This window comes from Ranitomeya variabilis, chromosome 2 (assembly GCF_051348905.1).
Source record: "Ranitomeya variabilis isolate aRanVar5 chromosome 2, aRanVar5.hap1, whole genome shotgun sequence".
In the NCBI taxonomy this organism is placed as follows: Eukaryota; Metazoa; Chordata; class Amphibia; order Anura; family Dendrobatidae; genus Ranitomeya; species Ranitomeya variabilis.
The window spans coordinates 360,015,598-360,303,955 of record NC_135233.1 but is presented as its reverse complement, the minus strand read 5'-3'; the positions used below and the strand labels follow the sequence as shown (position 1 = coordinate 360,303,955).

General features: G+C 45.2%; 3 protein-coding genes across 4 annotated transcripts; 2 read left to right on the top strand and 1 right to left on the bottom strand.

The window, feature by feature from the left end:
* Window positions 1-12,584: 12,584 nt before the first annotated feature.
* On the bottom strand, window positions 12,585-56,398 carry LOC143805924 (cytochrome P450 2G1-like). 2 transcript variants are annotated; one of them, XM_077285682.1, is made up of 9 exons: window positions 56,138-56,398; window positions 48,207-48,369; window positions 46,437-46,586; window positions 34,544-34,704; window positions 18,811-18,987; window positions 17,441-17,582; window positions 16,200-16,387; window positions 15,987-16,128; window positions 12,585-12,896 (listed from the first exon to the last, which is right to left on the bottom strand). In XM_077285682.1, the coding sequence occupies exons 1-9, from the start codon at window positions 56,309-56,311 to the stop codon at window positions 12,694-12,696; spliced, it is 1,500 nt and encodes a 499-aa protein (XP_077141797.1). In that variant the 5' UTR covers window positions 56,312-56,398; the 3' UTR covers window positions 12,585-12,693. The 2 variants fall into 2 exon arrangements, with proteins under 2 accessions (XP_077141797.1, XP_077141798.1); XM_077285683.1 differs by having other exon boundaries at window positions 48,207-48,364; window positions 56,138-56,262.
* Window positions 56,399-68,160: 11,762 nt separating this feature from the next.
* LOC143805923 (cytochrome P450 2B4-like) lies at window positions 68,161-181,881 on the top strand. Its single transcript, XM_077285681.1, has 10 exons — window positions 68,161-68,262; window positions 68,910-69,147; window positions 103,107-103,269; window positions 131,393-131,545; window positions 139,761-139,921; window positions 140,532-140,708; window positions 176,889-177,030; window positions 180,073-180,260; window positions 180,378-180,519; window positions 181,592-181,881. Exons 2-10 carry the CDS (start codon window positions 68,968-68,970, stop codon window positions 181,771-181,773), a joined length of 1,488 nt encoding a protein of 495 aa, XP_077141796.1. The 5' UTR covers window positions 68,161-68,262; window positions 68,910-68,967; the 3' UTR covers window positions 181,774-181,881.
* Window positions 181,882-225,187: 43,306 nt separating this feature from the next.
* Window positions 225,188-280,266, top strand: LOC143805921 (cytochrome P450 2G1-like). Its single transcript, XM_077285680.1, has 9 exons — window positions 225,188-225,454; window positions 225,996-226,158; window positions 229,102-229,254; window positions 233,780-233,940; window positions 262,441-262,617; window positions 263,488-263,626; window positions 265,989-266,176; window positions 271,933-272,074; window positions 279,139-280,266. The coding sequence occupies exons 1-9, from the start codon at window positions 225,275-225,277 to the stop codon at window positions 279,318-279,320; spliced, it is 1,485 nt and encodes a 494-aa protein (XP_077141795.1). The 5' UTR covers window positions 225,188-225,274; the 3' UTR covers window positions 279,321-280,266.
* Window positions 280,267-288,358: the final 8,092 nt, after the last annotated feature.

The following is a 288,358-nucleotide window of genomic DNA, read 5'->3' as shown; positions in this document are numbered from 1 at the left end:
ATGCTTGTGCTAGCACAAAATGAACGACCAGATGGATCTCTGACAGCGTGAGTGGGCCCCCCGTCTCGCCAGGGCCCCGGCACTTGCCCGGGTGTGCCGGGTGCTGACGCCGGCCCTGGGTGGCAGTCAAAAAGCATTGGTATTGGATAAGAGAGCTCAATACTTGCCTTGCACTTGTTTTGTCTGGAATTGCACCTCAGTTCCAAGGAAGTGAATGGGGATAAGATGTAATACCACATTCAACCTATAAACAGGTGTGGCGCTGTCTTGAAAGAGATCAGGCACATTTTTTCTAATCCTTGACAATGGCTTTAAACTTGAACTCTTATAAACCTCAAAGTTGAATATTTTGGCTACTTCTGACCTGGTGTCTGCAGTCAATAATCCAGTCTATCTTCAATATTAGGGGTGTATAGAATTAAGAAAAAGATTAGTATTTTTTTAAATATCAGAAACAGAACTACTGTTGCTCATGCGCTGCAGTACCAGACACTGCCAAAGGCAAGGGGGGCGCTGTTTCTGTAAAACATTTGTTAATTTTTGGTGCAAGGGCAACTTTGGCAAAAGTGTACATTTATTATATACCTCTTAAAGGAAAAAAAATGATTAAAAAAGATAAAATAAACTTTTAGTCCAATTTATTGCCCATTGTGTTCAGAATTTGCTGACTATCAGCAGAAAAATTACTGAATGGGGAATGCACTGTGTAAATATGATATATGTGCTAAATCTGTTCCTGGTAAACATTTACACAAGGGAAGTTCCTTCTGTTCCGGGACACAGGTGTCTGCCTATAGCAGTACACGGGTCTGTTTGGTTGCTCTCTGGTTTTAGGTTATATCCTCGTAAGGCCGGGGTCACACATGCGTGTTTTACGGACGTAAGAGCGCAGAAACTACGTCCGTAAAACTCGCATAACATACGGCACAATTATTCTCAATGGGGCTGCTCCTATCAGCCGTATATTACGGTTCAGTATTATACGGCTTTCTACGGCCGTACAAAATCGCAGCATGCTGCGTTTGTCAGCGTATTGCGCAAAAAAATCGCCAATGAAAGTCTATGGGGGCGAGAAAAATACGGATTACACACGGACCAGCAGTGTGACTTGCGAGAAATACGCAGCGGTGTTAGTGAAAAGTCGGTAATTCAATTGCCGGCTTTTCATTTCTCCTGCACAAACCCGACAGGGTATGTATCTTGTGCGTTTATTATTTTGCCAAGCGAGGGCCTGGAAATGGATTGAGAGAACAATAAATTATTACAACAACCGCTGTGTTTATTTCATTAAAATCCTTTTTAATCATGTGTGTGTGTGTTTTTTAACCCTTTCAAACAATTGGATTAATAATGGATAGGTGTCATCATTGATGCCTCTCCATTATTAATCTGGCTTAATGTCACCTTACAATAGGAAGGTGGCATTAACACTTCATTACCCCGTATCCCACCGCTGCAAGGAGTGCGAAGAGAGTGGCCAAGTGCCAGAATAGGCGCATCTTCCAGATGTGCCTTTTCTGGGGTGGCTGAGGGCAGATGTTTTTAGCCACGGGGGGGGCAATAACCATGGACCCTCTCCTGGCTATTAATATCTGCCCTCAGTCACTGGCTTTACCACTCTGGCGGAGAAAATTGCGCGGGAGCTCACGCCAATTTTTTCCGCCATTTAACCCTTTATTTCAGCAGCTACAGCGCTGAAATTTTGCACATACACACTACTAACATTAGTAGTGTGGAATATGCAAAAAAAAGGGGGATATGAGATGGTTTACTGTATGTAAACCATGTCTCATATCCTGTCGGGTTTGTGCAGGAGAAATGAAAAGCCGGCAATTGAATTACCGGCTTTTCACAGATGAATGAAATCTAAATACAGACTATATATATATGTGTCTCAATGACATATATATATATATATATATATATATATATATATATATATATATATATATATATATATATACTGTATATATGTTTTCCCGAACATTTGAGCACATAAATCCATTAGATGTCGGTTTTGCAAGCCTGCGCGAAAATCTCGCAGTACGGATGCCATACGGATTACATACGGAGGATGCCATGCGCAAAATACGCTGACACACCCTGACTACGGATCAATATTTTGGGAACATTTCTCCGTATTACGGCCTTAGTACGGACGTATAATACGTGGCGTATTGTCTTACGCCAAGTGTGACTCCAGCCTAAGAGAAGGTTAGGCTGGTTTCACACTTGCGTTTTTATCTGCATGCGTTTTTTAAAAAAAACGCATGTGTGAAAAACGCATGTAAACGCGGTAAAACGCATGCGTTTTTTAGACGCATGCGTTTTTATAGAAAAACACAAGAAAACACAAGAAAACCCTAACCCTACCCCTAACCCTAACCCTAAACGTGACTGAAATACGTGGCACTGAAATACGTGCAACTGAAATACGTGGCACTTAAATACGTGGCACGTGGTACTTAAATACGTGGCACGTGGCACTTAAATACGTGGCACGTGGCACTTAAATACGTGGCACGTGGCACTTAAATACGTGGCACGTGGCACTTAAATACGTGGCACGTGGCACTTAAATACGTGGCACGTGGCACTTAAATACGTGGCACGTGGCACTTAAATACGTGGCACGTGGCACTTAAATACGTGGCACGTGGCATATGTGGCACTGAAATACGTGATACGTGGCACTTAAATACGTGGCAATATGACTGTCAGAAAATGTTCATTAAACGGTTAGGGGTGAGGTTAGGGGTAGAGTTAGGGTTAGGGTTTGGATCCCTTTATCACCTTGATGGTGGTGGGTGGCTTTTCAGTGTGTTTTCTGGTTTTTTTCTATAAAAACGCATGTGCTTAAAAACGCATGCGTTTACATAGACAGCAATGCATTTTTTTGCCGCGAAAAAACGCATGCGTTTTTTCGCGGCAAAAAAACGCGCAAGAAAATACTGCAGGTAGCATTTTTGAAAATGAACGCATGCAGACAAAAAACGCATGCGTTTGAAAACGCGACCAAACGCATGTGCAAAAAAACGCATGCGTTTTTTGTGCAAAAAACGCTGCAGACAAAAACGCAAGTGTGAAACCAGCCTTAGATTTGTATGCAAATATGCTCTTTCTCAATACAGCAAAGAGCGGCTTGCACATTCCTATGTGACAGCTAACTTACTTCCATTGAATTATTTTAATCCATATCAGTTTAGAATACAACACTGATTTTTTTTCTTAATTTATCCTTATGGCGTTCGGAGCTCCATTTTTCTGGTACAAGGTTCTGAATTACTTTCAAGGATATACTGTAGATTTAGATTATCTGCATCCACCACTAGAGGGAGCTTAGGAACATACTGTGTACTATTCATGTATAGAAGAGCTCCCTCTAGTGGTGGCTATAGACAGTCAGAATGTTATTTTGTTAATCTGTATATTCAGATTTGGAGTTCTGCATCAGAAAAACACAAACAAGACCATTTCATTGTCCTTCCACCAAATTTTACATCTGGCACAATGCAGTCATCAAAATAATACTCATCTATAACACAGAAAAGCACAATCCATAACTAAACAAAGCACATTTTCACTGCTCCAGAGTCCAGTGGTGGTGTAATTGTAGGCTTTTTCAGAATCATCCTTACCCCACCAGGCTAGTTCTTGCACGGAGCCCCAGACCAATGAACATTAACAGTCATCTTGTGTTTCTTCCATTTCCCACTAATTGCGCCAACAGTTGTTGCCTTCTCACCAAGCTTCTTGCCTTCTGTCCTGTAGCCCATCCCAGCCTTATGCAGGTCTACAATTCTGTCCCTGGTGTCCTTAGACGGCTCTTTGGTCTTGACCATGGTGGAGAGGTTGGAGTGTGATTGTGTGTGGACAGGTGTCTTCTTTACAGGTAACGAGTTCAAACAGGTGCACTTAATACCAGTAATGAGTGCAGAGCAGGAGGCTTCTTAAAGAAAATTAACAGGTCTGTGAGAGCCAGAATTCCTGCTGGTTGGTAGTTGATCAAATGCATATTTAATACAATAAAATGCAGGTTTATTATTTAAAAATCATACAATGTGATTTTCATTTTTAAAAATGTTAGATTCTGTCTCTCACAGGCGAAGTGTAGCTATGATAAAAAATTACAGACCTCTCCATTCTTTGTAGGCGGGAAAACTTGCAAAATCATCAGTGTATCAAATATTTATTTTGGATCGAGTTCAAAAGAAAAAAAAGGGAATGTGTAATTAAAATTTAACTTTTTTTCCATGCAATTTAAAAATTGTAAATGTTTACAATTTACATACATACATCCAATATGGATGTATATTGGGTCACAGAGAGGTTTGAATGTGACCCACTGATTCCTGGTAGTGAATAAATGTGGGAAATTAATATAAATTCATTAGGATTCTTGACTATTGTCCCTATGAATTATTAGTCAGATTATTCCCATATTAATTATGCCAGAGCCTCCGACAAAGGGGTAGAGGCAGGTGTTAATATTGTTAGTGCCTGTTTGTATCATAAAAGGTATAATCACTGTGCATTAAGTTTAGTGATTGATTACAATGCCTTGTGAAAAGCGCATCTATAGTTAGAAAGTGAAGTTAGAATTGTGCCCGCAATTCCAGCAATAATGTGCTTATGGTTAAACCTGCGGCTAAGACAATCACCAGTTAAATACCGCTATGAGTTGTTACAACATGCGGTAAGAAGGGGGAACGCTAATGTTAATGCATGATTTCTACCCAAAGGATGTTTATTGTGAGCGGCGCACGTGTGGTGGGGATGATCATTGCTTGAGAGCCGCTACTATGGTGTTATCCTGCGGTGGCGGTGAGCATTGTATACTGCTGAATTATTCAAGCGCGATGTCTCCCCAAAGAGTACTGTGACATGCGGCGCACAACAGCAGAAGTGAGCACACGCTGTAAAATCAGAGCGTGAGACCTCCACTGCAGCTGGGTGAAAGCAGATTCTCATAGAATTAAGAGCGAGCTGACAATTCTGCTTGCACACTTCACTATGCCTGAAATCCCTATTCCAGTCCCCTAGAAAAAGCCGGCATACCGGCCAAACGCACGTCGGGACACATGTCCTGGCAGTTAGAATAATAGGGGGTGAAGTCAGAACAGACTGACATAGGGATTTGAGGCATAGAGCAGTGTGCAAGCAGAATTGTTGGGAAGAGATCGCGCTTGAATAATTCAGCGGTATACAATGCTTACAGCCGCAATAAGTATATTGTCCATTAGTAAAATTTTCTACGAGAATATAAATAAAATGACTTTTCTTTTTACGTAAAGGAAGCATCGAACCAACATACATAATACAAGCGCGTCCTGTGACCTGAGGACAGGTACAACCTGAACTTCAGGAATTCATGTTTGTGCAATTCGCTGACGTTGTTTGTCCACCTGTTTATTTAACCCCTTCATGACCCAGCCTATTTTGACCTTAATGACCTCGCCATTTTTTGCAATTCTGACCAGTGTCCCTTTATGAGGTAATAACTCAGGAACGCTTCAACGGATCCTAGCGATTCTGAGATTTTTTGTGACATATTGGGCTTCATGTTAGTGGTAAATTTAGGTAGATAATTTCTGCGTTTATTTGTGAAAAAAACGGAAATTTGGCAAAAATTTTGAAAATTTTGCAATTTTCACATTTTGAATTTTTATTCTGTTAAACCAGAGAGTTATGTGACACAAAATAGTTAATAAATAACATTTCCCACATGTCTACTTTACATCAGCACAATTTTGGAAACAAAATTTTTTTTTGCTAGGAAGTTATAAGGGTTAAAATTTGACCAGTGATTTCTCATTTTTACAACAAAATTTACAAAACCATTTTTTTTAGGGACCACCTCACATTTGAAGTCATTTTGAGGGTTCTATATGGCTGAAAATACCCAAAAGTGACACCAATCTAAAAACTGCACCACTCAAGGTGCTCAAAACCACATTCAAGAAGTTTATTAACCCTTCAGGTGTTTCACAGCAGCAGAAGCAACATGGAAGGAAAAAATGAACATTTAACTTTTTAGTCACAAAAATGATCTTTTAGCAACAATTTTCTTATTTTCCCAAGGGTAAAAGGAAAAACTGGACCACGAAAGTTGTTGTGGGGGTGAACCACTGTTTGGGCGCACGGCAGAACTCGGAAGGGAAGGAGCGCCATTTGACTTTTTGAATGAAAAATTGGCTCCAATCTTTAGCGGACACCATGTCGCGTTTGGAGAGCCCCCGTGTGCCTAAACATTGGAGCTCCCCTACAAGTGACCCCATTTTGGAAACTAGACGCCCCAAGGAACTTATCTAGATGCATAGTGAGCACTTTAAACCCCCAGGTGCTTCACAAATTGATCCGTAAAAATGAAAAAGTACTTTTTTTTCACAAAAAAAAAATTCTTTTAGCCTCAATTTTTTAATTTTCACATGGGCAACAGGATAAAATGGATCCTAAAAATTGTTGGGCAATTTCTCCTGAGTACACTGATACCTCACATGTGGGGGTAAACCACTGTTTGGGCACATGGTAAGGCTCGGAAGGAAAGGAGCTCCATTTGACTTTTTGAATGAAAAATTATCTCCATCTTTAGCGGACACCATGTCGCGTTTGGAGAGCCCCTGTGTGCCTAAACATTGGAGCTTACCCACAAGTGACCCCATTTTGGAAATGAGACCCCCCAAGGAACTTATCTAGATGCATAGTGAGCACTTTAAACCAACAAGTGCTTCACAGAAGTTTATAACGCAGAGCCGTGAAAATAAAAAATAATTTTTCTTTCCTCAAAAATGATTTTTAGCCCAGAATTTTTTATTTTCCCAAGGGTAACAGGAGAAATTGGACACCAAATCTTGTTGTCCAGTTTGTCCTGAGTACGCTGATACCCTATATGTGGGGGTAAACCACTGTTTGGGCGCACGGCAGGGCTCGGAAGGGAAGTCACGCCATTTGGCTTTTTGAATGGAAAGTTAGCTCCAATCATTAGCGGACACCATGTCACGTTTGGAGAGCCCCTGTGTGCCTAAACATTGGAGCTCCCCCATAAGTGACCCCATTTTAGAAACTAGACCTCCCAAGGAACTAATCTAGATGTGTGGTGAGCACTTTGAACCCCCAAGTGCTTCACAGAAGTTTATAACGCAGAGCCATGAAAATAAAAAATAATTTTTCTTTTCTCAAAAATTATTATTTAGCCCGCAATTTTTTATTTTCCCAAGGGTAACAGGAAAAATTTGACCCCAAAATTTGTTGTCCAGTTTCTCCTGAGTACGCTGATACCCCATATGTGGGGGTAAACCACTGTTTGGGCACATGCCGGGGCTCGGAAGTGAAGTAGTGACGTTTTGAAATGCAGACTTTGATGGAATGCTCTGCGGGCGTCACGTTGCATTTGCAGAGCCCCTGATGTGCCTAAACAGTAGAAACCCCCCACAAGTGACCCCATTTTGGAAACTAGACCCCCCAAAGGAACTTATCTAGATGTGTGGTGAGCACTTTGAACACCCAAGTGCTTCACAGAAATTTATAACGCAGAGCCGTGAAAATAAAAAATCATTGTTCTTTCCTCAAAAATTTTTTAGCCCTCAATTTTTTATTTTCCCAAGGGTTACAGGAGAAATTGGACGCCAAAAGTTGTTGTCCAGTTTCTCCTGAGTACGCTGGTACCCGATATGTGGGGGTAAACCACTGTTTGGGCACATGCCGGGGCTCAGAAGGGAGAGAGCACCATTTTACTTTTTCAACGCAAGATTGGCTGGAATCAATGGTGGCGCCATGTCGCGTTTGGAGACCCCCTGATGTGCCTAAACAGTGGAAACCCCTCAATTCTAACTCAATCACTAACCTCAACACACCCCAAACCCTAATCCCAACCCTAACCACAATCCTAACCCCAACACACCCCTAACCCTAGTCTTAACCCTAATTCCAACCCTAACCCTAAGGCTATGTGCTCACGTTGCGGATTTGTGTGTGGATTTTTCCGCACCGTTTTTGAAAAATCTTCAGGTAAAACGCACTGCGCTTTACCTGTGGATTTACCGTGGATTTCCAGTGTTTTTTGTGTGGATTTCACCTACGGATTCCTATTATGGAGCAGGTGTAAAACGCTGCGGAATCCGCACAAAGAATTGACATGCTGCGGAAAATACAACGCAGCGTTTCCGTGCTGTATTTTCCGCACCATGGGCACAGTGGATTTGGTTTTCGCATAGGTTTATGTGGTACTGTAAACGTGATGGAAAACTGCTACAAATCCGCAGCAACCAATCCGCTGCGGATACGCAGCCAAATCCGCACCGTGTGCACATAGCCTAATTCTAACCCTAATTCCAACCCTAGCCCTAATTCTAACCCTAATTGTAACCCTAACCCTAATTGCAACCCTAACCCTAATTCTAACCCTAACCCTAATTCTAACCCTAACCCTAATTCTAACCCTAGCCCTAAGTGCAACCCTAGCCCTAAGTGGAACCCTAACCCTAAGTGGAACCCTAACCCTAAGTGCAACCCTAACCCTAAGTGCAACCCTAAGTGCAACCCTAGCCCTAAGTGCAACCCTAACCCTAAGTGCAACCCTAAGTGCAACCCTAAGTGCAACCCTAAGTGCAACCCTAACCCTAAGTGCAACCCTAAGTGCAACCCTAGCCCTAAGTGCAACCCTAAGTGCAACCCTAGCCCTAAGTGCAACCCTAACCCAAAGTGCAACCCTAACCCTAAGTGCAACCCTAACCCTAAGTGCAACCCTAACCCTAACCCTACCCCTAACCCTAATGGAAAAAAAAATAATCATATTTTCTGTATTTTATTATTGTCCCTACCTATGGGGGTGATAAAGGGGGGGGTTTATTTACTATTTTTTTAATTTTTATCGCTGTGATAGAACCTATCACAGCGACCAAAATGTACAGGGAACAAATCTGCCGGCCGGCAGATTCGGCGGGCACACTACGCATGCGCCCGCCATTTTCCAAGATGGCGGCACCCATGGAGAAGGCGGACGGACACCAGGAGGGACATCGGAGCTCGGTAAGTATGGGGGGGTGGGATCGGAACACGGGGGGGGGGATTGGAGCACGGGGGGAGCGGACAGGAGGACGGGGGAGAGGACAGGAGGACGGAGGGGAGTGGACAGGAGGAAGGGGCAGAAAGGATGACTGGGGAGGCGATTGGTGGCAGTGGGGGGGCAGATCGGGGTCTCCAGCCATGGCAGATGCTATTGCAGCATCGGCCATGGCTGGATTGTAATATTTCACCATTTTTATAGGTGAAATATTACAAATCGCTCTGATTGGCTGTTTCACTTTCAACAGCCAATCAGAGCGATCGTAGCCACGGGGGGGTGAAGCCACCCCCCCTGGGCTGAAGTACCACTCCCCCTGTCCCTGCAGATCGGGTGAAATTGGAGTTAACCCTTTCACCCGGCCTGCAGGGACGCGATCATTCTGTGACACAGCATATGCATCACAGGTCGGATTGGCACCGACTTTCATGACGCATACGCTGTGTCACAGGTCGGGAAGGGGTTAAAGCTCTGACCCCAGGTGAATCTGGATTGTCAGAAATCCCTGCAATGTGGTTTCTTAATATAGCGGAGAGCAGGAAGCAATAGAGGTTATTGACTTGTCACATTCCTCCACAGTCTAATAATTTTTATGGCATCTGACGTCAGGGGCACTGCGGTCACACTCTGACCCTTCTGACCAAGGCAGGATTGCCTTTGAACCTTATGTAACCACAGAAGACATACTAATATTTTTGAATAAAACTAGGAAAAGATATAGAGCATATCCAGATTATTTAAACCAATCAGTGGTGCCCTCGTGCCTGCAGTGATGAACATATTACAGCAATAGTCAAAGCCCACCGATGAAATGTTAACAGCCTAATCTAGTGATGAACCATCAAAAGGGTTTATCACAAGAGGGCAACACTGTTATAGCATGTGGACATCATAGTGAGGGGTTCCCTGCTCAGGACCAAGTTGTGAACAAAAAAAAAGATAGATACTTTTAAGGCGCCCTGTTCATATGTGTCAGATTTAAATCAGTGAAGTCTGAGGACAATGTAATGGAAAAAACCCTATCCAGATATTTATATTCGATGGTGCAAAAGAAGGAATCACAGAAATAAGAAGCATACTACTTGTCTCTGTGAATTGCTCTTTTTTTCTAGCAAACAAGGTGAGTCCCAAGATTTTCCAGATGTCCATTACATGTAATAATTTCTCATAAAGTATTGATCAATCGGACCTCCTTTACAAGTAGCTCATCAAATGGGGAAACCTGTCCTCAAGAAATAGTCTTCAAAAGTAGACAATCTTTCTAAAAACAATTGTGGCGAAAAAAATATTGCTAGGATTTCTAATGCTTGAGTCTACCGCTAAGGCCATGTTCAAACGTTCAGCATTTGGTGAGTTTTTTACCTCAGAATTTGTAAGACAAAACCAGGAGGGCGATAAACACAGAAGTGATGATGTTTCTTTTATACTTTTCCTCTGATTGTTCCACTCCTGGTTTTGGCTTACAGATACTGAGGTAAAAAACTCCCCAAATGCTGAACGTGTGAACGACGCCTTAATCTCCAGGCTGCTTTGTGTAGACTCTACAGTATATGATGTGTGTCTAAGATGGTACTTGAGTGATAATCTTTGTTCTGCTCTATGGGTAAAAAAAAAAAATTCTATACAGTTTTCTGCCACACTTTGCATAAAGCAATTATTGTCCCCCAAGCTGCATTTAGGCAGCAATCATTGATGTTGACATGGTAAACCAGTGTGATTTCTGTAATGTAAGAAGTATGGTGGCTTGAAGGTGCGTTACTTCAGAGAAAAAAATGGAAAATCACCTATATAGTCAGTCAAAGCATATTTTTTTAGACAAGGGAAACTCAAAACGGGTTTTCCCATCTCAGACTTTTATGAGATAGCCACAGAATATGTAATTGAGGTCTGATCTATTTTCAGAACAGGGCCCCGCTACATCCTAGTGGGAATGAATTAGTGAAGAGAGCAATGAATGCAAGGCCAACTATCTGTTTTTAGAAGCATGTGATAGGGCTCCATTCTCACGACAAATGCTTGTTCCATAGGTGGAACAAATAACTCTTAGATATTTAATAAATGTGCAAAGTGAGAATAGCCCCTTTACTGGCTCTATTTAAAAAAAAATTGGAAACGGTTTTTCAAATTTGGTGCAATCTCTTATAAGCTATGGAACAGATATGGTCACTCGCTTGCAGAGAAAGCCATGAAGCCTTCACATTTCTTAAATGACCCACATTGGATGAGGTACTGTTCTGGATAGAAGCGCCCCCGGAATAAGCAAGGCAAAACGTGCGTTGGGGAAGGGGAGAGATGCAGCACCATCCCTTTGTGGATGCCACCAGCAGTTTGATTTAAGGTAAAATAAATTTACTACATCCATATCAATATCTGTGAATGGATCCAATTTAGGCACCCATACTTAGAACGCTGTAAAAATCACCCCCCTTTTGCCCCATTCAAAGTAAAGTAAATTAATCAGATCGGTAAACACTGTAACAGAAGAAAAAACTAAACTATAGAATTACGTTTTTTGGTCACTGCAACATTGCAATAAAATGCAATAACCGGTGATCAAAACATATCTACGCCAAGATGGAATCAATAAAAATGTCAGCTCGCCACTCAAAAAAATGAAACCTTTTCCAGCCCCAGATCCCAAAAAAATGGAGACGCTATGGGTCTTAGAAAATGGCAACATTTTTTTTCCTTACAAATTTTGGCTTTTTTTTTTTTACCACTTAAGTAAACAAGAACCTATACATGTTTAGTATCCGTAAACTCATAATGACCTGGAGAATCATAATCGCAGGTCATTTTTAGCATTTAGTGAACATGGCAAAAAAAATGCATGGTGGAATTGCACTTTTTTTGCAATTTTACCAAACTTGGAATTTTTTTCTGGGTTCCATTAGACAATATGGCAAAATCAATGGTATCGTTTAAAAGTACAATGAAAAAGTACAAAAAAAAAACACACGGAAAAGAGTTGCGAAGGGGTTAATTTTGGTGGTCACTGTGTAGTGTTATCCTCCCATTAGTTAGGGTTTTCTTGGAAAACTCTGTTTCCTTACAGTTATCGTTAATTTTGCATATAGAGATATGTCTTTCAAGAAGTGCTGGGCTCAGCAGCATAACGTTTGTAAATAATGTAGCAGAAAGTCGCACAGCAGGAGAACAATAGTAGATAGACAAAGCAAGTCAATTGCAAACTTGCTTATTTACCAAATTCAGAACATGAGAATACTCCTTTAAGCCTCATGTCTCATTTACAACGGAATTAAAAAATAAATTTTCAGTCTATAGCGTAAAGACGTCGATCACATTATCTTTCAGAGAGCAATGTTTTTTTTTGTGGATTCATTTTGGTACAGCACCCACACAAATCTATGGCCTCAGACTACAGCAATTTAGAAAACGGTCATTCTGATGCTCATTCGGCCCTCTCCTATTCCGCCTCACAATCAGCAAGGTCATCCGGTGAGCCTACATGTCCGTTATCAAAGTAAAAAGTATATCAATATCAGACACTTGAAAAATAAAAGTTATTTTAGGGTTTTTATTGCGATTAAAAATAAAAAAAGGAGATAATAGGATTTTTCAAAATCAAAAAAGTGAGATATTAATGTGACATATAAATTCTAACTTAAATTTTAGGAAATTTCTGTGGTATCTTGTATGGGGATAAATCTCATTTGAAAGGTTGGAGCCATTTTTCCAACACCGCTATATTCAGGCGAGAGGTCGATGTCTTCTGGAGAGATATCAGATCGTATGTCAAATTTCTGAAGGATTGAGGTTAGATACAGGAAGAGCTCAGTGCGTGCCAAGCCTTCCCCCGGACAAGATCTCTTTCCTGAAAAAATAAAAAAGAAGAGGACCAGAGTTTTATGGCAGTGAAAATACAGTAGTAGATAACCTGAGACCTGCGGCATTCTGGTGCTTATCACACAACCAACCTGTGCCAAGAGGACTTGGTGGTCATCTATGTTCCAGGATTTTTGGATTATGTGTTCATACACGTGTGTAGGGCAGGTGGAGAGTTCACCGCTATACAAGTTCTCACCACTTCCTAAAAAGTTGCTTTTGTCAAAGGGTTCCAAAGTATTCATACAGCTTCTCAAAATTAAGGAATAGTCATGGATATAATAATATCAGTAGACATGTGAATGGTAACGAAATAATGAAAAAAATAGAATACATTTTTTAATACATCCCAGCACTTACAGCCTCGGCTGCTAACAATGAGGTTATTAATTGTTGTCTGTAGTGATGAGCGAGCGTGCTTGGATAAGATGATATCCGAGCACGCTCGTGCTTTAATAGGGCATCTTCAGCGTTCTGGAATAATAGGTTTTAGTTACCGTGGCTCCATGTCTCACGGCTGTTCGAGAGCCGGACCACATGCAGGGATTACCTGTTTGTTAGGCTATCCTTGCATGTGTTGTGGCTGTTGAAGAGCAGCGAGACATGCATCCACGGGGACTCAAACATAGTATTCAAGCACACCGCAGATGCTCTATTAGCACATGAGTGTTCTCGGATAACATCTTATCCTAGCATGTTCGCTTATCACTAGTTGTCTGAGGAACGTTCTGCCACACTGAATGCACACAGACAAATCATCAAGATTCGCTGCTGGCATCTCCCTTTGCAATGACATCCCAGATGTGCTCAATGGGAATAGGCAACACCATGAAAAGACCTTCACGCCGATCCTACTCCCAGGATTATGGTGTGGGATTGTATAATGAAAGATGGCTGGACCCCTCCAGACTTCATTCCAGGTACACTAACAGTTTTTTTAACATGACACCAGACCACATGATGCCTTTGCTACCGAGAACAGCTTGTGTGGCCTAAATGTGCTATTATAGCCTGCAGTGTCTCCAGACTTGTCTCTCATCGAGCACATCTGGCACATCTTTTGTCAGTAATTGTAAAGGAGCTGATCTTGATGATTTCCTCTGTTGCATTCAGCGCAACAGAACACTCCTTAGAAGACCATTGTTAGCAGCCAAGGCTGTAAGTGCGGAGATTTCTGTATGTGGCTCTCAAACTCCATACTGAATAAATCAAGAAGTTTTTAGTTTTTTTCCACTTTTCAATTTACATATTATAACATGTCTTTTGATCACATGATTTCCAGAATTTTACAACTTTTCCTTCTTGGTGTTGCAATTTCAATGTTTAGGAGTGTATGTCCTAAAAGGGCAAATAGAGGTATTTGAGTATAGAAGTTCAAATTAGACTCATGTCTACTATCCCACACAGAGAATCATTGCACTAGTGATGGGCAGTCCAGCTCTTACTGCTGATTTTGATCACTTGACTCCGCTCACAATAAAGAGATAGCTCTTCTGATCCTAAATGGATCTCTATTAAATGTGTGTACTGTTCACCATAGAAGAATTATGTAGATGACCATCACATGTAATGCCTAAGTTCTCCAGCTTAGATCAATGGGCCCCCCTTGCAATCCTTTGAAGATCCTAAAGAACCCTTCAGAAACAATTCTGATCAAGCTCTTTGCTTGAAATTCTGATGTTTGCATTTAGATCTATTTCTCAAAGAACACTATATAACTCAAGTGCATGATGTACAGTAAGATGGGTCAGGACTTAGCCCTGTTGTGTTGTAGAGTTGGGGTCGTGGGTTCATATTTGACTGAAACAACATCCACAATGAGTTTTTTTTAATTCCTTTGGGTTCTCTGCTTTCTTTTCACACACTGGAAACATACAGATAAGTGAATAGGATATTATAAAATTCGTGTGCATCTCTGAGATTGGATCTGAAAGTCCATCTTTGTATTCAGTAATTATCAAACTTTAGAAACTCTTTTCCCTAAACTTGATCTAGATAGGAAGTTTTGGTGATGACACGAGACACCAGTATGCTGGGTTAGTAGCAGTTGATTTTTGGGGGGGGGACAGGCATTAGGGGAACATAAAGGGTCTTTACATACTATTGCAATATAGGTGTTTCTTTTCTTACATTATTGAAGACCCTAAGTTCATGACAAAAATGGAAAGGTCTACTTTTAGGTTTCCTTGTTCAAAAACGTTGCTTGGTGGAATCTAAAAGGGCTTGACCCATTTTGGATGTTTATTACAAATCCGCATTCTATGCCATCAATATCTGATCTATGACATACAAAGCCATCCACAACCTGTCTCCTCCATACATCTGTGACATGGTCTCCCGTAACTTACCTACGCACAACCTTCGATCCTCTCAAGATCTCCTTCTCTACTCCCCTCTTATCTCTTGTTTCCACAACCACATACAAGACTTCTCCCGTGCTTCCCCCATACTCTGGAACTCTCTACCCCAACACATCAGACTCTCGCCTACCTCAGAAACCTTCAAAAAGAACCTGAAGACCTACCTCTTCTGACAAGCTTACAACCTGCAGTGATCCTCAATCTATTGAACCACCGCACAACCAGCTCTACCCTCTCCTAGTGTATCCTCACCCATCCCCTGCAGACCGTGAGCCCTCGTGGGCAGGGTCCTCTCTCCTTCTGTACCTGCTAGTGCTTTGTTTTTGCTCATGTTTATTGTACTTGTCTACTGTATATTTGCCATCATCTATCTTGAGAACAGGGCCCCGTTACAAGCTAGCGAAAACAAAGAGATGGCCAAACAAGACTTCAATACAAATGAATGGAGAGAACGAAGTATGCACAGCCACCTATCCATCCTGGCAGCAGGTAAAGGCGCTCCATTTTAAAAACAGATGCGGGACCCAGAAATGCAACCCAGATTTATCGCAGATTTAAGCATATGCTGCAGATTCACCAGAAATGTGCAAGATGTGAATAAACCCTTTATTTGGTTCATAAAAAAATAAGTTGTAGATTTTGTAACTGGTTTTATAAATTTGGTGCTCGTCTCTACACCTCTTCTAACATATGGACCGCATAAGGTCAAGGTCACTCACCTGCAGAAAAAGCCATGAAGCCTTCACATTTCTTGAATGACCCATTTTGGTCAAGGAAATGTTCTGGGTAGAACTCTTGGGGTCTTTTGAACACTGTTGGGTCATAAAGGACGGAATGTAAAACTGGAAAGATGACCGTACCCTGGAGATTGAGAAACAAGGTCAGATATCACCAACATATGTTACACAGTATTAATATGAGTCTTTTACTACCTTAGGTAGAGTATATCCTCTGAAAATTGTGTTTTCTGTCACGGCATGGGGGACACCAAGAGGAAAAAAGTCAATGAATCGCATAAATTCATGGATGACGGCTTCAGTGTAGGGCATATTGACTCGGTCTTCCATGCAAGGTCGTCGTGTTCTGCCAACCACATTCTCAATCTCAGCTTGAACCTTTTCTAAGGACAATCGGAAGGAAAATTATGGAAACTGTTGGCTTCATCAATTAATATGTATAAATAGCATTGTATAGGTGATGCCTGGAGTCGAAGAGTTCAGAATCTTATTTTTACTAGGAAGCTGACACCAGGAATAAGGTCTCTGATCTTTAAAGAACACCAGACACCCAAGTAAAATGGACATTTGAGATTACGCCAGTCATGTCACACAATTGCTCTTATTCAATGAGTACCTTCCCTCAGGTGATAGGAGAGGGATGTGACACCTGGAACTCTATGATCAGCTGTTCTGGTGCCGGTGGACACCGGAAGAGTTCAGTCGTGAACTGTTCAGTTCAGCTTTGTCAACTGCATAGATGCCGCAGCAGCAGAATATTTGCCCATTATTTGAGTCAAAAGGGGAGATCTGGAGTACTCAGTCGCAGCCATTACATAGTTGACAGGGCAGTGCTCTGCAGTTCCACAATTCAACACTCTTGGATGGTGGTGGCACCAGAACAGCTGATCGGTGGGGGTGATGTGTGTTGCACACCCAATGATCAGATGATAGGCCATCCATGTATATGTCCCAGAAAACCCCTTCACGATGAATGATAGCCTAAAGGAGTTGTCTGGTCTTCTGAATCCTCAGAGTGTGCACATTGCACGTTGTAAGAATACTCAGATGTCGGCGGTGAGAACGGGTGGTCATGCGACTGCAAGAATGTGATTTTCATACTTGGAGTGTTGCCGGAAATCTGAAAATCTCATACTTGTGGACATGCGACCGCCCACTACTGCCGCCGACACCAGAGATTCCCAACAGTGTGCGCTATAGGTTTGAAAGTGTGCAGTCACACAGAGTGACTACAGACTTTTAGCAAAAGATCGGAAAACCTCTTTACTGGCATTTTTAAAAAATTTATGTTTTTGTAATTAAGACAGACTAATTACCAGAGTGTGACCTTTATACAAAAGTCATTTTAGATTTTGTGTTGTTCTTCACGGAAAGAACAGAAATGCGTCTACACCTCACAATAAAAAAAATTGATTGCATTATACCATATTCCTCACTTTTAATATCTGGATACTTCAATAGGATGAGAAGTCCATATCCCAGTGTGCTGCTAGTGGATTCCTGCCCGGCAAAAAATATATCCAGTGCTGAGGAAAGTAAATTCGGCAAGTTGAATTCTGAATGAAGGTTCTTGCTTGCCTGGGAAAAAAAATTATATTTTTTTGTATATGAATATGATTTTGTGGACAGGCTATGTGCACGCAGAGTTTTCATGAAGCGGTAAAAAAAACCTAGTTTTCCAGTGAAAGCCGCTTCAGGAATTTCTACGTTCTTAGGACTTGTTCACAAGTTTTTTTGCAGTGTTTTTTTTCAGCTCATTTTTCAAAGGTAAGAATGCTGCACTTCACAGCACATGCTGCTTATTTTTTTCCTTGTGGATTTGAACCATCAAAGCTTTTTACAGCAGCAGCAAGTCAATTCTTTTAGTGTTTTTGGAGCTTTTTTTTTTTTTTTCACCAATTCCAATGAATGAGTTAAAAAAAAAAAAAAGAAGAAGAAAAAGAGCAAGTAAAAACGCATAAAAAATGTACTAAAAAATGCTCATAGTTTACATAGGATTTTTCCTGCCAACACTGTTTTTGGTGGAGAAAAATCTGATGCAAATACTTAATGTGTGCCCGTACCCTTAGGTTACGTTTCCACGGAGAGTTTTTGATGTTGTAGAGTTTCAGCAGCATTTTTTCACCTACTATGTAAATTTGGTTACTTTGTTTTTTTACATGCATTTTTAATTGTATTGTTTTTCTGCTGCTTTTTTTTTTTTAATCTCTTCTTAGTATGCCATGTTTTAAATAAAGCTGCTTTGTTGTTGATATTTCCTGGTATTTAACTTTTAACAAAACTTTCTTGATACAATCATTTACGTTACATTAATTTTTTTTACCCTGGAGTTTTTATGTATCTAATGCAATTCTATGGGGAAAATCTGCTTATAAAACCCGCACCCGTACCTGCAAGAGGAATTGAAATGTTGCGGATTTCAAAAATACACGCACAGCAGGTCAGTTTACACTAAGTAAAAAAAACCAAAAAAAAACCAAGAGCTTCAAAAACTCACCAAAAACTCATAGTGGCATGTTAGCGGTCCAGCTAAAAAAATCCTCAAAAATCTGTGTGCACATAACCTTACATCGTTACAGAATCACTATGATGTCATATGTCTGACTACAAGGTGGACATAAACTGCTGTCTGTTACTAAGGGCAACCAGCAGAATTTGAAAAAAATAAAAGAAACAGCTCTGGATAGGAATGGAGAGAAGGGAAAAAAACAAATAACTGGGTCAAAAACAATAAAGTTTCCCACTGTTTTATGTAGTTTTCTGATTTATTACTAGTACAGTAGAATAGATGTCACTGGATTCTAACCTGTTGCATTTTTATTAGGAAAGCATCAACAAAATCTCGGGGGGAAGAAGGGTCCAGCGTGGCCTCGTGCTCCCGCACTAGGGCTTCTGCATAGTCCAACTGGGCTTGGTAGTTCTCTGTCAGTTTATGATGAGGCCCCGGGAAATAGTATAGAATTGATGGAATAAAGTTGTACAACTGTAAAGAATAAAATATTAAAATTAGACAAAACTTATGGAACAAATTTGTCCAACTACATAAGCCGCATCTCTCCACTGGAACCCACCCTATTGGGAGAATATATAGCTATGGGAGATGCGCTACTAAGCCTGATAAAGAGTTTACACCAGACATGTTGCTAATGTAATGTCACATTTTATTTGACATTGATGACTAAGATTTAATGTGATTGAAAGACACCGCCTATATTAGAGGGTCGCCCCTTATTCATGAAAGTCCAATTGAAAGGGAAACCGTTACATTGGATAACGCTTTTACTCTACAGATATAGGGCCCAATAAATCAAGACTTTAATGAAAGAAGTCTGGCATAAAGGTTTTAAAAAAGTTGCAAAATTTGGGTACAACTCAAGTGTCACCCTGTGTTTGTACATGAGATGGATAAATGGGCCATTCACTGTCCCTCTGGCTGGGGCACTAACTATCCTTGTTCTCAAAGGTACCTCTGAAGGTGATGAGGTTTGGGCCTCATGCCTTACCGCTCTCCTGTTATTTCCTAAGCTGCCATCATACCCTCCCTCAGGAGGCCCAGGACAGAACTGCTAGTGTATCAACACAAGGCAAACAGAATTGTTAACCTCTTCAGCACCAAAGGAAACAAAAACCATTTAATATGAGACACAAAACACACAGGCTAAATGGATGATCTTCGATTCCCAATACATATTGAATTTCTAACCCCAGATCTTCCAGGAGGATGTGACACACTCGTGAAATCAAGGCTAAGTAAAAAATTTTCAACATTTGGTGTCCTCACACCATTTTCGCCCAGCTTTGATAAAGTGGACAGAGTGAGATGGGGCATGACGACCATAGCTTGTCAAATTCATGATAAGATGCAGCATTTGCTACCCCATAAATCTTACTCCTGCAGGGATTTCAGTAGCATTAGTGTCAAGGAGCACATGGAGGTGCACATCACTTGCCCAACACTCCTGTGTGAACAGCACCATTCCTGATGAATCATGGCCATAGAGTTAGACTACGTTTCCACAATGAGTTTTTGATGAGGTTTTTATGCTGCATATTTTCAAAAAAATGCAATTAATCTAGTTTAGTTAAAAAAACCTCAGCAAAAGCTCATCATGGGAACATTGTCATGTCGGACGCTGTTCACACTAGGGCGTCCGACAGACAGCGGTAATTCCTCATTCGTCCACTATATGCTCAGTGGCGCCAGCTAGATCGATCCAGATTGTCCGGGGTTAATCTGGCTGGTACTCGGGTTGGAGGCTTAGTCATGCCCATTGCCTTTAAATAGTTTTGCTGGGCTTTGGGCGTCGCCGATTATAGCTTGTGTCTAGTGCCTCGTGATCTCGGTCTGGAGTGGTGGTCTAGGAGAGGAAATATCGTATCTGGTGGTGTATTATCCTTATATATTTCTCCTTCCTATATTTGTATTGTTTTGCCCTGTGCACATTATAGTGTTTTCCTGTGTGTCTGCGGCGTGGTGCGTTTTTCAATTTTCCCTGCCTGTGCTTTCTGTAGGGGTTGGTGAGAGGTCTTATCACTGGGTGGCGGGTGGAGGTTTCAGCTTAGTACTGAAACAGGACTCAGGGTCAGGCCTGGCGGCCCAGACATGCACACCTTCAGTGTAAACTCTGGGAGAGGGACAGACAGGGTTTCCCTAGTTTGAGGGATATTGCAGGGGCCCGGATAATCAGCTGTAGTCTACCCTGTCATGGTCCCAATGGCAGGGAATTAAACGCATAACACGGGCAAAAACAGGACGAGCTCTAGGGTGATGGAACCTGAGCTGACCGCGATCCTGAACCTCAACACTCAACTAACAGCAGCCGGGGAACGTTCCTGGGGGGACTCTAGACGTCTCGCGCCAGCCGGAGATCTAGCTACCCCTATCAGAAGAATCACAGACCTATCTTGCCTCCAGAGAAATATTCCCACAGAAATAGCAGCCCCCCACATATAATGACGGTAAAATGAGAGGAAGGCACAAACGTAGTTATGAAAACAGATTCAGCAAAATGAGGCCCGCTAAAGCTAGATAGCAGAGGATACAAAAGGTGAACTGCACGGTCAGCTTAAAACCCTTCAAAATACCATCCTGAAATTACTTGAACTCATGTGCCAACTCATGGTACATGAGTGGTAATTTCAGCCCACTAGAGCAACCAGCAGCAGAGAATTACATATCTGCAAGCTGGACAAAAAAAACATGAAAGCAAACATGAAACAGGGAAATCCAGACTTAGCTTGTCTTGAAGGCCTAGGAGCAGGTAGCAAAGGTAACAGAGACACACTGATACATTGATAGCCGGCAAGGGAATGACAGGAAAGCCAGGTTAAATAGGAAACACCCAGCCTCTGATGGACAGGTGGAAACCAGAGACCGCAACCCACCAAAGTCACCCAGTACCAGTTGTAACCACCAGAGGGAGCCCAAAAACAGAATCCACAACAGTACCCCCCCCTTGAGGAGGGGTCACCGAACCCTCACGAGAACCCTCAGGGCGATCAGGATGAGCCCTATGGAAGGCGCGGACCAAATCAGTCGCATGAACATCAGAGGCGACCACCCAGGAATTATCCTCCTGACCATAACCCTTCCACTTAACCAAATACTGGAGTTTACGTCTGGAAACACGAGAATCCAAGATCTTCTCAACAACATACTCCAATTCTCCCTCCACCAGCACCGGAGCAGGAGGCTCAACCGAAGGAACAACGGGCACCTCATACCTCCGCAATAACGACCGATGGAACACATTATGAATAGCAAACGATGCTGGGAGATCCAAACGAAAAGATACAGGGTTAAGAATCTCCAAGATCTTATAAGGACCGATGAACCGAGGCTTGAACTTAGGAGAAGAGACCTTCATAGGGACAAAACGAGAAGACAACCACACCAAGTCCCCAACAAGAAGTCGGGGACCCACGCGGCGACGGCGATTAGCAAACTGCTGAGTCTTCTCCTGAGACAACTTCAAATTGTCCACCACCTGATTCCAAATCTGATGTAGCCTGTCCACCACCACGTCCACTCCAGGACAATCTGAAGGCTCCACCTGACCAGAGGAAAAACGAGGATGAAACCCCGAATTACAAAAGAAAGGAGAAACCAAAGTAGCAGAACTAGCCCGATTATTAAGGGCAAATTCGGCCAGTGGCAAAAAGGCAACCCAGTCATCTTGATCAGCAGAAACAAAACACCTTAAATAAGTTTCCAAGGTCTGATTAGTTCGCTCCGTCTGGCCATTCGTCTGAGGATGGAATGCAGACGAGAAAGACAAATTAATGCCCATCTTAGCACAAAACGTCCGCCAAAATCTAGACACAAACTGGGATCCCCTGTCAGAAACGATATTCTCCGGAATCCCATGCAAACGAACCACGTTCTGAAAAAATAAAGGGACCAACTCAGAGGAGGAAGGCAACTTAGGCAAGGGTACCAAATGAACCATCTTAGAAAAGCGGTCACACACAACCCAGATAACGGACATTTTCTGTGAGACAGGGAGATCTGAAATAAAATCCATGGAAATGTGCGTCCAAGGCCTCTTCGGGATAGGCAAGGATAACAACAACCCACTGGCCCGAGAACAGCAAGGCTTAGCCCGAGCACACACTTCACAAGACTGCACAAAGGTGCGCACATCCCTTGACAAGGAAGGCCACCAAAAAGACCTGGCCACCAAGTCTCTAGTACCAAATATTCCAGGATGACCAGCCAACACAGAAGAATGGACCTCGGAGATGACTCTACTGGTCCAATCATCCGGAACAAACAGTCTTTCTGGTGGACAACGATCAGGTTTATCCGCCTGAAACTCCTGCAATGCACGTCGCAAGTCTGGGGAGACGGCGGACAATATTACCCCATCCCTAAGGATACCAGTAGGCCCAGAGTCTCCAGGAGAGTCAGGCACAAAACTCCTGGAAAGAGCATCTGCCTTCACATTCTTTGAACCTGGCAGGTATGAAACCACAAAATTGAAACGAGAAAAAAACAACGACCAACGAGCCTGTCTAGGATTCAGACGCCTGGCAGACTCAAGGTAAATCAGATTTTTGTGATCAGTCAAGACCACCACACGATGTCTAGCACCCTCAAGCCAATGACGCCACTCCTCAAATGCCCACTTCATGGCCAAAAGCTCCCGATTACCCACATCATAATTGCGCTCGGCGGGCGAGAATTTTCTAGAAAAGAACGCACATGGCTTCATCACCGAGCCATCGGAACTTCTCTGTGACAAAACCGCCCCCGCTCCAATCTCGGAAGCATCAACCTCAACCTGAAAAGGAAGTGAAACATCTGGTTGACAACACAGGAGCAGAAGAAAACCGGCGCTTAAGTTCCTGAAAGGCCTCCACAGCCGTAGGAGACCAATTAGCAACATCAGCACCCTTTTTAGTCAAATCAGTCAAAGGTTTAACAACACTGGAAAAATTAGTAATGAACCGACGATAAAAATTAGCAAAACCCAAGAACTTCTGAAGACTCTTAACAGATGTAGGTTGTGTCCAGTCACAAATCGCCTGAACCTTGACGGGATCCATCTCAATAGTAGAAGGAGAAAAAATGTACCCCAAAAAAGAAATCTTCTGGACTCCAAAGAGACATTTTGAGCCCTTCACAAAAAGAGAATTGGCCCGCAGTACTTGAAACACCTTCCTGACCTGTAGAACATGAGACTCCCAGTCATCAGAAAACACCAAAATATCATCCAAATACACAATCATAAACTTATCCAGATATTCACGGAAAATATTGTGCATAAAGGACTGAAAGACTGAAGGAGCATTAGAAAGTCCAAAAGGCATTACCAAATACTCAAAATGGCCCTCAGGCGTATTAAATGCGGTTTTCCACTCATCACCCTGCTTTATCCGCACAAGATTATACGCACCGCGAAGATCTATCTTAGTGAACCACCTAGCCCCCTTAATGCGAGCAAACAAATCAGTCAATAATGGCAATGGATACTGATATTTGACTGTAATCTTATTCAGAAGGCGATAATCTATACAAGGCCTCAGGGAACCATCTTTTTTTGCCACGAAAAAAAAACCTGCTCCCAGAGGGGACGAAGATGGACGAATATGTCCCTTTTCCAAGGACTCCTTAATATAATTCCGCATAGCAGTATGCTCTGGCACTGACAGATTAAATAAACGACCCTTAGGGAACTTACTGCCAGGAATTAATTCTATAGCACAGTCACAATCCCTATGAGGAGGGAGCGAATTGAGCTTAGGCTCCTCAAAAACATCCCGATAGTCAGACAAAAACGCAGGGACCTCAGAAGGAGTAGATGAAGCGATTGAAATCAGAGGTGCATCATCATGAACCCCCTGACATCCCCAGCTTAACACAGACATTGTTTTCCAATCCAGGACTGGATTATGAGTTTGTAACCATGGCAGACCAAGCACTAGTACATCATGTAAATTATACAGTACAAGGAAGCGAATCACCTCCTGATGAACGGGAGTCATGCGCATGGTCACTTGTGTCCAGTACTGCGGTTTATTCATAGCCAATGGTGTAGAGTCAATTCCCTTCAAAGGAATAGGAACTTCCAGAGGCTCCAGACTAAAACCGCAGCGTTTGGCAAATGACCAATCCATAAGACTCAGGGCAGCGCCCGAATCCACATAGGCATCGACGGAAATGGATGACAGTGAACAAATCAGAGTTACAGACAAAATGAACTTAGACTGCAGAGTACTAATGGCAAAAGATTTATCAACCTTTTTGTGCGTTTAGAGCATGCTGATATAACATGAGCTGAATCACCACAATAAAAACACAATCCATTTTTCCGCCTATAATTTTGCCTTTCACTTCTGGACTGAATTCTATCACATTGCATAGTCTCAGGTGCCTGTTCAGAAGACACCGCCAACTGGTGCACAGGTTTGCGCTCCCGTAAACGCCGATCAATCTGAATGGCCATAGCCATAGACTCATTCAGACCTGTAGGCACAGGGAACCCCACCATAATATCCTTAATGGCCTCAGAAAGACCATCTCTGAAGTTTGCAGCCAGGGCGCACTCATTCCACTGAGTAAGCACCGACCATTTCCGAAATTTTTGACAATATACTTCCGCTTCATCATGCCCCTGAGAGAGGGCTAATAAAGCCTTTTCAGCCTGAATCTCCAGGTTAGGTTCCTCATAGAGCAATCCCAGTGCCAGAAAAAACGCATCCACACTGAGCAATGCAGGATCCCCTGGTGCCAATGCAAATGCCCAATTCTGAGGGTCGCCCCGCAGGAAAGATATTACAATCTTGACCTGCTGAACAGGGTCTCCAGAGGAGCGAGATTTCAAAGAAAGAAACAATTTGCAATTGTTCCTGAAATTCAGGAAGGTAGATCTATCTCCAGAAAAAAACTCTGGAATAGGAATTCTAGGTTCAGACATAGAAGTGTGAACAACAAAATCCTGTATGTTTTGAACTTTTGCAGCAAGATTATTCAGGCTGGAAGCCAAACTCTGGACATCCATGTTAAACAGCTAAGGTCAGAGCCATTCAAGGGTTAAGAGGAGGTAAGAAGCAGCTAGACAGCAATTAAGGGCTAGGCAGCAAAACTCTGAGGTAAAAAAAAAAAAAAAAAAAAAATTTCCCTTCAACACTTCTTTTTCTCCTGCTTCAGCCCAAACAATTAACACTTTGTGGGCCGGCTATACTGTCATGGTCCCAATGGCAGGGAATTAAACACATAACACGGGCAAAAACAGGACGAGCTCTAGGGTGATGGAACCTGAGCTGACCGCGATCCTGAACCTCAACACTCAACTAACAGCAGCCGGGGAACGTTCCTGGGGGGACTCTAGACGTCTCGCGCCAGCCGGAGATCTAGCTACCCCTATCAGAAGAATCACAGACCTATCTTGCCTCCAGAGAAATATTCCCACAGAAATAGCAGCCCCCCACATATAATGACGGTGAAATGAGAGGAAGGCACAAACGTAGTTATGAAAACAGATTCAGCAAAATGAGGCCCGCTAAAGCTAGATAGCAGAGGATACAAAAGGTGAACTGCGCGGTCAGCTTAAAACCCTTCAAAATACCATCCTGAAATTACTTGAACTCATGTGCCAACTCATGGTACATGAGTGGTAATTTCAGCCCACTAGAGCAACCAGCAGCAGAGAATTACATATCTGCAAGCTGGACAAAAAAAACATGAAAGCAAACATGAAACAGGGAAATCCAGACTTAGCTTGTCTTGAAGGCCTAGGAGCAGGTAGCAAAGGTAACAGAGACACACTGATACATTGATAGCCGGCAAGGGAATGACAGGAAAGCCAGGTTAAATAGGAAACACCCAGCCTCTGATGGACAGGTGGAAACCAGAGACCGCAACCCACCAAAGTCACCCAGTACCAGTTGTAACCACCAGAGGGAGCCCAAAAACAGAATCCACAACACTACCCAGTACCCCCTTGACATTATAATCGGCCATATTTTTTGTATTCCATGGATCCCATGACTTCCATAACCCGCCAGTTGGAGGCGCTGTCCCTGCAGGTCACTGAGCTGAAGGGGGCAGTTCAGAAACAGGGTCTAGTAGTATCTAATGTGCAAGCTGAATCTGCAGGCAGAGTTGCTGAGCCAAAGTTTCCTTTACCTGAAAGGTTTGCTGGGGAACGCAGTAAATTTGTTACTTTTCGTGAATCTTGTAAACTATATTTTCGTATGCGCCCGATCTCCTCAGGTAATGAGGCTCAGCGTGTGGGCCTGGTGTTGTCATTACTGAACGGGGATCCTCAAGCATGGGCGTTTTCTTTACCATCTGATTCTGCTGCATATAACTCAGTGGAGAGTTTTTTTTCTGCTCTTGGACTCATTTATGAGGATCCTGACAGAATGGGTCTAGCAGAATCTAAAATTCGCGCTATCCACCAGGGGGAGCGTATGGCGGAGGATTACTGTTCTGAATTTCTCCGCTGGGCGGTAGATACACAGTGGAATGATCCCGCGCTGCGGAGTCAGTTTGTTCATGGGGTTTCAGGAAGGGTTAAAAAAGCCCTTCTGATGTACGAGACTCCAGCTTCTCTAGAATCCGCTATGAGTCTTGTTATCCACATTGATCGCCGTCTGCGTCAGGGGGTGCAAGAGACGCCGCCTATGGGAGAGAGCGTAGGTACACGTGAGGTTGCTGCAGGTGAGCCCATGGAGCCTATGCAAATCGCAGGGGTATCACATGTGAAGCATCGTGCCCCTTTGCTCAGGAAGCAGAGAGCCTGTTTTTGCTGTGGTAAAACTGGTCATTATGTTAATACTTGTCCTCTGAGAAATCTAAGAAAAGCGCAACGGGAGAAAAAATACTAAGCTCAGAGGGTGTGGAGGAGGCCAATCTGAACTTATGCATATCCTCCATTGTGGTTTCTCAATGCATGCTCCCTGCCAAAGTTATGGTCGCTGGCAGAGAGCTGCCAATCACTGTTTGTGGATAGTGGTTCTGCCACTAATCTTATTGATGAGGAGTTTGCGCGCACAGCCGGTTTCAGGATCGAAAAACTGCCTCATCCTATCCGGGTGGTCACCATCAATGCCGCTCCTCTCCCACAGGGGGAGATTACTGAGTTTGTGGCTGAGGTTAAACTCCACATTAGGGTCCTACATTCGGAGCAAGTTACATGTAGGGTGCTCAGTAATCTGCCTGCACAAATGGTTCTGGGTTTTCCATGGTTGGCTATGCACAACCTGGGGATTGACTGGAAAACCCAGGACATCATCCAGTGGAGCGGATTCTGCCAGGAGAATTGCCTGGCCACGTGTGTGTCCGCTGTGACTCCTAGTATTTATGAGTCTCTGCTGGATTTCGCAGATGTGTTTTCTGAGAAGGGTTGTTCAGAATTGCCACCACATCGTCCCTATGACTGGACTATTAGGTTAAAACCAGGGGCCAAATTGCCGAAAGCTAGGATGTTTAACATCTCTGGTACTGACAGGCAAGCCTTAAAAGACTACATCGCTGAGAGTCTGAGCAAAGGGCACATCAGGCCTTTGTCCTCGCCTGTGGCAGCAGGGTTCTTCTTTGTTAAGAAGAATGATGGCGGTTTACGCCTGTGTCTGGATTTCAGGAAGTTAAACCAGATTACGGTTCATGACCCATACCCTATGCCGCTGATACCCGATCTGTTCAATCAGGTGGCTGGTGCTAGGTGGTTCTCTAAGCTTGACCTCAGGGGGGCGTACAACCTCATAAGAGTCAGTCAAGGGGATGAGTGGAAAACAGCTTTTAATACTCCTGAGGGTCATTTTGAAAATCTGGTGATGCCATTTGGTTTGACAAACGCACCTGCTGTATTTCAACATTTCATAAACGATGTGTTCTCTCATGTCCTGGGAAAATTCGTTATTGTGTACCTTGATGACATTCTCACCTATTCATGCGACCGTGATACTCATTTAGAGCATGTTAGGCAGGTGTTACAGCTACTCTGAGAGAATAAGCTCTATGCTAAATTGGAGAAATGTGTATTTTCGGTTCAGTAGTTGCCTTTCTTGGGTTATATTTTGTCCGCTTCTGGGTTTAAAATGGACGCCGCTAAGGTGCAAGCGGTGCTGCGTTGGGAACGGCCTGATAACCTAAAAGCGCTCCAGCGGTTCCTTGGGTTTTCTAACTATTATAGAAAGTTTATCAAAAACTTTTCTACCATTGCAAAAACGCTCACTGACATGACAAAAAAAGGTACCGATTTCTCCACCTGGTCTGAGCCTGCTGTGCGCGCATTCGAGTTTCTGAAGAACAGTTTTGCTTCAGCTCCCATTCTGGTGCAACCGGATGTATCGAAACCATTTATCGTGGAAGTCGATGCGTCTGACGTTTTAGTGGGGGCGGTGCTGTCTCAAGGCTCATCCTTGAGCGAGTTGCGTCCATGCGCCTATTTCTCCAAGAAACTGTCGCCCGCCGAACGTAACTGCGATATCGGCAACAGGGAGTTGTTGGCTATCAAGTTGGCTTTTGAGGAATGGCGACACTTTTTGGAGGGGTCGGTTCACCAGGTTACTGTTATTACCGACCATAAGAATTTGCTTTATTTGGAGTCAGCCAAGCGTCTGTCCCCCAGGCAGGCTCGCTGGGCATTGTTTTTCACGCGGTTCAACTTTTTTGTTACTTACCGACCTGGGTCTAAGAACACTAAGGCGGATGCTTTGTCCAGGTGTTTTCTGGGGGGAAACCTCGGGAAGAACCGGTACCCATCCTCCAAAAAGGTGTAGTGGTCTCGGCTCTCACGACAGAGGTTGAGGCTGAGATTGCCGAGGCTCAGGAGGAAGTACCACCAGAACTTCCCGTTAACAAATCGTTTGTACCGCTCCATCTTCGCCTAAAGATATTGGCAGAGCATCATGATGCTGTCCTGGCTGGTCACCAGGGGTTAGGGGTACTTTGGAGTTGGTGTCGCGTCAGTTTTGGTGGCCCAAAATCCGACAGGACGTGGTCTCATACGTGTCAGCATGCACCACGTGCGCTAGGGCTAAGACGCCCCACTCCCATCCTGCTGGCACACTACTTCCTCTCGAGGTACCCAGTAGGCCATGGACGGAGATCTCCATGGATTTTATCACGGACTTGCCCTCCTCAGCTGGGAACACGGTCATCTTGGTGATTGTTGATCGGTTCTCAAAAATTTTGCACTTTGTGTCTTTGCCTTCATTGCCTAACGCTAAGACTCTGGCTCAGGTATTTGTGCAGGAGGTGGTCAGACTTCACGGGGTCCCGACTGACATCGTGTCTGATAGGGGTACTCAGTTTGTGGCAAAATTTTGGAAAGCATTTTGCTCACGGCTGGGGATCAAGTTGTCGCATTCTTCGGCATTTCATCCTCAGTCAAATGGTCAGACCGAGCGTATGAACCAAAATTTGGAGCAGTACTTACGCTGTTTTGTTTCTGACAACCAGGAGGAGTGGTCGACGTTCCTTCCTTTGGCTGAGTTTGCCATAAATAATCACCGCCAGGAATCTTCTGGGGAGTCTCCGTTCTTTTGTGTTTACGGGCACCATCCTCAGTTTTGTACTTTGAGTCAGGGGGGTTCTTCCGGCGTCCCAGAGGAGGACCTGTTAGGTGCACAACTGTCTTCCGTCTGGAGGAAAGTGAAACAGCGCCTGTTGAGCGTGGGTGCAATGTACAAACGTGTGGCTGACAGTAGACGTGTGCCAGGTCTGGACCTGAGTGTGGGTGACTGGGTGTGGTTGTCCACAAAAAACATAAGACTCAAAATACCATCCCTTAAATTGGCTCCTAGGTTTATTGGTCCATTTAGGGTCGCCGCCATCATTAACCCGGTTGCCTACCGATTGGAGCTCCCTACGGTATATAAGATTCACAATGTGTTCCACAGATCGTTATTAAAAAAGGTGGTGGGTTCTGTGGACGCGGCGCCGATGCCTCCTCCAGTCTTGGTGGTTGGCAGTTTAGAGTTTGAAGTCTCCAAGGTGGTTGACTCTCGAGTGGTGCGCCACATGTTACAGTACCTGGTACACTGGCGTGGTTATGGGCCGGAGGAGAGGTCTTGGGTACCAGCCTCGGATATACATGCGGACCGGCTGGTCAGTATGTTTCACCGCCGCCATCCGGACAAGCCGGGTCCTATAAGTCGTGAGGGCCCTGGGGTCCCTCGTAGAAGGCGGGGTACTGTCATGTCGGACGCTGTTCACACTAGGGCGTCTGACAGACAGCGGTAATTCCTCATTCGTCCACTATATGCTCAGTGGCGCCGGCTAGATTGATCCAGATTGTCCGGGGTTAATCTGGCTGGTACTCGGGTTGGAGGCTTAGTCACGCCCATTGCCTTTAAATAGTTTTGCTGGGCTTTGGGCGTCGCCAATTATAGCTTGTGTCTTGTGCCTGGTGATGTCGGTCTGGAGTGGTGGTCTAGGAGAGGAAATATCGTATCTGGTGGTGTATTATCCTTTGTTATATTTCTCCTTCCTATATTTGTATTGTTTTGCCCTGTGTGTGCACATTATAGTGTTTTCCTGTGTGTCTGCGGCGTGGTGAGTTTTTTAGTTTTCCCTCTCTGTGCTTTCTGTAGGGGTTGGTGAGAGGTCTTATCACTGGGTGGCGGGTGGAGGTTTCAGCTTAGTACTGAAACAGGACTCAGGGTCAGGCCTGGCGGCCCAGACATGCACACCTTCAGTGTAAACTCTGGGAGAGGGACAGACAGGGTTTCCCTAGTTTGAGAGATATTGCAGGGGTCCGGGTGATCAGCTGTAGTGTACCCAGTACCCCCGTGACAAACATAGTCTTAATCGACATGTTAAAAAGAGTTATAAAGATGCCCGGCTGCTGTACTGAAAATGTGGACTCCAGGAGAAAATTATTATTCCTCCTTTGCTGTGTGCCATGTTTATTTTTTTCGGCAATTTTGTGGCGTTTTTCCAGCAATCGCCAAGAAGATGCTGTGTGCACATAGCTGGAAAACGACTTCATAGAGTTCTGGGCTGGATGGAGAACAATAGAGAAAGAAAACTTCACTTGTGAGTTAGTGGATGGAACTGTACTAGGGTCTGCAATGTGCCTGGTATCTATAACTATATGGTAAATTAATAGATATGATATTAGTCTTTGCAAAGCTGTTATTATTCTGTAACAAAACAGTGATTTTACAGAAAATTATGGTCACTTAAAAAATGCTGGTGGGTTCTTTTTTCAGGTAGTGACTACCCACATGTTCACTCTTGGCTGCTTTAGTCAAGTCCAAGGTATTAGGGGCAAGTATTAGTCCTGGGACGTGAGCAACTTTGGGTGCAAAAGAAATTTAAAGGAATTTTCCAAGACTTTTTATGACCTAGTGACTGCAGAAGCATTAAGGAAAATAGGTTATTGACAAAAACCTCCTAAGGAATACTGTATGTCAAGTTACTGGGACATGCTTGGAAAGAAGGGGGGCTGTAATGGGCGTAGCTTGATGGAAGCCCCCACATGACTGCGTTGCCGAGAGGAGGGGTTTGCAGTTTAAATAAAAACAGGGATTGTCAGGGGATTGGTGGGATTTTAAATAGGGGGGCGTTTTTTAGTGGGACAAGGAGGTGGGGGTCTGAATAGTGCGGGAAGAAGTCACTTCTGAGGTGACTAAGGAAGAGAAAAGCCAACCCTCCCTCCCTTTTTGTTTTTTCCGTATCTGTTTGAGTGTATAGCTTTTGGTGGAGCGTAGTTTGGGGTAGGTTTTTCGTTTTAGTCAGGTCAATTTTGAAGAAAATTTTTTGTTATCATCGTCACAGTGGCAGGTTGGCGGGGGGTGGGGTTCTTGGAGTTGGTGATGACGTTTTTTATGGGGTTGATCTGGCTTTTGTTTACGGGCTCTGGACGGGGAGTTTACCTCGGGAGCTTTGGGGTTTGGTTTGCCCGAAATGGGTTACATGGTGCCCTCGAGCTGGTGGTCACGGCTGAGGGTAAAGAAGTGTTTGGTTTTTTGTTTGGTGGTGGCTTTCTGCCAATTTTTTGAGCCAGATTTTTATTAGTTCCAAGAACCCTCCCCTCAAGGTTTTTACATATGGTATACATGTTTTTATTCATGTTATTGTTTGTTTAATAAAATGGCCGCTGTGGCCAAATTATCCAAAGAAAATTACGTGTTGTGTCTTAATTTTAATTTTGGCAGGAGGAGTGGTGGACGGTACACAGGGTATGGGGGGGGGTAGGAAGATTGGGTACGGAGAAGACCCAGTCTTGGCGATACGCTGTCAAGTGAGACAGGTGGGACATCGTGAGCCAGCGAGTGAGATCCAGAAGACTACGGTCAAGACCTGGGATCCAGACTATGCTGATCAAGTACTGAAAACCATAGCAATGCGGGTAAAGACCTGGAACCCAGACAATGCCAGTCAAGAGTAGAGGACCAGACCTCACTTTACCAGATTGAGGAGACACACATCAGTGGTCAAGCACTGAAGAATACATGATCAGGGACTTTCACCTCATCTGGTGATCTTAGGCCGCGAGTGAGCAGGTCCGTTGCTTTCAACAGACTCACAGGACCAAGTGTGGGCAGGGGGGGAGGCTGCAGATGGGATGGGGTCTGTCTGACGCTAAAGCGGCCCAGAAAGTCTTACTAGACTTTGTCAGGCCCAGAAAGCCGTGAGGATGCTCTAGAGACCGTTCCCGCCAAATACAGCTTAGGCCAAAGTTGAACTGTAGTCCCCGAACTGATCTCAAGGACAAATCTCTTGTTATGTCCTAACCATAATATCTTTATGCATATAATTGCCTATAAATGATACTGTGAATATTGTTCTTGTGCGATTTATCTGTGACAATGATCTTTCCTGCATTTAACTTAGGTGAATAAAGTAGAAGTAGGTCTAAGGGGTATCGTTTCTCCTTATGGAGAGTGACATACCATCTCTGGCTTGTCAAGGTAAGGAGGCTTATTCGCCGTGCAATGCTCCTCTGGGAAATATAATATGCAAATTGCCTCTTCTGAGAAAAAGAGGACTTTACTCTATAGCGCCACCTGTTGGAAGTAGCGATCCTAGAAGTCATTATCGACCCTTTAACGAGTCGTGCACCTTGACAAGCCAGAGATGGTATGTCACTCTCTATAAGGAGAAACGATACCCCTTAGACCCCAGTCCAGAGCCTCTCACCTAGCCAAATCAGTTCTCATGCTTCGCACTAACGAGGGCCAACAGCCCAAAACACCGTGTCTGCGAATTGAGATACTGATTTGGCTTTTATCCTAAGTCATATTGCACGACTCGTTAAAGGGTTGATTGTGACTTGTAGGATCGCTACTTCCAACAGGTGGCGCTATAGAGTTAAGTCCTCTTTTTCTCAGAAGAGGCAATTTGCATAAAGTAGAAGTAGACTGTTGATCCCGCCTGTTGTCTCCGCTCTCACATTCTGATCACCTGCATTACATCTTGACCTACAATATACAGTATCTAAAATAAATGTTCAATTATTTAAAAAAAATTGAAACAGAAATGTATTAACTGCATTTCACATTATGGCCAAACGATGGCAGTCACGAACTGAACTTCAGAGGAACTAAATAGCAACTGTGTCTGTAGTTTATCAACTAGGAACTCGGAAGAAAGCCAATGAACATATAAGGGCTGAAGAGAGCAGATCGAGGAAACATTACCGCAAGCCCTTGTAGTATATGCAGCATTTCATCACCCAATTGTCCAAAAGTTGTAAATTACAATCGATATTTACTAAAATTCATTATACACACTGCACGGTAGGTGGGGGAAGGGACTCAAATAGTATATGGAGTGCCCAAAGCCTAAGGCTACGTTCCCATGAGTATTTGGTCAGTTTTTGATGTTGCAGGTTTTCTGCACCATTTCAGCACCCATGAAGTAAAACAGGTTACTTGTATATTTTTTCGAGAATATGCAACGTAAAAAATCTCATTAAAAACTAATTGTGGGAACGTAGCCTACATGTCTTTTATTTGCACTCTCCATTATCCCCAAAGTAGTGGTAGCGCACATGTGACCCCTTGTTTTTGTGATCGGCAAGATCCCTAGCCAAGAGGACCCTCAAAACTCATTAATTTATCACCTAAAAAATGATCACCTGAACCCAAATGTTGTCCACCCTTCTGAGATTCTCAGCGACAAGGTCCAGCAGCGTCTGCAGCTTCGGATCTGTGTAGTCAAATCTCCTCCCGAAGATGACGGAACAGATGACATTTGAGATGGAGCGACGAATGAAGAAGGCCGGGCTGAAGAGCGAACCTTCAATACAAAAAGTATCATCATCTACTGTACATTATCAACGATAGGAGGTGAGGATGGAAGAAAAATGATGGTTCCCTAAAAGGGTTTCCTCTTTGTAATACTCCAGTCCCCAGACACAATTAAAAAAAAAACAACTTTTAATTACTCACCCTCCCTGGGTCCAGCGTTGAGTATCCAGCTCTCCTGTGTCTGCAATTGACCTCAGCCAATCAGTGAGATCGCAGGCTCTGAGTGGTTTGTTCTGTCCACTCGGGCATAGTCATTGAGCTCACTGATTGGCTGCATGCTGTCCTTGTCATGTTAGCGCTGCAGCCTATCAGTGAATTTAATGGCTCTGATCTAACTGATTAGCTGCAGCTCTGTCCATGTAACATTACCACTGTAAAAACAATAACAGATGCTGGGAGCAGAGGAGGACACTAAGTGCCGGACCAGGAGAGGGTGAGTGAAGCGCAGCTTGTTTTGTTTTAAAACAAACTGTGCCTGGGGATGTTTTTTTCCCAAAAGAGTAATTAATAATTGTGGAGAGCCCTACCATCAGAAGCAGTAATGGCAGATACTAGATCTGCATTTTAAAAAGGGTTGTATGCTTTTCTCATAACAAATGGCATTGTGGAGTGTAAATAAGTCAACGATAAAGAATGAATAACTAGTGAGAAAAGGTCCATCAAGTTCAGCCCATGCCACGTTCACACTTTCAGTATTTTACATGAGTATTTCTAAGCAAAAAAAACCAAAACTCAAATACTGAATGTGTGAACATGGCCTAAGAATTTTTTCACTTTTGAAGACTGGCAAAAATTTATGTGGGGACTACATGCGTTTTTGATACTTATCCAATTTGGAAACGCACTGCGTAAGGCTATTTGCACACGGTAAGTATTCGGTGCAGAAATTTCTGAAGCATTTCTGCATCTCTTTGCAGGAAAAAATGAAGCGTAAAATAGGGGCATTTTTGACATGTATTTTTGTTTGCAGACTTTCCTCCATTCATTAGTTTTGGTGATTTCTGCAGCAAAATCGCACCTGCGTTTTCGGCCAAGAGATGTGGATTCAGTGCGGAAAAATCCGCAGGCAAATCCGCAACGTGTGCACATAGCCTTAAGGAATCTCGTTCACTACCTGGCATCAGGAAACCCTTCAGGTTTTGTGACAAATCTATGCAGAGTAAACAGGACAAATGTACAACGTGTGCACAGGTCAACAGCGAGAGGAAGGAGTATGCTACCTTATAACATTATTGTAGAGAGATAGTTATATAAACCTCTACTGGGCAAACAGCAAATCAATTTGAAAGGGGTTGTCCACTACTTTCAATTAACCCCCCTATGTATCCCCCCGGGGCCCCTGATGATTTGTGTAAATACCTTCTTTAGCCATTTTCGCCTGTGAGCGGCGCTATGCTGGTGCCTGAGTCCGGGTCACGTGACCCCCAGGCTTCAGCCGCCGCTCATTTCCGCCGATGTCACGTCAATTTCCAGACTCTGGAAATTGACGTGACGTCAGTAGCAGGCGTGTTCCCAGGCTCCACAGACAGCAGTCACTCATAAAGAGTGACTGGGCTGTGGGCGGGGCTGAGGCTGCCTGCGGGGCCGTGCTGGGGGCGGGCGGGGCTAGGCAGGGATGTGCGGGCGGGCGCCGGTGCTGTGCAGTCCCGGTCCCCGGGGCTGTGCGGTCCCGGGCGCCGGTGCTGTGCGGTCCCGGTCCCCGGCGCTGTGCGGTCCCGGGCGCCGGTGCTGTGCGGTCCCGGTCCCCGGCGCTGTGCGGTCCCGGGCGCCGGTGCTGTGCTGTGCGGTCCCGGTCCCCGGCGATGTGCGGTCGCCGGCGCTTTGCAGTCCCGGTCCCCGGCGCTGTGCGGACCGGTATGTGCTGGGGGGGTGGTGTGTGTGTGTGTCTCTGTCTCTGTGTGCAGGCATCGTCCGATGGGACAACAAGTCCCATCGGGCTCTGCCTGCTACAGTGGCAGTGAGTGACACATTAGCCAATGATGGGACAGTAGTAGTCCCATCATCCGGCTAATGTGTTGAATGTAAAAAAAAAAAAAAATACACATATACAATACAGACATACATACATACATACAACACACGACATGCGACGACACTCACCATGCGACGCCATGCGACAACATGCACCATGCAACGACACGCAACATGCGCCATGCGACGGCATGCGACATGTACCATGCAATGACATGCGCCATGCGACGACATGGGACGACATGCGCCATGCGATGACATGCGCCATGCGACAACATGCGACATGCGCCATGCGACAACATGCGACATGCAGCATGCGACGACATGCGCCATGCAACTACATGCACCATGCGGCGACATGCACCATGCAACGACACTCACCATGCGGCAACATGCGCCATGCAACAACATGTGACATGCACCATGCGACGACATGCGCCATGCAACTACATGCACCATGCGACGACATGCGCCATGCGACGACATGCAGCATGCGACGACATGCGCATACAGTACAGACATACAGTACATACATACATACATTACATACATACATACATACATACATACATATAGACACAGTACATAGTACATTAAACATAGATTACATACTCACCATCACTTGTCACTTTGATCCCCGAAGCCATTGTCATCTGTAAAAAATATTAAAATAATAAACAAACACTATACTCCCTGATCCGCAGAAATCCAATTAAAACGAGTGTCCCTCGACGATCTCCCGTGGAGAGCTGGAGCATCTGCTGATGCAACCACTCACCAGGGGCTCCAGGAAGACAATGAGGGGAGGAAGGTATCCTTCCACAATGTATTCCCCACAATGTATTCCTACGCCCCTGTGAGAAAATAGTCCCTAGTCTCACTTTATGGCATGCTGTATGAGAAAGTTCCCACGCAGCTTTTTGCCATAAAGTGAGACCAGTGAACTTTAGTAACCTCAGTGATACACTGCAGGAGCCATTGCCTCCTGTCAGTGTGTCACTGAGGGTCCTATAGAGCGGTGACATCAACCCTAACCGTAAACGTGACAGAAATACGTGGCACTTTAATACGTGACACTGAAATACGTGGCACGTGGCACTTACATACGTGGCACTTAAATCCGTGGCACTGAAATACGTGGCACTGAAATACGTGGCACTTACATAGGTGGCACTTACATAGGTGGCACTTATATACGTGGCACTGAAATACGTGGCACGTGGCACTTACATACATGGCACTTACATACGTGGCACTTTCATACGTGGCACGTGGCACTTACATACGTGGCACTTATATACGTGGCACTTATATACGTGGCACTGAAATATCTTGGCACTGTCAGAAAATGTTCATTAAACGGTTAGGGGTGAGGTTAGGGGTAAGGTTAGGGTTTGGATCCCTTTATCACCCTGATGGTGGTGGGTGGTGTTTCAGTGTTTTTTTCTGTTTTTTTCTATAAAAACGCATGCGTTTTTAACGCAAACAAACGCATGTGCTTAAAAATGCATGCGTTTACATAGACAGCAATGCATTTTTTTGCCGCAAATAAACGCATGCGTTTTTTTGCGGCAAAAAAACTATGAAACTGAGCTGTGAAATGATGAATCCGGCCTTGGAATCCGTTTTTTCATGCATGTTTCCATTCAAATCATGCACATTTTCCGTTTATTTACTTATTTCCAAAAACAGCATTAAAACCGCGCATAAACCGCACCAAAAAAAGCATCAAAACTGCACCAAAAACTGCATCAAAACTGCACCAAAAACTGCATCAAAACCTGGTGCAGTTTTGCAGTTTTGGTGCAGTTTGCAGTTTTGGTGCGGTATTGATGCAGTTTTTGGTGCGGTTTTGATGCAGATCTTGGTGCGGTTTTGATGCAGTTCTTAGTGTGGTTTTGGTGTGGTTTTGATGGAGTTTTTGGTGCGATTTTGGTGCGGTTTTTGCGCAGTTTTGGTGCAGTTTTTGGTGCAGTGTTGATGCAATTATGGTGCGGTTTTGATGCGATTTTTTTCAGTTTTGATGCATTTTTTATGCAGTTTTTTGCACGGTTTTGATGCATTTTTTAATTCGCTTTTGTTGCGGTTTTTGCGCGGTTTTTAGGCGTTTTGGTGCGTTTTTGAAAGGTAAATAAAGATGTATTATTGAACAAAAAAAAAGATTTGTGATGTCATTATTGTCCAACCTCCTCTTTTACATTTGTCCAACCCACACTCCTTTAAACACACAGATAGACAGATAGATGATAGATGAAATGGATAGACAGATCTACATATAGATAGATCTATAGATGCATACATCTATCTATTCATATATCTATCTGTAGATGTGTCTGGATAGATATCTATTGATAGATGTATGGATAGCGTAGGGTGTGTTTCCACTGTCCAGATTACATCCGAATGAGCTGCAGATTGTATGCTGCGTACTTGTAGTTCCATCGGATGATGCCTGCACACACACCCCAAAAGACCCCCCCCCCCCACAGCCCCGCACACATCCGAAGAGCCCACAGACATCGCACACACCTGAACAGTCCCGCACAGCGCAGCACACATCCGAACAGCCCGCAGACCCCGCCCGCCCACACATAGACGCACACCGTCACCGCCCACACACTTCCATCCTCCCGAGCTGCTGCGTTTCTCGGACCCACATCCGCAGCAAAACTGCAGATCTTTTTTACATCTGCGGTTTTGCGGCGGATGTGCCCGACTCAATGAAAGTCTAAGGCCATGTTCACACTTCGCGGTTTTTACCGCGGATCTGCGGCGATTTTGATGCTGCGGGTCCGCAGCAGTTTCCATTGCGTTTACATTAACATATAAACCCTATGGAAACTGCAAACCGCTGTGCACATGCTGCGGGAAAAACCGCGCAGAAACGCAGCGGTTTACAACCCGCAGCATGTCACTTCTTTGTGCAGAATCGCAGCGATTCTGCACCCATAGGAATGTATTGAACCTCTTACTTCCCGCATGGGGCTATGCCCATGATGCGGGAAGTAAGCAGATCATGTGCGGTTGCTACCCGGGGTGGAGGAGAGGATACTCTCCTACAGGCCTTGGGAAGCATAAATAGTGTAAAAAAAAAAGAATTAAAATAAAAAATGATGCTATACTCACCTCTCAGCGCTGCCCGCGGCCGTCCGGTATCAGGGTTGGTGTGCGAGCAGGACCTGTGGTGACGTCGCGGTCACATGACCGTGATGACGCCTGGGTCACATGACCGTGACGTCACGAAGGTCCTTCTCGGCACAGCATCTTTGGAACTGGACCGCCGGGTGCAGCGCCGAGGAGATCGCGACGTCAGAGGGTGAGTATAGCCAATTTTTATTATTTTTTACATTACTATTGATGCTGCATATTGCTGCATATGCAGCATCAATAGTATAGGCGGAAACCCGCAGCGGAAATAGCGGAACAAACCGCGATAAATCTGCAGGGATAACCGCAGCGGTTTTGCCCTGCAGATTTATCAATTCCGCTGCGGGAGAACCCGCAGAGCACGCCGCAGAGTGTGCACATAGCCTAAAGGTGCAGAAACGCTGCAGTTCCGCACAAAAGAAGTGACATGCTGCGAGAAAAAAAAGCTGCGTTTCGGTGCGGCTTTTTCCGCAGCATGTGCACAACAAGTCTGCGGCTCCCATAGACTTACATTTGTTGTACACTACACTGCGGATTTGATGCAATTCAGTGCGGCAAAAAACGCTGCGGATCTGCAATCAAATCCACAACATGTGCACACAGCCTTAGCATTTAGGGAACCTAGCAAAAAAGCCAAGCAAAAAACAAGCGTGGGATTGCACTGTTTTTGCCATTTCATTGCACTTTGAATTTTTTTCACATTTTCTGCTACACGACATGGTAAAACCAATGATGTCGTTCAAAAGTAGAACTTGTCCCGCAAAAGATAAGCCCCCACATGGCCATATTGACGGAAAAATTATGGCTCTGGAAAGAAGGGGAGCGATAAACGAAAACAAAAAAGCTCCAGGGGGTGAAGGGGTTTAGAAACATGGATATGGACATATCTATGGAAATAGATATATATCTGTATGTATCTATCTATCCCATATCTATCTATCTATCTATCCGTGTGTAATGGAGTGTGGGTTGGACAGATGTAAAAGAGGAGGTCGGACAGAAATGACATCACAAATCTTTTTGAAGCTAGAGGAGGGAGAGGAGGGAGGGGTTGGGGTGTGTTTTGGAGTGGGTGTGGTAGGTTCAGGCTTAGTAGCAGTGCAATGCATCATGGAACTTGTAGTATTAGAGCACAATGACTCAGGAGAAAGGAAGTTGTCGATTAACCCCATGAGAGCTGAATCCAGCACTAAAATGTGCTGCTACAGCATGATAAAAGGTAATATTGCTAAAATAAACACAGTAGATGTTTTCAGTGGCACATAATAGCAAGATTTATGAAAAAAAAAAAAAAGGTTATAGTAGTGGACAACTTCTTTAATGCTTCAGCACAAGACATTGTGGACAATTGTAGCTTCCAGCTTTGCGGGAACAATTTGAGGAGGACCCGTTCCTGTTCTCCATGATTGTGCCCAGTGCACAAGGTCCATAAAAACATTTGAGGAATTTGGTGCAGAACATCATTGGCCGCACAAAGCCTGGGACTCAACCCCATTAAGGCTGGGGTCACACATGCGTGTTTTACGTACGTAAGAGCGCAAAAACTACGTACGTAAAACTCGCATTACATACGGCACAATGCTTCTCAATGGGGCTGCTCCTATTAGCCGTATATTACGGTTCAGTATTATACGGCGTTCTACGGCCGTACAAAATCGCAGCATGCTGCGTTTGTCAGCGTATTGCGCAAATAATACGCCAATGAAAGTCTATGGGGGCGAGAAAAATACGGATTCCACACGGACCAGCAGTGTGACTTGCGAGAAATATGCAGCGGTGTTAGTGAAAAGTCGGTAATTCAATTGCCGGCTTTTCATTTCTCCTGCACAAACCCGACAGGATATGAGACATGGTTTACATACAGTAAACCATCTCATATCCCCTTTTTTTTTGCATATTCCACACTACTAATGTTAGTAGTGTGTATGTGCAAAATTTCAGCGCTGTAGCTGCTGAAATAAAGGGTTAAATGGCGGAAAAAATTGGCGTGGGCTCCCGCGCAATTTTCTCCGCCAGAGCGGTAAAGCCAGTGACTGAGGGCAGATATTAATAGCCAGGAGAGGGTCCATGGTTATTGGCCCCCCCGTGGCTAAAAACATCTGCCCCCAGCCACCCCAGAAAAGGCACATCTGGAAGATGCGCCTATTCTGGCACTTGGCCACTCTCTTCCCACTCCCTGTAGCGGTGGGATATGGGGTAATGAAGGGTTAATGCCACCTTGCTATTGGAAGGTGACATTAAGCCAGATTAATGATGGAGAGGCGTCAATTATGACACCTATCCATTATTAATCCAATTGTAGGAAAGGGTTAAAAAACACACACACACATGATTGAAAAGTATTTTAATGAAATAAACACAGCGGTTGTTGTAATAATTTATTGTTCTCTCAAATCCATTTGCAGTCCCTCGCTTGGCAACATAATAAATGCACAAGATACATACCTTCTGATGTACTGTCAGGTCCAACGATGTAATCCATCTGAAGGGGTTAACTAATATTACAGGCAGGAGCCCTGCTAAATGCAGCGGTGCTCCGTGCCTGTAATCCCCGGCGAATGAATGAAATGTAGGTCATTGACCTACATTTCATTCATTCGCGGTGATGCGCCCCCTGGTGGATGTCCTCATATGACCTGGAGCGTGGGAAAAAGTTCCCAGGCTGCAGTTCATGAGAACATCCACCAGAGGGCGCCTCACCGCGAATGAATGAAATGTAGGTCAATGACCTACATTTCATTCATTCGCCGGGGATTACAGGCACGGAGCACCGCTGCATTTAGCAGGGCTCCTGCCTGTAATATTAGTTAACCCCTTCAGATGGATTACATCGTTGGATCTGACAGTACATCAGAAGGTATGTATCTTGTGCGTTTATTATGTTGCCAAGCGAGGGACTGCAAATGGATTTGAGAGAACAATAAATTATTACAACAACCGCTGTGTTTATTTCATTAAAATACTTTTCAATCATGTGTGTGTGTTTTTTAACCCTTTCCTACAATTGGATTAATAATGGAGAGGTGTCATAATTGACGCCTCTCCATTATTAATCTGGCTTAATGTCACCTTTCAATAGCAAGGTGGCATTAACCCTTCATTACCCCATATCCCACCGCTACAGGGAGTGGGAAGAGAGTGGCCAAGTGCCAGAATAGGCGCATCTTCCAGATGTGCCTTTTCTGGGGTGGCTGGGGGCAGATGTTTTTAGCCACGGGGGGGCCAATAACCGTGGACCCTCTCCTGGCTATTAATATCTGCCCTCAGTCACTGGCTTTACCGCTCTGGCGGAGAAAATTGCGCGGGAGCCCACGCCAATTTTTTCCGCCATTTAACCCTTTATTTTAGCAGCTACAGCGCAGAAATTTTGCACATACACACTACTAACATTAGTAGTGTGGAATATGCAAAAAAAAGGGGGATATGAGATGGTTTACTGTATGTAAACCATGTCTCATATCCTGTCGGGTTTGTGCAGGAGAAATGAAAAGCCGGCAATTGAATTACCGGCTGTTCACAGATATCGCGCTGATTGAAATCTAAATACAGAATATATATATATGTGTCACAATGACATATATATATATATATATATATATATATATACTGTATATATGTTTTCCCCGAACATTTGAGCACATAAATCCATTAGATGTCGGTTTTGCAAGCCTGCGCGAAAATCTCGCAGTACGGATGCCATACGGATTACATACGGAGGATGCCATGCGCAAAATACGCTGACACACCCTGACTACGGATCACTATTTTGGGAACATTTCTCCGTATTACGGCCGTAGTACGGACGTATAATACGTGGCGTATTGTCTTATGCCATGTGTGACCCCAGCCTCACCCCTTCATGACCTTGGGATTTTCCGTTTTTCCGTGTTCGTTTTTCGCTCCCCTCCTTCCCAGAGCCATAACTTTTTTATTTTTCCGTCAATTTGGCCATGTGAGGGCTTATTTTTTGCGGGACGAGATGTACTTTTGAACAACATCATTGGTTTTACCATGTCGTGTACTAGAAAACGGGAAAAAAATTCCAAGTGCGGTGAAATTGCAAAAAAAATGCAATCTCAAACTTGTTTTTTGTTTGGCTTTTTTGCTTGGTTCACTAAATGCTAAAACTAACCTGCCATTAAGATTCTCCATGTCAGTATGAGTTCATAGACACCTAACATGACTAGGTTCTGTTTTATCTCAGTGGTGAAAAAAAATTCCAAACTTTGCTAAAAAAAAAAAAAAAAAATTGCGCCATTTTCCGATACTCGTAGCGTCTCCATTTTTCATGATCTGGGGTCGGTTGAGGGCTTATTTTTTGCGTGCCGAGCTGGCGTTTTTAATGATTGCATTTTAGTGCAGATACGTTCTTTTGATCGCCCGTTATTGCATTTTAATGCAATGTCGCGGCGACCAAAAAAAAGTAATTCTGTCGTTTCGAATTTTTTCCCCGCTACGCCGTTTAGCGATCAGGTTAATGCTTTTTTTTTTTAATTTATTGGGCGATTCTGAACGCGGCGATACCAAATATGTGTAGATTTTATTTTTTTTTTTATTGATTTATTTTGAATGGGGCGAAAGAGGGGGTGATTTAAACTTTTATATTTTTTTATTTATTTATTTATTTTTTTACTTTTGCCATGCTTCTATAGCCTCCATAGGAGGCTAGAAGCAGGCACAACCCGATCGCCTCTACATAGCAGCAATCTGATGTTCGCTGCTATGCAGCAGAATTGCAGGTGTGCTGTGAGCGCCGACCACAGGGTGGCGCTCACAGCAACCGGCGATTAGTAACCGTAGAGGTCTCAAGGACCTCTATGGTTACAATGGAGAAGCATCGCCGACCTCCGATCATGTGACGGGGGTTGGCAATGCGCTCATTTCCGGCCGCCCGGCCGGAAGTGGTAGTTAAATGCCGCTGTCTGCGTTTGACAGCGGCATTTAACTAGTTAATAGGCGCGGGCAGATCGCAATTCTGCCCGCGCCTATTACGGGCACATGTCAGCTGACATGTCCCGGCTTTGATGCGGGCTCACCGCCGGAGCCCGTATCAAAGCGGGGCTTCTGACCTCGGACGTACTATCCCGTCCGAGGTCAGAAAGGAGTTAAACTGCTTTGGGATGAACTAGAACGAAGATTGTGATCCCGGCCTCTCCCCAACATCAGTGTCTGTCCTCACAAATGCTCTTCTGGACGAAGGGATAAAAGTTTCCAAAGACACCTCCAAAATCTTGTAAAAAAGCTTCCCAGGAGAGCAGAATCATTATATTTGCAATGGAGCCAACTCCATATTAATGTCCATGGATGTATAATGGGAGGTCAGAAAATCTCCTTTAGGTGAAATGTGATTGTCTTAAATATGCTTTTGGCCATATTGAGATAGATAGATAGATAGATAGATAGATAGATAGATAGATAGATAGATAGATAGATAGATAGTACCCGTTCTACTGCTGCTGAATGAGGCAGTTGTTGTGTGACAGTAGATTTGTTCCAGTGTGTCAGTTAGTTTGGGCACTGTGAGTTAGAAGATGTAATACATTGCATTGTATACCGATAACTCAAAAATGCGCTGTGCTGCCATCTACTGGCCAATGTGTATATGAAAGCTAAGTGATTATTCTCCTCACAAGCTGCCATAGAAATGGCTGGGAGTAGCCTCCCAGCTCAGGGCTCACAGACTTCCTGAGGTAAATGCCAGGTCAGGAATCTCAGACATCCTGAGGTAACTTACAGTTTTGGGCAGTTCAAGCTGCCTGAGGGAGCAAACACTACTGCTCCCAGCATTGTTTTCCATGCAAGTCCATGCTGAGGGGACATCTTTCTTCACATAATCTCCTCTACAATCTCCTCCACAAAGAAGTGAAGTGAAGACGAAGAAGTGAAGTCTTCTACTCAGGAGAGATAACACTGCACATGTGCTCTCCTGCATGCTGGTTATCCTGTTTGCGTCTAGCCAGGACCAGATCAATGTGGTTGCCACGCCACTGACTTTGTTTAACCTACCCCCTGCAATAGGGAACAGTAGGCTGAAAACCATGAATACATCCACACTTTAGTGTGTTTCCACAGAGAGCTAATCTGTGAAGGTCCCTCCATCAGTGTAATATTTCTTGGACTGCGCATAAGAAGAAAGAGAAGAGAAGAGAACTCTGCTCCAGCCGCCCTGAGAGGCCATAACCTCGCTTGTCTCGTGAGGAGAAAGCAATTACTTTCATATGCACACTATACTGTGAACTTTGCTTTTAAGTGAGAGACTGTACCCTGTTACCTCTTTCAGTAAAATTGTTATATTTACAAGTTCACCCGCGTGTCGGGCTGCTTCAAATTGCACAAACACCACTGGCGCTCCAAAACCTGCACCCAGACACCACCAGTATAGGAGTGCCCCGGGGGTCCTATACCATCCACAAGTGCCACCTCTCACTATTGACAATTGTTGTGGACATGAGGGAAGTGTTGAGGGGTCCAGCGACTCACTTCAGCTACTGTGACATCATTATCTCATGTCAGTGGGACTACAAGCCCCAGCTGGCCCTTCTGCAACATCTGGCGCCTCCCCAGTGGCCCACCACAAATAGATAATAGATAGATAGAACTAACCATTCGTTTCTTGGAATATGTCTAGCAGATGATGGATCTCCTCTTGAATCCATTCCTCGTGGCTTCGTCTACCCACTCCAAAGTCACGCAGGGTGCTTAGCGAGAACCTCCTCAGTTCCTTCCAGCGTTCCCCATTACTGAATGCGATGCCTGATAAATTATATAAACCATTTCTATAAAAAGGAATGCTTGGTTTTCTGGAGAGTCAGGTACTTGGATTTTACTGTAATATCATCATTACATACTTTAACATTCAAATAGCTAAAATCAAGACATTTCTGCCCACCTCAAGGACTACCAGGAACACCCACTTTTGCAATCCAGTTTGTAGCTCTGTGTCAGCAATATCATGACTATTGGTAAATTTTGTAGGTAACAGGGTTTTGCCATGGCCTTTTTCATGAAAAGTGTGGACCGTGAATGTTATGAAAATAATAAATGCCATGTACTCAGCTGCCAATTCTCTGGCTCAGTGGCCACAACAACGGACAACATGTCACCACTTCAGGTGACTGCAGCAGTCATGAGCCAGTGCAGCGCCCCAGGGTCCTGGTCGTTGCAGTAACGTTGCTCTGCCGCTAAGGGGAGTGATGGTACGTCTGATTGCACAAAAAGAGTTCACCTGACCAGGTATCACAGTCACACATTACACTTCACACTCCGGCCACCAGGGGGAGCAAAGGGTTCTATGTATTAGGCCACTCCTCACACTCTGGTAATACTTGGGGTTGGATAGGAAGTTAGAGAGAAGCTGACTGGGTTTTGCCCAGGTAACATCTAGTGAGAGAAGAGGTTGCTTGGGAAGATTCAGGGGGGTCCCTGTCAGGGGTGGGATCCTGACAGAGGCCTAGCGAAAGGACAGATCGTTACGGAGCCGCGCCTGCACTTCATTGCGGCTGTATCTTAAGAAAGGACAAGAAGCGAGGTATATTGTGGAGAAGTGAGAAACGAGATCACAGCACAAAGGCTAGAACCAGAAGGAGTCATGCTCCAAGATCAGCAACATCCTTCTGAGGCGTGTAGCCGGAGGCCGAAATGCCGAGGAAGTAATAGGCTCTACGCATTACTTTGAACTACGGCAGGGCAGTTAACTTTAGGTTGGCTGTCTCACCTTTTCACCTAATGAAGACAACGGAGGCAATTGTGGGAGAGGGGCGTCTCTAGGGTCCCTATAAAATAACTCCAGACCTACCCCGTCATACGGGTGCGTCCTATCCATATCATCTGGGGGACGGAGAGAGAGAACAGAAACATACACGACAGTTGTGAGGACTATCCCGTGGTGCTCAGCAGGGAAGTACTACAACACCCAGGCGCTAGTAGGTAGGCTACTGATTTCCACCTGCAAAGGGAACTCTGGATGTGCCTTCGGACCGGCCGGTCTCAGCCAGCCCTGTTAGCAGTGCTCTGGATTGCGGATGCCGAAGCCTTCAGTAAAGAGGTAAAGAGACTGCAACCGTGTGTCCTCGTCATTTACTGCAACCTACACCATCACCTACACCTGTTATTGGGCGCCCCTTAGCAGGGCAACAGACCGGGTTGGGCCACCCTGACATTCCTAGAACCAAGCGACCCGGTACCGAGTATCCCGCTGCCCTGCGTCTGGGGGCCGCTCCTCCAACAACTTCTGAAAAGAAAGAGGGCAGCGGACAGGGAGCAGCTCAGCAAGATTTAGGGGTGGCCGGTGAGTAGGCACTCTTTATTATTTTCGCGCACTTGGGCAATTCATGGCTTAGCATTTTTAAGTGATTCTCTTCAGCAGTGACTGACCGTATCCCTTGCTGGTTAGATCCACTATTGGGAACTCCGCTCGTCCACTGAACTTGTCGACATTGTCCACAAGGGCTTCCTTCACAGCCTGGAACCCACAAAGCACCACAGCAGGTTTTGGGCCCATGTAGAGGGTGTAGATGGGTCCATACTTCTTACTAAGCTTAAAGATGACAGCAGGTAATTATACAAGTCATAGTAATTTCCAAAACATGTCTATATTTTTATAGCAGTTCCAGTTTGCCTAGTAGCTCAACCATGCCGTTAGCCATGCTCAACCATCAGGAACGTACCACAGCCCTCCTTCCCCAGAAGCAAAAAGCCATGAGGCAGAGGAGGGGTGCGCTCCTGCAAATAGACAAACACTTTAAAAGGATGAAGTTCATTAATTTTCTCCTGGCATAGTCATCCATGGTAACTAACAAGGTTCCTGTAACATAAGGATTAGCACTGCTTGACTGTTTCTTATGACCCTACTGTTGCCAACGCTGAGAATAGCTTTTCTATCCATCTCGCGACTTATTGGAGGTTAAAAACATGAGACTCCAGATTTTTACTCTCTAAATTCTCTAATAAAAAAAAAAAAGGATTTTCAAAAACTAGACAACCCTCTTAAATTACTGAGTTTTTTCTGTCAACAATTTTCTCGAGGATTGTTTCATTGTATTTTGTAAGATGGGATATCATATACTAATTTGACAATTATATATTTAATTGCTGGGTGATATCTTTCCTACAAAAGGAGATTATTTATCGATTTTATGTGGTTAGATTATTTTTAGACTTCTAGATACAGAACTGGCTATTTTTAGACCATTATGACTTAAGTTACCTATAAAAATGTTGCACAAGTCCATATAATATACACTAATGACATTATGAGCAGAATAACTCCATGTCATAGACATAGGACACGAGGTTATTAGTACAGTCTGCTTTTCTTAAAGCACCGCTCCAGAGGAATTATTTCACCACTGGAGAGGTGCTTTAAGCTCAAGTCCTCTGCCCCTGGTCATATAATCACCATCCAGCCTCTTCAATGTTTTTCGGCACCTGTCTGGTCCAGCGCCATCTTGCGAGTGCAGCTTCTGAGTGGCCGTTACCCAGGAGCTATGTCACAAGCTCTCAATGCAAGTCCATGAGATCCAGAATGAGACTCTCATAGGTAGGGATGGCTGGACCAGTGCATGTTGACCAGCGATGACAAGGTTAGCATTGGTCAGGTGCCAGTTGATGATTATTACTGTCATGAGCATCGCCTTCTCTTGATGATAGCAGCGCAATCAGGCAACGCTGATGAGAGTATTCATCTGTCGCCTGTGCATAGCGGTAGCTTTACTGCTATCCACAGGTGCCGGAGACAAAGAAGAAGATGGACGTGGATTACTTCTTGGGATGATTTTACGAATAATTGGGTAAACGATGGCTATTGTGGTGGTAGCGTTTATTCAATTTTTTTTTCTCCTCTGTGTGTGTTTATTTTTACTACCGGGTTAGTAATAGAGGTGTCTGACTGACCACAAAGAACAAATACCCTGATTGCCACTGCACCAGGGGCAATCCGAAAGAGCTAAGACTAAGCGCCAGAATTGGTGCATCAAATATGATGCGACGCTTCCGGGGCGTAGGAATTTTTCTGAATAGTTTCTCACTCTAGAAGTCAAGTGAGTTTATGCCACCAGGGGGCGCAGCTTCGGTGACGGCACCGCAAGTCATCGAAGCTCCGTTACCTTCATTCCATTCATTCCCCAGTCTTTTACAGCTAGGGGCGGCTGCATTAGCAGAGCTCCTGGTTGTAACTGTATTTAACCCCTTCAGATGCATTTACAGCGAGGGACATGACTGTACGATGGACAGGTATGGGATATTGTTGTTTTTTATTCTCTTTTTTTTTTACAGAAGAACGAGGGTCGTCAGTTGGATTGAGCTTACAATAAAGATAATAAAACCCCATGTGTTTATTTATTTCATTAAAATACTTTATTCATAATGTGTGTGTATTTTTAACCCTTTACTACTATTGGATTAATAATGGATAGGGGTCTTATTGACACCTCTCCATTATTAACCAGGCTTAATGTCACCTTACAATAGCAAGGTGACATTAACCCCTTATTACCCCATATCCCACCTCTACAGGGGAGCGGAAAGAGAGTGGCTAAGTGCCGAAATAGGCGCATCTTCCAGATGTGCCTTTTCTGGGGTGGCTGGGGGGAGATGTTTTTAGCCAAGGTGGCCCAATAACCATGGTCCCTCTCTAGGCTATTAATATCTGCCCTCAGTCACTGGCTTTCCCACTCTTGCGGAGAAAATTATGCGGGAGCCCACGCCAGTTTTTCACTTGATTTAACCCTTTATTTTAACACCTAGAGCTCCAACATTTTGCACACACAAACTACTATATATATATATATATGTATATATGTTTTCATGAATATTTGAGCCCATGGATCCATTCTATGTCCATTTTGGAAGCGGGCGAGAAAATCTCGCCGTCCGGATGCCATATGGATATTTTTTTGGAAAAAAAAATATATATATATATATCGCATCCTCGTATTGAATACGGATCACTGTTCAGGAACTTTTCTGCGTATCTCGGCCGTAAAAAAACGGACTGTATTTTTTTACGTTAGGTCTGACCCCGGCCTAAAGCTGTAAGACAAGAGTTTTATTCTGAAATTATATATAATGCATATTGATATAGCACTCATCCCTATGATATACTATGTGGCTGAGCACATGTTCAATTTTTTCCTCTGACCGAGCGGTCTGCGTAAAAAAAATCAGAGACATAACTGATTTCAATCCAAGTGTAGGATTAAAATTGGTATTGCAAGTCTATGGATCCATGAAAAAAAAAAAAAATCGGACTGAACTCAGATGACATCTGAGTGCAGTCCGATTTTCCCAGACTGGCAGAATGGATAAACCTTTTTTTTCTCCACACTTCTGAAAAAAAACTGATGCCAGTAACAAAGTCTGATCAGAATAAGGCCGGCGTCACACTGGCGAGTTTTACGGACGTAAGAGCGCAGAAACTACGTCCGTAAAACTCGCATTACATACGGCACAATTATTCTCAATGGGGCTGCTCCTATTAGCCGTATATTACGGTTCAGTATTATACGGCTTTCTACGGCCGTACAAAATCGCAGCATGCTGCGTTTGTCAGCGTATTGCGCAAATAATACGCCAATGAAAGTCTATGGGGGCGAGAAAAATACGGATTCCACACGGACCAGCGGTGTGACTTGCGAGAAATACGCAGCGCTGTTAGTGAAAAGTCGGTAATTCAATTGCCGGCTTTTTCCTTCTTCACAAACCCGACAGGATATGAGACATGGTTTACATACAGTAAACCATCTCATATCCCCATTTTTTTTGCATATTCCACACTACTAATGTTAGTAGTGTGTGTATGCAAAATTTGGGCGCTGTAGCTGCTAAAATAAAGGGTTAAATGGCGGAAAAAATTGGCGTGGGCTCCCGCGCAATTTTCTCCGCCAGAGTGGTAAAGCCAGTGACTGAGGGCAGATATTAATAGCCAGGAGAGGGTCCATGGTTATTGGCCCCCCCGTGGCTAAAAACATCTGCCCCCAGCCACCCCAGAAAAGGCACATCTGGAAGATGCGCCTATTCTGGCACTTGGCCACTCTCTTCCCACTCCCTGTAGCGGTGGGATATGGGGTAATGAAGGGTTAATGCCACCTTGCTATTGGAAGGTGACATTAAGCCAGATTAATAATGGAGAGGCGTCAATTATGACACCTATCCATTATTAATCCAATTGTAGGAAAGGGTTAAAAAACACACACACACATGATTAAAAAGGATTTTAATGAAATAAACACAGCGGTTGTTTTAATATTTTATTGTTCTCTCAATCCATTTGCAGTGCCCTCAGTCACTGGCTTTACCATTCTGGCGGAGAAAATTGCGCGGGAGCCCACGCCAATTTTTTCCGCGATTTAACCCTTTATTTTAGCAGCTACAGCGCTGAAATTTTGCACATACACACTACTAACATTAGTAGTATGGAATATGCAAAAAAAAGGGGATATGAGATGGTTTACTGTAGGTAAACCATGTCTCATATCCTGTCGGGTTTGTGCAGGAGAAATGCAAAGCCGGCAATTGAATTACCGGCTGTTCACAGATATCGCGCTGAATGAAATATAAATACAGAATATATATATATGTGTCTCAATGACATATATATATATACATACTGTATATATGTTTTAATGAACATTTGAGCACATAAATCCATTAGATGTCGGTTTTGCAAGCCTGCGCGAAAATCTCGCAGTACGGATGCCATACAGATTACATACGGAGGATGCCATGCGCAAAATACGCTGACACACCCTGACTACGGATCACTATTTTGGGAACATTTCACCGTATTTCGGCCGTAAAATACGGACCGTATTGTCTTACGCCGAGTGTGACTCCAGCCTAACTGGATCATTTTTCACAGCTTTGGAGAAAACGGGCGTGTAACCCTACTCTTATGGGATGAGTAGAGGAAGATCTTATGCAAAAACCAGAAAAGTTTCATCTCCACAACTCCTTTTAGAGCACCGATTAACATCGTTATTAAGAAGATCCCATACTCACAGCCCACTTCTTTGAGCCATGACGTAGAGCTTTGGTAACTCATGCATTGGTAGAATTATGTTACGCAGATGGCCATTTATTTAAGGGCTGTCCCACACGTCCAGATAATTCCGGTACCGGAATAAATCGGTACCGGAGTTATCCGTGTCCGTGTGCCTGGGAACTCACGGAGGCCATACGTGCGGCACACGTGTGCCGCCCGTATGGCGAGTGGGTACCACACGGAGCGTGTGGTACCCACTCTGCATGGTGCTGAAGCTGCGATTCATATCATCCCTGCAGCAACGTTTGCTGTAGAGAAAATATGAAGAATAGTGTTTAAAATAAAGATCCATGTGTCCGCCGCCCCCCCACCCCCTGTGCGCCCCCCCCCCCGCTGGTCAGAAAATACTTACCCGCTCCCTCGCTCCTTCCTGGTCTGGCCGCGGCTTCTCCTGCATGCGGTCACGTGGGCCCGATCATTTACAGTCATGAATATGTGGCTCCACCTCCCATAGGGGCGGAGCCGACTATTCATGATTGTAAATGATCGGCCCCACGTGACCGCATACAGTAGGAGGCGCGGCCAGACCAGGAAGGAGCGAGGGAGCGGGTAAGTATTTTCTGACCAGCGGGGGGGCGCACAGGGGGTGGGGGGGCGGCGGACACATGGATCTTTATTTTTAACACTATTCTTCATATTTTCTCTATAGCAAACGCTGCTACAGGGAAGATATGAATACCGGCTTCAGCACCATGTGGGGGGGACAGCGCTTACTGTAGCGCTGTCTCCTGCACGCACACGGACCCCAGACGGAGAATGTCCGTGTGAGGTCCGTGTTTTACGCGGACCCATTGACTCTATTGGGTCCGTGTAAAACGTGCGCTCCCACGAACACTGACATGTCTCCGTGTTTGGCACACGGAGACACGGTCCGCAAAAAATCAATGACATCTGCACAGATGCATTGATTTTTATGGGTCTACGTGTGTCCGTGTCTCCGGTACGTGAGGAAACTGTCACCTCACGTACCGGAGCCACTGACGTCTGAAACCGGCCTAAGGGTATGTGTCCACGTTCAGGATTGCATCAGGATTTGGTCAGAATTTTTCATCAGTATTTGTAAGCCAAAACCAGGAGTGGGTGATAAATACAGAAGTGGAGCATATGTTTCTGTTATACTTTTCCTCTAATTGTTCCACTCCTGGTTTTGGCTTACAAATACTGATGAAAAATCCTGACCAAATCCTGATGCAATCCTGAACGTGGACACATACCCTAACACGGCTGAATGCTGTGTGATAAAACATTCTGGATTCAGAGTTCAGGAGAACAAGGGTCACTTCAATTCTAGCCAAATAAAGCAATGGTCAGTACTCGAGGGCAGGACTCGGATGTCTCATTCAGTCCCATAGATTTTGAATGGACTGGCAGTGTGTGTGAATGACGGGCCATTCCAAGGACTCTTATTTTACAAAAAAAATGGCGACCATGATACCTGTGTATTCACATTGACTTTTTGGAACCAAATTTCCAAGTTTTTGCAAATTACTTTGGAGACTTTCTGCTCGAAAAATCTCAGTGTGAACAGACTCTATATAATTTTCCTACAGGAACTAATTAAGGGAAAAATGAGCAGCGGCAGATGCTCCACTGTCAAGACAACTGTCTTCCGGGGAATTCAGAACTGCAACTGAAGCTTTGATTCATAAGGGGCAAGTTTTGAGGAATGCAGGAATAAAAATACCGAATCACTCAGCTGAAAACTGATTCTTAAAGGGAACCTGTCAGCAGGATTGTGCTCAGTAACCTACAGACAGTGTCAGGTCGGCGCCGTTATACTGATTACAATGATGCCTGGTGATGAAATCCGTCTTGTGGTTCTTGTGTAATCTTTATTTTCAGTTTTGAGTTAATGATATGCTCGTGCTCCGGGGTGGCCTGTGGGGGTCTTCATGTGGCGCTTTGATTAGGTATTCATAATGCAGACTGCTGACAGGTCACTGATCCCTCACTGACCGGCCCCCTAGTTTGCATAATGAATACCCCATAGATTAATACAGGGCCGAGTGCTGTGATGTTTTCTATGTTCACATGTTGCTTTTTTTGCTGCATTTTTATGTAAATTTTAACCAGCGTGTTACAGTTCCCGCAAAGACTATGATATTTCAGAACTCTCATGCACACACATTGTTTTTTTTTTCCTGAATGACTTGGAAAACTGCTGCGTTTTTGAAAACTGCAGCATGTCTCTTCTTTCAGTGTTTTTTTTTTCACCCAAAGAAAGCAATAAGTGCAAAAAACGCAGCAAAAAAGGTTGGTATCAAGTTTCGTTGCATTTTTGGTGCAAGAGCCTTAAGGAAGTTGCATTATAATTTTTTGGGTGGCACTAATCTTTATGAGCATGCACAAGAGACAACAAAAACGCAGCAAAACCTGCTTTTTGTAAGCAGCTTCTTTGAGCAGGTTTTCCTTGCAGAAAAAAAAGCAGCAAAAACGCAACATGTGAACGTAGCTTTATACGAAAAAATCCCCTAAAAACAATTTTATTTCAAATAAAAAAAAATTAAAAATCAAACCCCACATGAAAAAAAAAAAGATAAAAAAAAAACAAACAGTGATAGCTTACAAAGTAGAGTAGTACAGGTTTGTATGATAATTAGTTGGCCACAATAGGGCGAGCATAAGGCCAGGGTTTGCTGAGCCAGGGAGCGCGAAGGTGTGATTAGGATATAGAGCGCCAACCTCTGCGGCCAGGAAGGATGATAAGAGAAGGGATGTACAAGACATCCACAAAGTAGTAGGCAGGTTGTTTATCTGTTGTTCATGATGAGCAATTAAAGCATTGACTTTTTACAGGCCGTGCTTGTGTTCTCTACTAAATAACTACTCAGCTCAGGTTCTCATATCCTCCCATGAATCCGTGATCATTCATTAATTTCCTCTTTATCTGCTGGTGAAGATCATACAAACCTGTACCACTCTATATATTGTAAGCTAGCATTGGTTTCTTTTGGGGGGTTTTTTCATGTGGGGTTTCATTTTGAAATTTTAATATCTGAAATCAAACTATATTTCTAGGGGATTTTTACATTATCTCCCTATTACTCCTCCTCCTCATCTATGGGCCGGTTCTACAGTTAACCCTGTCACCCCGACTCACAAGGACTGCAGTCTCCAGGAGGATAAAACATGCAATAAAATACAATTTGCACACACTAAAACAACAAGGGTCTTCAGAGTGGCGTTACGCCATTTTCTCCACCTTTACATATACATATATGTGTGTGTGTTTCTGCCCTATACACACATCGGCCTGCAGACTCACCTCCAATATGGGTTTATGTATCTCCCTGCTCTTGAGCTGCAGTAAGTTTCCTAAGATAGGTAAAGGTCTGGGACCTGGGGGAAGGTTTCCTGACTTCCCAAATAACTTTTTAACCATAAAAAGCATGAGCAGAACTAGAAGAATAGAAGAAAAGAGTCCGGGAGAGCACTCCATGTCAGGGAGCTGCTGCAAAGCCAAATGCCAGGCAGTGTGAGGAGCAGCTGTGCACTCAGGAAATATATACAACAGATAAAAAGCAGAACATAAAGAATCTGCAGGGTTCAAAGGAGCATTTCCTCCAAGTTGTCACTCCCTCTGTTAACACAGAACTTCCCAGTTCTGCAGAGCAGACACATAATACCTGATAATTACTGAGCGCACATGGCTGCTTGTGTTCACAATTTCTTGGACAATTACATTGTTTCCTCACAAGGGTCGTATCGTCATTATATTCCTCAAATTTAATTCTGAAAGTTATTACAAGTCTGAGCTGATGATACATTATATATTTGGCTGTTGCACATTTATGAAGCAAAATGCCCGTTTTCTGTCTAACAGGGCACCTTAGGGTTATCAGCCTAGAGGATATTATTAAAAATTAACTTGAATTTGTAACATTAAAATTAAAACTTTAGGAGATCAACAATAATCCCCATAGAGACCTTACATTAAGGCTATGTGAACATGTTCCAGATTTTTCACAGTTTTTTTTCACGTTTTTTCAGCGGTTTTCCGCTGCAAAAACGCTTACATTAAGCATCCCATCAATTTAATGCATACCGTAATTTTTGTGCCCATGCTGTGTTTTCTTCCTCTAAAAAAACGCATTGCGGAAAAAAACGCAACAAGTTCATAAAGTTTGCGGAAAATCTGCAGATTTGCAGCTAAATTATTGCATTGGGAACCTCAGGAAAAAAAGCGAAAAATTCGCAAAAAAAATTGTGCAAAAGAACGCAATAAAAACACTAAAAATACAAGTGCGGATTTCCTGCAAAAGTAGTCCGGATTTGCTCAGGAAAATTCTGCAAACTTTCCTGAACGTGGGCACATAGCCTAAGTGTCAGAATATAATTAGTCACAAAAATGCTTTCTGCAGCAGTTCAACTAAGTATGTTGCGTTCATAGGTTCCTGACTAAAGAAGTCAGGACTAAAGTTACATCAAGGTGTCCTAGTGCAATTAAAGTGAATGAAAACAAGGAAGAAAACATGTGGATTGCACCCAATTTCTATGCAGGTTATCTTCTTGGTCACGTCCATAGGGGTAGAAGCATCCCTCACTCTGCCCTGTCGTGCCCCCTGCATTTGCTCCTGCATTGACAAGGACAGAACCCAAGGGCTAATTTCACAGAAACAATTCCATCCCAACTCGTTTCTTTCTCCGTTAGAAGTCACCAGCCTAAAGAGACCAAAGTTATTCCAACATAAAAAGATAAAGTGTCTCTGTGCTTGTAAAGTGCCTGAATATCATAGGAGTCCCTCAGTGGTGGGTATTCCTCTAGGGTACAGAGTGATGTCATCCTACTAACCAGGAGTTGGGGATATAAAACCATATGTCCCTTCCCTTGGCTTACATATACTAACTTTCTCTCATCTCAGAGGGTGTCCTACCTCACTTCCGAGGAGGCACAGGCAGAGTTTCTTAAGTTCCTCTGCCAATTGCTGCACATTTATCCAAAATTATATTCTGCACTTAAAGGGAACCTACCACCCCGTTTTTTAAAAATTAGATAAAAATAGTGTGAAATAGGGGCAGAGCTGGGCTTTACATTAGGGCCTTTTCGGTGCCTTTACACCCCCGTTAGGCTGCCCAAATACCTTTGTGAAGTGGCCGTTTTCTGCTGTCACTCAAGTGGGTCAGGTCGGATGGGCGTGGTCACAGCGCTGTTTGTCCCCCAGGATCCTGCTCATCATTACGTTGGTGGCGTAGTGGTGTGCGCATGTCCAAAGAAGATCCACTGCCCAGGAGATGAATAACGGCGCGGTCTTCGCTATTCAGCCGTTTACCGGTGGGCGCGGCCATCTTTCCTGTGGCCGCGCCTGCGCAGATGGAGCGCTCTGCTGCCCGGGACTTCAGGAAAATGGCCGCCGCGATCTCCATCTGCGCACGCGCGGAATCCCGCGGCCATTTTCCTGAAGTCCCGGGCAGCAGAGCGCTCCATCTGCGCAGGCGCGGCCACAGGAAAGATGGCCGCGCCCACCTGTAAACGGCTGAATAGCGAAGACCGCGCCGTTATTCATCTCCTGGGCAGTGGATCTTCTTTGGACATGCGCACACCACTACGCCACCAACGTAATGATGAGCAGGATCCTGGGGGACAAACAGCGCTGTGACCACGCCCATCCGACCTGACCCACTTGAGTGACAGCAGAAAACGGCCACTTCACAAAGGTATTTGGGCAGCCTAACGGGGGTGTAAAGGCACCGAAAAGGCACTAATGTAAAGCCCAGCTCTGCCCCTATTTCACACTATTTTTATCTAATTTTTAAAAAACGGGGTGGTAGGTTCCCTTTAATTATTTTATTTTCAGAGATTTATGTATCTCAAATCAAGCCAGACATGTTACTTGTAGCAAGGATCACCAAGCTATCATTTGCCTACTTTGGACACATCAAACGAAGAGAGCCATCACAGGAGAAGAATAGAATGAACAAGCCAAAGATGAAGACCAGCAACCCAATGGCTTGATACTATCAAGATTGATCTTCCAACAAAGTGTTCATCCATCAAGTCGTCATGGCTCGAGATCAAGCCAAAGGCTGGTAAATATAATAAAAATGTAGCTCAATGTATTTTGATATATATGGATATTACAGCATTACTGTCAGATAGACTATACTTATAAAATGTAGGTACTTGGCCAAGTTATTTGCACCTGCCAATCCGAACAAAATGTAATCTTTATTTTTATAGGACCCTAAAACTTGTGGGGGAGCTGCACTGTACTGTGTGTGAGGGAGCTGTACTGTACTGTGTGTGGGAGAGAGCTGCACTGTACTGTGTGTGGGGGAGGGAGCTGCACTGTACTGTGTGTGGGGGAGCTGTACTGTGTGTGGTGGAGCTGTACTGTACTGTGTGTGGGGAGCTGTACTGTGTGTGGGGGAGCTGTACTGTACTGTGCATGGGGGGAGCTGTACTGTACTGTGTGTGGGAGAGAGCTGCACTGTACTGTGTGTGGGGGAGCTGCACTGTACTGTGTGTGGGGGAGCTGTACTGTACTTTGTTTGGAAGAGAGCTGCACTGTACTGTGTGTGGGGGAGGGAGCTGCACTGTACTGTGTGTGGGAGAGAGCTGCACTGTACTGTGTGTGGGGGAGCTGTACTGTACTGTGTGTGTGGGGGAGCAGCACTGTACTGTGTGTGTGGGAGGGAGCTGCACTGTACTGTGTGTAGGGGAGGGAGCTGCACTGTACTGTGTGGGGGAGGGAGCTGCGCTATACTGTGTGTGTGGGGGAGTGTGTGGGGGAACTGCACTGTACTGTGTGTGAGGGAGCTGTACTTTACTGTGTGTGGGAGATAGCTGCACTGTACTGTGTGTGGCGGAGCTGTACTGTACTGTGTGTGGGTAGCTGTACTGTGTGTGGGGGAGCTGTACTGTACTGTGCGTGGGGGGAGCTGTACTGTACTGTGTGTGGGAGAGAGCTGCACTGTACTGTGTGTGGGGGAGGGAGCTGCACTGTACTGTGTGTGGGGGAGGGAGCTGCACTGTACTGTGTGTGGGAGAGAGCTGCACTGTACTGTGTGTGTGGGAGCTGTACTGTACTGTGTGTGTGGGGGAGCTGCACTGTACTGTGTGTGTGGGAGGGAGCTGCACTGTACTGTGTGTAGGGGAGGGAGCTGCACTGTACTGTGTGGGGGAGGGAGCTGCGCTATACTGTGTGTGTGGGGGAGTGTGTGGGGGAACTGCACTGTACTGTGTGTGAGGGAGCTGTACTTTACTGTGTGTGGGAGATAGCTGCACTGTACTGTGTGTGGCGGAGCTGTACTGTACTGTGTGTGGGTAGCTGTACTGTGTGTGGGGGAGCTGTACTGTACTGTGCGTGGGGGGAGCTGTACTGTACTGTGTGTGGGAGAGAGCTGCACTGTACTGTGTGTGGGGGAGGGAGCTGCACTGTACTGTGTGTGGGGGAGCTGTACTGTACTGTGTGTGGGGAGCTGTACTGTGTGTAGGGGAGCTGCACTGTACTGTGTGTGGGGAGCTGTACTGTACTGTGTGTGGGAGTAGCTGCACTGTACTGTGTGTGGGGGAGGGAGCTGTACTGTACTGTGTGTAAGGGAGCTGCACTGTACTGTGTGTGGGGAGCTGCACTATACTGTGTGTGTGTGGGGGGGGGAGCTGCACTGTACTGTGTGTGGGGAGCTGTACTGTACTGTGTGTGGGAGGGAGCTGCACTGTACTGTGTGTGGGAGAGAGCTGCACTGTACTGTGTGTGGGGGAGGGAGCTGCACAGTACTGTGTGTAGGGGGCTGCATTATACTGTGTGTGGGGGGTGTTGTGAAATTGGATTTTGGGCTCCCCCGGTGGCCACTGGTGGAATTGAACTGGTGTGCATCATCCCCTCTGTTCACCTGTTTCCATCAGGATGTGGGAGTCGCTATTTAACCTTGCTCCTCTGTCACTTCCATGCCGGTCAACATTGTAATCAGAAGCCTTTCTGTGCATGTTCCTGCTGCTAGACAACTCCCAGCTAAGTTGGACTTTAGTCCTCGTTTGTTTTTGCATTTTGTTCCAGTTCACAGCTGTAGTTTCGTTTCTGTGTCTGGAAAGCTCTTGTGATCTGAAATTGCCACTCTGATGTTATGAGTTAATACTAGAGTCTTAAAGTAATTTCAGGATGGTATTTTGATAGGGTTTTCAGCTGACCATGAAAGTGCCCTTTCTGTCTTCCTGCTATCTAGTAAGCGGACCTCAATTTTGCTAAACCTATTTTCATACTACGTTTGTCATTTCATCTAAAATCACCGCCAATATATGTGGGGGCCTGTCATGTTCTCAATGGCAAGAGAACATAGCATAAGCATATATAGGAACTAGCTCTTGGAAGATGGGAACTGAGCTGACCATGAACTAAACCTAACGCACAACTAGCAGTGGCCGGGTAGCATGCCTACGTTGATTCTAGATGCCCAGCACCAGCCGGAGGACTAAATAAAACTAGCAGAGGAAAATATTAGTCCTAGCTCACCTCTAGAGAAATACCCCGAAAGGAGACAGAGGCCCCCCACATGTATTGGCGGTGAGTTGAGATGAAATAACAAACGTAGTATGAAAATAGGTTTAGCAAATTTGAGGTCCACTTACTACATAGCAGAAGACAGAAAGGACACTTTCATGGTCAGCTGAAAACCCTATCAAAAACACCATCCAGAAATTACTTTAAAACTCTGGCATTAACTCATAACACCAGAGTGGCAATTCCTGTTCACAAGAGCTTTCCAGACACAGTAACGAAACTACAGCTGTGAACTGGAACAAAAATGCAAAAACAAACATGGACAAGAGTCCAACTTATCTAGTAGTTGTCTAGGAGCAGGAACAAGCACAGAGAGGCTTCTGATAACATTGCTGACCGGCAAGCAACTAACAGAGCAGCAAGGTTATATAGCGACTCCCACATCTTGATGGGAACAGGTGAACAGAGAAGATGAAGACACCAGTTCAATTCCACCAGTAGCCACCGGGGGAGCCCAGAATCCAAATTCACAACAGTACCCCCCCCTCAAGGAGGGGGCACCGAACCCTCACCAGAACCACCAGGGCGATCAGGATGGGCCCTATGAAAGGCACGAACCAGATCGGAGGCATGAACATCAGATGCATTCACCCAAGAATTATCCTCCTGGCCGTATCCCTTCCACTTGACCAGATACTGGAGTCTCCGTCTGGAAACACGAGAGTCTAAGATTTTCTCCACAACATACTCCAACTCACCCTCAACCAACACCGGAGCAGGAGGCTCAACGGAAGGCACAACCGGTACCTCATACCTGCGCAATAATGACCGATGAAAAACGTTATGAATAGAAAAGGATGCAGGGAGGTCCAAACGGAAGGAAACAGGGTTAAGAATCTCCAATATCTTATACGGGCCGATAAACCGAGGCTTAAACTTAGGAGAAGAGACCCTCATAGGGACAAAACGAGAAGACAACCACACCAAATCCCCAACAGAAAGCCGAGGACCAACACGACGGTGGCGGTTGGCAAAAAGCTGAGTCTTCTCCTGGGACAACCTCAAATTGTCCACCACCTGCCCCCAGATCTGATGCAATCTCTCCACCACAGCATCCACTCCAGGACAATCCGAAGATTCCACCTGACCAGAGGAAAATCGAGGATGAAACCCCGAATTACAGAAAAACGGGGACACCAAAGTGGCAGAGCTGGCCCGATTATTGAGAGCGAACTCCGCCAATGGCAAAAAAGCAACCCAATCATCCTGGTCAGCAGACACAAAACACCTCAGATATGTCTCCAGGGTCTGATTAATCCGCTCGGTCTGGCCATTCGTCTGAGGATGGAAAGCGGACGAGAAAGATAAATCTATGCCCATCCTAGCACAGAATGCCCGCCAAAATCTAGACACGAATTGGGTCCCTCTGTCAGAAACGATATTCTCAGGAATACCATGCAAACGAACAACATTTTGAAAAAACAGAGGAACCAACTCGGAAGAAGAAGGTAACTTGGGCAGAGGAACCAAATGGACCATCTTAGAAAAACGGTCACACACCACCCAGATGACAGACATCTTCTGAGAAACAGGCAGATCTGAAATAAAATCCATCGAGATGTGCGTCCAAGGCCTCTTAGGAATAGGCAAGGGCAACAATAATCCACTAGCCCGAGAACAACAAGGCTTGGCCCGAGCACAAACGTCACAAGACTGCACAAAGCCTCGCACATCTCGTGACAGGGAAGGCCACCAGAAGGACCTTGCCACCAAATCCCTGGTACCAAAAATGCCAGGATGACCTGCCAACGCAGAAGAATGAACCTCAGAGATGACTCTACTGGTCCAATCATCAGGAACAAACAGTTTATCAGGTGGGCAACGATCAGGTCTATCCGCCTGAAACTCCTGCAAGGCCCGCCGCAGGTCTGGAGAAACGGCTGACAATACCACTCCATCCTTAAGGATACCTGTGGGCTCAGAGTTACCAGGCGAGTCAGGCTCAAAACTCCTAGAAAGGGCATCCGCCTTAACATTCTTAGAACCCGGTAGGTATGACACCACAAAATTAAACCGAGAGAAAAATAATGACCAGCGCGCCTGTCTAGGATTCAGGCGCCTGGCGGTCTCAAGATAAATCAAATTTTTGTGGTCAGTCAATACCACCACCTGATGTCTGGCCCCCTCAAGCCAATGGCGCCACTCCTCAAAAGCCCACTTCATGGCCAAAAGCTCCCGATTCCCAACATCATAATTCCGCTCAGCGGGCGAAAATTTACGGGAAAAGAAGGCACAAGGCCTCATCACGGAGCAGTCAGAACTTTTCTGCGACAACACTGCCCCAGCTCCGATCTCAGAAGCGTCGACCTCAACCTGAAAAGGTAGAGCAACATCAGGCTGACGCAACACAGGGGCAGAGGAAAAACGGCGCTTAAGCTCCCGAAAGGCCTCCACAGCATCAGGGGACCAATCAGCAACATCAGCACCCTTCTTAGTCAAATCGGTCAATGGTTTAGCAATATCCGAAAAACCAGCAATAAATCGACGATAAAAGTTAGCAAAGCCCAAAAATTTCTGAAGACTCTTAAGAGAAGAGGGCTGCGTCCAATCACAAATAGCTTGAACCTTGACAGGATCCATTTCAATGGAAGAGGGGGAAAAAATATATCCCAAAAAGGAAATCCTCTGTACCCCAAAAACACACTTAGAACCCTTCACACACAAAGAATTAGACCGCAAAACCTGAAAAACCCTCCTGACTTGCTGGACATGAGAGTCCCAGTCATCCGAAAAAATCAGAATATCATCCAGATACACAATCATAAATTTATCCAAATAATCGCGAAAAATATCATGCATAAAGGACTGGAAAACTGACGGAGCATTAGAAAGACCAAAAGGCATCACTAAATACTCAAAGTGGCCCTCGGGCGTATTAAATGCGGTTTTCCACTCATCCCCCTGCCTGATTCGCACCAAATTATACGCCCCACGAAGGTCAATCTTAGAGAACCACTTGGCCCCCTTTATGCGAGCAAACAAATCAGTCAGCAACGGCAATGGGTATTGATATTTAACAGTGATTTTATTCAAAAGCCGATAATCAATACATGGTCTCAAAGAGCCGTCTTTTTTTGACACAAAGAAAAAACCGGCTCCTAAGGGAGATGACGATGGACGAATATGTCCCTTTTCCAAGGACTCCTTTATATATTCTCGCATAGCAGCATGTTCAGGCACAGACAGATTAAATAAACGACCCTTTGGGTATTTACTACCCGGGATTAAATCTATGGCACAATCGCACTCTCGGTGCGGAGGTAACGAACCAAGCTTGGATTCTTCAAAGACGTCACGATAGTCAGACAGGAACTCAGGAATTTCAGAGGGAATGGATGATGAAATGGAAACCACAGGTACATCCCCATGAGCCCCCTTACATCCCCAGCTCAACACAGACATAGCTCTCCAGTCGAGGACTGGGTTGTGAGATTGCAGCCAAGGCAATCCTAGCACCAAATCATCATGTAGATTATACAGCACCAGAAAGCGAATAATCTCCTGGTGATCCGGATTAATACGCATAGTTACTTGTGTCCAGTATTGTGGTTTATTATTAGCCAATGGGGTGGAGTCAATCCCCTTCAGAGGAATAGGAGTCTCCAAAGGCTCTAAATCATACCCACAGCGTTTGGCAAAGGACCAATCCATAAGACTCAAAGCGGCGCCAGAGTCGACATAGGCGTCCGTGGTAATAGATGACAAAGAGCAAATCAGGGTCACAGATAGAATAAATTTAGACGGTAAGGTGCAAATGGAAACAGATTTACCAAGCTTTTTAGTGCGCTTAGAGCATGCTGATATAACATGAGTAGAATCACCACAATAGAAACACAACCCATTTTTCCGTCTAAAATTCTGCCGCTCGCTTCGGGACAGAATTCTATCACACTGCATATTCTCTGGCGACTTCTCAGTGGACACCGCCAGATGGTGCACTGGTTTGCGCTCCCGCAAATGCCTATCGATCTGAATAGCCATTGTCATGGACTCATTCAGACCCGCAGGCACAGGGAACCCCACCATAACATCCTTAATGGCATCAGAGAGACCCTCTCTGAAAGTCGCCGCCAGGGCGCACTCATTCCACTGAGTAAGCACAGACCATTTACGGAATCTTTGGCAGTAAATTTCCGCTTCATCTTGCCCCTGAGATAGGGACATCAAAGTTTTTTCTGCCTGAAGCTCCAAATGAGGTTCGTCATAAAGCAACCCCAAGGCCAGAAAAAACGCATCCACATTGAGCAACGCAGGATCCCCTGGTGTCAATGAAAAAGCCCAGTCTTGAGGGTCGCCCCGGAGCAAGGAAATCACAATCCTGACCTGCTGTGCAGGGTCTCCGGCAGAGCGAGATTTCAGGGACAAAAATAATTTGCAATTATTTCGAAAATTCTGAAACCCGGATCTATTCCCCGAGAAAAATTCCGGCAAAGGAATTCTCGGCTCAGATACAGGTGCATGACAAACAAAATCTTGCAAATTTTGTACCTTCGTGGCGAGATTATTCAAACCTGCAGTTACACTCTGAAGATCCATTACAAACAGGTGGACACAGAGCCATTCAAGGGTTAAGAGGAGGTAAGAAGCAGCTAGACAGCAATTAAGGGCTAGGCAGCAAAACTCTGAGGGGAAAAAAAAAAAAAATTTCCCTTCAACACTTCTTTTTCTCCTGCTTCAGCCCAAACAATTAACACTTTGTGGGCCGGTCAAACTGTCATGTTCTCAATGGCAAGAGAACATAGCATAAGCATATATAGGAACTAGCTCTTGGAAGATGGGAACTGAGCTGACCATGAACTAAACCTAACGCACAACTAGCAGTGGCCGGGTAGCATGCCTACGTTGATTCTAGATGCCCAGCACCAGCCGGAGGACTAAATAAAACTAGCAGAGGAAAATATTAGTCCTAGCTCACCTCTAGAGAAATACCCCGAAAGGAGACAGAGGCCCCCCACATGTATTGGCGGTGAGTTGAGATGAAATAACAAACGTAGTATGAAAATAGGTTTAGCAAATTTGAGGTCCACTTACTACATAGCAGAAGACAGAAAGGACACTTTCATGGTCAGCTGAAAACCCTATCAAAAACACCATCCAGAAATTACTTTAAAACTCTGGCATTAACTCATAACACCAGAGTGGCAATTCCTGTTCACAAGAGCTTTCCAGACACAGTAACGAAACTACAGCTGTGAACTGGAACAAAAATGCAAAAACAAACATGGACAAGAGTCCAACTTATCTAGTAGTTGTCTAGGAGCAGGAACAAGCACAGAGAGGCTTCTGATAACATTGCTGACCGGCAAGCAACTAACAGAGCAGCAAGGTTATATAGCGACTCCCACATCTTGATGGGAACAGGTGAACAGAGAAGATGAAGACACCAGTTCAATTCCACCAGTAGCCACCGGGGGAGCCCAGAATCCAAATTCACAACAGGGGCCTCTGTCTGCCTATCGGGGAAATTTCTCTAGAGGTGAGCCAGGACTATATTTTCCTCTGCCAGGATTAGTTAGTCCTCCGGCCGGCGCTGGGCGTCTAGGGATAAAAAACGTAGGCAACGCTACCCGGCTACTGTTAGTTGTGCGGCAGGTTTAGTTCATGGTCAGTTTAGTTTCCATCCTTCCAAGAGCTAGTACTTACGTTTGCTGGGCTATGTTCTCTTGCCATGGAGAACCATAACAGGGGGGCTGCACTACAGTGGGTATGGAAAGTATTCAGACCCCTTTAAATTTTTCTCTGTTTAATTGCAGCCATTTGGTAAATTCAAAAAAGTTCATTTTTTTCTCATTAATGTACACTCTGCACCCAACTTTATTGGAAAAAACCCCCAGAAATTTAGAAATTTTTGCAAATGTATTAAAAAAGAAAAATAGCCACAGTATAAGATGTGCAGTCAGTCATCCTCCGCTGTTCAGGGGCTGACATGTTTGCGGTGTGTAAGGCTGCCGTCACACTAGCAGCATTTGGTCAGTATTTTACATCAGTATTTGTAAGCCAAAACCAGGAGTGGGTGATAAATACAGATGTGGTGCATATGTTTCTATTATGCTTTTCCCGTAATTGTTCCACTCCTGGTTTTGGCTTTCAAATACTGATGTAAAATACTGACCAAATACTGCTACTGTGACAGCAGCCTAAGAGTCATGCGCAGACACTTAAACACTGTTAAGTAAAAATGGCAGCTACCAGTGGCTGTAGAAAAATAAAATAGAAATGATAACATCCTACATTTTGTTTTAAAGGGCCTCTGTCAGCCCAGAATGACTGTTCAAACCATGTATAGGCGCTCGGTGCACCCATGATGTAGCCAAACAGTTCAGTGCACGGTTCCATCTATTTGTTTTCCCTCAATCTCTGCCTTTCTCTGGCTCTAATATGTCAGAGCTGTGAATAAAATAGAGAGGGTGCGGAGATAGAGGGAATACAAGTTGGTGGGAAAGTGCACTGAACTGTTTAGCCACACCAAGGATGCACAGAGAGCCTGTACTTGGTAAAAGCAGTCATTCTGTGATCACACTTCCATTAAAAAGAAATTAATATATATTTAATTATTATAAGAATATCAACACATTCGGGGGCAGGACTTGGAAAGAAAATAATTTCCGGTGACAGTTCTATTTATTTCTTCTGGACTGATATATTTAAAATCCCATATTAGATGAATAAAGTCCACCTGATCCTGGTACAACATCTCATAATATGCAGGTGCTTTGGAGAAAGCTAAGTGTGAATGAAGCTGTATTTAGCTGCAGGCAAAGTATAATTTAGGCTGGGAGTAGCTTGCTGTGAGTGGGGGATGGGTTTTTCTTTTCTCTTTCCTTTAAGCTGAGGGAATGTGAGACTATGCCTATTCTGATGTTTAGGAAGCTGTGGATGTGAATCCCACCATGTAAGTCCTTAACATTTTAAATAATACTCTATGTAGTTTATTATAGTCTATACTCTCCCAAAAGTTTTTTTTTCCAAAATTGTGTTGCTCTTGTATTTGCACTAGTGGAGCCATAGTTTAATTCCTACATAAAACCCCGTACATGATCCAACCCCCTCTTATGGGGGTTGCGTTATAACATGGGGGATTTTGCAAACTAGCACAAAGCATAGACAATCTGTCTCTGCCTAAACCTAATCCCAAAAGTTTCTAAAAATTTTCTTAGGGTATGTGCACACGTTAAGTATTTGGTGCTGAAATGTCTGCCTCTCTTGGCAGGAAAAATGCACGGTATAATACGTGTGATTTTGACATGTTATTGGTGCAGATTTTCCCCCACTTATTAGTATGGGTGATATCTGCAGCAAAAACGCCGAAAGAATTGACATGACGCAGATTTAAATCTGCAAGTCTCAAATAAGCAGCGTGTGCGTGAGGCTTCAGGATTCTCATTCACTTTGCTAACACTAGGAAACTCTTCAGGTTTTGTGACAAATCTGGACAGAAAAAAAATGCAATAAACCTGCAACGTGTGCACAGGCCCTTATTCAAAACCCTTATCAATTGAGGCAAAGCTAACCTCACTCATGTGTCCTTACTTCACATAGCAAGAGCAGAACTGTCTTGAAACCAAGCGATCAGCTGGAAGAACAATCAGTCTCCAGGATGTGTTTCCTAGATGATGTTACCTTCCTCCTTACAGCGGTGGTGTCTTGTCTCATCGTATTCATAAGTTTTATGCGTTTTTGGAAAAAAGGGAACTTGCCACCTGGACCTACCCCGCTGCCAATATTGGGAAACCTACTACAACTAAGCAAAGGAGACATGGTGAAATCTCTGCTGAAAGTAAGTGTTTATGAAGATCTGATGAACCAATGAGTAAGTAAACTAAAGATATATTTGCTTTATGTTCTGCATGTAATCACTATTGTGCCAATAGAAGCGACAAACGCCAGTTCTCTGCTGCCATCGCTAAGCCTCCAATGGCGTCATGACCGCCTGAGGTCAGAGACCGGGGCACTGTAGCTGGCACTGTTATTAACGAAGACTTTTATGATGAGGTAAATCCTGTATTTTAATTGCTTAATTTGTTCTTGTTACATAGGAGCAAATATTACCTTTTACCTCTGCAATGTCAAACATTGACTCCTAGATCAGCAAAAGAGTATTTATTGCCAAAAGAGAAAAATATTATGACTGCACTATAGCACACGGACAGGTTCAGTATTATTCTTTCTTAATGGGACTGTCCCAATTACCAAACTAGAAAAGAGATTGGCTATAGGCTAACTTCATCAACAGGGGGTGTTTCATGTAGATTCAGGCAATTCATAACCTGCTTTTTGGGGATCCACCATTGACTTTGAGATTCAATCACACTTACTTGCAGTGTCAAGGCTCTAAGGTAAAGAAAGATTATGCTTTCATTATGGCTAATAAGCCACAGAGCAATTGTGGAAGTTACTAATGGTGATCGAGCGCTAAAATGCTTGAATACTCGAACCATGCAGCTCGGACAGGCTAGACTTGAGTAACGAGTATAATGGAAGTCAAGGGGAAACTTGAGTATTTTTCTGGAAGACCACAAAAAGATGGCTATGGGGAGGCAAAAAAAAATAAAAAAATCGCTGAAATGTATGGCAACAATATGGGGAAGATGCCTGGACACATCGGTGACCCCCAGGTCGCTGCTGGAAACAATATTGTCAGAATATTAAACATAAGATATCAAACATAAAATGGACAGCATTATTTCTTTGGCTACCAAAGAGAAATTTATGATCTCCCATTTCCTGAATTGCAATTCAGAATATGTAATTTATGTGATTGAGTGCCCTTGTGGCAAACAGTATGTCGGTAAAACCATTCAACCACTCCATCTATGGTTAAATTCACACAGGCATAATATTAAAAAGGGCCTCCTCACCCATGGACTATCTAGACATTACACTCTAAGGGTATGTGCACATGTAGGAAATGTGGTGCAGAATTTTCTGCACAAAATCCGCATCTCCTGGCAGAATCTGCAGCTGCGGATTTGCCGCGGTTTTTATGCAGATTTTGTGCGGATTTGCCGCGGAATTGATGCGGATTTTGTGCGAATTTTATGCAGTTTTTGCCACTGCGGATTTCTATCATGGAGGGGTGCAGAAACGTTGCAGATTCGCACAAAAGAAGTGACATACACTTCTTTTAAATCCGCAGCAATTCCGCACTGATTTTTCTGCACAACTTTTTTTTACATTGGTTTACATGGTACTGTAAATCACAGTGCGGATCTGCAGCGTTTCTGCGTGGAAAAATCCGCTGCAGATCCGCCGCAAATCCGCATCGTGTGCACACAGCCTTACACACAAAAAGGATTTTAATAATCTGAAAATCAGCCCCATTGATCACATCCCAGTAAAAGTTCCTAATAGAATTATTCAATTAAATAAAAAGGAGGTGTATTGGATTTACAAACTAGGGAGTTTGAAACCGCAGGGTCTGAATAAGATCACCCAAGTTTTTATTTAATCTGGTAATATATGTACATATTAGTCTATTCATAATCTCTATTTTTATGATGTTAATCTCTATATATCCTAATGTATGAGAATTATATATAGTAAATAAGTTTGTATAAAGAAAAAAGAAAAAAGAAAAAATGAGCGGCACCGACCCACACTTCTGACTGCAGATGAGAATGCAAAACGGGATTCTCAGATGTGAACCACTGGACACGCCAAATCATTTGACCTCGGGTGCTCCTTCATGGAAACGAAATCTTCAATATATATAGTCTTTAAAGATGAAAATGATGAGTGCACTCACCGGTCTTCCGTGAAAATACTTCTTTATTATTGCTAATACATCCAGAGACAGGTGGAGGCCGGGGGAGAGAGGGAGCAGGGGAGGACGACGGCCGTTTCGCGCTAGTCCTGCGCTTCTACGGGACCCGTAGAAGCGCAGGACTAGCGCGAAACGGCCGTCGTCCTCCCCTGCTCCCTCTCTCCCCCGGCCTCCACCTGTCTCTGGATGTATTAGCAATAATAAAGAAGTATTTTCACGGAAGACCGGTGAGTGCACTCATCTTTAAAGACTATATATATATAGTAAATAATTTGTCTGAAGTTTTTATAGTATCCCTGATGTGAATAATAATTTTATTTATTGAAGTGGTCTACATTTTGATGCCGATTTCCTAGATTAGGATGTATACATGCATTTTTTTCTTGGAGCTTAATACTATGTCACTCTTAGAGTTAAGCTAAATTACTTCTAGCGTTTCCTATGGAAATAAGATACGCTTAGAGCTATGTTTAGAACACCTATCCGACTTTCTTGCCGACTTCAACTCAAAAATATTTCACGGATCCGTACATTCCTAAACCAAGAATCTGCAAAAACCCCAGTCCATGCCCTCATCATCTCCCGCCTTGACTACGGCAACCTCCTGCTCTGTGGCCTCCCCTCTAAGGCCGGTGTCACACTCAGCGTAGGGAAATACGGTCCGTATTTTACATGCGTAATACGCAGAAATGTTTCCAAAATAGTGATCCGTATGTCATCCGTAGGCAGGGTGTGGCAGCGTATTTTACGCATGTCATCCTCCGTATGTATTCCGTATGGCATCCGTACAGCGAGATTTTCTCTCCCGCTTGCAAAATGGACATAGAATGGATCCATGGGCTCAAATATTCGTGAATATATATATATATATATATTTCATACAGCGCTAGATAGCAGAAAAGCCGGTAATTCAATTGCCGGCTTTTGCTATCTCCTTCCCAAAACCGACATGATATGAGACATGGTTTACATACAGTAAACCAGTTCATATCCCTTTTTTTTTTTTTTTTTGCATATTCCTCACTACTAATGTTAGTTGTGTGTGTGTGTGTGTGTGCAAAATTTTGGGGCTCTAGCTGTTAAAATAAAGGGTTAAATCGCAGAAAAAACTGGCGTGGGCTCCTGCGCAATTTTCTCCGCCAGAGTGGGAAAGCCAGTGACCGAGGGCAGATATTAATAGCCTAGAGAGGGACAATGGTTATAGGACCCCCCCTGGCTAAAAACATCTGCCCCAGCCACCCCAGAAAAGGCACATCTGTAAGATGCGCCTATTCTGGCACTTAGCCTCTCTCTTCCCACTCCCCTGTAGCAGTGGGATATGGGGTAATAAGGGGTTAATGCCACCTTGCTATTGTATGGTGACATTAAGCCTGGTTAATAATGGAGAGGTGTCAATAAGACACCTATCCATTATTAATCCAATAGTTGTAAATGGTTAATAAAACACATTAGGAAAAAAGTATTTATTGAAATAAAGACACATGGTGTTGTAATAGTTTATTATACTCTTAATCCAAATGACGACCCTCGTTCTGTAAAAAAGGAAAAATAAAAAATCAACAATATCCCATACCTTTCCGGCGCTCAGTCATGTCCCACGATGTAAATCCATCTGAAGGGGTTAAATAATTTTACAGCCAGGAGCCTGCTAATGCAGCCGCCCCTGCCTGTAAAAACTGGGGAATGAATGGGAAGAAGGGGAACGTAGCTACCTAGACTTGCGGTGCTGCGCCCCCTGCTGGCATAACCTCATATGAACTCGAGCATGGGAATTTTTCTGGGGTGGCTGGTGGCAGATGTTTTTAGCCAGGGGGGTCCTATAACTATGGTCCCTCTCTAGGCTATTAATATCTGCCCTCAGTCACTGGCTATTCCACTTTGGTGGAGAAAATTGCGCGGGAGCCCATGCCAGTTTTTTTTTCCACGATTTAACCATTTATTTTAACAGCCCCCAAATTTTGCACACATGCACTACTAACATTAGTATTGAGGAATATGCAAGAAAAAAGGGATATGAAATGGTTTACTGTATGTAAACCATGTCTCATATCCTGTCAGGTTTGGGAAGGAGATAGCAAAAGCCGGCAATTGAATTACCGGCTTTTCTGCTATCTAGCGCTGTATGAAATATACATATACATGTTTGTGTGTGCGTCTCACTGATAGATAGATAGATAGATATATATATATATATATATATATCTATCTATCTATCCCTATACTGTGTGTAGACATTTATTTGATCTATTCTAATCTGTCAGTGTGATTTTACTGTACACCGCACTGAATTGACGGCTTTTCTCTAGAACACCGGTGCGTATTTCTCCTAAGTCACACTGTTGGTCCGTGTGTAATACGTATTTTTCATAGACCCCCATAGACTTTCATTGGCGGATTTTTTGCGCAATATGCTGACAAACGCAGCATGCTGCAATTTTCTACACCTGTAAAATACAGCTGAGAAATATACGGCAGTTAGGAGCTTCCCCATAAAGAATCATTGGTCCGTGTGCAATGCGTAGTTTTTGCGCCTCTCATACGTCCGTAAAACTCTTTAGTGTGACGCCGGCCTTACACTCTCGCACCCCTCCAATCTATTCTAAACTCAGCTGCCCGACTTATCCACCTGTCCCCCCCCCCCCCTCCCCGCTATTCCCCGGCCTCTCCCCTCTGTCAATCCCTTCACTGGCTCCCCATTGCCCAGAGACTCCAGTACAAAACCATGACATACAAAGCCATCCACAACCTGTCTCCTACAAACATCTTTGACCTCGTCTCCCATTACTTTCCTTCACCCAACCTCCGATCCTTACAAGATCTCCTTCTCTACACCCCTCTTATCTCCTCTTCCCACAATCGCATGCAAGATTTCTCTCGCGCATCACCCCTACTCTGGAGCTCTCTACCGCAACATATCAGGGTATGTGCACACGTCCGGATTTCTTGCAGAAATTTCCTGAAGAAAACCGGAAATTTTCTGCAAGAAATCCGCAATTTTTTTTTTTGCGTTTTTTTTTCGTTTTTTTCACGTTTTTTAGCATTCTGCAAGCGTAATTAGCTTGCAGAATGCTAAAGTTTTCCAAGCGATCTGTAGCATTGCTTGGAAAACTGACTGACAGGTTGGTCACACTTGTCAAACATAGCGTTTGACAAGTGTGACCATCTTTTTACTATAGATGCTGCCTATGCAGCATCTATAGTAAAAGATAGAATGTTTAAAAAAAATGTTTATACTCACCTGCAGGCGTCCGTTCCTATAGATGCCGGTGTGGTTCAGGACCTTCCATGACGACGGCGCAGTCACGTGAGCGGTCACATGACCGGTCTCGACCAATCACAAGACCGTGACGTCATCGCAGGTCCTTCACCGCACACCAGCTATAGAAACCGAAGCGGCAGCATGCAGCGGAGAGGCGGAAAGACTCCGGAGGCCATCGAAGGTGAGTATATGACTATTTTTTATTTTAATTCTTTTTTTTTTTGACCAATTATATGGTGCCCAGTCCGTGGAGGAGAGTCTCCTCTCCTCCACCCTGGGTACCAACCGCACATAATCTGCTTACTTCCCGCATGGTGTGCACAGCCCCGTGCAGGAAGTAAGCAGATCAATGCACTCCTAGGTGTGCGGAATCCCCGAAATTCCACATTTTTAATGAACATGTTGCTTTTTTTCCCGTGATGCGATTTTTTTCACGGAAAAAAAGACTACATTTGCACAAAAAATGCGGAATACACTGAAAATAATGGGAGGCATATGTTAGCGGTTTTTTCGCGTTTTTATAGCGAAAAAACGCGAAAAATACTGAACGTGTGCACATGGCCTCAGTCTCTCGCCTACCATCGAAACCTTCAAAAAGAACCTCAAGAAATACCTCTTCTGACAAGCCTACAACCTGTAGTAACCACCTATCGATCAAACTGCTGCACTACCTGCTCTTCCCTCACCTACTGTATCCTCACCCATCCCTTGTAGATTGTGAGCCTTCGCGGGCAGGGTCCTCTCTCCTACTGTACCAGTTATGACTTGTATTGTTTAAGATTATTGTACTTGTTTTTATTATGTATACCCCTCCTCACATGTAAAGCGCCATGGAATAAATGGCGCTATAATAATAAAAAATAATAATAATATTACTCCATTTTACAGACTGACAATAAGGCCGGTGTCACACTGGCAAGTGCAATGCGAGAAATTTGTTCATCAATACCTGGCACTGCAGCCAGCATTCGGGACCGGAATGTGTGTGACTGCATGTATTTCTATGCAGCTGAACACTCCGGTCACAAGTGCTGGCGGCAGTGCTGGGTATTGATCCGAGTTTCTCACATTGCACTCGCAAGTGTGACACCGGCCTAAGACATACTAAAGCATAGAGAAAATGGATTTTTCAGGAAAAAAAATGCTAGGAAACATTCATGCCTTTTATATTGACATGTATACAAGGCAAAATTAAAAAGAGAAAAAAAAATCTGCCTTCTCTACCCCTTAATAGCCTGGCTATCTCTCACCATTTTCCCCAGTCGCCTATGACTATAGTAGAGGGGGAAATAAAATTACAGCCACTGGTAAATGTAATTTAAACACTTACCGTACTACCTTCTCTGGGCATGTGGTGTGTGACATGGTCACTCATATCCTGTTTAATCTATGAAAGAGGGACACTGAAACTCACAAAACCAATGCATGCAAGAAATGCCAAAAATTAGAAGGAAGAGCAACTTCGTAACACACTGTGGTGGACATAAAAGAGTGCCTCATACACATTCTGTTAAAATTGTTAGTGCATAGGCTTTATGAGTTTTAAGTGTAAGGACTGCCAAAAATTAGAAGGAAGAGGGACTCTAATACACTCTGGAAAAAAAGTAAAGTAGGGCCACATGTTTTTTTCCCATTGTTAAGGAGTGGGACGCCTAGACTGGTGAAGCCTATGAACTAAGTGCAAGGGCAAAAAAACATTTACTAAAGAAGGGACTGCAATGCACTCTGGAATACCAAGGGACAGCCACCATGAGGTTGGGGAAAGCCTCAATGTTCACAAGTCTAAATTGCAACATTTCCAAGTCAAGCAGTCTGGAAATATGCCCATTTAATGTTTTGACCTGTGGGTGGCTGGGTATTTTCGTTTGCATTCCAAGCATCCAGGTTTCTTGCATGAAGAAATCGAGGGAGCAAATTGGGATACATTCAGCCCAAGATAGTGGCCAGGAATATGGATTCTAAGATGGTAACAGGTCTGGTGAAGAGAAGGAGAAAGAACACCTATCATGGAAGTAGACTGTGTCAGAGAGCACAAAAATGTGTTCAGCCCACAGGGGTGCATACCTGAGAAGGGTGCAACACAGTGTGAGGCACACCTCACAGTGTAGAAGGAAGCATGGCCGAATTCACCATTAGTGACATGGTGAACTTGTATGAAGTAGGCAGCCGGAAGGGCGGGGAGAATGAAAAAAAGGTTGCATGGAAGCTGGCACCATTTCGCTGTGAGGAGAAGAGCGGTGAGCTTCAGCGTGAGAACGAGAGTGACAGAGGAGGCAGGCATTATCATGGCTTCAGACAGGAAAGCCAGCGCTCTACTGAAGTTGGAAGACGTGATCCAGATCAAAACACTGGTGTCATGGCTCAGAAGGGGGTAGCACAAGACTGCAGAGAGAGCATGTGGGCAGTACTCGTAGTCTGCAAGTACCGCATCTGCTGGTTGGGTGATCAGAGTGGGCTGGAAGAGGCCTGCATGGAGATAAAGAAGGTGAAAGAACTAGGACACATGCGGTCTAACCATGGCACATGTCCCCAAACCAGAGAGACTCAAGAGAGAAAAGTAGAGACCTGAGATGAGGGATAACTTGACACCCGAGAGGCCTGTGAGGAGAGCATGGTGATTCAAGAGGTCTGTGAGGGGGAAGTTTTTATCCAAAAGAGGTGGAAAGCAACTTTGTCCTAGGAGGAGGAACGCCGCCCCTACTGGCACGTTGATGATGAGCTGGAGCTGCTGGTCCACAAAGGCCCAGAACCAATGCCATTCAAGGTCACCTAACAGTGGTTTTACTAATGAAGTGACAGAATTTAGGCCAAAAAGGACTTTATTTTAATGGCGCTGCAGCAATATATCTATAGAAGCCCAGTAAGGTCGGGGTCGCAACAAACTTGCGCATCAATCCCCGGCACTGCTGCCGGAGCATGCGGCTGCATGTATTTATATGCAGCCGTACACCCCAGTCCCGAGTGCCAGCGGCTGTGCTGGATATTAATGCGCAAGTTTGTCGCATCACACTCGCAAGTGTGACCCCGACCTTACTGGGCTTCTATAGGTATATTGCTGCAGCACCATTAAAATAAAGTCCTTTTTGGCCTAAATTCTGTCACTATGCCTCTAATCAAAAAAATAATCCTTCACCAGCTATCCCTACACTGAATGCCAGTAACAGCAGTATTACTAGAGAGAAAAAAATATGTAGCCCTGTAAAAATACTGTTGTCTTAATGCTGCAGCAGTATACAAGTACTGCAATAGTAATATTTATCTGACTATATCCCTGCTCGCTAACAACTCTCCCTGAACAGTGTGCCAAGCATTGTGTCACCAGTTCTTATATAAGAACTCATGATGAGATGCAGTCAGCCAATCACAGTAATTCCAGTAGCAAACATGGCTACGGCATTAGTGCATATGGTGGGCAATCCCTACATGTTCATTGGCTGCCTAATGAGCACCAAACAAGCAGGGCGGAACCTTGAGCATTGCACAGAACACCTCGATGTTTGATCGAGTGATCAAGCATGCTTGCTGATCACTAGTAGTCACTGGGGATGAGCAAACGTGCTCGGTGATACTCCAAGCATCACGGTGCTCGTTACTCAATGAGCAATGGCAGTGCTCCAGTGAAAACTCGAAGCCCCGCCCTGTATCTTTGGCACCTTTAACTCAGCCAATAAGCATGCAGGGATTGCCTGCGCATCACTGTAATGCTGCAGCCATCTTTTTTGTAGCATTACTGTGATTGGCAGGCCATGATATTGAAGGATATGCACCACCCATCTCAGCACACTGATGCCATTGCACAGCTCTGTGACACTTCATATGGAGGGAGAGTGCTTAAGGCTTGTGTGCACAGGTTAACGAAACAGAGGCCTGTAGTGTTGCTACTGGCGCTGAAGCTGACCCATCATACTAACAGTCCTTCTAAGGGTTAATTGTTTGCAGCGCATACAATCTGCATTTAGCCTAGGGTGGGAGAGACAGTCTCTGGAACAGGAAGCTTCTAAGGATTCCGGATTTTCCTTTGAGCCTTTTTGCCCTTATCCAAGATGGAGTCTTGTGTCTCGCCCTGTCTTGGAACTTCCTGTCCTGTTATTTAAGTCCAGGTCGTGTGTTCCTCCTTGCCTGAGTATTTTGTGCTTTTGGCTCCTGAGCTTCTGCCTGTTTGCTGGTGAACTCCCTGCTTCTGCTGCTCGTTGCTCGGTGGTCTGCTTCGCCACATTCAGCTACCTTCCATCTTCTGTGTGCTCCTGGATCCTGACCAGGGTTGTCTATTGACCAGCATACTTTGGTGCAGCCTCTCGCCTCTGGAACTGCTATGGCCAGTAAGAAGTGTTAGCTTCTTTATATCTTCTGGACTGTGTCTGTTGGGCTGTGGTGCTGGACTTGTCAGCCTTTAAAGGTACCTTTAGAAGACCTTTTCCTGTCGGCGCTCCATCTGTGCTTTATTGGACTTCCACAAACAAGTGCCATGCGCACATGTGATCAAGTTTTTGCTGCACTTCCTCGTTTAAGTACTGTGTGCATTCCCACTAATATCCTTGCTGGAATTCCTATTTTAAGTGCTGTGCACTCCTGCATCATATCCTTGCTGGACTGGATCATATTAGCGGTCGCACCCCGCTATTCAGTTGGCTGTGATTTACTATTTTGTGCTGTGCACCTTGTTTCAATTGCAGGAATATCTGTGCTAGTCCTGTTTGCATTTCTATTTTGTTAAATACACATTTTTGTTGCAATGTTGTTCTCAGGATGGTTTTATCCCACACTATCAGATTCCTTAGTACCTACATAGTTGTTACATAGAGTAACAGAATTCAGTCTATAGACAGTGATTAGTACTGTGCATTTCATTGGTAAATATATAGCTGCAGCTTTTTTTTATTCTGGGGCTAAAAAAAAAATTGAATATATTTTGATCCATTATTTATTACGTGATCTGAGTTCTTTTTCTGTTATATTACACACCCAAAAATAGTTGAAATGTTTTCCTGGCCTACATTTCTTAGCTACACACTATTCTGTAGTGTGGAGTAAATTTCTGTGATCTCTAAAACTAAGATAAAGCATTGAAACATTTTTCTGGGTTGAATTTGTTATTCATACACTCTTGCATTCATTTTGTTACATTACGGTGAAGTAAACTCACAAACGCTTTGATTGTTGTAGGTGATCAATTTCTCCTACTCCTACACTGATTAGTAGCACTTCATATTCATATTAAATAGTGTAAAATTATATTAGCTGTGCAGGGGGTTAATCTGCTCAGTTGAGAGCTCCTGTAAGCTTTCCTGCTTTAAGGCTCAGCTGTTCACTGTTGGCTACTCCCCATCTCTTATAATCGGGGCCCTTGCTATCTCTGTCAGAGGTAGGTTTTGCTGCATGGTTAGTGGTTGTTGTTGGAGAAGATGTTTGAATTTATCTGAGACTGTTGGAAGGTTTTAAGTGTGTGATCCTCATCCTCCACTCCCTACTGCGTTCCTGTGTTGTCTGAGTGAGCAGGGCCGGCATTAGGGGCAGCTGCCTAGGGTCCCTGCTCCTTCAGGGGCCCCTAGCTTAGCCAGTGGCATGCCGCTAATAGCAGCACACCACAGGGCCACTGAGGGGCCTGGTGCCTCCCCCCATAGCTGATTCATCTTATTGAGATCATAGACACCGATACAGTTGAAAGCAGTGATGGAGGAGAGAGCATCTGCTGACTCGCTTCACCTGCCTGTGACTCAACAGACGCACAATGACATCACTTCTTTGTGCACCACTCTGTGCCAGCAGTGGAGCCAATGAGACCACAGCAGCAGAGCCTGGAGCAGTACGGGGAGCATGAAGGAGGGGTGAGTATTGCGCGATAGTGTGTGTGTGTGTCTCCACTGTGTGTTGGGTGGCTGTACTGTACTGTGTGTGTGGAATGGGGCTGCAGTATACTCTGAGGGGAGCTGCATTATATAGCTCCAAACCGTCCCTCATACTGCGGGACTGTTCCGATTTTGAGGCTGTGCCCCACAGTCCCGCAAGGGACTCTACCTCTCCCGCACAGCCAGCAGGATAAGCAGCTGACCCACCTCCTTGTATTAGGCCACGCCCCCTCCATATCTTTTTCTGGGACTGTGGTTCAGAGAGGGAGAGAGGACATTCTGAGGTATGTGTGTGTGTGTGTGTGTCACACATACATGCAGCTGACCCTGCTGTGCTTACAGTACAAGGCATTATAACCAGGAGTAGTGGCAGCAGGTAGAGCAATTCAGTGCAGTGTCATGAATCCCAATGGCTAGGGATAGCAAGGGACAAGCAAAGTAATACAAAATATCGGACGAGCTCTAGGGTGATGGAACCTGGGCTGACCGCTGCCCTACGCCTGACAAACACAACTAGAGATAGCCAGGGAGCGTGCCTACGTTGGTTCTAGACGCCACGCACCAGCCTAAGAGCTAACTAGTACTGCAGAGAAAATAAGACCTCACTTGCCTCCAGAGGAATGAACCCCAAAAGGTATAGTTGCCCCCCACATGTATTGACGGTGAAATGAGAGGAAGGCACACACATAGAGATGATATATATAGGTTCAGCAAATTGAGGCCCGCTGTAAACTAGAAAGCAGAACGATACAAAAGGGGTCTGAGCGGTCAGCAAAAAACCCTAATCAAAAAAAACCATCCTGAGATTACAAGAACCCATGTGCCAACTCATGGCACATGGGGAGAACCTCAGTCCACTAGAGCTACCAGCTAGCATAGAGACATAATAAGCAAGCTGGACAAAAAAACAAACAACTGAAAATCAGCACTTAGCTTATCCTGAAAGATCTGGGAGCAGGTAGGCAGGAACCAAACAGAGCACATCTGAATACATTGATAGCCGGCAAGGGAATGACAGAAAGGCCAGGTAAAATAGGAAACACCCAGCCTCTGATGGACAGGTGGAAACCAAAGGCCGCAACCCACCAAAGTCACCCAGTACCAGCAGTAACCACCAGAGGGAGCCCACAAACAGAATCCACAACAGTACCCCCCCCTTGAGGAGGGGTCACCGAACCCTCACGAGAACCCCCAGGGCGATCAGGGTGAGCTCTATGGAAGGCGCGGACCAAATCAGTCGCATGAACATCGGAGGCGACCACTCAGGAATTATCCTCCTGACCATAACCCTTCCACTTAACCAAATACTGGAGTTTGCGTCTGGAAACACGAGAATCCAAGATCTTCTCAACAACATACTCCAATTCTCCCTCCACCAGCACCGGAGCAGGAGGCTCAACCGAAGGAACAACGGGCACCTCATACCTCCGCAACAACGACCGATGGAACACATTATGAATAGCAAACGATGCTGGGAGATCCAAACGAAAAGATACAGGGTTAAGAATCTCCGAGATCCTATAAGGACCGATGAACCGAGGCTTGAACTTAGGAGAAGAGACCTTCATAGGGACAAAACGAGAAGACAACCACACCAAATCCCCAACAAGAAGTCGGGGACCCACGCGGCGACGGCGATTAGCAAACTGCTGAGTCTTCTCCTGAGATAACTTCAAATTGTCCACCACCTGATTCCAAATCTGATGTAGCCTGTCCACCACCACGTCCACTCCAGGACAATCCGAAGACTCCACCTGACCAGAGGAAAAACGAGGATGAAACCCCGAATTACAAAAAAAAGGAGAGACCAACGTGGCAGAACTAGCCCGATTATTAAGAGCAAGTTCGGCCAGCGGCAAAAAAGCAACCCAGTCATCTTGATCAGCAGAAACAAAACACCTCAAATAAGTTTCCAAGGTCTGATTAGTTCGCTCCGTCTGGCCATTCGTCTGAGGATGGAATGCAGACGAGAAAGACAAATCAATGCCCATCTTGGCACAAAACGTCCGCCAAAATCTAGACACAAACTGGGATCCCCTGTCAGAAACGATGTTCTCCGGAATCCCATGCAAACGAACCACGTTCTGAAAAAATAAAGGGACCAACTCAGAGGAGGAAGGCAACTTAGGCAAGGGCACCAAATGAACCATCTTAGAAAAGCGGTCACACACCACCCAGATAACGGACATTTTCTGTGAAACCGGGAGATCAGAAATAAAATCCATGGAAATGTGCGTCCAAGGCCTCTTCGGGATGGGCAAGGATAACAACAACCCACTGGCCCGAGAACAGCAAGGCTTAGCTCGAGCACACACTTTACAAGACTGCACAAAGGTACGCACATCCCTAGACAAGGAAGGCCACCAAAAAGACCTGGCCACCAAGTCTCTAGTACCAAATATTCCAGGATGACCAGCCAACACAGAAGAATGGACCTCGGAGATGACTCTACTGGTCCAATCATCCGGAACAAACAGTCTTTCTGGTGGACAACGATCCGGTTTATCCACCTGAAACTCCTGCAATGCACGTCGCAAGTCTGGGGATACGGCGGACAATATTACCCCATCCCTAAGGATACCAGTAGGCCCAGAGTCTCCAGGAGAGTCAGGCACAAAACTCCTGGAAAGAGCATCTGCCTTCACATTCTTTGAACCTGGCAGGTATGAAACTGCGAAATTGAAACGAGAAAAAAACAACGACCAACGAGCCTGTCTAGGATTCAAACGCCTGGCAGACTCAAGGTAAATGAGATTCTTGTGATCAGTCAAGACCACCACACGATGTTTAGCACCCTCAAGCCAATTACGCCACTCCTCAAATGCCCACTTCATGGCCAAAAGCTCCCGATTACCCACATCATAATTGCGCTCGGCGGGCGAGAATTTTCTAGAGAAGAATGCACATGGCTTCATCACCGAGCCATTAGAACTTCTCTGTGACAAAACCGCCCCTGCTCCAATCTCAGAAGCATCAACCTCAACCTGAAAAGGAAGTGAAACATCTGGTTGACACAACACAGGAGCAGAAGAAAACCGGCGCTTAAGTTCCTGAAAGGCCTCCACGGCCGCAGGAGACCAATCAGCAACATCAGCACCCTTTTTAGTCAAATCAGTCAAAGGTTTAACAATACTGGAAAAATTAGCAATGAACCGACGATAAAAATTAGCAAACCCCAAGAACTTCTGAAGGCTCTTAACAGATGTAGGTTGTGTCCAGTCACAAATCGCCTGAACCTTGACGGGATCCATCTCAATAGTAGAAGGAGAAAAAATGTACCCCAAAAAAGAAATCTTCTGGACTCCGAAGAGACACTTTGAGCCCTTCACAAACAGAGAATTGGCCCGCAGAACCTGAAACACCTTCCTGACCTGTAAAACATGAGACTCCCAGTCATCAGAAAACACCAAAATATCATCCAAATACACAATCATAAACTTATCCAGATATTCACGGAAAATATTGTGCATAAAGGACTGAAAGACTGACGGAGCATTGGAGAGTCCAAAAGGCATTACCAAATACTCAAAATGGCCCTCAGGCGTATTAAATGCGGTTTTCCACTCGTCACCCTGTTTTATCCGCACCAGATTATACGCACCGCGAAGATCTATCTTAGTGAACCACCTAGCCCCCTTAATGCGAGCAAACAAATCAGTCAATAATGGCAGTGGATACTGATATTTGACTGTAATCTTATTCAGAAGGCGATAATCTATACAAGGCCTCAGGGAACCATCTTTTTTTGCCACGAAAAAAAAACCTGCTCCCAGAGGGGACGAAGATGGACGAATATGTCCCTTTTCCAAGGACTCCTTAATATAATTCCGCATAGCAGTATGCTCTGGCAGTGACAGATTAAATAAACGACCCTTAGGGAACTTACTGCCAGGAATCAATTCTATAGCACAGTCACAATCTCTATGAGGAGGGAGCGAATTGAGCTTAGGCTCCTCAAAAACATCCCTATAGTCAGACAAAAACGCAGGGATCTCAGAAGGAGTAGATGAAGCGATTGAAATCGGAGGTGCATAATCATGAACCCCCTGACATCCCCAGCTTAACACAGACATTGTTTTCCAGTCCAGGACAGGATTATGAGTTTGTAACCATGGCAGACCAAGCACTAGTACATCATGTAAATTATACAGTACAAGGAAGCGAATCACCTCCTGATGAACGGGAGTCATGCGCATGGTCACTTGTGTCCAATACTGCGGCTTATTCATAGCCAATGGTGTAGAGTCAATTCCCTTCAGAGGGATAGGAACTTCCAGAGGCTCCAGACTAAAACCGCAGCGTTTAGCAAATGACCAATCCATAAGACTCAGGGCAGCGCCTGAATCCACATAGGCATCGACGGAAATGGAAGACAGTGAAAAAATCAGAGTCACAGACAAAATGAACTTAGGCTGCAGAGTACCAATGGCAAAAGATTTATCAACCCTTTTTGTGCGTTTAGAGCATGCTGATATAACATGAGCTGAATCACCACAATAAAAACACAATCCATTTTTCCGCCTATAATTTTGCCGTTCACTTCTGGACTGAATTCTATCACATTGCATAGTCTCAGGTGCCTGTTCAGAAGACACCGCCAACTGGTGCACGGGTTTGCGCTCCCGTAAACACCGATCAATCTGAATGGCCATAGCCATCGACTCATTCAGACCTGTAGGCGTAGGGATCCCCACCATAATATCCTTAATGGCCTCGGAAAGACCATTTCTGAAGTTAGCAGCCAGGGCGCACTCATTCCACTGAGTAAGCACCGACCATTTCCGAAATTTTTGACAATATATTTCCGCTTCATCATGCCCCTGAGAAAGGGCTAATAAAGCCTTTTCAGCCTGAATCTCCAGGTTGGGTTCCTCATAGAGCAATCCCAATGCCAGAAAAAACGCATCCACATTGAGCAATGCAGGATCCCCTGGTGCCAATGCAAATGCCCAATTCTGAGGGTCGCCCCGCAGGAAAGATATTACAATCTTGAACTGTTGAGCAGGGTCTCCAGAGGAGCGAGATTTTAAAGAAAGAAACAATTTACAATTGTTCCTGAAATTCAGGAAGGTAGATCTATCTCCAGCAAAGAACTCTGGAATAGGAATTCTAGGTTCAGACATGGGAGTGTGAACAACAAAATCCTGTATGTTTTGAACTTTTGCCGCGAGATTACTCAGGCTGGAAGCCAAACTCTGGACATCCATGTTAAACAGCTAATATCAGAGCCATTCAAGGGTTAAGAGGAGGTAAGAAGCAGCTAGACAGCAATTAAGGGCTAGGCAGCAAAACTCTGAAGGAAAAAAAAAAAAAAACTTTTCCCTTAAACACTTCTTTTTCTCCTGCTTCAGCCCAAACAATTAACACTTTGTGGGCCGGCTATACTGTCATGAATCCCAATGGCTAGGGATAGCAAGGGACAAGCAAAGTAATACAAAATATCGGACGAGCTCTAGGGTGATGGAACCTGGGCTGACCGCTGCCCTACGCCTGACAAACGCAACTAGAGATAGCCAGGGAGCGTGCCTACGTTGGTTCTAGACGCCACGCACCAGCCTAAGAGCTAACTAGTACTGCAGAGAAAATAAGACCTCACTTGCCTCCAGAGGAATGAACCCCAAAAGGTATAGTTGCCCCCCACATGTATTGACGGTGAAATGAGAGGAAGGCACACACATAGAGATGATATATATAGGTTCAGCAAATTGAGGCCCGCTGTAAACTAGAAAGCAGAACGATACAAAAGGGGTCTGAGCGGTCAGCAAAAAACCCTAATCAAAAAAAAACCATCCTGAGATTACAAGAACCCATGTGCCAACTCATGGCACATGGGGAGAACCTCAGTCCACTAGAGCTACCAGCTAGCATAGAGACATAATAAGCAAGCTGGACAAAAAAACCAAACAACTGAAAATCAGCACTTAGCTTATCCTGAAAGATCTGGGAGCAGGTAGGCAGGAACCAAACAGAGCACATCTGAATACATTGATAGCCGGCAAGGGAATGACAGAAAGGCCAGGTAAAATAGGAAACACCCAGCCTCTGATGGACAGGTGGAAACCAAAGGCCGCAACCCACCAAAGTCACCCAGTACCAGCAGTAACCACCAGAGGGAGCCCACAAACAGAATCCACAACAGTGCAGCCTGCTAGTCATAGGCACAGTATGTATATATGTATCCTTTGTATACTACAGCAGTTATGGAGTGGAGCCAGTAGATAGTGGTGGTGTTCGAGTGCATGCAGAGTTCGCAGAGCTGGGCTACACCGCATTGTGCAGGATCTGTGAGGCAGCAGTGTGGACAGTGACAGGTGGTGAAATCTTTGCCTGCATTGTAAGCAGAGCTGCTGGGACACATCTACAGCCCCGACTGTACACTGGCATCATCATGTGTGGCCATTATACTATGCGCAGCATCATGTGTGGCCATTATATGGTATGGAGAATCATGTGTGGCCATTAAACAGTATTGAGCATCATGTGTGGCCATTATACTGTATTGAGCATCATGTGTGGCCATTATACAGTATGGACCGCTGTGTGCCCATTATACTGTACGCAGCATCATGTATAGCCATTATATTGTATGAAGAATCATGTATGGCCATTTTACAGTATGGAGCATCATGTGTGGCCATTATACGGTATGGAGCATCATGTGTGGATATTATACAGTATTGAGCATCATGTGTGGCTGTTATACAGTACGGAACACTGTGTGGCCATTATACATTATGGAACATCATGTGTGGCCATTATACATTATTGAGCATCATGTGGGGCTATTATACAGTATTGAGCATCATGTGGGGCCATTATACAGTATTGAGCATCATGTGTTGCCATTTTTTTGTTTATAATTATTGTTTATGAAACATGATCAGCAGTGCTAAATGGGTGTGGTTGGGGCGTGGATATGAGTGTGACTAGTTGTGACATGAGTGTGGCCTAAAATTTTCCGCTATGCGCGCTGCAACCTTTTGTCCCTCTTTGCCTTCTTCAAAAGTTGGGAGGTATGGCATTATATTGTATCAAGGACTATCTGTCCCCATCATTCTTCCTTAGATGTAAAGAAACTCTTGAACAAGCATCGAACAACTTCAGTGTCAGCGATCACTAGTGTTGAGCATTCCGATACTGCAAGTATCGGGTATCGGCCGATATTTGCGGTATCGGAATTCCGATACCGAGTTCCGATATTTTCCGCATATCAAATACCGGAATTGGAAGTTCCCAGAATTGAAATTGCCCGAATTCAGCCAATGAGGACTGATTAGAAGTGTGGGCACATCCTGTTCTGCATGGTGGGCATGTAACTACTGGCATGGCTGTGATTGGCTGCTGAAATGATGTCATGCTGCAGTTTAAAAGTTGCTGCCGCCATTTTGGGCTCACTCTGCTGTGAATTCAGTTAGGGACAGGACGCTGTGTTCTGACTGAGGGCCAGTTTAGAGATAGCGATTTGCTTCATTGTGCTTTACCCAGGCTAATTTAGCAACCGCTGTGTGAGAACCTTGCTTTTGCCTTGCAGCACTGTTCACAGCTGTCTGCAAGGTCTCTGTGTGAGTGAGTGCACATCGCTCTGTAGTCTGTGTGCAGCCACAGCTGGTTGTATTCAGCTCAGGGTGCGTCACTGCCTCATACCGTTCTATCCATTGTCCTTTTTTGCTATTAGTACAGCCTGCTGCACTTTTTTAAAAATATTTCCTATTAGTGGCTTTCCACCCGTATCCAGCTACATTGTGGAAAAACACTACATAGGATAACATAGAGGAGGTTTTGTTGGCCTTGCAGCGCCGTTTACGGCTGTCTGCACAGTCTCCGTGTGAGTGCACATCGCTCTGTAGTCTGTCCGCAGCCACAGCCGGTTGCAGTAAGCTCAGGGTGCGTCACTGCCTCATACCGTTAAATCCATTGTCCTTTTTTGCAATTGGTGCAGCCTGCTGCACATTTTTTCAAATATTTCCTATTAGTGGCTTTCCACCCGTATCCAGCTAAATTGTGGAAAAACACTACATAAGATTACATTGAGCAGCTTTTTTTGGCCTTGCAGAGCCATTTACGGCTGTCTGCACGGTCTCTGTGTGAGTGCACATCGCTCTGTAGTCATTTCTGCAAAAAAAAATAAAAAAAAATAATAAAGTTCACCAAACAAACCACTTTACAGTTGTGTAGGCCACATTAGCTCATATTAAAGTCTAGTCCACACTTTAGAAAATTAGTGTTTCTTATACCTGTTAGGAGCTGTTCAGGAATAAGCACACTAAGCCCTTAGTACTTTTCTGCTTATCTTTATCAGTCAACCAAGATGAAGAGGGCAGGGAGTAAGGCACGTGGGCGCGGTGCAGGGAGAGGAAGTGGGGATTCTGTTCCTGCTGCGGGCACCGGTGACTCATCAAAACCCAGTTTCAGCAGGGAACAGTCCTTCATGCGCAGCTTTGTAGGAGATCGCCGTACACCGCTGCTGCGTGAAGAACAAATTGAAGCCGTTGTCGGATGGATGGCAGCTAATGCATCGACTTCAATTAGTGCCACATCCTCTCAGGCACAGAGCACTGGAGAGCACCCATCTGTCTCTTCACCACCTGCCAAATTGCCCAGGCAGTCAGAGAGCCGAGGACAGGAGCCATCTCTACTTCTGTTCTCTGAATCTCTTGGCTTGGAAACAGGGGGCCAGCCAAGCAGCATTGGAGAAATGGAAGAAGAGGCAGTGTGCAGTAATGCCGAACAGCTTTGTCTCTCTGACTCTGAAGAGTCGGGTGGGCCAGTGCCTCTGGTCACCACACCGCAGTACGCATCTGATGATGAGACTCAGGTGCCACTTTCTGGTGCGTACTGTGCTGCCGAGACTACCCAGGAGGAGCAGTTAGTGGCAGAGGGCAGTGTAGATGATGAGGTCCTTGACCCATCGTGGCGTGAGGTACAGGAAGGTGGTGGGAGCAGCTCTGAGGAAGAGATTCCCCGAATGGGCCAAAGAGGGAGAGGGAGAGGGAAGACTGCGGTTCCTGTAGCCTCCACTTCGGCACCCATTAGGAGCATGCCTCTTCCAAAAGCAAAAAAGGGCGCTCCCAGTCCAAGTGAGAGCAGTGCTGCTAGTGCTTTACAAAGCAGCTCAGTGCGTCGAGGCAGTGGAGGAAGCTCTGCACAAAGAGGGAGCAGAATCAGTGCCTCAGCACAGGGCAAGACCAGTATGGCCCAACTGTGGCACAGTTTTGTCTGCCCGCCACACATGTCTACACCATCAGACGGCTCCAGTCAGCAGGAGGCAGCATTTCCGTCAGATGGTGACAGACTACATGTCTTGCCCTCTTATTGTACTCCCAGACAGCTCTTCCCCCTTCAAATTTTGGGTCTCTAAGCTGGATACATGGCCAGAGCTAAGCCAGTATGCATTGGAGGTGCTGGCTTGCCCTGCTGCTAGTGTATTTTCGGAACGCGTCTTTAGTGCCGCAGGTGGTGTACTAACAGACCGTCGCATGCGACTATCCTCCGATAACGTTGACCGGCTTACTTTTCTGAAAAGGAACAAGGCCTGGATCTCGCAGGAATTTGCCACTCCTCTTCCAGATTAAATAATTGGTTGGCTACAGTATCTAGGTCTCCTGTTGCGTTCATGTTTCTACCACCTGAACTGTAATCCCTGGGCTCCAACACCACCAGTTGATGCTCAGAAGTGCAGGCTGCACAGTCAAAACACATGACCCAGTGTTATTGGGTTTCAGTAACGTCAGCTGATCCCCAGCTGTGTAGCTGGCAATGTGTCCTGCGACCGCCACGCTGACACAACTACTGAAATTTAAGGGAACCTGTCCCCCCCCCCCCAGGCGGTTGTTACTGAAAGAGCCACCTTGTGCAGCAGTAATGCTGCACAAGGTAAAGGTGCCTCTTTTCTTTGTGCTCCTTGCACACGCGGAACCTAACACTTATGAAATGTGTCCCCTCACACCGTGAAACCGTCCCGGAGGTCGGACTTTCCTTCATAATGAGACACAGCACAGCCGTCATTCCTACCCCCTTGGCGCCGTGCGCCGCCTCCTCAGCGTTGTTTGAATCTGTCCCATAGCCTGCGCTGTTATGTTATCCCTTGGCCATGCGCATTTAGCGCCGCCCGTCTTCTAACATCATTTGTTGTCAGGCTGCCTGCGCGGCCGCGCTGCCCGAGTGTCTTCTGATTTAATCACACTGCGGGCCTGGGATCCATGGGCATGCGCAGTGCATATCTTCACCTCAGGCTCTCACTCATCTCCCTCTGCCTTCTTCAGACTGTGCGCCGTCAGCTGATCCCTAATAGCATGCCACGGCCGTGACTCTGCACAGTCTGAAGAAGCTGGAAGGAGAGGAGTGAGAGGCAAACATATGCACTGCACATGCCCATGGATCCCAGGCCCGCAGTGTGATTCCATTAGACGACACTGCGAGGTGGGATCCCGGGCAGCGCGGCCGCACAGGCGCAGCCAGCCTGACAACAAATGATGTCAGAAGACGGGTAGCGCTAAGTGCGCATGGCCAAGGGATAACATAACAGCGCAGGCTACGGGACAGATTCAAACAACGCTGAGGAGGCGGCGCACGGCAGCAAGGGGGTAGGAATGACGGCTGTGCTGCGTCCCATTACAAAGGAAAGTCCCACCTCCGGGATGGTCTCACGGTATCAGGGGACACATTTTATAAGTGTTTAGTTCTGCGTTTGCAAGGAGCATAATTAAAAGAGCCACCTTTTCCTTTTGCATCGTAGTGCTGTACAAGATGGCTCTTTCAGCTACAAACGCCTTGGGGAGGTTAAAGGTTCCCTTTCAACTTCCTCCAATGAGGCTCTGGCCTACACTCTGTTCCTCTGCTTCTCCTTGATTCCCTGGGCTCTAACACCGCCAGTTGGTGCTCAGAAGTGCTGGCTGCACAGAGAAAAACACTTGCCACTGTGTCAGTGGGGTTCAGTAACGCCAGCTGTTCCCCTGCTGTGTAGCTGGCAACGTGTCCTGCAAACGCCACGCAGACACAGACAGTAAGCTGCCTTCAGTGCAGGCTTCGGCCTACACTCTGCTCCCCCTGCTGACCCTTGGCTCCAACACCGCTAGTTGGGGCTCTAGGAAGACAATCTTGAATAGGTTCCCCTGGTTCCAGTACCGTCAGCTGGTTCCGGGCAGAGCCTTTGGCTTAGGTGCCTCCTTCTGGGTATCCGAGTTCCACCAATGTCAGGTGGTTCTTGGTAGTGCTTTCTGACATGGGTACCTCCTGCTTAGTAACCGGGTTCCAGTAACGTCAGCTGGTCCTCGGTAGTTCCATTGTCTCTTGGACCTTCGGGTAGCCATCCAAGTTCCAGTTCCATCAGCTGGTTCTCTGCATTTTCTCAGCCTTCTTGTACCTTCTGCTACATTTCCAAGTTCAAGACCCTAAAGACGACAACCCGGAAGACCGAGAAGCAGAAGAACAAGAGGCTGCAGGACAAAGAGCAGAAGAACATTAAGCATAAGACTAAACATCAGAGCAAACGATATTATCTAAATTATAAGCAGAAGAAGACTAAGCAGTGTATGGGGGTGAGTCCGTTCCTCCTCGTGGTGCCCCTGGAAAAAGCATGCTGCTGCAGGCCTAACTGAACGTGGACAAATCCTGTTGTAACTCTTTTGTGACAGGCAGAACAGAAGGTGTAATCTTCAAACTTTTATAGATAACAACTACAGGAATGCCTGTCACAAATAAGAATATGATGAAGAAGTAGAATATGAAGAAGAATAATAGTTTAATAAAAAGAATATGAAGAATGTAACAAAAAAAATAATAGGTAGAAGATGAAGAAGATGAATAAGGTGAAGAAGAAGTTGATGTCAAAGATGCTGCTGCTGAGGATGATGAAGAAGAAAATGTCGGAGAAGTAAAAAAGAAGGTGAAGGGCATGGAAGTAGTGAAACATCCATATCTGACAAAATAAAAAAAATCTTAACATAGTGAATATCTTTTTAACTCCGAACGTCTTTAAAAAAAAAATTAAATTTCCTGCTATTCTATTTGATTGGGCTTAACCTCTATGCCTTTAATGTCTCCGCCACCTCCCCCAATACATCCTACATTATTCTTAGTTGTTTTCCTTCATGTAGAATGAACCTACAAGGAAAGAAAGGGTTTATTTCAATTCCGATATTTTGGTCCCATTGAATTGCATTGGTATCGGGTATCAGTATTGGCGATATCCGATATTTTTTGAATAGCGGCTGATCCAATCCGATACCGATACTTTCCGATATCGGAAGGTATCGCTCAACACTAGCGATCATGCTTGTTTGAACTCTGCACCTGTACATACAGCTGAAATTTTTGTGTGATGTGGAATATGTGAGCATTTTGGGGCCCTACTTTAAACTTTTGCCCAGGGCCTCACTTTCTCTAAAACCGGCCCTGACAGTGAGTATATTTGTATGTTTGGTATGTTTTCATTATTCCTGTTCTTATTACCTTGTCAGTTTGGTTGGTGTATCATAGTACACTACTACTCCACCCCCCCTTCCCAGGGTGGGGGAAGGGTACAGACTGAGGGTGGTTTCAGGAGCTAAGGCAAGGTGCGTGGTCCCAGCATCTTCACCATCAAAAGTAATCGGGGGGAACAGAGCAAACTAGGGCGCCCCTAGTGTTAGGGACAGGGAAGGAGCCCCTGGTCCTGGGACACCTGACAATAGATTTCTGTCCCACTTTGCAGGGAGGCACGGTACACCGCTTCTGAAGCCAGAGTAGTGCGCACAGGTGGTTTGTTGGATAGCAGACAATGCTTCCAGCAGGCTTGCAATCACAGTCTTCCACATGGTCCAGTCTCACTAGCCCAAAGTCTGGATCACTTAATAATCACCCTGATACCCCTTCCTCCCACCATGTTGAATCCCAGGAGAGTAGTGATCCCTCACTAGAACACTCTGAGGAGCTTTTTACCACATTACTTGATTGTGGCCTCTCAACCTGCATGCTCCAAGAGGGACAGGACAACACAACATGCTGTTTAGTGATGCACAAAACTTAGAGCAACCACGACCACAAGAAAATGATGGTGGGAACAGCAAATTTGGGATAAAGAGGAGGGTGATGATTATGATGAGACCCATTTGCCACAAAGTTTTGTTGCTCTTAAATCAAGAAGTCAGGAGGACCAAAATGCGTGGTGCAAGATGGAATCACCAACTCATTCTGGGAACCTGGCATGCATTGCAAGGCCACCAGCGCTGAAGGGGTGACATTAGCAGCAACAAAACAGACAGGAAGAGGCAGTGGGCTGACAAGAGGGACAAGGCGGAAAACTGTTCCTCGGAGCACCGACACTCGTACATTTCTCCATCAAAGAGTTAGGGGTTCCCCAGATTGGGACTTTTCCCCTGTCCAAAATACTGGCACAGATGCCTCTCACCCTGTACCTGTCCTTGCACATTCTTATCATCAAGCACTTCCAAATCCTTGTCCCAACTCAGAGTTCAGCTGTCCCTACTCCAGGCCTTGGAACAAAAAAGAAAGTTCCCAGCCACCCACCCACCCACATGCCCAAATGCTAAACGGGCACATTTCGGAGCTACTTGCCATGGAAATGTTGCCATTTAGGCTGGTAGACATGGAGGATTTCTGTCAACTTATGGTGGCAGCCGTCCCTCGGTACTCTGTCCCCAGCTGCCACTTTTTCTCCTGGTGTGGAGTCCCAGCCTTGTACCAGCACATTTCCAGGAACATCACCCATGTCCTTACCAATGCACTTACTGGCATTGTCCACTTAATGACAGACATGTGGACAAGTGCTTGTGGCCAGAGACGCTACATTTCCCTGATGGCACACTGGGGCAACATTGTAGATGCTGGGGCCAAGTAATAGCTTGGCATGGCGTATGTGCTCCTGACACTGAGGATTGCTGGCCCTACTTCTATCATGGTTTCCGCCACCAACTACAGCAGTTCCTGCACCCCCCTCCTGCTCCTCCTTCTCATGCTCCATCTCTGATATGGTATCTCAGAGTACGTCATCCACATCAGCTGGAAGCTCTGCAGCAATGCCTTTCAAAGCGGCAACAGGCCTTGCTAAAGCCAATTTGACTAGGAGATAAACCGCACACCATGGCAGAGTTACTTAAAGGAATAACAAACCAGACATATCTGGCTTTTGCAGCTGAACCTCCAACCAGGCATGGCCGTGTGTTATAATGGGCATAACCTAGTGGCGGCTGTGAAGCTTGGCATGCTCACACACGAACCATGCTTGGCACATGTGCTCAACCTGGTAGTTCAGCAGTTTCTGAGAACATACCCAGATTTGCCAGAGCTATTGATCAAGGTACGACGCGTCAGCTCTCATTTCCGCAAATTGGTTACAGCTGCCATCGCTCTGGCATTAATCCTGTGGTGCATGCAAGTGTCAGATCACCGACTGGAGTCGACGTCATCATGTGCTGGAACTCAACACTGCACATGTTGGCAAGGCTTTGTAAGCAGAACAGGCCAGTGGTTGAGTACCAGCTCCAACACGCTCATTGGTATTCTGGTCAGCCTCTGCACATAACAACTGAAGAGTGGGCATGGATGTCTGACATTTGTTTGGTTCTCCAAGATTTTGTGGACGCCACAAAAATGGTGAACGATGAAAACACCATAGTCAGCGCAACTATCCTGCTTCTATGCCTACTTAAACAGTCGCTGCTCACAATTAAACATGAAGCTTTGCATGTGGACCAGGTTGGAATGGAGGAAGCCATAACAGAGAGACTGTAGCTAGCCCTTCCTCAACTCATCTGCTTAGCGTGGATTGGGTAACAATGAGGAGGTGTGAAGCGATGGCCGGGGGACCACGACGGTGCAGGAAGACTACCGTACACAAGATGAGGTGCAAACAACAAAGGGTAGATTTATTGGAAGGCAAGGAATGAAGTGGATGAGGAAGATGCAAACAGGGGTATGCAATGGCAAAAGATAATTTACAAGAGTTATATTCTTTAGCTTGTCCGTAAAATAGCATGGTGCTCCAACTATTACAGAATAAACATACGTCACACAAGTAAATGTAAACAATAAACAAAGAATAATGCTACTATACTTATTACCTCCCTGGCCTCTACTAAGCAGGCCTTACGGCTGCTGTGTTCTGACTGTTAAAGCCTACCCTAGGCCCTGACATGTGCACAAAACGGGAACAAACTCATGGTGATGTTGGGGACTCAGATCCAGTCCCGGGGGGCCCCCAGTAGTCTAGCATGGTGGTGCGCACTGCTTTCTGCCAGCTCCATGAAACGTGGTCTTCTCCTTGTTTCGGGGTCCTGGAGGTGCTCCTGGAAACTGTAAATCCCTTTCTTGATATCATCGTGGCTTCTCAAACTCACGCAGGACAGCCACTCTTGCTGCAGCCAGAAAAGTCTGTCAAATTTCACAAGTCCACTCCATTACAGGCTGTTAGTCCTCTCTTGCAGCAAACAGCACAAAATTCTCTCTGCAGCAGCTTCAGTTCTCACACGCTGTCCAGGCTCCACCCCCACCCTCTGATCAGTCCAGTTCATTCACACAGTCAATTGCAGGGGAGAAACAGAACATTCCATCACGCCAGACAAGGGCGTGCAGTCTCCTAAAGTGACGGCATGTTCCTTACTGTCCATAACAGCACCACCCTCTTACAGGTGAATGCTGAGGAAGAGGAGGAACAGGAGCTGGTGGCTAGCGCAATAGAGGCTAGTAGTCACACAACCTTCATCTCGTCTCTCCTATGTGGATTGGCTGAAGATGGGAATAATGAGGAAGAGTCGTCATTATGGTTGAGACAGGGAAGTGTTGGCTGTGGAGCTTGGCACATATGGCCTACTTTATGTACCACTGCCTTTCCTGTGACCCTCGCGTTACTTTCATCTTGGCCAAAAAGAGTATTGGTTTTTCACTCTGCTAGACCCAAGCTACAAGGAAAACGTTGCGTCTCTTTGCAATACCTGGCTGACAAAACCAGTGTACTCCCTAATTCCACTGAAACTTTCAACTATTGGGTCTCAAAGCTGGATACCTGGCATGAGCTGTCACTCTATGCCTTGGAGGTGTTGTGCTGAACTGCCACTAGCGTCTTGTCTGAGCAGGTTTTTCGTGCCCCTGGGGGGGTCAAAACAGACAGGCACTTTTGCTTTTCAACTGAGAATGTAGACGAACTCACTATCATCATTATAATGAACAAAGCCTTGATTAGCCCACACCTTTTCCATACCACCAGATAACAGCAGCACATAAACGGTTTGTAATATTCAATCTTTTAACCCCTTCATGACCGTGGGATTTTCCGTTTTTCCGTATTCGTTTTTCACTCCCCTCCTTCCCAGAGCCAAAACTTTTTTATTTTTCCGTCAATTTGGCCATGTGACGGCTTATTTTTTGTGGGACGAGTTGTACTTTTGAACAACATTATTGGTTTTACCATGTCGTGTACTAGAAAACGGGAAAAAAATTCCAATTGCGGTGAAATTGCAAAAAAAGTGCAATCCCACACTTAACAACTGATACCGCGCTTGGGTGATACAAACAGAACCTGGCTAGCAAAAACCAAAAACCACATGAATATATATGACAATATATATGACAATAGGTGATAGGCACGACCGTGCATAAGTTCTTACCGAATGGAGGTATGGTCTGCAGGGAACAGATACACTGTGTTGTGATCCCGCTGATCTGCTCGGTGTGATTCCCGGAGGTGATGTGTCTGTCCCCCCAATAGACCCGGCAGGTGCGGGGATGAGATGACCTGCGTGTGATGGTGGACAGGTGGGCGGACGATGGTTGATGCCGCCTGGAGCCGTGCAGGTCTGATAGATGTGGCTGCTCAGTGTAGAGCCAGGAAGACGTCCCGGCCGGAGGCGTCCCTGGTTACACTGAAGAAAAAAATGGCCGCCGCTGACAAGCGGCGTGTGACGTCACGAGCCTACGGAGCCCTGCTAGGACAAAAAGACTAACCGACGCGTTTCGAAGGGTAATCGCGCCTATCACCTATTGTCATATATATTGTCATATATATTCATGTGGTTTTTGGTTTTTGCTAGCCAGGTTCTGTTTGTATCACCCAAGCGCGGTATCAGTTGTTATATGTATTTGTTTTCATAGAAGTGGCACATTCTTTGGTGTTACCAGCAGCTGGGTGATTCCATTGGTTATCCCCACTCAGGTAGTGGGCATCAGTGGCGAGCGCCAGTGTTATTTGTATATTCAATCCCACACTTGTTTTTTGCTTGGCTTTTTTGCTAGGTTCACTAAATGCTAAAACTGACCTGCCATTATGATTCTCCAGGTCATTACGAGTTCATAGACACCTAACATGACTAGGTTAGTTTTTACCTAAGTGGTGAAAAAAAATTCCAAACTTTGCTAAAAAAAAAAAAAATTGCGCCATTTTCCGATACTTGTAGCGTCTCCATTTTTCATGACCAGGGGTCGGTTAAGGGCTTATTTTTTGCGTGCCGAGCTGGCGTTTTTAATGATTCCAATTAGGTGCAGATACATTCTTTTGATCGCCCGTTATTGCATTTTAATGCAATGTCACGGCGACCAAAAAAACGTAATTCTGGCGTTTTGGATTTTTTTCTCATTACGCCGTTTAGCGATCAGGTTAAAGCTTTTTTTATTGATAGACCGGGCGATTCTGAACGCGGCGATACCAAATATATGTAGGTTTGTTTTGTTTTTTTATTGATTTATTTTGATTGGGGCGAAAGGGGGGTGATTTAAACTTTTATGTTTTTATTTTTTTCATTTTTTTTTTTTTTTACTTTTGCCATGCTTCAATAGCCTTCATGGGAGGCTAGAAGCAGGCACAACCCGATCGGCTCTGCTACATAGCAGCGATCATCAGATCGCTGCTATGCAACAGAAAATCAGGTGTGCTGTGAGCGCCGACCACAGGGTGGCGCTCACAGCTACCGGCGATCAGTAACCATAGAGGTCTCAAGGACCTCTATGGTTACAATACTGAAGCATCGTCGACCCCCGATCATGTGACGGGGGTCGGCAATGACGTCATTTCCGGCCGCCCGGCCGGATGCGGTAGTTAAATGCCGCTGTCTGCGTTTGACAGCGGCATTTAACTAGTTAATAGCGGCGGGTGAATCGCGATTTCACCCGCCGCTATTGCGGGCACATGTCAGCTGTTCAAAACAGCTGACATGTCCCGGCTTTGATGCGGGCTCACCGCGGAGCCCTGCATCAAAGCAGGGGACCTGACGTCGGACGTACTATCCCGTCCGACGTCAGGAAGGGGTTAATAGTGCCTGCCAGTTGTTACATTTTGAAGGGTCTATGGATGACCCTAATCATATTTTCTGTCTGGCTTTGCACTTTCTGTAAAGCCATTGACTGTATAAGTACATCAACTGTACTTTAAAAATGTTGTGTTAGATTCAATGACTCATCCATACAGTTTAACCCTTTTCTGACATTAGACGTACATCCAGCGCGATCGGCCGCGCTCACGGGGGGAGCGCGGCCGATCGCGGCCGTGTTTCAGCTGACTATCGCAGCTGACATCCGGCACTATGTGCCAGGACCGCCCCCGGCACATTAACCCCCAGCACACCGCGATCAAACATGATCGCTGTGTACCGGCGGTACAGGGAAGTATCTCGCAGGGAGGGGGCTCCCTGCGTGCTTCCCTGAGACCCCCGGAGCAACGTGATGTGATCATGTTGCTCCGATTGTCTCTTACCTCCTCTCCCTTGCAGTCCCCGGATCCAAAATGGCTGCGGCATTCGGGTCCTGCAGGGAGGGAGGTGGCTTACCGAGTGCCTGCTCAGAGCAAGCGCTTGGTAAGTCTGCAGCACTGTAAGTCAGATCGCCGTGCAAACTGTCAGATCAGCGATCTGTGATGTCCCCCCCTGGGACAAAGTAAAATTGTAAAAAAAAAAATTTCCACATGTGTAAGAAAAAAAAAAAAATGTCCTAAATAAAGAAAAAAAAAATATTATTCCCATAAATACATTTATCTAAATAAAAAAAAAACAATAAAAGTACACATATTTAGTATTGCCGCGTCCGTAACGACCCAACCTATAAAACTGTCCCGCTAGTTAACCCCTTCAGTGAACACCGTAGGAAAAAAAGAAAAACGAGGCAAAAAACAACGCTTTATTATCATACCGCCGAACAAAAAGTGGAGTAAGACGCGACCAAAAAGACGGATATAAATAACCAGGGTACCGCTGAAAACGTCATCTTGTCCCTCAAAAAACGAGCTGCCATACAGTGTCATCAAAGAAAAAATACAAAAGTTATAGTCCTCAGAATAAAGCGATGCCAAAATAATTATTTACTCTATAAAATAGTTTTTATCGTATAAAAGCGCCAAAACATAAAAAAAGATATAAATGAGGTATTGCTGTAATCGTACTGACCCAAAGAATAAAACTGCTTTATCAATTTTACCAAACGTGGAACGGTATAAACACCTCCCCCAAAAGAAATTCATGAATAGCTGTTTTTTTTGTCATTCTGCCTCACAAAAATCGGAATAAAAAGCGATCAAAAACTGTCACGTGTCCGAATATATTACCAATAAAAACATCAACTCGTCCCACAAAAAACAAGACCTCACATGACTCTGTGGACCAAAATATGGAAAAATTATAGGTCTCAAAATGTGGAGACGCAAAAACTTTTTTGCTATAAAAAGCGTCTTTTAGTGTGTGACGGCTGCAAATCATAAAAATCCCCTATAAAAAATGCTATAAAAGTAAATCAAACCCCCCTTCATCACCCCCTTAGTTAGGGAAAAATAATAAAATTAAAAAAATGTATTTATTTCCATTTTCCCATTAGGGTTAGGGTTAGGGTTAGGGCTAGGGTTAGGGTTAGGGTTGGGGCTAGGGTTGGAGCTAAAGTTAGGGTTAGGTTTGGGGCTAAAGTTAGGGTTTGGATTACATTTACGGTTGGGATTAGGGTTGGGATTAGAGTTAGGGGTGTGTCTGGGTTAGGGGTGTGGTTAGGGTTACCGTTGGGATTAGGGTTAGGGGTGTGTTTGGATTAGAGTTTCAGTTAGAATTGGCAGGTTTCCACTGTTTAGGCACATCAGGGGTTCTCCAAACGTGACATGGCGTCCGATCTCAATTCCAGCCAATTCTGCATTGAAAAAGTAAAACAGTGCTCCTTCTCTTCCAAGCTTTCCCGTGCGCCCAAACAGGGGTTTACCCCAACATATGGGGCATCAGCGTACTCGGGACAAATTGGACAAAAACTTTTGGGGTCGAAGTTCTCTTGTTACCCTTGGGAAAATATAAATTTGGGGGGCTAAAAATCATTTTTGTGGGAATTTTTTATTTTTATTTTCATGGCTCTGCGTTGTAAACTGTAGTGAAACACTTGGGGGTTCAAAGTTCTCACAACACATCTAGATAAGTTCCTTGGGAGGTCTAGTTTCCAATATGGGGTAACTTTTGGGGGTTTCTACTGTTTGGGTACATCAGGGGCTCTGCAAATGCAACGTGACGCCTGCAGACCAATCCATCTAAGTCTGCATTCCAAATGGCACTCCTTCCCTTCCGAGCTCTGCCATGCGCCCAAACAGTGGTTTCCCCCCACATATGGGGTATCAGCGTACTCAGGACAAATTGAACAACAACTTTTGGGGTCCAATTTATCCTGTTACCCTTGTGAAAATACAAAACTGGGGCTAAAAAAATCATTTTTGTGAAAAAAAAAAAGAATTTTTATTTTCATGGCTCTGCATTATAAACTGTAGTGAAACACTTGGGGGATCAAAGCTCTCAAAACACATCTAGATAAGTTCCTTAGGGGGTCTACTTTCCAAAATGTCACTTGTGGGGGGGTTTAATGTTTAGGCACATCAGGGGCTCTCCAAACGCGACATGGTGTCCCATCTCAATTCCAGTCAATTTTGCATTGAAAAGTCAAACGGCGCTCCTTCCCTTCCGAGCTCTGCCATGCGCCCAAACAGTGGTTTACCCCCACATATCGGGTATCAGCGTACTTAGGACAAATTGCACAACAACTTTTGGGGTCCAATTTCTTCTCTTACCCTTGGAAAAAAAAAAATTGGGGGAGAAAAGATAATTTTTGTGAAAAAATATGATTTTTTATTTTTACGGCTCTGCATTATAAACTTCTGTGAAGCACTTGGTGGGTCAAAGTGCTCACTACACATCTAGATAAGTTTCTTAGGGGGTCTACTTTCCAAAATGGTGTCACTTGTGGGGGTTTCAATGTTTAGGCACATCAGGGGCTCTCCAAATGCAACATGGCATCCCATCTCAATTCCAGTCAGTTTTGCATTGAAAAGTCAAATGGCGCTCCTTCCGAGCTCTGCCATGCGCCCAAACAGTGGTTTACCCCCACATTTGGGGTATCAGTGTACTAAGCACAAATTGTACAACTTTTGGGGTCCATTTTCTCCTCTTATCCTTGGTCAAATAAAACAAATTGGAGCTGAAATACATTTTGTGTGAAAAAAAAGTTAAATGTTAATTTTTATTTAAACATTCCAAAAATTCCTGTGAAACACCTGAAGGGTTAATAAACTTCTTGAATGTGGTTTTGAGCACCTTGAGGGGTGCAGTTTTTAGAATGGTGTCACACTTGGTTATTTTCTATCATATAGACCCCTCAATATGACTTCAAATGAGATGTGGTCCCTAAAAAAAAAATGGTGTTGTAAAAATGAGAAATTGCTGGTCAACTTTTAACCCTTATAACTCCCTAACAAAAAAAATTTGGTTCCTAAATTGTGCTGATGTAAAGTAGACATGTGGAAATGTTACCTATTAAGTATTTTGTGTGACATATCTCTGTGATTTAAGGGCATAAAAATTAAAAGTTGGAAAATTGTGAAATTTTCAAAATTTTCGCCAAATTTCTATTTTTTTCACAAATAAACGCAAGTTATACTGAAAAATTTTTACCACTATCATGAAGTACAATATGTCACGAGAAAACAGTGTCAGAATTGCCAAGATCTGTTGAAGCGTTCCAGAGTTATAACCTCATAAAGGGACAGTGGTCGGAATTGTAAAAATTGGCTCGGTCATTAACGTGCAAACCACCCTTGGGGGTAAAGGGGTTAACATGGTTATTGTTGTGTAAAATGCATAGAAAAATAGTTCAAGATTAGATTACTCATTCATACAGTATTATGTGCATTCTGTAATATTTTGGTGGTATATAACAGTAGAAAAGAGATTTTGAAACTTTTGCTCGTTTGTTCTCATTTCTTACCCATGCACTCACTATTCCATGTTCTGGTGTACAATTTTGTCATCTATAAGACTCCCCCCTCCAAAAAAAAGTTAAACCATTTTGCTGAGTTATATTTCTACTTAAATTTTAATAAATATATATACCGGTACATCTTTTTTTTACAACCTTTCTAAATTTTGCTGATGTACAAGTCATTATATAGGAGATAATATTTAACAACTTTTTTTCCCCTGTATAATGAAACTTCTCATCGGTTTGGAATGTTTTATTGCCACTCCTCAAAGTGGAGTAAAAGTGTGACACTATTGTTCTAAGCAGCTATCTGGCAGTCAGACTCTTCCAGTGATCTCACCCCCCCAATGCTGTTCTCCTTCCATTCAGCTCTTTTCCCTTCAATTTGAACATTTTCATTGCCCTCCAGACCCCTTTGTAGGGTCTGCTGTAAAAAATATCGGCCCTCCCTTTGACTCCCATTATACTCGTTACTCAAAATGAGCATGCGAGTATTAGGAATTGCTTGGATTGAGCAACCAAGCATTCCTAGTAGTCACTATTGGTTTACCTGCATTACAGCAGTGTTTTTGTTTTTCATCTGCAGTGGAAACTTCAAATTTGTGGGGTCTTGTTGAAAAATTTGGGGAAAGTGTATTACTTTGACATGACAGTATCCATTTTTTAATTCCTTCCAGCTTAGTGAGAAATATGGAGATGTGTTCACCGTCTACCTCGGTTCTCAACCAGTCGTAGTGGTCACAGGATACAAAGCTGTGAAAGAAGTTCTCGTGGATCGGGGAGATGATTTCTTGGCTCGAGGCGATATTGCTTGCTTTGATTTTGTCTACAGGAACTATGGTGAGTAGTATGTATACTTTAAAGGGAAGGTCCCATACAATTTTTTTTTTCCAACCATTGGAAAAATGTAAAGTATTATTAACCCCTTCACGACATGCGCCGTACTAGTACTGCTCTGTGGGAGATGCGTTCATGCTCAGAGCAGTACTAGTAAGGTGCAGCCCTCCCGCTGAGCGCTGTGGCAATCGCATGCGGGTGTCAGCTGTATGTGACAGCTGACACCACGCAGAAATGCCCGTGACTGGTGCTAGCACCAATCGTGGGCATTTAACCCCTCAGATGCCTCTGTCAGTAGTGACAGCGGCATAGAGAAGCCTCTTACTGGGACGGGGCTCCCTGCGTGCTTCCATCAGAACATTGCGATCGCATTGCGATGTCCTGATGGTCTCCATGGAGAATCCCGTCACCGAGATGGCCGCAGGGTCCTTCCAGGTCCTGCAGGGAGGTGGCTTGTGAGCGCCTGTTGAGAGCAGGTGCTGGCATGCCTCCTTCCCTGCCTATCAGATCGCTGATCTGATGCTCTGCAGTGCAGAGTATCAGATCAATGATCTGATGTTATATAGTAATGTCCTATACTAGGACAATGTAATACAGCTAAAAAAAATTATAAATTGTAAAAGTATTTTTTTTTCTTTTAAAAATCCCTAATAAAGGAAAAAATATTTGTTCCCAATAAATACATTTATTTATGTAAATTGAAAAAACAAACAATAAAAGTACACATATTTGATATCACCGCATCCGTAACGACCTGCTCTATAAAACTGTCCTGCTACTTAACCCCTTCAGTGAACACCGTAAAAAAAAAAATAAAGCATTGTTTTTCCTAGTTTTTTTATCATACTGCCGAACTAAAAGTGCAATAAAATGCGATTAAAAAGACAGATGCAAATGTAAATGGTACCACTGAAAAGTCATATTGTCCCACAAAAAACAAGCCAGATACAACTGCATCAGCAGAAAAATAAGTTACAGCTCTCAGACTAAAGCGATGCAAAAATACATTAATTATTTTTTCTATAAAATAGTTTTTGTGTAAAAGCGCCAAAACATAAGATAACTATATAAATGAGGTATCGCTGTGATCGTACTGACCTGAAGAATAAAGCTGCCTTACCAATTTTACCACACAAGAAACGGTAAAAATAAGCAATTCTGAATTGCTGGTTTTTGTTCATTCTGTCTCCCAAAAAGCGGAATAGAAAGCTATCAAAAAAAGTCATGTGCTGAAAATGGTACCAATAGAAACGTCAGCCCGTCCCGCAAAACACAATCCCTCACATGACTCTGTCAGCTGAAATATGAAAAAATTATAGCTCTCAAAATATGGGGATGCAAAGACTAGTTTTCGCAATAAAAAGCGTCTTTGTGTGTCACAGCAGCCAAACATAAAAACCCGATATAAATCTGGTATCACTGTCATCGCACTGACCCGAAGAATAAGTCACCTAATCACTTATACTGCATGAGAATTGGCATACAAAATAAATAAAATCAATTCTTCACATGCTGTTGTTTTTTCATTCTGCCTCCCAAAGATCGCAGTAAGGCTTGGCGCACATTTATCCTGCGCTCTGCGCTGAGCGCTTACATCGGGGTTTCTGTGTAAATCTCTGAAATAAGTGATTCAGACAGAACCTCTGGCTGAAGATTCCCTATAATGAGGCAGATGGAGGCACTGTGGACACCGTCTGACTTGTGATCCGGAGGTGTCTGTCTCTTTAGGATTGCATAAAAGTGCCGTCGGCCACAGTTTTGTGCATTTCTGAAAACGACACCGTGGAACAGAGGCCAGACAGAGTCCAGAGTAACTCTGCTGTCTCACTATATTGAATGGATCCCTTGTGGGTTTCATCTGAATCGCGTCACTCAGAGATTTAGATGGAAACCCCAAAGCGTAGAGCGCCGGATAAATATGATCCCAAACGTTATGCAAAATGCTCCCAATAAAAGCTTCCTCTCAATCCACAAAAATAGCAAGTCCTCACTCAGATCTGTCATCTGTTAACAGAAATAGGGGGCTTCCACCTTACTGGTAGCACAAAGGCTTTGGAAAAGCGAAATGGCTAATCACCCACTAAAAGAAATTCAGTAAATTTTCCGCTCCCAAATCCAAATGTCCCCTCCCTTCTGAACCCCAGTGTGTCTAAACAACATTTAGCGCCCACATGTTTGTCATTTCTGTAGTGGTGAGAGCCCGCCTAATTTACAGGTGCGTGTCTCCAGAAGCATGAGCTGGGCGTAATGTACTGGTGACTGCAACGGCAGTTTGCAATTTTCACTCGGCAACATCCACTGCCTGTTTTTGGAAAACACCCATACAGTCAAAATCGTCACTACATCTGTAGATAGATTCCCAAAGGGTTATTTTTTTCCAAAATGGGGTCACTCAAGGGGAGATTCTGCTTTTCTAGCACTTAGGGGCTCTTTTATATGGAATCCACAAATTAGTCTAGGAAAATCTGAGCTCCAGGAGACAAGCAGCGTTCCATCCCTCCCGAGTCACTCCGTATGGCTGTACAGCCACATATGGGGTATTTCTACATTCAGCAGAAATTGTGGGACATATTCTGGTGCCATTTTTACCCATTTCCCAGTGTGAAAATGTAAAACTTGGGGCTAAAACACAATCTTGGTGGTAAAAATGTAAATTATCTTTTCTTCACTGCAAAATGGTATAAAAATTTGTGACACACCTGTGGTGTCAATATAATCACTGCACCCCTAGATGAATTCATTGAGAGGTTTAATTGGTAAAATGGGGTCACTTATGGGGGTTCTACTGTTCTGGAACCTCAGGGGCTCTGTCAATGTAACATGGCACCCTCAAACTAGTGCAGCAAAATCTGCACTGTAGTATGGCGCTACTTCCTTTCTGAGCTTTGCACTGTGCCGCAAAAGTAGTTTTTGACCACATATGGGCTATCGGTGAACTCTGGAAAAATTGCACAACAAACTTTGGGGTCCATTTTCTCCTTTTGCCCTTGCAAAAATACAAAATTTGTAGCTAAAGATTTTTGTGGGAAAAATGTTTTTTTTTTTTTTTAATTCTCACGGTTCTACATTATAAACAACTGTGAAGCACCTGTGGGTTCAAGGTGCTCAAAACACATCTAGATAACTTCCCGAAGGGGTCTAGTTTACAAAATGGTGTCACTTGTAGGGGATTTCCACTGTTTAGGCACATCAGGGGCTCTCCAAACGTGACATGGCAACCGCTAATTATTCTAGTATATTTTACATTGAAAAAGTCAAATGGCGCTCCTTCCCTTCTGAGCCCTGCCGTGCGCCCAAACAGTAGATTTCCCCCACATATGGGGTATCGTCATGCTCAGGAGAAATTGCACAACAAAATATATGGTCCATTTTCTCCTGTTACCCTTGTGAAAGTAAAAAAAATTAGGTCTAAAAGGAAAATTTTTGTGAAAGAAAAGTAAACGTTTATTTTTTCCTTCCACATTCCAAAAATTGCCTGTGAAGCACCTGAAGGGTTAATAAACTTCTTGAATGTGGTTTTGAGTACCTTTGGTGGTGTAGTTTTTAGAATGGTGTCACTTTTGGGTATTTTCTTTCACATAGACCCCTCAGTCACTTCAAATGTGTTGTGGTCCCTTAAAAAAACAAAACAAACAAGCAAAAAACGTTTTTGTAAAACTTGTTGAAAAACTGAAAAATCGCTGGTTATAACTCCCTAACAAAAAAAAATTGGTTCCAAAATTGTGCTTATGCAAAGTAGATATGTGGTAAATGTTATTTATTAGCTATTTTGTGCGATATGATTTGCTGATTTAAGGGCGTAAAAATTAAACTTTTAAAAATGTTCAAAATTTTCATCATATTTCTGTTTTTTTTCACAAATAAATAAATAAATAAATTTTACCGCTATCATAAAGTGTCACAAGAAAACAGTCTCAGAATCACTGGGATCCATTGAAGTGTTTCAGAGTTATTACCTTATAAAGTTACAGTGGTCAGAATTGTAAAAACTGGTCATTAAGGTGAAAACAGTTTCAAAGTGGTTAATGCTGTGTTTTATTTTTTTTTAAATTTATATTCAATGGTGTAAAATATGAAAAATAATTTTAAAGGGTTTGATATTTTCCACTTTTAACCCCTTTGTGCCATCTGATGTATAGGCTGATCGCCTATGACGTACTATCCTGTCCCTGGGACTTAATTCCCAGGGACGGGATAGTACGTCATAGGCGATCAGCCGCGCTCACGGGGGGAGCGCGGCCGATCGCCGCCAGGTGTCAGCTGATTATTCGGCACTATGTGCCAGGAGCTGTCACGGACAGCTAACGGCACATTAACCCCTGGAACACTGCGATCAAACATTATCGCAGCGTTCCAGTGGCATAGGGAAGCATCGCGCAGGGAGGGGGCTGTGTGCTTCCCTGAAACCCTTGGAACAACGCGATGTGATCACGTTGTTACGAGCATCTCCTCCATCCTCTTCCCTGCAGGCCCCGGATCCAAGATGGCTGCGGGGCTCCTTCTGGGTCCTGCAGGGAGGTGTCTTGCAAGCGCCTGCTGAGAGCAGGTGCCGGCAAGGCTGCAGCACTGCCTGTCAGATCGCTGATCTGACACAGTGTTTTGCAAAGTGTCAGCTCAGCGATCTGACAATATATAGTGATGTCCCACCCTGGGACAATGTAAAAAAGTTAAAAAAAATATTTACATGTGTAAAAAAAATAAATAAAAAAATAAATAAATTCCTGAATAAAGAAAAAAAAAAATTGTTCCAATAAATACATTTCTTTATCTAATTAAAAAAACAAAACAATAAAAGAACACATATTTAGTATCTCCGCATCCGTAACGACCCGACCTATAAAACTGTCCCACTAGTTAACCCCTTCAGAGAACACCGAAAAAAAAAGAGAGGCAAAAAACGCTTTATTATCATACCGCCGAACAAAAAGTGGAATAACACGCGATCAAAAAGACGGATATAAATAACCATGGTACCACTGAAAATGTCATCTTGTCCCGCAAAAAACGAGCTGCCAAACAGTGTGATCAGCAAAGAAATAAAAAAGTTATAGTCCTCAGAATAAAGCGATGCAAAAATAATTATTTTTTATATAAAATGGTTTTTATCGTATAAAAGCACCAAAACATAAAAAAATGATATAAATGAGATATCGCTGTAATCGTACTGACCCGACGAATAAAACTGCTTTATCAATTTTACCAAACATGGAACGATATAAACGCCCCCCCAAAAGAAATTCATGAATTGCTTGTTTTTGGTCATTCTGCCTCACAAAAAACATAATGAAAAGCGATCAAAAAATGTCACGTGCCCGAAAATGGTACCAATAAAAACATCAACTCGTCCCGCAAAAAACAAGAGCCCACATGACTCTGTGGACTAAAATATGGAAAAATGATAGCTCTCAAAATGTGGAGATGCAAAAACTATTTTTTGCAATAAAAAGCGTTTTTTACTGTGTGACAGCTGCCAAACATAAAAACCCACTAAAAAACGGCTATAAATAGTAAATCAAACCCCCCTTCATCACCCCTTTAGTTGGAGAAAAATAATAAAATAAAAAAAATGTATTTATTTCCATTTTCCCATTAGGGTTAGGGTTAGGGCTAAAGTTAGGGTTTGGATTACATTTACTGTTGGGATTAGGGTTAGGGGTGTGTCAGGGTTAGGGGTGTGGTTAGGGTTATTGTTGGGATTAGGGTTAGGGGTGTGTTGGAGTTAGAGGTGTGGTTAGGGTTGGGACTGGGGTTAAGGGTGTGTGGGGATTAGGGGTGTGGTTAGGGTTATGGTTAGGGTTGGGATTAGGGTTAGAGGTGTGTTTGGGTTAGGGTTTCAGTTAGAATTGGGGGGTTTCCATTGTTTAGGCACATCAGGGGCTCACCAAACGCGACATTGCGTCCGATCTCAATTCCAGCCAATTCTGCGTTGAAAACGTAAAACAGTGCTCCTTCCCTTCCGAGCTCTCCCGTGCGCCCAAACAGGGGTTTACCCCAACATATGTGGTATCAGCGTACTCAGGACAAATTGGACAGCAAATTTTGGGGTCCAATTTCTCTTGTTACTCTTGGGAAAATAAAAACTTGGGGGCTAAAAAATCATTATTGTGGAAAAAAAAGGATTTTTTATTTTCACGGCTCTGCGTTATTAACTGTAGTGAAACACTTGGGGTTTGAAAGTTCTCACAACACATCTAGATAAGTTCCTTGGGGGTCTAGTTTCCAATATGGGGTCACTTGAGGGGGGTTTCTACTGTTTAGGTACATCAGCGGCTCTGCAAATGCAACGTGACTAGTGATGAGCGAATATAATCGTTACTCGAGATTTCTCGAGCATGCTTGGGGGTCCTCTGAGTATTTTTTAGTGCTCGGCGATTTAGTTTTTCTGGCCGCAGCTGAATGATTTACATCTGTTAGCCAGCATAAGTACATGTAGGGATTCCCTAGCAACCAGGCAACCCGCACATGTACTTATGCTGGCTAACAGATGTAAATCATTCAGCTGCAGTAAGAAAAACTAAATCTCCGAGAACTAAAAAATACTCTGAGGACCCCCGAGCATGCTAGAGAAATCTCGAGTAACGGGTATATTTGCTCATCACTAAACGTGACGCCTGCAGACCAATTCATCTAAGTCTGCATTCCAATCGGTGCTCCTTCCCTTCTGAGCTCTGCCATGTGCCCAAATGATGGTTCCCCCCACACATGGGGTATCGGCATACTCAGGACAAATTGCACAACAACTTTTGTAGTTTAATTTCTTCTGTTACCCTTGGGAAAAGAAAAAAATGGGGGCAAAAAGATAATTTTTCTGGAAAAATGATTTTTTATTTTTACAGCTCTACATTATAAACTTCTGTGAAGCAGTTGGTGGGTCAAAGTGCTCACCAGTCACCACACATCTAGATAGGTTCCTTAGGGGGTCTACTTTCCAAAATGGTGTCACTTGTGGGGGTTTTCAATGTTTAGGCACATCAGGGGCTCTCCAAACGCGACATGGTGTCCTGTCTCAATTCCAGTCAATTTTGTATTGAAAAGTCAAACGGCGCTCCTTCCCTTCTGAGCTCTGCCATGCGCCGAAACAGTGGTTTACCCCCACATATGGGGTATCGGCATACCCAGGACAAATTGTACAACAACTTTTGCGGTCCAATTTCTCCTGCTACAATTTTATGTGAAATAAAGTAAATGTTCATTTTTTTTTTTAAACATTCCAAAAATTCCCGTGAAACACCTGAAGGGTTAATAAACTTCTTGAATGTGGTTTTGAGCACCTTGAGGGGTGCAGTTTTTAGAATGGTGTCACACTTGGGTATTTTCTATCATATAGACCCCTCAAAGTGACTTCAAATGTGATGTGGTCCCTAAAAAAAAATGATGTTGTAAAAATGAGAAATTGCTGGTCAACTTTTAACCCTTATAACTCCCTAACAAAAAAAAATGTTGGTTCCAAAATTGTGCTGATGTAAAGTAGACATATGGGAAATGTTACTTATTAAGTATTTTGTGTGATATATCTCTGTGATTTAAGGGGATAAAAATTCCAATTTGGAAAATTGCGGAATTTTCAAAATATTCGCCAAATTTCCATTTTTTTTCACAAATAAACGCAGGTAATATCAAAGAAATTTTACCACTGTCATGAAGTACAATATGTCACGAGAAAAAAATGTCAATCATCAGGATCTGTTGAAGCATTCCAGAGTTATAACCTCATAAAGGGACAGTGTTCAGAATTGTAAAAATTGGCTCGGTCATTAACGTGCAAACCACCCTTGGGTGTTAAGGGGTTAAACAAAAGGGGAACATCTGCTGAAATTTGCCATGAAAACCTAGTGTACTGCCCTTCTGGGTGTTTGCAAAAGGATAAGAAAGGATGAAGTTTAAGATCACAATGTGGAGCCATTTTGTTGAAGACTGCAAAATGATACTGAGATCTGGAAAGTATCACCAAGGACAGCTGACATTGCCGATTCTGATAGTTCTTGTTGCTTGCTGTATCATAAACTGGGGTTAGATATACAGCATTTATCACATGTTGCTATTAATCTCAGCGTGTTTTACACTCCGCATACCTAAATGCAGCATTTGATACACTCGCGACCGCTGCTGGCCAAAGCCAGAATGGTGGCTGAGGATGCAGTGCTTGTCATCGTTGCATCCTAGGCTCAGACTGGCCCATAGGGTAACAGGGGAATCCCTCGGTGGGCCCCTGTGCAGATCTGGGCCCCCAACCCCGCTATATGGGCATTATTTGGCATAATTCAATTGATTCACTCTACATAAAAAGCAGCATCTCATCATTCATTAACCAAACTACCCAGTTTATTATTAAATGGAGATATAGGTACATTTTGTGAATGAGGGTAGTGTAATATTTGTATGCAGATGAAAAGTGGGCCCCCCCAGTCAGTCACTGGTGGGCCCTTAGCACCTCAGTCCGACACTGGTTGCATAACTCCGCGTCTGTGCGGGAAGCCACAATGTAACCTTCTCATCTTCCTCCTCCATCCTTTTTGCTGAGCTATTCAGCTGCATGTCTCTGGGTTCAAACCAAGTGCGATCTACAACCTCATCGTCATCCTCTATTCTCACAATCTTCACCCTGAGAGTCACCAACCCCCTCTCACTGCCCTGACAGCACAGTACAGTCTGTGTGTGCCTCAGATATCTGACTCTCATCAGAATCACTTTCACCGACGGGGGTTAACATCTGGTGACGAGGATCTGGATTCTGCTCGGACTCTACTTCATCTGGCCCAGCTCCAACTGAAAAACAGTTTTTGGTATTGGTGCAGATGTTTTCCTCCTCTCGATTCTGTGAATTTTTGGAGTAGACCTCTAATGGCCATGCAATAGAATGTGTGAGCAGCTCTTCGGAATGGTCCATCAGTGGTTGCCCACAGTCACTTGGATGGTTGGAATGCTGGAGCACATGCTCTTTCTGGGCATCCTCTACAAGGCGTACTGCTGTGTGGCTGCCTGAGGGCTTGTTTCCATTTGCGAGAAACACGTCCGTGTCTCGCATGTGGAAAACAAGCTCTGGCGCCGGCACTCCAGAGCGGAGCGTGCGGCTCCATGTGTTGCTATGCGGCTGCACGCTCCGCTCCAAAGTGCCGGCGCCAGAGCTTGGTTTCCACATGCGAGACACGGACGTGTTTCTCGCAAATGGAAACAAGCCCAAAGAAAGAGAGTCGAGTAGCCCATCCAGTAATACAATTTGTCTTTGGATAGGATGAGCCAGTGTTTGTTCAGTAGAGCGTTCAATAACATTACCACCTATCCCACGCACACCTTGAACACTAAGCCTGTTCACCCCCTAGTACCACAACCTCGCTTTTTCCCACTTATGTTAGATGTACATTTCCCTCTTTTAATCAGCTATTTCACAACCATAGGCCCAGAACTGTCAGACATTTGTCACTAAATTAACAATCAGTATTTATTTGCTGAGATAGTATGGCTAGACCACACAATTAGCACAAAGGATTTATATGGTGAAGTAACGACTTGTGGCTGCACCACACAATTAGCACTTCAGATTTATATGCTGTAAGGTCGATTTGACACAGGATCCTATCTATCTGAATTAGCTGAGAATAGATCACCTAGCTAACTATTTGACTACTTGCAGCAGCAGTCTCACTACGCTCTATGCTCTTGTAGTCACAAAATGGTGCTGCAGTCACATGTATGTTTTTTATATGAAGAGGGACATGTGACTTTGGCAGCCCATGACACAATCCTGTTATGACCCCAATGGCGAGGGTCTCAGAGGAACGTGGAAGTCTGCAGAATACAAAAATCCAGCTCATAGGGCAGTGGTAACTGGGTTGACCATATATCTACTCCTAACGCCAACACTAGAAGTAGCCGGGGATCATTCCTACGTTGATTCTAGATGACACGCGCCAGCCGGAGAATCTAGCTACCCCTAGTAGAGGAAAACAAAGACCTTTCTTGCCTCCAGAGAAGGGGACCCCAAAGCTGGATAGAAGCCCCCCACAAATAATGACGGTGAGGTAAGAGGAAATGACAAACACAGAAATGAACCAGGTTTAGCACAGAGAGGCCCGCTTACTGATAGCAGAATAAAGAAAGGTAACTTATATGGTCAACAAAAACCCTATCAAAATCCACACTGGAAATTCAAGAACCCCCGAACCGTCTAACGGTCCGGGGGGAGAACACCAGCCCCCTAGAGCTTCCAGCAAAGGTCAGGATATAGATTTGGAACAAGCTGGACAAAAATACAAAACCAAAACAAATAGCAAAAAGCAAAAGGCAGACTTAGCTGATATAACTGGAACCAGGATCAGTAGACAAGAGCACAGCAGACTAGCTCTGATAACTACGTTGCCAGGCATTGAACTGAAGGTCCAGGGAGCTTATATAGCAACACCCCTAACTAACGACCCAGGTGCGGATAAAAGGAATGACAGAAAAACCAGAGTATAAAAAACTAGTAACCACTAGAGGGAGCAAAAAGCAAATTCACAACAGTACCCCCCCCTTAGTGAGGGGTCACCGAACCCTCACCACGACCACCAGGGCGATCAGGATGAGCGGCATGAAAGGCACGAACTAAATCGGCCGCATGAACATCAGAGGCGACCACCCAGGAATTATCCTCCTGACCATAGCCCTTCCACTTGACCAGGTACTGAAGCCTCCGCCTGGAGAGGCGAGAATCCAAGATCTTCTCCACCACGTACTCCAACTCGCCCTCAACCAACACCGGAGCAGGAGGCTCAGCAGAAGGAACTACAGGCACAATGTACCGCCGCAACAAGGACCTATGAAATACATTGTGAATAGCAAACGACACAGGAAGATCCAGACGAAAAGATACCAATAAAATGAGGTTTAAATTTGAGAGAGGAGACCTTCATAGGAACAAAGCGGGAAGAAAGCCATACCAAATCCCCAACGCGTAGTCGGGGACCCACACCGCGGCGGCGGTTGGCAAAGTGCTGAGCCTTCTCCTGTGACAACTTCAAGTTGTCCACCACATGATTCCAGATCTGCTGCAACCTATCCACCACAGAATCCACCCCAGGACAGTCAGAAGGCTCCACATGACCCGAAGAAAAGCGAGGATGGAAACCAGAGTTGCAGAAAAAAGGTGAAACCAAGGTGGCGGAACTAGCCCGATTATTAAGGGCAAACTCAGCCAACGGCAAGAATGTCACCCAATCCTCCTGATCAGCAGAGACAAAACACCTCAAATAAGCCTCCTAAGTCTGATTGGTTCGCTCCGTCTGTCCATTAGTCTGAGGATGGAAAGCAGACGAAAACGACAAATCAATGCCCATCCTACTACAAAAGGATCGCCAGAACCTGGAAACGAACTGGGATCCTCTGTCAGACACAATATTCTCAGGGATGCCGTGCAAACGAACCATGTTCTGGAAAAACACAGGAACCAGATCGGAAGAGGAAGGCAGCTTAGGCAAAGGAACCAAATGGACCATCTTGGAGAAGCGATCACATATCACCCAGATAACGGACATGCCCTGAGATAGCGGAAGATCAGAAATGAAATCCATGGAGATATGTGTCCAAGGTCTCTTCGGGACAGGCAAGGGCAAGAGCAAACCGCTGGCACGAGAACAGCAAGGCTTAGCTCGAGCACAAGTCCCACAGGACTGCACAAATGACCGCACATCCCTTGACAAGGAAGGCCACCAAAAGGACCTGGCCACCAGATCTCTGGTGCCAAAAATTCCCGGGTGACCTGCCAACACCGAGGAATGAACCTCGGAAATGACTCTGCTGGTCCACTTATCCGGGACAAACAGTCTGTCAGGTGGACAAGACTCAGGCCTATCAGCCTGAAATCTCTGCAACACACGTCGCAGATCCGGAGAAATAGCTGACAAGATAACTCCATCTTTAAGAATACCAACAGGATCAGCGACTCCAGGAGCATCAGGCACAAAGCTCCTAGAAAGAGCATCGGCCTTCACATTCTTTGAACCAGGTAAATACGAGACAACAAAATCAAAGCGGGAGAAAAACAATGATCAGCGGGCCCTTCTCGGATTAAGGCGTTTAGCAGACTCGAGATACATCAGATTTTTGTGATCAGTCAAGACCACCACACGATGCTTAGCACCCTCGAGCCAATGACGCCACTCCTCAAATGCCCATTTCATGGCCAACAACTCCCGATTGCCCACATCATAATTTCGCTCGGCAGGCGAAAACTTCCTAGAGAAAAAGGCACAAGGTTTCATAACAGAGCAACCAGGGCCTCTCTGCGACAAAACGGCCCCTGCCCCAATCTCCGAAGCATCCACCTCAACCTGAAAGGGAAGTGAGACGTCAGGCTGGCACAAAACAGGCGCCGAAGTAAACCGGCGTTTCAACTCCTGGAAAGCCTCCACGGCAGCAGGAGCCCAGTTAGCTACATCGGAGCCCTTCTTGGTCATATCCGTCAAAGGTTTCACAATGCTAGAAAAATTAGCGATAAAACGACGGTAGAAGTTAGCGAAGCCCAAGAACTTCTGAAGACTCTTAACTGACGAGGGCTGAGTCCAATCAAGAATAGCTCGGACCTTGACTGGGTCCATCTCCACAGCAGAAGGGGAAAAAATGAACCCCAAAAAGGGAACCTTCTGTACACCAAAGAGACACTTTGAGCCCTTGACAAACAAAGAATTTTCACGCAAAATTTTAAAGACCAACCTGACCTGCTCCACATGCGAATCCCAATTATCAGAAAAAACCAAAATATCATCCAGATAAACAATCAAAAATTTATCCAGATACTTCCGGAAAATGTCATGCATAAAGGACTGAAAAACTGAAGGCGCATTGGAGAGCCCAAAAGGCATCACCAAGTACTCAAAATGACCTTCGGGCGTATTGAATGCGGTTTTCCATTCATCACCTTGCTTAATGCGCACAAGGTTGTACGCACCACGAAGGTCTATCTTGGTGAACCACTTGGCACCCTTAATCCGGGCAAACAAGTCAGACAACAGCGGTAAAGGATACTGAAATTTGACAGTGATCTTATTTAAAAGCCGATAATCAATACAAGGTCTCAAAGATCCGTCCTTTTTTGCCACAAAAAAGAATCCCGCACCAAGAGGGGAAGAAGACGGACGAATATGTCCTTTCTCCAGAGACTCCTTGATATATGAACGCATAGCGGTATGTTCAGGTACCGACAGATTAAACAGTCTTCCCTTAGGAAATTTACTGACTGGGATCAAATCTATAGCACAGTCACAGTCCCTATGAGGAGGCAGTGCACTGGACTCAGACTCACTGAAGACGTCCTGATAATCAGACAAATACTCCGGAACTTCCGAAGGCGTAGAAGAAGCAATAGACACAGGCAGGGAATCCCCATGAATACCACGACAGCCCCAACTTGAGACTGACATAGCCTTCCAGTCCAGGACTGGATTATGGGTCTGTAACCATGGCAGCCCTAAAACAACCAAATCATGCATTTTATGTAAAACCAGGAAACGTATCACCTCGCGGTGTTCAGGAGTCATGCACATGGTAACCTGTGTCCAATACTGCGGTTTATTTGCAGCCAATGGTGTAGCATCAATACCCCTAAGAGGAATAGGATTTTCTAATGGTTCAAGAGTAAAACCACAGCGCTTAGCAAATGAGAGATCCATGAGACTCAGGGCAGCACCTGAATCTACAAACGCCATGACAGGATAAGATGACAGTGAGCAAATCAAAGTTACAGACAGAATAAATTTAGGTTGCAAATTACCAACGGTGACAGGACTAACAACCTTAGCTATACGTTTAGAGCATGCTGAGATAACATGTGTAGAATCACCACAGTAGTAGCACAAGCCATTCCGGCGTCTATGAATTTTCCGCTCATTTCTAGTCAGGATTCTATCACATTGCATTAAATCAGGTGTCTGTTCAGACAACACCATGAGGGAATTTGCGGTTTTTCTATCACATTGCACCGAATTAGGTGTCTGTTCAGACAACACCATGAGGGAATTTGCGGTTTTGCGCTCCCGCAACCGCCGGTCAATTTGAATAGCCAGTGCCATAGTATCATTCAGACCTGTGGGAATGGGAAAACCCACCATAACATTCTTAATGGCTTCAGAAAGGCCATTTCTAAAATTAGCGGCCAGTGCACACTCGTTCCAATGTGTCAGCACGGACCATTTCCGAAATTTTTGGCAATACACTTCAGCCTCGTCCTGCCCCTGAGACATAGCCAGCAAGGCCTTTTCTGCCTGAATCTCAAGATTGGGTTCCTCATAAAGTAAACCGAGCGCCAGAAAAAACGCATCACGATCAGCCAATGCCGGATCTCCTGGCGCCAGCGAAAAAGCCCAATCCTGAGGGTCGCCCCGTAAGAACGAAATAACAATTTTTACTTGCTGAGCAGAATCTCCAGATGAACAGGGTCTCAGGGACAAAAACAATTTACAATTATTCACGAAATTCCTAAACTTAAACCTGTCTCCGGAAAACAGTTCAGGAATCGGTATTTTAGGTTCTGACCTAGGATTTCTGATAACATAGTCTTGTATGCCCTGCACACGAGTAGCCAGCTGGTCCACACTTGTAATCAAGGTCTGGACATTCATGTCTGCAGCAAGCATAGCCACTCTGAGGTAAAGGGGAAGAAGAAAAAAAAAACTCAGAATCTTCTTTCTTATAATCCCTCTTCTGCAATGCATTAAACATTTAATACTGGCCTGGCAAACTGTTATGACCCCAATGGCGAGGGTCTCAGAGGAACGTGGAAGTCTGCAGAATACAAAAATCCAGCTCATAGGGCAGTGGTAACTGGGTTGACCATATATCTACTCCTAACGCCAACACTAGAAGTAGCCGGGGATCATTCCTACGTTGATTCTAGATGACACGCGCCAGCCGGAGAATCTAGCTACCCCTAGTAGAGGAAAACAAAGACCTTTCTTGCCTCCAGAGAAGGGGACCCCAAAGCTGGATAGAAGCCCCCCACAAATAATGACGGTGAGGTAAGAGGAAATGACAAACACAGAAATGAACCAGGTTTAGCACAGAGAGGCCCGCTTACTGATAGCAGAATAAAGAAAGGTAACTTATATGGTCAACAAAAACCCTATCAAAATCCACACTGGAAATTCAAGAACCCCCGAACCGTCTAACGGTCCGGGGGGAGAACACCAGCCCCCCTTGAGCTTCCAGCAAAGGTCAGGATATAGTTTTGGAACAAGCTGGACAAAAATACAAAACCAAAACAAATAGCAAAAAGCAAAAGGCAGACTTAGCTGATATAACTGGAACCAGGATCAGTAGACAAGAGCACAGCAGACTAGCTCTGATAACTACGTTGCCAGGCATTGAACTGAAGGTCCAGGGAGCTTATATAGCAACACCCCTAACTAACGACCCAGGTGCGGATAAAAGGAATGACAGAAAAACCAGAGTATAAAAAACTAGTAACCACTAGAGGGAGCAAAAAGCAAATTCACAACACAATCCCTTTTGTCTGGGCATTGTGGATGGTTTATGTTACCTGATTGGCTTCCGGAATCGAAACCTATTAAGTTAATAAAATAAATAAATAAATAACAGTCCTCCGCTCCTCTCCCCTTGTTTCCCTCATTCATAAAACATCACCACTATCCATGGTTGGATTGGCCCACTGGAGATCTGGAGGAATCTCTGTGAGCACAGGCACTAACACCTGCTGGCATACAGGGCCAGCAGCTGCCTAGGACCCCCGCTACTCCAGGGGACCCCAGCCAGTGGCATGTCACTAATAGCGGCACACCACGCAGCTGCTATGGGGGACTCCGGTGCCAGCAGAGCAGTAGTGGATGACATGAGGAAGAAGCCGGCTGCTGCGGCTAAAACCTGTCCCCGCTGCTAAAGAGAAATTAATATTCACTCTTCTCCACGCCCCATGGGCGTGGAGAGAGGTGAATATTCATTTCACTTTAATAGTGGGCAGTGTTAGCTGCAAACTATATATTAGTGAGTCCTGGTTGCATTATACTATGAGGGGGGCAGCATTATACTCTATGAAGGAGGGCAGCATTATACCGTATGGTGGCAGTGTTATACCCTATGAGGGGGGCTGCATTATATTCTATGAGGGGGTTGCATTATACTTTGAGGGGGCTACATAATATTCTGCGTGGGGGCTGCATTATAGTATAAGAGGCTGGCTGTATTATATCTTATGATGGGGCTGCATTACTGTATATTCAATGAGGGGGGACTACATTATATTCGATGTGGGGGCTGCATTATACTATATGAGGGCTACTTTATATTCTATTAGGGGGCTACATTATATTCCATGAGGGGGCTACCCCACCCCTGCTATATCATTAAGATGTGTACTACCTTATATTATACAGTCACTATAATGCCGTATCCATCTTGATATTGGCATTACTGTTATTACAGTAGCTGGCTGCATTACATGATCAAGGGTATAAAAGGAAAGGTGCCACCATGCTCAGTTCACTGTTACCATTGCACAGTTCAGGGACAGTTCATATTGGAGGGAGAGAATGCTAGTCCAGGCCTGTGTGTGCTGTTATGGCTGGACCTGGTGGTTAGGAGCACCGGGAATGACCTGATAGTCAAAACTGCAAAATAGAGCGAGCTCTGGGAAGTGGGAGCTCTGCTGACCGCAGCCCTAATCTATTATCACACACACTAGAATTAGCCGTGGATCGTACCTGACTCTGCCTAGACGACTCTTCACAGCCTGAGAGGTAACTACCCCTAAAGAGAAATATAGCCTCACCTTGCCTCAGAGAAATTCCCCAAAGGAAAAGAGCAGCCCCCCACATATATTGACTGTGAGTTAAGAGGAAGGCACAAACATAGGAATGAGACAGGTTTCAGCAAAGGAGGCCCGACTTACTAAATAGACAGAAGATAGATAAAGGGGTCTTTGCGGTCAGCACAAAAAACTACAAAAAGCCACGCAGAGTGAGCAAAAAACCCCCCGCGCCGACTCACGGCACGGTAGGTGCCACTCTGCAACCCAGAGCTTCCAGCTAGCGAGACAATATCATGATAGCCAGCTGGACAAAACTTAGCAGGTACTCAGAAATATATTCAGCACACAAATGAACAACAAATGAGCTTAACAGGGACTTAGCTTCTGCTGAAGTAGACAGGTCATCAGGAGATCCAAGTGAGATCTGAACCAGTACAGATACATTGACAACTGGCATCAGGTAATGATCTGAGCAGAGTTAAATAGAGGAACCAGCCCAGTCTTAAACGATGCAGCTGAGGAAGCCACCTCCAGACCAGCAGCTCCACTTTCAGCCACCAGAGGGAACCCACGGACAGAACTCACAGAAATACCATTCCTGACCACAGGAGGGAGTTCGAGAACAGAGTTCACAACAATACCCCCCCCTTGAGGAGGGGTCACCGAACCCTCACCAGAACCCCCCGGCCGATTAGGACGAGCCAAATGAAAGGCACGAACCAAATCGGCAGCATGGACATCGGAGGCAAGAACCCAGGAATTATCTTCCTGACCATAGCCCTTCCATTTGACCAGATACTGAAGTTTCCGTCTCGAGATACGAGAATCTAAAATCTTCTCCACCACATACTCCAATTCTCCCTCGACCAACACCGGAGCAGGAGGGTCAACGGAAGGAACCATAGGCGCACATATCTCTGCAACAATGACCTATGGAACACATTATGGATGGCAAAAGAAGCTGGAAGGTCCAAACGAAATGACACAGGATTGAGGATTTCAGAAATCTTATAAGGCCCAATAAAACGAGGCTTAAACTTAGGAGAAGAATCCTTCATAGGAACATAATGAGATGACAGCCAAACCAGATCCCCAACACGAAGTCGAGGACCAACACGGCAACGGCGGTTAGCGAAACGTTGAGCCTTCTCCTGTGACAATGTCAAATTGTCCACTACATGAGTCCAAATTTGCTGCAACCTGTCCACCACAGAATCCACACCAGGACAGTCCGAAGGCTCAACCTGCCCTGAAGAGAAACGAGGATGGAAACCAGAATTACAATAAAAAGGTGAAACCAAAGTAGCCGAACTGGCCCGATTATTAAGGGCGAACTCAGCCAATGGCAAGAAGGTCACCCAATCATCCTGATCAGCAGAAACAAAGCATCTCAGATAGGTCTCCAAAGTCTGATTGGTTCGCTCAGTTTGGCCATTTGTCTGAGGATGGAAAGCAGAAGAAAAAGACAAATCAATGCCCATCTTAGCACAAAAGGACCGCCAAAACCTCGAAACAAACTGGGAACCTCTGTCCGACACAATGTTCTCCGGAATGCCATGCAAACGAACCACATGCTGGAAAAACAACGGAACCAAATCAGAGGATGAAGGCAACTTAGGCAAGGGTACCAAATGGACCATCTTAGAGAAGCGATCACAAACCACCCAGATGATCGACATCCTTTGAGAGACAGGGAGATCTGAAATAAAATCCATGGAAACATGCGTCCAGGGCCTCTTCGGGACCGGCAAGGGCAAAAGTAACCCACTGGCACGAGAACAGCAGGGCTTCGCCCGAGCACAAGTCCCACAGGACTGCACAAAAGCACGCACATCCCGGGACAAGGAAGGCCACCAAAAGGACCTAGCCACCAAATCTCTGGTACCAAAAATTCCAGGATGACCAGCCAACACCGAACAATGAACCTCCGAGATAACCCTACTAGTCCATCTATCAGGGACAAACAGTCTCTCTGCAGGACAGCAGTCAGGTCTATCCGCCTGAAACTCCTGCAGAACCCACCGCAAATCAGGGGAGATGGAAGACAAAATCACCCCCTCTTTGAGAATACCAGCCGGCTCAGAAACTCCCGGAGAATCAGGCACAAAACTCCTTGAAAGGGCATCAGCCTTCACATTCTTAGAACCCGGAAGGTATGAAACCACGAAATCGAAACGGGAGAAAAACAGTGACCATCGAGCCTGTCTAGGGTTCAACCGCTTGGCAGACTCGGGATAAGTCAAATTCTTGTGATCCGTCAAGACCACCACGCGATGCTTGGCGCCCTCAAGCCAATGTCGCCACTCCTCGAATGCCCACTTCATGGCCAACAACTCCCGATTGCCAACATCATAATTACGCTCAGCAGGCGAAAACTTTCTAGAAAAGAAAGCACATGGCTTCATCACAGAGCCATCAGAACTTCTCTGAGACAAAACAGCCCCTGCTCCAATCTCAGAAGCATCAACCTCGACCTGAAAAGGGAGCAAAACATCTGGCTGACACAACACAGGAGCCGAAGAAAAACGACGTTTCAGCTCCTGAAATGCCTCAACGGCCGCAGAGGACCAATTCACCACATCCGCACCTTTCTTGGTCAAATCAGTCAGTGGTTTGACAACACTAGAAAAATTAGCGATAAAGCGACGGTAAAAATTCGCAAAGCCCAGGAATTTCTGAAGGCTCTTTACAGATGTAGGCTGAGTCCAATCATAAATGGCCTGGACTTTAACTGGATCCATCTCGATAGTAGAAGGGGAAAAAATGAAGCCCAAAAAGGAAACCTTCTGAACTCCGAAGAGACACTTGGACCCCTTCACAAACAAGAAATTAGCACGAAGGACTTGGAACACCATTCTGACCTGCTTCACATGAGATTCCCAATCATCCGAAAAGACCAAAATATCATCCAAATATACTATCATGAATCTATCCAGATACTTTCGGAAGATGTCATGCATAAAGGACTGGAATACAGATGGCGCATTAGAAAGCCCGAATGGCATCACCAGATACTCAAAATGGCCCTTGGGCGTATTAAATGCGGTTTTCCATTCATCGCCCCGCTTAATACGCACAAGATTATACGCTCCTCGAAGATCTATCTTGGTAAACCAACTAGCCCCCTTAATCCGGGCAAACAAATCAGACAATAGAGGCAAAGGGTATTGAAATTTGACCGTGATTTTATTAAGAAGGCGGTAATCTATACAAGGTCTCAGAGAACCATCCTTCTTGGCCACAAAAAAGAACCCTGCTCCCAACGGTGACGACGACGGGCGAATATGCCCTTTCTCCAAGGACTCCTTTATATAGCTCCGCATAGCGGCGTCTTCTGGCACAGATAAATTGAAAAGTCGGCCTTTAGGAAACTTACTACCAGGAATCAAATTAATAGCACAATCACAATCCCTATGAGGAGGCAGGGCACTGGGTTTGGGCTCATCAAATACATCCTGGTAATCCGACAAAAACTCAGGTACTTCAGAAGGAGTGGAAGAAGAAATTGACAACGCTGGAACATCACCATGGGCCCCTTGACAACCCCAACTGGACACAGACATAGATTTCCAGTCCAATACTGGATTATGGACCTGTAGCCATGGCAAACCCAACACGACCACATCATGCAAATTATGCAACACCAAAAAGTGAATATCTTCCTGATGTGCAGGAGCCATGCACATGGTCAACTGGGTCCAATACTGAGGCTTATTCTTGGCCAAAGGCGTAGCATCAATTCCCCTTAATGGAATAGGATGCTGCAAGGGCTCCAAGAAAAACCCACAGCGCCTGGCATACTCTAAGTCCATCAATTTCAGGGCTGCGCCTGAATCCACAAACGCCATAACAGAGTAGGATGACAAAGAGCAAATCAAAGTAACGGACAAAAGAAATTTAGACTGTATAGTACCAATGGTGACAGACCTAGCGGACCGCTTAGTGCGCTTAGGACAATCAGAGATAGCATGAGTGGAGTCACCACAGTAAAAACACAGCCCATTCTGACGTCTGTGCTCTTGCCGTTCAGTTCTGGTCAAAGTCCTATCACATTGCTTAGGCTCAGGCCTCCGCTCAGAGGACACCGCCATATGGTGCACAACTTTCCGCTCCTGCAAACGCCGATCGATCTGAATAGCCAAGGACATTGATTCATTCAGACCAGCAGGCGTGGGGAACCCCACCATAACATCCTTAAGGCCCTCAGAAAGACCCTTTCTGAAAATCGCTGCCAGAGCACACTCATTCCATTGAGTAAGCACAGACCACTTTCTAAACTTCTGACAATACATTTCAGCATCATCCTGACCCTGACATAGAGCCAGCAAGATTTTCTCTGCCTGATCCACAGAATTTGGTTCATCATAGAGCAATCCAAGCGCCAGAAAAAATGCATCTACATTAAGCAATGCAGGATCTCCTGGCGTAAGGGAGAATGCCCAGTCTTGAGGGTCACCACGCAACAAGGAAATAATGATTTTTACTTGCTGACTAGGGTCACCAGAGGAGCGAGGTTTCAGGGCAATAAACAGTTTACAATTATTCTTGAAATTCAGAAACTTTGATCTATCCCCAGAAAACAAATCAGGAATTGGAATTCTAGGCTCTAACATAGGATTCTGAACTATATAATCCTGAATGCCTGGTACCCTTGCAGTGAGATTATCCACACAAGAGGACAGACCTTGAATGTCCATATCTACACCTGAGTCCTGAACCACCCAGAGGTTTAGGGGAAAAAAATGACTAAACACACTGCAGAGAAAAAAAAATGGTCTCAGAACTTCTCTTATCCCTCTATTGAGATGCATTAACACTTTGAGGCCAGTTGTACTGTTATGGCTGGACCTGGTGGTTAGGAGCACCGGGAATGACCTGATAGTCAAAACTGCAAAATAGAGCGAGCTCTGGGAAGTGGGAGCTCTGCTGACCGCAGCCCTAATCTATTATCACACACACTAGAATTAGCCGTGGATCGTACCTGACTCTGCCTAGACGACTCTTCACAGCCTGAGAGGTAACTACCCCTAAAGAGAAATATAGCCTCACCTTGCCTCAGAGAAATTCCCCAAAGGAAAAGAGCAGCCCCCCACATATATTGACTGTGAGTTAAGAGGAAGGCACAAACATAGGAATGAGACAGGTTTCAGCAAAGGAGGCCCGACTTACTAAATAGACAGAAGATAGATAAAGGGGTCTTTGCGGTCAGCACAAAAAACTACAAAAAGCCACGCAGAGTGAGCAAGAAACCCCCCGCGCCGACTCACGGCGCGGTAGGTGCCACTCTGCAACCCAGAGCTTCCAGCTAGCAAGACAATATCATGATAGCCAGCTGGACAAAACTTAGCAGGTACTCAGAAATATATTCAGCACACAAATGAACAACAAATGAGCTTAACAGGGACTTAGCTTCTGCTGAAGTAGACAGGTCATCAGGAGATCCAAGTGAGATCTGAACCAGTACAGATACATTGACAACTGGCATCAGGTAACGATCTGAGCAGAGTTAAATAGAGGAACCAGCCCAGTCTTAAACGATGCAGCTGAGGAAGCCACCTCCAGACCAGCAGCTCCACTTTCAGCCACCAGAGGGAACCCACGGGCAGAACTCACAGAAATACCATTCCTGACCACAGGAGGGAGTTCGAGAACAGAGTTCACAACAGTGTGCACCGTTCAACTAATAAGAGTCCTCTAGTGTTGATACCGGTGCTGATGCTGAACCACCTTACTAACAGTCCTTCTAAGGCCTAATATTGTGCTTTGCTCTTTGTATCAGATACATTGTGCATTTAACCCATGGACAGTTGCAGAAGCAGGGAAAGTGGTAGAATAAAGGCTCAACGTAGTGCTGAGTGCTTTACAGTCCATTGCTAAATATATATGTGCTGCATGTGAGCAGATTTTTTTTTTATATATATATGATTTTTTTTTTTGCACAAAAATTGACTATTCTCATCAACAGAGTATTACATGCTACATTTCTGTGATATAGAATAGTCCCTAAAAGTACTGAAAGTTTTTTTTCTGGATTCAATTTCTCACCCATATAGCATAACCCCTCCAAGGCATAGGGGGAAAAGCTCATGCCAGGTGTCCAGCTTTGAAAAACAATAGTTGAAAGTCACAGCAGAATTGGGGAGTACGCTAGTTTGGTCAGCCAGGTATTGTATGACCATCTTTAAAAACTCTTTTTCCCTCCTTGTCAAAAATACCCAGTCATCAAGCCCTGGCCTCTCGGCTGATATCATGAAATTGACCCACGCCTTTGACAGTATACCCCTACCCCTGTTGTGTGTCTCTGTGATCTCTCCTCAGTTGAGCAAGGAAGCTTGCCCACTGCCACTAGCATTTGTCTGCAGGGAAGTTTTCCTACATATTTTCCCCAATGGCCTCCTGGCATAGCACCATTTTAGAAGACCTTTCTACTGCAGGAAGAAGACATGCAAGTTCTCCTTGTAGCGTGGGTCTAAGAGGGTGAACAACTCATACTCCTTTTTTGGGCCAAGATAAATTGAACTTGAGGGACACCATAAAGGCAGCGGTGATAAAGTCAGCCATTTGTGCAAAGCTCCATACAGCCATTATTTCCCTATCTCCACCATGATGACGACTCTCCATCTCCTCCTCCTTCCTCTCTTCCTCCTCATGCCCATCCACATAGGAAAGATGGGATGAAGGTTGTGTGAGTACTAGCCTCTGTTGCACTAGCCAACAGCTCCTGTTCCTCTTCTTCCACTTCCTCATTGTTTAACAGTCCGGGCTGAGGAGATGAGATGGGGCTGGTTACAATCTCTGTGTTATGTCTTCCTCCATCCCAACCTGGCTAGCATTCAAAGTTTCATGTTTAATTGTGAGCTGCAACTGTTTATGTAGCCACACAAGTGGGACAGTTGCACTGACTATGGCATCATCGCCTCTCACTATCTTTGTGAAGTCCACAAAGTCTTGGAGAACTGAACAAATGTCAGACATCCATGCCCACTCTTCAGTTGCTATGTGCAGTGGCTGGCCAGAATACAGACAGGCGTGTTGGAGCTGGTACTCAACTGTAGCGCCCCCACTGCCGCAGGGCCGAGGGGTACCCGGTACCGGGCCTCTGAGTCTCTGTTCTGGGGTTGTCACGGTGGCTAGACCCGGTCCGTGACCCTGCTGAGGGGCGTACAATGATAGGTGTGCGGGATGGTGGTGATGTTGTAGTGGTGCGGTGCAGGTTGCAGTAAATAACAAGGACGCCAGGTTGCAGTCTCTTTACCTCTTTACTGAAGGCTTCAGGATCCTCAATCCGGAATACGGTTAACCGGGCTGCGCAAGCCTGGCCGGTCCGATGGCACATCCAGAGCTCCCTTTGCAGGTGGAAATCTGTGCCTACCTTCTAGCGCTTGTGTGTTGTAGTCCTTCCCTGCTAAGCACCACGGGATAGTCCTCACAACTGTTGTGTCTGTTTCTCGTGTTCCCTCACAACTCGATTCTGATGTTCTTCCACGTCCCCCAGATCTTATGGTTAGGACGCACCCGTATGACGGGGAGGCTCAGAGCTCTTCCGGGACTCTAGCGTCGCCCCACTCCTGTTGTTACCCCCCTTGTGTCTTCCTAGGTCAATTGGGTGAGACAGCCCGCCTATAACTGACTGCCCTGCCGTAGGTTTGAAGTTTGGCCTGGAGCTCTATACTTCCTCAGCGTTCCGGCCACCGGTTATGCGCCTCAATAGGATGTTGCCTCGTCTTACAGCACGACTCCTACTGGTATTCTCCTTGTTGCGTTGATCTCGTTTCTCACTCAGCACAATAAACCTCGCTTCTTGTCCTTTCTTGGGGTACCGCCGCTATATCGTGCAGTCGCGGTCCCGTAACGTTCTCTCTGGTTGCTAGGCCTCTGTCAGGATCCCACCCCTGACAGGGACCCTTCTGAGTCTCTCCCCGCAACACCTCCTGCCACAGGGTGTTGCCTGTTCGATTCCCAGTCAGCTTTCTCATCTAACTTCCTGCCTAACCCCCAGTTTTACCAGATTGTGAGGAGTGGCCTAATACATAGAACCCTTAGCTCCCCCTGGAGGCCAGACTGTGAAATGTATTGGTGTCTGTGATACCTGGTCAGATGAACTCCTTCAGTGCCATCAGACGTACCATAGCCCCCCTTAGCGGCGGAACAACAGTACTGCAACGACCAGGACTCTGGGGCGCTGCACTACCACTGTCTTCTTCTGCTCACAAAGAATTGCCATCATGTGCAGTGTGGAGTTCCAGGGCGTGATGACGTTGCACAGCAGTTGCTGAGCTGGCATTTGCATGTGCTGCTGCAATACTGCCAGAGCAGCGGCAGCTGTAGCAGACTTGTAGAAATGGGCGCTGATATGGCTTAACTTGACCAATAGCTCTGGCAAATTTTGGTATGTTTTCAGAAACTGTTGAACTACTAAGTTGAGCACATGTGCCAAGCATGGTATGTGTGTAAGCTTGCCAAGCTTCACACCCACCACCAGGTTACTGCCATGATCCCACACAACCATGCCTCATTGGAGGTTCAGCGGCAAAAACCTCAGACATGTCTGGCAATTCTTTGTACTGGCTTTTAGACTGCCCATTACAGTCCTCAGATTACCCACTACAGACAGTCCTGATGGATGCTGAGACATCCATATGAACACACTCTGATATCTATTTGAGTCCACCTACTTGCATAGTACGTAGCTGACGAAGGTCACGTTTGACCGAAACGTTTTGCTGTACTACTCCCTATGGACTGAATAAAATTCTCTATTTGCATTTAAGTTGAGTGCGAGGTTTTTCTATCTATCACTTAACACCATGTCCTCAAGTCCCTCTTGGAGCATGCAGGTTTAGAGGCCATGATCAAGAAATTATGTTGTAAAGAGCTCCTCGTAGTGTGTTATCACTGGTATACAGAGACTCAACATGGTGGGAGGATCAGGGTGATTATTAAGTGATCCAAACTTTAAGCTGGAGAGACTGGACAGTTTAAAAACTGTGTGGTGCTGCCAAGCCTGCTGGGGGAATTCTCTGCTATCTGGCTTCACAAGTGGTTTACTGTGCCTACCTGCAAAGTGGAACAGGAACATATGTGTCATCTATGGGCGTATTTCTTGTGCTCAAGCAACAGGCGTAGTCGCACCTGCCCCACATGCTTGGCATCTACATGCACCATCATTAGCACTTCCACTTTCCTGCCATTTAATGCACGCCTTATGCATTTTGTAATTGCTAGGCCAAGTTTATTTTTAATAAAAGAAAAAAGTTGGTCACCTACAGCAACCAAAGCTGTTTTTGGAAGTTTACTGTAATGAAACAGAATGCAAAAGTGTATGGATGGCAATCAAATTCAATCAAAAAAATGTTTCAATGCTTTTCTGCACTTTTAGAGATAACCGAAATGCTCACCAACAAAGTAACACTGTGTCTGAGAAATAGAAGCCTTCAAAGTATGTAAAAACTTTTTAGCAATTTTACAGATCGGATATTGCACACTACGGATTAGTGTATGGTTGAGACATGTAGGCCAGGAAATTTTCAACAATTGTTGTCTGTGTTATACAACACAAAAATGGACCTCAAAGCATGTAATACTTGCTGGATCAAAATATATTCAATTTGTTTTCAGCCTCCACAAAAAAAACCCTGCAACCATATATTTGCCAACACACTGCACAGGTCTAATCCTTGTCTATAGACTGCATTCTGTCACTCTTCCTGCTCCTGCGACTCTCCCTCCCTAAGATAAATGCAGATTGTATTGGATATAAACGCTTAGCCCTTAGAAGGACTGTTAGTATGATGGCTCAGCTTCAGAACCAGTATCAACACTACAGGCCTCTGATTCGTTTGTAATACTGTTCACACAGGCCTAGACAAGCACCTCTTTCCTTCCAATACGAAGTGTTACGAGCTGTGCAATAGTGTCAGTGTGCCGAGCCGGGCAGCACTTGTTTTTTTTAGAACCCCTGATGATGTCACACGGCCAGCCAATCACAGTAATGACACAATCAAAATGGCTACAGCATTAGTGATTCACAGCCATGCGAGCATGCTTATTGGCTGTGTAACAAGTGCAAGGGATTTGAGTTTTACATTGAGTACTGCCCACACTATTCGATGAGTGTGTATCAAGCAGATCTGAGCAGTGTGATACTCAAGTGATTCCCGAATATCACCGAGCACATTCGTTCATCCATATGCATAATGTATGAATGCATTACGCACACAGTTCTGCTATGTTAATGCATGCTTCCTTCAGAGGTGTTACAGTGACTTGGCAGAGTCAAGGGCAGATTCACACACTTGTTTGCTGCTATGTAATGGTAAACTAACAGCTACTCTCTTAATCCAATGAATTTATCTGGCAGAAACTTTCCTCATAAAGACTTTATCTGCCCAAATCAGTCTGTGCTCTTTATCAGCCAAAAATCTCTTCTCAGAACACTGATCACTTTTAAGTTTTTGTGAAATATCTACTGGTTTCATACCTTGCCCAAGGTATTGCACTATTGGATGCTCTTTGGAAGCAGAGAGATTCTTTTTGTTCCCATATTGCTTGAAACCTGTGGATTGTCCTTCTTGGGTAGTTTTCCATTTATTTGGGCTCATGTGACAAACTACCCTATTTTTTGGACTGTAAGACTCAGTTTTTCTGGTTTAAAAAAATAAAAATAAAAAATTAAGAGTGTGCGTCTCATAGTCCAGAGGCTGCATCTTCTGATGGAGGAGAACTCTGATAACGCTTCCTTCCTGATCAGAGAGAGCTGCCCTCTACTCCTGTCTGACACTAATCTATGTGATCGATGTAGAGCAGGAGAGGAGGCTGTACCGAATGGAGCTGAGCAGCCCAAGGACCTTCTGCACTAGTAATTCTAGGACTTTTCAGGTCATGTAACTAGCTCGAGCATCTTCAGGTCAAATGATTGATCAAGTGGAGGGTCTTGCAACTGCTCAACTTCTGCAGCCTCAGTGGAGGTCCCGATCAGGACTGCTGTGTATGTGTGTCTGTGTGTATGTAGCAGTGCTGTGTGTGTCTATATGGGCATGTAGCAGAGCTGTGTGTGTATAAGAATTAGTGATCCTCCTGACCTTTCTACTTTACATCACCGAGGAAAGTTTAACTAGTATGAATAATGTGTTCCTATGTTCTGCTGTCTAAACCTGGGATGCGTCTTTTATAGTCGGTAAAATACAGTAATTACCACAAGTGTTTGAGCCTGATGTCAGTGATCCAAAGACCCTGAGACACAAACCATCCATGAGATTTTGTAAAGCATTATTTTACTTCTTTATAATACTTAAATCCAATTTGCATAATAGTTCGATGTAGTTTGCTGTGTTATTTGCTTGCATGAATGTTAGCCTGTAAAATAAAATCATACTCGTTATTGTCGTCTCTCAGGAATTACTTTCACAAGTGACATGGAGAGGTGGAGGGAGCTTCGTAGATTTTCTCTTTCTACAATGCGTGATTTCGGCATGGGAAAAAGGACCATTGAAGATCGAATTCAAGAAGAAGCTTTGTGTCTAGTGACGGAACTCAAGAAAATTAAAAGTTGTTTTAGGCGATAACTCAATATCTTGTGGTGATTTTTTAAATCTAAGTATTTTTGTAACAAAATTTGTAAAAACAAATTATATATGTAAAGACATGTATAAAGACAAGCAAGTACGATGAGTAAAATGGTTATGTTAAGCTAAAGATAAGGTAATCAGAACATTGAATATTATACATTTGGCAAACAAAAATATTAATCTTCCCAATTGATAATGAAAAAAGCATTTGATCGTCTTGACTGGCTGTTTTTAGAGTAAACATTGTTGAAATTTGACTTCCCAACTTTTTTATATCGAAATGTTAGCTCTATACTTCAAACCAATGACTAAACTGTAAATGATTAACAAAATTTCCCTTAACTTTGAAATTAGAAATGGCTCTAGACAGGAATCCCCTCTCAACCTTAATTTTTATACTCCCAACAAGAAATATTTCCACCAAAAATAAGGCAAAACCTTGACATCATTGGCTTGAAATATGGACTCAGCACAAAACAGCTGCTTTTGCAGCAAATGTGCTATACATTCTCCCTAGCCCAAATAAATTAATCAAATCACCACTCGGAGAAATCAAAATCTTCAGCGTAATATCAAACTTCAAAATAAACTATTCAAAATCTGATCATTTAAATAGACGCAGACAATTCATAGTTTTAAAGTTGAAGATGGACTATAGGTGTAATTCAATGTACTGATGTCTAACATGTTGATCCATAGAAAGGCAAAAACCCCATAAGGCAAATGCTATTAGCTACATATTGGATTGAAAAACAATTTCTTAACTCCATATAAGGCATCAAATCCCCCTTCAAAAACAATTGCTCCTCAATAATGCACCTCTGGCATTCACACATTGCTGCAGCACATGCTGCTGATCCTTAGAGTTTATTAATCTATATGACCGAAACGTCTTTATAATTTTATTATGTGCAGGCAATCCAAAATATCTTCTTACAACATTTCTACAAGTTTTCTATAAAGTGTGTTAATTCTACACTTACACTATACACTATATACTGAGTTTCTATGTATAATGGCACTAGTGATCACTGTATTACCTGTACACTATACACCATATACAGAGCTCCTATGTATAATATCACTGGTGATCACTGTATTACCTGAACACTGACACTATATACAGAGCTCCTGTATATGTATCTGGTGATTACTGTATTACATGTACACAATATACTATATGCAGACTTCCTGTTTATAATGTCAAAGGTGATTACTGTGTTACACATACACAATATACTATGTACAGAGCTCCTGTGTATAATATTGTAAGGAGTATACCAGGACCATGTGATACTCTACTCCCTCCCTCTATGTAAATGTTACTTTGTTAGAAATATACAGTACAGAGCAAAAGTTTGGACACACCTTCTCATTTAAAGATTTTTCTGTATTTTCATGACTTTGAAAATTGTACATTCACACTGAAGGCATCAAAACTATGAATAAACACATGTGGAATTACATACTTAACAAAAAAGTGTGAAACAACTGAAATGATGTCTTATATTCTAGGTTCTTCAAAGTAGCCACCTTTTGCTTTGATGACTGCTTTGCACACTCTTGGTATTCTCTTGATGAGCTTCAAGAGGTAGTCACCGGGAATGGTTTTCACTTCACAGGTGTGCCCTGTCAGGTTTAATAAGTGGGATTTCTTGCCTTATAAATGGGGTTGGGACATGAGTTGCGTTGTGCAGAAGTCTGGTGGATGCACAGCTGATAGTCCTACTGAATAATAAGTGATAACTTATTGATTGGTGGGGTCTGACTTCTAGGACCCACACCGATAAGCGGAATGTGGAGCTTTTATCCCCATTGGACTGGAGCAACATGTACAACTTTACCTCTGATCCTTTCATTCCCTCAGTGGCTGTGAGTGTTGCTCTTGCTTTTTCTGGAAACCCAAAAGAGAATGAATATACACACAGTAGATGTGCAGGAGCTGTCTGTTTTATAGTGGATGCTCCACTATAACAGGGATAACGGATAACAGGTATTTGCATATAGCTGTAGGGTGGGCCCCTAGAGTCAATTCCTTCTGTGGGCCCCAGACACCCCAGTCCAACACTGCCCACCACCATCATCATTGCCTCCAGCACCATCATCATTGCCCCCCCACCATCATCATTGCCTCCAGCACCATCATTGCCCCACCACATCATCATTGCCCCACCACCATCATCATTTCCTCCAGCACCATCATCATCATTGCCTCCCCCCACACACACAGCTGCACACACGGAGGCAAGGACACACACGCAGGCAGAGATGCACACAGACACACACACAGCCACACACACAGACACACACACAGCCGCACACACACACAGCACCCACTCACTTCTCCACACGTTTCCAGCAGACGCAGCACATCCCAAATTTCTCTCTGAAACAGCCACGCTGAATGATGACGTCATCCAGCCACTCTGATTCAGACAGGAAGTGCCTTGCAGGAAGGAGGATGGTGTGGATCCCTGCAGCTCTGCTCTGGTCCCAAGCTGCAGGGATCGCAATCAAGGATCGCCGCCCTTTAGGGGCCCACCTCCAGGGCCCCCCATTCAGCAGCAGCAGCGGGCAGTGTTAGCCTCAGCCTGCAGCTAACGCTGCCCGCCATTAAAGTGAAATGGTATTCACGCCTCTCCACGCCCATGGGGGCGTGGGCAAGCATGAATATTCATTTCTCTTTAGCAGCGGGGACAGGCTCCTGTCCATCTGCTGCTCTCTGGCACCAGGAGGGCCCCCCTTGACTCAGGGGCCCCATAGCAGCTGGGTGTGCCGCTATTAGAGACACTCCACTGGCTGGGGGGCCCCTGGAGCAGTGGGGGCCCTAGGCAGCTGCTGCCAATATGCCAGCAGGTGTCAGTGCCTGGGCCCACCGGAGAATCCTCCGGTTCTCCGGTGGGCCAGTCTGACACTGGTGGTGGGGCAATGATGATGGTGCTGGAGGCGATGATGGAGGTGGGGGCAATGATGATGGTGCTGGAGGCAATGATGATTATGATGGTGGTGGGGGAAACAATGATGATGATGGTGCTGGAGGCAGTGATGATGGTGGTGGGGCAATAATGATGGTTGTGGGGGAAGCGATGATGATGGTGGTGGGGGCAATGATGATGGTGGTGGGGGCAATGATGATGGTGGTGGGGGAAGCATTGATGATGATGGTGCTGGAGGCAATGATGATGGTTGTGGGGGCAATGATGATGGTGGTGGGGGCAATGATGATGATGGTGGTGGGGAAGCAATGATGATGACGGTGCTGGAGGCAATGATGATGTGGTGGGGGCAATGATGATGGTGGTGGGGGCAGTGATGGTGGTGGGGGCAGTGATGATGGTGGTGGGGGCAATGATGATGATGGTGCTGGAGGCAATGATGGTGGTGGGGCAATGATGATGGTGGTGGGGGCAATGATGATGGTGGTGGGGGCAATGATGATGGTGCTGGAGGCAATGATGATGGTGGTGGTGGGGGGCAATGATGGTGGTGGGGGATGCAATGATGATGATGGTGGTGGGGAAGCTATGATGGTGGTGGTGTAAAGGACAATGGTAGTGGGGGAGGAGACAATGATGGAGGTGGTAATGAGTACAATGGTGAAGGGTGAGAACAATGATGATGATGGAGGGGGCTGCATTATACCATTTCAGGGGGGCTGTATTATACCCTATGAGGGGGCTACATTATAATTCTGTGGGAGCTGCATTATTCTCTGAGGGGGCTACATCATACTATATGAGAGGAGCTGCATTATGCCCTATGAGGGGCTACAGTATATTCTATGAGGGGCTGCCTTATGAGGGGTTGGCATTATACTCTGAGTGGGCTACGTTATATTCTGTGGAGGGGCTGCATTATATTATATGTAGGGGCTGCATTATTCTCTCAGGTGGCTACATCATACTATATGAGGGGTGCTGCATTATGCCCTATCAGAAGGGATACAGTATATTCTATGGGGGGCTGCCTTATGAGGGGGTTGCATTATACTCTGAGGGGCTAGATTATATTTTGTGGAGGGGCTGCATTATGCCATATGAGGGCGCTACATTATGTTCTATTGGGGGGCTGCATTATACCTTATGAGGGGGTTGCATTATATTTTGTGGGGTGCTGTATTATACCCTATGAGGGGGGCTGCATTATATTCCATGAGGAAGGCTACATTATATTCTATGAGGGAGCTGCATTATATTCTATGAGGGAGCTGCATTATATTCTATGGGGGCTTCATTATATTCTGTGGGAGGCTACATTATATTCTATGAGAGGGGCTACTTTATATTCTATGAGGGGCTACCCCAACCCCTGCTACATAAATAAAATGTGTACTACCTTATATTATGCCCTGATATTAGCGTGTTTTACTGCACAATTGATAGTCTTGAATTTATTTCTATGTAGCTACATAGTGGGCGCCAAGAATGATTTTGTCTGGTGGGCCCAAGGTGCTCCAGTCCTACGCTGGTCCTGATGTCTTAACACAATGTCGTAACTTAATGCGTTAACCAAAAGATAAAGAATCTATATACCAGCCCTTATACAGCTATGTGAGCAGAAAAATAAGTTAGGACTTTTGGAAAAAGAGGAGGGGAAAAAAACAAAAGAGCAAAAAGGAAAAATCGCCCAGTTCTTAAGGGGTAAAATTTAAAATTAAAACATGACCTTCCCAAGGCATCTTGCAAAGTCAATCAAAATCCTGTTGTTAACTAAACAATGTCCTGCTTTAAAGCTTTTTAGAAAGACACATGTTGAACTCATAGAGAAGCTGCACATAGGTGTTAGGAGTGAAACGGGTTTCTTGCTTAGGATCGTTCTTTTGCATTTTTCTTTCGTAGTCAAATTGTCGTAATGGCTCCGAACTGTTTTTGAGGCCTTTTTTAAATAATTTTTGTGATATCCCATACTATCACCCCCCCCCCCCAAAAAAAAAAAACCAAAAAAAAAAAAAAAACCCACATTTCTACGATATAGACATGTTTTCATATACAACCCCTGGCAAAAATTATGGAATCACCGTCCTTGGAGGATGTTCATTCAGTTGTTTAATTTTGTAGAAAAAAAGCAGATCACAGACATGGCACAAAACTAAAGTCATTTCAAATGGCAACTTTCTGGCTTTAAGAAACATTAAAAGAAATCAAGAAAAAAAATGTTGTAGTCAGTATTTGTTACTTTTTTTTAACCAAGCATAGGGGAAAAATTATGGAATCACTCAATTCTGAGGAAAAATTAATGGAATCATGAAAGCCAAACAAACAAAAAAAAATACTAGTATTTTGTTGCACCACCTCTAGCTTTTATAACAGCTTGCAGTCTCTGAGGCATGGACTTAATGAGTGTAAACAGTTCTCTTCATCAATCTGGCTCCAACTTTCTCTGATAGCTGTTCCCAGATCAGCTTTGCAGGTTGGAACCTTGTCAAGGACCATTTTCTTCAACTTCCAAAGATTTTCAATTGGATTGAGATCTGGACTATTTGCAGGCCATGACATTGACCTTGTGTCTTTTTTCAAGGAATGTTTTCACAGTTTTTGCTCTATGGCAGGATGCATTATCATCTTGAGGAATGATTTCATCATCCCCAAACATCCTTTCAATTGAGGGGATAAGAAAAGTGTCCAAAATATCAACATAAACTTGTGCATTTATTGAAGATGTAATGACAGCCATCTCCCCAGTGCCTTTACCTGACATGCAGCCCCATATCATCAATGACTGTGGAAATTTGCATGTTCTCTTCAGGCAGTCATCTTTATAAATCTACAAACGCAAGAAAGAAAGACAGTATCAGATCGGCACTGAACGAGCTGTCATAAAGCAATCCAGCTGCGAGGCTAATAACTTCTTCAAAAGTCAGACGGAGTCAGCTACTAGTGAAGTGGGGGCGGTGCTCTGCAGCTAAAGTCGATGATTCACATGAGAATGAAGATAAAGAAAGAATGCGGCACTCACCCGGTTTCTTCCACTGTAGTTAATTCTTTATTGAATGTGGCAATCCATGTTCAACACGGCACAATACAGGCTAAGGCATGGGGAGGGAGCAGTGGGGGAGTGTGCAGAGACAAGACGGACGACGGCCGTTTCACGCTCAGGCGCTTCTACGGGTCCATGTGAGTTGTGCTTATGATGTCAGTTCCTTTAGTAGGGTTAGACACCAGACATATAACATGTGCAATCAATTAGAACAATTAAAAACAACAACATACTTTTATCTCTGCATTCTATGCGGATTACAGGAAGACTACCATATCCAATTTGTCATTAAGCCCCCAGGGACCTTGTGCGTTTGTTCTTAGGATCCAACGAGCTTCGCGTTGTAACAAAAGCTTATTGTGATCACCGCCTTGCTGAGGGGATTTAACTATCTCTAGCCCAGCAAAGCTCAGTGAGCTTGGATCACCACCATGCATTTCTTGTATATGCTTGACTAAACGCACTCTTCCCTTCCCTGTGAGAATGGAGTTGAAGTGCTCCCGGAATCGTACCATTAGGGGCCTAATTGTCTTCCCGAGGAGAGACTTTATAACCTGTAAAAGTAAATTTCTGGTATATGTAATTTTCTGTCCTTGTAACCGATTTTATATCGGGAAGACAATTAGGCCCCTAATGGTACGATTCCGGGAGCACTTCAACTCCATTCTCACAGGGAAGGGAAGAGTGCGTTTAGTCAAGCATATACAAGAAATGCATGGTGGTGATCCAAGCTCACTGAGCTTTGCTGGGCTAGAGATAGTTAAATCCCCTCAGCAAGGCGGTGATCACAATAAGCTTTTGTTACAACGCGAAGCTCGTTGGATCCTAAGAACAAACGCACAAGGTCCCTGGGGGCTTAATGACAAATTGGATATGGTAGTCTTCCTGTAATCCGCATAGAATGCAGAGATAAAAGTATGTTGTTGTTTTTAATTGTTCTAATTGATTGCACATGTTATATGTCTGGTGTCTAACCCTACTAAAGGAACTGACATCATAAGCACAACTCACATGGACCCGTAGAAGCGCCTGAGCGTGAAACGGCCGTCGTCCGTCTTGTCTCTGCACACTCCCCCACTGCTCCCTCCCCATGCCTTAGCCTGTATTGTGCCGTGTTGAACATGGATTGCCACATTCAATAAAGAATTAACTACAGTGGAAGAAACCGGGTGAGTGCCGCATTCTTTCTTTATCTTCATTCTCATGTGAATCTTTATAAATCTCATTGGAACGGCACCAAACAAAAGTTCCAGCATCATCACCTTGCCCAATGCAGATTCGTGATTCATCACTGAATATGACTTTCATCCAGTCATCCACAGTCCACGATTGCTTTTCCGTAGTCCGTTGTAACCTTGTTTTTTTCTGTTTAGGTGTTAATGATGGCTTTCGTTTAGCTTTTCTGTATGTAAATCCCATTTCATTTAGGCGGCTTCTTACAGTTCGGTCACAGACGTTGACTCCAGTTTCCACCCATTCGTTCCTCATTTGTTTTGTTGTGCATTTCCTGTTTCGGAGACATATTGCTTGAAGTTTCCGGTCTTGACGCTTTGATGTCTTCCTTGGTCTACCAGTATGTTTGCCTTTAACAACCTTCCCATGTTGTTTGTATTTGGTCCTGATATTAGACACAGCTGGCTGTGAACAACCAACATCTTTTGCAACATTGCGTGATGATTTACCACGATGCAGACTAACGAGCAGATCTAATTTGATGCAGGTGTTATTTTTGGGTATGAAAAGTTACAGTGATTCCATAATTTTCCCCCTATGCTTGGTTAAAAAAGTAACCATTACTGACTACCACATTTTTTGTTCTTGATTTCTTTTAGTGTTTCTTAAAGCCAGAAAGTTGTCATTTGAAATGACTTTAGTTTTGTGCCATGTCTGTGATCTGCTTTTTTTCTATAAAATGAAACAACTGAATGAACATCCTCCAAGGACGGTGATTCCATAATTTTTGCCAGGGGTTGTACTAAAAAGACTCTCAAATTCTGGTTTGTACTTGGACCAAATGACCTCTGCATACATTACAATGTTCTATGAAGGTGTTGGCTCGATGATTTTTGACTTTTTGACCACTGCATGAAAGTGATAGGTTAGAAGCTTTCAATGGGCTGCTTTTACTCTTTGTGTACTTTTTTGGTTGACGTGGATGGGGGGATGTATATATTGCATAAATATATAAGCTGTTCTGGCATTACATTTTCTTTCTCTAGAATCATTGGTGGAGCCTCGCTACTACCTCAGTAAAGCCGCCTGTAACGTTATTTTTGCCATCATGTTTGGAAATCGTCATGATTACGAGGATGTAGAGCTGCTGAATATTATCTCCTTGATTTATACCACATTCTCAATCGCTAGCTCGGAATGGGGCCAGGTAAGAAGTAAGGACTGATTGATTCCAACTAAGAAAAGTTTAGATTTTTGGAAAACAATATATCAAAAATTAATGTTTAGCATTTTGGCGAATCAGATAAATTATTATGCATTACTTATATAGGGCTATCTTTATTCCGCATCGCTTTACATACATTATCATCGCTGTCCCCATTGGGGCTCACAATCTAAATTCCGTATCAATATGTCTTTGGAATGTGGGAGGAAACCGGAGTACCCGGAGGAAACCCATGCAAAAGCGAGGAGAACATACAAACTCAGGACCCCAGCGCTGCAAACGAACAGTGCTGCTAACCACTGAGCCACCGTGCTGCCCGAAATGTAGTCTGATTGGTAGCGGTCATAGTCAGTCTCATGATGGGGCAGGGCTGATGTGTATTAGTGGTAATAGTAATTATTGGTTTTTAAGGGGTGTTCATGAAGGTGGAAGTGAGACACAATGAAGGCACTGTATGATAGACTGGTTTGATGGTGCTTGTGGCAAATTTGTCTGTTTATTATAAATTACATGATGCTAACAGTTTATTAATATCATTACTACTAGTTTTTTTCTAAACTCCCAATTTTTTTTTTTTTTTTTTTCATTTTAGTTATATGAGATGTTTCCCTGCGCCATGAAATATATTCCTGGCAGACACCAGAAGATCTTTATCAGTCTGAAAAACCTCCTTCAGTTTGTGGAAAAAACTATTGAAATTAACAAAAAAAATCTGGATGAGAGTAACCCCCGGAGTTATGTTGATGCTTTTCTTATTAAAATGGAAAAGGTAAATATGAAAGAAACAAAGTACAGGACTCTCCCAGCCGATCACCGCAAAAATGCAAGAGGCTTATTACAAAAGATTAATATTTATACCCCTAACTTTATATCAAACACCAGACAAATGTTATATTTTCCTTTAAGACCGCAGCACTTTTCTCACCAACCTCAACTACCATATTATTGACTAGGGTTGAGCGAAACGGGTCGGCAATTTTCAGAAGTCGCCGACTTTTGGCAAAGTCGGGTTTCATGAAACCCGACCCGACCCCTGTGTGGGGTCGGCCATGAAGTCGGCGATCTTCTGAATCTGGAATCGGAATTCCGATACCGATTCCCGATATGTTTAAGATATCGGGAATTGGTATCGGAATTCAGATTTAAGTGTAAAATAAAGAATTAAAATAAAAAATATCGCCATACTTACCATCTGATGCGCCCTGGTACTAAGCGGGAACCTTCCTTCCTTAGAATCAGCCTTCCAGGACCTCGCGGTGACGTCACGATGACGTCGCGGTGATGTCATGGCTTGTGATTGGTGCGCGGCCGCCCATGTGACCGTGACGTCACCGGAGGTCCTGGAAGGGCTGATTCTTAGGAAGGAAGGCTGCCGGAACGACGCAGGGCGTGTCCGAGAGTGAGTATAAACCTAATAGGTATATACTCACCCTCGGCTTCGTTCCGGCAGCCTTCCTTCCTAAGAATCAGCCCTTCCAGGACCTCCGGTGACGTCACGGTCACATGGGCGGCCGCGCACCAATCACAAGCCGCGACGTCACCGCGAGGTCCTGGAAGGCTGATTCTAAGGAAGGAAGGTTCCCGGTTAGTACCAGGGCGCATCAGATGGTAAGTATAGCGATATTTTTTATTTTAATTCTTTATTTTACACTTAAATATGGATCCCAGGGCCTGAAGGAGAGTTTCCGCTCCTTCAGACCCTGGGAACCATTGGAAACCCAATGCACTGCATTGGGTTTCGAGTTTCGGCCGACCCCGACCCCGACTTTTTTATAGGATCGGCCGATTTCACTCGACCCGACTTTTGAAAAAGTCGGGTTTCGTGAAACCCGACCCGATCCTATAAAAGTGAAGGTCGCTCAACCCTACTATTGACCCTTTCACTCATTGTGTATTGGACTATTGTGTTTTCCATTTTTAAAGACGATGTGTCATCAGTAAATGACCTACTGTTTTACACCAAGCTTTTGTGCTACATTGGTGTGATTTGTTTTTTATTTTTTTATTTTTTATACCATGATTTTGACTAATTTTAGTTTTTTAATAATCTTGCAATTTTCCTAATGACTACTATGGGATTTTTTGGACTCATACGTCCTGTATTTTTTGTGGCAAAATTACAATTAGGCCGGCCTCACACTTGGCGTAAGACAATACGCCACGTATTATACATCCGTACTACGGCCGTAATACAGAGAAATGTTCCCAAAATATTGATCCGTAGTCAGGGTGTTTCAGGGTATTTTGCGCATGGCATCCTCCGTATGTAATCCGTATGGCATCCGTACTGCGAGATTTTCGCGCAGGCTTGCAAAACCGACATCTAATGGATTTATGTGCTCAAATGTTCGGGAAAACATATATACAGTATATATATATATATATGTCATTGAGACACATATATATATATTCTGTATTTAGATTTCATTGAGCGCGATATCTGTGAAAAGTCGGTAATTCAATTGCCGGCTTTTCATTTCTCCTGCACAAACCCGACAGGATATGAGACATGGTTTACATACAGTAAACCATCTCATATCCCCCTTTTTTTTGCATATTCCACACTACTAATGTTAGTAGTGTGTATGTGCAAAATTTCAGCGCTGTAGCTGCTGAAATAAAGGGTTAAATGGCGGAAAAAATTGGCGTGGGCTCCCGCGCAATTTTCTCCGCCAGAATGGTAAAGCCAGTGACTGAGGGCAGATATTAATAGCCAGGAGAGGGTCCATGGTTATTGGCCCCCCGTGGCTACAAACATCTGCCCCCAGCCACCCCAGAAAAGGCACATCTGGAAGATGCGCCTATTCTGGCACTTGGCCACTCTCTTCCCACTCCCTGTAGCGGTGGGATATGGGGTAATGAAGGGTTAATGCCACCTTGCTATTGGAAGGTGACATTAAGCCAGATTAATAATGGAGAGGCGTCAATTATGACACCTATCCATTATTAATCCAATGGTTGGAAAGGGTTAAAAAACACACACACACATGATTTAAAAGTATTTTAATGCAATAAACACAGCGGTTGTTGTAATAATTTATTGTTCTCTCAATCCATCAGGAACACCCTCGCTTGGAAAAATAATAAACGCACAAGATACATACCTTCTGGTGAACCGTCTCGTCCCACGAAGTAATCCATCTGAAGGGGTTAACTAATATTACAAGCAGGAGCCCTGCTAATGCAGCTGTGCTCCGTGCCTGTAATGCCCGGCGAATGAATGAAATGTAGGTCATTGACCTACATTTCCTTCAGTCGCGGTGATGCGCCCCCCTGCTGGATGTCCTCATCTGACCTGGAGCGTGGGAAAAAGTTCCCAGGCTGCAGTTCATGAGAACATCCACCAGAGGGCGCCTCACCGCGACTGAAGGAAATGTAGGTCAATGACCTACATTTCATTCATTTGCAGGGGATTACAGGCACGGAGCACAGCTGCATTTAGCAGGGCTCGTGCCTGTAATATTAGTTAACCCCTTCAGATGGATTACTTCGTGGGACGAGACGGTTCACCAGAAGGTATGCATCTTGTGCGTTTATTATTTTTCCAAGCGAGGGTGTTCCTGATGGATTGAGAGAACAATAAATTATTACAACAACCGCTGTGTTTATTGCATTAAAATACTTTTAAATCATGTGTGTGTGTGTTTTTTAACCCTTTCCAACAATTGGATTAATAATGGATAGGTGTCATAATTGACGCCTCTCCATTATTAATCTGGCTTAATGTCACCTTCCAATAGCAAGGTGGCATTAACCCTTCATTACCCCATATCCCACAGCTACAGGGAGTGGGAAGAGAGTGGCCAAGTGCCAGAATAGGCGCATCTTCCAGATGTGCCTTTTCTGGGGTGGCTGGGGGCAGATGTTTTTAGCCACGGGGGGCCAATAACCATGGACCCTCTCCTGGCTATTAATATCTGCCCTCAGTCACTGGCTTTACCATTCTGGCGGAGAAAATTGCGCGGGAGCCCACGCCAATTTTTTCCGCCATTTAACCCTTTATTTTAGCAGCTACAGTGCTGAAATTTTGCACATACACACTACTAACATTAGTAGTGTGGAATATGCAAAAAAAAAGGGGATATGAGATGGTTTACTGTATGTAATCATGTCTCATATCATGTCGGGTTTGTGCAGGAGAAATGAAAAGCCGGCAATTGAATTACCGACTTTTCATTAAACACCGCTGCGTATTTCTCGCAAGTCACACTGCAGGTCCGTGTGGAATCCGTATTTTTCTCGCCCCCATAGACTTTCATTAGCGATTTTTTTGCGCAATACGCTGACAAACGCAGCATGCTGCGATTTTGTACGGCCGTAGAAAGCCGTATAATACTGAACCGTAATATACGGCTAATAGGAGCAGCCCCATTGAGAATAATTGTGCCGTTTATTTTGCGAGTTTTACGGACGTAATTTCTGCGCTCTTACGTCCGTAAAACTCGCTAGTGTGAGGCCGGCCTTACAGGTAATGCCTCTCTACACACCCAGTAACACAGGATCCACCAATCACAATAGGTAATGTCGCACCTGACCCTGCATCCCCCCCTTTCTCCACAGTGACCTTTGCACATGCTCATTAGAAGCTTCAGTATAAGATGCCGTCAGAGTCTCTTCATTGAGACTAATGTACGTGTGGATTTCCTCAAACAAGAAGTTAGAATTTTAGAAAGCTCCCAGTATCCGTTTGAAATTTTCAAGTAGTTTTTCTTTTTACTATTTTTAATGGTTATTTTGAAAAAATTGTCAATAATGTTTAAAAAAATACCATTGGCATCGAAAACCTTATTTACAGCATTGTTTCCACTAGCAAAGTTAATTGTAAAGGTGATTTTAATCAATAGATCTTGTAATAATAATCATTTCCACAGTTAGATGTGTTTAAAAAAAAAAATGTTCCTGTGCCGAGATAATCTTATAAATGTGTAGTGGCTGTGTCTGACTGTGCAGGAACATGGTCTGATCATACCACAGCTCCTGGGCAGGGGAGGAAGCAAAAGAAGATGGACATTACAGCACGGGATCACAGCTGATTCGTTTTGCCTGCTAAAACATTTCCCTGCCTGTTTGTTAAAAACTGTTTGGTATGATCAGACCATGTTCCTGCAAGGTCAGATACAGCCATTACACAGTACACAGCAGGGGCACATTTATAAGATTATCTCAGCACGGGAAAAAAAATGTTAAACTAATCTAATTTTGGAAATTATTATTCCAACATCTATTGATTAAAATAAACTTTGTTTGTGGAAAAACCCCTTTAACTCAATAGTCCATTTATAAATGCCAGTCCCTTAATGCAATTAATAAAACCACTGTCCTTGTTCACTTTGTGTAGTACTTCACTGTTCTGCCTCAGCCTATAACACATACATAATACTCCTACCATATCTACATAATTAATAAATATCACAGTTCACGTATGGTTGGTCAAGATTACACTTTATCTTGTATTTGTATATTTATAAGCATTATAGTGAAAGATATATTCTTAGATAGACCACCAGGGTGCGCTGTGTGACAAATACTGTGGAATCCACAGTGAAAGACCGAACTAAAACTAAAGCAATACAGCAAGGATCAAATACCAAAAAATAAAAATCAAAGCATAGGATTATTAAAATATGCCTTTATTTATGGGAGTGGCAATGGTTACAATATATAAAAAAAGAATTTTATAAAAATTATATAACAAATTAACATTAACAAACTTGCGCGGCACCAGGTGTAATTATCGTTCCTTAATTATCCCCCTATTACTATATCAGGATATATTAAAACGTGCTGTACAAAAATAGATCTCCCTTGTGTAAGAAGAGCATAAAACTCATATTCATTGTGAAAAATAATAAAAATAAAAATTAAAAAAAAAATAAAATTTTAAAATATAAAAAAATCCACAAAATCACAATTATATAATTATAAAGTGTGCAAATATACTACAATATAAATAAAGTGACCAAGTGCTTCAATGTGAAATTTTAATTATTTCCAACCTCCAACAAAAAAACTTAGAGAGTGTGCAGGAACCTATCACTAGGTTCATGAGTGCCAGCTTATGCTGGAATCACGTGTATAGAAAAAACTTTTTGTACAGCCTCTATATATGATTATATATACCTTAGGGGTCCAGAACCTGTGCCTGCGCCTCGCCCGACGCGCGTTTCGGAGTTAATTATCCTTCTACCCCTGACGAAGGATAATTAACTCCGAAACGCGCGTCGGGCGAGGCGCAGGCACAGGTTCTGGACCCCTAAGGTATATATAATCATATATAGAGGCTGTACAAAGGCCTGTACAGAGGCTAACAGATGTAAAACATTCAGCTGCGGCAAGAAAAACTAAATATCCGAGCACTAAAAAATACTCGGAGGACCCCCGAGCGTGCTCGAGAAATCTCGAGTAACTAGTATATTTGCTCATCACTACTTAACACCCACTTAGACTTAATGAAAATTAACTAGCTATCAGATTGCTTCCATTGGAGGCTTCTTACACCTGTATGGTGTTGCCTAGAGTTGAGCGACTTTTACTTTTTTCTGATCGAGTCGAGTTTTGCGAAACCCGACTTTGTCAAAAGTCGGGTCGCGTGATATCGGCCGATTATTGCGCAAAGTCATGGGCCGACTGAAACACGAAACCCAATGCAAGTCAATGGGAAATCAAAGTCGGCAGTGAGTGGAGGACAGGAAAACACCTACAGTGCCCATTTTAATGCCAAAAACATAAATTCTTATTATTTAAGCTTGTCAATCTTAATTTACTTTATAATAATAGTTAGGCATTGAAAACTGGGGGTCATTTGGCTAAAGTTGTGGGGGGTAGGGCTGGCTCAAGATTTTCGTGGGCCCAGGAAACGCGGAATACGTCACGGCGGTGGAGCAGGGAGAGGTAAGTATTGCAACTTTGCAAGTGCTGTGATCCTGAGCAAGCAGGGGGGGGGCATTCATTGGCATTGGCACTGGCACAGGGCCCCTCATAGTATGGCGGTGTGTTTGACGGCGGGTGGCGCCTCCCACCGGCAGAGACACTTTTGCGTACTATGAGGGGCCCTGTGCCAGTGACGTCGCCAACGAGTATGCCCCCCCACCTGATGAAGGAACCTGCACTTTCATCTGCACCTTCCTCTTTGTCCCTCTTTGTAAGGTGGTATAGTATGTGGGAAGGGGAACCTGACTTTCAGCTGGGTCAGATTCTGGCTGTGTAGAGTGCAAGGGGAATGTAGTGGTCTGGGTCAATGTACCAGCAGACTCATCTAGCAGTGGACAGGAACAGTGGTAGAGCACTGTTCGAGCTGGGGGGAACACTCTCTTGTGGACGGCGGTACTGGCACAGGGCCCCTCATATTACGATGGTGTGTCTGACGTTGGTTATGCACCACCACCGTCAGAGACAATTCATTGTACTATGAGGGACCCTGTGCCAGTGCCGTCGCCCAAGAGTGGGCACACCCACCTGTCCAGGCAAACGGCACTCGCACTGGTGCTTGCGCCAGGTGGTGACCACGGCCCTGTGGGGGGAGTCAGCCCATTTAGGGAGGTATAAAAATGGCCTATGGTGGACATTCAGCAGCTGCAAATGGAGGAATTGGAGAAGTCAGTAAGAGGAGGCCAAAAGCAAGACATTTTTCAGGCAAGCTACGTGTCAGCAGGGGAAGGTGGGGCAAAATAATTTGAAATCCATGATTGGTTCATTTTAATGAAGGTTAGATCATCAACATTTCGGGTAGCCAGACGTGTCCTTTTTTCGGTCAGTATTGAACCAGCAGCACTGAAGACTCTTTCTGATAGCACACTAGCAGCTGGGCAAGCAAGCTCCTGTAATGCATATTCTGCCAATTCAGGCCAGGTGTCTATTTTAGATGCCCAGTTATCAAAGGGGAATGACCTGTGAGGGAGAACATCGATAAGGGAGGAAAAGTAGTTCGTAACCATACTGGACAAATGGTGTCTCCTGTCACTTTGAATCGATGCAGCAGTAGCTGTCGTGTCAGCGGTTATTGCGAAATCACTCCACAACCTGGTCATAAAACCCCTCTGTCCAATGCCACTTCGGATTTGTGCACCTCTAACACCTCTGCCATGTTGCCCCCTACGGCTCGTGTGAGAACCATCACCGCCGCTGTGTGCTGGGAATGCCTGAACCAAACGGTCTACAAGAGTTGCTTGTTTGGTAGCCAATATTTGCTCAAGGTTCTCATGTGGCATGATATTTTGTAATTTTCCTTTATATCGTGGATCCAGGAGGCAGGCCAACCAGTAATCGTCATCGGTCATCATTTTTATAATGCGGGGGTCCCTTTTTAGGATACGCAAGGCATACTCAGCCATGTGGGCCAATGTTACAGGTGTCAATTCACTGCTTGTGCTGGGTTGAGGAGCACTTTCTTGCAAATCAACATCACTTGTCCCGCAAAAACCCTGTACCTGACCTTGCAACGCCACCAGTTTCTATTGCCCCCTGAGAAGCATCCTCCTCCCATAAATATTCATCCCCATCATCATCCTCCTCCTCCTCCTCTTCATCCGCCATCTTGTCCAGGAGAGTTCCCTGAGCAGACAATGGCTGACTGTCATCAAGACTTTCCTCCTCCTCGGCTGAAGATGCCTGCTCCTTAATGTGTGTCAAACTTTGCATCAGCAGATACATTAGTGGGATGCTCATGCTTATGATGGTGTCGTCTGCACTTACCAGCCGTGTGCATTCCTCAAAACACTGAAGGACTTGACAGAGGTCTTGTAGCTTCAACTAGGGTTGAGCGAAACGGGTCGATCATTTTCAAAAGTCGCCGACTTTTGGCTAAGTCGGCGTCTCATGAAACCCGATCCGACCCCTGTGCTTGTCGGCCATGCGGTACGCGACTTTCGCGCCAAAGTCGCGTTTCAATGACGCGAAAAGCGCCATTTCTCAGCCAATGAAGGTGAACGCAGAGTGTGGGCAGCGTGATGACATAGATCCTGGTCCCCACCATCTTAGAGAAGGGCATTGCAGTGATTGGCTTGCTGTCTGCGGCGTCACAGGGGCTATAAAGGGGCGTTCCCGCCGACCGCCATCTTACTGCTGCTGATCTGAGCTTAGGGACAGGTTGCTGCCGCTTCATCAGAAGCAGGGAGAGCGTTAGGCAGGGTCCACTAACCACCAAACCGCTTGTGCTGCAGCGATTTCCACTGTCCAACACCACCTTCGGTGTGCAGGAACAGTGGAAGCTATTTTTTTTTTTTTTTCCCCTCAGCGCTGTAGCTCATTGGGCTGCCCTAGAAGGCTCCGTGATAGCTGTATTGCTGTGTGTACGCCACTGTGGAAACCAACTGCTTTTTTCAAAGCACATATCCTCTTGTTCCTTCCTTTCTGCACAGCTATCTTTTTTGTTTGTCCACACTTTTTATTTAATTTGTGCATCAGTCCACTCCTATTGCTGCCTGCCATACCTGGCTTACATTACTGCAGGGAGATAGTAATTGTAGGACAGTTTTTTTTTTTTTTTTTTTTTTTTTTTGTGGGAGATTAAGATTGGCATTTCTGCTACAGTGCCATCCCTGTGTGTGCCATCTCTCACTGAGTGGGCCATAGAAAGCCTATTTATTTTTTCCGTGATTTGTGTTCTAAAATCTACCTCAACACAGAAACACTACATCAATCAGTGGGAGAAAAATATTGGCCTCAGTCAGGGCTTGTGTGCCACTGCTGTGTGTGCGCTATCTCTCATTCAGTGGGCTATAGCAAGCCTATATTTTTTTTTTTTTTTTTTTTTTAATATTATTTGGTTTCAAAAGTCTCCCTGAAAAAAAAAAAAAACCTAAAAAAACAGTGGGAGAGTAATATTGCCCTTTCAGCTTGTGTGCCAGTCTTGACTCCTGGGTGTGCCACCTCTCTCCCTCTCATACAGTGGGCCATAGAAAGCCTATTTATTTTTTTTTTTAAATATTATTGGGTTTCTAAAGTCTCCCTGAAAAAAACAAAAAATACATAAAAAAACAGTGGGAGAGTAATATTGCCCTTTCAGCTTGTGTGCCAGTCTTGACTCCTGGGTGTGCCACCTCTCTCCCTCTCATTCAGTGGGCCATAGAAAGCCTTTTTTTTTTTTGGTTTTTTTAATATTATTTGGTTTCTAAAGTCTCCCTGAAAAAAACAAAAAAAACATAAAAAACAGTGGGAGAGTAATATTGCCCTTTCAGCTTGTGCGCCAGTCTTGACTCCTGGTTGTGCCACCTCTCTCTCTCTAATTGTGGGCCATAGAAAGCCTTTTTTTTTTTTTTAAATATTATTGGGTTTCTAAAGTCTCCCTGAAAAAACAAAAAATACATAAAAAAACAGTGGGAGAGTAATATTGCCCTTTCAGCTTGTGTGCCAGTCTTGACTCCTGGGTGTGCCACCTCTCTCCCTTTCATTCAGTGGGCCATAGAAAGCCTATTTATTTTTTCCGTGATTTGTGTTCTAAATTCTACCTCAACACAAAAACACTACATCAATCAGTGGGAGAAAAATATTGGCCTCAGTCAGGGCTTGTGTGCCACTGCTGTGTGTGCTATCTCTCATTCAGTGGGCTATAGCAAGCCTATTTTTTTTTTTTTTTTTTTTTTTTTAATATTATTTGGTTTCTAAAGTCTCCCTGAAAAAAAAAAAAAACCTAAAAAAACAGTGGGAGAGTAATATTGCCCTTTCAGCTTGTGTGCCAGTCTTGACTCCTGGGTGTGCCACCTCTCTCCCTCTCATTCAGTGGGCCATAGAAAGCCTATTTATTTTTTTTTTTAAATATTATTGGGTTTCTAAAGTCTCCCTGAAAAAACAAAAAATACATAAAAAAACAGTGGGAGAGTAATATTGCCCTTTCAGCTTGTGTGCCAGTCTTGACTCCTGGGTGTGCCACCTCTCTCCCTTTCATTCAGTGGGCCATAGAAAGCCTATTTTTTTTTTTTTTAATATTATTTGGTTTCTAATTCTCCCTGAAAAAAAAAAAAAAACCTAAAAAAACAGTGGGAGAGTAATATTGCCCTTTCAGCTTGTGTGCCAGTCTTGACTCCTGGGTGTGCCACCTCTCTCCCTCTCATTCAGTGGGCCATAGAAAGCCTATTTATTTTTTTTTTTAAATATTATTGGGTTTCTAAAGTCTCCCTGAAAAAAACAAAAAATACATAAAAAAACAGTGGGAGAGTAATATTGCCCTTTCAGCTTGTGTGCCAGTCTTGACTCCTGGGTGTGCCACCTCTCTCCCTCTCATTCAGTGGGCCATAGAAAGCCTATTTATTTATTTTTTTAAATATTATTGGGTTTCTAAAGTCTCCCTGAAAAAACAAAAAATACATAAAAAAACAGTGGGAGAGTAATATTGCCCTTTCAGCTTGTGTGCCAGTCTTGACTCCTGGGTGTGCCACCTCTCTCCCTTTCATTCAGTGGGCCATAGAAAGCCTATTTTTTTTTTTTTTAATATTATTTGGTTTCTAATTCTCCCTGAAAAAAAAAAAAAAACCTAAAAAAACAGTGGGAGAGTAATATTGCCCTTTCAGCTTGTGTGCCAGTCTTGACTCCTGGGTGTGCCACCTCTCTCTCTCTAATTGTGGGCCATAGAAAGCCTTTTTTTTTTTTTTTTTTAATATTATTTGGTTTCTAAAGTCTCCCTGAGAAAAAAAAATAAATAAATTAGGTGGGAGATTAATATTGACATTAGTGCTTGAGTGACAGTCCTGCGTGTGTGTCATCTCTGTGATTTTGTGCCACAGAAAACAGAGTGTGTAACATTGTGCCTGATTTTCCTTGTGGTCTCACCAACCTGTTAAGGGATATTGAAATCATACTGAAGTTATAGCTCACCGTGTAAGTTGTTTGATAGCAACAAATAAAGTTACTTTGGTTAAGATTTTAAAACAATGAGGAAGTCTGGTGCAAGAGGTCGTCGTGGGCGTTCATTGTCAGCTGGTAATGATGGTAGTGGTAGTGGAGCATCAGGTGGTCGTGGGGATAAAAATATTCCACCTAAGTCTGGAGCTGTGGAGCCAGTTTCGTCGTCAGGCTACACAAGGCCTCGAACGCTCTCTTTTCTGGGAGTAGGAAAACCGCTTTTAAAGGCGGAGCAGCAACAGCAAGTTTTGGCTTACATTGCAGACTCAGCCTCTAGCTCTTTTGCCTCCTCTTCCGAAACTGGTAAATGTAAAAGCAGCGCGTCGCTTGTGGATGTTCACGGTCAGGGACAAGTCGCTTCCTTGTCCTCCTCAGCAAAAACTACAACAAGAGAGAAGGATGCAGCAGGCGACACAACGGGTCACTCCATGGAGCTCTTTACACATACCGTCCCTGGCTTAGAAAGTGAAACATTTAACAGGCCATGCCCATTACAAGTATATTCTGACATGGAGTGCACTGATGCACAGCCACAGCCAGAGTACTATGCTGCTCCTTTGACTCAGACCACCACATTGCCCTCTCAGGGTACAGATCCACAATCAGACCCTGATGAGACTATGTTGCCCCGCCACGAACGCTATACCACCGACCGACACAGTGACACAGACGAAGTTGCACACGAGCTCGAAGAGGAGGTAATAGATGACCCAGTTATTGACCCCGATTGGCAGCCATTGGGGGAACAGGGTGCAGGCGGCAGTAGTTCAGAAGCGGAGGTGGAGGAGGGGCCGCAGCAGGCATCAACATCGCAACAGGTTCCATCTGCCGGGCCCGTATCTGGACCAAAACGCGTGTCAAAGCCAAAACCTGTTGGAGCACAGCGTTGCCATCCGGTTAAAGCTCAGTCTGCAATCCCTGAAAAGGGATCAGAGTCTAGGAAGAGTGCAGTCTGGCATTTTTTTAAACAACATCCAACTGATCAGCGCAAAGTCATCTGTCAAAAATGTTCAACTAGCTTAAGCAGAGGTCAGAATCTGAAAAGTCTAAATACTAGTTGCATGCATAGACACTTAACCACCATGCATTCTCAAGCCTGGACTAACTACCAAACGTCCCTCAAGGTTGTAGCACCCTCGGCCAATGAAGCTAGTCAGCAACGCAACATCCCTTCCGTCACTGTAAGGCCACCATTTTCCGCACCACCGGCAGTATCTGTGCAGGTTTCTTTGCCAGCCAAAAGCAGTCAGGGTCAGGGAATCACCAGTTTTGTAGGAGGAAATATTGCATGTAGGGCACCGGCGGAAACAATACCGTCTCCAACCGTCTCTCAGTCTGCCATGTCCACCGGCACACCCGAAAGTTCCACGATCTACAGCTCTCCAGTCCAGCTCACCCTACATGAGACTCTGGTTAGAAAAAGGAAGTACTTATCCTCGCATCCGCGTACACAGGGTTTTAACGCCCACATAGCTAGACTAATCTCGTTAGAGATGATGCCCTACCGGTTAGTTGAAAGCGAAGCTTTCAAAGCCCTGATGGAGTACGCTGAACCACGATACGAGCTACCCAGTCGACACTTTTTTTCCAGAAAAGCCATCCCAGCCCTGCACCAGCATGTTAAACAGCGCATCGTCCATGCACTCAGGCAATCTGTGAGTACAAAGGTGCACCTGACTACAGATGCATGGACCAGTAGGCATGGCCAGGGACGTTATGTGTCCATCACGGCACACTGGGTGAATGTGGTGGATGCAGGGTCCACAGGCGACATCAATTTAGGGACAGTTGTGCCTAGCCCACGGTCTAGGAAACAGTTGGCTGTAGGCGTTCGCACCCCCTCCTCCTCCTCCTCGTCCTCCTGCAGAAGCTACAGCTCTTCCACAGAACGCAGTCGGCCAACCACTCCATCGGCAGATGACACTGTTGCACACCAGTTGTCCCATTATGGGCCAGCTACTGCCAAGCGTCAGCAGGCTGTATTGGCTATGAAGTGTTTGGGCGACAACAGACACACCGCGGAAGTTCTGTCCGAGTTCTTGCAACAAGAAACGCAGTCGTGGCTGGGCACAGTAGATCTTGAGGCAGGCAAGGTAGTGAGTGATAACGGAAGGAATTTCATGGCTGCCATCTCCCTTTCCCAACTGAAACACATTCCTTGCCTGGCTCACACCTTAAACCTGGTGGTGCAGTGCTTATTGAAAACTTATCCTGGGTTCTCCGACCTGCTCCTCAAAGTGCGTGCACTTTGCTCACATATCCGACGTTCGCCTGTACACGCCAGCCGTATGCAGACCTATCAGCGGTCTTTGAACCTTCCCCAGCATCGCCTAATCATAGACGTTGCAACAAGGTGGAACTCAACACTGCACATGCTTCAGAGACTGTGCGAACAGAGGCGTGCTGTTATTTATTTGTGGGAGGATACACGGGCAGGCAGTAGGATGGCAGACATGGAGTTGTCAGGTGTGCAGTGGTCGAAGATACAAGACATGTGTCAAGTCCTTCAGTGTTTTGAGGAATGCACACGGCTGGTTAGTGCAGACAACGCCGTAATAAGCATGAGCATCCCCCTAATGCGTCTGCTGATGCAAAGTTTGACGCACATAAAGGAGCAGGCGTCTGCACCAGAGGAAGAGGGAAGCCTTGATGACAGTCAGCCATTGTCTGGTCAGGGCAGTGTACAGGACGAGGTAGCGGGCGAAGAGGAGGTGGAGGACGAGGAGGATGATGGGGATGAGTATATTTTTAATGCGGAAACTTTCACGGGGGCACAGGAAATTGGTTGCGTGTCACGGCCGGGTTCTGGTTTTTTGAGGGACACAAGTGACGTAGATTTGCCTGCAACTGCCCCTCAACCAATCACAACCGGAGATTTGACAAGTGGAACTTTGGCCCACATGGCGGATTATGCCTTACGTATCCTACAAAGGGACACACGCATTACGAAAATGATGAACGATGACGATTACTGGTTGGCCTGCCTCCTTGATCCACGCTATAAAGGCAAATTGCAAAATATTATGCCACATGAGAACTTGGAACTAATATTAGCAACCAAACAATCAACTCTTGTTGACCGTTTGCTTCAGGCATTCCCAGCACACAGCGCACGTGATCGTTCTCACACGAGCTCCAGGGGGCAGCAGACTAGGAGTGTTAGGGGTGCACACATCAGAAGTGGCGTTGGACAGAGGGGTTTTCTGACCAGGTTGTGGAGTGATTTTGCTATGACCGCAGACAGGACAGGTACTGCTGCATCAATTGAAAGTGACAGGAGACAACATTTGTCCAGTATGGTTACTAACTATTTTTCATCCCTTATCGATGTTCTCCCTCAACCGTCATTCCCATTTGATTACTGGGCCTCCAAATTAGACACCTGGCCAGAATTGGCAGAATATGCATTGCAGGAGCTTGCTTGCCCGGCAGCAAGTGTCCTATCAGAAAGAGTATTCAGTGCTGCAGGGTCAATATTAACCGAAAAAAGGACTCGTCTGGCTACCCAAAATGTTGACGATCTAACATTCATTAAAATGAACCACAACTGGATTTCAAAATCTTTTGCCCCACCTTGCCCGGCCGACACCTAGCTTTCCTATGAAAAGCTCTTGCCTGTGAATTACTTTTCTAATGTCTAATTTGCTGCTGCAGATTGTACAGCATACGACATGTTTACACCTCCCTAAATGGCCAAACTCCCCACACGGGGCCGTGGTATCGCGACTTGGCGCAAGCACCCGTGAGACTGCTGTTTGTCTGAAGAGGTGGGTGTGCTCGCTTTTGGTTGACGGCATTGCTACTGGGTCCCTCATAGTACAATGTAGTGTCTCTGGCGGTGGTGGTGCGCACCCAACGTCAGACACACCGTTGTAACATGAGTGGCCCTGGGGCGGTCCCGCCGGCCTCAAGAGAGTTCCCCCCTACCCCAGCTCAAACTGGGCTCTACTACGTGCAAAATTATGTCGCACAGCTCCACCAATCTTTAGTCTATTCGCTGACATCATTCAATGTCTGGCACTGACAATACAAATTTGTAGACATCTATGATGCAACTTAAAGTAGTCTGTGTCTGTGTCCTATATTGGCACCATTAAATAGTTACTGCCAAATTACTATGTCAGAAACACAGCAGATGAGCCCACCCCTGTACCTAAGTATGCCATCTTTTTTTTTGTTTTGGTTGTTTTGCGAGACATTAACATCTATTTATATTTTGGGAGTACTGGGACAGACACTCCTTGCACTACTCCTCCACTCAGCACCAAGCTGCCTGCCCGTGTATCCATGTAACCGCTGTAAAACTGCCATGAGCCTATTGTTTGTTATTTTAGGCCTTTGATAGCCTGTCTGCGGTCCCTACTCCTCCACTGACCACCAAGCTGCCTGCCCGTGTATCCATGTAACCGCTGTAAAACTGCCATGAGCCTATTGTTTGTTATTTTAGGCCTTTGAAGCCTTTCTGCGCTCCCTCCTTCCACTAGTCCTCCACTGACCAGACCACTGCTGCCCGTGTACCCCTGGAACCAATTTTAAAGTGCCTACAGCCAGCCCATTTTATTGTGTTAGGCCTTCGAAGCCTGTCTGCGGTCCCTCCTTCCACTAGGCCTCCACTGACCAGACCACTGCTGCCCGTGTACCCCTGGAACCAATTTTAAAGTGCCTACAGCCAGCCCATTTTATTGTGTTAGGCCTTCGAAGCCTGTCTGCGGTCCATACTTCCACTAGTCCTCCACTGACCAGACCACTGCTGCCCGTGTACCCCTGGAACCAATTTTAAAGTGCCTACAGTCAGCCCATTTTATTGTGTTAGGCCTTCGAAGCCTGTCTGCGGTCCATACTTCCACTAGGCCTCCACTGACCAGACCACTGCTGCCCGTGTACCCCTGGAACCAATTTTAAAGTGCCTACAGCCAGCCCATTTTATTGTGTTAGGCCTTCGAAGCCTGTCTGCGGTCCATACTTCCACTAGTCCTCCACTGACCAGACCACTGCTGCCCGTGTACCCCTGGAACCAATTTTAAAGTGCCTACAGCCAGCCCATTTTATTGTGTTAGGCCTTCGAAGCCTGTCTGCGGTCCATACTTCCACTAGGCCTCCACTGACCAGACCACTGCTGCCCGTGTACCCCTGGAACCAATTTTAAAGTGCCTACAGCCAGCCCATTTTATTGTGTTAGGCCTTCGAAGCCTGTCTGCGGTCCATACTTCCACTAGGCCTCCACTGACCAGACCACTGCTGCCCGTGTACCCCTGGAACCAATTTTAAAGTGCCTACAGCCAGCCCATTTTATTGTGTTAGGCCTTCGAAGCCTGTCTGCGGTCCATACTTTAAATACTCCTCCACTCACCACCAAGCTGCCTGCCCGTGTATCCATGTAACCGCTGTAAAACTGCCATGAGCCTATTGTTTGTTATGTTAGGCCTTTGATAGCCTGTCTGCGGTCCTTACTTTAAATACTCCTCCACTCACCACCTAGCTGCCTGTGTATCCATGTAACCGATGTAAAACTGCCATGACTGCCTACTGTTTGTTATTTTAGGCCTTTGATAGCCTGTCTGCGGCCCCTACTTGCAATACTCCTCCACTGACCACAATGCTGCCTGGAGTGCCTGCCTGTGTATCCATGTAACCGATGTAAAACTGCCATGACTGCCTACTGTTTGTTATTTTAGGCCTTTGATAGCCTGTCTGCGGCCCCTACTTGCAATACTCCTCCACTGAGCACAATGCTGCCTGGAGTGCCTGCCTGTGTATCCATGTAACCGATGTAAAACTGCCATGACTGCCTACTGTTTGTTATTTTAGGCCTTTGATAGCCTGTCTGCAGCCCCTACTTGCAATACTCCTCCACTGACCACACCAATGCTGCCCGTGTACCCCTGGAACCTATTTAAAAGTTCATAGAGCCTAGTTATATATTTTATTTACTATTAATAAGGCCATGATGGACTACGCTGTACCACGCTACAAGCTAACCAGTCGACACTTCTTTTGCGAGAAAAGCCATCCCAACCCTCCACCAGCATGTAGAAGACCGCATTGTCCATGCACTCTGGCAATCTGTGAGTACAAAGGTGCACCTGACAACAGACGCATGGACCTGTAGGCATGGCCACGGAAGATTACGTGTCCATTACGGCGCAATGGGTTAATGTGGTGGATGCATGGTCCACAGGGGACAGCCTACTAAGTCTGTCTGCAGTCCCTAATTCAAATTGTCCTCCACTGTCTAAATCGGAACTTCCACCTTCTGGCTTTCGGCCTATAGTATCAGAAATTAAACTGCATTTGGCCTTCAACTTTGGTTAGGGCCTACTAACGGCTTCTGCCCCTCCCTGGTGTTGCCCTCAACTAAATAAAGCTGAGCTTCAACCTTCCGGCTCTCATTATGTGGTTTTAAAAAAAAAAATGGTGGTTAGGGCCTACTAACGGCTTCTGCCCCTCCCTGGTGTTGTCCTCAACTAAATAAAGCTGAGCTTCAACCTTCCGGCTCTCATTATGTGGTTTAAAAAAAAAAAATGGTGGTTAGGGCCTACTAACGGCTTCTGCCCCTCCCTGGTGTTGTCCTCAACTAAATAAAGCTGAGCTTCAACCTTCCGGCTCTCATTATGTGGTTTTAAAAAAAAAAATGGTGGTTAGGGCCTACTAACGGCTTCTGCCCCTCCCTGGTGTTGTCCTCAACTAAATAAAGCTGAGCTTCAACCTTCCGGCTCTCATTAAGTGGTTTTAAAAAAAAAATGGTGGTTAGGGCCTACTAACGGCTTCTGCCCCTCCCTGGTGTTGTCCTCAACTAAATAAAGCTGAGCTTCAACCTTCCGGCTCTCATTAAGTGGTTTTAAAAAAAAAATGGTGGTTAGGGCCTACTAACGGCTTCTGCCCCTCCCTGGTGTTGTCCTCAACTAAATAAAGCTGAGCTTCAACCTTCCGGCTCTCATTAAGTGGTTTTAAAAAAAAAATGGTGGTTAGGGCCTACTAACGGCTTCTGCCCCTCCCTGGTGTTGTCCTCAACTAAATAAAGCTGAGCTTCAACCTTCCGGCTCTCATTAAGTGGTTTTAAAAAAAAAATGGTGGTTAGGGCCTACTAACGGCTTCTGCCCCTCCCTGGTGTTGTCCTCAACTAAATAAAGCTGAGCTTCAACCTTCCGGCTCTCATTAAGTGGTTTTAAAAAAAAAAAAAATGGTGGTTAGGGCCTACTAACGGCTTCTGCCCCTCCCTGGTGTTGTCCTCAACTAAATAAAGCTGAGCTTCAACCTTCCGGCTCTCATTAAGTGGTTTTAAAAAAAAAATGGTGGTTAGGGCCTACTAACGGCTTCTGCCCCTCCCTGGTGTTGTCCTCAACTAAATAAAGCTGAGCTTCAACCTTCCGGCTCTCATTATGTGGTTTTAAAAAAAAAATGGTGGTTAGGGCCTACTAACGGCTTCTGCCCCTCCCTGGTGTTGTCCTCAACTAAATAAAGCTGAGCTTCAACCTTCCGGCTCTCATTAAGTGGTTTAAAAAAAAAAAAAAATGGTGGTTAGGGCCTACTAACGGCTTCTGCCCCTCCCTGGTGTTGCCCTCAACTAAATAAAGCTGAGCTTCAACCTTCTGCTCCAAATTACCATTTTAAAAAATGCAATAGGCTTTTCCGGCCTACTAAAGGTGTCTGCCCCTCCCTGGTGTTGTCCTCAACTGAACAAAGCTGAGCTTCCACATTCTGGCTTTCGCCCTATACTATCAGATATTAAACTGCATTTGGCCTACTAGTGTGGTTAGGCCCTTGAAACAGTGTCTGCTGCTCTTGGGTTTGCTACTCCACTGAACAAAGCAATGCCGCCTGTTTAGTCCTGTTACCAATTTTGAACTGCATGTAGCCTACTTTATTCTTTGGCCCTATATCTGTTTCCTCCTCATCCTGCCCATTGCCCAGCCACTGCTAAATGAGTCTGCTGGTACATTGACCTAGACCACTACATTCCCCTTGTACTCTACACAGCCAGAATCTGTCCCTGCTGAAAGTAAGGTTCCCCTTCCCGCATGTTATACCACCTTACACAGGGACAAAGAGGAAGGTGCAGATGAAAGTGCAGGTTCCTTCATCAGGTGGGGGGGCATACTCGTTGGCGACGTCACTGGCACAGGGCCCCTCAGAGTATGCAAAAGTGTCGCTGCTGGTGGGAGGCGCCCCCGCCATGCAAACACACCGCCGTACTTTGAGGGGCCCTGTGCCAGTGGCAATGCGAACGAGTGGGCCCCCCCTGCTTGCTCAGGATCACAGCACTTGCAACTTTTAAATACTTACCTTTCCCTGCAACACCGCCGTGACGTAGTCCGCATTTCCTGGGCCCACGAAAAACTTGAGCCAGCCCTACTCCCCCCACAACTTTCCCCCAATTCCCTATGCCCAACTATTATTATACAGTTAATTAAGATTGGCAAGCTTCAGAAACAAGAATGGATGTTTTTGGCATTAAAATGGGCACTGTAGGTGTTTTCCTGGCCTCCACTCACTGCCGACTATGCTTCCCCATTGACTTGCATTGGGTTTCGTGTTTCGGTCGATCCCCGACTTTTAGCGATAATCGGCCGACTGCACTCGACTCGACTCTGGACAAAATCGGGTTTCCCAAAACCCTACTCGATCTTAAAAAAATGAAAGTCGCTCAACCCTAGCTTCAACCACTGCACACCAGACAACTGCATGTCTGCCATCCAAGTGCCTGCCAGTGTATGTGTATCCTCCAACAAATTAATTACAGCACGCCTCTGTTCGCACAGCGTCTGAACCATGTGCAGTGTGGAGTTCCACCTTGTTGCAACGTCGATTATTAGGCGGTGCTGGGGAATATTCAACGATCGCTGATGGTTCTGCATACGGCTGGAGTGTACGGGCGACTGGCGGATGTGCGATCAAAGTCTTCGCACCTTCAGGAGCAGGGCTGGTAACTCCGGATAATTTTTGAGGAGGCACTGCACCACCAGGTTCAAGGTGTGAGCCAGGCAAGGTATGTGTTTCAGTTCTGAAAGGGCTATGGCAGCCATAAAATTCCTTCCATTATCACTGACTACCTTGCCTGCCACAAGACGTACACTGCATACCATGACTGCGTTTGTTGCTGCAAGTACTCGGCCAGTACTTCCGCGGTGTGTCTGTTGTCGCCCAAACACTTCATTTGTAACACAGCCTGCTGACGCTTACCACTAGCAGTTCCATAATGGGACGCCTCGTGTGCAACACTGGCAGCTGCGGATGGAGTGGTCGTGCTACTGCGCTCTGTGGACGAGCTTTCGCTTCTGTAGGAGGAGGAGGGGTGGCGAACGCCTACAGCCAATTGTTTCCTAGACCGTGGGCTAGGCAGAACTGTCCCACTATGGCTGTCCCCTGTGGACCCTGCATCCACCACATTAACCCAGTGTGCCGTGATGGACACGTAATGTCCCTGGCCATGCCTACTGGTCCATGCATCTGTTGTGAGGTGCACCTTTCCACTGACTGATTGCCTCAGTGCATGGACAATGCGGTCTTTGACATGCTGTTGGAGGGCTGGGATGGCTTTTCTGGCAAAGAAGTGCCGACCGGGTAGGTCATAGCGTGGTACTGCGTAGGCCATCAGGTCTTTGAAAGCTTCGCTTTCAACCAACCGGTAGGGCATCATCTCTAACGAGATTAGTCTAGCAATGTGGGCGTTCAAACCCTGTGTACGCGGATGAGAGGATGAGTACTTTCTTTTCCTAACGAGAGTCTCTTGTAGGGTGAGCTGGACTCGATAGCTGCATATGGTGGAACTAGCGGTGGGGGGTGGACATGGCAGATTGAGAGAGGGTTGGTGATGGTATTCTTGATGTTGGCCTACATACAGTGTTTCCTACCAAGAACCTTGTGATTCCCTGACCGCTTTGGCCTTGCGACGATACCTCCACATTTGCTGCAGGTGGTGTCCTAACTGGTGGACTTACAGTGAGGGAAGCAATGTAGCGTTGCTGACTACCTTCATTCTGAGCAGGTGCACCAACGGTAGGGGACGTTTGGTAGTTAGTCCAGGCTTGCAAGTGCATGCTGGTTAAATGTCTACGCATGCATGTTGTATTTAAATTTTGAAGATTCTTCCCTCTGCTAAAGGTCTTTGAGCATTTCTTACAGATAACTTTGCACTGAACATACGGATCTTGGTTAAAAAATTGCCACACTACACTCTTCCTACTATGGAATACCTTTTCAGGCATTGCACGCTGTGCTACTTTCAGCGGATGGCCACGCTGTCCTAAAACCATTTTTGTTTTTGACAAATGTTTTTGGCCTGATACGGGCCTGCCAGATGACAGCTGTTGCGATGTAGATGGCTGCTGCGGATCATCCCCCTCCGCTTCTGAGCTACTGGCAGCGGCACCCTCTTCCCCCAATGGCTGCTAATCTGGGTCAACAACTGGGTCATCTATCACCTCCTCTTCAATGTCATGTGCACCTTCCTCTGTGTCACTGTGTAAGGTGCTATAGCGTTCGGGACGGGGCACCATAGTCTCATCAGGGTCAGATTCTGGCTCAGTACACTGCGAGGGCAATGTAGTGATCTGAGTCAATGGAACAGCATAATAATCTAGCTGTGGCTGTGCATCAGTGCACTCCATGTCCGATTCATCTTGTAATGGGCAGTTAACAATTTCCCTTTCTAACCCAGGCACGGTATGTGTAAAGAGCTCCATGGAGTAACCTGTAGTGTCGACTGACGCATCCTTCACTTTTGGTTTGGGTGAAGGACACAAGGAAATGTCTTGTTCCTGACCGGGACCATCCACTGACGACTCGCTGCTGTTATATTTTGAACTTTCTGAAGAGGAGGCGAAAGAGCTAGAGGCTGAGTCAGCAAGGAAAGCCAAAACTTTTTCCTGCTGCTCCGGCTTTAAAAGCTGTTTTCCTACTCCCAGATAAGGGAGCCTTCGAGGCCTTGTGTAGCCAGATGATGACGCTGGCTCAACACCTCCAGCCTTATGTGCTATTGTGCTTTTGCCACTACCACCAGATGCACCACCACCATCAGTACCAGCTGGCAACCTACGCCCCCGGGCTCTTCCACTAGACTTCCTAATTTTTTGGAAAATCTAACCAAAATAACAACAGTTATATGGTACTGTAAAACAAGGAAGAAGGTGTATATAAACTTGTTGAGAATTTAAATCTCCCTTTTTTTTTTGGAGATTGAACCAAAACTCAGGCCCAGTGTATAAAACAACGCAATGTGAGTGGCAGCAAGTGGCTGGCTGATATACGACAAACTAACAGGACTGAAATATATCCACTTTGTGAGAATTTGAATCTCCCTTTTTTTTTTGGGGGGGGGAGACTGAACCAAAACTCAGGCCCAGTGTATAAAAGAACGCGATGTGAGTGGCAGCAAGTGGCTGGAAAATATATGAAAAAATGCAAGGCCTGTAGTACAATTTCAAACTCCCTACAATGATCTCAGGACAAGTATGGCAGTAATAAAAAGGACTGCTGCACACAAAGGTGTGGACAAATAAACAAGATAACTGTGCAGAAAGGAGCAACAGGATTTTTGCTTTTAAAAAAGCAGTTGGTTTGCACAGCAGCGTGCAAACAGCAGTGCAGCTATCAGGGAGCCTTATAAGGCAGCCTAATAAGCTACAGAGCTAATGCACAAAAATATAGCCTCCACTGTCCCTGCAAAAAAAGGTGGTGTTGGACAGTGGAAATCGCTACAGCACAAGCAGTTTGGGGGTTAATCTTCCCTCCCTAACTATATCCCTTCTTCTGATGAAGCTGCAGCAATCTCTCCCTATGCTACGATCGGCAGAAGTAAGATGGCGGTCGGCGTGCACGCCCCTTTATAGCCCCTGTGACGCCACAGAAAGCAAGCAAATCACTGTCATGCCCTTCTCTAAGATGATGGGGACCGAGACCTATGTCATCACGCTGCCCACACTCTGCGTCCTCCTTCATTGGCTGAGAAATGAAGCTTAACGCGTCATACGAAACGCGACTTTGGCGCGATGATCGCTGACCGCATGGCCGATCCCACACTAGGATCGGGTTTCATGAAACCCGACTTCGCCGAAAGTCGGCGATTTTTTAATTTGTCCGATCTGTTTCGCTCAACCCTAGTGTTGCCCAATCATAAGCAGGCAGCAACACTCAAGAGAATTAAAAACCCTCCCCACAGAAGCTCATAGCAGGATTCTCAGACCAGGAGATCTGAACTGTATTGTTATATCTCGCACACTAAGCTCCTGCATGATTAAAAAGTGCTGGAAGTAGAACGCAGATGACCAACACATTTCAGATAAGGTCCCAGCAGTTAGTGTAGGGGGAAAGGCAGCACAGCTGAGGTTTGCTGTGTCACATTAGTGACTCTTCTATCCGCTCCCCTTCTCTCACAGCACTGCCATCAGGTTGTCTGTCATTTTGTTTCACACAGAAGTAGCCGGCCTTGTAATTCCCCTGCTCTCATTGCTGAGAAATAACAAGTTGAGTTCTCATCTCTGGACAGGCCGTGTGGAGGGAGTGGGAGCACAGCACCAGGTGACCGTGCAATGAGTGGAGGAGAGGGATAGAGTTTGTAATCTGACACAGCTGAAGTCAGCTGTGTTGCCCTTCCTCCACACTGACTACCGACACCTTATCTGAAAGGTTAATAAACCAGATAAATATGTATACATTCGTGTATCTATCAGAATACTCAACACCTACAAATATGATACACAACCAAAAAATCTTCAAAAAAGTATATAGTTTATTGTTACACAATGATCACAACATTAAAATAAGGGAACAGACCACCAGGTGGCAATAGAGTGCAAGGTACCATATAAGGGTATGGGCAAAAAACATACATCAAGTTGACAATAAATGTAATCAGTTAAGAAATAATCAGTACCTCTGTTATTTTACTATGCACAAAAGACCAGACAATAATAAAATATATAGAAAAGGCTGATATGCTCTAAATACTCACATCTCCAGTTTCATCATTTAAAATACATATATCAAATAAATACTTAGGATAAAGTGAGCGCTGTGCATAAATAATAGATTACCGCAAAAAGATAAATAAACAGAATGGTAAGTAAGTAATATAAAAATGGGGGATATCAAATACAAAATAGCCTAGTCACTACGATGCACGCCGTGTCAGTGCATCAGACATGATTATCCTGCGGTACTGCATTGCCATAGTTGTACATACCCCGATGGTAGACCCGCACGGCCCGACGCGTGTTTCGCCTTAGCTTTGACGAGGGAGCTTATTTTAATGTTGTGATCATTGTGTAATAAAAAACTATATACTTTTTTGAAGATTTTTTGGTTGTGTATCATATTTGTAGGTGTTGACTTATCTAAAAGGTGTTAGTCCCATCACTATCTATCATGCACTAGGTTAGACCTGGAGATTAGGGCTGTTCGTGATACACCTCACACATTATGTAACCTGCTCTAATCTTTGATGGGGGGCATGTTCTTTCCCCTGAGTGTAATTGTTTGCTTATGATTGGTCAGTGTCATACAGGGGAAAAAGTTAACGTCCTCAGTGAAAACTTTCTGAAAGCAATTTAGACTTAATTTTTTTAACTCATTAGGTGTCCAGTACTTTATTGCTAACCCCCCAAAAAACACATTTTATTTTCAGCTGCCACTATTACATTGTGTTCCATTGATTAGAAAGAAAAAGGAGTTCTATACGAATTTTGTCATAAAATCAATATTTTATTATAGAAGAATATAAAAACCAATAATATACAAAAAAATACGTATAAATAGAAAAGGAGACCCTAGTACAAGAACATCCTCGTCACAGGCACACAATTATGTAAATCACCATGGTGTGAACATGTAAAGATAAGCATCCGTATTAATAGTGCTGGTTCCCATATGGACAAGTGTCCACCATGTGAAAATAAGTAAAGGAGCCATATGATATATCTCAGATGCAAGATTTCTTACCCATGGTGAGGTGACCGGTGCCTGGGACTCTGGAGACCCCCTATTGTGTTCCAGTTCAACTTAAAACATTTGATGAAAGGGAATCTGTCAGCACAGAATGACTGATCAAACCAAGTACACTGTAAACGCTTGATGAACCCTTGGCGTGTCCACAGTTCAGTGCACTGTCCCATCTACTTTGTTTTCCATCTAGCTTTGCCTTCCTCTGGCTCTGTATAGCCAGAGCTGTCAATCAAAACAAATAGAGAGAAAACAAGTAGGTGGGGGGATGCACAGGACTGTTTGGATAAGGCCAAAGTCACACTATATAATACGGACGAGTGCTATGGTAGAAAAAAATCGCATAGCACTTGGCCCAATGTTAATCTATGGGGCAGCTCCCATCATCCTTTTTTTTTCTCTGCCGCATTATACGTGTGAGAGAAATTGCAGCATGCTGCGATGTGCACCATATATCAGCTGAGACTTGCCAATGAAAGTCTATGGGTTAGTGTTGAGCGATACCTTCCGATATTTGAAAGTATCGGTATCGGATTGGATCGGCCGATATCCCAAAAATATCAGATATCGCCGATACCGATACCCGATACCAATACAAGTCAATGGGACACAAATATCGGAAGGTATCCTGGATGGTTCCCAGGGTCTGAAGGAGAGGAAACTCTCCTTCAGGCCCTGGGATCCATATTCATGTAAAAATTAAAGAATAAAAATAAAAAATATGGATATACTCACCCCTCCGACGGACCCTGGACCTAGCGGTGCAACCGGCAGCCTCTGTTCCTAAGAATGCAGAGAGTGAAGGACCTTCAATGACGTCGCAGTCACGTGAGCGGTCACATGAGCGGTCACGCGACCAATCACAGGACCGCGACGTCATCGCAGGTCCTGTAAACTCACTGCATTCTTAGGAACGGAGGCTGCCGTTTGCACCGCTAGGTCCAGGGTCGGTCGGAGGGGTGAGTATATCCATATTTTTTATTTTTATTCTTTATTTTTTACATAAATATGGATCCCAGGGCCTGAAGGAGAGTCTCCTCTCCTCCAGACCCTGGGAACCATACACTGGGAACTTCCGATTCCGATTTCCGATATCACAAAAATATCGGAACTCGGTATTGGAATTCCGATACAGCGAATATCGGCCTATACCCGATATTTGCAGTATCGGAATGCTCAACACTACTATGAGTGCGAGAAAAACTCACACACCACAGGGACCATCAGTGTGACTTGCGAGAAATATGCAGCGCCCCAGAGCCCTGGTCGTTGCAGTACTGATGCTCCGCCGCTAAGGGGAGTGATGGTACGTCTGATGGTACTTAAGGAGTTCACCTGACCAGGTATCACAGTCACACTTTACACTTCGCATTCTGGCCACCAGGGGGAGCAAAGGGTTCTATGCATTAGGCCACTCCTCACAATCTGGTAAAACTGGGGGCTGGATAGGAAGTTAGTCAGAAGCTGACTGGGTTGGAACCAGGCAACATCCTGTGGCAGGGGGTGTTGCAGGGGAAGATTCAGGGGGGTCTCTGTCGGGGGCGGGATCCTGACAGTGGCCTAGCGAACAGAACAGAACGTTACGGAGCCGCGCCTGCACTCGAATGCGGTGTCATCCTAAGAAAGGAAAAGAAGCGAGGTTTATTGTGGAGAAGTGAGAAACGAGATCGCAGCAAAAAGGAAATAAAGCCAGTAGGAGTCGTGCCGTAAAATCGAGGCAACATCCTACTGAGGCGCGTAGCCGGTGGCCGGAACGCCGAGGAAGTATTAGGCTCCAAGCAATACTTCAAACAGCGGCAGGGCAGTTAATTTTAGGTTGGCTGTCTCACCTAAATCACCTAAGAAGACATAGGGGGCAATTGTGGGAGAGGGGCGATGCTAGGGTCCCGGAAGAACTCCAGGCCTACCCGTCATACGGGTGCGTCCTATCCATATCATCTGGGGGACGGAGAAAGAACATCACAATAGATACGAGTTGTGAGAGAGAAGAACATCAGAAACAGACACAACAGTTGTGAGGACTATCCCGTGGTGCTCAGCAGGGAGGTACTACAACACACAGGTGCTAGAAGGTAGGCACTGATTTCCACCTGCAAAGGAAACTCTGGATGTGCCTTCGGACCGGCCGGTCTCAGTCAGCCCTGTTAACAGTACTCCGGATAGCGGATCCTGAAGCCTTCAGTAAAGAGACTGCAACCCTGTGTCCTCGTTATTCATCGCGACCTGCACCACGCACCATCATCACATCTTTCATTGGACGCCCCTTAGCAGGGTCACGGACGGGGTCTAGCCACCGTGACGACCCCAAGACAGAGCCAGAGAGGCCCGGTACCGAGTACCCCGCGGCCCTGCATCTGGGGGCGCTCCAACTACGCCCCGGTGTCCTTTAGAAAAGTTGGCAATTCAGTGCAGTGTAATGTAAAATCACACTGACAGGTTAAAATAGAATAGATAAAATAAATGTCTACACATTGTATAGGTATATCTTTATATTTCATAGAGAGTTAGATAGCAGAATTGCCGATAATTCAATTGCAGCTTCTGTAATATCCTGTCGGCTGTTGCAATGATATGTCACATGGTTTACATACAGTAAACCATTGCATATCAGTTAGATTTATGTATGTCCCTGACTAATAATGTTAGTACTATGTGTGTGTTAAATTTTGGAGATGTACGTGTTAAATTAACAAATTTATTCAAGGGAAAGAATTGCGTGGGCTCCTGCGCAATTTTCTTCGCCAGAGAGGGAAAGCCAGTGACTGAGGGCAGATATTAATAGCCTAGAAAGGGACCATTGTTATTGCCCCCTGGCTAAAAACATCTGCCCCCAGCCAGCCCAAAAAAAGGCGCATCTGTAAGATGCCACATGTTATGATCCTAGTGGCAAGGATCGCAAGTTTGACTAGCTAAGTAACTAAACAGACGACCAGCTCGGGGAAGTGGTATCTGGATTGACCGCAACCTGATCCTATCCACAAACAACTATAGGCAGCCGTGGAACGTTACCTGGAAATCCTAGACGTCTCTTCACGGCCTGAGAAACTACCTATTCCTAGAGGGAAAGTATAGTCCTTACTTGCCTCAGAGAAATGACCCCAAAGATATAGAAAAGCCCCCCACAAATATTAACGGTGAGTTAAGGGGAAAGCACAAACGTAGAGATGAAATAGATTTAGCAAATGAGGCCCGCTAACACTAGATAGCAGAAAATAGGAAGGGAGCTGTGCGGTCAATAAAAAACCCTAAGCAAAATATCCACGCAGAGATTGCTCGAGCCCCCGCACCAACTAACGGTGCGGGGGAAGCAACTCCGTACCCCAGAGCTTACCAGCAGCAAGAACTCACATATTAGCAAGCTGGACTAAACTCATAATACACTGAAATCATATTGCAGACTGATGAGCAAAAAATAAGCAAACAGAAACAGCTTCTCCAGAAGAGACTGAAAACGAAGATAATCAGGGGAGATCAGAATAGCACTGAATACATCGACAGCCGGCAACAAGTGGAGGTGAAGCAGAGCTAAATAGGAAACTCCCTAGTGCATAACGAGGCAGCTGATCCAGCCACAGATCCGCAGGATAACAAACAAAGCCACCAGGGGGAGCCCAAAAACAGAGTTCACAACAGTACCCCCCCCTTGAGGAGGGGTCACCGAACCCTCATCAAAAACCCCCAGGGCGATCAGGGTGAGCCATATGGAAGGCACGAACCAAATCAGCCGCATGAACATCAGAGGCAACAACCCAGGAATTATCCTCCTGACCATAGCCCTTCCACTTAACCAAATACTGAAGCCTCCGTCTAGAAATACGAGAATCCAAGATCTTCTCCACCACGTATTCTAATTCTCCCTCAACCAGCACAGGGGCAGGAGGCTCAACCGAAGGAACCACAGGCACCACATACCTCCGCAACAACGACCGATGGAACACATTATGAATAGCAAACGATGCTGGGAGGTCCAAACGAAATGACACAGGGTTAAGGACTTCCAAAATCTTATAAGGACCGATAAACCGAGGCTTGAACTTGGGAGAGGAGACCTTCATAGGAACAAAGCGAGAAGACAACCACACCAAGTCCCCAACGCGAAGTCGGGGACCCACACAGCGACGGCGGTTGGCAAAGCGCTGAGCCTTCTCTTGTGACAGCTTCAAATTGTCCACCACATGATCCCAAATCTGATGCAACCTATCCACCACAAGATCCACTCCAGGACAGTCAGAAGGCTCCACCTGACCCGAGGAAAAACGAGGATGAAACCCCGAATTACAAAAAAAAGGCGAAACCAAAGTAGCAGAACTAGCCCAATTATTAAGGGCAAATTCGGCCAATGGCAAAAAAGCCACCCAGTCGTCCTGATCAGCAGAAACAAAACATCTTAAATAGGTTTCCAAGGTCTGATTAGTTCGCTCGGTCTGGCCATTCGTCTGAGGATGGAAGGCCGACGAAAAAGACAAATCAATGCCCATCTTAGCACAAAAGGTCCGCCAAAATCTAGACACAAACTGGGATCCTCTGTCGGAAACAATATTCTCAGGGATCCCGTGCAAACGAACCACATTTTGAAAAAACAGAGACAGGGAGATCTGAAATAAAATCCATGGAAATGTGCGTCCAAGGCCTCTTCGGGACAGGCAAAGGTAACAGCAAACCACTGGCACGAGAACAGCAAGGCTTAGCCCGAGCACAAATTCCACAAGACTGCACAAAGGAACGCACATCCCGCGACAAGGAAGGCCACCAAAAGGACCTGGCCACCAAATCTCTGGTACCAAATATTCCAGGATGGCCTGCCAACACCGAAGAATGAACCTCGGAAATAACTCTGTTGGTCCATCTATCTGGGACAAACAGTCTCTCCGGTTGACAACGGTCAGGTCTATCCGCCTGAAACTCCTGCAGCACTCGTCGCAAATCTAGGGAGATGGCAGACAAAATCACCCCTTCTCTGAGGATACCAGCCGGCTCAGAATCTCCAGGAGAGTCAGGCACAAAACTCCTAGAAAGAGCATCAGCCTTCACATTCTTCGAACCAGGCAGGTACGAGACCACAAAATCAAAACGAGAGAAAAACAATGACCAACGAGCCTGTCTAGGATTCAGCCGCTTGGCCGACTCGAGATAAATCAGATTTTTGTGATCTGTCAAGACCACCACACGATGCTTAGCTCCCTCGAGCCAATGTCACCACTCCTCAAATGCCCACTTCATAGCCAACAACTCCCGATTACCGACATCATAATTCCGCTCGGCAGGCGAAAACTTTCTTGAAAAGAAGGCACATGGCTTCATCACAGAGCCATCAGAGCTTCTCTGTGACAAAACAGCCCCCGCTCCAATCTCAGAAGCATCAACCTCGACCTGGAAAGGAAGAGAGACATCTGGCTGACATAAGACCGGAGCCGAGGAAAACTGGCGCTTCAGCTCCCGAAAGGCCTCCACAGCCGCAGGAGACCAATTAGTAACATCAGAACCCTTCTTGGTCAAATCCGTCAAAGGCTTGACAACACCAGAAAAATTAGCGATGAAGCGACGGTAAAAATTAGCAAAACCCAAGAACTTCTGAAGACTCTTAACAGATGTAGGCTGAGTCCAGTCATGAATAGCCTGAACCTTGACTGGGTCCATCTCAATAGTAGAAGGGGAAAAAATGAAACCCAAAACAGAAACCTTCTGGACTCCAAAAAGACATTTTGAGCCCTTCACAAATAAAGCATTGGCACGCAGGACCTGAAACACCATCCTGACCTGCTTAACATGAGACTCCCAATCATCAGAAAAAAACAGAATATCATCCAGATACACAATCATAAATTTATCCAGATACTCGCGGAAGATGTCGTGCATGAAGGACTGAAAGACAGAAGGAGCATTAGAAAGTCCAAAAGGCATCATCAAGTACTCGAAATGGCCTTCGGGCGTATTAAATGCAGTTTTCCATTCATCACCCTGCTTAATACGCACAAGGTTCTACGCACCACAAAGATCTATCTTGGTGAACCAACTAGACCCCCTAATACGAGCAAACAGATCAGATAACAATGGCAAAGGATACTGAAATTTGACCGTGATTTTATTTAGAAGGCGATAATCAATACAAGGTCTCAGGGAACCATCCTTCTTAGCCACAAAAAAGAATCCCGCACCCAGAGGGGAGGAGGAGGGGCGAATAAGTCCTTTCTCCAAAGACTCCTTTATATAACTCCGCATAGCAGCATGCTCCGGCACTGACAAATTGAAAAGTCGTCCCTTAGGAAACTTACTACCAGGAATCAAATTTATAGCACAATCACAATCCCTATGAGGAGGTAGAGAACTGAGTTTGGGCTCATCAAACACATCCTGGTAGTCCGACAAAAACGCAGGGACTTCAGAAGGAGTGGATGAAGCAATTGACACCACAGGAGCGTCGCCATGAATTCCCTGGCAACCCCAACTTGATACAGACATTGCTTTCCAATCCAGGACTGGATTATGAGTCTGCAACCATGGCAGACCCAAGACGACAACATCATGCAAATTATGCAGAACAAGAAAGCGAATCACCTCCTGATGAACAGGAGTCATGCACATGGTCACTTGCATCCAGTACTGAGGTTTATTCATAGCCAATGGTGTAGCATCAATACCCCTTAGTGGAATAGGGAATTTTAAAGGCTCCAAAACAAAACCACAGCGCTGGGCAAATGACAAATCCATCAGGCTCAGGGCAGCACCTGAATCTACAAAAGCCACAACCGGGTAAGATGACAGGGAACAAATCAGGGTAACAGACAAAATGAACTTGGGCTGTAAAGTACCGATGGTGACAGATTTATCAATCTTTTTTGTGCGCTTAGAGCATGCTGAGATAACATGAGCTGAGTCACCACAGTAAAAGCACAACCCATTTTGCCATCTATAATTTTGCCGTTCACTTCTGGTCAGAATTCTATCACATTGCATAGACTCAGGTGTCTGTTCAGAAGACACCGACAAATGGTGCGCAGGTTTGCGCTCCCGCAAACGCCGATCAATCTGAATGGCCAGAGTCATTGACTCATTTAGACCTGCAGGCGTAGGGAACCCCACCATGACATTCTTAATGGCTTCAGAAAGACCCTTTCTGAAATTTGCAGCCAGGGCACACTCATTCCATTGAGTAAGCACCGACCATTTCCGAAATTTCTGGCAATACACCTCTGCTTCATCTTGCCCCTGAGAGAGGGCCAGCAAAGCTTTTTCAGCCTGGTTCTCAAGATTAGGTTCCTCATAGAGCAATCCAAGGGCCAGAAAAAACGCATCCACACTGAGCAATGCAGGATCCCCTGGCGCCAATGCGAAGGCCCAATCTTGAGGGTCGCCGCGCAAGAAAGAAATAATAATCTTAACTTGCTGAACGGAATCACCAGAGGAATGAGGTTTCAAAGAAAGAAACAATTTGCAATTGTTCTTAAAATTCAGGAACCTAGATCTATCTCCAGAAAACAACTCTGGAATAGGTATTCTAGGCTCTGACATAGGACTGTGAACAACAAAATCCTGAATACTTTGTACCCTTGCAGCAAGATGATCTACACTGGAGGCCAAACTCTGGATATCCATGTCAGCAGCTGAACTCAGAGCCACACCAAGATTAAGAGGAGGAGAGAAGCTAGACACACGGCAGCAAAAAAAAAAAAAAAATTCCTCAAGGCTTCTCTTCTCCTGCTTCTGCCATGCAATTAACACTTTATGGGCTGGCTGTACTGTTATGATCCTAGTGGCAAGGATCACAAGTTTGACTAGCTAAGTAACTAAACAGATGACCAGCTCGGGGAAGTGGTATCTGGATTGACCGCAACCTGATCCTATCCGCAAACAACTATAGGCAGCCGTGGAACGTTACCTGGAAATCCTAGACGTCTCTTCACGGCCTGAGAAACTACCTATTCCTAGAGGGAAAGTAAAGTCCTTACTTGCCTCAGAGAAATGACCCCAAAGATATAGAAAAGCCCCCCACAAATATTAACGGTGAGTTAAGGGGAAAGCACAAACGTAGAGATTAAATAGATTTAGCAAATGAGGCCCGCTAACACTAGATAGCAGAAAATAGGAAGGGAGCTGTGCGGTCAATAAAAAACCCTAAGCAAAATATCCACGCAGAGATTGCTCGAGCCCCCGCACCAACTAACGGTGCGGGGGAAGCAACTCCGTACCCCAGACCTTACCAGCAGCAAGAACTCACATATTAGCAAGCTGGACTAAACTCATAATACACTGAAATCATATTGCAGACTGATGAGCAAAAAATAAGCAAACAGAAACTTAGCTTCTCCAGAAGAGACTGAAAACGGAGATAATCAGGGGAGATCAGAATAGCACTGAATACATCGACAGCCGGCAACAAGTGGAGGTGAAGCAGAGCTAAATAGGAAACTCCCTAGTGCATAACGAGGCAGCTGATCCAGCCACAGATCCACAGGATAACAAACAAAGCCACCAGGGGGAGCCCAAAAACAGAGTTCACAACAGCCGCAATTCTGGCACTTAGCCTCTCTCTTCCCATTGCCCTGTAGCGGTGGCATATGGGGTACTAAGTGGTTAATGTCACCTTGTTATTGTAAGGTAACATGAGCCTGGTTAATAATGGAGACCTATCCATTATTAATCCAATAGTATGTAACACAGGTTTTCCGACTTTATTACACTCTCAATCCAAGCGAAGCCCTTGCTCTTCTGTAAAAAATCCCAAATAAAAAAACAACAATATCCCATACCTGTCCGCCATACAGTCAAGTCTCACGCTGCAATCCATCTCAAGGGGTTAAATAGTTTACAACCAAGAGCAGTGCTAATGCAACCAGCAAGGCTATAAACCACTGTGTAAATGAATGAAAAGCTGCCTGTGCAGCCTCCCCACCTGACCAGACATGAACTCTGTAGCGTGGGAAAGTTTCTGAACTTTTTCCCACTCCTCTGTTAGACTAAAATCAAAAGTAATGCAATTCAATTTTCATATTTCATATTTACATGCTATGGTGCTACAGTGTGCTGCCTTTTTGAGAGTATATGAGTTGGTGACTCTAGGTTCAGTACCTGTTCACACTTAGTCTATGTTTGGATGTGACGGTCAGTTTTTTGCAGTTTGTATTCATTAGCCTTCCGCCTTTTAGCCACAGGTATTTTTAATCCCCGCAGGACCACTACCCCTCCACAAAGATATAGATTTTAGTCCAACAGAGGATTTATGTTCCCATACAGATGAAGACTTTTATTCTAAGTGAGGAAAGGCATTGCTAGGTCCTGGAAACAAGAAATGCCTTATCGTGGCTTCCAAGTACACATGAATTGGCCAATTTATGTGCTAAACTTTCTCAGTTTTTCATATTTCTAATGCAGTAATGCAATTCAATTTTCATATTTCACATTTACATGCTATGGCGCTACAGTGTGCTGAATTTTTGTTTGAGTTGACATTATATTTGCATGCCCCCAGCACTAATTCATTATATCATGTTCTTTCTCTCCCACCCCCTTTATCATCATTTACTCACCCAAATCCCCCAGTCTTAATTCATTATAATTAGATATCTCCGACCCTCAATTCATTATCATTTGCTTTCCACACCCCCACCTTCAATTGTCTGTCCCTCACCCTCAATTTATCATTGTGTGCTCCTTCTCCTCAATTCACTATCCCCCATCACCCTCATCTCCCTCCCTCAATTAATCATCACATGCTTCCCTCACTAAGCCAATTAACTTTAAAAAAAAAAAAAAAATCATACTTGACTCTCATGGTCCACTGAAGGTGCAGCAGCTATACTTCTAATGACCTACTGGAGAGTGGTGCTCACATATACCGGTGCATACGCAATAACGCCATTGCATATGCACCGTCACCAGCACATCATAGAAGAGGTGGAGGGACTCCCTTAGAACTGCACAGGTATTCTGTGGAACTTCAAGGAATGCTCCCTGCCCAGACATGTGCACCGTCTATGGCTGCGTGCCGACAGTGGCACATACTGCTTTATTATTCCATGGGGCCTGGTGAGCAGAAGCACAAGAGGGAGGACCCAGACTGGGTCCGGACCCCACCTCTTTACTTATGCTCACCAGGCCCCATACAGCATTAAGGGCCCTACAGTCCTGATGGCGGCCCTGTCTACAAAAATAGCAGTTTCCAACTAATATGAGCAAGTCGCTATAGTCAGTAGCATAAATGGTGTATTGGGAATCCATATTGATACCTGAGCTTTGCAGTGACTGTTTTTAGGACACTTTTTCATTTTGAAAGAATAAGTTATATTTTCTTTTATGAAAACTAGAGCAGATAAAAAAGGTGTCTTTGCTCAGGTGCCCCTGTGGCACATGCAATTGAAAATGTAGCACCTATCACCTATTGGAGACAATTTGTTAGTTATAGTTTTGATTTTGTAGCCCTGCATGGCTTAAATAGTACACATGCAGGAAAACACTTCTACATTTTAGAAGTCTATAAATGTTTCCTTACTTGAAGCAGTACTTGGCAAGTAGGAGGATGATAAATGGAAGGCTAATAATAATAGACTTAATATGACAAATAATAGGCTACAGCAGAGGTGTCAAACTGCATTCCTCGAGGGCCGCCAACAGGTCATGTTTTCAGGATTTCCTTAGCATTCCACAAGGTGCTGGAATCATTCTGTGCAGGTGATTAAATTATCACCTGTGCAATACAAGGAAATCCTGAAAACATGACCTGTTGGCGGCCCTCGAGGAATGCAGTTTGACACCTCTGGGCTACAGTATAATACACATAAGTAGCAATAGATTCATTAGGTACATAATACACAACATCCACAACTATCTTCTCAAATCAAACACATGAATCTCGATGGAGGTTGTCACTCCTAGAAGCATATGAAGCAATCAGAGACCAGGGAGTTTTTGTAGCCAAATTTTATTAATAAAAATAAAAAATGAAATACAACATTAAAGAAGTAAAAATAGAAAAAGGACAGAGAACCAACTTTCCCTGGTGACATATAAGTATATAACAAAAAGTGCAAGTGTTCTATTTTAACTTATATAATGTTGTATGTCATTTTTAGTCTTAATTAATAAAGCATAATTACAATTATGCTACAAAAGCTCCCTTGTCTCTGATTGTTTAATATACAGTATAATGCATATGTTAATGTGTTTCCTCTTTTTTTTTTTACAGGAAAATGCTAATCCAAAAACTGAATTCCATATGACCAATTTAGTGACCAGTACTTTACAGATTTTCTTTGCTGGGGTGGAGACCACCAGTACAACCCTGACCTATTCTCTACTTCTTCTTATGAAATATCCCCAAATCCTTGGTAGGTTAAGACCTTTTTAACCTTTTCATTGTACATATACTGTGTAGTCAAGATATTAGCACAGGAAAGGGGGTGATTGCATCTGCATCACTTCCAGCTACATCACATCCAAGTTAAGTGAAATCCGTGCCGTCTCAGACGGCACAATGGGCAAACTGTACACTTTCTGACTGTGTGAGGGTCGGGCACAGCGGTAGTCATGGCTGAGGACTCTCGCTCCATCGCACCCTGGCCTCCCCTCACATAAACATGTTGCTCCTTAGTCAGCATGCCTGTGTCTTCAGGTCCAGCATCATCAGGTTCTCCTCTGCGCCACTTGAGGTTGTCTGCAGATGATTTTGCAAGAATTGAGACACCGTCCATTCCAACGTGAAGCTGAACATCTTTACTGTTTTCATTTCTCAGCACATCCAGGCATTTCAGAGCATTAACCACATGTATCTTCACCTTTCCCCACACTACTTGCCACGTCCTCAAGTAAATTACAGGGTAATAGCGCCTTTGGCAGTACCGCAGCGCCCTCCATATGCAGACTTACTGTATTTGGGTCTCCCCTCATCCGTTTTGCTCCAGAACAAAGGGCATCAGCCCATGCAATGACCTGCCATATATTGGACAATCTGCGCCCTGTACTCTTCCTGGACTGCTTTCTTTCTTCTCCAAACTGCTGCAACACAGATACTTCCAGTCCTAAAGACCCCCTGAATGGCTGAGCTTCACTGCTTTCTTAACGTTACAAGCCTGCTGTGGCATCCTGGGCCTATAACCTATGTGGACAGTGCGGGTGCCTGGCCCTTCTCCCCCTACTTCAACATCTCTCCTCCCTAACCCCATGGCAGCCCCTCCTATCCTTAACTATTTCCTATACGAAGCTACATCCTAACTGTAATTACGGTTACTCTGATGCTCCCATCTAGTGGCCAATATTATAACTGCACTTACCCTATACATAACCGCACAAAGAAACATCTTATCAAATATACATTTAGCATGGAACGGTAATACACATAATAGTGTAGCAGTACCATTTATATAGAAGCAAATATACATACACCTACAACATACGGCACCGGGACGAACGAGAAAGGATAGGTGTAGAGTTTTATAGTATACTCCTTACAACTGTGCGGATGCAGATGTTGGTGGACCTTAAGATATGGATATCTCTGGCAACTAGAAACTCGGCTAGTTGCCTCTGCACTCTGGTATTTAAGGACCTGACTTAGGGTGCTGAGAAAGGTTTTTGTCACACCAAGGCAGGCGGAATGAGGTTAAAGAACCCACTGGACCACAGAGGACTCTGTGGTAGCTGAACCCTAGGAACCAGCCAGACAAGGACGTCCGATAAATTGCAAGGCTTTATTTAGGATGACAAACAAAAGAACCCCCTGGACCAAAACACTGAATTCCTCTAAGGGACTATTAGCGAGCAAAACACTTAACAGGGATTGTCCCAGCAAAACCAAGGAAGCTCATGTGAAACAGTTCCAAGAACAGAGGGCCAGACCCAAGAGGAAAAGTGAAATAGCTGGAATGGGGCAAGAGGACCTGGGAACCGGAGGAGAAGAACCAGATGGTCCAGAGAATACCATCAGAGTCCGCAGGCAGATGGTAGGCAGGCGGGACCACAGAACTAGGAGAAAACACTGAATATTAATACAAGGCAAGGCTGAACAACCAGGAGCTGGTCATGGACCTGAGAACGGCAACAGAGCAACAAGCACAAAGTTTCCCAGGCACCTCCCTAAGGAAGTGAGGACCTTTAAATACACACAGATCTCTCAGCGATTGGCTGAGTTAATTACAGGAAAAAGGGTGCACTGGCCCTTTAAATCCTCTGACAGCAGCGCACGTGCACCTTTGCTCGCTCCCCTGCAACCAGGAAGTGAAGGAGCAGAGGAGACACGTCAGGAAGATGCTGCAGCCAAAGGAGACATGCGGGGAATAGAGGAATGTCTGCAGTCAGATGAGACCCGATCTCCCTGAACCCTGAAGACGAGACCCGCCGGCCGGAGCTCTACAGTTTTTAAAGTGGATCCCACAGCATTTTGAAGTGACTGTTTAAACTGTCCAATGAATGTTTCCATGCACACAAAACGATGGTTAATACAATTGTTCTGTGCAAATAAAACCTCATTATCGACAGCACATGCTATATTTATACTGAACGATGTGCTGCCGAGAACCATGCCTTTCACGCTTTCTTCAAAATGATCTCCCTTGACGAATGAGCTTTTTTGCTTTTTTAATTGAATGGTTGCGTGCCTATACATTTTATGGTAAGCTTTCTTTGCATGGAGTAATCCAAACTTTAATGGCAAACCCTTTTGGTATCCATTAGGCTAGGACTATAACGGAGCATTTTGTAGGACTATAGATAGTAGTGTGATTACATTCTAGGATTGGGTTGAGATATTTGCTGCTCCACCTTCTCTAGAAACTGAGGGAATCCTTTCAACAATGTCCTCATTCTAGACCAGAAAAGGTCCTAAACTGACATAACTTAGTACTTATTTTTTACTTTATTTCTTATGGGTTTTTAACTTTTATTTTATCAAATTTATGTTACTGATCTACCTCTAAATTTTGAGTTCTGTCAAGACCAATTTAGGAGTTACAGCCTTTCAACCTCTACCTAAACTACTTTTTTAATGACCTTACTTTCCACAATATTAGATGTTTTACTCACCCAAAAAGACCAAAGCCTTTCAGTAATAGCTTAACCTGAGCCCAAACCTCTCACCCCCGCCCCCCAATGTGGCATCTTAATACCTCTTGCATAGTATCTCTAAGTGATTATTGCCAGAGTATCGTTGATCACTTGATATGAAAAAATGTGTAATGAGGACATTTCACTTCAGTCGAATTTTGACAACCATGGTTTTTCTACAACTTTTAGCAGATATTCGTTTCTTTGCACAAAAATATCACATCTTTGCTGCCATAGGCTCAAATTCAATTTCTATATGTAGACCTTAGTTTTTATTGTATCTCATTACAAAAAATAAATATAACTTGTCCTTTAATTCCCATTACTATTAGAAAAAGTTCAAAAGGAGATTGATCAGGTGATTGGTCGAGATCGATGCCCAAAGATTCAAGATCGAAGCCAGATGCCGTTCACGGATGCTGTTATTCATGAAATACTCCGATTCATAGATTTGCTCCCAATGGGTATTCCACGTAAAACAACGGCAGACATTGCATACAGAGGGTACGCCATTCCTAAGGTGCGTATCGCAAATATTCAAATGTTTACATTTTCACTTCAGTTTGGTACAAATGTAAAAACTTTGGGTAGAAGGTTATGGGTTGTCCTACATAAGCATTACTATTTATATTTCCAGAACACCAATGTATATCCAATGTTGTCTTCGGTACTGAAAGACCCTACCCACTTTCCGTACCCAAATGAATTCAACCCCCAAAATTTCTTGGATGAAAATGATGGATTTAAAAAGAATGACGCCTTTATGCCTCTGGCTGCCGGTATGTTTTTTATATAACTTAGGCATCTTGTAGAGAAAAGTTAAATTAAAGAACATTTTTCTGGTGTCTGTTATCATTATAGCTTACATTTTGGTTAAAGGGTAGTTGAGATTTTTCAGTGTAAAAAATAATTTAGGGCCAAGATTAAAATTTTGTTCCAAGAACAGATTTCTTTGAATTAGGACTTTTCCAAAAATCTAAAGGATTCTGTTTTCACTTTCCCTACCTGTTTCAAACATAATAAACATTGCATCTCCAGGAGAGATCATGTCATATGTAGCTTCTATGGCTTCTTTCACACTTCAGTTGTTTGGCGTCAGTCTGCTCCGACATAGTGACGGATCAATGGATCCGTCACAATTGTTGAGAAAACGGTTCTAATGGATCCGTTTTTTTGATGGATCCGTTACTTGGGGGTTGTCTGGGAAAAGTATCTACTTTTTGGAGCATGCGCAATTGAAAAAGCAGATTGGGGCCACGGATCCGCCGAAATGACGGTCGCGACGGATCCGTCGCCCATAGGCGCCCATTCTATGGATTGGCGGACGTGACGGATCTGTCGCGAACCGCCATTTTGGCGCAGACAAAAAACGTTATAGCTGTCTAGATGACGTCCGCCAAATCTCGACGGAACCGTCACATGGCGGATGGAACGGACAACAATCCGCCACAATCCGTCGCTAATGTATGTCTATAGGAAAATACTGGATCTGCAAAAAAAAATGGCGGATCCGCTATTTGAGGAAAATGGCGGTTTCAGACTGACGCCAAAAGACTGAAGTGTGAAAGAGGCCTAAGCTCTTCTTTGTGGTCCAAAATTATCATTTATTGCAATGTAGTGATGAGTTATATAACAGTTTCGTAACCTGAGAGAATGTATTACAAATTTACCCACACAGAATGTTTGACCAAGTTCATGGTGCTAAAAGTGGACATTGACTTTCAGCTTAGAACATGACTGCGGTCTACTTTTTTCCACCTTGTAGCAGAAATAACCCATACCCTGGTTTTATTATAGATTTTGAGTTGTTATAATGTTGTGACTGGTGTTTTTCATTTTCTTTCTGCTCAGGTAAGAGGATTTGCTTGGGAGAAAGCCTGGTTCGAGTTGAGATGTTTATCATGTTAATCACCATATTACAAAACTTCAACTTGAAATCACCAGTTCCACTAAAGGACTTGGATATCTCACCTGAAATATCTGGATTGGGAAATTTCCCCAAACTGTTCAATCTTGCCTTTATTCCTCGTTAAATATTAAAGGGAAAGTTGAAAAAGACACCGGTCCATCAAGTTCAACCTTTTTCCACCAATTGTACATTTTGTCACTAATTTAACTATAACTCTGTTATGTGTAGTGAAGAAATCATCCAGCCCTTTTTTAACCCCTTAACGACCACCGATACACCTTTTAACGGCGGCCGCTAAGGGTACTTAAACCACAGCGCCGTTAATTAACGGCGCTGTGGAAAAAGTGAATAGCACCCCCCAGAGTCGGATTTTCTCTGGGGTCTCAGTTGCCGAGGGTAGCCGAGACCCCAGAGAACATGATTCGGGGTTTTTTTACAGACCCCCGAGTTGCGATCGCCGGTAATTAACAGTTTACCGGCGGTCGCAACAACAAAAAAAAAAAAACGCGATTTGCCATTTAATTTCTCTGTCCTCCGATGTGATCGCACATCGGAGGACAGAGAAATAGGGTCCCCGATGGCCCCCGATAGCCCCCCAATACTCACCTATCTCCCGCGGTGCTCCTCGTGGCTCCCGATGGGCGCCGCCATCTTTTTCCGGGGAAAAAATGGCGGGCGCATGCGCAGTGCGCCCGTCGCCCGGCCCCCGGAAGATCTTTGGGGTCTCGGCTGCCGGGGGTAGCTGAGACCCCAAAGAACATGATCGGGGTTGGTTTCTACCGACCCCTGTTTTGCGATCGCCGGTAATTAACTGTTTACCGGCGACCGCAAAAAAAAAAAAGCGATCTGTAATTCTCTGTCCTCTGATGTGATCGCACATCAGAGGACAGAGAAATAGGGGGATTCGGGGACCCTATCATACTTACCAGTGTCGCTGGGTCCTCCTGCGTCTCCTCCTGCCGAGTTGGGGCTAAAATTAGGGTTGGGGCTAAATTTAGGGTTAGGGTTAGGGCTAGGGTTAGGCTACTTTCACACTAGCATTTTTTGGCTTCCGTCGCAATGCGCCGTTTTGGAGAAAAAACGCATCCTGCAAAAGTGCTTGCAGGATGCGTTTTTTCTCCATTGACTTGCATTAGCGACACATTGTGACGGATTGCCACACGTCGCATCCGTCGTGCGACGGATGCATCGTGCTTTGGCGGACCGTCAGCACAAAAAACGCTACATGTAACGTTTTTTTGTGCGACGTGTCCGCCATTTCCGACCGCGCATGCGCGGCCAGAATGCCGCCCCCGCCTCCCCGCACCTCACAATGGGGCAGCGGATGCGTTGAAAAACAGCATCCGCTGCACCCATTGTGCGGCGCTTACAACGCTAGCGTCGGTACGTCGGCCCGACACACTGCAACGGGCCGAGTACGACGCTAGTGTGAAAGTAGCCTTAGGCTTCTTTCACACTTGCGTCGGTACGGGGTGGTCGCAATGCGTCGGCCCGACGTACCGACGCACGTTGTGAAAATTGTGCACACTGTGGGCAGCGGATGAAGTTTTTCAACGCATCCGCTGCCCAGTCTATGTCCTGGGGAGGAGGGGGCAAAGTTACGGCCACGCATGCGCGGAAATGGCAGACGCGATGTACACAAAAAAGGTTACATTGAACTTTTTTTGTGACAACGGTCCGCCAAAACACAACGGATCCAGTGCACGATGGACGCGACGTGTGGCCATCCATCGGCAATACAAGTCTATGGGCAAAATAGGCATCCTGTGGGCACATTTGCTGGATCCGTTTTTTGTCCAAAACAACGGATTGCAACGGATGCCACACGACGCAAGTGTGAAAGTAGCCTTAGGGTTAGGGTTGGGGCTAAAGTTAGGGCTAGGGTTAGGGTTAAATTTAGAGTTAGGGTTGGGGCTAAATTTAGGGTTAGGGCTAGGGTTGGGGCTAAAATTAGGGTTAGGGTTGGGGCTAAAGTTAGGGTTAGGGTTGAGGCTAAAGTTAGGGTTAGAGTTGGGATTAGGGTTAGGGTTTGGATTAGGGTTGGTATTAGGGTTACGTTTGGGATTAGGGTTGGGATTAGGGTTAGGGTTGGGATTAGGGTTAAGGTTAGGGTTGGGATTAGGGTTAAGGTTAGGGTTGGGATTAGGGTTAGGGGTGTATTGGGATTAGGGTTAGGTTTGAGGTTAGGGTTGAGATTAGGATTAGGGGTGTGTTGGATTTAGGGTTTTGATTAGGGTTATGGTTAGGGTTGAGATTAGGGCTGTTTTGGGGTTAGGGTTGTGATTATTGTTAGGGTTGTGATTAGGATTATGGATCGAGTTGAGATTAGGGTTAGGGGTGTGTTGGGGTTAGGGTTGGAGTTAGAATTGGGGGGTTTCCACTGTTTAGGTACATCAGGGGGTCTCTAAACATGACAGCCAATTTTGCGCTAAAAAAGTCAAATGGTGCTCCCTCCCTTCTGAGCTCTGCCGTGCACCCAAACAGTGGTTTACCCCCACAAATGGGGCATCAGCGTACTCGGGATAAATTGGACAACAACTTATGGGGTCCAATTTCTCCTGTTACCCTTGTGAAAATAAAAACTTGGGGGCTAAAAATCTTTTTTGTGGAAAAAAAAAAAATTTTTTATTTTCACTACTCTGCATTATAAACTTCTGTGAAGCACTTAAGCATTCAAAGTTCTTACCACATATCTAGATAAGTTCCTTAGGGGGTCTAGTTTCCAAAATTTGGTCACTTGTGGGGGGTTTCTACTGTTTAGGTACATTAGGGGTCTGCAAACGCAACATAACACCCACAGATAATTCTATCAAAGTCTGCATTCCAAAATGGCGCTCCTTCTCTTCCGAGCTCTGCTGTGTGCCCAAACAGTGGTTTACCCCCACATATGGGGTACCAGCATACTCAGGACAAATTGGAGAACAAATATTGGCATCCAATTTCTCTTGTTACCCTTGTGAAAATAAAAATTTGGGGGCTAAAAAGTCTTTTTTGTGGGAAAAATATATATTTTTTATTTTCACTACTCTGCATTATAAACTTCTGTGAAGCACATGGGCATTCAAAGTTCTCACCATATATCTAGATAAGTTCCTTGGGGGTCTATTTTCCAAAATGGGATCACTTGTGGGGGGTTTCTACTGTTTAGGTACATTAGGTGTCTGCAAACGCAACATAACGCCCGCAGACAATTCTATCAAAGTCTGCATTCCAAAACGGCGCTCCTTCCCTTCCGAGCTCAGCCATGCACCCAAACAGTGGTTTACCCCCACATTTGGGGTACCAGCATACTCAGGACAAATTGGACAACAACTTCTAGGGTCCAATTTCTCTTGTTACCCTTGTGAAAATAAAAACTTGGGGGCTAAAAATCTTTTTTTGTGGGAAAAAAAAATATTTTTTATTTTCACGACTCTGCATTATAAACTTCTGTAAAGCACTTGGGCATTCAAAGTTCTCATCACACATCTAGATAAGTTCCATGGGGGGTCTAGTTTCCAAAATAGGGTCACTTGTGGGGGGTTTCTACTGTTTAGGCACATCAGGGGCTCTCCAAACGCGACATGGCGTCCAATCTCAATTCCAGTCAATTTTGCATTGAAAGGTCAAATGGCGCTCCTTTGCTTCTGAGCTCAGCCATGCGCCCAAACAGTGGTTTACCCCCACATATGGGGTGTCGGCATACTCAGGACAAATTGTACAACAACTTCTGGGGTCCATTTTCTCCTGTTAACCTTGGTATAATAAAAATTTGGAGGCAAAAAAATCATTTTTGTAGAAAAAATGCGATTTTTTTTATTTTCACGGCTCTACGTTATAAACTTTTGTAAAGCACCTGGGGGTTTAAAGTGCTCACCACACATCTAGATAAGTTCCTTAAGGGGTCTAGTTTCCAAAATGGTGTCACTTGTGGGGGGTTTCCACTGTTTAGGCACATCAGGGGTTCTCCAAACGTGACATGGCGTCTGATCTCAATTCCAGCCAATTCTACATTGAAAAAGTAAAATGACACTCCTTCTCTTCCAAGCTCTGCGTTGCGCCCAAACAGTGGTTTACCCTCACATATGGGGTATCGACGTACTCAGGAGAAATTGCACAACAAAATTTGTGGTTACATTTCTGTTTTTACACTTGTGAAAATTTAAAAAAATGGTTCTGAAGTAAAATGTTTTAAAAAAAAAAAGTTAAATGTTCATTTTTTTCCCACATTGTTTCAGTTCCTGTGAAGCACGTAAAGGGTTAATAAACTTCTTGAATGTGGTTTTGAGCAGCTTTAGGGGTGCAGTTTTTAGAATCGTGTCACACTTGGTTATTTTCTATCATATAGACCCCTCAAAATGACTTCAAAGGTGAGGTGGTCTCTAAAAAAAAGATGGTGTTGTAAAAATGAGAAATTGCTGGTCAAATTTTAACCCTTATAACTCCCTAACAAAAAAAAATTTTGTTTCCAAAATTGTGTTGAAGTAAAGTAGACATGTGGGAAATGTTATTTATAAACTATTTTTCGTGACATATCTCTCTGATTTAAGGGCATCAAAATACAAAGTTTGAAAATTGCAAAATTTAAAAAATTTTCGCCATATTTCAATTTTTTTCATAAATAATCGCAAGTAATATCGAAGAAATGTTACCACTATCTTGAAGTACAATATGTCATGAAAAAACAGTCTCAGAATCAGCGGGATCCGATAAAGCGTTCCAGAGTTATAACCTCTTAAAGTGACAGTGGTCAGAATTGTAAAAATTGGCTCGGTCATTAAGTACCAAATTGGCTCTGTCACTAAGGGGTTAAAAAGCTGTTATAGTGTCTGCCATTACTACCTCTTGTGGTTGGCATTCCACAGTCTGACTGCTCTAACTGTAAAGAACCCTTTCATATTTAGCTGTCGGAATCACCTTTTTTCCACTTGTAATGAGTGCCACCTAGACCTCAGTACAGTCCTTGGAAGGAATAAGTCATGTACCAGTGTTTTGTACTGGCCACACATATAAATATACATGTAAATGAGATCTCCTCTGAGACGTCTTTGTTCTAAGCTAAACAAGCCTAACTTTTTCAACCTTTCATCATATGAGAGGCCTTCCATCCCTTGTAATAATCTAGTTGCCCATCTTCAAACTGATTCTGACTTCTGAATATCCTTTTTAAAATGTGGAGCCTAAAACTGGATCCCGCATTCTAGTTGTGGCCTCACCAGTGATTTATAAAGGGGTAATAATATGTTGGGATCACATGATTTTATCTCTTTTTATACAGCCTAAAATCTTGTTTGTTTTTGCAGCTGCTGCTTGACATTGAGTGCTGCTGCTCAGCTTACTTGTACCCAGAATACCCAAGTCCTTCTGTTCTGTAGTCCTGAGTATACTCCAATTTACTGTATACGCAGCAATAGGATTACACCATCCTACGTGCATTACTTTACATTTATCTACATAAAATTTAATTTGCCAAATGTTTGCCCATTCAGTCATCTTATGCAGATCGTTTTGCAATACTGTAATATCAAGGTCAGATTTTAGTAACACTTTGGTGTCATCAGCAAAGGCTGACACTTTACTATCAATCCCATCCACAAGGCTATTAATAAAGAGGTTAAAAAGAATCAGTCCTAGCACAGATCATATAACTGTGTGGAGCTAGCTGTCAAACAGCATGATGTCAGCAGACCCACCCCGTCAACAAAGCAGTCAGGAGAAGGAAGACGTGCTCTGCTGACGTGAAGCAGAAGAATCGCCAATAGGAGTGGTCAGTGATGGCTCTAAGCCAATGCTGTGCAGAACAGCCGTTCTTAGATGAATAAAAATAGTCATGGATAACTCCTTTTAAAGGCACAAGAAAAGGTAAAAGTAGACTTCTTGTGGGGTGTTGCCTCCAGATCATTTTAAAGCAGCATGGGTTAGGGGGGTTAATATTGGCTATATTATGTAAACAGACAGGATTCTTAAAGAATTGGTGTCTGAGGGTGACTGGGATGATCGATTCCTCGATATTTATCCAGAATTTGTGGGATGGTTGTCTGAAACAATTCAAGATTCTGTTTAGGTGAACAGCTTTGTAAAACTTCACCATTTAAGGGAAATAAATTACTCCTCTGTCTTGTGGAAGTTAAAGGGTTTTACAAGATGTACAACGTTTCTAGCTGGCTCAGGTGTAATCACTGCATTTCTTCCTAAATTGTTGTAAGAATTTTTTGGCAAGGTGGATGGTTGGGACTAGGGTTGAGCGACTTTCATTTTTTTAAGATCGAGTCGGGTTTTGCGAAACCCGACTTTGTCCAAAGTCGAGTCGAGTGACGTCGGCCGATTATCGCGAAAAGTCGGGGATCGACCGAAACACGAAACCCAATGCAAGTCAATGGGGAAGCATAGTCGGCAGTGAGTGGAGGCCAGGAAAACACCTACAGTGCCCATTTTAATGCCAAAAACATCCATTCTTGTTTCTGAAGCTTGTCAATCTTAATTAACTTTATAATAATAGTTGGGCATTGGAAATTGGGGGTCATGTGGCAAAAGTTGTGGGGGGTAGGGCTGGTTCAAGGTTTTAGTGGGCCCAGGAAACGTGGACTACGTCACGGCGGTGGAGCAGGGAGAGGTAAGTATTTCAACGTTGCAAGTGCTGTGATCCTGAGCAAGCAGGGGGGGCACACTCGTACGCATTGGCACTGGCACAGGGCCCCTCAAAGTACAGCGGTGTGTTTGCACGGCGGGGGCGCCTCCCACCAGCAGCGACACTTTTGCGTACTCTGAGGGGCCCTGTGCCAGTGACGTCGCCAACGAGTATGCCCCCCCACCTGATGAAGGAACCTGCACTTTCATCTGCACCTTCCTCTTTGTCCCTGTGTAAGGTGGTATAACATGCGGGAAGGGGAACCTGACTTTGAGCAGGGTCAGATTGTGGCTGTGTAGCATGCAAGGGGAATGTAGTGGTCTGGGTCAAAGTACCACAAGACTCATGTAGCACCGGCTGGGCAATGGGCAGGATGAGGAGAAAACAGTGATATAGGGCCAAATAATAAAGTGGGCAAAATAAAGTTCAAAATTGGTAACAGGAGTAAACAGGCGGCACTGCTTTGTTCAGTGGAGGAGAACACCTTTGAGCGGCAGACACCGTTAGTAGGCCCAACCCAACTAGTAGGCCCTATGCAGTTTAATATTACAAATGAAGGCCGAAAGCCTGAAGATTAAAGGTCAGGAAAATAACACAGAACAACACCAAGGTGCGGCACACACCGTTAGTAGGCCCCAACCACCAAACTTTTTAAAAAACAGCACTTAATGAGAGCCAGAAGGTTGAAGCTCAGATTTATACAGTGGAGGACAACACCAGGGAGCGGCAGACACCGTTAGTAGGCCCCAACCACCAAACTTTTTTTTTAAAAAAAAGCACTTAATGAGAGCCAGAAGGTTGAAGCTCAGATTTATAAAGTGGAGGACAACACCAGGGAGCGGCAGACACCGTTAGTAGGCCCCAACCACCAAACTTTTTAAAAAAAACAGCACTTAATGAGAGCCAGAAGGTTGAAGCTCAGATTTATACAGTGGAGGACAACACCATGGAGCGGCACACACCGTTAGTAGGCACCAACCACCAATTTTTACCAACAAATACTTAATGAGAGCCAGAAGGTTGAAGCTCAGCTTTATACAGTGGAGGACAACACCAGGGAGGGGCAGACACCGTTAGTAGGCCCCAACCACCAATTTTTACCAACAAATACTTAATGAGAGCCAGAAGTTTGAAGCTCAGCTTTATACAGTGGAGGACAACACCAGGGAGCGGCAGACACCGTTAGTAGGCCCCAACCACCAAACTTTTTTTTTTTTTTTAAAAAGCACTTAATGAGAGCCAGAAGGTTGAAGCTCAGCTTTATACAGTGGAGGACAACACCAGGGAGCGGCAGACACCGTTAGTAGGCCCCAACCACCAAACTTTTTAAAAAACAGCACTTAATGAGAGCCAGAAGGTTGAAGCTCAGATTTATACAGTGGAGGACAACACCAGGGAGCGGCAGACACCGTTAGTAGGCCCCAACCACCAAACTTTTTAAAAAACAGCACTTAATGAGAGCCAGAAGGTTGAAGCTCAGATTTATACAGTGGAGGACAACACCAGGGAGCGGCAGACACCGTTAGTAGGCCCCAACCACCAAACTTTTTTTTTTTTTTTTTTAAAAAGCACTTAATGAGAGCCAGAAGGTTGAAGCTCAGATTTATACAGTGGAGGACAACACCAGGGAGCGGCAGACACCGTTAGTAGGCCCCAACCACCAAACTTTTTAAAAAACAGCACTTAATGAGAGCCAGAAGGTTGAAGCTCAGATTTATACAGTGGAGGACAACACCAGGGAGCGGCAGACACCGTTAGTAGGCCCCAACCACCAAACTTTTTTAAAAAACAGCACTTAACGAGAGCCAGAAGGTTGAAGCTCAGATTTATACAGTGGAGGACAACACCAGGGAGCGGCAGACACCGTTAGTAGGCCCCAACCACCAAATTTTTGTTAAAAAGCACTTAATGAGAGACAGAAGGTTGAAGCTCAGATTTATACAGTGGAGGACATTTTGAATTAGGGACTGCAGACAGACTTAGTAGGCTGTCCCCTGTGGACCATGCATCCACCACATTAACCCATTGCGCCGTAATGGACACGTAACCTTCCGTGGCCATGCCTACAGGTCCATGCGTCTGTTGTCAGGTGCACCTTTGTACTCACAGATTGCCAGAGTGCATGGACAATGCGGTCTTTTACATGCTGGTGGAGGGTTGGGATGGCTTTTCTCACAAAAGAAGTGTCGACTGGTTAGCTTGTAGCGTGGTACAGCGTAGTCCATCATGGCTTTATTAATATTAAATAAAATATATAAATAGGCTCTATGAACTTTTAAATAGGTTCCAGGGGTACACGGGCAGCATTGTTGTGGTCAGTGGAGGAGGATTGCAATGAGGGACCGCAGACAGGCTTACTAGGCCTAAAATAAATTAAAATAGGCTCTATGCAGTTTAAAATAGGTTCCAGGGGTACACGGGCAGCATTGGTGTGGTCAGCGGAGGAGGATTGCAAGGAGGGACCGCAGACAGGCTTACTAGGCCTAAAATAACTAAAAATAGGCTCAAGGCACTTAGAGTGATCTCGCAGGGGTACACAGGCAGCATTGGTGTGGTCAGCGGAGGACGATTGCAAGGAGTGTCTGACACAGTTAGTACTCACAAAAAATAAATAGATGTTAATGTCTCGCAAAACAACAACAACAAAAAAAAGTGTGGCATACTTAGGTACAGGGGTGGGCTCATCTGCTGAGTTTCTGGCATAGTAATTTGGCAGTAAGTATTTACTGGTGTCAATATAGGACACTGACCCAGACTACTTTAACTAGCATCATAGATGTCAACAAATTGGTATTGTCAGTGCCAGGCATTGAATGATGTCAGCGCATAGACTAAACATTGGTGGAGCTGTGAGAGATAATTTTGCACGTGGTAGAGCACAGTTTGAGCTGGGGGGGAACTCTCTTGTGGCCGGTGGTACCGTCCCAGGGCCCCTCATGTTACAACGGTGTGTCTGACGTTGGGTGCGCGCCACCACCGCCAGAGACACTTTATTGTACTATGAGGGACCCAGTGGCAGTGTCGTCGACCAAAAGCGGGCACACCCACCTCTTCAGACAAACGGCACTCTAACGGGTGCTTGCGCCAAGTGGCGAGACCACGGCCCCGTGGGGGGAGTTTTCCCATTGAGGGAGGTGTAAACATGTCGTATGCTGGACAAACAGCTGCTGCTAATTAAGAGATTGGAACACTCAGTAAGACCAGTCCACAAGCAAGACCTTTTCATAGGAAAGCTAGGTGTCAGCCGGGAAAGGTGGGGCAAAATAATTTGAAATCCAGGAGTGGTTCATTTTAATGAAGGTTAGATCATCCACATTTTGGGTAGCCAGACGAGTCCTTTTTTCGGTTAATATTGAACCAGCAGCACTGAATACTCTTTCTGATAGCACACTAGCTGCTGGGCAAGCAAGCTCCTGCAAAGCATATTCTGCCAATTCAGGCCAGGTGTCTAATTTGGATGCCCAGTAATCAAATGGGAATGACGGTTGAGGGAGAACATCGATAAGGGATGAAAAATAGTTAGTAACCATACTGGACAAATGTTGTCTTCTGTCACTTTGAATAGATGCTGCAGTACCTGTCCTGTCTGCGGTCATTGCGAAATCACTCCACAACCTGGTCAGAAAACCCCTCTGTCCAACGCCACTTCTGATTTGTGCACCTCTAACACCTCTGCCCTGTAGCCCCCTGCAGCTCGTGTGAGAACCATCACCGGCGCTGTGTGCTGGGAATGCCTGAATCAAACGGTCTACAAGAGTTGCTTGTTTGGTTGCTAATATTTGTTCGAGGTTCTCATGCGGCATAATATTTTGCAATTTGCCTTTATAGCGAGGGTCAAGGATGCAGGCCAACCAGTAATCGTCATCGCTCATCATTTTAATAATGTGTGGGTCCCTTTTGAGGATACGTAAGGCATAATCCGCCATGTGGGCCAAAGTTCCAGTTGTCAAATCTGCGGTTGTGCTGGTTTGAGGGGCAGTTACAGGCAAATCTACGTCACTTGTCTCCCTTAAAAAAACAGAACCCCGCCTTGCAACGCCAATAATTTCTGTTGGCCCAGGAGAAGCTTCCTCATTAAAAAAGTACTCATCCCCATCATCCTCCTCGTCCTCTTCATCCTCTTCGCCCGCTATCGCGTCCTCTACACGGCCCTGACCAGCCAATGGCTGACTGTCATCAAGGCTTTCCTCTTCCTCGGCTGCAGACGCCTGCTCCTTTATGTGCGTCAAACTTTGCATCAGAAGACGCATTAGGGGGATGCTCATGCTTATTATGGCGTTGTCTGCTCTAACCAGCCGTGTGCATTCCTCAAAACACTGAAGGACTTGACACAGGTCTTGTAGCTTCGACCACTGCACACCTGACAACTCCATGTCTGCCATCAAACTGCCTGCCCATGTATCCTCCCACAAATACATAACAGCACGCCTCTGTTTGCACAGTCTCTGAAGCATGTGCAGTGTGGAGTTCCACCTTATTGCAACGTCGATGATTAGGCGATGCTGGGGAAGGTTCAAAGACCGCTGATAGTTCTGCATACGGCTGGAGTGTACGGGCGAACGGCGGATATGCGAGCAAAGTCTGCGCACTTTGAGGAGCAGGTCGGGTAACCCCAGATAACTTTTCAGGAAGCACTGCACCACCAGGTTTAAGGTGTGAGCCAGGCAAGGAATGTGTTTCAGTTGGGAAAGGGCTATGGCAGCCATGAAATTCCTTCCGTTATCTCTCACTACCTTGCCTGCCTCAAGATGTACAGTGCCCAGCCATGACTGAGTTTCTTTCGGCAAGAACTCGGACAGAACTTCCGCGGCATGTCTGTTGTCGCCCAAGCACTTCATTGCCAATACAGCCTGCTGACGCTTGCCACTAGCTGTCCCATAATGGCACACCTGGTGTGCAACAGTGGCAGCTGCGGATGGAGAGGATGTGCGACTGCGGTCTGTGGACGAGCTCTCGCTTCTGCAGGAGGACGAGGAAGAGGAGGAGGGGGGGCGAACGCCTACAGCCAACTCTTTCCTTGACCGTGGGCTAGGCAGAACTGTCCCAATATTGCTGGCCCCTGTGGACCCTGCATCCACCACATTCACCCAGTGTGCCGTGATGGACACGTAACGTCCCTGGCCATGCCTACTGGTCCATGCATCTGTTGTCAGGTGCACCTTTGTAGTCACAGACTGCCTGAGTGCATGGACGATGCGGTCTTTAACATGCTGTTGGAGGGCTGGGATGGCTTTTCTAGAAAAGAAGTGCCGACTGGGTAGCTCGTAGCGTGGTACAGCGTAGTCCATCAGCGCTTTGAAAGCTTAGCTTTCAACTAACCGGTAGGGCATCATCTCTAATGAGATTAGTCTAGCAATGTGGGCGTTCAAACCCTGTGTACGCGGATGCGAGGATGAGTACTTCCTTTTCCTAACAAGAGTCTCATGTAGGGTGAGCTGGACTGGAGAGCTGGAGATCGTGGAACTAGCGGTGGTGCCGGTGGACATGGCAGACTGAGAGAGGGTTGGAGATGGTATTCTTGCCGGTGCCCTACATGCAGTGTTTTCTACTACAAACCTGGTGATTCCCTGACTGCTTTGGCCTGGAGACAAAAGCTGCACATATACTGCAGGTGTTGCGGGAAATTATGGGCTTACAGTGAGGGAAGTGATGTAGCGTTGCTGACTAGCTTCATTGGCCGAGGGTGCTGCAACCTTTAGGGACGTTTGGTAGTTAGTCCAGGCTTGCAAATGCATGGTGGATAAATGTCTATGCATGCAACTTGTATTTAGACTTTTAAGATTCTGACCTCTGCTTAAGGTAGTTGAACATTTTTGACAGATGACTTTGCCCTGATCATTTGGATGTTGTTTAAAAAAAATGCCAGACTGCACTCTTTCTACTATCGGATACCTTTTCAGGCATTGCAGACTGAGCTTCTTTAACCGGATGGCCACGCTGTCCTCCAACTGGTTTTGGTTTTGCCACGCGTTTTTGGCCAGATACGGGCCCGGCAGATGGAACCTGTTGTGATGTTGATGCCTGTTGCGCCTCCTCCTCCTCCACTTCAGAACTACTGCCACCTGCACCCTGTTCCCCCAATGGCTGCCAATCGGGGTCAACAACTGGGTCATCTATGACCTCCTCTTCTATCTTGTGTGCAACTTCGTCTGTGTCACCGTGTAAGCCGGTGGTATAGCGTTCGTGACGGGGCACCATAGTCTCAGCTGGGTTTGATTCTGGCTCAGTACACTGCGAGGGCAATGTTCGGGTCTGAGTCAAAGGAACAGCATAGTAATCTGGCTGTGCATCTGTGCACTCCATGTCCGATTCAACTTCTAATGGGCATGGCCTGTTAACTGTTTCACTGTCTAACCCAGGAACGGTATGTGTAAAGAGCTCCATGGAGTAACCCGTTGTGTCTCCTGACGCATCCTTCTCTCTTGTTCTGGGTGAAGAAGACAATGAAGCGACTTGTCCCTGACCGTGAACATCCACTAACGACGCGCTGCTTTTACATTTTGCACTTTCAGAAGAGGAGGCAAAAGAGCTAGAGGCTGAGTCAGCAAGGTAAGCCAAAAATTGTTCTTGCTGCTCCGGCTTTAAAAGCGGTTTTCCTACTCCCAGAAATGGGAGCGTTCGAGGCCTTGTGTAGCCAGACGACGAACCTGGCTCAACAACTCGAGCCTTAGGTGCTGTACTGCTTTTACCACAACCACCTGATGCTCCACCACCACTACCATCATTACCAGCTGACAATGACCGCCCACGGCCACGACCTCTTCCACCTGACTTCCTCATTGTTTGCAAAAGTAACGGCATTTGTTACTGTAAAACAACTTATAAGGTGAACTCTAACTTCTGTAGGATTTATATACACCTTTATAGGTGGCTGACACTGAAAGGCCCAATGTTACACACTAGGTTTTCTGTGCCCCAATAATTTGAGACAGATGGCACACACACGACCGGGACTCAAGCAGAAATGCCAATCTTAATCTCCCACTATTTATTTATTTTTTTCAGGGAGAATAAAAAAAAAAAAAAAAATGGCCCAGTATTACACACTAGGTTTTCTGTGGCACACAATGAGAGACAGATGCCACACACAGCACTGGCACAGAGGCAGAATTGCCAATCTTTATCTACCACTATTTATTTTTTTTTTCCTGGGAGAATTTAAAAAAAAAATGGCCCAGTATTACACACTAGGTTTTCTGTGGCACAAAATGAGAGACAGATGCCACACACAGCACTGGCACAGAGGCAGACTTGCCAATCTTTATCTCCCACTATTTTTTTTTTTTTCAGGGATAATTTACAAAAAAAAAAAAATGGCCCAGTATTACACACTGGTTTTCTGTGGCACACTATGAGAGACAGATGCCACACACAGCAATGGCACAGAGGCAGACTTGCCAATCTTTATCTCCCACTATTTATTTATTTATTTATTTTCAGGGATAATTTACAAAAAAAAAATAAAAATGGCCCAGTATTACACACTGGTTTTCTGTGGCACACTATGAGAGACAGATGCCACACACAGCAATGGCACAGAGGCAGACTTGCCAATCTTTATCTCCCACTATTTATTTATTTTTTTACAGGGAGAATAAAAAAAAAAAAAAAAAAGGGCCCAGTATTACACACTGGTTTTCTGTGGCACACAATGAGAGACAGATGCCACACACAGCAATGGCACAGAGGCAGACTTGCCAATCTTTATCTCCCACTATTTATTTATTTTTTTCAGGGAGAATTTACAAAAAAAAAAAAAAATGGCCCAGTATTACACACTGGTTTTTCTGTGGCACACTATGAGAGACAGATGCCACACACAGCAATGGCACAGAGGCAGACTTGCCAATCTTTATCTCCCACTATTTTTTTTTTTTTTAGGGATAGTTTACAAAAAAAAAAAAATGGCCCAGTATTACACACTGGTTTTCTGTGGCACACTATGAGAGACAGATGCCACACACAGCACTGGCACAGAGGCAGACTTGCCAATCTTTATCTCCCTGCAGTAATCTCAGAAAAGTATGGCAGGCAGCTATAAAAAGGACTGCTGCACACAAAAGTGTGGACAAACAAACATGATAGCTGTGCAGAAATGAAGGAACAACAGGATTTGTGCTTTGAAAAAAGCAGTTGGTTTGCACAGCGGCGTACACACACAGCAACGCAGCTATCAGGGAGCCTTCTAGGGCAGCCCAATGAGCTACAGCGCTGAGGAAAAAAAAATCTAGCCTCCACTGTCCCTGCAAACAAAAGGTGGTGTTGGACAGTGGAAATCGCTACAGCACAAGCGGTTTGGGGGTGAATGTACCCTGCCTAACGCTCTCCCTGCTTCTGACGAAGCGGCAGCAACCTCTCCCTACGCTCAGATCAGCAGCAGTAAGATGGCGGTCGGCGGGAACGCCCCTTTATAGCCCCTGTGACGCCGCAGAAAGCAAGCCAATCACTGCAATGCCCTTCTCTAAGATGGTGGGGACTGAGATCTATGTCATGACGCTGCCCACACTCTGCGTCCACCTTCATTGGCTGAGAAATGGCGCTTTTAGTGTCATTGAAATGCGACTTTGGCGCGAAAGTCGCGTACCGCATGGCCGACCCCACACAGGGATCGGGTCGGGTTTCATGAGACGCCGACTTTGCCAAAAGTCGGCGACTTATGAAAATGAACGATCCGTTTCGCTCAACCCCAGTTGGGACCTGTAGGTGATATACTAATTTAGTAACTATTAGTGAGTTAAACATGTCTTTCGTTCCCAACCATGACAAGAAAGAAGGGGACCATGAGTTCAGTAGATCTGGTATGGAGGATACTAGAGTTTTATAATTGTGGTTGGAGGATATGAGGGTTTTATAATTGTGGTTGATTATTTGTCAAACTTGAGGAGAGAAGTTCACTCCCAGAAATTTGGTGGAGTCTTGAGGCTTTTGAAAAGGGTAGGAACTGTCGTCACTGTAGGCAGCAATTTTGTGAGCGTTGGTTTTGAATCGAGGGATTTTGCCTAATTTATTGTAACAAAGTTTCTAATATAATTATGAATAAGAGGAGGAATTCTGGACACCCTTGGCGAATACCGTTATTGATGCAAACTGGTTTGGACATAGTCATTAACTAATGTGTATGCTTTTGGTTTAATAAAGGGAAAGGGGAACCCAACTCTAAACAGGGCTTTTTCCATAAAATGCCAACTGACACTGTGTCTGTGCCGAGGAGAACCTGTGGTAATTTGTAGGGATGAGCGAACGTACTCAGTGATAATCTGATATCACTCGAGTATCTGGGTGCTTGGATATGATCGGCACTCAATGAACATTGGCTGTTTCTTGGATTTGAAGCTCGAATCCCCATTCAGCATATTTGGCACCTGTTACACAGCCAATAAGCATGTGGGAATTGCCTGCCAGTCCTTGTAATGCCTTAGCCATCTTGGTAGTGGCATTACTGTGATCGACTGGCCACATTACCTCATCACAGGTTGTAAAAGGACAGACGCCACACTTGGTACACTGACACCATTGCAAAGTTCAGGGACAGTTGTGATAACAAAAAGTAGATTGCCGGCAGTTACCTTTATGAGTTTGCAGCTGTGTTCATACTTCTACCTGTATTGCTGAGCACCGAACAATTATATGAGTACGGGTGCACATCAAAACTGATAATTCAAATAGTGTCCAAGAATGAGAAAAAAAGGTGGCACTCCCCCTCCAAATTAAGAGTCTGAGAAAAGAACAAACAGAAAATGAACCACAAAACCAATTAAAATTACTTTTACACGAACATGCATGTAAATATAAAAACAAAAAATGTATACAAAAGGGCTATTGTATGCATTTTTGTTTTTATACTTGCATGCATCTTCGTGCAAAAGTAATTTTGTTCATTTTCTGTTTGTTTTGTTTTGTCGGGGGAGTTACTTTTTTGTACTAAACACATTTCTGTTGGAAGCACCTGTGAGGCATTCCTTTCATTATAACAGGATGCTTCATCACTTCCTGTAAACATTGGACCTGTTGAAGCGCAGTTAGCTCGAAATGGCCGTTGTCCACAAAAGTTATCCACTTTACTCCTGCTGTAATTGTTTTAATGGACTGAATAAAGGACTCTAAATTTGGAGGGTGAGTGCCACCTTTTTTTTTCAGGGACAGTTGTGACTGGGCTGAGTGAGCAATTATCTAGTCCTGCGTGTGCACAGTTTAACTAATCAGAGTCCTCTAGTGTTATGCTGAACCATCATACTACCAGTCTTTCTAAGGGCTAATCCTGTGCTTTGCTGTTTGTATCAGATACATTCTACATTTAGACTAGGGACAGCTGCAGGAGAAGGGAGAGTGGCAGAATATAGTCTCAAGGCAGAGCTTAGGGCTTTGCAGTCTGTTGCAAAGTATAGTAGCTACTGCATGTGACCACATCCACTTTTTGAGAGGGTGAAAAAATGTATAAAACAGAAAAAGAGCGGGCACCGCAACAAATTTATTGTCAGGGATCAACCACGTGCATAAAAAGAACACAAAAAATAAAAAAAAGAAGAAAGATATGCACACTAGTGGGATCAACCAACCATATAAATCTTTATTTTAAATAACATTACAAAAACAGGAGCAAAGAAAAGGACACACAATTTAAAACCAATTAAAAAGGCCACAAGGCCAAGTGCAACGACCAAGTTCCCCCAGGAAATAATACATTACAAGTAATCATGCATTTGTAAAGGTACAAACAAATCTGGCAGTAAGTATAACAATTTGTACAAGCACATAAAAGTGTGTGCCGCTAGGATGACACACGCAAAGGTGATAGCTAATTTTGCATAACACACACCAGATGACCTGTGCTGCCAGCTGACCTCAAACAAATGCTATCAGCCCATAAGCAGAATGATAACCCATTACAGTGCCTTGCAGGAATAAACAAAATATCACAGTACCAATTCTTGAGCTAGTGCACGGTTACCAAGATCCTGCCTCAGCCAATAAACCCACAATATGAAGTGGGCGACCAGATAATCAGGGCCTAGGGAACGCTATAGCCTTTTTAATCAAATAAGAGAAAAGATATCAGCAATTCCCTATGCATTCATGTATCTAAAGTGCATGGCAGGGTTACCAAAAATACCTGGGGGGAACAAGACCCCAAGCGTATCGACGCTGCTAGAGCATCGTCATCAGGGGAAGTGTGGACATTCCATCCAATCAATGCCCCTTTATATACAAAAATAATAAGCAAGATAGTGATCACCTGTGAGGGTGCTGCGGCGTCAGAGATCTCCCCTAAATGTATGCAGCCAGGCGGATATCCAGGTCGAAATGAGGAGCAGGTATGCGCTTGTGCATTAAGGTATTCAATAGCTAGCCGGGTCTGACCACACAGGCGCCTCAGCAGTCCCAGTGCCGGATGATTTGATGGACTATCCACGCTTCCCCTGATGACGACGCTCTAGCAGCGTCGATACGCGTGGGGTCTTGTTCCCCCCAGGTATTTTTGGTAACCCTGTCATGCACTTTAGATACTTGAATGCAGGATCTTGCACCTGCCGGCCATGGGACGGCTTAGGGAATTGCTGATATCTTTTCTCTTATTTGATTAAAAAGGCTATAGCGTTCCCTAGGCCCTGATTATCTGGTCGCCCACTTCATATTGTGGGTTTATTGGCTGAGGCAGGATCTTGGTGTGGCGCCCCCACCGCCGCAGGGCCGAGCGGTACCCGGTACCGGGCCTGTGAGTCTCTGCTCGTTGTCACGGCGGCTAGGCCCCGGTCCGTGACCCTGCCGAGGGGCGCACAGTAAATGATGTGGACAGATGGTGGTGGTGAGGCTGTAGTGGTGCGGTGCAGTAAATAACGAGGACACCAGGATGCAGTCTCTTTACCTCTTTACTGAAGATCTCTGGGTCCTCAGTCCGGAATCCGGATAACCAGGCTGCGCAAGACCGGCCGGTCCAATGGCACTTCCAGAGTTCTCCTAGCAGGTGGAAATCTGTGCCTTCCAACATGCGCTATGTGTTGCGGTCCTTCCCTGCTGTGCTTACAGAAAGTCCCCACAACTGTTGTGTCTGTTTCTTAAGTTCCCTCACAACCCGATTAGATGATGTTCTGCTAATCCTCCGTCCCTGCCTGATGTTCTGGTTGGGACGGCACCCGTTTGACGGGTAGGCTCGGAGCTCTTCCGGGACCCTAGAGTCGCCCCTCTCCACAAGTTGCCCCCCAAGACTGCATAGGTGATTTAAGTTAGACAGCCCGCCTTAGACTGACTGTCCTGCCGCTGTTTGGAGTATTGCTTGAAGCTGAATGTTATGATACTCCCTCGGCGTTCCGGCCACCGGTAGTGCGCCTCAATAGGATGTTGTTTCGGTCTTACAGCACGACTCCTACTGGTATTTCTCCTTTTGCGTGATCTCGTTTCTCACTCAGCACAATCTATCTCGCTTCTATTCCTTCCTTGGGCACCGCCGCTACCCGGAGCAGGCGCGGTCCCGTTACGTTCGTTCAAGTTGCCAAGCCTCTGTCAGGATCCCACCCCTGACAGAGACCCTACTGTATCTTCCCCCACAACACCCTCTGCCACCAGGTGTTGCCTGGTTCCAACCCAGTCAGCTTTCTGATCTAACTTCCTGCCTGACCCCCAGTTTACCCACTATGGTGGGGAGTGGCCTAGTGAATAGAACCCTTAGCTCCCCCCGGAGGCCCGACTGTGAAATGTATTGGTGTCTGTGATACCTGATCAGATGAACTCCTTCAGTGCCATCAGACGCACCATAGCTCCCCATAGTGGCGGAGCCACAGTACTGCAACGACCATGACTCTGGGGCGCTGCACTCCCCCCTGGTTAAACACAGTACTCCGGGACTGAGAAGAAAACAACAATACAGGTTAGCAAAAAGACATACAATTTTTGTGAGTGCAATAACAGTAAGCATATTTAAACAGGCTTCCCTTTATGGGAGGTAAGGACACTTGAACGTTACAAAACATGGTTAAATATTATAGCAACATGCTATAACTAACTTTCTTTTACCCAACCGGGTATTCTAAGTAGTGCAAAATTGTTGAACAATAATTTAACATTGCCTTTAAGGATGTACACTCTAAATCCACTAAAGACCTTCTTATAACACATTATAAGGCAATTTAACTTTTACATTCTCCTTCTTAAAATCTGCAGGACCGCCTGTCCTAACGGCACCAGACCTACTGCCTCTCCTTTCTGTTACAGGACCGCCCCGTTCAGCCCGGGCCTACTGCCTTTTCAACTACTATACACAGTATAGAACATAACATTACTTTCAGTTTAAGAGCACCGAGCCATCTCTACATGACTCCTAGGAGGACTCAGGGTTCACCTTCTATCCCCATTGTCTATCAACATTATTAAACATTTTCTTTACATAACATTAAACCTTCTCATTACCTTCTTACTAACACGTATGCAGGACACTACGTCTACCCCTACGGGCCCACTGCATCCTTCTTCTAGCTTGCACTTTCTTTCAGGGAACATTATCAGCATTTCTGTACAATTAACTAGTTGGATACATATAACTTTCTCATACAAACGGTATCATCATTTTCTTTTGTCAAAACATTATTGCCACCTGTCTTAAAGCAATATCACCGTTTAAGTGCGACAAATGAACATCCCCTTTAAGAGGGGACCAAGTCTCTATGAGGTAGCACGTCTTCTCAAGCTACCAGTCCATACTCAGCAAAGGTTCCAGTGTGGTATCTTCACAAAGAGTCCTTCCTTAAGTAAAACCAGTAGGGAGCACCTTTAATAAGGTGCAAACTATGTACAAAGAGTTTGTATCATGCACTGTTCATGATTGCGGCAGTTCTGGAAACTTTGTGCAAAACTTTTAGAAAAATCAAACAAAACAATAGGGATCCCGGGTCAACAAAAGGATCCCCTTTAGAGTTGACCCTGGACGGGTCTAGCAAAATCTGGAATCAAACAAACAGTTAAAAGAACTATGTACACATATTTAAGAGTAGTTGTTGTGTATCCGCTTTTTGGGCTCCCCTGGTGGTTGCTGGTGGTACTGGTGACTTGTTTGCACTTTGCTTCTTCTGTTCACCTGCTTCCATCAGTGTTTGGGAGTTTCCTTTTAGCCTTGCTCTCCAGTCATTTCCTTGCCGGTCATCATTGTAACCAGAGCCTTCGGTTGCATGTTCCTGCTACTAGTCTGCTGATCAGCTAAGTGGACTTTGTCCTTTTGTTTTGTACCTTTTGTCCAGTTTGCAGTTTTTGTGATTCTCTGTAGCTGGAAGATCTTGCGGGCTGAAATTGCCACTCCTGTGTCATGAGTTGACACAGGAGTCTTAAAGTAATTTCAGGATGGTTTTTTGAAAGGGTTTTCAGTTGACCGTGAAGTCCTCTTTTGTATCCTTCTGCTATATAGTAAGTCTCTTTGCTAAATCTACTTTCATACTGTGTATGTCTTTTCCTCTTAATTCACCGTTATTACATGTGGGGGGCTGCTATCATCTTTTGGGGTATTTCCCTAGAGGTAAGCCAGGTCTGTTTCTTCCTCTACCAGGCGTAGTTAGTCCTCTGGCTGGCGCGTGGCATATAGGAAGCCGTAGGTATGCTCCCTGGCTACTGTTAGTTGTGTGGTAGATTTAGCTCACGGTCAACTCGAGTTTCCATCACCCGAGAGCTCGTTCGTTACTTATGTGTTTTTTACGTTCCCTTGCCATTGGGAACCATGACAGTATGACCGGCCAACAAAGTGTTAATTGTTTGGGCTGAAGCAGGAGAAAAAGAAGTGTTGAAGGGAAATTTTTTTTTTTTCTTTCCCTCAGAGTTTTGCTGCCTAGCCCTTAATTGCTGTCTAGCTGCTTCTTACCTCCTCTTAACCCTTGAATGGCTCTGACCTTAGCTGTTTAACATGGATGTCCAGAGTTTGGCTGCAGGTTTAAATAATCTTGCTACGAAGGTTCAAAATTTACAAGATTTTGTTATACATGCTCCTATTTCTGAACCTAAAATCCCTACACCAGAGGTGTTTTCCGGAGATAGATCTCGGTTTTTGAATTTCAAATATAATTGTAAATTATTCCTTTCTCTCAGACCTCACTCCTCAGGAGATCCTGTCCAGCAGGTTAAGATTGTAATCTCTTTGCTGCGAGGTGACCCTCAAAATTGGGCATTTTCATTGGCACCAGGGGATCCTGCGTTGCTCAATGTGGATGCGTTTTTCCTGGCTTTAGGGTTGCTTTATGAGGAACCTAATTTGGAGATTCAAGCTGAAAAAGCTTTGATAGCCCTATCTCAAGGGCAAGATGAAGCGGAGATATACTGCCAAAAATTTCGTAGGTGGTCTGTGCTTACTCAGTGGAATGAGTGCGCCTTAGCGGCAAATTTCAGAGAGGGCCTTTCTGATGCCGTTAAAGATGTTATGGTCGGGTTCCCTGCGCCTACAGGTCTGAATGAGTCCATGACAATGGCAATTCAGATTGATCGGCGTTTGCGGGAGCGCAAACCCGTGCACCATTTGGCGGTATCTTCTGAAGAGACGCCAGAGAAAATGCAATGTGACAGAGTTATGTCCAGAAGCGAGCGGCAGAATTATAGGCGTAAAAATGGGTTATGCTTCTATTGTGGTGATTCTGCTCATGTTATATCGGCATGCTCTAAGCGTACTAGGAAGGTTGACAAGTCCATTTCAATTGGCACTTTACAGTCCAAATTTATTTTGTCTGTAACCTTGATTTGTTCATTATCAGTTATTACCGTGGATGCCTATGTGGACTCGGGCGCCGCTCTGAGTCTTATGGACTGGTCCTTTGCCAGGCGCTGTGGGTTTGATTTAGAGCCTCTGGAAGTCCCTATACCTCTGAAGGGTATTGATTCTACACCTTTGGCTTGTAATAAACCACAGTTCTGGACGCAAGTGACTATGCGTATGACTCCAGACCATCAGGAGGTGATTCGCTTCCTTGTGTTGTACAATTTACATGATGTTTTGGTGCTTGGATTACCATGGTTACAGTCTCATAACCCAGTCCTTGACTGGAAGGCTATGTCTGTGTTAAGCTGGGGATGTCGGGGGGCTCATGGGGACACTCCTATGGTGTCCATTTCGTCATCTATTCCATCTGAGATTCTGGCATTTTTGTCTGATTATCGTGATATTTTTGAAGAGCCTAAGATTGGTTCACTCCCTCCTCACAGGGATTGTGATTGCGCCATAGATCTGATTCCTGGCAGTAAATTTCCAAAGGGTCGTTTGTTTAACCTATCTGTACCTGAACATGCTGCTATGCGCGAGTATATTAAGGAGTCCCTGGAAAAGGGACATATTCGTCCTTCTTCATCACCTTTAGGAGCCGGTTTTTTCTTTGTCTCTAAAAAGGATGGCTCTCTGAGGCCTTGTATTGATTATCGTCTCCTGAATAAAATTACAGTCAAATATCAGTATCCGTTGCCTTTGCTGACTGATTTGTTTGCTCGCATAAGGGGGGCTAAGTGGTTCTCTAAGATTGATCTTCGTGGGGCGTATAATTTGGTGCGAATTAAGCAGGGGGATGAGTGGAAGACCGCATTTAATACGCCTGAGGGTCATTTTGAGTATTTGGTAATGCCTTTCGGCCTTTCTAATGCACCTTCTGTCTTTCAGTCCTTAATGCATGATATTTTCCGGGAATATTTGGATAAATTTATGATTGTGTACTTGGATGATATTTTGATTTTTTCTGATGACTGGGAGTCTCATGTTCAGCAGGTCAGGAGGGTTTTTCAGGTTTTGCGGGAGAATTCTTTGTGTGTAAAGGGTTCAAAGTGTGTTTTTGGGGTTCAAAAAATTTCATTTTTGGGGTATATTTTTTCCCCTTCTTCTATTGAGATGGACCCTGTCAAGGTTCGGGCTATTTACGACTGGACGCAGCCTACTTCTCTGAAGAGTCTCCAGAAATTCTTGGGCTTTGCTAATTTTTATCGTCGATTTATAGCTGGTTTTTCTGGCGTTGCTAAACCTCTGACGGATTTGACTAAAAAGGGTGCTGATGTTGCCAATTGGTCCCCTGCTGCCGTGGAGGCCTTTCGGGAGCTTAAGCGCCGCTTTTTGTCTGCCCCTGTGTTGCGCCAGCCTGATGTTTCTCTTCCCTTTCAGGTTGAGGTCGATGCTTCCGAGATCGGAGCGGGGGCGATTTTGTCGCAAAAAAGTTCCGACTGCTCAGTGATGAGACCTTGTGCGTTCTTTTCGCGAAAATTTTCGGCCGCCGAGCGAAACTATGATGTTGGTAATCGGGAGCTTTTGGCAATGAAGTGGGCATTTGAGGAGTGGCGTCATTGGCTTGAGGGTGCCAGACATCAGGTGGTAGTTTTGACTGATCACAAGAATTTAATTTATTTGGATTCTGCCAGGCGCCTGAATCCTAGACAGGCACGTTGGTCGTTGTTCTTTTCCCGGTTTAATTTTGTGGTCTCGTACTTACCGGGTTCTAGGAATGTGAAAGCAGATGCTCTTTCTAGGAGTTTTGAGCCTGACTCTCCTGGGAATTCTGAACCTGCTGGTGTCCTTAAGGATGGAGTGGTTTTGTCTGCTGTCTCTCCAGATTTGCGACGTGCTTTGCAAGAATTTCAGGCGGATAGACCTGATCGTTGTCCGTCTGGTAGACTGTTTGTTCCTGACGAGTGGACCACTAGAGTCATCTCGGAAGTTCATTCTTCTACTCTGGCAGGTCATCCGGGAATTTTTGGCACCAGAGATTTGGTGGCTAGATCCTTCTGGTGGCCTTCCCTGTCTCGAGATGTGCGTGTTTTTGTGCAGTCTTGCGATGTGTGTGCTCGGGCCAAGCCTTGTTGTTCTAGGGCTAGTGGGTTGTTGTTGCCCTTGCCTATTCCAAAGAGGCCTTGGACGCACATCTCTATGGACTTTATCTCGGATCTCCCTGTTTCTCAGAAGATGTCTGTCATCTGGGTGGTGTGTGACCGTTTTTCTAAAATGGTTCATTTGGTGCCATTGCCTAAGTTGCCTTCCTCATCTGAGTTGGTCCCTCTGTTTTTTCAAAATGTGGTTCGCTTGCATGGTATTCCAGAAAACATCGTTTCTGACAGGGGTACCCAGTTCGTGTCTAGATTTTGGCGGGCAGTCTGTGCCAGGTTGGGCATTGATTTGTCCTTTTCGTCTGCATTCCATCCTCAGACCAATGGCCAGACGGAGCGAAGTAATCAAACTTTGGAGACTTATTTGAGGTGTTTTGTGTCTGCGGATCAGGATGATTGGGTTGCCTTTCTGCCGTTGGCGGAGTTTGCTCTTAATAATCGGGCTAGTTCTGCCACTTTGGTTTCTCCTTTCTTTTGCAATTCAGGGTTTCATCCGCGTTTTTCATCTGGTCAGGTTGAATCTTCGGATTGTCCTGGAGTGGATGCGGTGGTGGATCGGTTGCATCGGATTTGGGGACAAGTGGTGGATAATTTGGAATTGTCCCAGGAGAGGACTCAGCAGTTTGCTAACCGTCGTCGTCGTGTTGGTCCCCACCTTCACGTTGGGGACTTGGTGTGGTTGTCTTCCCGTTTTGTCCCTATGAGGGTTTCTTCTCCCAAATTTAAGCCTCGGTTCATCGGTCCTTATAGGATTTTGGAGATTCTTAACCCTGTTTCCTTTCGTTTGGACCTCCCGGCATCTTTCGCTATCCATAATGTGTTCCATCGGTCGTTGTTGCGGAGATATGAGGTACCGGTGGTTCCTTCTACTGAACCTCCTGCTCCTGTGCTGGTGGAGGGTGAATTGGAGTACGTCGTGGAGAAGATCTTGGACTCCCGTATTTCCAGACGGAGACTTCAATATCTGGTTAAATGGAAAGGCTATGGTCAGTGGAGCGCCCCCACACCGCCGCAGGGCCGAGGGGTACCCGGAGCCGGGCCTCTAGGTCTCAGTCCTTGGGTTGTCACGGTGGCTAGACCCGATCCGTGGCCCTGTCTGTCAGTGGGGGACGTCCGGTGCAAAAAGTGGTGTTGTAACGGTGCAAGTCGCGGTAAATAATGAAGACACCAGGTTGCAGTCTCTTTACCTCTTTACTGGTGATGTTGGAGACCTCAGTCCAGAGCGCTGTTAACTGGGTTTTCAGAGACCGGCCGGTCCAACGACACATCAGGAGTTCTCTTTACAGGTGGGAATCAGTATCTACCTTCTAGCGCTGTGTGTTGTAGTTCTTCCCTGCTGAGCTCCCGGGATAGTCCTCACAACTGTTTCTTTTTGTCTCTACTGTTCCTTCTCCGTCCTCCAGGTGATATGGTAGGACGCACCCGTATGACGGGGTAGGCCTGGAGTTCTTCCGGGACCCTAGAGTCGCCCCTCTCCCACAGCTGCCTCCGTTGTCTGCTTAGGTGTTAAGTGAGACAGCCAACCTATAATTAGCTGTCCTGCCGTGGTTTGCAATGTACTTAAAGTCTCTTACTTGCTCAGCGTTCCGGCCACCGATTGTTTGCGCCTCAGAAGGATGTTGCCTCGGTCTAACAGCAGGACCCCTTCTGGTATTTCTCCTTTTCTGTATTCCCGTTGTTTACTGGTCAGTTCTGCTCTGAGGAGTCTGCCAGGATCCCATCCCTGACAGGTCCTCTCACTAGCTCTTCCCAGCTACTTCTCCCTGTCTTCCTGTCCAACCCCCAGTTTTACCAGAGTTGTGAGGAGTGGCCTACTAGATAGGACCACCCCCCCTGGTGGCCGGAGTGTGAAGTGTGGTGAGAGTGTACCTGGTCAGAGAAACTCCTTAGTGCAATCAGACGTACCATAGCTCCCCATAGTGGCGGAGCCACAGTACTGCAACAACCAGGACTCTGGGGTGCTGCACTCCCCCCCGGTTAAATCCAGTACTCCGGGACTGGGAAAACAAGAACAATAATACATGTTAACAGGAAACACACAAATTTTTGAAATAGCATAACAATTGAACATAACAATGCTTCCCTTTACGGGAGGTGAGGATTCTTGAACGTTGCAAAAGTTAGGTCATGCACAGTTTATGACTCTCAGTTCAGTGGTTGAAACAGCGGGGACCCCGGGTAAACAAAGGGGTCCCCCTTATGAAAGTTTTTGAGCAATTCACCGTCCATTACTCTAGTGTCCATTTAAAAACCTGTAACAAAAAGATATGCATACAAACATTTTCAATTAAATAGCAGCCCTTATCAATACCTCCAAGTTTTGTAGCGGAGGGGGGTTTGATTTTGAGTGCTGCGTGTGGACCTTCGCAGCGCAGGGGTTGCTATTGGCCTAACAGGGCCCGCTATGCTTGCTACCGCTGGTGTAGTGCGCTGTCTTCTAACTACACTTCTAGTGAGTCTGGGTAGCACTGGCAGGTCAGGGCTCTCAGAGCTGCGGTTATCAACAGTGGGTACAGCAGATTCACTGATAGCAGAGGGGGGACTTGCCGGTTCAACGATTGGCAGGGCTTCATCAGGTAAGGCTTGTTGAGGTTGCGGGGCCGGATGATCTGGTACCACCATTGTTTCCGGTGGGTCCGGCTGTGGAAACGTTAGAACAGGTATCACGATGGCCTGATTTATCTGAGTCCAGGACTGGGGAAAGTCACCAAGGACAGTATGGAACATCTTCTCCTTTTCTACTGGCGGGGAGACTTCTGGGGCCGTGCCCCTCTCTTTTAACTTATCGGGGCAGACCTTAAGGTGATCCCTGGATACCGCTGTCGAAGTCTCTCCCCTGTCCTTGCTGATGAGACAGACCTTTGTGTTGTCGAAGTCGGATGGCAGGATGGTATACGGTTCTGCTTCCCATTGGTCATCGAGCTTGTGTAATCTCCTCTTTCGTTTAAGTACTTGCTCACCAGGTGACAGGGGAATCGCAGGAGCATGTTGGTTGTAGTCCCTTTCTTGCTTCTGCCTAGCCTGGGCGAGACTTCTTTCTACACTCTCTTGTACTTCGCGGTACCTTCGCTGCCTTTCTGCATCCCAATCCGCATCCGGCGAGGTATCTTCGGGTACTAGGACCCCCATGTCCAGATCAACGGGTAACCGACTAGATCTTCCTCGCATCAGGTACGCTGGAGTACAGTTGGTGGAACTTACGGGGATGTGATTGTACATATCCACTAAGTCAGGCAACTTTGTCGGCCACAGGTTCCGTTCCTCCACCGGTAAGGTCTTCAATAAATCAATTACCACCTGGTTCATCTTCTCGCACATCCCGTTGGTTTGAGGGTGGTACGGTGTAGTTCTGATCTTCTTACACCCGTACAACTGGCAGAATTCTTGGAACACTTCCGCTTCGAATGCAGGCCCCTGATCAGTCAGTACTTTCTCTGGGTAGCCATGGGGCCTACAAAAGTGCTGCTGGAAGGCCCTGGCAGCAGTCCTAGCTGTTAGATCCTTGACAGGCACAACCACCAAAAACCTGGAGTAGTGGTCCACGATGGTAAGGGCGTAGATATAGCCCGACCGGCTAGGTGTCAGCTTCACATGGTCCAGCGCGACCAGTTCGAGCGGCCGTTTGGTGATGATAGGCCGCAGGGGAGCCCGTTGACTGTCACGGTCCTTCCTGCGCAGACTACATGGACCACACTCCCGACACCACTTCTCAATGGTTCTCTTCATACCAATCCAATAGAACCTCCCTCGGAGCAGCTTCTCCAGCTTCTTCCATCCGAAGTGTCCGGCTCCATCATGGTAGGCTCCCAGAACCATGGGCGCATCTCGCCTTGGCACCACTATCTGCCACACCAATTCATGAGTACGTGGGTCGATGCTTCTCCTGCACAACTTGCCATCATGGATAAACAGTTTGCTTCTCCCCTTCCACAGCTGTTGGGTCTCTTGTGGATCATCTGGGCCAGGGTGCAAGCCAGCCTGCGTCAAGAGTTCCTTCACCTGACGGACCGCGGGGTCACTATCCTGGGTTTCTGCCCATCCGTGGTGGGGCAGGGGATTCAGCGTGGCATCCAGTTGGTTCTTGTGCCTGTTCTTCACATGGTGAGAGTTCTGAGTGGCTTTGGGGCGATGGAAGGCAGGCAGCTCCACCTCTTCCAGTGCCTCCGGGTCTTCTCCCACTTCCGGTAAATTGGGCATTCGGGACAGAGCATCGGCATTGGCATTCTGGTGCCCTGCCCGGTATTTGATGGTGAAATCATAGTTGGACAGCCGGGCCATCCACCGCTGTTCCAAAGCCCCGAGTTTGGCAGTATCCAGATGCGTTAGCGGATTGTTGTCCGTGAAGACGGTGAATTTCGCAGAGGCCAGGTAGTGCTTAAACCTCTCTGTCACTGCCCAGACAAGGGCAAGGAACTCCAGTTTGAAGGAACTGTAGTTGTCAGGGTTCCTTTCTGTGGGACGGAGTTTCCTGCTGGCATAAGCGATCACTCTTTCCTTGCCTTTCTGGACTTGAGACAGCACGGCTCCTAGTCCCACATTACTGGCATCTGTGTACAGCACAAACGGTTGGTCGTATTCGGGGTAAGCCAGTACCTCTTCCCCCGTCAGCGCCGACTTCAAGCAGGTGAAGGATTCCTCCAGCTCCCCGTTCCAGTCAAAGGGGGTGTTCTTCCCCCTGGTCTTCTTTGGTTGGCCCACCAACAGGTTTTGCAAGGGTGCGGCCTTTTTGGTGAAGTCTTTAATGAACCTCCGGTAATAGCCTACCAGCCCGAGGAACTGCCGGACTTCGTGGAGGTCACTGGGCTTTGGCCAGTCCTTGATCACTGTGACCTTGTCGGGGTCTGGGGCCACTCCTTCAGCGCTCACCACATGGCCCAGGTACTGCACTTTAGGTTTCAGCAGATGACACTTGGACGGTTTCACTTTTAGGCCGAAGTTGGACAAGGCTTCAAACACCTCGGCCAGGTGCTTCAGATGGTCTTCGTAGGTTTTAGAGAAGACTATGACGTCATCCAGATATAGCAGCACGGTTTCAAAGTTCAGGTGTCCCAGGCAGCTCTCCATCATCCTCTGGAACGTTCCGGGAGCATTGCACAATCCGAAGGGCATGTAGTTGAACTCACAGAGGCCCATTGGCGTCGTGAAGGCCGTCTTCTCTTTGTCCGCCTCCGCCACAGGAACCTGCCAGTACCCACTGGTGAGATCTAAGGTAGAGAAATAGTTAGCAGATTTTAAGGCAGCCAGAGACTCCTCTATCCTGGGCAGTGGGTATGCGTCCTTATGTGTAATGCGATTCAACTGTCTGTAATCAACACACATCCTCATTGTACCATCTTTCTTTTTAACAAGGACTAACGGAGCCGCCCAGGGGCTACAGCTGTCTCTCACCACCCCAGCCTCCTTCATTTCTCGCAACATGTCCTTGGCACACTGGTAATGAGCTGGGGGTACAGGGCGATATCTCTCTTTTATGGGTCGGTGATCTCCCGTGGGGATGTGATGTTGGATCCCTTTCACCTGCCCAAAATCTGAGGGGTGTTTGCTGAATACCTGCTCGTACTCGTGTACCACTCTGTAAGCCCCCTGTATTTGATGAGATGGGGTAGAGTCAGTGCCCACATGCAATTCCCGACACCAGTCTTTCAAGTGCTCGGCAGAACCTTTGTTCTCCGCCACGTTTGACGGGACCAAGGGTTCAGGTGTCTGTATTACACTATTATTGACAGTGAACAGTTTGGCGAGCGTGGTATACTTGGTTAGGTGGACCTCTTCCTCCCCACAATTGAGGACACGTACGGGCACTCTCCCCTGTCGGACGTCGACCACCCCCCGGGCTGTCAGAACAGTAGGACTATTGTCTGAATATACAGGTTCTACCAAGGCCTGGTAGTCCTTACCCCTGAGGCCTATGGCTGCTCGACACCATATTAACATTTCACTTTTGGGGGGTATCGCGATGGGGTTTGAATCACTTACAGTGACACGACCAATCTCACCACCAGTCAGCTCTACCTGCTGTCTCTGCATCAGAGCTCTGATTTCCTTCTGCAGGGCACGTTGCTCACTGTGGCCAGCGTTTTCTGCCACCTGTTGCAACAAAACAATCACTTCTGCAAGACAATTTTCTATAACATTAGTACCAAGAGTCATCATGGGATTACATTCTCGACGATCAATATCTACAATCACAACCCCTTGGGCTTTCAATTCCACCCGGCCTATTTTGATGGTGACCTCCTTATACCCCACTTGTGGCAACGGCTGACCATTACTGGCGATTATGGTGAAATCATCGTCAGGGCCACGAGTAATATCAGCGTCCTCCCAATACCGTTTGTAGAGCACGTAAGGTATAGTCGTCACCTGAGAACCGGTGTCCAGCAAAGCATTCAAGGGGATTCCATCAATCACTACAGGGAGAACTGGTCGTCCTCCAATATACTTGGTTCTCCAATGCTGCGGGCCTGACCGTCCTACTCCTGGGGGTTGGCCCTTTGCCCCAGGGGTTGCTCGTTTAAAGGACAGTACCTTGCAAGATGGCCCACCTGGTGACAGCGGCGGCAGATGGGTCGTCCATCCTGGTGGAAGCGATCGTCGGGCCGGCTCCTGGTCGGCGGAGTCCTCCTCTGTCGCATCCAAGGGACATCCTCCGGGCTGGAAGCCAACTGGATCTACTCTTTGGGGGCCTCCTGTAGGGACTGCACCGTCCGGGCCAGGGCAGCAACGCTCTTGGTTAGCTCTTGCATCTGGAGACGGAGTCCTGCAGGGGAGTCGTCCTCGAAGCTCTGGGCGTCGGCCTCCGCGGCAACTGAGGTATCCGATGCCACCTCCTGGTGGTATGTGAGAGCGGGGCACCTAGGTGGTACTGCGCGGCTGGGCTGTCGCTCCTGCAATGCCTGGATAGCTTTATCTTTAAACTGCGCAAAAGTCAAGTCTGGATTTTGCATGGCCAGGAAGTGCAATTGGCCCCGCTGGTGACTGCACAGGAGCCCCTCAATGAACCGCTCCTTCAGGATTTTATCATCATCCTGCATGCTGCCGGGGTCACTCTGCTTAATGGCCCGCATCGCTTCCTGGAGATTAAGGGCATAGTCCCGCAAGCTATCCTGTGACCTTTGTTTGCATCCATAAAAAGTCAGTTTAATTTCTGTAGCAGTGTGAGTATCAAAGGTGGCTTTAAGTTTGGCAAAAATCTGTTGTGCAGTTTCTTTATCCTCAGCGGGCCAGGATTTCAATTCTCTCAGAGCCGCCCCAAAGAGTTGGCTGGTTATCATATGGACCTTCTGAGGCTCGGTTAGGGGATAGAACTCGAGCAGGCTACAGAGCCCCTCTTTAAAGTCAGTGAACGTATGCGCCTCCCCAGAGTATCGTGGGAGCCAGGCCGCTCCAGGCAGGTAGGGCATGGAGAAGGGCATTATGGCTTTTGCATTAGCGGCAGTGTCCGACTGGCTGATGGGGGCAGCGGGTTCTGCGGCAGCCAGTGGTGGTATTAGGGCCGCGGCTTCACCCGCTGCGGGGACCGGAGCTGCCCCTGCGTCCGCGGCTGCGACCGCCACCTCCTCTCCTCCCGACTCGGACATGGCCGTCCCTTCCTCCCACTAACCTGCTGGAGGTCGGAGTTCCTCTTCCGGGATTGGCACCTCACCGCGCTTTCCGTTCCGCGCTTCTTTTGGCTGATCCCGCCCACGTAGCTAAGGCTCCTCCCTCCGCGCGCGGCAATGGCGAATTTTGGCGGTAACTTTCCGCGGCAAGCAGTAGCACACAGTTCTCTCAATAAAGTACAGTCCAAGCACGATAAATCACAGTTCCAAGGCACACATGACCTGATTCTTCAGGCTTAAGTAAATCCTGTTCGTGACGCCAAGTTTGGAGCGCCCCCACACCGCCGCAGGGCCGAGGGGTACCCGGAGCCGGGCCCCTAGGTCTCAGTCCTTGGGTTGTCACGGTGGCTAGACCCGATCCGTGGCCCTGTCTGTCAGTGGGGGACGTCCGGTGCAAAAAGTGGTGTTGTAACGGTGCAAGTCGCGGTAAATAATGAAGACACCAGGTTGCAGTCTCTTTACCTCTTTACTGGTGATGTTGGAGACCTCAGTCCAGAGCGCTGTTAACTGGGTTTTCAGAGACCGGCCGGTCCAACGACACATCAGGAGTTCTCTTTACAGGTGGGAATCAGTATCTACCTTCTAGCGCTGTGTGTTGTAGTTCTTCCCTGCTGAGCTCCCGGGATAGTCCTCACAACTGTTTCCTTTTGTCTCTACTGTTCCTTCTCCGTCCTCCAGGTGATATGGTAGGACGCACCCATATGACGGGGTAGGCCTGGAGTTCTTCCGGGACCCTAGAGTCGCCCCTCTCCCACAGCTGCCTCCGTTGTCTGCTTAGGTGTTAAGTGAGACAGCCAACCTATAATTAGCTGTCCTGCCGTGGTTTGCAATGTACTTAAAGTCTCTTACTTGCTCGGCGTTCCGGCCACCGATTGTTTGCGCCTCAGAAGGATGTTGCCTCGGTCTAACAGCAGGACCCCTTCTGGTATTTCTCCTTTTCTGTATTCCCGTTGTTTACTGGTCAGTTCTGCTCTGAGGAGTCTGCCAGGATCCCATCCCTGACAGGTCCTCTCACTAGCTCTTCCCAGCTACTTCTCCCTGTCTTCCTGTCCAACCCCCAGTTTTACCAGAGTTGTGAGGAGTGGCCTACTAGATAGGACCACCCCCCCTGGTGGCCGGAGTGTGAAGTGTGGTGAGAGTGTACCTGGTCAGAGAAACTCCTTAGTGCAATCAGACGTACCATAGCTCCCCATAGTGGCGGAGCCACAGTACTGCAACAACCAGGACTCTGGGGTGCTGCATCAGGAAGATAATTCTTGGGTAACTGCCTCTGATGTTCATGCCTCGGATTTGGTTCGTGCCTTTCATAGGGCTCATCCAGATCGCCCTGGCGGTTCTTGTGAGGGTTCGGTGCCCCCTCCTTAAGGGGAGGGTACTGTTGTGTATCCGCTTTTTGGGCTCCCCTGGTGGTTGCTGGTGGTACTGGTGACTTGTTTGCACTTTGCTTCTTCTGTTCACCTGCTTCCATCAGTGTTTGGGAGTTTCCTATTTAGCCTTGCTCTCCAGTCATTTCCTTGCCGGTCATCATTGTAACCAGAGCCTTCGGTTGCATGTTCCTGCTACTAGTCTGCTGATCAGCTAAGTGGACTTTGTCCTTTTGTTTTGTACCTTTTGTCCAGTTTGCAGTTTTTGTGATTCTCTGTAGCTGGAAGCTCTTGCGGGCTGAAATTGCCACTCCTGTGTCATGAGTTGACACAGGAGTCTTAAAGTAATTTCAGGATGGTTTTTTGAAAGGGTTTTCAGTTGACCGTGAAGTCCTCTTTTGTATCCTTCTGCTATATAGTAAGTGGACCTCTCTTTGCTAAATCTACTTTCATACTGTGTATGTCTTTTCCTCTTAATTCACCGTTATTACATGTGGGGGGCTGCTATCATCTTTTGGGGTATTTCCCTAGAGGTAAGCCAGGTCTGTTTCTTCCTCTACCAGGCGTACTTAGTCCTCCGGCTGGCGCGTGGCATATAGGAAGCCGTAGGTATGCTCCCTGGCTACTGTTAGTTGTGTGGTAGATTTAGCTCACGGTCAACTCGAGTTTCCATCACCCGAGAGCTCGTTCGTTACTTATGTGTTTTTTTTTCGTTCCCTTGCCATTGGGAACCATGACAAGTAGTATTATCTTACTCATTTGGTGCAGAAGGTGGTTTCCTCCCGGGCCTCACCAGTCCAACGGGTCGTCCTGCTGGTTCAAGGAGCGGGTCCCGCCCCAACAACGACAGGATCCCTCGCCGGGATGTTCTCTTCACCGATGAACCAGCACGCCCCCAAGGTACATGGTGGGTCCGGGCTCCTTGCCGCTCCGCAGGGACAGGTCCGGGGGCTCCTGCAGCAGGAGGTTCATCCTCTGATGCTCCGGCAGCGGCCTGGAGTGCGACGCATCGTTGGACGCCCCGCGCCATCCAGCCAGCGTCGCCTGTTGCCCTCCTCCACCTGGTGTAAGTCACGGCATCACCGGGCTCCAGGTCACGAGCAAACCTTCCTCCGCAGGGCTCGACCTCCTCCCGATCCACGTGGACTTGTAGCGGCTCCCCGATCTCCTGTATAACCCCTCTTCCATGTCGGGGGTTGAAGGAGACCACCACACCCCAGTGGGACGGTGGGACCTCCGCGACGGTGGTCAGATCAACCAGGGTTGCTGGTTGCGGTCGGTTCCGCCATGCAGCCACCAAGCGCCGCAGGTGTTCGGCCTCTGGCACAATCTTCAGGCCCGGTGTCTGCAGCGCACCTTCAGCCGCGGCCGGGTTGGGAGGAGCAGGGGACACCGGAGTCAAACGGACCTCCGTGGGCTGGCCCAGCCGAGCGAGCACGCGGGCATCAGCATCCAAGCGGCGTGCTATCTGGCGGGCCTCGGCTGCAGCTACACACTCCTCAGATGGTGGCAAGGGGGATCGGCCCATCGGTAGCTCCGTGAGGGTCAGTCCCCGCAACGTTGGCGCATCTGGGGCTGTGTCGGATGGCGCAGCCTCATGCTGGATTGGGTCAGTCCCACGCAGTGTTCCCGGTGTCGCCATCTTTTCTCCTTCTCCAGTGTCCTCTTCCCGCGGTCTCTTTCGTGGGCGGCCCCGTCTCCATGGTCTCCACCCTCCAAACAGGATCAGGAGGCGGACCTCGGCTGTTGACGGGCACGTCCTCAGGACACAGAAATATTTAGACTGGGCGGCCATGATTTTTCCGCGCTCTTCGGCTGGTCTACGCCTACTTCACGCCCCTCTTCTTCTCCGGCGCTCTCGTCAGCGCTGTAATGGCGGCGGATTTTGGCGGCAAGTGGCGCAGCACAGTCCTTGCAATAGAGTACAGTCCAAACACAACAAATCACAGTTCCAAGGCACACATGACCTGATTCTTCAGGCTTAAGTAGATCCTGTTCGTGACGCCAAGTTGTGGCGCCCCCACCGCCGCAGGGCCGAGGGGTACCCGGTACCGGGCCTGTGAGTCTCTGCTCTGGGGTTGTCACGGCGGCTAGGCCCCGGTCCGTGACCCTGCCGAGGGGCGCACAGTAAATGATGTGGACAGATGGTGGTGGTGAGGCTGTAGTGGTGCGGTGCAGTAAATAACGAGGACACCAGGATGCAGTCTCTTTACCTCTTTACTGAAGATTTCTGGGTCCTCAGTCCGGAATCCGGATAACCAGGCTGCGCAAGACCAGCCGGTCCAATGGAACTTCCAGAGTTCTCCTAGCAGGTGGAAATCTGTGCCTTCCTACTTGCGCTATGTGTTGCGGTCCTTCCCTGCTGTTCTTACAGAAAGTCCCCACAACTGTTGTGTCTGTTTCTTAAGTTCCCTCACAACCCGATTAGATGATGTTCTGCTAATCCTCCATCCCTCCCTGATGTTCTGGTTGGGACGGCACCCGTTTGACGGGTAGGCTCTGAGCTCTTCCGGGACCCTAGAGTCGCCCCTCTCCACAAGTTGCCCCCCAAGACTGCATAGGTGATTTAAGTTAGACAGCCCGCCTTAGACTGACTGTCCTGCCACTGTTTGGAGTATTGCTTGAAGCTGAATGTTATGATACTCCCTTGGCGTTCCGGCCACCGGTAGTGCGCCTCAATAGGATGTTGCTTCGGTCTTACAGCACGACTCCTACTGGTATTTCTCCTTTTGCGTGATCTCGTTTCTCACTCAGCACAATCTATCTCGCTTCTATTCCTTCCTTGGGCACCGCCGCTACCCGGAGCAGGCGCGGTCCCGTTACGTTCGTTCAAGTTGCCAAGCCTCTGTCAGGATCCCACCCCTGACAGAGACCCTACTGTATCTTCCCCCACAACACCCTCTGCCACCAGGTGTTGCCTGGTTCCAACCCAGTCAGCTTTCTGATCTAACTTCCTGCCTGACCCCCAGTTTACCCACTATGGTGGGGAGTGGCCTAGTGAATAGAACCCTTAGCTCCCCCCGGAGGCCCGACTGTGAAATGTATTGGTGTCTGTGATACCTGATCAGATGAACTCCTTCAGTGCCATCAGACGCACCATAGCTCCCCATAGTGGCGGAGCCACAGTACTGCAACGACCAGGACTCTGGGGCGCTGCACTGGTAACCGTGCACTAGCTCAAGAATTGGTACTGTGATATTTTGTTTATTCCTGCAAGGCACTGTAATGGGTTATCATTCTGCTTATGGGCTGATAGCATTTGTTTGAGGTCAGCTGGCAGCACAGGTCATCTGGTGTGTGTTATGCAAAATTAGTTATCACCTTTGCGTGTGTCATCCTAACAGCACACACTTTTATGTGCTTGTACAAATTGTTATACTTACTGCCAGATTTGTTTGTACCTTTACAAATGCATGATTACTTGTAATGTATTATTTCCTGGGGGAACTTGGTCGTTGCACTTGGCCTTGTGGCCTTTTTAATTGGTTTTAAATTGTGTGTCCTTTTCTTTGCTCCTGTTTTTGTAATGTTATTTAAAATAAAGATTTATATGGTTGGTTGATCCCACTAGTGTGCATATCTTTCTTCTTTTTTTGATTTTTAGGGTGAAAAAATGTACTATACTGTCATCCATAGAGATTAACGTGATTACTGCTACATTACTATGGTATATAAAGCTCCTCCAATAAACCAATATACCTGCTGCAGGTAATTTTATTTATTTGTTAAAATAAACTTTGTTTCAAGAGACTTACCTATTAGAAAATACAATAGTTGTGCGGCATGGGATGGAGAAGTGAAAGTGGTGATGATGGTGCATGCAGAAGCCGAGGAAGTGTGGCTGGTGCGACTATGGGAGAGTGCGAGACATCACTAGTGTTGAGCGATACCGTCCGATACTTGAAAGTATCGGTATCGGAAAGTATCGGCCGATACCGGCAAAGTATCGGATCTAATCCGATACCGATACCCGATACCAATACAAGTCAATGGGACTCATGTATCGGACGGTATTCCTGATGGTTCCCAGGGTCTGAGGGAGAGGAAACTCTCCTTCAGGCCCTGGGAACCATATTAGTGTGTAAAATAAAGAATTAAAATAAAAAATATTGCTATACTCACCTCTCCGACGCAGCCTGCACCTTACCGAGGGAACCGGCAGCGTTGTTTGCTTAAAATTTGCGCTTTTCCTTCCTTACGTGAAGTCCCGGCTTGTGATTGGTCGCGCGCCGCCCATGTGGCCGCGACGCGACCAATCACAGCAAGCCGTGACGTAATTTTAGGTCCTTCAGTATTTTAAAATTACGTTCCGGCGTTGTGATTGGTCGCGTCGCGGTCACATGGGCGACGCGACCAATCACAAGCCGTGACGTCACGGGAGGCAGGAGACGCGCGCATTTTAAAATGCGCGCGTGTCCAGCCTCCCGTGACGTCACGGCTTGTGATTGGTCGCGTCGCCCATGTGACCGCGACGCAACCAATCACAGCAAGCCGTGACGTAATTTCAGGTCCTTCAGGATTTTAAAATTACGTTCCGGCGTTGTGATTGGTCGCGTCGCGGTCACATGGGCGACGCGACCAATCACAAGCCGTGACGTCACGGGAGGAAGGAAAAGCGCGCATTTTAAAATGCGCGCGTCTCCTGCCTCCCGTGACGTCACGGCTTGTGATTGGTCGCGTCGCCCATGTGACCGCGACGCGACCAATCACAACGCCGGAACGTAATTTTAAAATACTGAAGGACCTAAAATTACGTCACGGCTTGCTGTGATTGGTCGCGTCACGGCCACATGGGCGGCGCGCGACCAATCACAAGCCGGGACTTCACGTAAGGAAGGAAAAGCGCGAATTTTAAGCAAACAACGCTGCCGGTTCCCTCGGTAAGGTGCAGGCTGCGTCGGAGAGGTGAGTATAGCAATATTTTTTATTTTAATTCTTTCTTTTACACATTAATGTTGTTTCGATACCGATACCCGATACCACAAAAGTATCGGATCTCGGTATCGGAATTCCGATACCCGCAAGTATCGGCCGATACCCGATACTTGCGGTATCGGAATGCTCAACACTAGACATCACTTCTGAAGCCACAGCAGTGCGAACAGGTGGTTGGTTGGATAGCAGATAATGCTTCAAACATGCTTGCCACCACCACCATGATTTGGGCAACACCCTTGCCTCTTCCCCTGTTATAGATGTTTCCCAATCCCTGTCCATAACACTGGCACAGATGCCTCCAGCCTTGCACCTGTCCTTGCATATTCTGAGGAACCATCATCAGGCACCTATAAAAGCTTGTTCCAGTACAGCGGTCAGCTGTCCTTACCCCATTCCTTGGAACGAAAGAGAAAGGTTCCAGCCAGCTACCCACAGGTCAAAATGCTGAACTTGCCCATTTTCAGGCTCCTTGCTATGGAAATGTTAAAGTTTAGGCTCGTAGACATGGAGGATTTCAGCTGACTCCTGGCGGCAGCCATCCATCAATACTTGGTCCCCATCCGCATTTACTTTTCCCGCTGTAGTGTCCTCGCCTTGTACCAGCACGTGTCCAGGAACATCACTTATGCCCTTACCAACGCAGTTACTGGAATTGAACAATTACTGTCCGACACATGGGCAAGTGCCTGTGGCCAGGGACGCTACATTTCCTGATAGCATACTGGGTGACCATTCTAGAGGCTGGGGCCGAGTCCCACCCCAGCAAGGCACATGTGCTACCGATGCTGAGGATTGCTGGCCCTAGTCTTTCAGGGTTTCCTCCACCTCCTCCACCAGTCTTTTCCAAGTACCACACCAGGACGGATGCAACAATATTTTATTAAATTCTCTTATACAAACGTTAAATCACATAAGTATAGAACATTTTTCAAAGGGGAGGGAATTAACTGTGCTGTCAGGATGGACTCCTGGAAATACAATTAATTACCAGTAAATCTAATTACGGGTTTCCAGGATGTTAATTGGGCCTCGTGGCTGCACCCCAATATTAGGCCTGATGATGTTTAAATGGAAATCTGTCCTTCTGATTTGTCACTGAAGCACAGTTTTATCACAAATTGTTTGGAGTAGCAAATGGGGCCTCCGGAGACAGACACAGAGTTTTTGCACAATCTAGTTAGATGCTGGAAGATCTATTTCTCACAGAACAGGATCCTATCTATATAAGGCTTCTTTCACACTTCCGTCTTCCAAATCTGCACAGGATCCGTCAAGACGTTGAAATGACGGATCCTGTGCAGATTGCGGAAAACGTGTGCCGTGGGCCCGTCTTTCTGACGGACCCGTCGAGCCTATGTGCACCTGTTGTGTATGCGTCTTTGCAGCGGTTTTCCCCTGCGAAAACGCATACACAACACAAACCAGGTTAAAAAAAATTAAAAATCGCAGTATTCTCAACTACTGGCGTTCCCGCGCAGCGATGCTCACGGCAGCTAGCGTTCCTAGTAATACATTGCGAAATCTCGTTAGAAGTCGTGGTCTTGCCAGACCGCGACTTCTTGCGAGATTTCGCAATGTATTACTAGGAAGTAACGCTAGCTGCCGGGAACATCGGTGACGCTGCGCGGGAACCCTGGTAGGTGAGAATAATGTGATTTTTTAAATTATTTTTAACATTATATCTTGTTACTATTGATGCTGCACAGGCAGCAACAATAGTAAAAAGAGAAAGAGCGCGAGCGAGAGAGAATTTCCCTGACGGGAAATTCTTCCACGCATGCTCTCTTTGAAAAGGTGGGACCTGTCGCTGGATTCCTGCTTTTCACAGGCAACGACGCATCCTGCGCCCATAGGCTTCCATTGTAGCCAGTGACGGCAGCACAGGATGCGTCACTGACCAATTTTCTGGCGTGCAGAAAAAACGTTCCTCTGAACGTTTTCTCTGCCCAACGGACCGTTTTTTATGCAGGATCCAGTGAAATACGGATGAAACGGATGGCCATCCGTCACAATCCGTCGCTAATACAATTATATGGGAAAATGCAGGATCCTGCAAATGTTTTTCTGCATTCTCAAAAAATGATGGATTGTGACGGGAGCTGAAAGACGGAAGTGTGAAAGAGGCCTAACTGACAAGTTCACTTTCAGCAGCACCAGCGCTAGTGCAGGAGTGGCTTCTCTGCACTGTGACACTGAGAAAATTGCGCAAAGAAACAAGATGCCCGCTTTTTATATGATCAGTGATTTGTGACTTCAGCGGCCAATCTCAGAAGACCTTGTGTCATGGCGTTGTGGATGGTTTCTGCGCCCTGATTGCTGCTGCAATCCACACACACAAAATTAAGGGAAAAAAAGTAGCATGTCGCCCCTCTAACCTCTCCACACACTCCCCACCTCATCAAACATGTCATGTCGTTCATCCCCCTGCTCATTATACAGCACCACTATTCTAGCCAAAGTAATAGCAAAAGCATAAGTGGAAACGTGATGATTTACTGAACTGTGACCAAATTGTGCCGACTTTGAGTACAAACGCTCTTGAAACAGGACACAAATCCGAATGTGCTACATTTGTGCCGAAATTGAAATTGGCAGATGTTTTCTGAGCAAGCATTTTTCGGGCGCCCTCCCAGAATCTGGAGTGGGTTTAAAAATTGCTGAAATTATGGAAACATCAATATAATTTATCCATCTGAGGTGGACAAATTTTCTTTTTCATATTAATAAAGTAAACTTTGAAACTTGGAGGGCAAACAGGTGGCCCTAACAATTTATAGAGGGCCAGCAGGTGGCCCCCATTATTTTTTGAGGACTAGCAGACATGGACAGATGAGACCAAGAACCAAGATAGAGTTTTTTGGTAACACACAATTCTACTATTTACTATAAATGGAATGAGGGTTTTGCATCCTTAGTCATGGTTCTTCCAGCAGGACAATGATCCCAAACATACTTGAAGAACCACCCGAAATAGATGGGGAAAAAATCACTGGACAGTTCAGAAGATGTCATTCCAGCTTCAGCATTGTAAAGTCTCCCACCACAACCTTTTACATACAAATGCTAAAGAGAAACTGTGAATGGACACTTGAAATCAGTTATGGTAATTTTGCCTGTTTTGATACATTTCTGAGTACAGAACACCGTAAAAGAAGGAGGAGGAGAACAAAACAAAGATGAAATCCTCAAGTGTATACCCATGTTTGGGTGGGAAAGAGTACATTGGAATAGACCAAAAAAAATCCACTGGATTTGAGTTTGCTCTGCTGCTGTCATCCAGTGGTTTAGAGAAGTCTGGCCCAATCCAGCCCTTGTTCATTTTGGTAAAAGTCAGCCTGTCAGCATTTTCACAAGCGAATGTGTCAATCAATTATAATACCACCAAAGGCACTAAAAATCTGCTCTGGCAAAACACTAGTGGCAGGACAAGCCAGGGCCTCCAAGGCATAGAGAGCCAGTTCATGCCACATGTCTAGCTTGGATACGCAATAGTTGTAAGGCACTGACAAAACACGGAGGATGCTGGTACAGTCGGCAAAGTACTCCTTCAGCATCTTCCAAAACTTTTCCTTCCTTGTCAGAGTACCCCGTGCATCAGGCACTGGGTGCTGGGAGGTCTGAGAAAACGATCCCAGACCTTTGAGAGTCTTACCTTGCCTCTGCTGCACCTGATGTGTGTCTCTCTTATCTCCACTCATTGGTTGTCCAAGGAACGGTGGCCTCTGCCGCCAGTGTTGTCAGATGGTAATTTTTTTTATAATTTTTCAACCAGGGTCTTCTGGTACTGCAACATTTTATTAGACCTCTCCGCCATGAGATGGAAAATTCTCCTTGTAGTGTGGCTCTAGAAGGGTGACCAACCAGAAAGTCAGCGGAACATAAACTCTTACCTGAGTGCCAGACTAAACATCAACATAAATTAAACTACCCAAATAATCAAGAAAAATATTTTAATCTTTATTAAATCTATCATAATAAAACATACAGTTAAAAAACTGGAATAAAGTGGGTACATTTAAACAGCGACTGAAGTGGTTAACATATATACAGTACATCTCAGTAAATACAATATGTAACAAAATTGGTATCCATGTGTTGTGTGTTCAATGAAGAGACACAATGCAAAAAGGAGCAAATACAAACTTCTGTCTAAAGGAATGGATTTTTACCAAGGTTAATAAAAAGGTAGATACAGAAGGTGCTTTATCTCCACCTAGTATGTCTTTGGAATGTGGGAGGAAACTGGAGAACCTGGAGGAAACCCACGCAAACACTCAACAGCCTCGCTTTTCTATCAGTGAGAGCAGGTGTAGGATGATGAGAATAGTACTTTTTACCGCCGATCACAGCTGCTGGCTTACATGCTGTCATTTGACAGCATGGGAACCGCAGCACTCATACCGGTGGTAACGAACTCACAGCCAATCAGAAAACACTTATGTTTCTCATGCTTTCACACAGATAACACCGTGGGAAACACCCAATGTTTGGCCTTCTTGGAGAAGTCCATGTTTGGGGTCCGCGAACTGACACTAGGTTTTCGGAATGGAACCCGAACTTTACTATTCAGGTTCGCCCACCACTATTTGTAAAAAAAAATCTTATTTTTTTTTAATGTAGCTAATCTTTAGGAGGCATTACTCCATCCTTCCCATGCACAATTGTCCTGTTGTAACATATCTTAATTGCTGTTCTCTTGCCTCAGTCACTCATTTGTAAACCTGCCTGATGAACAAGCCTCTGTTCTCTGAAAGTTTGCAAATATAATTTTCCTGATTAGCCAGTAAAGGTATCACTTCTAGAATACTTTTGTTCTTGGACTTAAAAGTATTTACATCAATTTTTCTGATTAATATGGTACAACAATAAAACATTTTTATTGCACATATCAACCTGAGTGAAATGCAAAACTGTTCATCCATCTGATATGTTTTCGAAAAAAAAATTGTGAATTCCACTATGTAAGTCCTTAACGTTTTAAACTTTTAAACATTTATTCTCTATATAGCCTATTATACTCTATAATTTCCAAAAAGCTTTTGTTTAAAATTGTGCTACTCTTGTATTAGCACTAGTGGAGTCCTAGTTTAATCAGTAAATAAAATCCTGAACGCGATCCAGGCAAGCAAAGGCGTTCCTGTAGCCGAGTGCCCCAGGTTATGGGGATTGTATTATTCTACAGTATACCTTGCAAAATGGCACAAAGCCTAGACTCTGTCTCTCCCTAAACCTAACCACAGAAGTTTCTGCAAACTGCCTTCAAATAAAAAAAAATTATCTGAACGAACAGTCTCCAGGATGTATTTCCTAGATGATGTTACCTTCCTCCTTACAGCGGTGGTGTCTTGTCTCATCTTATTCATAAGTTTTATGCATTTTTGGAAAAAAGGGAACTTGCCACCTGGACCTACCCCGCTGCCAATATTGGGAAACCTACTACAACTAAGCAAAGGAGACATGGTGAAATCTCTGCTGAAAGTAAGTGCTTACGGAGATCTGATGAACCTATGAGTAAGTAAACTAAAGTTATATTTGCTTAACATACTGTATGGACTCGCTATTGTGCCAGCAGAAGGTACTAATTCAAGTATATACTGCCATCATTGAACATGGACTGGTCCAGTATTCTTCTCCCTTTATTGGACTGTCCCACTGACCAAACAAAAAGAGATTGGGTTTATGCTAACTTCATCAAAAGGGGTGTTAGATGTAGATTTTCTGGGTGGATTCAGGCAATTTACAAATGACCTGCTTTTGGGTATTCACCCTTGACTTTCAGCTGCAATCATCCTTTCTTATAGTGCCACTTTGGGAACAGACTCTCATGTAATGAAAGATCTTGCTCTATTTGTGGCTAATAAGCCACAGACCATTTGTAATCATCACTATCTGTTTACTTGCATTACAACATTGTCGTATTTCATCCCAAGTGGAAAACTCAGTCATAGGGATCTTCTTTAAAGGATCGAGGAAAATTTTTACTTTGACATAACAATATCCATTTCCGAATTCCATCCAGCTTAGTGAGAAGCATGGAGAAGTATTCACCATCTACCTGAGTTCCAAACCAGTCATAGTGGTCACAGGATACAAAGCTGTGAAAGAAGTCTATGTGGACAGAGGCGATGATTTCTTAGCTCGAGGCGATATCGCTTGCTTTGATTTTGTCTTCAAAAACTATGGTGAGTCTTTATTTCATCACTTTAAAGGGGTTGTCCACTACTATGACAACCACTTCTTGATTTACAGTGAAGGAAATAATTATTTGATCCCTTGCTGATTTTGTAAGTTTGCCCTCTGACAAAGACATGAACAGTCTATAATTTTAAGAGTAGGTTAATTTTAACATTGAGAGATAGAATATCAAAAATGAAATCCAGAAAATCACATTATATAAACTATATACATTTATTTGCATTTTGCAGTGAGAAATAAGTATTTGATTTCTCTGGCAAACAAGACTTAATACTTGGTGGCAAAACCCTTGTTGGCAAGCACAGCAGTCAGACATTTTTTGTAAGTTGATGAGGTTTGCGCACATGTCAGGAGGGATTTTGGTCCACTCCTCTTTGCAGATCATCTCTAAATCATTAAGGTTTTGAGGCTGTCGCGTGGCAACCCAGAGCTTCAACTCCCTCCATAAGTTTTCTTTGGGATTATGGTCTGGAGACTGGCTAGGCCACTCCATGAACTTAATGTGCTTCTTTTTGAGCCACTCCTTTCTTGTCTTGGCTGTATCTTTTGGGTCATTGTCTTGCTGGAAGACCCAGCCAAAGCCCGTTTTTAATGTCCAGTGGTGTCGGCACTCATGGTACAAGGGCTCTAGTGCGGTTTTTGTGACACGTGAACCTGGCATCCAATCAGTGCTGGCATCACTGTCCCCGCCTTCGAAATAATTGAACATGAAGAGAAAGTCAGGTCTGTGGCTGACCTCTAACTTACTATTTATGTTTAATTCATTCAAAGGCAGGGACAGTGATTCTGATTGGGTGCAGGGCTCACATGCCATAACAACTGCACGTGAGCTCTGGGTCTGCGAGTGCTGACAACACATAAACAGTGGCGGCATGGGAGGTGAGTATATGCTTTTTTATTTTATCAGGGTAAACATTTAGATGAAGAAGGGGTTATCCTAGTAGTGGACAACCTTTGTAATCTATAAACAGAAAGCAATACTGTAGGTAAAGTGCATTGGTAGAAAAAAATCTGTGTTGGTCTCATAGTGTTAAAGAACCTCTGGACAAAGAGATTAGCACCTAACGAATCTCTAGCAAATAGGGGTGATTTTTACATAATTATTAATCTATAATAGATACAATTTTAATCTACTACATAGAGACATTACTAGATTCCTGAAGTCTTGACCTCACTGCACATGCCATTATGGTGGTTGTTATATATTTTTTAAAGTTTTACTTATATTGATTGATCATGTTTTTACAGTGTTTTATGGAGAACCAATTGCCAAATATTTTATTTAGAACTGAATACATAATGTAATGGTGGTATAATAAAACAATTTGCTTTTTTAATTTCACCTTTCCATTATGGAGATGTTAGTATGTTCAAGTAGATGTTATCAGATCATTTTCACTGTGGGTCTGTAGTTATTCTTCCTGTATGAGTTGCCTAATCATAAGAAGGCAGAAACACAGCAGAACAAGAATACACCCACACCATAGCTGAGATGTAATGATACAGAGCTATTCTAACCACCTGCATGATTAGAAAGTACAGCTGAGTTTAACTGTGTAATATTACCCTTTTATCAGTTGTCCTCCTATCAAAGCAGCACTGCCAGCTCTACTGTACTGCCCTTTCTCCCGTACATATGCTGTGAACACAAAATACATAAGCATGGCTTCTCTCCAGATGGAGGGGGACAGTACAGCAGACCCAACAGTGCTATGAATGGAGGAGAGCTGATAACAGGGCTTGTAACATGACACATCTAAACTCAGCTGCACTTTCTAATGAAGCAGGAGGTTAGACCAATAGTTCAGAGCTTTATCTTAATATCTCACATTGAGCAACTTAAGCAATGATGGAGACATGTTTTTTCTATAATATTTGATGCCTACTTTGTCAATATCTTTGAAACGAATAGTCAAACTAATAAAAAAAAAGTTTTATTCCCCTCCGCATGCAAAATAACAGTGAGGGAAAGTGGTACCAATATAGTATTAGAGCAGATTTATAGCCAATTGACGATTAACCTTAAACGGTTGTGCAAAACCTGCATAACCCTGGTAAATGGCAAGATTGTAAAAGATGGTCGCTTGAATATCAAGGTGGCAGGCTCTGGATCCCAAACAGCTACAGCGTGTCCTGTGGCTGGTGAGTAGCTGGGAAGCATGCCGAGGCAGGCTTGAGGCTTGCCGGTGATCTGCGGTGCCTGTTGTGGCTGGTGTTTTAAACACAATCGCCGTGCTTACCAAGCCACATGTGACCGCAGGTCCTGACGGTCACGTGATAAAAGGTCCTGGAGGATGAGGTGTGGAAGCGTCCTGCCTGCTGTAGCTCCAGCTGGAATAAGGAAGCAGAAGAAAATCGCGGTCGCAATGGAGCGGCATGCCACCTGATGAAGACGGCGATTTGCCGTTGAAACGCGTTGTGGAAATACTCCTCCAATAAAGGTTTTATACATTTTTAATTTTTGCCCTCATCCCTTCCATCCCTTAGCACTCCATTTAGACCGCAATTTTCGTCTGCTTCCTATTCCTCTCTGCAGTCACTCTTATATATTGTGCCCAGTTTAACATAAAAAATTTGGTGAAAGGTCCTCTATACAGACATATACGATCTGAATGTACTGAGCTGTCAATATTTTATTGCTTGAAAAGAGCAAGATCAGGGAAATCTTCATAAACTATCTCATATAGAAAATAGACCGTGTTACTATAAATTTCTGCACCAACATTATCTGTAATTTTACATTTGCTTCTCACACAATATTTTACAAATGTGCACGAGGCTAGTTCAAAACGTGATTTTCTGTAACTGCCTAACAAAACGAGTAAAAAAAAAAAATACATTTCTACACCTATTGATATATGGTTTGCTATGTTATTTACTTACATGAATATTAACTTGGAAAATCATTCTGGTTATTTTCAACCCCTTAGGATTTGTATTCACAAACAACATGGAGAGGTGGAGGGAGCTTCGTAAGTTTTCAGTTTCTACAATGCGGGATTTCAGCTTGGGGAAAAGCAATATAGAAGATCGGATCCAAGAAGAAGCTGTGTGTCTAGTGAAGGAACTCAAGAAAACAAAAGGTTGTTACAGACGATAATATCCCGATGTCTTATGTGATGGTTTACAAAATCGAAGAATTTTTTGTTTTAGTAAAAAAATCTTACTACAAAGCAAAAACATAAGCACAAATCACATAAAGAGATGTGGATAAAAGACACCCAGGTACAGTGAGTAAAATGTTTGCTATAACTTTGTGGATTACTTTGAACACAATGATCCTCTAAGCTTTATTTAAAAAAAAAATATTAAATTGGCAAAACGGCAACTTGACTAGGCTCTGACACATTTGATGGAGTGTTTGCCCCTAACATCTTTGATTATTATTATTGGGATCATAATCAAAAGGGAGACTTTCTCTTTTTGATATTTTCCAGCATATTCCAAAGCACTTTACAGGCATCATCATCACTGTCCAATTGGAATTCAAAATCTACATTTTCAGTCAGTAGGTCTTTGGAGTGTGGGAGGAAATCAGAGAATCGAGAGGAAACCCACACAAATCTACCAAAAAATATGAACTCCTTGCAGATGTTGTCCGTTGTGGAACTTGAACCCAGTGCTGCAAATCCATAAATTGTCTCTTCAGATACGAAGAGGACTAGAACTCTAGTGCCGCCTATAGGCAGAGCCGTATTTAGAGTTTCTGCTGCCCTAGGCACTTTTAGTGCTGCCTCCCTCTTTGGTGAGTATGACACTATCGGCAGTGACTTTGGCAAGAATCGCTGATGTGAAAGTCGCCTTTTGCAGCAGATCCGGCAGTTTTTCTGCATCTGCCGCGTAACAGATCACTTACGGCAACACTGCGTTCGGCCACATTCATTCCCTATGGGATTTGCGGCACTTGCCATGATCTGGCAAATGCAGTACCATACCTCCCAACTTTTGAAGAAGGGAAGGAGGCATAAAGTTTGCAGTGTGCGCCGCGGTGAATTTTAGGCCACGCCTCTGACCACACCCATTTCACAACTAGTCACACCCATATCCACGTCCCAACCACAGCCATTTAGCACTGCTGATCACACTGTTTTATATACAGTAATTATAAACAAAAAAATATGGCCACACAGTGCTCCATACTGTATAATGGCCACACATGATGCTCCATACTGTAAAATGGCCACACATGATGCTCCATACTGTATAATGGCCACACACAGTTCTCCATACTGTATAATGGCCACACAGTGCTCCATACTGTATAATGGCCACACATGATGCTCCATACTGTATAATGGCCACACATGATGCTCCATACTGTATTATGGCCACACAGTGCTCCATACTGTATAATGGCCACACATAGTGCTCCATACTGTATAATGGCCACACATAGTGCTCCATACAGTATAACGGCCACACACAGTTCTCCATACTGTATAATGGCCACACAGTGCTCCATACTGTATAATGATCCCACATGATGTTCCATACTGTATAATGGCCCCACATGATGCTCAATACTGTATAATGGCCACACATGATGCTCCATACTGTATAATGACCACACATGATGCTCCATACTGTATAATGGCCATTGGCCACACATGATGCTCCATACTGTATAATGGCCACACATGATGCTCCATACTGTATAACGGCCACACATGATGCTCAATACTGTATAATGGCCACACACAGTTCTCCATACTGTATAATGATCCCACATGATGCTCAATACTGTATAATGACCCCCTGCCCTCCTGTATGCATGGCTCATCTCACTCCCATCCCATATGCATGGCTCATATCCCCCTCCTGTATGCTTGGCTCATATTCCCCCTCTGTATGCATGGCTCATATTCCCCCTCCTGTATGCATGGCTCATATCCCCCCCTCCTGTATGCTTGGCTCATATTCCCCCTCTGTATGCATGGCTCATATTCCCCCTCCTGTTGTGAAATTGGATTTTGGGCTCCCCCGGTGGCCACTGGTGGAATTGAACTGGTGTGCATCATTCCCTCTGTTCACCTGATTCCATCAGGATGTGGGAGTCGCTATTTAGCCTTGCTTCTCTGTCACTTCCTTGCCGGTCAACATTGTAATCAGAAGCCCTTCTGTGCATGTTCCTGCTACTAGACAACTCCCAGCTAAGTTGGACTTTTGTCCTTGTTTGTTTTTGCATTTTGGTTCCAGTTCACAGCTGATGTTTCGTTTCTGTGTCTGGAAAGCTCTTGTGATCTGAAATTGCCACTCTGATGTTATGAGTTAATACTAGAGTCTTAAAGTAATTTCAGGATGGTATTTTGATAGGGTTTTCAGCTGACCATGAAAGTGTCCTTTCTGTCTTCCTGCTATCTAGTAAGCGGACCTCAATTTTGCTAAACCTATTTTCATACTACGTTTGTCATTTCTTCTAAAATCACCGCCAATATATGTGGGGGCCGCTGTCTGCCTTTCGGGGAAATTTCTCTAGAGGTGAGCCAGGACTATATTTTCCTCTGCCAGGATTAGTTAGTCCTCCGGCCGGCGCTGGGCGTCTAGGGATAAAACGTAGGCAAACGCTACCCGGCTACTGTTAGTTGTGCGGCAGGTTTAGTTCATGGTCAGTTTAGTTTCCATCCTTCCAAGAGCTAGTTCTTATGTTTTGCTGAGGCTATGTTCTCTTGCCATTGAGAACCATAACACCCTCCTGTATGCATGGCTCATATTCCCCCTCTGTATGCATGGCTCATATTCCTCCCCTGTATGCATGGCTCATATTCCCCCTCCTGTATGCATGGCTCATATTCCCCCCCGTATGCATGGCTCATATTCCTCCCCTGTATGCATGGCTCATATTCCTCCCCTGTATGCATGGCTCATATTCCCCCCTGAATGCATGGCTCATATTCCCCCCCATATGCATGGCTCATATTCCCCCCCTGTATGCATGGCTCACATTCCCCCCCCTGTATGCATGGCTCACATTCCCCCCCTGAATGCATGGCTCATATTCCCCCCTGAATGCATGGCTCATATTCCCCCTCCTGTATGCATGGCTCATATTCCCCCCTGTATGCATGGCTCATATCCCCCTCTGTATGCATGGCTCATATTCCCCCCCTCCTGTATGCATGGCTCATATTCCCCCCCTGAATGCATGGCTTATCTCTCCACCCTCCCACGCTCCCGCTCCCATCTTGCATGGTGTGCCGGATTATGTCCTCCTTCATCCCCCCGTCCCCCATCCCTCATACTTACCTGTTCCTTGCCGACATCCCTCTCGCTCTGTCCCGACTCCCAGCGCAGCACCTTCTTCCTGCGTGAGCGGTCATGTGATACCACTCATTAAGGTCATGAATGTGCGCATATTCATGACCTTAATGAGCGGTACCACGTGACCGCTCATTTAGGACGAGCTGTGTACGCCGAGACCAGGCATCGCTGGAGCAAGGTGAGTATCGTCTTCAAGGAGGGTGGGTGGGAGGCAGGTGGCCAGGGGGAGGGCACGAGGGGGGGCGGGGGTTTGGTCGGTCGGGAGGTGACCCAGGAAAAAAAAACAAAAAAAAAAACAACAAACCTTGCTCAGGTGCCGCCCCCTGCATTGTCCCCGCCCTAGGCACGTTCCCTCAAGTGCCTAGTGGCAAATACGGCCCTGCCTATAGGAAGTAGCAATCCTAAAAGTCCATGTCGACCCTTTAGCAAGCCTTTTCACGTGACTTAGGAAAAAATCCAAAACTAGAATCTCAATTTGCAAACACTGTGTTTCTAACTAATGCCACTCATCAGTGCAAAGTGTTAGGTTTGGTTTGACTGTGTGAGAGGCGTCTGACCAGGATCCAAGGAGTAATGTTTCTCCTTACAGAGAGTGACATGTCAAGCAAGCCGAGATGAGGAGACTTTAACTCGCATTGCTCCTCTGGGAAATATGCAAATTGTTTCTTCAGAGAGGAAGAGGACTAGAATGGTAGTGCCACCTATAGGAAGTAGCTGTTATCCTAAGTCATGTGAAAATGCTCATTAAAGGGTCAACATTGAGTTTTTAGGTTTGCTACTTCCTATAGGTGGCACTAGAGATCTAGTCCTCTTCCTCTCTGAAGAAACAATTTGCATATTTCACAGAGGAGCTTAAAGTCTCCTCTTCAAGATCAGAATAACGGAGAATTAGAGAACAAGGCAAATACTGTACATCACCAAGCTAAAGCTACAAATGGCAATTATGTAACCATTGTCAGCTAACTAAATAGCCAGGCAATCATTCAGAATGGGAGACACCAGGGCGAAACCCAGCAGGCATGACCTAAACGGGTGGCTGGGCTGTCACTCACAATACTGACAACCCAGCATGTCCCTGTCACTGAATGGGCACATGGGCGGTCATTCACAAAACTGCCCAGAGCGCCCCTACATTTTATGTAGCGGCTGAGCTATCACTCACTGCGTCTCTAGCGACTCGTAAATGGCAGGATTGTGATTGCAAGAAAGTGATCAGTCAGGGGTTTCTCTCCTTTTGTTGCATGCTTCATAAGGGTTGTGTCATTGTGTAGTTTTTTTGCTGAACTTTGCGGAGGGTCCCAATGTTTATAAATGTCTAAATTGTTCATGCATAACATTTTCTTTCACTAGAATCATTAGTGGATCCTCGGCCCTACCTAAGTAAAGCCGCCTGTAATGTTATTTTTGCTATTGTGTTTGGAAATCGTCATGATTACGAGGATGCAGAGCTCCTGAATGTTATCTCCTTGATTTATTCTACATTCTCTATTATCAGTTCAAAATGGGGCCAGGTAAGAAGTAAGAATGGATTGATTCCAAATAGAGATGAGCAAAGTTTTGAATTTTGCTAAGTTTTTTTTACTGTTAAACATTTTGGCAAATAATGTGTATAATGAACTCTGATTGGTAGCAGTCATAGTTAGTCTCATGACCTAGGCTCTAGATGGGACAGGGTTAATACATATTAGCAGTATTAGTGATTAGTAGGGTTGAGCGAAACGGGTCGATCATTTTCAAAAGTCGCCGACTTTTGGCTAAGTCGGCGTCTCATGAAACCCGATCCGACCCCTGTGCTTGTCGGCCATGCGGTACGCGACTTTCGCGCCAAAGTCGCGTTTCAATGACGCGAAAAGCGCCATTTCTCAGCCAATGAAGGTGAACGCAGAGTGTGGGCAGCGTGATGACATAGATCCTGGTCCCCACCATCTTAGAGAAGGGCATTGCAGTGATTGGCTTGCTGTCTGCGGCGTCACAGGGGCTATAAAGGGGCATTCCCGCCGACCGCCATCTTACTGCTGCTGATCTGAGCTTAGGGAGAGGTTGCTGCCGCTTCGTCAGAAGCAGGGAGAGCGTTAGGCAGGGTCCACTAACCACCAAACCGCTTGTGCTGCAGCGATTTCCACTGTCCAACACCACCTTCGGTGTGCAGGGACTGTGGAAGCTATTTTTTTTTTTTTTCCCCTCAGCGCTGTAGCTCATTGGGCTGCCCTAGAAGGCTCCGTGATAGCTGTATTGCTGTGTTTACGCCACTGTGGAAACCAACTGCTTTTTTCAAAGCACATATCCTCTTGTTCCTTCCTTTCTGCACAGCTATCTTTTTTGTTTGTCCACACTTTTTATTTAATTTGTGCATCAGTCCACTCCTATTGCTGCCTGCCATACCTGGCTTAGATTACTGCAGGGAGATAGTAATTGTAGGACAGTCCCTGTTTTTTTTTTGTTTTTTTTGTGGGAGATTAAGATTGGCATTTCTGCTACAGTGCCATCCCTGTGTGTGCCATCTCTCACTGAGTGGGCCATAGAAAGCCTATTTATTTTTTCCGTGATTTGTGTTCTAAATTCTACCTCAACACAAAAACACTACATCAATCAGTGGGAGAAAAATATTGGCCTCAGTCAGGGCTTGTGTGCCACTGCTGTGTGTGCTATCTCTCATTCAGTGGGCTATAGAAAGCCTATTTATTTTTTTTTTTTTTTAATATTATTTGGTTTCTAAAGTCTCCCTGAAAAAAAAAAAAAAACCTAAAAAAACAGTGGGAGAGTAATATTGCCCTTTCAGCTTGTGTGCCAGTCTTGACTCCTGGGTGTGCCACCTCTCTCCCTCTCATTCAGTGGGCCATAGAAAGCCTATTTATTTTTTTTTTTAAATATTATTGGGTTTCTAAAGTCTCCCTTAAAAAACAAAAAATACATAAAAAACAGTGGGAGAGTAATATTGCCCTTTCAGCTTGTGTGCCAGTCTTGACTCCTGGGTGTGCCACCTCTCTCCCTCTCATTCAGTGGGCCATAGAAAGCCTATTTTTTTTTTTTTTAAATATTATTGGGTTTCTAAAGTCTCCCTGAAAAAAAAAAAAAAACCTAAAAAAACAGTGGGAGAGTAATATTGCCCTTTCAGCTTGTGTGCCAGTCTTGACTCCTGGGTGTGCCACCTCTCTCCCTCTCATTCAGTGGGCCATAGAAAGCCTATTTATTTTTTTTTTAAATATTATTGGGTTTCTAAAGTCTCCCTTAAAAAACAAAAAATACATAAAAAACAGTGGGAGAGTAATATTGCCCTTTCAGCTTGTGTGCCAGTCTTGACTCCTGGGTGTGCCACCTCTCTCCCTCTCATTCAGTGGGCCATAGAAAGCCTATTTATTTTTTTTTTAAATATTATTGGGTTTCTAAAGTCTCCCTTAAAAAACAAAAAATACATAAAAAAACAGTGGGAGAGTAATATTGCCCTTTCAGCTTGTGTGCCAGTCTTGACTCCTGGGTGTGCCACCTCTCTCCCTCTCATTCAGTGGGCCATAGAAAGCCTATTTATTTATTTTTTTTAAATATTATTGGGTTTCTAAAGTCTCCCTTCAAAAACAAAAAATACATAAAAAAACAGTGGGAGAGTAATATTGCCCTTTCAGCTTGTGTGCCAGTCTTGACTCCTGGGTGTGCCACCTCTCTCTCATTCAGTGGGCCATAGAAAGCATTTTTTTTTCTTTGATTTGTGTTCTAAAATCTACCTCAACACAAAAACACTACATCAATCAGTGGGAGAAAAATATTGGCCTCAGTCAGGGCTTGTGTGCCACTGCTGTGTGTGCTATCTCTCATTCAGTGGGCTATAGAAAGCCTATTTATTTATTTATTTTTTTTAATATTATTTGGTTTCTAAAGTCTCCCTGAAAAAACAAAAAATACCTAAAAAAACAGTGGGAGAGTAATATTGCCCTTTCAGCTTGTGTGCCAGTCTTGACTCCTGGGTGTGCCACCTCTCTCTCTCATTCAGTGGGCCATAGAAAGGCTATTTTTTTTTTTTTTTTTTTTAATATTATTTGGTTTCTAAAGTCTCCCTGAAAAAAAAAAAAAAACATAAAAAAACAGTGGGAGAGTAATATTGCCCTTTCAGCTTGTGTGCCAGTCTTGACTCCTGGGTGTGCCACCTCTCTCTCTCATTCAGTGGGCCATAGAAAGGCTATTTATTTTTTTGTTTTTTTTAATATTATTTGGTTTCTAAAGTCTCCCTGAAAAAAAAAAAAACATAAAAAAACAGTGGGAGAGTAATATTGCCCTTTCAGCTTGTGTGCCAGTCTTGACTCCTGGGTGTGCCACCTCTCTCTCTAATTGTGGGCCATACAAAGCCTTTTTTTTTTTTTTTTAATATTATTTGGTTTCTAAAGTCTCCCTGAAAAAAAAAAAAAAATACATAAAAAAACAGTGGGAGAGTAATATTGCCCTTTCAGCTTGTGTGCCAGTCTTGACTCCTGGGTGTGCCACCTCTCTCTCTCATTCAGTGGGCCATAGAAAGGCTATTTATTTTTTTGTTTTTTTTAATATTATTTGGTTTCTAAAGTCTCCCTGAAAAAAAAAAAAACATAAAAAAACAGTGGGAGAGTAATATTGCCCATTCAGCTTGTGTGCCAGTCTTGACTCCTGGGTGTGCCACCTCTCTCTCTAATTGTGGGCCATACAAAGCCTTTTTTTTTTTTAATATTATTTGGTTTCTAAAGTCTCCCTGAAAAAAAAAAAAAACATAAAAAAACAGTGGGAGAGTAATATTGCCCTTTCAGCTTGTGTGCCAGTCTTGACTCCTGGGTGTGCCACCTCTCTCTCTCATTCAGTGGGCCATAGAAAGGCTATTTTTTTTTTTGTTTTTTTTTAATATTATTTGGTTTCTAAAGTCTCCCTGAAAAAAAAAAAAAAACATAAAAAAACAGTGGGAGAGTAATATTGCCCTTTCAGCTTGTGTGCCAGTCTTGACTCCTGGGTGTGCCACCTCTCTCTCTCATTCAGTGGGCCATAGAAAGGCTATTTATTTTTTTGTTTTTTTTAATATTATTTGGTTTCTAAAGTCTCCCTGAAAAAAAAAAAAAACATAAAAAAACAGTGGGAGAGTAATATTGCCCTTTCAGCTTGTGTGCCAGTCTTGACTCCTGGGTGTGCCACCTCTCTCTCTAATTGTGGGCCATACAAAGCCTTTTTTGTTTTTTTTAATATTATTTGGTTTCTAAAGTCTCCCTGAAAAAAAAAAAAAACATAAAAAAACAGTGGGAGAGTAATATTGCCCTTTCAGCTTGTGTGCCAGTCTTGACTCCTGGGTGTGCCACCTCTCTCTCTCATTCAGTGGGCCATAGAAAGCCTTTTAATTTTTTTCCTTCATTTGTGTTTTAAAATCTACCTCAACACAAAAACACTACATCAGTCAGTGGGAGAAAAATATTGGCCTCAGTCAGGGCTTGTGTGCCACTCCTGTGCGTGCCATCTCTCATTCAGTGGGCCATAGAAAGCCTTGTTTTTTTTGTTTTTTTTAAATATTATTTGGTTTCTAAAGTCTCCCTGAAAATAAAGAAAAAAAACAGTGGGAGAGTAATATTGCCCTTTCAGCTTGTGCGCCAGTCTTGACTCCTGGGTGTGCCACCTTTCTCTCTCATTCAGTGGGCCATAGAAAGGATATTTATTTTTTGTTTTTTTTTAATATTATTTGGTTTCTAAAGTCTCCCTGAAAATAAAAAAAAAAAAAAAACAGTGGGAGAGTAATATTGCCCTTTCAGCTTGTGCGCCAGTCTTGACTCCTGGGTGTGCCACCTTTCTCTCTCATTCAGTGGGCCATAGAAAGGCTATTTATTTTTTTTTTGTTTTTTTAATATTATTTGGTTTCTAAAGTCTCCCTGAAAATAAAAAAAGAAAGTTAAAAAAACAGTGGGAGCGTAATAGTGCCCTTTCAGCTTGTGCGCCAGTCTTGACTCCTGGGTGTGCCACCTTTCTCTCTCATTCAGTGGGCCATAGAAAGGCTATTTATTATTTTTTTTTTTTTTTAATATTATTTGGTTTCTAAAGTCTCCCTGAGGAAAAAAAAAAAAATTAATTAGGTGGGAGATTAATATTGACAATAGTGCTTGAGTGACAGTCCTGCGTGTGTGTCATCTCTGTGATTTGGTGCCACAGAAAACAGAGTGTGTAAAATTGTGCCTGATTTTCGTTGTGGTCTCACCAACCTGTTAAGGGATATATAAATCATACTGAAGTTATAGCTCACCGTGTAAGTTGTTTGACAGCAACAAATAAAGTTACTTTGGTTAAGATTTTAAAACAATGAGGAAGTCTGGTGCAAGAGGTCGTCGTGGGCGTTCATTGTCAGCTGGTAATGATGGTAGTGGTAGTGGAGCATCAGGTGGTCGTGGGGATAAAAATATTCCACCTAAGTCTGGAGCTGTGGAGCCAGTTTCGTCGTCAGGCTACACAAGGCCTCGAACGCTCTCTTTTCTGGGAGTAGGAAAACCGCTTTTAAAGGCGGAGCAGCAACAGCAAGTTTTGGCTTACATTGCAGACTCAGCCTCTAGCTCTTTTGCCTCCTCTTCAGAAACTGGTAAATGTAAAAGCAGCGCGTCGCTTGTGGATGTTCACGGTCAGGGACAAGTCGCTTCCTTGTCCTCCTCAGCAAAAACTACAACAAGAGAGAAGGATGCAGCAGGCGACACAACGGGTCACTCCATGGAGCTCTTTACACATACCGTCCCTGGCTTAGAAAGTGAAACATTTAACAGGCCATGCCCATTACAAGTAGATTCTGACATGGAGTGCACTGATGCACAGCCACAGCCAGAGTACTATGCTGCTCCTTTGACTCAGACCACCACATTGCCCTCTCAGGGTACAGATCCACAATCAGACCCTGATGAGACTATGTTGCCCCGCCACGAACGCTATACCACCGACCGACACAGTGACACAGACGAAGTTGCACACGAGCTCGAAGAGGAGGTAATAGATGACCCAGTTATTGACCCCGATTGGCAGCCATTGGGGGAACAGGGTGCAGGCGGCAGTAGTTCAGAAGCGGAGGTGGAGGAGGGGCCGCAGCAGGCATCAACATCGCAACAGGTTCCATCTGCCGGGCCCGTATCTGGCCCAAAACGCGTGTCAAAGCCAAAACCTGTTGGAGGACAGCGTGGCCATCCGGTTAAAGCTCAGTCTGCAATCCCTGAAAAGGGATCCGAGTCTAGGAAGAGTGCAGTCTGGCATTTTTTTAAACAACATCCAACTGATCAGCGCAAAGTCATCTGTCAAAAATGTTCAACTAGCTTAAGCAGAGGTCAGAATCTGAAAAGTCTAAATACTAGTTGCATGCATAGACACTTAACCACCATGCATTTTCAAGCCTGGACTAACTACCAAACGTCCCTTAAGGTTGTAGCACCCTCGGCCAATGAAGCTAGTCAGCAACGCAACATCCCTTCCGTCACTGTAAGGCCACCATTTTCCGCACCACCGGCAGTATCTGTGCAGGTTTCTTTGCCAGCCAAAAGCAGTCAGGGTCAGGGAATCACCAGTTTTGTAGGAGGAAATATTGCATCTAGGGCACCGGCGGAAACAATACCGTCTCCAACCGTCTCTCAGTCTGCCATGTACACCGGCACACCCGAAAGTTCCACGATCTCCAGCTCTCCAGTCCAGCTCACCCTACATGAGACTCTGGTTAGAAAAAGGAAGTACTTATCCTCGCATCCGCGTACACAGGGTTTTAACGCCCACATAGCTAGACTAATCTCGTTAGAGATGATGCCCTACCGGTTAGTTGAAAGCGAAGCTTTCAAAGCCCTGATGGAGTACGCTGAACCACGATACGAGCTACCCAGTCGACACTTTTTTTCCAGAAAAGCCATCCCAGCCCTGCACCAGCATGTTAAACAGCGCATCGTCCATGCACTCAGGCAATCTGTGAGTACAAAGGTGCACCTGACTACAGATGCATGGACCAGTAGGCATGGCCAGGGACGTTATGTGTCCATCACGGCACACTGGGTGAATGTGGTGGATGCAGGGTCCACAGGCGACATCAATTTAGGGACAGTTGTGCCTAGCCCACGGTCTAGGAAACAGTTGGCTGTAGGCGTTCGCACCCCCTCCTCCTCCTCCTCCTCGTCCTCCTGCAGAAGCTACAGCTCTTCCACAGAACGCAGTCTGCCAACCACTCCATCGGCAGATGACACTGTTGCACACCAGTTGTCCCATTATGGGCCAGCTACTGCCAAGCGTCAGCAGGCTGTATTGGCTATGAAGTGTTTGGGCGACAACAGACACACCGCGGAAGTTCTGTCCGAGTTCTTGCAACAAGAAACGCAGTCGTGGCTGGGCACAGTAGATCTTGAGGCAGGCAAGGTAGTGAGTGATAACGGAAGGAATTTCATGGCTGCCATCTCCCTTTCCCAACTGAAACACATTCCTTGCCTGGCTCACACCTTAAACCTGGTGGTGCAGTGCTTATTGAAAACTTATCCTGGGTTCTCCGACCTGCTCCTCAAAGTGCGTGCACTTTGCTCACATATCCGACGTTCGCCTGTACACGCCAGCCGTATGCAGACCTATCAGCGGTCTTTGAACCTTCCCCAGCATCGCCTAATCATAGACGTTGCAACAAGGTGGAACTCAACACTGCACATGCTTCAGAGACTGTGCGAACAGAGGCGTGCTGTTATTTATTTGTGGGAGGATACACGGGCAGGCAGTAGGATGGCAGACATGGAGTTGTCAGGTGTGCAGTGGTCTAAGATACAAGACATGTGTCAAGTCCTTCAGTGTTTTGAGGAATGCACACGGCTGGTTAGTGCAGACAACGCCGTAATAAGCATGAGCATCCCCCTAATGCGTCTGCTGATGCAAAGTTTGACGCACATAAAGGAGCAGGCGTCTGCACCAGAGGAAGAGGAAAGCCTTGATGACAGTCAGCCATTGTCTGGTCAGGGCAGTGTACAGGACGAGGTAGCGGGCGAAGAGGAGGTGGAGGACGAGGAGGATGATGGGGATGAGTATATTTTTAATGCCGAACCTTTCCCGGGGGCACAGGAAATTGGTTGCGTGTCACGGCCGGGTTCTGGTTTTTTGAGGGACACAAGTGACGTAGATTTGCCTGCAACTGCCCCTCAACCAATCACAACCGGAGATTTGACAACTGGAACTTTGGCCCACATGGCGGATTATGCCTTACGTATCCTAAAAAGGGACACACGCATTACGAAAATGATGAACGATGACGATTACTGGTTGGCCTGCCTCCTTGATCCACGCTATAAAGGCAAATTGCAAAATATTATGCCACATGAGAACTTGGAACTAATATTAGCAACCAAACAATCAACTCTTGTTGACCGTTTGCTTCAGGCATTCCCAGCACACAGCGCACGTGATCGTTCTCACACGAGCTCCAGGGGGCAGCAGACTAGGAGTGTTAGGGGTGCACACATCAGAAGTGGCGTTGGACAGAGGGGTTTTCTGACCAGGTTGTGGAGTGATTTTGCTATGACCGCAGACAGGACAGGTACTGCTGCATCAATTGAAAGTGACAGGAGACAACATTTGTCCAGTATGGTTACTAACTATTTTTCATCCCTTATCGATGTTCTCCCTCAACCGTCATTCCCATTTGATTACTGGGCCTCCAAATTAGACACCTGGCCAGAATTGGCAGAATATGCATTGCAGGAGCTTGCTTGCCCGGCAGCAAGTGTCCTATCAGAAAGAGTATTCAGTGCTGCAGGTTCAATATTAACCGAAAAAAGGACTCGTCTGGCTACCCAAAATGTTGACGATCTAACATTCATTAAAATGAACCACAACTGGATTTCGAAATCTTTTGCCCCACCTTGCCCGGCCGACACCTAGCTTTCCTATGAAAAGCTCTTGCCTGTGAATTACTTTTCTAATGTCTAATTTGCTGCAGCTGATTGTACAGCATACGACATGTTTACACCTCCCTAAATGGCCAAACTCCCCACACGGGGCCGTGGTATCGCGACTTGGCGCAAGCACCCGTGAGACTGCTGTTTGTCTGAAGAGGTGGGTGTGCTCGCTTTTGGTTGACGGCATTGCTACTGGGTCCCTCATAGTACAATGTAGTGTCTCTGGCGGTGGTGGTGCGCACCCAACGTCAGACACACCGTTGTAACATGAGGGGCCCTGGGGCGGTCCCGCCGGCCTCAAGAGAGTTCCCCCCTACCCCAGCTCAAAATGTGCTCTACCACGTGCAAAATTATGTCGCACAGCTCCACCAATCTTTAGTCTATTCGCTGACATCATTCAATGTCTGGCACTGACAATACAAATTTGTAGACATCTATGATGCAACTTAAAGTAGTCTGTGTCTGTGTCCTATATTGGCACCATTAAATAGTTACTGCCAAATTACTATGTCAGAAACTCAGTAGATGAGCCCACCCCTGTACCTAAGTATGCCACCTTTTTTTTTGTTTTGGTTGTTTTGCAAGACATTAACATCTATTTATATTTTTGGAGTACTGGGACAGACACTCCTTGCACTACTCCTCCACTCACCACCAAGCTGCCTGTGTATCCATGTAACCGCTGTAAAACTGCCATGAGCCTATTGTTTGTTATTTTAGGCCTTTGATAGCCTGTCTGCGGTCCCTACTTTAAATACTCCTCCACTCATCACCAGCTGCCTGCCCGTGTATCCATGTAACCGCTGTAAAACTGCCATGAGCCTATTGTTTGTTATTTTAGGCCTTTGATAGCCTGTCTGCGGTCCCTACTTTAAATACTCCTCCACTCATCACCAGCTGCCTGCCCGTGTATCCATGTAACCGCTGTAAAACTGCCATGAGCCTATTGTTTGTTATTTTAGGCCTTTGATAGCCTGTCTGCGGTCCCTACTTTAAATACTCCTCCACTCATCACCAGCTGCCTGCCCGTGTATCCATGTAACCGCTGTAAAACTGCCATGAGCCTATTGTTTGTTATTTTAGGCCTTTGATAGCCTGTCTGCGGTCCCTACTTTAAATACTCCTCCACTCATCACCAGCTGCCTGCCCGTGTATCCATGTAACCGCTGTAAAACTGCCATGAGCCTATTGTTTGTTATTTTAGGCCTTTGATAGCCTGTCTGCGGTCCCTACTTTAAATACTCCTCCACTCATCACCAGCTGCCTGCCCGTGTATCCATGTAACCGCTGTAAAACTGCCATGAGCCTATTGTTTGTTATTTTAGGCCTTTGATAGCCTGTCTGCGGTCCCTACTTTAAATACTCCTCCACTCATCACCAGCTGCCTGCCCGTGTATCCATGTAACCGCTGTAAAACTGCCATGAGCCTATTGTTTGTTATTTTAGGCCTTTGATAGCCTGTCTGCGGTCCCTACTTTAAATACTCCTCCACTCATCACCAGCTGCCTGCCCGTGTATCCATGTAACCGCTGTAAAACTGCCATGAGCCTATTGTTTGTTATTTTAGGCCTTTGATAGCCTGTCTGCGGTCCCTACTTTAAATACTCCTCCACTCATCACCAGCTGCCTGCCCGTGTATCCATGTAACCGCTGTAAAACTGCCATGAGCCTATTGTTTGTTATTTTAGGCCTTTGATAGCCTGTCTGCGGTCCCTACTTTAAATACTCCTCCACTCATCACCAGCTGCCTGCCCGTGTATCCATGTAACCGCTGTAAAACTGCCATGAGCCTATTGTTTGTTATTTTAGGCCTTTGATAGCCTGTCTGCGGTCCCTACTTTAAATACTCCTCCACTCATCACCAGCTGCCTGCCCGTGTATCCATGTAACCGCTGTAAAACTGCCATGAGCCTATTGTTTGTTATTTTAGGCCTTTGATAGCCTGTCTGCGGTCCCTACTTTAAATACTCCTCCACTCATCACCAGCTGCCTGCCCGTGTATCCATGTAACCGCTGTAAAACTGCCATGAGCCTATTGTTTGTTATTTTAGGCCTTTGATAGCCTGTCTGCGGTCCCTACTTTAAATACTCCTCCACTCACCACCAAGCTGCCTGTGTATCCATGTAACCGCTGTAAAACTGCCATGAGCCTATTGTTTGTTATTTTAGGCCTTCGAAGCCTGTCTGCGGTCCCTCCTTCCACTAGGCCTCCACTGACCAGACCACTGCTGCCCGTGTACCCCTGGAACCAATTTTAAAGTGCCTACAGCCAGCCCATTTTTTTATGTTAGGCCTTTGAAGCCTGTCTGCGGTCCCTCCTTCCACTAGTCCTCCACTGACCAGACCACTGCTGCCCGTGTACCCCTGGAACCAATTATAAAGTGCCTACAGCCAGCCCATTTTTTTATGTTAGGCCTTTGAAGCCTGTCTGCGGTCCCTCCTTCCACTAGTCCTCCACTGGCCAGACCACTGCTGCCCGTGTACCCCTGGAACCAATTATAAAGTGCCTACAGCCAGCCCATTTTCTTATGTTAGGCCTTTGAAGCCTGTCTTCGGTCCCTACTTTAAATACTCCTCCACTCACCACCAAGCTGCCTGCCCGTGTATCCATGTAACCGATGTAAAACTGCCATGACTGCCTACTGTTTGTTATTTTAGGCCTTTGATAGCCTGTCTGCGGCCCCTACTTGCAATACTCCTCCACTGACCACAATGCTGCCTGCCTGTGTATCCATGTAACCGATGTAAAACTGCCATGACTGCCTATTGTTTGTTATTTTAGGCCTTCGAAGCCTGTCTGCGGTCCCTCCTTCCACTAGGCCTCCACTGACCAGACCACTGCTGCCCGTGTACCCCTGGAACCAATTTTAAAGTGCCTACAGCCAGCCCATTTTTTTATGTTAGGCCTTTGAAGCCTGTCTGCGGTCCCTCCTTCCACTAGTCCTCCACTGACCAGACCACTGCTGCCCGTGTACCCCTGGAACCAATTATAAAGTGCCTACAGCCAGCCCATTTTTTTATGTTAGGCCTTTGAAGCCTGTCTGCGGTCCCTCCTTCCACTAGTCCTCCACTGGCCAGACCACTGCTGCCCGTGTACCCCTGGAACCAATTTTAAAGTGCCTACAGCCAGCCCATTTTTTTATGTTAGGCCTTTGAAGCCTGTCTGCGGTCCCTCCTTCCACTAGTCCTCCACTGACCAGACCACTGCTGCCCGTGTACCCCTGGAACCAATTATAAAGTGCCTACAGCCAGCCCATTTTTTTATGTTAGGCCTTTGAAGCCTGTCTGCGGTCCCTCCTTCCACTAGTCCTCCACTGACCAGACCACTGCTGCCCGTGTACCCCTGGAACCAATTATAAAGTGCCTACAGCCAGCCCATTTTCTTATGTTAGGCCTTTGAAGCCTGTCTTCGGTCCCTACTTTAAATACTCCTCCACTCACCACCAAGCTGCCTGCCCGTGTATCCATGTAACCGATGTAAAACTGCCATGACTGCCTACTGTTTGTTATTTTAGGCCTTTGATAGCCTGTCTGCGGCCCCTACTTGCAATACTCCTCCACTGACCACAATGCTGCCTGCCTGTGTATCCATGTAACCGATGTAAAACTGCCATGACTGCCTACTGTTTGTTATTTTAGGCCTTTGATAGCCTGTCTGTGGCCCCTACTTGCAATACTCCTCCACTGACCACAATGCTGCCTGCCTGTGTATCCATGTAACCGATGTAAAACTGCCATGACTGCCTACTGTTTGTTATTTTAGGCCTTTGATAGCCTGTCTGCGGCCCCTACTTGCAATACTCCTCCACTGACCACAATGCTGCCTGCCTGTGTATCCATGTAACCGATGTAAAACTGCCATGACTGCCTACTGTTTGTTATTTTAGGCCTTTGATAGCCTGTCTGCGGCCCCTACTTGCAATACTCCTCCACTGACCACAATGCTGCCTGCCTGTGTATCCATGTAACCGATGTAAAACTGCCATGACTGCCTACTGTTTGTTATTTTAGGCCTTTGATAGCCTGTCTGCAGCCCCTACTTGCAATACTCCTCCACTGACCACACCAATGCTGCCCGTGTACCCCTGGAACCTATTTAAAAGTTCATAGAGCCTAGTTATATATTTTATTTACTATTAATAAGGCCATGATGGACTACGCTGTACCACGCTACAAGCTAACCAGTCGACACTTCTTTTGCGAGAAAAGCCATCCCAACCCTCCACCAGCATGTAGAAGACCGCATTGTCCATGCACTCTGGCAATCTGTGAGAACAAAGGTGCACCTGACAACAGACGCATGGACCTGTAGGCATGGCCACGGAAGATTACGTGTCCATTACGGCGCAATGGGTTAATGTGTTGGATGCCTGGTCCACAGGGGACAGCCTACTAAGTCTGTCTGCAGTCCCTAATTCAAATTGTCCTCCACTGTCTAAATCGGAGCTTCCACCTTCTGGCTTTCGGCCTATAGTATCAGAAATTAAACTGCATTTGGCCTTCAACTTTGGTTAGGGCCTACTAACGGCTTATGCCCCTGCCTGGTGTTGTCCTCAACTGAATAAAGCTGAGCTTCAACCTTCCGGCTCTCATTAATTGGTTTGTAAAAAACAAAATGGTGGTTAGGGCCTACTAACGGCTTCTGCCCCTCCCTGGTGTTGCCCTCAACTAAATAAAGCTGAGCTTCAACCTTCCGGCTCTCATTAATTGGTTTGTTAAAAACAAAATGGTGGTTAGGGCCTACTAACGGCTTCTGCCCCTCCCTGGTGTTGCCCTCAACTAAATAAAGCTGAGCTTCAACCTTCTGCTCCAAATTACCATTTTAAAAAATGCAATAGGCTTTTCCGGCCTACTAAAGGTGTCTGTCTGTGTGCCCCTGCCTGGTGTTGCCCTCAACTAAATAAAGCTGAGCTTCAACCTTCTGCTCCAAATTACCATTTTAAAAAATGCAATAGGCTTTTCCGGCCTACTAAAGGTGTCTGTCTGTGTGCCCCTGCCTGGTGTTGTCCTCAACTGAATAAAGCTGAGCTTCAACCTTCCGGCTCTCATTAATTGGTTTGTAAAAAACAAAATGGTGGTTAGGGCCTACTAACGGCTTCTGCCCCTCCCTGGTGTTGCCCTCAACTAAATAAAGCTGAGCTTCAACCTTCTGCTCCAAATTACCATTTTAAAAAATGCAATAGGCTTTTCCGGCCTACTAAAGGTGTCTGTCTGTGTGCCCCTGCCTGGTGTTGTCCTCAACTGAATAAAGCTGAGCTTCAACCTTCCGGCTCTCATTAATTGGTTTGTAAAAAACAAAATGGTGGTTAGGGCCTACTAACGGCTTCTGCCCCTCCCTGGTGTTGTCCTCAACTGAATAAAGCTGAGCTTCAACCTTCCGGCTCTCATTAATTGGTTTGTAAAAAACAAAATGGTGGTTAGGGCCTACTAACGGCTTCTGCCCCTCCCTGGTGTTGCCCTCAACTAAATAAAGCTGAGCTTCAACCTTCTGCTCCAAATTACCATTTTAAAAAATGCAATAGGCTTTTCCGGCCTACTAAAGGTGTCTGTCTGTGTGCCCCTGCCTGGTGTTGTCCTCAACTGAATAAAGCTGAGCTTCAACCTTCCGGCTCTCATTAATTGGTTTGTAAAAAACAAAATGGTGGTTAGGGCCTACTAAAAGCTTCTGCCCCTCCCTGGTGTTGCCCTCAACTAAATAAAGCTGAGCTTCAACCTTCTGCTCCAAATTACCATTTTAAAAAATGCAATAGGCTTTTCCGGCCTACTAAAGGTGTCTGTCTGTGTGCCCCTGCCTGGTGTTGTCCTCAACTGAATAAAGCTGAGCTTCAACCTTCCGGCTCTCATTAATTGGTTTGTAAAAAACAAAATGGTGGTTAGGGCCTACTAACGGCTTCTGCCCCTCCCTGGTGTTGTCCTCAACTGAATAAAGCTGAGCTTCAACCTTCCGGCTCTCATTAATTGGTTTGTTAAAAACAAAATGGTGGTTAGGGCCTACTAACGGCTTCTGCCCCTCCCTGGTGTTGCCCTCAACTAAATATAGCTGAGCTTCAACCTTCTGCTCCAAATTACCATTTTAAAAAATGCAATAGGCTTTTCCGGCCTACTAAAGGTGTCTGTCTGTGTGCCCCTGCCTGGTGTTGTCCTCAACTGAACAAAGCTGAGCTTCCACATTCTGGCTTTCGCCCTATACTATCAGATATTAAACTGCATTTGGCCTACTAGTGTGGTTAGGCCCTTGAAACAGTGTCTGCTGCTCTTGGGTTTGCTACTCCACTGAACAAAGCAATGCCGCCTGTTTAGTCCTGTTACCAATTTTGAACTGCATTTAGCCTACTTTATTCTTTGGCCCTATATCTGTTTCCTCCTCATCCTGCCCATTGCCCAGCCACTGCTAAATGAGTCTGCTGGTACATTGACCTAGACCACTACATTCCCCTTGTACTCTACACAGCCAGAATCTGACCCTGCTGAAAGTAAGGTTCTCCTTCCCGCATGTTATACCACCTTACACAGGGACAAAGAGGAAGGTGCAGATGAAAGTGCAGGTTCCTTCATCAGGTGGGGGGGCATACTCGTTGGCGACGTCACTGGCACAGGGCCCCTCAGAGTACGCAAAAGTGTCGCTGCTGGTGGGAGGCGCCCCCGCCATGCAAACACACCGCCGTACTTTGAGGGGCCCTGTGCCAGTGCCAATGCGAACGAGTGGGCCCCCCCCTGCTTGCTCAGGATCACAGCACTTGCAACGTTTAAATACTTACCTTTCCCTGCAACACCGCCGTGACGTAGTCCGCATTTCCTGGGCCCACGAAAAACTTGAGCCAGCCCTACTCCCCCCACAACTTTTGCCAAATGACCCCCAATTCCCTATGCCCAACTATTATTATACAGTTAATTAAGATTGGCAAGCTTCAGAAACAAGAATGGATGTTTTTGGCATTAAAATGGGCACTGTAGGTGTTTTCCTGGCCTCCACTCACTGCCGACTATGCTTCCCCATTGACTTGCATTGGGTTTTCGTGTTTCGGTCGATCCCCGACTTTTAGCGATAATCGGCCGACTGCACTCGACTCGACTCTGGACAAAATCGGGTTTCCCAAAACCCTACTCGATCTTAAAAAAATGAAAGTCGCTCAACCCTAGTGATTAGCAGTTTTAACCCCTTCCCGACCTTTGACACCACGTAGGCGTCATGAAAGTCGGTGCCAATCCGACCCATGACGCCTATGTGGCGTCATGGAATGATCGCGTCCCTGCAGATCGGGTGAAAGGGTTAACTCCTATTTTACCCTATCTGCAGGGAGAGGGGGAGTTGTACTTCAGCCCAGGGGGGGTGGCTTTGCCCCCACGTGGCTATGATCGCTCTGATTGGCTGTTGAAAGTGCAACAGCCAATCAGAGCAATTTGCAATATTTCACCTATGAAAATGGTGAAATATTGCAATCCAGCCATGGCCGATGCTGCAATAGCATCTGCCATGGCTGGAAATCATGTTCTGCCCCCCCCCCACCGCCCCCGATCTCCTCCCCAGTTCTCCGTTCTGTCCGGTACCCCCCTCCATCCCCCTGTCCGCTCCCCCGTGCTCCTGTCCGCTCCCCCGTGCTCCTGTCCGCTCCCCCGTGCACCTGTCCGCTCCCCCGGTCCTCCGATCCCCCCCCCCCCTGTGCTCCGATCCACCCCCCCCACCACCCCCTCATACTTACCGAGCCTCCCGAAGTCGGTCCGTCTTCTCCCTGGGCGCCGCCATCTTCCAAAATGGCGGGCGCATGCGCAGTGCGCCCGCCGAATCTGCCGGCCGGCAAAGTACATTTTGATCGCTGTGGTAGGTTCTATCACAGCGATCAAAATAAAAAAATAATAAATAAACCCCCCCCTTTATCACCCCCATAGGTAGGGACAATAATAAAATAAAGAAAATATTTTTTTTTCTTTTTCCACCAGGTTAGGGTTAGAACTAGGGTTAGAACTAGGGGTAGGGTTAGGGGTAGGGTTAGGGATACGGGTAGGGTTAGGGGTAGGGTTATGGCATGTGCACACAGAGCGGATCGGCCGCGGATCCGCAGCGGATCGGCCGCGGATCCGCAGCGGATCGGCCGCGGATCCGCAGCGGATCGGCAGCGGATCCGCAGCGGATCGGCAGCGGATCCGCAGCGGATCGGCAGCGGATCGGCCGCGGATCCGCAGTGGATCGGCCGCGGATCGGCCGCGGATCCGCAGCGGATCGGCCGCGGATCCGCAGCGGATCCGCAGCGGATTGGCCGCGGATCCGCAGCAGATTGGCCGCGGATCCGCAGCGGATTGGCCGCTGCGAATTCGAAGCAGTTTTCCATCAGGTTTACAGTACCATGTACACCTAAGGAAAACCAAATCCGCTGTGCCCATGGTGCGGAAAATTCCGTGCAGAAACGCTGCGTTGTATTTTCCGCATTTCCCAATTCCCAATTCTTTGTGCGGATTCCGCAGCGTTTTACACCTGTTCCTCAATAGGAATCCGCAGGTGAAATCCGCACAAAAAAACACTGGAAATCTGCTGTAAATCCGCAGGTAAAACGCAGTGCCTTTTACCTGCAGATTTTTCAAAAATCGTGCGGAAAAATCTCACACGAATCCGCAACGTGGGCACATAGCCTTAGGGTTAGGGTTGGAATTAGAGTTAGGGTTGGAATTAGGGCTAGGGTTTGAAATAGGGTTAAGATTAGGCTTGTGGTTAGGGTTATGGATAGGGTTAGGGGTGTGTTGGGGTTACAGTTGTGGTTAGGGTTGGGATTACGGTTACGGTTGGGATTAGGGTTAGGATTAGGGTTGGAATTAGGGTTACGGGTGTGTTGCGGTTAGGGTTGTGGTTAGGGGTGTGTTGGGGTTAGGGTTGTGATTAGGGTTATGGCTACAGTTGGGATTAGGATTAGGGGTGTGTTGGGGTTAGTGTTGAAGTTAGAATTGAGGGGTTTCCACTGTTTAGGCACATCAGGGGTCTCCAAACGCAACATGGCGCCACCATTGATTCCAGCCAATCTTGCGTTCAAAAAGTCAAATGGTGCTCCCGCCCTTCCAAGCCCCGACGTGCGCCCAAACAGTGGTTTACCCCCACATTTGGGGTACCAGCGTACTCAGGACAAACTGGGCAACAACTGTTGGGGTCCAATTTCTCCTGTTACCCTTGCAAAAATAAAAAATTACTTGCTAAAACATAATTTTTGAGGAAAGAACAATTATTTTTTATTTTCACGGCTCTGCGTTATAAACTTCTGTGAAGCACTTGGGGGTTGAAAGTGCTCACCACACATCTAGATAAGTTCCTTCGGGGGTCTAGTTTCCAAAATGGGGTCACTTGTGGGGTGTTTCTACTGTTTAGGCACATCAGGGGCTTTGCAAATGCAATGTGACGCCCGCAGACCATTCCATCAAAGTCTGCATTTCAAATGTCACTACTTCCCTTCCGAGCCCTGACGTGTGCCCAAACAGTGGTTTACCCCCACATATGGGGTATCAGCGTACTCACAACAAACTGGGCAACAAATATTGGGGTTCAAATTCTCCTGTTACCCTTGTGAAAATAAAAAATTGCTTGCTAAAACATCTTTTTTGAGGAAAGAAAAATGATTTTTTATTTTCACGGCTCTGCGTTGTAAACTTCTGTGAAGCATTTGGGGGTTCAAAGTGCTCACCACACATCTAGATAAGTTCCCTTGGGGGTCTAGTTTCCAAAATGGAGTCACTTGTGGGGAGTTCCTACTGTTTAGGCACATCAGGGGCTCTGCAAACGCAACCTGATGCCCGCAGAGCATTCCATCAAAGTCTGCATTTCAAAACGTCACTACTTCCCTTCCGAACCCCGACGTGTGCCAAAACAGTGGTTTACCCCCACATATGGGGTATCAGCGTACTCAGGAGAAACTGGACAACAACTTTTGGGGTCCAATTTCTCCTGTTACTCTTGCAAAAATAAAAAAATTCTGGGCTAAAAAAATATTTTTGAGGAAAGGAAACACATTTTTTATTTTCACGGCTCTGTGTTATAAACTTCTGTGAAGCACTTGGGGGTTCAAAGTGCTCACTACACATCTAGATAAGTTCCCTTGGGTGTCTAGTTTCCAAAATGGAGTCAATTGTGGGGAGTTCCTACTGTTCAGGCACATCAGGGGCTCTGCAAACGCAACCTGACGCCCGCAGAGCATTCCATCAAAGTCTGCATTTCAAAACGTCACTACTTCCCTTCCGAACCCCGACGTGTGCCAAAACAGTGGTTTACCCCCACATATGGGGTATCAGCGTACTCAGGAGAAACTGGATAACAACTTTTGGGGTCCAATTTCTCCTGTTACCCTTGGAAAAATAAAAAATTGTGGGCTAAAAAATCATTTTTGAGAAAAGAAAAATTATTTTTTATTTTCATGGCTCTGCGTTATAAACTTCTGTGAAGCACTTGGGGGTTCAAAGTGCTCACCACACATCTAGATTAGTTCCTTGGGAGGTCTAGTTTCCAAAATGGGGTCACTTGTGCGGGAGCTCCAATGTTTAGGCACACAGGGGCTCTCCAAACGCGACATGGTGTCCGCTAATGATTGGAGCTAATTTTCCATTCAAAAAGCCAAATGGCGTGCCTTCCCTTCCGAGCCCTGCCGTGCGCCCAAACAGTGGTTTACCCCCACATATGGGGTATCATCGTACTCAGGACAAACTGAACAACAACATTTGGGGTCCAATTTCTCCTATTACCCTTGGGAAAATAAAAAATTCTGGGCTAAAAATCATTTTTGAGGAAAGAAAAATTATTTTTTTATTTTCACGGCTCTGCGTTATAAACTTCTGTGAAGCACCTGGGGGTTTAAAGTGCTCACTATGCATCTAGATAAGTTCCTTGGGGGGTCTAGTTTCCAAAATGGGGTCACATGTAGGGGAGCTCCAATGTTTAGGCACACAGGGGCTCTCCAAATGCGACATGGTGTCCGCTAACGATTGGAGCTAATTTTCCATTCAAAAAGTCAAATGGCACGCCTCCCCTTCCGAGCCTTGCAGTGCACCCAAACAGTGGTTTACCCCCACATATGAGGTATCGGCATACTCAGGAGAAATTGCCCAACAAATTTTAGGATCCATTTTATCCTGTTGCCCATGTGAAAATGAAAGAATTGAGGCTAAAAGAAATTTTGTGTGAAAAAAAAGTACTTTTTCATTTTTGCGGATCAATTTGTGAAGCACCTGGGGGTTTAAAGTGCTCACTATGCCTCTAGATGAGTTCCTTGGGGGGTCTAGTTTCCAAAATGGGGTCACTTGTGGAGGAGCTCCAATGTTTAGGCACACAGGGGCTTTCCAAACGCGACATGGTGTCCGCTAACGATGGAGATAATTTTTCATTCAAAAAGTCAAATGGCTCTCCTTCCCTTCCGAGCCTTACCATGTGCCCAAACAGTGGTTTACCCCCACATGTGAGGTATCGGTGTACTCAGGAGAAATTGCCCAACAAATTTTACGATCCATTTTATCCTGTTGCCCATGTGAAAATGAAAAAATTGAGGCTAAAATAATTTTTTTGTGAAAAAAAGTAATTTTTCATTTTTACGGATCAATTTGTGAAGCACCTGGGGGTTTAACGTGCTCACTATGCTTCTAGATAAGTTCCTTGGGGGGTCTAGTTTCCAAAATGGGGTCACTTGCGGGGGAGCTCCAATGTTTAGGCACACGGGGGCTCTCCAAACGCGACATGGTGTCCGCTAAAGATTGGAGCCAATTTTTCATTGAAAAAGTCAAATGGCGCTCCTTCCCTTCCGAGCCCTGCCGTGCGCCCAAACAGTGGTTTACCCCCACATATGAGGTATCAGCGTACTCAGGACAAATTGGACAACAACGTCCGTGGTCCAGTTTCTCCTTTTACCCTTGGAAAAATAAAAAAATTGTTGCTAAAAGATCATTTTTGTGACTAAAAAGTTAAATGTTCATTTTTTACTTCCATGTTGCTTCTGCTGCTGTGAAACACCTGAAGGGTTAATAAACTTCTTGAATGTGGTTTTGAGCACCTTGAGGGGTGCAGTTTTTAGAATGGTGTCACTTTTGGGTATTTTCAGCCATATAGAACCCTCAAACTGACTTCAAATGTGAGGTGGTCCCTAAAAAAAATGGTTTTGTAAATTTTGTTGTAAAAATGAGAAATCACTGGTCAAATTTTAACCCTTATAACTTCCTAGCAAAAAAAAAATTTGTTTCCAAAATTGTGCTGATGTAAAGTAGACATGTGGGAAATGTTATTTATTAACTATTTTGTGTCACATAACTCTCTGGTTTAACAGAATAAAAATTCAAAATGTAAAAATTGCGAAATTTTCAAAATTTTTGCCAAATTTCCATTTTTTTCACAAATAAACTCAGAAATTATCGACCTAAATTTACCACTAACATGAAGCCCAATATGTCACGAAAAAACAATCTCAGAATCGCTAGGATCCGTTGAAGCGTTCCTGAGTTATTACCTCATAAAGGGACACTGGTCAGAATTGCAAAAAACAGCAAGGTCATTAAGGCCAAAATAGGCTGGGTCATGAAGGGGTTAAGGAGTGTTCCTAGAGATGGAAACGAGACAGGGTGAAGGCATTGTATGATTGACTTGTTTGATGCCGCTTTTGGTAAATTGTCTGTTTGTTCTTTTATTATACAGTGCCTTGTGAAAGTATTCTGCTCCCTGGAACTTTTCAACCTTTTCCCACATATCATGCTTCAAACATAAAGTACCAAATGTAAATTTTTGGTGAAGAATCAACAAATGGAACACAATTGTGAAGTTGAACGAAATTCTTTGGTTATTTTAAAATTTTTGTGAAAAATCAAAAACTGAAAAGTAGGGCATGCAATATTATATGGCCCCTTTAATGTAATACTTAGTTGCACCACCTTTTGCTGTGATTACAGCTGCAAGTCGATTGGGGTATGTCTCTATCAGTTTTGTACATCGAGAGACTGAAATTCTTGCCCATTCTTCCTTGGCAAACAGCTCGAGCTCAGTGAGGTTTGATGGTGATCGTTTGTGAACAGCAGTTTTCATCTCTTTCCACAGATTCTCGATTGAATTGAGGTCTGGACTTTGACTTGGCCATTCTAACACCTGGATACCTTTATTTGTGAACCATTCCATTGTAGATTTTGCTTTATGTTTGGGATCATTGTCTTGTTGGAAGACAAATCTCTGTCCCAATCTCAGGTCTTTTGCAGACTCCAACAGGTTTTCTTCAAGAATGGTCCTGTATTTGGCTCCATCCAATTTCCCATCAATTTTAACCATATTCCCTGTCCCTGCTGAAGAAAAACAGGCCCAAACCATGATGCTGCTACCACCGTGTTTGACAGTGGGGATGGTGTGTTCAGGGTGATGAGCTGTGTTGCCTTTACGCCAAACATATCGTTTGACATTGTTGTCAAAAAGTTCGATTTTGGTTTCATATGACCAGAGCACCTTCTTTCACATGTTTGTTGTGTGTCCTAGGTGCCTTGTTGCAAACTTTAAACAACACTTTTTATGGATATCTTTGAGAAATGGCTTTCTTCTTACCACAGTTCCATAAAGGCAAGATTTGTGAAGTTGCAGCGCCCCAGAGTCCTGGTCGTTGCAGTACTGATGCTCCGCCGCTAAGGGGAGTGATGGTACGTCTGATGGCACTGAAGGAGTTCATCTGACCAGGTATCACAGACACCAATACACTTCATAGTCTGGCCTCCAGGGGGAGCAAAGGGCGCTATGTATTAGGCCACTCCTGACAATCTGGTAAAACTGGGGGTTAGATAGAAAGTTAGAACAGAAGCTGACTGGGTTGGAACCAGGCAACATCCTGTGGCAGAGAGTGTTGCAGGGGAAGATTCAGGGGGGTCCCTGTCAGGGGTGGGATCCTGACAGAGGCCTAGCGAACAGGAAAGAACGTTAAGGAAATCGCGCCTGCACTACATCGCGGCGGTATCTCAAGAAAGGACAAGAAGCGAGGTTTATTGTGGAGAGTGAGAAACGAGATCAAAGCAAAAAGGAGATAACACCAGTAGGAGTCGTGCTGTAAGATCGAGGCAACATCCTATTGAGGCGCGTAGCCGGAGGCCGGAACGCCGAGGAAGTATTGAGCTCCAAGCATTACTTCAAACCAACGGCAGGACAGTTAATTATAGGTTGGCTGTCTCACCTAAATCACCTAAGCAGACATAGGGGGCAACTGTGGGAGAGGGGCGTCACTAGGGTCCCGGAAGAACTCCAGGCCTACCCGTCATACGGGTGCGTCCTATCCATATCATCTGGGGGATGGAGAAGAACATCAGAATAGACATAAGTTGTGGGAAAGAACATCAGAAACAGACACAACAGTTGTGAGGACTATCCCGTGGTGCTCAGCAGGGAAGTACTACAACACACAGGCGCTAGAAGGTAGGCACAGATTTATCGGTTGTCCATGACAGCACTACAGAGAGAGGGGATCCGCCCTTCAGGAACAGGAAACCTACAGATACATAAGGGCAGCACCTCTCCCACGCATCAGTTGGTTTCCTGTTCCTGGAGGACAGGATTCCCTTTAGATACGACTTCGTTTCTCCTATCAATACCCAGGCCGGCTGTCCGACCCAGGTAGCGAGGGGGTCTCCTACCTCGGGCAGTGCGGGTCCCTGGAAGCGCCACGGTGGGTCCGGGTAGGACTCCACGACAGTGAGCGGTGCAGTGTGGAGCGACGTCCGGAGGAGGTCCATGCCCAGTGGTCAGCGAGGTGAGTATGTCCCACCCGGTGTCCGCTCACCCCCCCTGGGCCTTGGTCTCCCCCGCTCTGATCCCCGTCGGTGCGGTGCGGTGCAGCGTCCTGTGCACTCCTTTCGGTTCGGGACCGGAGCTGGGGGTCGGACGCCGGCTTCTGCCGCGATCGCCGCTGTGCTGCGGCCGCAGGCGGCGATGGTGCAGCGGCGGGCGGCTGGGTGGTCCGGCGGCACCGTCCCCCGGCTTCCGGGCACGTTCCTGAGCGCTCTGCCCGATACCGGAAGTGACGCGCGGGGGGCGGGGCCAGGACCGGAAGTCAAACGCCGGCCGGTTTTTTACAAAAAACACCGCTTTCCTGCATGCGGCGGGGGTGGAGGGGGAGCATTTGGGTGCGGGGGGGGGGGGGGGTGGTGGAGCAGTGACCTGCAAATGGGGGGTGGATTTGGCCACGCACCTGCACTGATTCCGGGTCCGGGGGAAGGGCTATTTATAGCCAAACAGAATGCTGCAGGGCTGCTTGTGAGCCCATCTGCAGCTATGGATGAGCCGGAAGCTGCCGTCGGTCTGCTGGAGCAGGAGCAGGACAGATCCTCGGAGAAGTCCCATGCGAACCCCCAGCTGAAGACCCGCGGACGCCATCCCGTGAGGTCAAAAAACCACCCCAATGACTAGTCGCCCCGGTGGGAGGTAGACTATCTGCCTTCTACCCGGCCTGGTCCAAAATCTCCAGTAGTGATTGGATTTTGGGGTTAATAGCTACGGGTCTGCGGCTAGAGTTCTCTTCTATCCCTCAGGACTTCTTCAGAATTACCCCACTCAGGTCCTCTCCAGCAGAACAGGCGGCCCTGGAAACGGAAGTTCACGACCTGCTCAATAAAAATGTCCTGTCAGAGGTTCCGGAAGGAGAACAGGGTAGAGGATTCTACTCTCCTCTATTCCTAATAAGTAAACCTGACGGCTCCTTCAGAACAATTATTAACCTTAGGGCTCTTAATATTTTCCTGACCGTTCAATAATTTAAAATGGAAACTATTAACACCGCAATATAGCTGCTGTTTAAAAACTGCTTTATGGTAGTATTGGATTTGAAGGACGCCTATTACCATATCCCTATTTATGCAGGTCACCAACGATACCTGAGGGTGGCGGTAAGGTTAGATGCGGTAATCAGACACTTCCAGTACAGGGCCCTCCCCTTTGGTATATCGGTCGCCCCTCGAGTGTTTACCAAAGTTATGGCGGAAGTTATGGCACACCTGCATGAGTCCAACATTCTAATAATCCCCTACCTGGACGATCTCCTTATCGTAGGTAAAACGGCGGATCACTGTCTGGAACAGTTACATAAAGTGATGTCGGCTCTGGAGCGTCTGGGGTGGTTGCTAAATGTTAAAAAATCACGCTTACAGCCCATGACGGTGAAGTGATTTTTAGGCCTGACCCTGGATTCCCAGGTTCAGGAATGCCGTTTGCCTCAAGAGAAAATTGATCGCCTGCACCTTCAAGTGCTGAATGCCTCTAAAAACCCCACCATGTCCCTTAGAAGAGCCATGTCTCTGTTAGGCTCTCTCTCATCCTGTATTCCAGCGGTCCGATGGGCCCAGTATCATACGAGGATACTGCAGGGCGAGGTGCTGTTACAACAAAAAAGGTTGGGGGGATGTCTGGAGAGCCGGCTGACCCTATCCCAAAACGCTATTGTATCCCTCGGATGGTGGCTAGACCAAAAGAACCTGTCCACAGGGGTCCCCTGGGAATATAATGTAACTCTTATAGTCACCTCGGACGCTAGCCCTTCTGGGTGGGGGGCTCACATGGGGGATACATTGGTCCAGGGGCTTTGGGATCGGGATCAGATAGAAATGTCCTCCATCCTAAAGGAGTTAACGGCTGTGGAACAGGCAGTTAAATCACTCCTTGTCTATCTACAGGGCCACCACGTGCGGGTATTCTCGGACAATCGGGTCGCCGTGGCATACATAAATCACCAAGGCGGGACTCGTTCCAAATCCCTAATGTGCGTAGCAGATCGTCTATTCCATCTAGCAGAGCAACATCTTCTCTCATTGACGGCTCTTCACATAAGAGGGGCAGAAAACACTACGGTGGATTTCTTAAGCCGCAACACATTGAGGCAGGGAGAGTGGTCCCTGAACGGCTCCATCTTCAACCTCATCGTGGAAAGATGGGGTCAACCAGAGGTAGACCTGTTTGCCACAAAAGAAAACAGGAAAGTGGCACAATTCTGCTCTCTCAACCCCAGAGAAAATCCTCTGTCAGTGGACGCCCTCCTCATAGACTGGAACTTCAGGCTAGCCTACGCCTTTCCTCCCCTATCTCTACTTCCTCTGGTGGTGAGGAAAATCAGGAAGGACAAAGCCACTGTGATAATAATTGCCCCTTCTGGCCCAGAAGGACGTGGTTTCCATGCCTGAGGGCTATGTCGATATCCGACCCATGGGTCTTGCCAGACATCCCGGATCTCCTATCCCAGGGCCAAGTCTACCATCCTCGGGCGGTTGGCCTTCATCTGACGGCGTGGATTTTGAGCGGGCGCTGTTAAAGGATAGGGGGTTCTCTCCAGGCCTCATTAACACTCTGCTGAAGAGCAGAAAAATAATCACCACAAAGATTTATGTCAGGATCTGGAAGAGGTTCCTTCAAAACTCAGGGGCAATAGCTGGTCAGTCAATACCAATAGACCAGATTTTAGAATTCTTACAGAAGGGGTTGGATATGGGGTTATCCCCAAATACACTTAAAGTGCAGGTATCAGCCTTAGGGGCTCTCTTTGGCTGCAACATTGCTGAGAATCACTGGGTCAGCAGATTCATCAGAGCGACAAAACGGTCTAGGCCAATGGTGAAGAATAGGGTCATGCCATGGGACCTGAACCTAGTCCTCTCAGCCATGACAGAGGCCCCATTTGAGCCAATTGCATCAGCCTCTATCAAAAATTTATCCCTTAAAGTAGCCTTCCTGGTGGCCCTAACATCGGCGAGTAGGATAGGCGACATCCAAGCATTATCCAGAGTTCCCCCTTACATGCAGCTTAGGGATGATAGAGTGATACTATCCCCTGATCCAGCATATCTTCCTAAAGTAGTGTCCAGGTTCCACAGAACACAGGAAATAGTTCTTCCATCTTTCCTCCCCAATCCTACTAACGATAAGGAAAGGAAGCTACACACTTTAGATGTAAAAAGATGTATCCTGGAGTATCTAGCAGTAACTGATCCCTGGAAGATAGATAATGCCCTTTTCGTGTCCTATCAGGGTAGTAGGAAGGGTCATAGAGCATCGAAATCTACTTTAGCTAGATGGATCAGGGAGGCTATCTCGCTGGAATACACCTCAAAGGGCAAGCCGGCGCCTGAAGGTCTGAAAGCGCATTCCACTAGAGCTATGGCGGCTTCGTGGGCGGAAAGATTGGAGGTGTCGATCGACCAAATTTGTAAGGCTGCTACTTGGTCTTCCCCAAACACATTCTATAACCACTATAGATTGAACTTGGGTGCCTCTTCTGACCTCTCTTTTGGTGTAAGGGTGCTGCAAGCTGTAGTCCCCCCCTAGTTAGTTACTCTCTGTAATTCTCTCCGTAGTGCTGTCATGGATGACCGATAAAGTCTTAGTTACTCACCGGTTAACGGTGTTTCTCGGAGTCCATGACAGCACCTGTACATACCCTCCCGTCGTCTTAAGTTCTGGGTGTACACCTCTTCCTTTATTTATATAATTCACGGGTAGTGAATAGTTAGTTATTGTATCATTGTTTATTATGTATGCTATTAACCTTGGTGGTCCTCTTGTGCTCTGTAAACCAACTGATGCGTGGGAGAGGTGCTGCCCTTATGTATCTGTAGGTTTCCTGTTCCTGAAGGGTGGATCCCCTCTCTCAGTAGTGCTGTCATGGACTCCGAGAAACACCGTTAACCGGTGAGTAACTAAGACTTTCCACCTGCAAAGGAAACTCTGGAGGTGCCATCGGACTGGCCGGTCTCAGACAGCCCTATTAACTGTACTCTGGATTGAGGACCTTGAAGCCTTCAGTAAAGAGGTAAAGAGACTGCAACCCTGTGTCCTCGTTATTCATCGCGACCTGCACCACGCACCACCACTTACAACTTTTATTGGAGGCCCCTTAGCAGGGTCACGGACCGGGTCTAGCCACCGTGACCACCCCAGAACTGAGACAGAGAAGCCCGGTACCGAGTACCCCGCGGCCCTGCGTCTGGGGGCGCTCCACAGTGTACGACTGATTCTTGTCCTATGGACAGACTGTCCCACCTCAGCTGTAGATCTCTGCAGTTCATCCAGAGTGATCATGGGCCTCTTGGCTGCATCTCTGATCAGTCTTCTCCTTGTTTGAGATGAAAGTTTAGAGGGACAGCCGGGTCTTGGTAGATTTGCAGTGGTATGATACTCCTTTCATTTCAATATGATCACTCGCACAGTGCTCGTTGGGATGTTTAAGGTTTTGAAAATCATTTTGTATCCAAATCCGGCTTTAAACTTCTCCACAACAATATCACGGACCTGCCTGTTGTGTTCCTTGGTCTTCATGATACTCTCTGTGCTTCAAACAGAACCCTGAGACTATCACAGAGCAGGTGCATTTATACGGAGACTTGATTACACACAGGTGGACTATATTTATCATCATTTTTTCCTCATAGTTTGTAAGCTTGCGAGCAGGGGCCTCACTCCTCTTGGTATCTATTTTGAACTTTGATTTTTGTTATGCTGTAATGTCTGTCAATACAAATCCCCTCTACAATTTGTAAAGCGCTGCAGAATATGTTGACGCTATATAAATAAGATTATTATTAATATTATCATTAGGCATTTAGGACAACATTGGATCATTCAGAGATCCACAATGAACTTGTAAATATATGTAAAAGGGGTGCACCCCTATACTGATAATGATACAGGATGCAAAACCTAGTCTGTAAGGCAAACTAGATACAGCAAAAAAGAGAAAAGACTAGACTAATGATGGTATGCACACCCGAAAATTATAAAAAAAAATTCAGAAAACTTTTATTACACCAGGTGTAATAATAAAAGTTTTCTGAATTTTTTTGCTGTATCTAGATCCACAATGAACTTCTGGAGTGAGTTTTCTGCACTGAAAGTAAAGGGGCCGGATAATATTGCACCCCCACTTTTCAGTTTTTAAATTTCCACAAAAATTTAAAATGACCAATAAATTTCATTCAACTTCACAATTGTGTTCCACTTGTTGATTCTTCACCAAAAATGTACATTTGGTATCTTTGTTTGAAGCAGGATATGTGGGAAAAGGTTGAAAAGTTCCAGGGAGCCGAATACTTTCGCAAGCCGCTGTAAATTACTTGACATTTGTTAACATTTATTAAAATCATTGTAACTATTTTAGTCTGAATGCCCATTTCTTTCCTTAACTTTAGTTGTTTGAGATGTTTTCCTGGGTCATGCAATATATTCCTGGGAGACACCAGAAGATCTTTATCAGTCTGAAAAAACTCATTCAGTTTGTGAAAAAAAGAGTTGAAGTGAACAGAAAAAATCTGGATGAGAATAACCCCCGGAGTTATGTTGATGCCTTTCTCATTAGAATGGAAAAGGTAAATACAAAAGAGCCACGTGTACAGGACTCTCCCAGCCGATCACTGCAAAAAAATGGAAGCTGCTCAAATCATGACCTTTTATACCAAATAAAAAACAAACAAAAAAAAAAAAACTAGTCATCTTACAGTTTCCATGTTTTTTTTTTTAGACTTTTAATTCCTGTATTTTCAGGAACAGTTTTCAGCAGATTCCTGATCAGCAGAGGCAGGATTACGGCAACTGATAACATCTCTATGAATAGCTAAAAATACAGCATCCGATAATCATAATTATCGATGTAGCTGCTTCCTCTTTCTTCAGAAGTATGCAAAAACATGTCGTCAGAGTATGTTCATTGGGGTTAATATATATGCAAATTTCCTGGAAAAAAACAAAAAAATTAAAGTCTAAAAAAAGCTCCGGTGGGCAATGTAAAAATGGTAATGAGGAGAAAAAATCACAAAATTTTAAAAGAATTGAACACGATAGATTATTTTTTTGATGACAGTCTCTTTAAGGCAGTTAACAAAACCACTGTACTTGTCCACTTCGTGTACTGTTTCACTGTTCCTTCATAGTCCATAAGGCAGAAATAATCCTTCCATACTTAACTAATGTATCACCCAATTTTGAACTAAATAACTTAATGATGCCATGGCTAATAGTAGAGTTTATTATCCTCTGTCCAGTACACCGTACCCTCGTGGTCATAATGCGATGCCATTCGCTAATATTGTACTGCGATGTAGCAGCAGCACCTAGTAGACATCGCTCACGCAACAGGTGCATCGGCCAAACTCATAGTGAAACCCTAGTCTTAATATGACAAAATAATAAAAAGCTGTATTATAATACATATGTAAATGTTTTTCCTCTTTTATACACAGGAAAATATTAATCCCAAAACTGAATTCCATTTGAACAATTTAGTGAACAGTACTTTACAGATTTTCTTTGCTGGAGTGGAGACCAGCAGTACAACCCTGACCTATTCTCTACTTCTTATGAAATACCCAAACATCATTGGTAGGTAAATGTGGTGATCCATGAAGGAGGTGCCAGATGTTGATAGGTAAATGGGCCAGCTGGGACATGTCATTCCACTGGCAGCAGATAGTAATGTTACGGTAGCTGAAGTGGTCTGCTGGACCCCTAAACACTTGTCTCGTATCTACAATTGTCAATAGTGGGAGGTTGCATTTATGAAGATTACAATGACCTCCCAAGGGTGCTCCTATAGAGGTAGTGTTTGGTTGCAGATATTGAAGTACCCATGGTGTTAGTTTAGTTGGAAGCAATCAGAGACACATGTGACCTTACAAGCATAACACTTTACTGAAGGAATTAACAGCAAACTGTTCCTTAAAATCACAGATTAATATACACTTTTTGTGTATTTGGCATATGAGAGGAGATTTCATCTCCTTATGAAGCAGCAGGTTTAGGACTTCTCAGGGCTGCTAAAGTACAGTTCACTTCACTTGCTATTGGAAAAATTATTAGAGGAAACCGCAGTCCAGGTATGACTTCTCTAAAGGAGGGACCTTCATGGTTTGGCTTCCCATAGCACACACTAGTAAGACGGAGTTACTCAGTTTTAGGCGGTATCGTTCCCTGTTGCCAGGGGTTAGGGTCGGCACTGCTGGTAGCGTAGAAGGCATGTTAAACCGGTTCCTTCTGGAGGTGCAAGAAGAAACCAGTAAACAGGAGAGAACTTGTGCAGCTTCATCTCTCTTGACTGTGTGAAGCTTTATTCCTTTGTAGAGGTAACTATATCAAGTAAGATGTCCTCTCAAGGTGGAGTGGAATAGAGATTCTGGGAGTAGTAATGCTTTCTACATCTCCTGGACTACACTAGACAGTACCAGCCGTTGAGATTTCAGCTCTCCGATAGTCGCTTGGACATGCATATGCAAAGGGTTTTAAGCTAAAAAAATATAGTTTATAGTCCTTCACAAACTTCTAAGCGCTGAGTAGAAACAGGTTTCAGCACAAATGAATAACAAAACAATCCCATCTTTGAGTAAGGCAAAATAAATCAAACAATCTCAATAACTTGCTGTCATAGTAACCTTTCACATGACCCATCATGAATTGTCTTTCTCCAGCCTCAGCACCAACATACTCTGAGCTGGGACAGGTGCCTTTTATTTGGACTGCAAGATTGAGACTCAAGTATGGGGTGTTCTTTCCACCCAGGCTCTTTTGGTTGTTCCTAAATCCTGGACCCAGAATTTACTCAAACTACTCAATAACCTAGTGATACTGGAACAGACTTCCCATAATTTGCATCACCGAGGCCTGCCACTTCAGTCACACATGCACACTGTCAACCACTTTATCTGACGCCTTCTTCCACAGTTTACAGGAAGTGTCTCAGAACTGAGATGGGAGGCTCCTCCCAGCCATTGTAAGGTAACTTGTTGTGAAGAGAGAGGTATTCAATCTTTCATATACATAAGTCAGCAGGTAGATGACCGAAAAGTGCAAACCTCAATGCACATTTATCAATCTTCAGTGTACACAGATACAGAGCATTCTGACCATCTAACTGACAATGGCCAAAATAATTTTGGCACACTAAAACAGATCTAGTGCAACTTGACAACAACTTCACTCAGTAGTATTAGAACGGTTACCAAGATACCACAAAAAGACCTTTGTAATATATTCATTGTATGTATTAGACTAGATATTGACACATTAAAGGGGGTGATTGTATCAACTTAGCTGCCAGCTATACCTAAGTGATGTCAGTTCCGTCTTCAAGACCGGACAAAAGGCACAATGTACACTTGCTGACTGTGAGGATGCAGGAGACAATCCCTCTTCTGCCCCCTATTGATATGAACCTCTCTGGCAACTAGAAATTGCACAACTTATCGCCGCACTCTGGCATTTAAGAAACTGAATTAGGCTATGTGCACACTTTGAGTATTTGGTGAGTTCTTTGCCTCAGTATTGGTAAGCCAAAACCAGGAGTGGGTAAAAAAAATACAGACGTAGTGACGTGTTTCTATTATACTTTTCGTCTGCTTGCTCCACTCCTGGTTTTGACAACTGGTGCCATAATACCTTTTGCCCATCATCTGGATCCAAGTGATTATTGCCAAAGTGTCTCTGATGAAGTTATATAAAAAAAAACTACATGCTGTAAAATTATATAATTGAGGACATTTTCCATGAGATTTGGCAACCATAGTTTTTCTATAAATTCCAGAATCTTCTTAGCTCCTATCTTTTCAGCAGAAATCCAATCCTAGGGACAAAAATATTACATTTATTTTTTTTGCCTGAGATACTGTCTAGGTGTAGCTCTAGTTTTTAAGGTACAAGAGAGTAGGTCATGAAATATGTATCATTTATCATTATTTCCCATTACAATTAGAAAAAATCCACAAAGAGATTGACCAAGTGATTGGTCGGGACCGATACCCCAAGATGCAAGACAGGAGACAGATGCCATTCACTGATGCTGTTATTCATGAAATACAACGATTCATAGATTTGATCCCAATGGGTGCACCACGGAAAACGACAAAAGACATTACATACAGAGGGTACTCCATTCCTAAGGTGAATATCTCAAATACACTGACAAACAAAAGTGTAACAATGTTTTGAACTTTTGACTTTCAAGCTTCATATCTCACCATCCACTACTCTTTAGAATGTGACACTAGCATCATTTTATAGACAATCATCTTGGCTATCTCATACAAAAATTTGACTTGCAACTATTTAGCATATGATTAGTTATGCAGCTTCTTGTCATATAACTGCATTGTTACTGTTTTGCTTCTAAAAATCAAAATGTTTATTTTTATTATATTGGTATTTTGAAAATCCACTTTGGCTTTCAACACTGCCTGAATCCTTCTGGGCATGCTCTTGATCAGATTCAAGCATGCAGTATGTCTACCAACATCTGATTCCCAGGTCTCTTTTACACAATCTCCAAATTGTTACATAGTTACATAGTTAGTAAGGCTTGAAAAAAGACATTTGTCCATCCAGTTCAGCCTATATTCCATCATAATAAATCCCCAGATCTACGTCCTTCTACAGAACCTAATAATTGTATGATACAATATTGTTCTGCTCCAGGAAGACATCCAGGCCTCTCTTGAACCCCTCAACTGAGTTCGCCATCACCACCTCCTCAGGCAAGCAATTCCAGATTCTCACTGCCCTAACAGTAAAGAATCCTCTTCTATTTTGGTGGAAAAACCTTATCTCCTCCAGACGCAAAGAATGCCCCCTTGTGCCCGTCACCTTCCTTGGTATAAACAGATCCTCAGCGAGATATTTGTATTGTCCCCTTATATACTTATACATGGTTATTAGATCGCCCCTCAGTCGTCTTTTTTCTAGACTAAATAATCCTAATTTCGCTAATCTATCTGTGTATTGTAGTTCTCCCATCCCCTTTATTAATTTTGTTGCCCTCCTTTGTACTCTCTCTAGTTCCATTATATCCTTCTTGAGCACCGGTGCCCAAAACTGGACACAGTACTCCATGTGCGGTCTAACTAGGGATTTGTACAGAGGCAGTATAATGCTCACATCCTGTGTATCCAGACCTCTTTTAATGCACCCCATGATCCTGTTTGCCTTGGCAGCTGCTGCCTGGCACTGGCTGCTCCAGGTAAGTTTATCATTAACTAGGATCCCCAAGTCCTTCTCCATGTCAGATTTACCCAGTGGTTTCCCATTCAGTGTGTAATGGTGACATTGATTCCTTCTTCCCATGTGTATAACCTTACATTTATCATTGTTAAACCTCATCTGCCACCTTTCAGCCCAAGTTTCCAACTTATCCAGATCCATCTGTAGCAGAATACTATCTTCTCTTGTATTAACTGCTTTACATAGTTTTGTATCATCTGCAAATATCAATATTTTACTGTGTAAACCTTCTACCAGATCATTAATGAATATGTTGAAGAGAACAGGTCCCAATACCGACCCCTGCGGTACCCCACTGGTCACAGCGACCCAGTTAGAGACTATACCATTTATAACCACCCTCTGCTTTCTATCACTAAGCCAGTTACTAACCCATTTACACACATTTTCCCCCAGACCAAGCATTCTCATTTTGTGTACCAACCTCTTGTGCGGCACGGTATCAAATGCTTTGGAAAAATCGAGATATACCACGTCCAATGACTCACCGTGGTCCAGCCTATAGCTTACCTCTTCATAAAAACTGATTAGATTGGTTTGGCAGGAGCGATTTCTCATAAACCCATGCTGATATGGAGTTAAACAGTTATTCTCATTGAGATAATCCAGAATAACATCCTTCAGAAACCCTTCAAATATTTTACCAACAGTAGAGGTTAGACTTACTGGCCTATAATTTCCAGGTTCACTTTTAGAGCCCTTTTTGAATATTGGCACCACATTTGCTATGCGCCAGTCCTGCGGAACAGACCCCGTCGCTATAGAGTCCCTAAAAATAAGAAATAATGGTTTATCTATTACATTACTTAGTTCTCTTAGTACTCGTGGGTGTATGCCATCCGGACCCGGAGATTTATCTATTTTAATCTTATTTAGCCGGTTTCGCACCTCTTCTTGGGTTAGATTGGTGACCCTTAATATAGGGTTTTCATTGTTTCTTGGGATTTCACCTAGCATTTCATTTTCCACCGTGAATACTGTGGAGAAGAAGGTGTTTAATATGTTAGCTTTTTCCTCATCATCTACAACCATTCTTTCCTCGCTATTTTTTAAGGGGCCTACATTTTCAGTTTTTATTCTTTTACTATTGATATAGTTGAAGAACAGTTTGGGATTAGTTTTACTCTCCTTAGCAATGTGCTTCTCTGTTTCCTTTTTGGCAGTTTAGTTAGTTTTTTAGATAAAGTATTTTTCTCCCTATAGTTTTTTAGAGTTTCAATGGTGCCATCCTGCTTTAGTAGTGCAAATGCTTTCTTTTTACTGTTAATTGCCTGTCTTACTTCTTTGTTTAGCCACATTGGGTTTTTCCTATTTCTAGTCCTTTTATTCCCACAAGGTATAAACCGCTTACAGTGCCTATTTAGGATGTTCTTAAACATTTTCCATTTATTATCTGTATTCTTATTTCTGAGGATATTGTCCCAGTCTACCAGATTAAGGGCATCTCTAAGCTGGTCAAACTTTGCCTTCCTAAAGTTCAGTGTTTTTGTGACTCCCTGACAAGTCCCCCTTGTGAAAGACAGGTGAAACTGTACAATATTGTGGTCGCTATTTCCTAGATGCCCGACCACCTGCAGATTTGTTATTCTGTCAGGTCTATTAGATAGTATTAGGTCTAAAAGTGCTGCTCCTCTGGTTGGATTCTGCACCAATTGTGAAAGATAATTTTTCTTGGTTATTAGCAGAAACCTGTTGCCTTTATGGGTTTCACAGGTTTCTGTTTCCCAGTTAATATCCGGGTAGTTAAAGTCCCCCATAACCAGGACCTCATTATGGGTTGCAGCTTCATCTATCTGCTTTAGAAGTAGACTTTCCATGATTTCTGTTATATTTGGGGGTTTGTAACAGACCCCAATGAGAATTTTGTTACCATTTTTCCCTCCATGAATTTCGACCCATATGGACTCGACATCCTCATTTCCTTCGCTAATATCCTCCCTTAAAGTGCACTTTAGACAAGACTTTACATAGAGACAAACCCCTCCTCCTCTCCGATTTTTACGATCCTTTCTAAACAGACTGTAACCCTGTAAGTTAACTGCCCAGTCATAGCTTTCATCTAACCATGTCTCGGTTATTCCCACTATGTCAAAGTTACCTGTAGATATTTCTGCTTCTAGTTCTTCCATCTTGTTTGTCAGGCTTCTGGCGTTTGCGAGCATGCAGTTTAGAGGATTTTGTTTTGTTCCAATCTCCTCACTGTGGATTGTTTTAGAAATGTTCTAGAAATGGTCTAGAAATTGGTCTAGAAAATGGTCTAGAAATTGTTGCATACTGGATGTCTTGCTTGGGTATGTATACTGTTTTTCCTTCAACCTCTACCCACCCTTCAACTCAACCCACAGGTGTTCAATTGAGTTGAGGTCTGGGAACTGTGGGGGCCAATCCAGCACCCCTAATTCTTTGTGATTGAGTAATTTCTTCACCAATCTTGACGTATGATTCATGTCATTGTCCTGCTGGAACACTATGTTGTCCTTTTCATACACATAGTACTCGAGTGCATGAAGTAACTCATCTTGTAGGATACTCACATACAGCTCAGCATTGAGGTCACCATCAATCCTGGTCAAGTATCCATCGCCTTTTGCTGTCAACCCAACCCCATATTCTCAGGCTTCCTCCACTGAACTTGAAAGTTCCTTCAATTTCTCTGTTATCCCTTTTTACCTTTTCTTCTTTCAGACTCATTTGCACCCATCAGAGCTTAGTCTATTGATGTTTGTCTCATCTCTAAAATCACTCGTTTGCAATCTTCTACTGTCCACTTTTTGTACTTTTTTGCAAACTTGAGCCGATGCTTCTTTTGATGACATTGAAGTCGAGGCTTCTTCACCTTTTTTCAAGCCACCATTCCAGACTTGTGTAATGTGCATCTCACGGTGCTTGCATGGACGCCTGTGGTCTCACTATTACGAAGCATACGGGCCACCTCCATTGCTGTGTTTGTCACGGGAGAACTGATAGATAGGGTTGAGCGACTTTTATTTTTATAGGATCGGGTCGGGTTTCACGAAACCTGACTTTCTCAAAAGTCGGGTCGAGTGAAATCGGCCGATCCTATAAAAAAGTCGGGGTCGGGGTCGGCCGAAACACTAAACCCAATGCAGTGCAATGGGATACTATGGTTCCCAGGGTTTGAAGGAGAGGAAACTCTCCTTCAGGCCCTGGGATCCATATTTAAGTGTAAAATAAAGAATCAAAATAAAAAATATTGATATACTCACCCTTGGAAGAGCCCTGGTATTAACCGGCAGCCTTCCTTCTTAAGAATGAGCGCGTGAATGACCTGCGGTGACGTCACGGCTTGTGATTGGTCGCGTGAGCGGTCACATGGGCGGCCGCGACCAATCACAAGCCGTGACGTCATCTAAGGCCCTTCACACGCTCATTCTTAGGAAGGAAGGCTGCCGGAAAGAAGCCGAGGGTGAGTATATTCCTATTAGGTATATACTCACCCTCGGACGCGCCCTGCTTCTTTCCGGCAGCCTTCCTTCTTAAGAATGAGCGCGTGAAGGGCCTTAGATGACGTCACGGCTTGTGATTGGTCGCGGCCGCCCATGTGACCGCTCACGCGACCAATCACAAGCCGTGACGTAATTCTCAGGTCCTAAATTCCTAGAATGAGGAATTTTGGACCTGAGAATTACGTCACGGCTTGTGATTGGTCGCGTGGCGGTCACATGAGCGGCACGCGACCAATCAGAAGCCGTGACATCATGGAAGGCCCTAAACGCGCTCATTTTAAGCAAAGAAGGCTGCCAGTTACCAGCGGCGATGTCCAGGGGCCTCCGGAGAGGTGAGTATATCAATATTTTTTATTTTAATCTTTATTTTACAGTTAAATGTGGATTCCGATACCGATTTCCGATATCGCAAACATATCGGAACTCGGTATCGGAATTCCGATACCAGATTCAGAAGATCGCCGACCTCATGGCCGACCCCACACAGGGGTCGGGTCGGGTTTCATGAAACCCGACTTTGCCAAAAGTCGGCGACTTCTGAAAATGGCCGACCCGTTTTTCTCAACCCTACTGATAGATCTTGTAATGGCTGATATTTTGCCTGGATGTCCACCTCTTGGCTTTTGAATGGATAGGTGGACTTTATTTCGCATTCTTCCAACTGTTTTGCCAGTCACATAATGCTGTTTAGAAATTTTCTTGGACTAAAGGCTGCTGTTGATGAGCTGGATGATGTGATTTCTCTTTTCTTGGTAAATCTTCTTCATGGCCGCTCCTCAATTTGAACCAATTACTTTTTACTTGGGAATCAGCCTAATAACACACTGAGCTATTGGGAATGTGAAAACCGGTTGTATTTTGTAGTATACAAGAGCAAAACAGTAACAATGCAGTGACATGACAAGAATCTGCATGACTAATCATATGCTGAATAATTGCAAGTCAAATTTAGATTTAGATGATTGTCTATAAAATGTTAGTATTCTCATGTTCAAAGCAGGTGAGATATGGAACCTGAAAGTCAAAAGTTCAAAACATTGTTACTCTTTTGGTCTTCAGTGTTCAAATATTTACTTTTACATTTCACTTTGGTTAAATATAAAAATGTTGGGGTAGGCTGTTATGGGTTGTCCGACATAAGCTATACTGTCTGTTTTTTTTGGTTTTTTTTTCCAGAACACCAATGTATATCCAATGTTGACCTCTGTGCTGAAAGACCCTACCCACTTTCCATACCCAAATGAATTCAACCCCCAAAATTTTCTGGATGACCATAATGAATTTAAAAAGAATGACGCCTTCATCCCTATGGCTGCTGGTATGTTTTATGTATAATTTAAGCATCTTGCAGAGTAAAGTAGAACTTATGAGGCTTTCTGGAGTCTGTTATCATTATAGCTTAGGTTTGACTTAAGGAGTAGCTAAGATTCTTCAGTGTAAAAAATAATTTTGGGCTGAGATTGAGAATTTCGACATTTGCTAAAAACTTAAAGGATTCTGTGCTAAATGTCCTTACTTATTTCAAATAGGTATGAAAGTTGCATCTCCAAGAGAGATCATGTCATATGTACAGTAACTTCAATGTTCTTCGAAGTTCTGATATGTCTCTCTGATTTAACTACTGTCTGGTTGAGAAGAGGGCAATGTGTGACACATTCCCATTGGGCTGTAGTCAGATGGCAGTATGAATTAGACTGAGATCGGACTGCAATGGACAGACTAGATGCCGGTCTGATTTTTACAGCCATCTGACTGCAGCATATGCTACTCATCCATAGCATTCATTATTCAAACATATCTTGAAATTCCGGCTGGGGAACATAGAGATGGTCCTCACTATTTGGCTTCTCTAATCGATTAACGGGTCTCTACTTTCGTACACAAGGACAATCACTCTAGTCAGGTCTCTCCCTGTGGGCTCCTGCTGGCTTTTAAAATTATGTTCTCTCTAAGGCGTTAGAGCTTTTCAGAATAAGATATACCTGACTGCAATCACGTATCCATGCTCAAATTTATGCTGCCCATGGTTTGGGCAGCAATAATCTAGTGACAGGTTCCCTTGAACTACAGTATGTCTCAAAAGGTCTATCTGTCCCCATCAGAGAGCATCATAAAGTAAAATCATAAACCCAGATTTCAGCACTGGGTCACGAACTTAACTCATTGCTGTAGTTTTCATAAAAATCACTGTTTTTTCTGCTGCAGCTCTGCTAGTGTTTTCAAAGATGGACTTGTAGTTTGTCATTCTCCATATTCATGAGCTCTAGTTATCCTTATCGCTCACCACTGATTAACCGCTTTCTATCCATGTGCAATGTAGGTGGAAAGCGTTCCAACATTGGAAACAGTCATACAGAGCTTATCATTGAGAGTACTAGCAGAGATGCAACAAATAAAACAGTAATCTTATCAAAATTAAAGCAAGAAACCCTAAATGGTTCAGGCTGGGAAATGGAACTGGTTTAGGTAAGAACAGAGCCAAAAACCTGGCACCATTTAGGTTTGCGACCAACAGAAAAAAAATGATGAGGTTTTGCTCTCTGAATGTGATGTGGCAAAAGCTGAAGTGGATCTTTCAGAAATGTGAGATGTAACCTCAAAATGACGCCAATAGCACAGTGTAAATGGAGCGCCCCCACACCGCCGCAGGGCCGAGGGGTACCCGGAGCCGGGCCTCTAGGTCTCAGTCTCGGGGTTGTCACGGTGGCTAGACCCGGTCCGTGGCCCTGTCCGTCAGTGGGGGACGTCCGGTGTAATAGGTGGTAGTAATGGTAGCGATGTAGCGGTGCGGTTGTGGGGTGTAAGTCGCGGTAAATAACGAGGACACCAGGTTGCAGTCTCTTTACCTCTTTACTGGAGATCTCTGAGTCCTCAGTCCAGAATATGGTTCACCAGGCTGCGCAAGTCCAGCCGGTCCAATGGCACCTCCAGAGTTCTCCTCTCAGGTGGAAATCTGTGCCTTCCTTCTAGCGCTATGTGTTGTAGTCCTTCCCTGCTGTGCTCACGGAAAGTAACCCCACAACGGTTGTGTCTGTTTCTTAAGTTCCCTCACAACTCGATTTGATGTTCCTCTGTAATCCACCCCTTCCCTGTATTCAGGTTGGAATGGCACCCGTTTGTCAGGTAGGCCTGGAGTTCTTCCGGGACCCTAGAGTCGCCCCTCTCCCGCAATTGCCCCCCAAGACTTCATAGGTGATATGTGGTAGACAGCCCGCCTGAGACCGACTGTCCTGCCGCTGTTTGGAGTATGGCTTGAAGCTGTATTCTAATCCACTCCCTCGGCGTTCCGGCCACCGGTATTGCGCCTCAGCAAGGTGCTGCCTCTTTCAACAAAACCCCTGCTGGTATTCTCCTTCTGCTTGATCTCGTTTCTCACTCAGCACAATCTGTCTCGCTTCTAGTCCTTTCTTGGGCACCGCCGCTATGCTGAGCAGGCACGGTCCCGTTACGTTCTTTCAATGCCAAGCCTCTGCCAGGATCCCACCCCTGGCAGAGACCCTACAGTCTCTCCCTTCACAACACCCCCTGCCACAGGGTGTTGCTCCGTTCAATCCCGTCAGCGTTCTCTTCTAACTTACTGCCTGACCCCCAGTTTACCCACTATGGTGGGGAGTGGCCTAATGAATAGCACCCTTAGCTCCCCCCGGAGGCCCTGCTGTGAAACATATTGGTGTCTGTGATACCTGACTGGAGGAACTCCTTCAGTGCCATCGAACGTACCATGGCTCCCCTTAGTGGCGGAGCCACAGTACTGCAACGACCAGGACTCTGGGGCGCTGCACTCCCCCCTGGTTAAACACAGTACTCCGGGACTGGGAAGAAAAACAACAATACAGATTAGTAAACAGACATACAATTTTGTTGAGTGCAACACAATAAGTATACTTGAACAGGCTTCCCTTTATGGGAGGTGAGGACACTTTTAACGTTACAAACATAGTCAACATTATAAATTACAGGCTATACATAACTCCTGTTACCCAACCGGGTATTCTACTTAGTGCAAATTCTGGAACAATAAATTAACATTGCCTTTAAGAAACATACACTCTTAGTTTACCAAAGGCCTTCCTATAATCACATTACAGGGTATGGTAACTTCACATTCTCCTACTTTGAACCTGCAGGACCGCCTGTCCCTATGGCACCAGACCTACTGCCTCTCCTTTCTTTTACAGGACCGCCCCGTTCAGCCAGGGCCTACTGCCTTTCGCTACTATACATAGTATAGACATAACATTCCTTTCATTTAAAGAACTCTGAGCCCGCTCTACTCGGCTCCTTTAAGGACTCACTCTCTAACCCCTACGGGTTCACTTTCTGTCCTCAGTAACAAAGTAACTTTCTATGGGGACGCAGGGTTTACCTTCTATCCTCACCTTCATTATTACTTTCTTATTTCTAATCATGCAGGACTCTAAGTCTAGCTCAACAGGCCTTCTGCATCTTTCTCTTTAAAGAACATTATCTATACTTCACATTTTAAACAGGTTAAACACATTTAACTTTTCATGTAAAACAGTTACATTTCTTTTTCAAAGCATCATTATCACAGTACTGTTCTGCAACAGTATCACTTTCAAGTGCAATCCTTCACATCCCCTTTAAGAGGGGACCAAGTCTTTCCGAGGTAGCTCGTCTTCTCAGCCTACCAGTCCATGCAAAGGTTCCGGTATGATATCTTCGCAAAGTGTCTTTAACTAGAACCAGTAGGAAAGGTATCTTCACAAAGTGTCTTTGGCTAAAACCAGTAGGGAGCACCTTTAAGAAGGTGCAAACTATTTACAAAGAAAGTTCGAATCATGCACAGTCCATGATTACTGCAGTTTGTATAACTTTGTGCAAAAACTTCAGAAAAAGGAAAACAAACAAAGGGGATCCCGGGTCAACAGAGGGATCCATTAACCCTGGGCGGGTTTAGCAGCAACTTAAAGGAATAAAAGACAAACAGTAACTATTTACATTTTTCAGAGTATCTTAACATCTTACTCTTCTTTCAGAAATTTCCATGAGGCGCCACCTGGCGGGCGGACCCCTGCAATTCAGGTTTCAGGTCCACTCCCGCGGCCAGATACACCCCATGGGTTCGGGTCTGTTGCACGACCAGGTCGTGCGCGGCAATAAAGGTCTGTGTCCCCACTTCTCTCTGCGCTGGTACATCAGGGGCATTGATCACCCGAAGAGGAACCGCTTTAGCCGCTACGGCGGTCGCGGCAATCGGGCGGCAGATTGCAAATTCTGTGGTCGGGCAGGTGGGCGCGACCAGGGTGGCTACGGGTCGATCGCACGGTGGCACTTTGGCTACGGGGGCTGGTTTCTCCTTCTTGTAGACGTTCAGGGCAAACCACCCCTTCTCCCCAAAGTGCCGGGTGTAAGTAACACTGTCCCCCGGATAGAGGTCTCGATCGGGGTGACCCTCTCGAAGGTGCGACTCGACGTCCCGTCGGTTGACAAAGACCTCCGCATATAGCCCCGGCTCTTTAATGAAACCCCAGCCTCCTTGGAGTTTAAAGGTGGTAACAATGCCCTGCCTGCGCGGGGCCTGGTGAGTGATGGGGTCCTTACGGGCCCGGTCCTTGACCGCCAAATCTTTCTGATGGTAGGCCTCCCGTTTAGCCTTATGTATTTTCTCCTCCTCTTGCCACCGTTGCTCTAGCTGGATTTGGTATTCTTCCCAGCTTAGGGCCTGTACCATTTCTCCCTTCTGGGTTTCCACCCCGGGGAACCCCATAAGATTGGATCCAGGGTTCACCCAGCGGCATACCGTGCGCTCCGCGCTGACCTCACACGGCAAGGGAGTAGGGGTGATTGGGGCCCGCATGCGGTGTTCCATGCCCGTGGCTTCCTCCCATGGTAGCAGGCGCTGGAGTTTACGGGTTCCCGGGAGGGGTGGTGCCGCTACGGGACCTACTAACACACCCTCGGCTGGCGGGGCAGGATCGGCGGACTCACCCACTGGTACGAACCCACTTTCCGCGACAGGTCCCGCTGTTCCTTCCGGTGAAAACTCCGATGTCCGGGAACCCTCTGCCGGTACCACCTGGTGCGGGGCCTGGACTCTCACATTCAGTTGGAGGAGCTGGTTGTATAAGTCCTCCATCTCAGCTCTCAGGAATCTGGTGTTGTCCACGGAGGATAGGCTGCTGGGCTCATCCGGGTAGTCAGGGGAGACTTCCACTTCAACCCCGCTGTCGGGTTCGGAGCTGCTGGCCATAGCATCCTCCGCGTGGGTCGCTTCCTGGTCTTTTTCCCGCTCTCTCCTGCGTGAGCGGTTTCGTTTTCTCTGCCTCCGCCCCCCATTAAGGATTAGGAGGCGGATTTCTGCTGCTGACGGACACGTCCTCACTGCACAGAAATATTTAGACTGGGCGGCCATTATTCTTCGCGCTCTCCAGCTCGTCTACGCCCACTCCACGCCCCTCTTCTCTTCCTGCGCTCTCCTCAGCGCTGCAATGGCGGCGGATTTTGGCGGCAAATGGCGCAGCACACAGTCTTGCAATAAAGTACAGTCCAAGCACAACAAATCACAGTCTCTAGGCACACATGACCTGATTCTTCAGGCTTAAGTAGATCCTGTTCGTGACGCCAAGTTTGGAGCGCCCCCACACCGCCGCAGGGCCGAGGGGTACCCGGAGCCGGGCCTCTAGGTCTCAGTCTCGGGGTTGTCACGGTGGCTAGACCCGGTCCGTGGCCCTGTCCGTCAGTGGGGGACGTCCGGTGTAATAGGTGGTAGTAATGGTAGCGATGTAGCGGTGCGGTTGTGGGGTGTAAGTCGCGGTAAATAACGAGGACACCAGGTTGCAGTCTCTTTACCTCTTTACTGGAGATCTCTGAGTCCTCAGTCCAGAATACGGTTCACCAGGCTGCGCAAGTCCAGCCGGTCCAATGGCACCTCCAGAGTTCTCCTCTCAGGTGGAAATCTGTGCCTTCCTTCTAGCGCTATGTGTTGTAGTCCTTCCCTGCTGTGCTCACGGAAAGTAACCCCACAACGGTTGTGTCTGTTTCTTAAGTTCCCTCACAACTCGATTTGATGTTCCTCTGTAATCCACCCCTTCCCTGTATTCAGGTTGGAATGGCACCCGTTTGTCAGGTAGGCCTGGAGTTCTTCCGGGACCCTAGAGTCGCCCCTCTCCCGCAATTGCCCCCCAAGACTTCATAGGTGATATGTGGTAGACAGCCCGCCTGAGACCGACTGTCCTGCCGCTGTTTGGAGTATGGCTTGAAGCTGTATTCTAATCCACTCCCTCGGCGTTCCGGCCACCGGTATTGCGCCTCAGCAAGGTGCTGCCTCTTTCAACAAAACCCCTGCTGGTATTCTCCTTCTGCTTGATCTCGTTTCTCACTCAGCACAATCTGTCTCGCTTCTAGTCCTTTCTTGGGCACCGCCGCTATGCTGAGCAGGCACGGTCCCGTTACGTTCTTTCAATGCCAAGCCTCTGCCAGGATCCCACCCCTGGCAGAGACCCTACAGTCTCTCCCTTCACAACACCCCCTGCCACAGGGTGTTGCTCCGTTCAATCCCGTCAGCGTTCTCTTCTAACTTCCTGCCTGACCCCCAGTTTACCCACTATGGTGGGGAGTGGCCTAATGAATAGCACCCTTAGCTCCCCCCGGAGGCCCTGCTGTGAAACATATTGGTGTCTGTGATACCTGACTGGAGGAACTCCTTCAGTGCCATCGAACGTACCATGGCTCCCCTTAGTGGCGGAGCCACAGTACTGCAACGACCAGGACTCTGGGGCGCTGCATAAACAATTAATGAGTATTAGGGAGTTTACAAATGGAAATAAAACATACAAGTTTGTATGACTTTTAAAACTCCTTTAATAAAATAGTGCTCAGTTTTGAAACATAACAGAATATATTCTAAATTAGAGACCTAAAATGTTTGACCGATGTTTGTGGTGCCAAAAGGTGGACATTGACTTTTAGCTTAGACCATGACTGCTGTCAGCTACTCCTTTCCCACTTTGTGCTAGAAATAACTCGTGCCCTGGTTTATTATAGATGTTGAGTTGGATTATAATTAGTGATGAGCGAATATACTCGTTACTCGAGATTTCTCAAGCACGCTCGGGGGTCTTCGGAGTATTTTTTACTGCTCGGAGATTTAGTTTTTCTTGCCGCAGCTGAATGATTTACATCTGTTAGCCAGCATAAGTACATGTGGGGGTTGCCTGGTTGCTAGGGAATCCCCACATGTACTTATGCTGGCTAACGGATGTAAATCATTCAGCTGCGTCAAGAAAAACTAAATCTCCGAGCAGTAAAAATTACTCGGAGGACCCCCGAGCATGCTCGAGAAATCTCGAGTAACGAGTATATTCGCTCATCACTAATTATAATGTTGTGACCTGTGCTTTTTGTTTTCTTTCTGCTCAGGTAAGAGGATTTGCTTGGGAGAAAACCTGGTTCGAATTGAGATATTTATCATTTTAATCACCGTATTACAAAACTTCAACTTGAAATCACCGGTTCCTCTGGAAGACTTGGATATCACTCCAGACGTTTCTGGCTTGGGAAACTTTCCCAAACTGTTCAAACTTGCCTTTATTCCTCGTTAAGCATTAAAGGGAAAGTATCATCAGAAAATGACTTGGTATAAATTACACTTTTGCTTATCCCTTATAGGAAGCAGCCATTTTTCATTTTTGTAACTTCATTTTTTTCTCCCCTTTGTCCAAACACCATAACTTTTTTTTTAGTCCATCATCATAGCCATATGAGGACTTCATTTTTTTTATTCTGGAAAGCAGAAAAACAATGTAGAAATGGGTAAAAAATGTAATTATTCCATTTTTTTTTTAGTTTAATTTTTAGAGCATTCAATATGAATTAAAAATGACCTGGTAACATTTATTCCCCAGATCAATTTCTTTAGAGTTCCCAAACTTATATATTTGTATACAAAATTGTTCAAAACATTTGCAAAAAAAAAAAATTTGATGTGATCTGTGTTGCCATTTTCTGAGTCCCGTATTCCTTATTTTTTTTCCATTAATGAAGCTGTGGAGGGAGGCTTGTTTTTATATGCCGTGAAGTTGGGTGTAATGGTACTATTTTGGGGTCCATGCAATGTTTTGATCGCTTTTTATTGCATTATATGGAAGAAGTGCGCCGACAAAAGAGGGCAATTTTGGCATTTCAATTTTTTCCTTTCAACCCTGTTGAAAAAGCGACAACGCGAAACGCGCGTCCAGGGGTGCCACACCAGGAGGGGGGACCCTTTCCAGGACCTCAGTATGGGTAAGCCCTATTGAACATAGCACATTGCTTCTTTTTTGCATTAGCTGTTTCCTGATTGTGAGCAAGGGATTCTGTAGGACCCTGTATGTTACTTAGATAGCTTTGAGCTGGGCACCTTATTGAGACAAGGGGTTTCTAAGGGCACAGTTTCTGTGCTTTCCCTCCTTGTGGTTGGCTACCATTCTCTCCCCTTTCTTGTGTCACCTCCCTGTACCTGCGGGTGGCGTACAGCACTCGCGGTAGTATGTGCATATATATATTAATGTTTATGAGTTATATTTAATAAACTTTTTTGTTTTTATATAAAACTATGTTGTTGTGGATATTTCTGCTCCGTTTTTTTGTATATATGTTTATAAATATGTTGGATTCTCTGTCGCTGGTTTCAAGACGCGAGTGAATCGTTTGCCATACACTTCAATGCAAGCTGTACGCGACATGCTACTAGTCTGCAACTGCTGGTTTATTTACTGCAAAATCAGAACATTAAAATAGTCGCAGGACAAGTAATTACTAATTTGCTACATTTGTTGCTGTGCAGCCTCGGCCTTGCAGCATTTCTCTTACGGGTAAAGTAATTTTGTATTTTGATAGATCTGATGCTCCAAATAAGAATATAATTTTTTTTAAATTAAATTATTTTTAAGCGGGTGAAAAAAGAAAAAATTCAAAGTTGTTTTTTGTTGTTGTTTTTTTGTTCTTTGTAATACTTTAATATTGCAGTGTATATTCAAAAAAATCAGGGCCTCCTATGAAATACCAAGAAGGCAGCAATGTGGTCCTTTATGGGACTATGACTCATTGGCCCCTATAGCAATTCCGTCACCATGGGGTTAAAAGCCTGAAAATACGACTCCCTGTGATCATGCCCTGTGGTGAACATGCTGTGGTCAAGATTTGAACACGGCATTGAAGTGACTAATCAAACAAACAGTGCTGTTAGTGGCCCACTCCATGACATAATAGTACATCACGGTGCTGGAAGGGATTCATTTTTTTCTCCATGTCACTGTAATATATAATATAATATATACAGTACAGACCAAAAGTTTGGACACACCTTCTCCTTTAAAGATTTTTCTGTATTTTCATGACTGTGAAAATTGTACATTCACACTGAAGGCATCAAAACTATGAACTAACACATGTGGAATTACATACTTTACAAAAAAGTGTGAAACACCTGAAATTGTCTTATATTCCAGATTCTTCAAAGTAGCCACCTTTTGCTTTGAATACTTCTTTGCACACTCTTGGTATTAACTTGAAAAATTGTTAAAACTTTGAAAGTGTCCCCAAGTGCAGTGGCAAAAACCATCAAGCGCTACAAAGAAACTGGCTCACATGAGGACCACCCCAGGAAAGGAAGACCAAGAGTCACCTCTGCTTCTGAGGATAAGTTTATCTGCGTCACCAGCCTCAGAAATCGCAGGTTAACAGCAGCTCAGATATAGAGACCAGGTCAATGCCACACAGAGTTCTAACAGCAGACACATCTCTACAACAACTGTTAAGAGGAGACTTTGTGCAGCAGGCCTTCATGGTAAAATAGCTGCTAAGAAACCACTGCTAAGGACAGGCAACAAGACACAAGGACTGGACATTAGACCAGTTGAAATCTGTGCTTTGGTCTGATGAGTCCAAATTTGAGATCTTTGGTTCCAACCACCGTGTCTTTGTGTGACGCAGAAAAGGTGAACGGATGGACTCTATAAGCTTGGTTTCCACCGTGAAGCATGGAGGAGGAGGTGTGATGGTGTGGGGGTGCTTTGCTGGTGACACTGTTGGGGATTTATTCAAAATTGAAGGCATACTGAACCAGCATGGCTACCACAGCATCTTGCAGTGGCATGCTATTCCATCCGGTTTGCGTTTAGTTGGACCATTATTTATTTTTCAACAGGACAATGACCCCAAACACACCTCCAGGCTGTATAAGGGCTATTTGTCCAAGAAGGAGAGAGGTGGAGCGCTATGCCAGATGACCTGGTCTCTACAGTCACCAGACCTGAACCCAATCGAGATGATTTCGAGTGAGCTGGACCGCAGAGTGAAGGCAAAAGGGCCAACAAGTGCTAAGCATCTCCGGGAACTCCTTCAAGATTGTTGGAAGACCATTCTCGGTGACTACCTCTTGAAGCTCATAAGGAGAATGCCAAGAGTATGCAAAGCAGTCACCAAAGCAAAAGGTGGCTACTTTGAAGAACCTAGAATATAAGACATAATTGCAGTTGTTTCACACTTTTTTGTTAAGTATATTATTCCACATGTGTTAATTCATAGTTTTGATGCCTTCAGTGTGAATGTACAATTTTCATAGTCCTGAAAATACAGAAAAATCTTTAAATGAGAAGGTGTGTCCAAACTTTTGGTCTGTACTGTATATATCTATATGTGTGTATATGTATGTATGTATGTATGTATATATATATATATATATATATATATATATATATATATATATATATATATATATATATACTCAAAAAAATAAAGGGAACACTAAAATCCCACATCCTAGATGTAACTGAATGGAATATTCCAGTAGTAAATCTTTATTCATTACATAGTGGAATGTGTTGAGAACAATAAAACCTAAACATTATCAACAAAAATCACAACTAATATCCCACGGAGGTCTGGAGTTGGAATGATGCTCAAAATCAAAGTGGAAAATTAAGTTACAGGCTGATACAACATCGGTGGAAATGCCTCAAGACAAGGAAATGATGCTCAGTAGTATGTGTGGCCTCCACGTGCCTGTATAACCTCCCTACAATGCCTGGGCATGCTCCTGATGAGGCAGCGGATGGTCTCCTGAGGGATCTCCTCCCAGACCTGGACTAAAGCATCCACCAACTCCAGGACAGTCTGTGGTGCAACATGACGTTGGTGGATGGTGCGAGACATGATGTCCCAGATGTGTTCATTCGGATTCAGGTCTGGGGAGCGGGCGGGCCAGTCTATAGCTTCAATGCCTTCATCGTGCAGGAACTGCTGACACACTCCAGCCACATAAGATCTGGCATTGTTCTGCATTAGGAGGAACCCTGTTATGTTCTGGTGATGTAGGAGCGACATGCGACTAGCTCTGAGCAGGTGGTAACTATACAGACCGCAGTTCCTGATCTTAACACAGACACTAGCAGTAGCCGTGGGATGTTCCTGTCACTCCTTGGACACCTCGTCACAGCCGGAGAACTAGCTACCCCTAAAGGTAGAAACAGGAAAGCTATCTTGCCTCAGAGAAAATCCCCAAAGGATAGGACAGCCCCCCACAAATAATGACTGTGAGAGGAGAAGGAAATGACATACGTAGTATGAAACAAGATTTAGCAAAGGAGGCCACTTCTAGCTAGATAGAATTAGTACAGGACAGAACACTGTGCGGTCAGTAATAAAAACTAGAAAAAGTCCACCGCAGAGAAATGCAAAAATCTCCACACCTGACTAAAGGTGTGGAGGGCAAACTCTGCTGCCCAGAGCTTCCAGCTTAGCTGACTAGATACATACTGATAAGCTGGACAAATGAGCAAAACATAGAATGTGCTGAACAACAAAGTCCACAACAAGTGAACTGCAAAAGGACAAGCAAGGACTTAGCTTTGCTGAACTGGTCAGAGTGTCAGGGAAATCCAAAGAGCCGTGACTCCAGGCTGGAACAATTGACAACTGGCATTGAATGAGGGAACAGGCCAGACTAATATAGCCGAGCCAAAAAGATGATCAGTGAAAACAGCTCCTGATGCTAAATCCCAGAAGCAGCCATACCACTCAAAACCACAGGAGGGAGCGCAAGAGCGGAATTCACAACAGTACCCCCCCCTTGAGGAGGGGTCACCGAACCCTCACCAGAGCCCCCAGGCCGATCAGGACGAGCCAAATGAAAAGCACGAACCAAATCGGTGGCATGGACATCGGAGGCAACCACCCAAGAATTATCCTCTTGGCCATAACCCTTCCACTTGACAAGATACTGAAGCCTCCGCCTCGAAAAACGAGAATCCAAAATTTTCTCAACCACATATTCCAACTCCCCCTCAACCAACACCGGGGCGGGAGGATCAACAGATGGAACAACGGGTACCACATATCTCCGCAACAAAGATCTATGGAAAACATTGTGGATGGCAAAAGAGGCTGGAAGGGCCAAACGAAAAGACACTGGATTGATAATCTCAGAAATCTTATAAGGACCAATAAACCGAGGCTTGAACTTAGGGGAAGAAACCTTCATAGGAACATGACGAGAGGATAACCAGACCAAATCCCCCACACGAAGCCGAGGACCAACACACCGACGGCGGTTAGCAAAACGCTGAGCCTTTTCCTGAGACAACGTCAAATTGTCTACCACATGAGTCGTAATCTGCTGTAGCCTGTCCACCACAGAATCCACACCAGGACAATCAGAAGGCTCAACCTGCCCCAAAGAAAAACGAGGATGGAAACCAAAATTACAAAAGAAAGGCGAAACCAAAGTAGCCGAACTGGCGCGATTATTAAGGGCAAACTCGGCCAACGGCAAGAAAGCCACCCAATCATCCTGATCATCAGACACAAAGCATCTCAAATAGGTTTCCGAGGTTTGATTAGTTCGCTCAGTTTGGCCATTTGTCTGAGGATGGAACGCCGAAGAAAAAGACAAATTAATGCCCATCTTAGCACAAAAGGCCCGCCAAAACCTGGAAACAAACTGGGAACCTCTGTCAGACACAATATTCTCCGGAATGCCATGCAAACGAACCACATGCTGAAAAAACAATGGAACCAAATCAGAGGAGGAAGGCAATTTAGGCAAAGGCACCAAATGGACCATTTTAGAGAACCGGTCACAAACCACCCAGATAACAGACATCCTCTGGGACACAGGAAAGTCCGAAATAAAATCCATGGAAATATGCGTCCAAGGCCACTCCGGGACAGGCAAAGGCAAAAGCAACCCACTAGCGCGGGAACAGCAAGGCTTAGCCTGGGCACAAGTCCCTCAGGACTGCACAAAAGAACGCACATCCCGCGACAAGGAAGGCCACCAAAAGGACCTAGCAACCAAATCTCTGGTACCAAAAATCCCAGGATGACCGGCCAACACAGAACAATGGACCTCAGAAATTACCTTACTTGTCCATCTATCAGGAACAAACAGCTTCCCCACAGGACAGCGGTCAGGTTTATCAGCCTGAAATTCCTGAAGCGCCTGCCGCAAATCAGGGGAGATGGCAGACAGAATCACCCCTTCCCTAAGAATGCCAACCGGCTCAAGGACTCCAGGAGAATCAGGCAAAAAACTCCTAGAGAGGGCATCCGCCTTAACATTCTTAGATCCCGGAAGATATGAGACCAAAAAGTCAAAACGGGAGAAAAACAGGGACCACCGAGCCTGTCTAGGGTTCAGCCGCTTGGCCGACTCGAGGTAAATCAGATTCTTATGATCGGTCAAGACCACAATGCGGTGCTTGGCTCCCTCAAGCCAATGTCGCCACTCCTCAAATGCCCACTTCATAGCCAACAACTCCCAATTGCCGACATCATAATTGCGTTCCGCAGGCGAAAACTTTCGGGAAAAGAAGGCACATGGCTTCATCAAGGAACCATCAGAATTCCTCTGTGACAAAACGGCCCCTGCCCCAATCTCAGAAGCGTCAACCTCAACCTGAAAAGGAAGAGAAACATCCGGCTGACGCAACACAGGGGCAGAAGTAAATCGGAGTTTAAGCTCCTGAAAGGCCTCAACAGCCTCAGAGGACCAATTTGTCACATCAGCGCCTTTCTTTGTCAAATCGGTCAGGGGTTTAACCACACTAGAGAAGTTGGCAATGAAACGGCGATAAAAATTAGCAAAGCCCAAAAATTTCTGAAGGCTCTTCACAGATGTGGGTTGAATCCAGTCATGAATGGCTTGGACCTTAACAGGATCCATTTCTATAGATGACGGAGAAAAAATAAACCCCAAAAAAGAGACCTTCTGAACTCCAAATAGGCACTTAGACCCCTTCACAAATAGAGCATTATCACGAAGGATCTGGAATACCATCCTGACCTGCTTCACATGAGACTCCCAATCATTGGAAAAAATCAAAATATCATTCAAATACACAATCAAGAATTTATCAAGATAATTGCGGAAAATATCATGCATAAAGGACTGAAATACAGAAGGAGCATTAGAAAGCCCAAAAAGGCATCACCAGGTATTCAAAATGGCCTTCGGGCGTATTAAATGCAGTTTTCCATTCGTCACCCTGTTTAATACGAACAAGATTATATGCCCCTCGAACGTCAATCTTGGTAAACCAACTAGCCCCCTTAATCCTAGCAAACAAATCAGAAAGCAAAGGTAAAAGGTATTGGAATTTGACCGTGATCTTATTAAAAAGGCGATAATCAATACAGGGTCTCAAGGAGCCATCCTTCTTGGCAACAAAAAAGAATCCCGCTCCCAATGGTGACGAAGACGGCTGAATATGCCCCTTCTCTAAAGACTCCTTGACATCGCTCCGCATAGCGGCATGCTCTGGCACAGATAGATTGAAAAGTCGGCCCTTAGGGAACTTACAGCCAGGAATCAAGTCAATAGCACAATCACAGTCCCTATGTGGAGGAAGGGAACTGGACTTGGGCTCATCGAATACATCCTGGAAATCTGACAAAAATTCAGGAACATCAGAAGAGGGGGAAGAGGAAATTGACATCAAAGGAACGTCACTATGTACCCCTTGACAACCCCAACTAGTCACAGACATCGATTTCCAATCCAGCACAGGATTGTGCACCTGTAACCATGGAAAACCCAGTACAACATCATCATGTAAATTATGCAACACCAGAAATCGGCAATCTTCCTGATGTGCTGGAGCCATGCACATAGTCAGCTGAGTCCAATACTGAGGTTTATTCTTGGCCAACGGTGTAGCATCAATACCCCTCAAGGGAATAGGACTCTGCAAAGGCTGCAAAGAAAAGCCACAGCGCCTGGCGAATTCTAAGTCCATTAAATTCAGAGCAGCGCCTGAATCCACAAATGCCATGACAGAAAAAGATGACAATGAGCAAATCAGGGTCACAGACAGGAGAAACTTAGGCTGTACAGTACTAATGGTAACAGATCTAGCGACCCTCTTTATACGCTTGGGGCAATCAGAAATAGCATGAGCAGAATCACCACAGTAAAAACACAGCCCATTCTGACGTCTGTATCCCCTCTGTTCCGCTCTAGTCAAAATCCTATCACATTGCATAGGCTCAGGTCTCTGCTCAGAGGACGCTGCCATATGGTGCACCACTTTGCGTTTGCGCATGCGCCGATCAATCTGAATGGCCAGAGACATAGATTCGCTCAAACCAACAGGCGTGGGGAACCCCACCATAACATCCTTAAGGGCTTCAGAAAGACCCTTTCTGAAAATTGCTGCCATAGCATCCTCATTCCATTTAGTGAGCACAGACCATTTTCTAAATTTCTGGCAGTATAATTCTGCCGCTTCCTGACCCTGACACAGGGCCAAAAGTGTTTTCTCAGCATGCTCTACAGAGTTAGGTTCGTCATACAATAATCCGAGCGATTTCAAAAATGCATCTATATTAAGCAATGCCGGATCCCCTGACTCAAGGGAGAATGCCCAGTCCTGAGGGTCACCACGCAGCAGAGAAATAACTATTTTAACTTGCTGAATGGGGTCACCAGAGGAACGGGGTTTCAGAGCAAAAAACAATTTGCAGTTATTTTTAAAGTTCAAAAACTTAGATCTATCCCCGTAAAACAAATCTGGAGTAGGAATTCTAGGCTCTAAGGCCAGAGTCTGAACAACATAATCTCTGTACTCTTGCAGCAAGCTGATCCACACGAGAAAACAACCCCTGAACATCCATGCCCGCATCCAAATCCTGAATCACCCAGAGATTAAGAGGAAGGAAAAAGACAAAACAGACTAAAGAAAAAAAAATGGCTCAGAACTCTTTTTCTTTTCCTTCTTTTGAGATGCATTCAGCTCATTTTTGGCCAGTTGTACTGTTATGGTCTGGTGATGTAGGAGCGACATGCGACTAGCTCTGAGCAGGTGGTAACTATACAGACCGCAGTTCCTGATCTTAACACAGACACTAGCAGTAGCCGTGGGATGTTCCTGTCACTCCCTGGACACCTCGTCACAGCCGGAGAACTAGCTACCCCTAAAGGTAGAAACAGGAAAGCTATCTTGCCTCAGAGAATATCCCCAAAGGATAGGACAGCCCCCCACAAAAAATGACTGTGAGAGGAAAAGGAAATTACATACGTAGTATGAAACAAGATTTAGCAAAGGAGGCCACTTCTAGCTAGATAGAATTAGTACAGGACAGAACACTGTGCGGTCAGTAA

Bases quoted from the DNA above. Each gene is read 5' to 3' on its own strand.
- LOC143805924 (XM_077285682.1), bottom strand. From the start codon at position 56,311: ATGGAGTGCTCTCCCGGACTCTTTTCTTCTATTCTTCTAGTTCTGCTC. The intron at 18,988-34,543 runs GTGATCATTTTT...TATTCTTTACAG, and splicing joins TGGACAACATTTGGGTTCAG to TTGTACAACTTTATTCCATC. The intron at 17,583-18,810 runs GTTAGAATCCAG...TTTTTTTCCCAG, and splicing joins TCCTAATAAAAATGCAACAG to GCAAGCAAGAACCTTCATTC.
- LOC143805923 (XM_077285681.1), top strand. From the start codon at position 68,968: ATGTGTTTCCTAGATGATGTTACCTTCCTCCTTACAGCGGTGGTGTCT. The intron at 177,031-180,072 runs GTAGGTTAAGAC...CATTACTATTAG, and splicing joins GAAATATCCCCAAATCCTTG to AAAAAGTTCAAAAGGAGATT. The intron at 180,261-180,377 runs GTGCGTATCGCA...TTATATTTCCAG, and splicing joins GAGGGTACGCCATTCCTAAG to AACACCAATGTATATCCAAT.
- LOC143805921 (XM_077285680.1), top strand. From the start codon at position 225,275: ATGTATTTCCTAGATGATGTTACCTTCCTCCTTACAGCGGTGGTGTCT. The intron at 225,455-225,995 runs GTAAGTGCTTAC...AATTCCATCCAG, and splicing joins TGGTGAAATCTCTGCTGAAA to CTTAGTGAGAAGCATGGAGA. The intron at 229,255-233,779 runs GTTGTTACAGAC...TTCTTTCACTAG, and splicing joins GGAACTCAAGAAAACAAAAG to AATCATTAGTGGATCCTCGG.